Raw genomic sequence first — 248,297 nt, forward strand, 5'->3', positions numbered from 1 at the left:
TTTGAAAAAAGTCGGGATTTCGATTGATTCATATTTAAATTTGTTCTTAAAAAGCTTGTACAATCCTAATAATAAAAAGCTACAACAATCTTAATAATCTAAGGCGAGTACGAGTCTAATAATAACTTGAAACTTGACAGCAGTTTACCGATTCGAAATGCGTCGTCGGCACAGAATCATAGAACTGTGACGCGATTATTAAAAACAGTTCTATGATTCTGTGCCGACGACGCATTTCGAATCGGTAAACTGCTGTCAAGTTTCAAGTCATTATTAGACTTGTGGGTTTTAAGCACAATGAAAGAATATTTATTGCAATTAAACAAGCGACAAACAGTACTTACAGGTACTTACGATACATACATACAATAATTACCTCCGTATAACGTACGCGATCTGGACCCCACAATGAACAGTATGCAAGACTGCTATTTTTGGTATAAAATGAAATCCCTTATATACAGCATTCCAGCTGGCGGTAATTAAATATCGTGACAATGCGGTTCGGCGACGCATCGAAAAAGAGGAAACTCGGACAAACGACGAAAACACGATCAGGCAATAAACTGTCAATTTGATGAATTCACAGAGGCTGGTGTGACGACGTCACAACCGGCCAGCCTGCTTCATTTGGTTGGCCGGGGTTTCAAGCCGGTAACAATATGGAGCGCAAACGCTACAGACTCGTACTCGCCTTAGATTATTAAGATTGTTGTAGCTTTTTATTATTAGGATTGTACAAGCTTTTTAAGAACAAATTTAAATATGAATCAATCAAAATCCCGACTTTTTTCAAACTGCTTTTGCAAAGATTGTTCAGAGCTAGAGAAGTGAAAATGTTCTTTCTCGTTAAGGTATTTATCTTATAATTATTGGTAGTGTCTGGTTTCTTTAACGCTGGGTAACAGCCATTAAATCAAAGATGCGCTCCCGAACGCTGAAGCAAAATTTAACCTCCCAACCTAAAGTCGTTTTATTTTTATACTTTTAGTATAAGCTAGCTAATCCACTCTCGTTTTAATTATTAACCCTGATGAGGCCAGCTGGTATCTGCTACCGAAACGTCGGTTTATACTTCGTTTACACCAGAAGAGCGATTTCTATCTATTAATATGTTGCCTGGTGGAGCTAACTATAAGATTACATTTGCACGTTTAACGTTTATAATATTTTTGTAATAATAAGGCCAATTGGTATTTAAATGAAGGCCGATTGTCTTGCCCAAAATATCCGGTATCGGAATTAATAATTAACCATACCTATATAAAGTATATATAGGGCCTACCCAAGGGTGGAAATTTGAATTGATAATGCAAATCGAAAATCTCGCGACAAAAATGCGAATTCGTAGTAAAAATCATTTTAAGCTTTTAGAATAAAACTTTGCTAGATTATTTTAATATAGAATTGTTTAGCGTTTCTGTGAAAGCCCAACGAAAAACTACGGCCCTAGAAGAATGCTTCTTTGGACGTCAGTACTGCTCGTCGGCTGTTTCGCTTCGCTGGTTACAGGCATGGAGGGCATTGTGACGTCAGTAGCAGGCGGGGGGATGCCCCACATAGGTCACGTGGACACATGCACCGACGGACCAACTTCGGTGGATGGGTCGCTTCAAACCTCGAGGTAAGGTCACGTGATGTATTACAACGGGCGCCGCAAGCGGAAATTAGTTAAGGCGGAAAATAATTGAATATTAAGTTATTGATAATTATAAAATGACAGGTGTAGGGTACGTAATTATTCGAACTTAATGTTTTATAACAAACTTATTGACGTGGCCAAACAACAGACCTCTCATCATTAAACATTTGACCGTGTCTGTAAACAAGTAGCACGGAGATGTTACCCCCTCTGCTAAATGCTTCGATGGCCAGACGATGTGTACAAAAGCTGTGGGCATTTAGCCAATCGAAACTTAACCAACTGAAATAAGGTAACGGACAGAAGTTATTATGCTGGACCGTTAGTGCTGTGCATGGACCTTAAGCTATTCCTGTAAGTTGATTGCCGTTGTGATGTCATTCAATAAACACAGATCCGTTTACTACCTTGCTGTGGCTAAGCTGTAGGAACACGCAACTTTCGATCAACCATAACAAACGGATCCAGACTCAAATGATAGCAGTAAACCGCACCAGCTCTAAACAAATTCAATCAGCTTTAGCCCTGCACAGGTTAACAGACGCCCCCTCGCCAAATAAATTAGGTTATAATATTGATAGAAGTATATTTGTCAAAATGCAAATTGTCCTTATCATAGTTTCTAATTACCTATTCCAATTACTTAATTTGCAGAATGTTTTTCACATTTTTAATACAAATAGAATATCAATCGTATAACGGCCAGGTTCAAATTGCTATTTTTGCCAAAGCTATCAGTTTTAGCATACAAAATAAATATTTTTTTCGACTTAAAAAAATTTTCGACTTAAAAAAACAAGTGACAAAGGCTTTATTCGAGTTTATCTGTGACAAATGGAGAGTTTATCCCTCGGGACTTGTGGAACACGGGGCAATATTTCACCTTTCGCATTTAAACCGTAAGTTATGTAGGTGAGCAATCACGCAAGACACAATGAAGGACCAAAATGAGCACAAAAAATAGTCTGACTACTTAAATGTGACGTTTACTACTTAGGGCTTAGGCTAATATATCTTTGGTAGTATCACTCTAGAAATCGCCAATAACTTTTCGTTTCTCCAAGGTTCAACTACCCGTGGGGAATCACCTTCGACCGCAGCAAAAACTCGCTTTTTGTCGCCGATTGTGGATGCCCTGATGTAGTGGGAAGTAACGATCGGATAAGGAGAATTGACCTGCAAGCTGATGTCGTCACAAGCATAGCGGGATCGAGGCGAGGGTGAGTTTGCGTGACTTTCCGCATTTCTAAATGAGTGGCTGTCCGGTGTTTTGACTGTCCGGTTGCAGGACTGTTGGAATGTCCGACTGTCCGAGTACACGGTTGTCTGAATTTGTTGTCCTACTGTTAAAATGACTAAATTCGACTGTCCGGCGTTTAGCTGCCCGGTTTGGCGACTGTTCCAATGTCCAACTGCCCTAATAGCCGAATGATCGACTGTCCTAGTAGACGGTTATCCAAATTTGTTGTCGTATCCCACTGTCCGACTGCCCGACTAGTTAGCTGTCCGTTTTTTCGACTGTCCGACTGTCCATTTTTTCGACTGTCCGTTTGCCCGACTGCCCGAATGTTCAACTGGCCGAAAAGCCGTATGACCGACTGTCCAATAGTATACGGTTGTCTGAATTTGTTGTACTACTGTTTGACTGACGAAATTCCGACTGTCCTGTTTTCCGGCTGTTTTGCAGTTCAGTTTTCTGACTGTCCAATTTCTCGACTGTCCGGTTTTCCGACTATTCGGCTGACCAATTTTTCCGACTGTCTCTTTCAATGCAATACTATTGTTTTAAAGGTACAAAGACGGGCCTGGAAGAACCGCTCAGTTTTTCCATACCGCGGGGATGTCCCTAGATGAAGAAACTCAGTTGCTCTATATCGCCGACAGTGGCAATGACGTCATCAGACTGATGGACCTCTCCACCAATCAGGTGTCGACGTTCTCCGGCGTCGTGGGTGTGAAAGGTCACGTGGTTGGAAACATCAGGCAGGCAAAGTAAATAAGTTTAATGACTTTTTTGCTCGGGGATGTGCTGTTTAACTCAGGGGTTTTCAACCGGGCGCCCATCTGTGCCACTTCTAATGTTTAATCATGCCGATAAGTATTTAAGAATTTTTTTAATTCTGATTTTTGCTCCATTGGTAAGCTTTTTGGTACAACTATTTGTGTACGATTAGAGACCATTAAATCAAACTACATTTTGAAATTTTCCTACATATTTTAAGTTGATAGTGTGGTTCCAGTTCCATTTACAGTGACATTTCAGTAAAATACGTGCAGAAAATCTATTTATTATTTTTGAGGGGTGCCGTAAGCCATAAGAGGCTGATAATCACTGATTTAGCTGATCAATCCAGTTTATTGTTTTGTTCGAACTTATACGTGTTTATTTATGGCAAGGGTTCCTAATTTTTTTAACATGGACCCCTACTAATAATAATTGCTAAGCGTGAACCGCGATTGGCATGAAATATCTCAGAAATGTCGCACTCAAACAAATAGACTTAGGAAACCTGCTCCAACTTGGTGCAAATGTAGGACTGAAATCGATTCCAAATTCATTAAAGAAAAGAATAAAGCGTTTGTTTAACATTTTCTTTTGAATTACTTTGTTTAGAAAAAAAGTGTATGATCCTAGTTTTACTCTGATTTTTAAACTTTGAGTTTTATTCACCGCAAAATAGTTACATAACTGGTCGAAATAAAAGCTGTAGGGCCGCAGTCGGACTCGGTACTCGACGAAATCGCACATTTGACCGGAGTTGGACTCGGGTTGTTTTAACTGACTCCGAAGCCCTGGTTTTAGCTCATTCAAACTTTGCTTCCACGCAGATTCAGCAACCCACAACATGTGGTTCTTCACGCGACAAAAGAAAGTAAAAGGCTGTTCGTCGCCGACACAGACAACCACGCGGTTAAGGTAATAAGGGTCGGTCTGTAAGACAAATATAAAACAATTTGAAGCTCCAAACACAGCGACTTTAATTACTTACATGGTCTTCCTGTAGTAAAATAATTGTTTCTTTCTCTTAACAGCTACTCCAAAAAAATAAGCACGCTACTAAAGATCAGGGACAGATTCAAGACTCCGGGGGTGAAATCCAAGGTTTCAGAAATAACGTTATAAAACAAAATAAAAATTGAAAACAGCTATTTTCGTAACGTAGCTTAAGCGCAAAAAAATGCCTTTATTAGGTTAAAATTGGCAAGTTAACCACCCTTATTTAATGCAAGCTTTGTCAATTTTTTCACACCTTTTAAACCGTGGTGCATGGCAGCATGAAACGCCTAATTCCGACCCTGCCTGGTAGTTAAGTTTGGTTCACTTGGCGGAGTTATGCTTGTAATAAAATTATTCATTGAATGATTTACTGTAATGCATCTAGCAATTTTTTTGTAGTAACATTGTGTTTTCCATAGCCTCTGGGCTGATTTAGCATTTTGTCTGTACTGACACAAAAAGCCAGTCCTCACGTCAAGCCAAAAGTTTACTTGATGGCTAAAGCAACCTACCACACTTCTATAGGCTACAATGTAGCCTACTTTTTAGATTTAGAATAAACAATCACAATCCATTGTTATTATGTAATTTAATGCATTACTGTTATAATCTGGGTTAAATAACTTGGTAAATATAAATAAAAAATTATAAGCACGGTATGGTATAGTATACGTCAATGTGATGCTTCATTGTAACGTAGCCATCAACTTTGCCTGTGCGACGATTGTACTAAAGTTTTTATCATAATCATAAACAAAAATTGAAATTAAACATTACCCTCTTCAGCTTTAATCATTTGTTCCGTTTTAAGAAGAGTATATCATATACAAGTTTTTAATTTAACTAAAACATTCATTAAAAATGTTAAAATTTTTTAAACTTCAAGTTAGGTACTTAGGTGTTAGGTTTTTGGGGTTTGTTAAATTGTTGTATAGGACTTATTCAGGCCTTATTCCGACGGGAATTTAGGATACGATTTAGACGGTATTACATCTATAGGTATTAATGCTATTTTGGACTTATTCAGAACTGTGTTATTTTCTGATGTGAATGTTGTTGTTATTTCGGTCTTATGGCTGGTGTCCGTGCAAAAGCTCGCCACCAACTTTAAAGATTCATTGTTTTCTAGCCTTCATTAAACGTACAACTTTTCCAGATGATAATTTTATCCGGAGTCACTTCGCAAGTTTCCACAATCACTGGGGGTCCGAAACAGATCGGATTGGTTGACGGCGATTTCGCTGTAGCCAAATGGCGCCACCCGACCGGCCTTGCCTATGACCAAGTTGGTGACGTCATGTATGTCTCGGATCACTACAATCACGCGATACGCCTGATTGATTTTAAGAAGGGTAAAGTAAAGACTTTGGCCGGGAATGGAAATCCGGGATCAATTGAAGAACGAAAAGTGAAAAGGTTTGCTACTATTTTTTTTATTATTTTTAACTTCAACAAGTTTTTGACGTTACTTGACGCCAGGCCATGTCTCACAAAAACTGTATTTTTTGCAACTTATTCTATGTAAAGTCACATTCGTTTGCGATTAGCCTAGGGCTGACTAATTTGATTTTATAAAATGTTTCATCAACTGTTTAACCCTAGAGAGCCCAGAGCATTTCAGGTTTTCCAATTGAGATTAGAATTAGAAATACCTAATAAAAAAAACGAATTTGAACTAGAATTACATTTAATTAATCACAATCAATTTAATTTAAATCGCGAACTATTCTAATAAGAATGTAAATGGTCAATGTTTGTGTGCTAATTTCTCTATATATTAGAGTAGCCTTTGCTTTTCAAAATGTAAACATTACATAAGTCGTTCCACCCATAGAGTATTAATTCAAATTCTTTCTTATGACTCGATCTTAAAAATGCTGTAGGACAAAGAAGAATTTTTAGAAAAATCTGAATTAGACTAGAACTAGACTTAGAAGCAATTCATGAATTAGATTTAGTCTGCTTCGACACATTGAACTAGAATTATTCAGTTTTTGAAGTCTGCTTGGTTTACACCTGAAACTAAAACCCTGAGTCGCCACCTAACGGTTTCTAATTTCGCTACAGGTCGCCTCTTGGTGCCGTGCTTCACTACCCCGAGGGATTGGCGCTGGATCGAGAGAATGACGTGCTCTACATCGTCGAGTTCGGCAACAATTGCGTCACTATGATGTCACTGAGCGGTGGCTCCTTAAAGGTAACAGTTTATGAAGCAATTTCAATAAAATACCAAAGTTACAATGTTCGATACAACCGACATGTGATTTTTGTTTTCCAGTTTCATAAACTTTGAAACACAATCAACGTTTTTCGCAGCAATTTTAATAAACAATTTAAATCAGAACATTCAATATAGATAATTTTCCAACTAGAACATTCAATATCGACAATATTTAAACTGAAAAATCCAATATCGACAACAATCAAACTTGAACATTCAATATCGACAACATTCAAACTGGAACATTCTATATCGACGATATTCAAACTTGAACATTCAATATCGGCCGAATGTTGTTTGATTCTGTAAATTATGAGATTGTGTAAACCTACCCAATAATTATAATATTTTATTTAAATTGCGACTTAAAGGTGCTGGCCGGCGGAACCAGCTACGGAAGTCGTGACGCAATCGGCACCGACGCCCAGTTCTACCACCCGACCGGCGTCGCGTTCGATGACGTCACGAAGACCTTGTACGTCACCGACCAGTACAACCACCGCGTGAGGGCGTTGTCGGGCGTGGGAAGTTCCCAGAGTGGGAACGGGAACCTGATGAAGCTTCGTCACTTGGTCAAAGTCGATGCCTACCGCGACCTCGTGGTCCACAGTCGCCCGGGACTGCTCTGGTTCTGTTACGTCATAGTGGTGACGCTGTTCTGCGCTGTGACGTACTGTACACGTCAGAGGTGGATCGCCTTTCTCAAGGTGAAGTACGCCATTTACAACAAGCGCCCGGAGAATGTCTTCTGAAGGTGAAGCGAAGGAAATGTGGCGGGCGATCTTTCTTGTTATTTGTTCAAACTTTCTAAAAACTATTTCTTTTCAAAAGGCCAAATGTAAAGTTTGCTTTTTCTAAAAGGCTTTGTCTAAAGAAATAAATGAAGACCAAATCAAAATAGATGCCTTAAAACAGTGGTTCTTAACCTTTGGTAATCTGTCGAACCCCTACGCTACAAGCGTTCGTCGAACCCCAACTTTTCGCTCAGTATTCGTTTCTTCCTCCTAGCAGCTGAAACTGGGCATATTCAAATTATAACTTGCATTTATATAGGTTAAATTGGCCAAATTTCCAATTAACAACGTTACATGACCCTAAGGGTTCGATCGACTGTTGGTCTAATGCAAAAACTAATTTGATATTGAATGCCGGATCGGCACCGATATATTATCCATATTGTAATACAAATATTTCTTAAATCAGCAAAATAACGTTTATTAGTGACTAGCTTTTAAATTTAATAAGCAAATTTAAGTTAGATTAATTTAAATTTCCTTTTTCATTTGAAACCTGAAAAATTATTCTAGCCTATTAAAACAAATTAATTAAAAAATAAATTTAAACAAATTAGATCGTTGCAATTATTTTGATATTTTGCGGGCCCATAGGAATTCAAGGGTCGGTTGACCCATGTTTCTTGTAGTACACCAGAGCAGTCACGATATTTTCTTATGTAACAACTTTCTAACTAATATGAGCTGATAGCAGGTAGTACGGCATAATATGTGCTTTACGATGTCACAAGAGACATCATAAAACACGCTATATTATTGAATACAAAAGTATAACTGAAGACATAATGATAACAGAAAATGTTTAAAACATGGACTAATGTTTAATAACATTCGCTAAAGCCTAATGTTTAAAAATTTAAAGACTAATTCTTCTTGCGGAACTCTGAAACTGCTGCACGAACCCGCGGACCCCAGTTTGGGAAGCGCTAAGTAACACAAACGCAGATACATACTTAATATAGTTTATTGTATTGAACTCGGGAGAGAATGCACGCGCGAAGCGAGAGAGAGAGAGAGGGAGGGAGAGAAAAAAAGAGAAGCAGGCGATGACGTATGTACAAAGCAAAGAGCGAAAAGATTGGTTGTTGATTTAAACGCTAGGCGCGCGCACGATTTGCCTAATTTCAAAAGCAGGTGAAAAACTGCGATAGCGACGTATTGGACACTTTTGCGATCGCTGATTATACGCTCACATTTTTTCAGCGCTTTCAAAAAAAATACACCAATAGAAGTTGGGAGGTTAGAGTCTTCATTTCAAGTCAAAAAAATCGGTACTCGCCCGATACTGGAGTGGTATCGTTATAGACCCGGTAAAGTTGAAGAGATTCAAATCAGTCAATATTCCCACCGAAACATAATTATCTATGAATATCAATTTCTTTATCTTTAGAGATGGGTTTCACAAACTTTTATTAGTGCGGTCATCTAACAATTTTATTGTTTGGTATGCGTGGACAATGTTCGGCACATTTTTTCAAAAAAAATTCTGCAGGGTGTTTAGGTCGAACATGCGCGAAAATTTGAAAATTTTTTTTCAATAAAATTTTGTAAACTGCCGTATTTGTCTAATTCTGTATGGAGTAATCATATGGCACTATATATTAAATCTGCAAGCTTTTGGGTATGATGTTAGATTCATATAGTGCCACCTGATTACCCTTTTTCTAAATTACACACCTATATTTTTATTACGTCATCGCGCACCCACATCAAACTAGTCCGCGTACACCCACAAGAGGAATAATGGGTTTGGATAAATAATATCGGGTAAAGGATTTGGGTTAAAAAGGTTTTCGACTTTTTACATGGCGATTGTCGGAAATGCATAGGGTAGGGAACGCCAAATAAAGACGTTAGTTGAAACTATCTCACACAGAATTTAGCTGCGTTAAAAGCGGACTGCTAAGAAAATAATCAAAAAAAGCAAGAAAAACCATTATTCCTATGTTACAGTGAACAAAGGGCGAATTCAATTAAAATGCGCCCATATTCTATGCATTTTTAAATAGGTGTAGCGTGTGCAAACAGCAGCTGCAAAAAAACAAATAAATTTATTTAAAAAAGATGCTGTCTGGTTACGGACCTTTGCGTGTTAGCCGTTCGTTAAAACAATCCACATTTAAAAATTTGCAGTCATTTTTGTTAAAGATTTGTAAAACGTAATTGAAACGAGAAAGTCGTAAATTTTTCCTAAGAGTAAATATAGGTAAGACTTGAAGTTGACAAACTCAGGTGCAACCCAAACATCTGATCCTGGTGTTGCACTAGAATTTTTCAACTCTTAAGCTTTACCTGGGCACACAATGCACGGGTCTGTAATGTAGCTTGATAATGAAGCCCAGAAAGTCACAAAGGTTTTAGTAGATCGACATCATCTTGATAAGGCCGTTTTTTTTCCCCACCTTTCATAGGCGATGCTTTGATTTAATTCTCAGTCATATTAACTGAAGAAGATACAAGTTCGTATCGAAACGTCTTAATCAAGATGATGTCGATCTACTCGACACTTTTTGGCTTTGTAATTCATTATTAAGCTAATATTGTTGAAGTACAAGTCAGCGGAAAACTTAAACAGCCAAACCGGCAACGATAGTTTGGGATTCGCTAAATATACATCATTTACTATTTATACATATTTAAGATGGGACTGGTTGGTTAAATTAAGAGATGTCCGATAATATCGGACCGGAACCGATACCCGATGCCACGTGTTAGTATCGGCACTCGTCCGATACCAATCAAATTGGTGCTTTTCAGTCATTGTTTGCGATCGAACTTAAATAGTTTGCTTACCTTAAAAAAATTTTTAAACGAAAGAATCGAAGTTAGCGAGTCCTTGTAGCACTAAAGCCACACTTTGGCTAATTTTGGACAATCCATTTTTTAATAAGCTTATTTGATCACTTTGTATTGGAACAAAAGGCCATACTTCAGGTATCGGAATAAAATAAAAATTATTGTCGGACATCCCCCCAACAGGCATGGGTTAAACCCAAACGGGGAGCGAAAAAGCTGCGAACAAAAATTGTCGCTTTAGGTTGTCGCAACAAAAAACAAGATCGAGTCTCGACGAAAACTGGGAAAAAAATCACAAACGAACACACACACAATCACACACGAACCAACAAACGTGCGTGAGAACAGATTAGGGGGGTTTTAGGGATTTTTAGGGGGCTACTTATCAACGTCGGCCGGAGTGTCTATCACATTCGTCCGTGGCGTACCTTTGGGTCCATTCGGTAGCCATAGCGTTGTATTTAGGGCGATTTTCCTTGTAGACCCTTGCAACATCAGGCGCTAGAGGGTCGTCGGGGTTGGGGTCGGTAAGCAGCGAACAGATGGACAGGAGCACTGCACAAGAAAATATTGACTGTTTATTAGGACTGTGGAGCCGGAGCCGGATATGGTGGCTTTTGGAATGTTTTTATGCAGCTGAAGCCGAAACATGAGCCAAGAATCTTATAGTTCAAGAAATCTTATAACAGTTTTTATGTTTTTGTGGAGCAGAGCTGAAACTCTGGAGCTAAGTATTTTAGCTGGAGCCGGTGCTGAAGACATTTTGAATGTAGCCGAAACCGGAAAGCTTCCGATGCAAGAATCTTAGCTTGAGCAGTTTTCATGTTTTCGTGGAGCAGAGCTGAAGCTGGAGCTGGGACCCTGGAGCCAAGTGTTTTAGCTGGAGTCATAGCCGGCGCTGGAGACATTTTTAATGTTTTTGTGGAGATGAAGCCTGGGAATGTTTTAATGGTTTTATGGGAAATTGGAAGTGGAACTCCGGCGCTAAGCGTTTTAGCTGGAGCCATTTTAAATGTTCCTATGGAGCGGGAGCAGTTTTTAATGTTTTTGTTGAGTTGGATCTGAAACCGGAGTATGATTCCAGAGCCAAGCAATTTAGCTGGATACATTTTTAATGTTTTTGTAAAGCGAAAACAGGAGCTGGAGATTTTTTGAAAGTTTTTATGGGAAATTGGAACTGAAACGCTAGACTAGAGCTAAGCATTTTACCTGAAGCCAGGGCCATATTTATTAGTTTGTGGAGCTTGTTACAACTGTACTTATAAAATGTTGCCGGACGGGTTTTGGGGCGAACATTCACCTGAAGAAAATGGACTGAAAAGCAAACAGGGCTGAAAAGATGTAAAAACAAAACATGTTGTGTTGTGTATCCTATCCGTTAACTTGTTAAGTTATATCCCATAGCAAAAAAATCCTTGGTTAATCAGTTAACCGCTGCCTGGATAATACAACCCTAGTGTTATCTCTACAATGCACTTCAATTAATTACATTACTGATTTGCAAAGAATATTAAGTTAGGACATGTAACTAATGAACAAATAGAAAAAACAATAAAGTGACTGAATAAAACGTATCCAGTAAACATTAAATTATCCTGCAAGATCAAGTTACAAGGCAGGTCTGGGCCACATTTTTCTAGTAGCGGGCCAAAACCAAATGCAGAAGGTCCCTAAGTTTTTTTTAAAATTTTACTGTGTGAATAGACACATCTTTAACAAACGCAATGACTGTTAATCCAGGATAAAACTGGGATATTTTGCAATTTACACTCGATGGAGGAACAATTTTGCTTTTAAGTAGTTGAAATAGCCAAAAAAAATAAAGAATGGTCATGCCCAGTTTGTAAAATATGTTGTGGGTTGCATGCTTTGCGTTGGCGGGTCAGATCTTACCCACTGGCTGTAGGTTGCCCGTCCCTGTTTTAAGGAGTGTTACTATTTATCAACTGGTTTGTATATTGGTTTGTATGCTAACCTAAAGCAAAAAAACAAAACAATGGCTCTCAATTTGATGAAAGTTTTTGTCATATCATTAGTATTCTCTCAATTTGATGAAAGTTTTTGTCATATCATTAGTATTCTCTCTAATTGATGAAGGTTTTTGTCATATAATTAGTATTCTCTCTAATTGATGAAAGGTTTTTGTCATATAATTAGTATTCTCTCAATTTGATGAAAGATTTTTGTCATATCATTAGAATTCTCTCAATTTGATGAAGGTTTTTGTCATATAATTAGTATTCTCTCAATTTGATGAAGGTTTTTGTCATATGATTAATATACCCTACTATCTTGATTATAATGAAATGTAACAAGATGTTTGTTGTTCACGCTTCGAGTTTAGTTAAGCAGAAGCCACAGAAACAAGAACTGACTGAGTCATGCATGAAAAGGTTATATTAATATTTGCACAATGACAATGCATTGGTGCAATTTTGATGACATAACATGGTTGCCACACAGTTTTATGAAAAATAAATCAAAGACTTTTTACACGACAATTTAGTCCTTTAAAATACCTATAATTGAATCACTTGTATTTTTAAAAATAATTTTATGTTTTTTTCTAAATTGACAAGGTGCTGCTTTGCGAAAAAACAACAACATTACATTATGACGTACAAATTAAAACTCCTGTATGTGCTTTGATATAGAATAATAGGTTTCAAATGTAGAATATTGAATCCAGGATATCAAATCTTAGAATATTTTTAATTATTATTTTCCTTTTATTTATTTTTTGGTGAATTAATAACATATAAAGCCTTTAGTAACAAAACAGCAATTATTAACAAAACTTGTCTAACATATCTATAATTCAAATAAGAAATTAAAAATTATCTAGATTCTAGGCAGAACTATTATTCACAATTATGCTGTGACATAACCTCGCTGAATATTGGCCTCAAGTAACCCATAGCACATTTTGTCGAAGGCCAGCATGTCATAAGATGAAATTTTACTTTTTCCACTCACCGAATTTATGAAAATTGCGAAATCCTTGCATTGTTATTACATTAGGTCGCTAGCCCTAAACCACTTGATTGACACTTAATTATTAGGCGAAGGTTATTGCAAAGTAATTGGTTGCTCGAAAAAACGCTGACGCGTGGTGACAGGCCTTTATCTAACCTTGCCACTTGTGTATGTACCATTAGGTGAAACCATCGGCGGTAAAATATTAAATTATATCGGTTCCAATTACGCGATATATTGGATACAAATCCAGTTTGGATATTCAAACCTAAAGATTCAACATTCTACTTTGAACATCCCTAGCCTTGACCAATAGGTTAATAATCGCTGAATTAGAAGTTAAAAAACCAAAAAGGATAAGAATCAGATTATTTTAATTTTCTGTTAAACACTTTAGTACAAATTTCATACTTTACCTTTAGCAAGTGTTAAGGCTGGTGACCATTGGGAGCGTAGAATGTCAAGACAAATGCTTCCATTGCTGTTAATATTGGGGTGGTAGATTCGCGTCGAAAATGCAATCTGAAGTAAAACATGGTGCAGTTCAATTTACAAGCAAGCCAATTCCTTATAGGGCAACAACCAAACAAATTTTGGGGTTAAGATCAGACCTGGGGAGTCATAGCTGGAGCCTGTAGCTCCAGAGCCTAGCTTTTTCGCTGGAGCAATTTGTATTATGTTTGTGAAGCTGGAATCATTTTTTTATTTTTGTGGAACTTGGAATCAATTTTAATGTTTTTGTGCAGCCAGAGCTGGAGCCATTTTTAAATTTCCAGAGCCGATGCTATTTTTTTATCTGCTCTAGCTCAAAAGAACTTTAAATTGCTTAAATGAGAACTACTAAACAGTTTAGTATGACATATGTAACTTAATTTAACCTGTGTTGAAGCTAAGTTTAAATGTGACGTGACACATTGTTTACTGCTTTCAGGATATGCATTTCCTTTACATTTCTTTGCAAGAGAAAGTAGAAACACTTCAGCAAAACGAAAGGAAGGTCCCTAATTAATCAGGCGTTTAACTCTGGTCATTGACGATACTTCCGGTTGCTGGCTTATGGCCCCAAACTCCAAGATATTCACCAAGATTTAATGTAGAGGTTGACTGTTAATGGAATTTTTGTTTATAGTTATTTAGAATGTCAATAAAACTTTTGTTTTGTATATAATTGCAATAAGATAGTATTCTAACGAGCTTAGACATCATCTCATCACTTCCTTAATTCAAATATGTCTAAAAATTTAACACTACATACCACACTAAACCTAATGCGAACCTACATGCCTTCCTAAATACCTAATTAGTTATCAAATAACCACTTTGGGAAATGTGTGTTTTTGTTACTACGGTTGGTACCAACATAAATGGGTCTATGTTGAGCCAAAGGAATTTTTAAAAACTTTTAAACCTTTTTCAATTATTTTAGAGTATTTTTAAAAAATATACAAACATAAATTTAAAAAGTTTCTGCATCTATATATACATATTTCAACACCTATATGTAAAGCTACTAATGAAGTCTAATATGCTAAACAAAACAGAACCAATGTAATGATATGTGTTCCTGTATTGCTGATGTCATTCATCCATTTAAACACACAATGTACGTAGAGTATTGTAATACAATGCCATAAAATTTTGTTGTATCACACATTTGACAAGTTTCAAAGGTTGTATTAACTTTAAAAAAGAGTTATTTGTATGGTGTTACCTTGAAGTTCATTCATATATATAAATTGGGTGAACTTCAAAGATTAGAGGCCTTAGATATTTGTCTTTTTTTACAGATATTCTTCTTTGGCAAAAATTTATTTGGGCAAAGTTGCTTGACTTTGTTCATTTAAACAACTAACTAAAAAACTTGAATGTTACTGTTTTATGAAAAACTTGGGAATTTTGTTTTTCCCTACAAATCTGCACACAAAACGATTTAACTTCTGTGCATTTGACTTGAGGTGTTTGCTATATGAAATATGGATTTAAAAAAATCAAGGGCTAATCTTAATTTGTCTAAAAACTTATATTAGATAAATGTCATTTCAAAACTGACTTATTTATAGAATTTTTAAATGTACAAAGTGTTTAATAGTGTTTATATGTGTTCAGTTATGTATTTGTTGGATGCGTTATATAAACATGCAGCTTACCTTGGGTGGTTTAAATGGATAGTCTGTTGGAAATTGAATGTTCAAGAAAAACACACCTCCTTGGTAGGGACTATCAACCTTAAAAATAAAATATGACATGAATTATAAAATTAAAAAGACACATTTACTTGTTGTTAGTAAAGCTTATTTTGTGCCATTTTTATTAGGTGTGACATACAAACCTATATTAAATAGGTTGATTTCCCTTTTTTTAACAAACCATGTTCATTACTCTAATATTATCGGGTCAGAGCCCATACCCAATACATAGTGGTAACATTACTACTCATCCGATAATAGAAAGATATCTGGGCCGACCCAATATTAAATTAATATAACGATTTCAGCCACGAGTTTTAATCAAACGCAGCGGTTATTACTTTAAATATATAGTACACTTATCAAAAACAGTGCATTAACAACAAGGTAATTAAATTTCTTAAAACTAAGCCAATTTTTGGGGGTAAGAACCTAAAAAAATCAGTTTGTACAATTTAATTTTATCTATTTTGCTTGTTTAAGCCTACCGGTAATAATAATGTCATTTGTTATCTGATTGCGATAGTTTTGTCCAAAATATTGGACATTAGCATTGGATATAAGTATTAGACATCCACACTTAACAGTTTTAAATTCAATCGAAGTAAACAATAAAATGATCACTTGCTTTTTTATTTATATTTAATATACTTTAGATTAAGGTTCCTCTCTGGGAATGTTTAGACAGGAAATTCCCGCGAAATAACTATCCCAAATCCCGGTTATTCGGCAACAAAGCAAAACTTGAAAAAATTGTCATTTTTGACTAATATTAGAAAAATAAATATTACCAAACCTATTAAAGTCGTTGCCTGAGTTGCTTTATTTGCACTTACCAGCAGCAAAATCATAATTAAATTTATTTTACCATACGTGTGTTTTCTAAATAAAAGCAAATAAGGGTGCAGCCTTGTTACGACTTTAACTAGTAATTCTAGAAAATCACCTAGGCCTTCTGTACCTGAAGGTCTTGTAAGATTGCAGAAGCAATACTACATAACATAAATGAGCTTAATTAAATGTTTAGAGCTAATATAAAGTAATTTTAAACATCATAATGACATAATTAGGACACGAAAATTACGTCAAGATTTTCGGAAGTGAAAAAAATCGGGAAAAAGAGGAACCCTACTTCAGATACATATATGAGGCTGTAAACATTTAGCTGTGCAATGAATAAGGTAATTTATTGCTGTAAAGCAGTATATAGTTGAAGAAAGTTTCACTTACAGGGCCCATGATTGTAGCTTTCCAATGAAACACTGCAAACAAAAACAAAAGCTGAGATGCATTTTATATGAAAGGTATATATCTTTGTGAACTTGAACTAAATGTTGTAAGAGATTTTTACAAGTGTGCTGCGAAACTTTTTGGTAAATTTGAAAAAAAAATATTTCAATTGCAAGTGGGCATGCAGGCAAGTACGGGAGATAGATTATGGTATTTAACTATTACATTGTCATGTAGTTAACATTAAAAATGGCAGAATTATTTATTCTAATTAGTGTGACCAACGTTTTTAGTGTGCAGCAAACTGAAAAAGTTCGAGATTTACTGCAATAAATCTGAAACTTACTTACATTGGTTGGGATAATTTTCTGGGACGTTAAACTAAGTGTATATGTATTTCATTGTTAACACCAGACTTAACAGTATGATTTTACACTTACATGCTAAGTTTTATAATCCTATACCAATTAACAACAATTAATTTTTCGTTTATAAAATAGTCAAGCCTTAACTTTAAACAAATATAAATGGATACAATTTATCTTATAGTTATTTTAGACTTATGTTAGAAAAAGCCATTTTTGATGAGAATTGGATTAAAGATGATTTATTTTTTTGTTTAAGGACCCCGAATGAGAAAATAAGATGAGGTAGCTAACTTACTGTCATCTCCAACTGGGCCAGCACTGCAGAAAGCAGGGGGATCTTGATTCAAGTCCTTTAACTCCTGAATAGAAAAGTAAAGTGTTGAATAACCGGTGTCCATCGATCTGGTACGTAAAAAGTAACGGAAAGAAAAAAGGTCTACAAATACATACCGCAACAAACATTATTTGGGTTAGGGTGCGGATTATCGTTTGGGTGGGTCAAGCATTATTATTTAATACTACTTGACCCACCCACACCCAACGCTAACTGATACCCTAACCCAAATAGTGTGGGTTGCGATATGCGGTATTCACAGAACATTTTTTACTTTCCACAGACCAAATAGAAAGAGCCACAAATATCCTTCCATCTATAAAAAGAAGCTTTTCCCAACGCGGTTTATTTCATCCAATGTTTCACTATGCAGGATGCCTTTATCATGGAGTGCAACAACAACATGTTGAAGGCATGCATATGTAGCCTAAACATTTGATGAAATGAATAACGGCGAAAAAAAATCTTTTTTTAGTATACCTAGTGCTGCCAGGTAGCAATGCATATTCACTTCTATCTAAAAGCGATATTGCATAAGTCTAGGAACTACAAATAATCCATCAGCTTTTTTATTTTAAATAAATGTAAATATATTTTTGTGACATTATTTTATGATAAATAGCTTGTTAAACAATTATTACTGTTATACCAAATTAGAAAAAAATATAAATTTAAAACCAACCTTAGTAATTCTCTTTAGTGCCATTGTTGCCACAAACTTGTTTTTCTGCCTACAACTTTCTAAAACTTTTTTAATACAATATCACTATTTCCTTGAGAAAATACAGATAATTTATTTTATAAAGTATTATTTTGCCCTATACAACAACCACTCTTTTATATATTTAACCTTTTTTACTTGGGGCGCACCTAAAGACATATGAAAACGTGGCGGCGCACCTTACGAGGGATGCGAGAGCAAAATTTATGGGGTGTACCGACATTTCTCTTAAATTGCCTGCAGTTTTTGTTATATGAGTCTTATAGTTGCATATCTTTAAAATGACTACTAAAAACGTTATTTTGCGCATTAAGTCTTAATCCGATTAATTTTAAACTTATTTTGACATGTTTTTTTCTTGCGCTCACGGCGCAGCCTTCCATGGCACACCAGTGCGTCGCGGTTGAGAAACGCTGATTTAACCCATTGTACCAGCCATGGCAAGTGCACACTCAACATTTGACAAACTAAAAAGGCATGGCATCATAATTATATTGTTTTAGCATTTTAGACACTAGGCGTACATCAGGGCAATTGTTGACGTTGGTCTAGAATCCTACCACAGCCTACAGGTATTAAATCAACACACAATATTTGGGTTAGGGTGAGAGTTAGCGTTTGGGTGTGGGTGGGTCCAAGTATTATCACACTCATTATTTAGTAATAATACTTGACCCACCCACACCCAAATAATTTGCATTGTGGTAGGATTGTAGACCAGCGCCGTAACTTAAGTCTCAGTGGAGTCATTTGTAATATAACTTATGGGCGCTGGTCTAGAATCCGGCGCTCTTTCACTATGGTACGTAAAAATTAATAAAAATTTTTTTTTTTCAAATGCCGCATACCGCAACACATATTGTTTGGGTTAGGGTGCGGGTTAGCGTTTGGTTGAGGGTGGGTCAAGTTATTATTAATAATATACATAATATTACTTGAACCACCCTCACCCAAACGCTAACCCGCACCCTAACCCAAACAATATGCGTTGTGGTATGCGGTATTATTATCATTTTTTTTTTGCATAACTTTTCACGTACAATAGTGAAAGAGCGCCTAGAATCCTACCACGTTGTTGAAATAATTATTAAGCAATGCTTAATATGTGGGTTAGGGTGTCGGTTTGGGTGAGGGTGGGTCAAGTATTATTATTTAATACTATTATTTGACTCACCCACACCCAAACCCCCACCCTAACCCAAATAATGTTCGTTGTGGTACGATTCTAGACAAGCGCCTAAGTTACTTTAAAACTACCGGTTTACAACCCGGAACAGAACAACACAAAAGATAAATGCGGAACTATCAAATTGTTAGCATTGGGTTAGTCAGTGTCCTCGTGTCTATCGTGACTAATGCTAACGCTGACGTAAAAGTGGAACTTAATTCGAATGGTAAAACCTACCACAGCTTTACAAAAAGTTTAGGTTTAACGTACATTAGCTATGTTAAAAAAATGAAACCGCTTTGAAAAACCGCCATTCCACCTAAAATTGTTTCTATATTTTTTGGGTGGTACCATAGAGCACTAATACTGCTAGTGCTCTATGGTGGTACGCTACCCTTTGTCACTTTAGCAAACTAGATTTTTAACTTTCTATAAATTCTTATATGCTGTTTACCATAAGACTGTTCAGAAAAGATTTAAAAGGTTTGTCTGATGGTTCTCAAATTTTATCAATCGCGGCACCTTCTATGGACTACCAACAACGTTTTGTCTCCCTGTGCGGGTTGCACAGAGAAAAGGTCAACAGGGAGGCCCTAAAGTTACATTAAAATTACGAATTTATGTTAAACTAATAAATATCATAAGTATATTGTACGCTCGTGCCCCCCGGAGGGCCGAGGACAACAATTGAGAAACAGGGGTTTAACTGTGAGTAAATTGTTGAAAATCGATTTTTTTAGCTTGAACTTTTATGGAAATTTGCGTATAAGCAGTCTTCACAAAAATAAGCGAACTAATTTCATTGGCAAAAGTTAAATTGTTCATTGTTAATTTGGTAAAATAGTGATTTTCAGTAATCAACTTCGTAAGAAATGTGTTTTTAAATTTTATTTAATGAAAACAGTTATTGGATACCTGAATGCATTCCATAATTTGTGGCCGGCAAAGATTTACGCCAAATTTTTTTCCGCTGAAATTTTACGCCAAAATAAGACGATATGTACGCCGAAAAAGAACATTTTTTGGGTAAATTCACTAGGCCAGCAATATTCCACGCCAAATGACGTCATTGGCATGATTTTGGCAAGCATTCCACGTCAAAGATCTCTGGCGGGAAGGCACTGAAATGCAATCAGGATTGGTTAATATCATATGGTACACGACATTAAAAATATATTTCGGGGAACGACAAAGCTGTTATCATAGAATACTAATTAATTATTAACTTGACGATGGTAACAGCATTTAAATAAGTTCGGTATTTTTTCTTACGTAATAAAGACAGGCAACAGAATAACATGAAGTCCAAGAGTGGCCCCCAAAACTGCTTTGTTTTAAATGTCAGCTACCTTCTGTTGTTAACCTAATATATTTTTATAAATGTAACTTTCACGGTAAAAGTCATTTCACTGGATCAAAAGTCAGGGCTGATTTGCACAATTTAATTTAGTATCGGATCGGCACCGATAGCATCGTAGTATCGGACCTATACTGTCACTTGGCATCAGGTAGCGGCTCCGATCCGACATCATTGACGATCCCTGGTTGAGCAGATGACTCAAATTCCACTTTTTGTTGCTAACATTTTACGCTTGTGTTTCTCAATTAAAAAAAAAAATTTTTGACGTGAAAAATTAAAATTTTGACAAATTTTGACATAAAATAATTTATTTTGACAAAAGTTTGACCTGTTAGAAATACATTGATTTAAATCACCTAAGCGTCGTTATTCAAACGTTTTTTATACCGGCCGTATATTGCTCTAATGAAGATATAATACGGTTAAAATGACTTTGAACATATATCAAAACTAATTTTTTTTGATAAATTGAACGCTAAATTTAAAACAAAACTGAACGACCAATTTCAAACAGCTGACTATACTTTTTTTTTAATTTTGTAAACGATTTATGTGCATTTTTATTCGACTTTGACTTAAAAAATTTTTGACATATTTTGACCTAACGTGTAAATTTTGACAAGTCAAAAAATAATCGCCCTAATAATGACGTCATTTGGTATCGGATCGCAATATTTTTTGTCGAAAATACCTGATATCGGTATCGAAATAAAATGTCAAGTATCGGTCATGCTCACTCGCGGCCTATAGGTTGAGAAACACTTCGCACGTCCAACGCCAACCTCTAGCAGTCAGTTATCCAACACTCCACAGTGTTGCTTTAGCCTAGTCGCATTGCAACATAAGTGGGTATGACGTCATCTACATGAGTCAACCGTCGTGGTTGGATAGAAAATAGGGAAGTGAAATGTATTCAGTTCCCTGTTACAGGTTAATATGCCTTGTTGTAGGTTTATAGCAACTGACACCAAACTATGGCGGGTATTTTTTCTTTGGCTCACGGCATAATTTGATGAAGCTATAACACAACACTGTTATTAAAGTTTATTATGCAAACTCGAACTAAGTTTCAATAAAATTTTACACTACACGACAATTTTAATTATCACTATATATGCCACCAGTTACCCCCTGTATTTTAATGTTTTGGCGACCATTCATTTTAACAACTTTAAAAATTAATTTAGCCTAAATGTTTATATTGATCTTACAAAAGTCAGTAGGCCTATAACAACGATCTTTTAAAGAGCTATAAAGTGGGTCCTAAATAGAGATTTTCGATGTGATTGGTTGAGAGACAATACTTATTCCAACTAGAGGTCATATTTAGGGTCCTATGCCTTATTGACAGGGCTGCGGAGTCGGAGTCGGACTCGGGACTCGACGGAGTCGGTTTGTTTTGCCGGAGTCGGACTCGGGACTCGAGTAAGACCGCGTACAACTACCCGAGTCCCGAGTCCGACGTGCGTATGCGCAGTATAAATTTTTTTAACTGTTAAGGCGGCAAAATGTAAGTTGTAAAAGTGTAATAGCAAATTGTGAAATATTTTTAAACCATGTAATGCGAGAGGATCAATTATGACACCAATATGAGTGGATTGCAGAAAATCCACCTTAATTTAGTTGCATAAATGGGTAAAATACAGGCTGTAGAGTCAGAGCTGGACTCGGGACTCGACAAAATATTACATTTGGCCGGAGTCGGACTCGGGAGTCGGACTCGGGTTGTTTTTAACCGACTCCGCAGCCCTGCTCATTGACACATGAATTAGTTCTGTAATTTCCTTGGGCTACCATATGTTCTCTTTAAAGAGGATTTGTATTCCTTTCCAAAAAAATAAACGTTCTTCCGAGGATATTAAAAATGTCCAAATGTCCCAGCTGTTTTGCATCTCGCTTGTTTTCGCCCAACTTTTTAGGAGAATTATAAACTACTTTTTATGTGACTTTTCAGGAGGCCCAAGTATATCTGAAAACTTTTCAGGAATCAAGACACAGAGCAACCGTCAAAATGTATTTTATATTTAAACGGTGGAAAATACTCGCGTCCAGCGTAAAAAGTGCCATTGTTTAGAATTGAAATCAAGTTGCCTGCCAGACTTGGACAACTAGATAATTCTAGTTTTCTAATTCATTAAATTAGAGCAAAATGCGGCTAATTCTAATTCTAATCTAATTTATGAATTGCCTGTGTGCTCTAATTCTAGTTCTAATCTAATTCGGATATTTTCAAAAACGCTACTTTGTCCAACGACATTTTTAGTGACTCAGTTAAAACACAGAATTTCAATTAAAACTCTTTGGTTGGAACGAGTTGTATGTTATTTTACAGTCTAAAAAGCATAAAAAGGCCTAAAAATTAGCACACACATGTTTACCATTCACATTCTTATGAGAATACTTAGCGATTAAATTAAATTGGTTGTAAATAATTAAATGTGATTCTAGTTGAAATTTGTTTTTTTAGGAATTCGGTAATTCTAATTCTAATCTAATTTGAAAAAACTTAAAACAATCTAATTCTAATTCTAATCTAATTTTGAAAAACCTAAAATAAATCTAGTTGTCCAATCTGCCTGTAGCCACATTTCAGAGTGTAGATCGCATCCAGACTGAACCCATTTTAACAAAGAAGCAAACACATGTTAGAAACAACTTCGAAATCAATTCCATTTAGGTGGTTAGTGTAAGGAAAATATACATTTTTTAGGGGAAGGGCTTGGATATCCATGTGCCCAACCCCCTTTGTGAATCTGCCAAATAAATTTGCCTTTTGTGACGCTTTTTTGCCTTCCCTTTTTCAAAATATGCGTCTATAATAACTACCCAAAAAGAGGTGATAATTTCTTTCAAATAGTTCCATTTGCGGTGTACGTTTGAGGGTGATGGAAATCTAGGCCTTAGTTTCGGTACTCGGGTGGTATGGAAGCCTATGTTAATTAGCTATGAAGCGATTTCTACCTTAAAAGGTAAATTTCTCATAAAATAGGAATTAACAATCGAAACTATTTAATTTTTTAATCCCCAAAACAATTTTTTACTTACTTACATTAACTTTGCAAGTCCGATTTTAGTTTTGTCTATTTAGCCTAGTTAAATTGGTTACTTGGCATAGCATAGAACAGACATATTTGTGACCAAAGCATCGTTATCTCTATGTAGGATCGCAAAATAAACCCAAACAGGTGGGTAAATTTCTATGCATATTTTTCCTATAGTCTTTTAACCATGGTTTATGCTGGGAATTGATAAAATTCTACCTTTAATGTACCGTGACCTATCGCTTGTTAATCTTGTACGTTTGTAACACCAACCCAATATAACTTATCGTTTCGCAATGTTCTTCTTGTGAATGATTTTCCTTCAAGCTCTTAGCAATTGTATTAAAGTTGTAAATGCATGACTGTGTTCACTTTATTTCTGGCAATAAACTTGCGTTGTCTTTGATGATTTTTCGTTTGTTTATCTTAATATATTTGTAATTATACATTATGAAACTACAAATAATGTTTTCTTTTCCAATGAACAATGAACATTTGTGAATACTTCGAATTGAATCGCAAACAGGGTGCAGTTGACTCAATGTACCTACCTTGCGGTCTTTCGCTGGATGCGGAACAACAACTGTCATTTTTTTTGTAAAGTAAAACTTTGTGCTGCGTTCTATGGTTGTTGCCGTTCCAAAAAAATAAAAATTTATCTATCTTTATTCATTTTCAAATCACCAGTTCTGTACGGGCTTTGATATTCTTACTACAACCTCTAACCATTATGCTCCAACATACATAGTCATTTAAGTCCGCTTTCGCTGCATCCTGGAGTAAACAAATTATTTTTTTGTAAGTAAACCTTGTACTGTGTTCTAGATCAGTGTTTCTTAAAATGGGGAATAGTTAACCCCTGGGTGAACCAATTTTTTGCAGGGGTTGAATGAAGGTGAACTGTCAGAAATGTATGATATCCCTGCAGTAATCGACTACTGAACTAGTGTTTATTTGCTTATTGTAATAAACGTTGGTTTGCACCGAGTGTTTAAGTACAAACATTTGGTGACTGCGTTTTGTGCTTTTGTAGCTTTATATTTCTGGACTAGAGAAATTGTAGATTGCAATGGTAAAACTTAGCTTGAGCTGATCTTAACAAAAATCGAAAATACTTAAGTAATTTTGTGCTGTCATATACAGACGAGATAGTTTTATCATATCATGAGACAAGTGTGAATGAAATCTGAAGATCGATGCTAGGGGTGAACCAAACTAAAAAAGTTTACGAAGCACTGTTCTAGATGTTGCAGTTCCAAAAAGATGGAAACTTTTTAACGGATCTGTTTTTATTTAACCACGAAGAAAAGATGCGAAGAAGGCAAGGCCATTACGAGCCCCACAAAAAAAGAGAGGCGTTGTATAGATGAAAACGCAAAGATAAAACCATAGAGAGAAAGTTTTGCCTGAATGTGAAGGAATCGCTTCGCACATTCGCGTGTTTGATAGACTGACACCAGAGAAGGCTAGTAGTTAAAACAAGCATAGTTACGGGGGAAAAATCGGCTAGCTATAGAACAAGCGTGAATGTTTTTCACTTATTTTTACAAGTTGCTTTTAACTATTTTTTACATTTTACTGGCGGACATAATGTAAAATTACGTTTCTTTATCTTTCGAGTTTTTGTTAAACAAAACAAACTTGTCCTGTTTGCAAAATAAACAATAAGTTTAAATAGTAAAACATCGTTTAGATTGAAGCTTAAAGCCGTCAAAATAACACACACACAAAAAAAATTGCTCAGCGCTATTTGCAACAACAATATATTACAACTACTAAACCAAAACTGTCATTTAATTAGTTGTACATCATGTATTTTAAAAATTTTAGGTTTTGTGGGTGGTCAGAGTTGTTGAACATTTACCGCTCTCGAAATCAGTCGTAGTTTACGGCGTACTTGTTGGTCCACTCCTTGGCGGTTTTGCAGTAGCGGCTTTTGTCGGTTTTGTAGACCTTAGCTACCTCCGGCACTAGAGGGTCGTCTGGGTTGGGGTCGTTTAGAAGCGATAATATGGATAGAAGAACTAATAGACAAAATAAAAAAAATGAAAAAACTAAATAAGAAAAATACCAATTAAATACAAGAGCTGATAGATAAGTAGGTTGAATATTTTAAACAAAGAAATATCAATTTGTTTAATTTCACTTTAAACTAACTATAAACAGGGTGCATTTTAAAAGATTTTGTTTTGTCTTTCTGAAGGCATCTATAATGTATGCCAGGGGTGTCCAACTCAAACATGCCAGCGTGCCAATTTTTATCTTATAACTTCTTACCGTGCCAAAGTTTAGCAACTATTTTTTTCTAATATTAAAATCGATTTTACACACAAAAAAAATAGTATAATGTTATATTATCAGAAGTAATTGTTTGTTGTCGTAATTACTGGGATTGTTTTGTATTGTGAATAAACAATGACAATTGGCTGCATTTTTGGGTGACTTGCGTGACAGTTTTTATTAGGCCGTCTTGTTTGGACTTTTGTTGGACACCCCTGATGTATGCTGTTATCGTTGAACAGTTGGACTTCAGACTGGCTTGATAAAAAAATATACGCAATGCATATATTAATGTTTCATCACATAAGCGTGTATGAATTGTTTCGAAAACACAATTAGTTGTTCTAGTTTGAAGTGTGTAACATTTTGGTCTATTTTTTGGGGGGTTTAAAGAAGTTTTGAAAATAGAGCTTGTTTCCCTGGAGGCTTGGCAAGAATTACAATAATAATCATGATTAGAAATACTGGCATTCTTCCTCAATTTAGTGGCATTGTCATATTTGCTTAACTTATTTCAGTAAAATTTTGTAATATTGCAAATCTTTTTCTTTTAAGAGGAGCTTTTTCGGTATTGTTAACAAAATGTGTAATAGGCCAATATTTAAGAGTAATACAGACTATAATTACAGCGACATAAAGCAACCAAAAATATTTTCTATAGGAAACGAATAGCACAAACAACATTCAAATGCTAAAAAAGCAGATTGTTCTTTACATAGGCAATCATTCATTTAACCAACATTAACCACAACATAAAGAAAAGCTATGCATAATAAGTTTGATAATTACCTTTAGCTAGTGTTAAGGCTGGAGACCATTGTGAACGCAGAATGTCAAGACATATGCTACCATTGCTATTTATATTAGGATGGTAAATCCTGGTTAAGAAGCTAATCTGAAATAAAACATAAAACAGCTGTAAAAAATGGCAGCAAAGAATGCTTAAAAAAATGTATTATAAGAAAATCTATCACTTTTAGGCTTGTATTTTTTATCCAAAGCTATGCCTATGCAACTTAGTTGAACAGTTTAATATGTAGGAACACTAAACATGGATGTGTTCATAATCTTTAATAGAAAAAAAGTGACCCAAATAACTGATAAAAGATTCATTCTTTTATTTTCATACATTTCGGCAGGGGCTTATGCCATCTTCAGTGCGGTAAAATGAGGTTGAGTTAAAGCGAATCATTATGTAGTCGCAGTGTAATATGGTTGTAAGGGGTATGGCATACACTTTTAAAAGTAGCTAAATCAGCTAAAGCAACTTACCTTTGGTGGTTTAAATGGATAATCTGTGGGAAACTGAATGCTAAGAGAAAAACAACCTCCTTGATAAGGGCTATCATCCTGCAAAGGAAATCAAAAATATGTTTGGTATGTTAAGCAGAATACGAGTTGATATCTTAAAATAAAAACAGTGACGGTAAACCAGGCTTTCTCGAAGTGGGGGTCATGCAACGAGTTTAAGGGTTTGCGTTTAAGTGCGTAGAATTTTTTGCACAAAGTGTTACATCTGTAAAGTTGTTATTTTTTTTGTTCGGTATGTTAATGAAACGGAAAACAAAAACCTTTTAAATGCACATTATATACTTCAACAAATGTCATATTTTTTGCTTATAAGACACTTTGGGTAAAGAATATTTTCTACACTTTAAATTGTGTATTTTTAATAAGATATGTGGTACTATAGAAATGCACATAAAGCTGTGGTTAATGATTTACACCAGTGGTTTGCAACTTGTGCTAAACTGACCGCTAGGGTTTACGACAGCTTTTGTATATGCGGGGTAATGGAGTTGTGAGTTAAAACCTTTTAGCGAAATTCTTTCGACCCATACCCATTTAAAAACCATGGCTATCGCTGGAAACATGTTTTTAATTTATTGTCGGCAATAAGCATATAACAATCAAGAATCAAGAAATAAGCATATATAAATCAAGAAAAATGGTCTTAAATAGAAAAACAGGTGGTTTGTAATGATAGTAAAAGGCCAGTAGGTGATCTGTGACCATTAGCAACTATTGGTCGCTAATGAAATGTAATGTCAATACAAATTAAACTTAAGGGTTACCAGCGACAAATAAAAAAACATGATTATTAGTTTGTTTAAGTGTGTTATGAAGTCACCACTTGCAGTTATTTAAGAAGCAAACAACTTTACAATTGGTCATCAAAATTTATAGAAAGCATACTTTGAAATTTAAAAAATGATTTTCTAACTAACTGGCCTACTACAAGGTTGCCACACAAGTTATGAAAAAAATGTAAAACACTTTTCAAAAAAAAAATATAGCCTTTTTTTATTATAATTTGAAAACAGAACACTATAAATGCCATGGTCAAGACAATTTGAAAATAATAACTTAAAGCTGAACATAAAATTAAATCAAAAACTTTGAAAAACAAATGGTTTTTCTAAGATTTTCCATTAATATATAAATCAACTTTTAAAGATTTTGAGGCAACAGTGTTTATGGTAGAGGCACTAAAATGTAGATTAAATTTGGCTGGTTTAAGGAAAAAAATGTTGCCAAGAAGTAAACAAGATTTACTTACCGGTCCTATTAAAGACGCCCTCCAGGCAAACACTAAAAAAAACAATGTTAGTTTTAGTTTATAAGATGGTCAATAATGGTGCAACAGGTGATAAATAACTAATATCGGTTGATATTTGGCTTCTACTGATATATCGGTATCATTAAATGTAGACCGATACTTTGGCCGATATTTTAGTACAAGAATTGAATATGTATATATAAGTTTTGCATAATTTCAATGATATTTTGGGAAATCGCTTTAAATTACTTTTTTGTCGGGTAAATAGCCCCAGAAGGTGCCTATAGGCTATTTGACCGGATCACTCTTTTACGCTTGCACCTCTGGTAATTGTAATTGTTACCTAGTGTGACCGATTAAGTTGCCTTCTTTGTGTGAACGACGTCAAATGCTAAATTACCAGGGGACATTTTGTTATAATGTCTACTTTAACTTGGTAATTAGAAAAAAATTAAAATGTCTTTGAATCAATTGCATATTAAAAAGTGTTTAGAATAGTACCGTATATGTTCATTTAAACTAGTTTGGTGTCCGGCTGAATAGCCCTTTCAATTTTTTATGTGATAAGAGTTGAATAAACTTACGATCTTCACCAACTGGACCTGCACTACAGTGTGTTGGTGGATCCCTGGCAAAATCTTGCAGCTCCTGGAAAAAAAAGTATTACCTTGGTAAAAACACTGACTATAATCTAAAACGCTATTTAGTAATCATTCACATGGCAGAAAGCTTAATCACAATTCGTTCTTGGACCCCTGAGTGAATTCCAGGGCGCTGGTCTAGAATCCTACCACAAAGCACAATATTATTTGGGTTACGGTGCGAGTTAGCATTTGGTTTCCTGGGTGAGTCAAGTATTATTATTATATTAATAACATATTTATGCCTATTCTTGCAATTTCAACTTTGACACCTTGTTTCATTAATGTTGGAATAAATTTGGTGGAATTCTAGACCAGCGCTGAATTAACAGTTAAAGATTTAAATTACAGTGAAACATTTATTGAATTTACAGCGAATTTTTGGCTCAAATATGTTAAATGCCATTGTTTTATTTGAATCTTGTCTTATTGGGTGACCAACTATATTTAGCTGCGGACAAACGATTAAATAGTAATTAAACTTAAAGTGAAATTTAGAGTGACCCTTTTTTGGAGTATATATGGCAGGAAAAATATTTTTGGCATGAATCTTAGACGATCACAAATTATGGAATGCGGTCTGGCTAGAATTAAGGATTTAAGTTAAAGAATAAAAACATGCAAACTTTTACACAGTAAATACAAAGTTTCCTAGAAGTTTTTTTATGGAAAACAATCGATTAACCTACCTTGTTAATTCGCTTCAAAGCCATGCTTTTAATTACTGTATGTACGAAAAGTTAGCTAAAACCTGGCTTTTATTTGTGCTTTAATCAAGAAAGAAGAAAAGTACATTACTGTTAAAACAACTGTGTTTTGAAACTCAAAATAAATAAAAGCAAGGGAATCATCGGATTGCTATATAAGTCATCCATAGAAATCTCGGGGCTTATATTTTAAACGACTGATAACAATTAAATAGACATGAAAGATCTATTGGTCGTAACAAGTTAATAAAGGAGCTTTTATTTAAATGTCTTAGTGTATTTCAGGAAATTCAGGCCCTTACTATTTTGTACGTAGAAAGTAACGCAAAAAACAGTATTATTGTGGCGCTCTTTCACTATTGCATTTGAAGAAAACATTTTTTTTATTAATTATTACGTACAATAGTGAAAGAGCGCCATTATTGTTAATAAGGCTTGACCCACACAAACACTGACCGGCATCCTAACTCAAATAATGTGCGTTGCGGTATTTGTAGACAGTTTTTTTGCGTTACTTTCTACGTTCCAAATAGTAAGAGGCCTGAAATACCCCAAGACATTTAAATAAAAGCTCCATTATTAACTTGGGCGCTCTTTCACTATTGTACGTAAAAATTAATAAAAAAAAAACTTTCTTCAAATGCCGCATACCACAACGCATATTGTTTGGGTTAAGGTGGGGGTTAGCGTTTGGTTGAGGGTGGGTCAAGTTATTATTAATAATAAACATAATATTACTTGACCCACCCTCACCCAAACGCTAACCCGCACCCTAACCCAAACAATATGCGTTGTGGTATGCGGTATTATTTTTTTTGTTTTTTGCATAACTTTTCACGTACATAAGTGAAAGAGCGCCTTAACTTGTTACGACCAATAGATCTTCGATGTCCATTTAATTGTAATCGGTCATTTAATATAAATATGCCGTTAAAAAAATTACAGTGTTGCTTTCAGTGAAAAAAGTGAGGAACTAAATTCTGGCAATTTCCATTCTTCGGGAACAAAAAGCTTCGAAAGCAGCCAGAACGTTTAGTCGCCGAGGATTGTTAAAATATATCAACCGTGACTGAATTTTACGAACCTCGTTTTTATTTGTCTGTTGTATAACACTTTATTTGTCTTGTTGTATAACAACAGTCCAAATTGTATAACATAACACTATATATTTGCTATATTAACTATTGCTTTTAATGAATGTTGCCCGTAAAGCTATATTTTGTGTTTTTATTAGGTTTGTAACGCAGGAAGTAATAATTCGTCACGGATCCTTGGCATCTTGAGGTTTAATTTGCATCGCCGATCCCATTTGACAACTTTTATTTCGTGTTACCTTTGAAAAATATTTTTTTAAGATAATTTACCTTTAAAAAACAGTTTTTTTGGAGAAAGGGGTTTGTTGTACTGTTTTGAAGCCTTTTTTGATCAGTGGAAAAACATTCACGCAAATAACCATAAAGTGAAAGATCATGACACAGTCAATCACAATAACTAGCTTTCCGTTTACTTTTAAAGCTCTGCTTATAAAACTTTCTTCTATTGTACACAATAGCTGTGGAATTAATTATTAGCATAAAAATCCTATAAAATATGTGCTTTGCCCGTTACGCAAACTTTTTTATAACTGGGCATGAGGCAATTCTCCATAAATATTGGCTATTTTAACCAGGGAGTCAAACCGTTTGATTTTTCCGGTTTAGGTTCGGTTCGGGTTCAAGGATTTTTTCGGATTCTGATTCAGTTCGGGTTTCGGTTCGGAGATATTTAAAAGTTCAGCTCCGGTTCGACCATCGTTATTTCAAATCCGGTTCATAAAGTTTCGGTTCTGATACAATATAAGTTGCGTTAAATCTCAAAACATGGGTGGATAAATGTAGAGAATATTCTTTGAATTGTAAGTCTTTTAATCTGAGTTACGTGACGTACGTTTTATTTATTCAATATTCATATTTTTTCTTAAAATTACAAACACGGCGTAACTTGACTCTGTAAAATAGAAGTTGTGACATCATGTTGGAGCGAACCTCTATATTTACAGGTTCGGGTTCGGTTGAGGTTCAGGTACTTTCAAAATATTCGGTTCGGCTCCCTAAAATCTTACAAAACCGGTTCAGGTTCGGTTACGGTTCGACAAAAATTGACCCAAAACCGGTTCATAAAGTTCCAGTTCGTTTCCGGTTCGACTCCCTGATTTTAATTGGAAAATGCAAAAATTCTCCTTTTTAACGCCTGGTATAACAAGTTTGGTGGATTTTTTACAGCTTAAAGGCGTCGCGCATACCATGATTGTATATTTCACCTCTTTTTATTGTGATGATGGATGACGCAATTTAGCCCCGACTTTCGAAAATTGTTTTCGCTCTTATAATAAAATGCTTCAAAATTGCAACAACAAAAATTTCAGTTAAAATTTATTACGGCCCGCCGAGACCTTTCTGGTTTCAGCTTTGGCCTGCGACTAGAAAACGGTTTCAGATCCTGTAGCCTACTAGATAAATGTTATCCCATAGGCCAGGGGTAGGCAACCGATGAGATTGCATGGCACGCCAATTGATTTAACGCGCACGTTATATCCCCTTTAAAAAGTGCATCACTGCCACATCATTAACATTACTATTACATCACTGACACTAGCGCGAACTAAATGGTTGCACACATTGCCAGTTCGTGTCACAAATAAGTGTCTTCTGTTGCATCTAATATTATTGTTGTATTTAATATCATTTTTGTTGGCGTTATACTTGTTGTTTACCACTAACCGTTCCTATTACGTCACAATGTCCCAAATTTGGCGTAATGTTTACTACGTTAAAGCAGGGCAACATCAGTGGTTCTCAACCGCCGGTCCGCGTCAACTTTCCTGCCGGTCCGCCAAATATATTACAAATTTATATCTCAATTGCAAAAAGCAAGATGTTGAAGGCGGCTTGTCCATCAAATTTAGAACATAGCCAGTTCCGAAGTTCGCAGCATTGTGACGTAACATAGAGTTAATCGTCTACTTTGGACTTTTTGGTACGTCATGCTACAAGTGTTGTGTGCCCAACTGTTTTAAAGTAGGCTACAGCTTGTTTAAGTCTTAAACTTTAAGACTAGTTGTACGTGAAAAACTTCAACAGAACCACGTATAACACGTATGATATCAAAAAAACAGCAGGAAATTTCTCATTATATTGAAGTTTTCGTTATTTTCTTTTAAGTTGCATACTTTTGTCATAATTACATTTTGGGTTCATTTTAATTTTTGAAGGCCACCGGTCCGCAAAAATTGTTTTAAAATTTTACCGGTCCGTACGCTAAAAAGGTTGAGAACCACTGTTCTACATTAAAAGTAAGCACGTGTGTTTTTGTGCGACTGAGAAACGAACAAAAACGAAACTAATAGTTAACACTTCTAGGTATCAGCTTAAAAGCATCGAAATATATTTCAGAAAAGATACGTAACTAGATGTCAGATCACAGCAGGGCTGCTGAGTCTGACTCGGGACTCGAGTAAGACCAGGTAAAACTACCCAAGTCTGACATGTGCGCAAGCGCAGTACCGTACCAAATTTCGAAACTGATAAGGCAGCACAAACTGTAAATTGTTAAGGTGGAATAGCATATGTTCGTGGCATATTTTCCATGACCCTATCAGTGGATTGCGGAATATCCACCTTAATTTAGTTACGTAAATTGGTAAAATACAGAGGCTGAGTCGGACTCGGGACGTAATGAAATCTGATATTTGGCCGGAGTCGGACTCGGGTTGTTTTTAACCAACTCCGCAGCCCTGATTGCCAGTGCGAAACCAAACATAGAAAAATGTTTGGCTCGCGAGTTGTAAATACTTTGACATTATTCATAAACTGGCACACTGCGTACGAAAGGTTGCCGACCCCTGCCATAGGCTACCCGCTAGCGCTTCGTGAAGCAAGAGTCTTTAAAACAAAGATTCTTTAAAAATATTATTTTCGAAATTCCAATGTTTTATTTATATTTCTGAATTTAGAAATACTTACTGCGATAAGACGTTTCATCGAACGTGACGCATCTTGGGAACGAAGCATTCTCTCGAAATTGTAGCAAAACAAGGAAAACAGAAAATCTAATAAAAGTACCTTTTATTTCAAGCCAAGCGAAGTGGTATGTCTTGGTCTATCAAAGTTACGATTTTATATGGACTTATAGGAGTTTTATCTTAGGATTTCACCCGGGTATTTCCCGTTTTAAATGTTGCGCCTTAGGCAGGTTATGATACGCCCTGAAAATATATGGTATTGCGACACGCCAATAGCACACATCTTACAAAGGTACAAGCCCGGTAGAGTAAACAAACGTCAGAATTTACGCCAAGCCTTTTGCCAGCACTTACTAGCCTCAATGTGACGTCACACAACAATAGGACTGCTGTTGTGTTGTCAAGTCGGCAATAAAGCTTTTCTGTAACCTGAGCTGAAGACTATTAAGCTGCGCTGGTGATTTTACTTTGCGCAATTCAAGGTGGAAACCCTACGGTGTGATAGATGTTCCATTTTGCTTGGTTTGTTGACATATTGTTCGAGCCTTGTCGCTATAAGGTCGCAATGATATGCGCAGACTTGGACAACTAGATAATTCTAGTTTCCTAATTCAATAAATTAGAGCAAAGTGCGGCTAATTTTAATTCTAATATTTGTGAATTGCTTGTGCGTTCTAATACTGGTTCCAATCTAATTCAGATTCTACCAAAAATACTACTTTGTCAAATAGCACTTTTAGTCTTTCAGTCATAACTCATAACAAAGAATTTGAGTTAATACTCTTCGATTGGAACGACTTGTTGGGAATTTTTACAGTCTAAAAAACATTATCCTATGCTAAAAATATATAAAATTAAAACACAAATATTAACCATTCACATTGATATGAGAATAAATTGCCACTTATATAAAATTGATTGTATAGAAGTAAATTTAAATACTAATATAATTTGGAAAACTGAAATGTTCTTATTTTAATTCTAATTTAAATTTTAAAAGCTAAATTAAATCTAGTTGTCCAGGTATGAATAAGAACTAGTCACAGTACAACCTATACTTCAGAGTTTACCAAACTACGACCCACGGGCTAGATCCAGCACACAGAGTTAATTCTAACAGACCGCGGTATATTTCCTTAATGAAAATAAAGTACAGTAGAACATTTTTAAATTCCATTTAAAACAAAACTTTTGATCATCGCAGGGTTGCCACAGAGTTTTTGAACCTTCAAATGACTTTAAATTGATTTGCATATTGAAAATTGTCGTAGTATAATAAACTTTTAACCATTTGTTATTGCGTTTGCCAATGGAATTTGTTTTCGAATTCTATTCAAAACGTGGATTATTTAGATCTTTAAAAAGTCTTTGAATTTTTACATAAAAATATGTAGGCCTAGTATCCCTGGATTGTCATTCCTTTCATGTAAAAATATCCTTGACGTAAAAAGTTTGTGACACCTGAAGAAATGACTTTACTAAAGGAGGTTGCAGTAAAGCGTAGTAAGAATATCCAGGCCCAGACAGAAGTAAGTATAGCACTTTGAACATTTCGAATAGCTCTTTATTCATTTTCAACATAGTCTTTTACTCCGATCAAAGTTTTTCGAAACGTTCAAAATTATACCTACTTCTGTATGGGATTTGACAATAAAGTATTTGTCCGATTTAGTTACATCGTTGATTTCTAAAAGATGGAAAACTTTACAGTGGCACAAATTGCGTGTAATATTGCTTGACATATTTCGTGTCAACAGCGGCGAATAAAAACAATATGCACAATTGCAAACGTAAACTGTATAGCGTTCATAGAAAGTAACAGGTTGGTATACCATACAGTATTTTGGAAAAGTTGATGAAATGGCGGTGACAAAATACGCAAGATTGTTTCGTTGGTGCAAGGAGACTGGCTATATATGGAAAGTTTTTAAATTGAAAACGATAAAGATTAAACACAGCTGTATATTGCTGATTGTACGCGGTTTTCCAAAGTTGAAATATTTTAGCTCACCAAAATTTCTAAAACATTCTTTAAAGTATCGTGGACTCGGCCTCAAGCAACAAAGATTTAACTTAAAATACAACCTTAGACGGAATAAAACTAAATTCCGAATAAGAATTTAGTTTATAGTCGAAAAACCGTTATTTTAGATTGTTAATTTACTATTTTACGTTACAAACGACTCTATAAACAGTGCCAAGGTTATTTTATACATGGGGGCCGAAATTTGGCATTTTTACAGCAATGATTGTACAGATACCAGTCAAGTGGCCAAATAAACTTGCGATGAAACGAAACAAAGCGTGTTTTTATTAGAAAAGCTTTAACCCCAAATCCTTTAATTGATTGCTTTTATTTCCCAAATCAACACCATTGCCTTCCTCTAATAAAACTTGACGGCGATAAAAGCGTCAATCCAAACTCTAACATTTTTAAACTTCTGGTCAAATGTCAGCTTATGCTTGTAACAGTGCAACCTATAAGCGTCCATCAAGATCATAGTGAGACGTAATGGCGCTGGTTACCACAACTTGTCGCAAAAAAACGTCCAAGTTGCTTCAGGTTTTTGTAAAATCGATATCCCGGTCACCATCTTGACTGCTAGACAGACTTGATGACGCCATCTCCCACTATCTTTTCAAGACCTCGTTTCGGTGCTTGGTCGTTGGCGTGACGTCATGACCGACTGGACTTTTTCCGGTCCGGCGCTGGCACGGCAATCTGTGTATGACGTAATATAACATGACGTAATATAACAAACGTAAGTGAATAGGGATTCCAACGATACTTTGCGTATAATCCTGGAACAACACATAGTTTCATAACGTCTATTCCGACAAATAAACTACTGGTTTTAAATACTGGTGCCTTGGTGGGAGTCGAACTCACGTCCGCGTACAAACGCGACCAATGCTTTAGCGACAGAACTATCAATTTACAGCGGTGAGATTCAAACAAGCAGCAAGTATATGCGGTGGACCTTGGAGGTGTTTAGAAGCAGAGAGTCGAACCGTAACCGAAACGAAACTTTATGAACCGGTTTCGGGCAAACTTTTTCCGAACCGTAATCGAACCTGAACCCTTTTTTTCTACGATTTTAAGGAGCCAAATCGGAACTGAACCGAATAATTTGAAAGAACATTAACCTTAACCAAATCTGAACCTGCCATAAAGCACTCCAGCATGACGTCACAACTGCGACTCTGTAAACCTTGGAGGTGCTTAGAAGACCGCATATCGATTGCAAGTGTGGTAGAACACTGCTGTAATGCTGGGCGTTATATATATTGATATTGAAGAATTAGGTATGTGTCCTTTACAACTGAAACGCTTATTACTTAAACTTATATTTATTAACTAACGTGGCTGAACTGCAACCCTAATTGAAATATAATAATTTAGGACACGTGTAAAAATATTAAAATATTTCTTGGAGAAAAGATGTACTGAGTAAACTTAACAACAGATGTTCTAGGTTTTGGTCTGAAATCGTCCGTAAAACACTTCCCTTATATAAAGCTTGTTGTAATGCAAAGTGAGCGAAAGAGCACACACAGACGGCAAAAAATTGTCAGAGCGCTTGCGTTTGAAAAGTCGCCGTTCGAATTGAACTCATGGACATGAATAATTCAGGCTTCCCGCTCCCATTTGAAATCAATGGCGATATTTTGCGACCAGGAGAAGCGTGAAATAATGGAGTAAAGGCCGAGGGTTTGAGACATGAAAAACGATATTGCGCTATCTTATCGTCTGCTGCTCTTACAAGGCAAACCACCCAAAACCGCTAACAGTGAATTTTGAGGGAGTGTTCTCTTGTCATTGGCGTGGTTGGACATGCACAAACGGCGTGTATATCCTGCATTAGATACGGTAACGCAAGATTTAAAAAGAATACTTTCTTCTGTGGGCGTTTTGACAGTGTTACAAAAGGTTAATTATCTGCACTAAGTAGGGATGCTCAAAGTAGAATATCGAATCCTTGGATTCGAATCCAGATGGGATTCGAATCCAATTCTGCCATTTATTTCGGGTAATTGGAACCGATATAATTTAATGTTTTACCGCCGATTGTTGCGCCTAATTGCACAAACGCGTGTGGTAAGTTGGCCTGTCGCCGCGGCGACCAATTTATAGTGCTTGCTTTAAATGTAACCTCGTAGTGCAGTGTCAGCGTTTTTTCGGGCGACCAATTACCGCGTCTCGCGATAACGTTCGTCTAATAGTTAAGTGTCAATCAAGCGTTATTGGGCGAGCGGCTAACGTGTAATGTCAGGTGTGGAGTTCGCAATTTCCCTAAATGCGTTAAGTTGCAAAAGTAACATAGCGTTCCAAAACGTGCTGGCCGTCCACAAAATGCGCTATGGGGTTACTTCAGGTCAACTTTAGGCCAATATTCAGGGAAGTTATGCAGTTATGCACAACGTAATTGTCAAGAATTCGTTATGTCAATAATAACTTTGTATTCTTTGCAGTACATCATTTGACTGCATAACAGATCATGTTAGTCAAAAAAGAAGCAATAAGACTTAACAATGCTTTCAAAATCAGGACCGAATTGCTTAAGACTTCTGTGTGGAGTGTTGCATTTTCTCACTATTGGCAAAAATATAAGTTTTGGACACAACCTGGACAGTTGACATATTACAGTTTACAGAACTGCTTCAGATGACAGTTGTTAAGAATGTTAAACATATGAGAGAGTTTTTTAATTATAATGTACACATGTTAGAAAATTGTTTGGGCGATTTATTGCTGTGATTGTGGGCCCTGTAGGGTAGATTAAGATTAATCCCTTCCCCAAACAAAATCGAGGTTAAATAATTTAATAAAAATATACTAGGATTCGCTATTCTGGATTCGTTATTCTAGATTCGAAACCTATTGTTCTAGAATACCTTGGGATTCTACTTTGAACATCCCTAGCACTAAGCAATAAATAAAAAGTTTGAAAACCTGAGTAAAACCAGGATCAGACATTTTTAAAGGAACATATTCTTCGCTTATACTTGCATCGTCAGTTACTTATTTAAATAGAATCTATTTGAGTTTTATTGTTAATTTATACGCGTCGGCAGAACAGTGATCGACAAACAGAAACCTGCTGCCAATGGTTTTGGATTCCATAAAGATACGCCCTTCTATATATTGCATTATATACGGCAACGCTAGATTTTAAAAGTATATTTTCTTTTTTGGACGTTATGACAGTGTTACGAACAAATCATTTTTAAATGACTCGAGTCCCATTTAAGCCATTTTCTAAACGAACTAAAGTGCAAGTCAAAGATTTAAAAAATATATCAAGTCCAAGTCAAGTCATTGATACAAATATAAATTATTAAATTAAGTAAACTGTCCGAATATGAGCAATAACTGAACTAAAAAATAACAAAACAAAAAACAAACATAGAGCCGGCTAATTGTTTAACGGGCAAATATTAAGATAAATACCCCAATTTTGTAAAATAGTGTTTACTATATCAGCTAAAAAATGACGTGAAACGCAATAGAAGGGAAATTGTTTTACGCGCAAGCATTGAGACAAATAACCCAGTTTTATTAAAAAAGTATGGAAAAAAATAATTTCAACCAAAAAAAGTTTTTTGACATAATGACTTCAAGCCCAAAAGTTAAGTACAAGTCAACTGATTTGTCCGAAAGACTTAAGTAAAGTCATTTTACCAAAGGACTTAAGCCTAATTATTTTAAACCGTGAATAAAGTGCAGCTAAGTCAAGGCCTAAGTCTTTGCAACTCCGGTCAAAAGGAATATGTTACGAACCCCGACGATTGTTTTCACTTCGGTGACGTGGAACTGCAGCATACATAGGATTGCGCTCTTGATCGCTTTGGTTGCGCCTTGGTTTCTCAAGCAAGTTCCGTGAAGGTAGACGTAAGCCTTGCCCGACTTCTCGTTGAATTCCTGTAAATGGAAAACACGAGTGTGGGAAGCTGTGGCACGATTTCGAAGCAAATTGATAGAAACAAAATTTTGATAATGAATTTTAACGGCAAAAGGTCGAGTAGATCGACAGCATCTTGATTAAGACGTTTCGATATGAGCTTGTATCATCTTCAGTTAATGTGACTAAGAAGCATTTCAAGCATCACTTATAAAAGGTGAAACGCAATTCTTATTATCCTGAGTTTCTACATATGAAGCATTAATTAGCACCCCATCAACACAGCTATATCTGTTTAACATCAAAAGGTGCTAATTTTTAAGGAAGTTGCGAAAAGAGGAAAAAGCCCAAGCGCAAAGTTTGATAATATAAAGGTTTGTCGGAGGAAATAAAAACGTATTTTTGCAGAAACCATCCACCTTTTCAACAGGGTGGTAAACAATGCAGATGCATAAACTGGTTGTCATACTGTAGCAACTGGTTGTCATACTGTAGCAAAAAGTAAAAGTAAAAGTAAAAAAATAATAGTAGAACCAAAAGCAACATACGTAACGTGACTAAATGTGAGTTAAAAAATATTGGTTTAAAGGTAAATCTATTTTCGTTTTATAAGATAAAATAACCAGGGATCAGTAATCAATAAACGTCAGATGTGTTTAAACTGTTCGCGCATGGTTTAAAACTTTTCCCGTTAATGAATTAATTCTAGGGTTTCGTAGCTGGATTCCAGGTCTCATAAAGATAATAAATATGCGTTTGCTGCAAGGCAAAGTATGTTAACGAGGTGCTCTTCTTGACATAAAAGCACAACAAGCATACTAACGGTAATCCATCAAAAGCGTTGCCTCCTAAAATATTTTTTTGAAACAGATTTTCTACGTTAAAGTAAGGGAAATTAAAATATAAACGGCAGATGTGTTTAAAATGTTCAGTTATGGTTTGAAACAACGTCTCATTTTAATTAATCAACTGTTGAGGTTTCGTGGCATTCATGCAGCCTAATATGTTTGGCCCGCGAACAATATGTACATAACATGGTGGCCCTAAAAAGGTGCTACCAGTCTTGGTCTACCTTGTATATAAATTCGATGAACAACACTCGACTTGTAAGTTTACCTTAAACACGACATCTCCGCCTTCTTCCTGAACAGCTGGACGCAACCTTCGGTTGATCAGGTCTTCAAGAACCACGTCGTTTTCGCTTTTCAGGTGATCGCAAACGCATTCACCTGTGGTGGAATCGCGTGGGTTAAAAATTTATTAGCAAAGTAGTTAAAACGAATTGATTTAAAAAAATACTTGCTTGGAAAACGGGGGTTTTATGGCTAACCTGTCACAATACAAAAAAGTTTAAATAATTAAAAGGTTTAGGGGTTTTATTAAAAAAAGTAATTGGTGTATTTTTCACAATAAAGCATTTCACGCACATATGACAGATTTTATTAGTTTTTTTTGCCTTCTGTTCGACTAAAATTAAGATTAAAAATTAAATCGCATTTTTTACAGGATTATGATGTTTTACAAGCACTAGTCAATATTAAGATTTACTGCGCGGTTTTCAATTAAGCTTGTCACAAGGTACACGTGGCATTTATCGATAATCACCAGATAAATTAATTTCGATCTATCTATCAACGGGATTTGGCGAAGACAGAAACGTTCAGAGGGTCAGCGATCGATAGAAACAAATCGGACATTGCCACCTGATCGATTTTGCAAATGGAAATGCAATCTGCTGCGTTTGTAGAAGTTGTTTTGTGAAGCCTCTGGATTTCTTAAGTTGGATACCAACTGTTGGATCACCGAAGATGCATTTCTAGTATTTCTATTTTTTTTTAATTTGCGTGCCAATGAATATGCCCAAACCAATCTTCCGCAGCAATGAACAAATAAAACTTAGCGTAATAAGTGTAATAAGTTTTTATTCCTGTAAATTTCCAAGAAGTAGTAGGAATAAAGATCTAATTTAGTTTTAAAATGATTATTTTGACGTAAAACATACTGTATATATGTACAGCAAAAACTGGCCTTTTTCCAGCCTTTTCCAACACTTAATTAGCATCAAGATAATTCTGTGTAAGCTATGGTAAACTAATTCTGTGTAATCTGAGGACTTTGTAATGCGTCAAATATTTTCTATGTAGTGTAAAATAAATGCTTGTGGTTCACATTGGTTGCTTAAAGAGAAAACAAAGTGAGCCGCAAAAACCATCGATGATAATTTAAAGCAGCAAAAAACAAATTCAAATCGGTAAATTCCAATCACGTGACTTTGTATTACGTCAAATATTCACTTTGTAGAGTAAAACAAATGTTTTGAAAATGGATCACATTGGTTGCTTAAAGAGATAAAATGTGACCTGAAAAAATTGTTGATGATTAGGTTGTTCAAAATTATCAATTTACTGTTTTATTTTTTGTTTCAGTCAAAAGCACCTATTTGGTCGAAATAAAACAAAAAAAGAAACAGCGGCGGAGTAACACCGACACCGACCCAGAATAAGTAGCGATTCTAAAGTCCATAATAATAATAGAATATAATAAGAGCATTGATCTACAGATTCCGTGATTCTGCGATGGCTTTCAGTGTACTAATTATAGAATACTTAGTATTTTTTATTTACTACCACCGGATAATTATAGTTAAAATTGAACACCCAAACTATATAGATTGCTAGAAATGTGTAGAAATATCTGCAAAATATTTGCTTCGCATTTAAAAGTTTGATCACCTGTTCAATGAACAACAAGTTAAAATTTGATATTATTTCAGTAAAGCCCACCATAAAATACGATGGCTGTTAGAAATACTTTCTCCGGTGAGAATTTGTTTTTTCAGACAGAAGTTTAATACCTAAAGCAATTTTGGTTAATACCGCTATAAAATAAAATCGACCGAGCGTAGATCACGAAATTAGTTTTTGATTTGGGCACATTTTCCAGGACACAGTATTGATTCGTAATAACAAATAAGTTGAAGCTACAAAGTTTTGTTTAATATGTTCGTTTTATTGACTTAGAGCAGGGGTCCGCAAATACGGGGTCGCGACCCAAATTTGGGTCGCGGGACCATTAGGTTTGGGTCGCGAAAGCCTTAATGTATTTTAATAGCAGCCTATCTTTGGTAAGTTTTTAATTGTTTTCATTAGTACACTAAATTATACACAAGAGCCGTCTTACTTGAGCTTGACTAGCATTGTCACGCGAAATGTACACACTAAGACCCGTAAAATGTCGTCAGCCTTTTGTTTGATCCAGGTGAGGGAAAAGAGCACTGACAATCTAACACTATATTTGGCCATTACCGAAACACCAAACTAATCTGCTTAGCCGGGATCTGGGTTTACTTCCTAGTATGTTTTTCCAAAAAACATTATTCTACTTTTTAGCCCATTTTTTTTAACCAAAGCGTCGTGAGCATGTTGCATTCTATTATTATTTTGTGTGATAATATTAGCTTTTTGGCAAACATAAACTGCTTAACCAGGTTGTGTAGTTTTTCACAAACTTACACGATATAAACAAGATATTATAAGACGCTTTACGCGAATCTTTATGTGGTTAATGCGTTTTCTATACAGCTGTGGGGCACTAACGTGATGCGAAAATATATCTTTGTGTGGTCAAGCGCGTCGACCATCCTTTTAGATGAAAAGTTTTGCTAATAAAACCAGATGCAGACAATCTGGTTGCGCTTGACGCATTGAGTTAGGCTGGAAATAGCAGGGTTATTTAACGTTGTTGTGCTAAGATGTTTGTGTCTTAGTTCAATTTTGTAACATTATGTCTTAAAATATATTAACCCGCAAAATCCTTGAATCCGCGCCTTATAACGCTGAGTTTCCTAAAAGCATTGCGAGACGTCGGGCATTTTTACTCGCGCCAAAAATCATTAACCCCCTTGCCAGTAATTATTGCAGTAAGCTAAGTAGCGGACGGGGTTTGAAAGGGTTATGGCGGGGAGTTAATAGGGCTGCAACTCAAGGAACACATATTGACGAATGATACATCACACGTAGTAAAACTCCAGACTTATATTCAGTTGTGTTACAGAACAATTTTTAAATAAACATAACGCAGACTTGTTCTAATTAATAAAACACAATGTGACTGTGTTGCTATTTATTACAAACATCTCGAGAAGTATTTGGGTCGCGAGACCATGGTACTGGTAATTTTGGGTCGCGTCAAAAAGTATTTGCGGACCCCTGACTTAAACCACTAAAAGTCACAAGGCCAAAACAACACATTGATTACTTCGTGTTGAATGTCAGATGCAATTACAACAGTGCTAAAGCTGTCAACGATGTTGGGACTAAGTGCACTTAAGAAAAAGCCGGTGACATTACAGGACAGCTAACAAGACTTTGTGATAGTCTTCCCTTTTCACCAAATATTTTTTGTTTGTTTGTACATTTTAAGCTGATATGCACATACAAGTTTTTAAGTTGCTTGGTCTGCTAGTAAAATAAATAATATTTTTCAGTTAGTTTTGGTGTTATTTTTAAACATATTGCAACTCATTTTGGTGCCATTTTTGCACTTTTATGTATCCAGTTTTGATGTCGTTTTAGCATACATTTGATACAACTTAGCGTATTTTTCGTACATGTCAAAATTATACGACTGGAATGCGCCGGGATTTTTTACATGTTTAGAAATAGCCAGTGTTGTAAACAAGTCATTTTGAAATGTCCAAGTTAAGTCATTTGTCCCAAATCCGGCCCTGATCTAGAATTCTACCACATCGTTGAAACAGTTTTATTAGGCAATGCACAATGTTTGAGTTAGGGTGTCGGTAAGTGTTTCGGTGAGGGTGGGTCAAGTATTATCGTTTGATAGTGTTTAACAAACCCAGACCCAAACGCTAACCCGGACCCTAACCCAAAATATGTTTGTTGTGGTAGAATTATGGACCCGCGCCCAACATAATTAAGCCAAGTCAAGTCATTTTGGTCAATAGACTTAAGTCAAGTCAACTTAGTCATTACAACACTGGAAATAGTAGACTAAAGCAAAACAGTCTAAGTTATATGGCTTCGTGTCCGGGTCTATTAAGCCCACAAAAACATATAAATTTAATAAAAATAAACGAACCCATTTTGTTGTGGTAATGCTTTCGTTGCGGGCTGCTGCTGGTCACCACTTGTAGGTCAGTCGAAAAGAACTCGATAAGGGCGTCCAGTATGTGGGGCTTTAACGTCGACCAGGAGACAGTGGAGAGGCATATCTGAGAATATAAAGCGTAAATACAGAGAGAACCAATACATTGATCGATACCTGGAATTCGGTAACTGATGACGTAATTGATGTATTGACGTCATGAGTCGTTATGAACAGGTCTGAGCCGCACAAAATCGTTAAGGCCCTGCACCAAATTTTACTTCTTCAATCCGATATTTGTTAAATTATTCATTTTTCTTTGATTGAAATAACGAAAAGCGAATAGGATTGTTACTTGAAATATGATGAAATGCCCAAGCTTTCTTTTTTGGGTTATTAAACAAATTTATCCAATAAAGCTTTTTAAACTATAACTTAACTACTAACTACAAATTGTTTAAAAATTCTTGGTGAATAGTCGCATTTATCTTATTAAAACACTGAAAACATGTGGCACTGTTGACAAATTGTATTTTTAAGTTGAATCGTCAACAAGGGATGAATAACTCAATTTTATGACAAAGTGTTAAAAAACACATTTCCTTTTAATCCAAGTTATTTGTCTAAAGTCCAAGTCAAGTCATTTATCCAGAAGACTTAAGTCAAGACGACTCATTTAAAAAAAGTGATTTTAAGTCATTGACCTGAGTCAAGTAATTTCACCCAAACGACTTAAGTCAAGTCAAGTCATTTAAAATAGTGACTTAAGTCAAGTCAAATGATTTAAAATAGTGATTCCAAGTCATGACTCAAGTATTACAACACTGGCTGCGAGTATAGCGTTTCGTCTTGTTGTTAAATCTAAAAAAACGTGAAATTAAGCCTGGAACAAAACCCTATCGATCGCAAGCAAAACGAGCAGGCCTCGTCCCATCGATTCGCATTTCCTCGAAACTGATCGGTGAAAAGCCGCGGCCAATTTCCTGCATGACGAAAATGAGATGGGGCGTTTGGGAATTAACGCCCAGCGGCTCAGCTTGATTAAAATGGGGAAAAACGAAATCGCTGGGCTTGCTTACGTTGCGTTGCATGTGAAATTGAATCCTCGGAACCGTTAGTGGGATTTAATGCATTACCGACCAATTTGGCAATTGGAAATCGAACTGACGTGAGTCTTTTAGTGGAAGGCGTTAAAGTTTAATGTGTCCCCAATAATACTGGAGCTTTATTTATTGACGAGTCACTGATAACAATTTAGTATTATTTTTTCAATCTTTTTAATACCCGCACCCTATTCCCTGTTCAATATTATTCGATAATTAGAACTTTTTTCTACCCTTTTTCTGTTTTCGTACTTCAGAAAAAAATATGTGTATTTCTAAAAGGAAATTTGCCAAAATAGGTAAAAGCGTCATGATGTTTTTTTAAACCAGGGGTCGGGAACCTTTTCAGCTAAAAGGTTAATTTAAGAAGCCATAAAAGCCAAGTATTTTTTTGGTTGTATTGTCATGAGAGCCATATTATATTTTTCAACATCTACATTGGCTTGGCAAAAAAAGTTGGGCCGTTTAAAAATACAACATATATTAAGCGCGAAAAAATACTTTTGGCTATAAAAAGTTTGCAAAACTTTGATTACGGAATTTAATGGTACGAAAGAATTCCATTAAATCAGATAACAGTCGCGAAAAGATAAATTTTCTCGCCGACGGCGGAAAATTTTGCTAAATTGTTTAAAAAAACAGTTTGAAAGGGATAGATTTATTTGAGAGTAAGAATACATTATCCAAAAAAAAGCATATGGCGTCCTCAAAAGAGCCATAAATGGCTCGCAGCCATGGGTTCCCGGCCATTGGTTTAAACGATTTGTCAACTTCATTCAATGGGAGCAATTTATATAAATTAGTTTTCTTTCGGCCCTTGTTACGTCAGAACGAGTGTCAGTTTGTCGATCCACCAACGTCTTAGCCTAAAACCACACGGAGTAACCTTTACTGTGTGAATCACCCAAGGGTGAGTCACCCAAGTGTGAGTCATTAAAGGATCTGGAAAACACCTCTTTCTGGCGAAAGTTTATTGCCCCAACAATTACGAGCATTTTGCGCCTAACAAGGATGATGCCCGATACTTTACATTTTATTCCGATACCGATTTATTGGAGTAAAAGTATCGCGATCCCATTCGATACCAAATGACGTCATATTGTAGGTGACATCGAGGCAATTTGCGACAATTATGGATTTTTCGAACGTTTAACAAGAATGTCTGATACTTGACATTTCGTCTGATACCCTTGAAAGAGAAAACTGTAATGACTTCGTGGTGCTTTCCAAAATTCAAAATCGTGTCATGCAGTGTTTCACAATTTTGTAAACAGGTCAATTGCAAAAAGAATGAACTCCTAGTAAAGCCAATCGCAAATTAACATAAGTGCAAGTAACGTCATTGGCAAATCCACATAAGCCTAATTTTGCAAATCCACATAAGCCCAAGTCAAGTTAGTTTGAACAAATAGCAAGCCAAGTCCCAGTTTAAGTAAAATCTAAGTGACGGAATCGGCATCAAAATAAAATAAATGTTGAACTAAATAAATAGGTGAACGCGTTCTACTCTGACTACATTTCGCACAAGAAATACTAAAAAGCATAACCCACTTTTGTTTCTAAAATGTATTAAATGAAAGCAACTCAGATAAAGGAAAGTCGTTTAACCCAAAAACACTGAAGTCAAGTCAAGACTTTTGGAAACACTGACTTAAGTGCACTGAAATCAAGTTATTAATCAAGTCATTGACTAAAGCCATTACAACACTTATGCGAAGACAGTAGCGCCAAGCCCCGCTACACTAACCAAAGGGAAGTATATAGCTCGACATTTGATCGTGTAATATCTCCGGAAGTAAACAAGATGTCGATCAGAATTTTTTACACATTACTCAAAGCAATCTAACTTATCTAACAACGACAAGAAAGCGCCTATTTTCGCGAGCAGGCCGCGAAACGGTCGCCAGTGTCAAGCCGCCTACGCTACACGCTACATTCTAATTAATAATTCATCGAGCGCGCGACAACCTTCGGCCGGATTCCGGTGCGCATGGGCCCGCCGACAAAACTAGCCGAGTTGATGTGTGAGGTTTCGTTTCTGCGGGGTTTACGCGATAAAATCTCCGCCCGGAAGAGATTTACCCCAGCGGATGTCGTTTGCGTTAAAGCCGATATTCTTAAACTTTTTTTTTCGCGGACCCCTAAACATTTTTCTTGCTTGGCGTGGAACACAGTAGGCAAGAAATTTTAAAAAGGACGTCATCAATTGACGTCACAATACAAATAGACTTCATAATCCTGTTGATGGAGTCCAAAAAACGTGAAAGTGAAATAGAGTCTTAATACAGTCAGTGCAAAAATGTTATTTTTTAAATAAACTCTTTTCTTTAAAAAAATGATTACGAATATATATACATTATTATTTCAATTAGGGTTTCATGGACCCCTAAATCTAGTTCACGGATCCCCAGGGGTCCATGGACCCCAGTTTAAGAACCCCTGCCCTATACGGTTGAAAAGAAGTTTCATGTCGGGATCACACACAGTCACATAAATGGTTTGGCATGCTATCGGGTTTTCAATGAAATTTGGTCGGAATTAGTGAAGAAATAGGTGTCGGGGAAGAATTTCAAACTTTTCATGGTTAAAACGTAATCATGGATAGATGAGTTGTTTTTGATTTATGCCTGGTAGCAACAGTTTATATATTGAATTGAAAGGTCTATATCGGTCATGTTCAAATGGTTGCGGATCTTTTCAACGTTTTGCGCGGATCTTCTAATGTAGTCTTGAAAAAATAAAATACTTACTTTTTGACTGTTTTAACTATACGTAAGTGCGAAAAATTTTTGCGCTTTGCGCGAATGATTTTTCTACGTCCAGCTTGTTTACGTTTTGATGCTGTCTTTTGAACTAGATCAGCGCGGAAAACGTATTAAAATATATTGGTCATATATTTTTTAACATTTTTTATTTTCGGCAATGTAATAAAAACTTCAAGAAATTCAAAAGAAATGCTGGTATACCTAAAATAATCGCGCTCGCTTCGCTCGCAACGTGCCCTTGACTTACAAAAGTTAACAAAAACTAAACAAGATTAACTATTAAAGTTATCGCGTTAGTGCTTTTATTACACTTTTATATTAGTAGTATGGATGACGTGTGGACTCAAATTTTAACCAAACAAACGGCTTTTTTCGCGCTTTGCGCCAACACTTCACTGCCTCCTTAAATGTAATTAAACACGCTTTAAAGTGAAAAAAAGATCCGAGGTCCGCCTGATTAAAAGTTGTTTTAACAATTTAGTAACACAATTCTCAGTTAACATTTTGTTCGGCCCACAAAGACCTTTCTGAGTTTGGTGTTGGCCCGCGACTAGAAAAAGGTTGCCGACCCCTGGTCTAAACCAACTCATCATTTTTCTCACTGAAACATTCTTGGTGCTGCACACAATTCACTTTTGACTTTTAAAAGTTATCAATATGTTGTAGGGTACATTTACATAAATAAAGCACCATAAAAATTAAAGCTTGACCAATATGTTTATTATTCGTATTTGGTGGATCATCATGTTGTCAGGTTTGACTGTGGTGGATCATGGCAGAAATCATTTGAACACCCCTGGTCTATATGGACACGGCGTTTTTTCGATAATATGAAAGTACGTTACCAATAAACACTCGATTAATGACATATTAATGATCGCGATTTGAATAAGTTTCCGAAACGTTGGTTGACAATTACAATTACCAGGAATCTGTTTTTAATTAATATTACTATACCTGGTAGCAAAGTTTATATGTTAATTTAAAACGTCTGTATGGATCCTGCGTTCTTTGAATGATATTAAGTACGTTGCCAATAATTGCACTACGAGCGTTCAGTGTCATTCAGCCTGAAGAAATTTTTAAACGTAAAATGCCTAATGGAAACACTTAATTTTAACCAAAGTCATTTATCCAAATAACTTGTCAAGTCAAGTCATTTTGTTAGAAAGACTCAAGTCAAGTCATTGGAAAACAGTGACTTAAGTGCACTTAAGTCAAGTCAATGACTTAAGACATTACAACAATGATTATTGGTGAAAAAACAAACAACCAACCTTGACTTTGACGCAGTCCGGTGTCAAGGTCACTCGGGAAATCCCCCTAAGCTTCATCAGCTGCCTGAAAAAAAAAGAAAATTTCCCAGAGGGTTTAATGATAAAGTTTCTCCTGGCGAAATACATTAATTGCGACTTTTTCTTGTAGTTTTCGACATCATTGTTGTACAAGAAATTACTTCCATTGGTGTAGGTTTGGATATAAATTTTTGTTATAAAAATTGCCAAATATTTATAAGTTTACGTCCAATCTAAGAAGGAATGATTTAAATGTTTTAGGACATACAATTACGTAGAAATAAAAGGTTTCACAAAAATCGTTTTTACACTAATATGCAGCTCTGTACACGAATAAGTCACAAATGACATTGAATGGCCCACATAGTGTTGACATGAGCTGTTTGCTTTAAAAAAATCCATGTTTAAAGCTTTAATGTTATTGCTCGATAGTTAGATTTGATAAATTATCTCGCAGGAAATTGAATTATCGCCAGGCCAAGGCATTGGTCGATAATCATGTACTTAACTTATCAACCCTACAGCAAGTTCCTCCCTAATAAATTGGAAAAAGTACCTTTTATCCATTGAGCACTACCGATTTTCTGAGTGAAAAATTGTCTATGATGAAACTTAAAAGTAAACTAAAGTTGTTCTTTTTAAATATTTCTTGCATTTCCAGCTAAAAATAATTACGTCACTTCAAGCTTTTAGGTGACGTCATTTTTTAAAAACTTGTGACGTCACTAACCTTACGAGGGGCGAATGCAGGCAAAGCGTGTTGGAGGAGAACTTGATCTTTTTCTGTCCTGTGGGCGGCAAGACTTGCACGTTCGGGTAAAACAGCATCGTGTTTTCCTTGTTCGTGCTTACTGCGTCAATGTGGACGTCCGAACCTGGAATAAGTTGTTTTTGTTTTTTCAAAAATCTATATTTCAGTGTTGCAAAGAAGTCATTTGGAATTCAATGCTTTTCGCAAAATGGCTAAAAATTCATTAATACTTCGCAACAGATAATATACAAGTTATTGGACAATCTTGCTTCATGATTTCATGATATTAGGATTAAAACACATACAACAAATCATATTATTGCGAAATTCGTTTTTCTTGTCTGGCTTAAAAAATGCCTTGGGTATAAATAAACGTTCTGTTAAAATCTGTAATTGTTTTTGTAAAATTTGGTAATTTCATTTTACTCTAGTCTAAGAGCAAGTGATCTCTTATTAATAAAATGATAAATAAGCCCATTAAAAAATATTAATAAAGTAATAAAAAGCCACGTAAAAAGTCGTTTTCTTGTTACAACTTTTCGTTACTCCGTCATTTACACAGGCTTAGAGGCGAAATGTATAATGATGTACTATAATGTATACCGTTATTGTTGGCCAATAAGACTCCAGAAGGGTTTGACCACATAAACCACATTGTGTATATGAACGTTCATGTACATTTCAGTTGTTATCTTTCTAACTTACCATTTCGTATCACTACAAGACCAGGTCTTGCCACCACGATTCTGCTTCCCAAGCGATGGGGCTGGGTCAGGTGGGGCTGATGGGTCGATGACGTCATTGAGTAGGTGACCGGCCCCAGGGAATTGCATTGGAAGAAGGCGGAAAAGTAGTCGAGCTGTGGGTCTATACGCGCCGAGGTGGGACGCATTACGCCGAGGCTGTTACAAAGATCACGTTATTTAGAGGCCAATGAGACATGGAAAGATAAAAAATATGTTTTTTGTAGGTTGCGTCAGGCTCAAGCCGCACAAAATGTAACGGGCCGCGTGTTCGACTCCTCGTTTGTAAATAAACGTTGTGCTGTTATGCTATTTACGTTATAATTTTATTTTTGTTTAACATCAGTTGTTGTAGGCATTTTTCGACTTCTAGAACGGGCCGTTGAACAACTTTGCTTTATCAGCTACAGTTTTTTGCCAAACAAAAATTAAGCTCCCTTTCATAAAGTAGGCAAAATCTGCTGCTTTGTGCCGAAATCGGAACTTTAGCCGGGAAGCAATCAATAAATTATTGGGATTCTGATTTATGTTCGCCATAAAAGCACAATTCAAAAGTTTTTTTTTGTCACAGGGAAACTTTGACAGCGTTAACAGCTTTTCAATCAAGCGTCAGAAAAACTGTTAACTATAAAACGTATAAGTCAAAAACTCCTATCGAATTTACTGACTCGGTAGTTTCAGTTTGCATAAGCGTAAGTATTTGCTAACCCAAAACGGCACAAAAAATGGAAAAATCTCTCAGCAAGCGTGTACTTACTGCTCGTCATTTCTGTTGTCAAGTTTCGGATGGCTACAGAACAGGGCGCCAAAGTTGCACCACTGCACTGACATCACACTCTGGCCACTACAAGTAAGTTTTTTCCGCGACTACATTTAAAATATCAGAACCCAGAGAGGGTGGAAAATCTAAAGGGCAAATCTGCAACACGGAATGCTGTTAAAAGCCACAGAATTATTTTACATTACAATTAAATTTAAAAAAAAAAAAATTAAAAGAAGCAATTAGGCAGAACTGTCTTGGTTCACAAATCATAAATATATCTAAACTAGTGTCTTTTCTCAAACATGCGCACGACTACAGAAGTGTATTCAAGTTAACGACCGGCATGTCATTAAAATCAGCAAAACCTCCAACGTTTTAGGATCTCAGAAAGTTTAAATTCCAAAGCACAACTGTCTTGGTCCATAAATCATAATTCTATCTAAACTAGCGTCTTTGCTTAAAGGTTCGTACGACTAAAGAAGTGTATTCAACTTGCAACCGACATATCGTTAAAATCAACCAACAATCCAATGTTTTATCACCTCAGAAAGTTCAAATCCCAACGAACTGAAATTTGTTCCCAAGTATAGTAACATAGCCTATTACTCGTACTAGCACAACATTTTTAGCAATTAAGCTTCCTGTCAGAAGCAACTGCATTTGAAATGCTGGCGACAGGATAAATATTCACTTAAGGGTCTTACGCAAATTTTAAGATACTGAAGAAGCTACAAATAGCCAAATATCCAGTGACTGCGTGTCGCGTTCCAGCTAGTTAAGCGTCACCAAAGTAGCGCGACATTATTACGTTGCGTCTTGCCAACGTCCGTTGCAAGCCCAACCACGCACAAGGGCGACATGAGCTACGATAAGAGCGATCAATAATGCATGATGTCTGATTGAAAAAGGAAAGCCCTGGAAAATCCCATTATTGCCAAGTAATAAAACAATATTGTTGCCTCACTGACTGACTGTGTGACTGGCTGACTGAATGGCTTACTCTTTTAGTGTTTTAAGACTATAGGGTTCCGTTTTTTAATCAGCAGGCAACATGAGCTGCTACAACTTGATCCTTAAAGTGCGTATACGCTTTACTCATTTCAACAAACTAGTTGGGCTACAAAATTGCATCAAATCTACTTTGAACCTCAAGCTTTTGCTTTGTTCCACTATTCGGCACTTTACTGTTTTAATTTAACTTTTTTTAATTCATATATTGCTGTAGTTTAATTAACGGCCGTACCTCCGAAATGTACACTGCACTCATGCACCCGAGATTTGTGTAGTTTAACTCGTTTTGTGTTGCTCTTTGCCTTGGTAACTTGGGTACAACCAAAAACGAAGTTGCAAATCACCAAACCTTACTATCCGAGACACGCAATCGATAATATTGTCTAAGATTTAATCCTATACTCAATGGTCGAAAACATTCTGCAATCTAAAGAAATTTTCAGTGTATTTTTACAAGCGTCTGAGGTTGACCAACACCACAGTTGAACTTTGCTACTACAAATAACCAAACCTTACTAACCTAGAGACACAATAAATTGTTTAAAATGTGCTTCAATCTACAGAAGCAATTTTTTACCATCAAACAGCAGCTAATTCTCTAAAGAAGCTAATTTTTTACAAACGTCTGAGGTTGACCTACACCAAAGTTGAACTTTGCTACTACAAATAACCAAACCTTACCAACTTAGAGATGGTTGAAAATATGCTTTAACCTAAATAAGCTAATTTTTACCAGCAAAAAAAGCTAGTTCTCTAAAGAGAAGCTAATTTCTACCTAGGATTGGACTATATAGATAGATATGTTGATTGTTTGGGAAGTAGATTCCCAGGGAGCAGCGAAATACCCTTAGGTCGTTAAAGTCAGCCGCCCCCTACAGTTTACCTTTGCTATAACTTGCAAGATTGGTTCAAAGGTAGAAACAAAGCGGCTTAAATCTAATCATTTGTTTCTTCCAAGGCAAGTCAAGCCAAGCCAGGCTCGCTCTATTAACTGACCTGTCTTTAAATGGAGATAGCTGGCGGCATTGACCTTAAGCAACAGTTATTCTGCTGGCGGAAGAAAAAGGCGCGAAGAAAAACCTGAGCCAGCAACTTAATCGATTTTTGCTTGAACACCGGTCCCGGCGGGAGGAATAATATCGATTACAGTTCCTTGTTGTTTAGTACAGGACGCAACATTGGCGAAAAGTTTATAGAGTTTGAATGCCGGAGAAATTGCGTCGCTACTGCGTTTTAAAACCGCTGGATCTTGAAAATGAGCGTACCTGCCGGCAGCGCTTTCTAAGTTGTTTTAAGTCAGGGTCGGCAAACTTTTTTTGCACTGCATACTGGTTTAAAACTGAAGTTCTATCAACTTCGAAATATAACAAATGTCTAGTAAGGGAAATTTACGTATGACGTCATATATAGTTACGTCAACGGAAAATATTAAATAAGGACAACAGGCCGGCACCTAATACAGCACAGACCTACAGACCGGTAATTAACTCAAACTCTACTGTAACCGGATTTTTTTGTCATTTTACTTTGCGTCTTGTTGGTCGTGTGTTTCATTCCCTGATGAAGACTTTCTGAATAGTTAGCCGAAGAGTTTCTGCTGGGTTTCAATCTTCAAATTATTTAATTGAAAAATTGTTTAAAAATTGTTGTTTTGTGGTATCGCTATATCGATGAAACGGTTGTGAAATTGCGAGAATTCTGTACCAGTCTTGTATTTGCTACTATGGTGTAATGACGAATGAGGAAGCGGACGAACGAAGGTAAAATTCATTTACACAGGCTTAGAGGCGAAATGTATAATGATGTACTATAATGTATACCGTTATTGTTGGCCAATAAGACTCCAGAAGGGTTTGACCACATAAACCACATTGTGTATATGAACGTTCATGTACATTTCAGTTGTTATCTTTCTAACTTACCATTTCGTATCACTACAAGACCAGGTCTTGCCACCACGATTCTGCTTCCCAAGCGATGGGGCTGGGTCAGGTGGGGCTGATGGGTCGATGACGTCATTGAGTAGGTGACCGGCCCCAGGGAATTGCATTGGAAGAAGGCGGAAAAGTAGTCGAGCTGTGGGTCTATACGCGCCGAGGTGGGACGCATTACGCCGAGGCTGTTACAAAGATCACGTTATTTAGAGGCCAATGAGACATGGAAAGATAAAAAATATGTTTTTTGTAGGTTGCGTCAGGCTCAAGCCGCACAAAATGTAACGGGCCGCGTGTTCGACTCCTCGTTTGTAAATAAACGTTGTGCTGTTATGCTATTTACGTTATAATTTTATTTTTGTTTAACATCAGTTGTTGTAGGCATTTTTCGACTTCTAGAACGGGCCGTTGAACAACTTTGCTTTATCAGCTACAGTTTTTTGCCAAACAAAAATTAAGCTCCCTTTCATAAAGTAGGCAAAATCTGCTGCTTTGTGCCGAAATCGGAACTTTAGCCGGGAAGCAATCAATAAATTATTGGGATTCTGATTTATGTTCGCCATAAAAGCACAATTCAAAAGTTTTTTTTTGTCACAGGGAAACTTTGACAGCGTTAACAGCTTTTCAATCAAGCGTCAGGAAAACTGTTAACTATAAAACGTATAAGTCAAAAACTCCTATCGAATTTACTGACTCGGTAGTTTCAGTTTGCATAAGCGTAAGTATTTGCTAACCCAAAACGGCACAAAAAATGGAAAAATCTCTCAGCAAGCGTGTACTTACTGCTCGTCATTTCTGTTGTCAAGTTTCGGATGGCTACAGAACAGGGCGCCAAAGTTGCACCACTGCACTGACATCACACTCTGGCCACTACAAGTAAGTTTTTGGATCTTGGGTATCGCTATATCGATGAAACGGTTGTGAAATTGCGAGAATTCTGTACCAGTCTTGTATTTGCTACTATGGTGTAATGACGAATGAGGAAGCGGACGAACGAAGGTAAAATTCCATTGCACAGTAAAATAAAAAAACTTCACCAAAAAGACGTAAACGTGCATTCTAGTAATAAATATGCTGTTGCTACCAGGCATGGTATATACTAAAATAAGTTCTTCTGGTATTCATTTGTTTGTCCAACGTTTCGGCTAGCTATTCAGAAAGCCTTCATCAGGGAATGACACACACGGTTCTTGTTTAATGTCATTTTACTTTGCGTCTTGTTGGCCGTGTGTGTCATTCGCTGATCTTTATGAAAAACTCTGGACACGCAAATAAATACCAGAAGAAGGCCAACTTATTTTAGTATGTACATTCTAGGATACACTATGCACGGATCTGTAATGTAGCTTGATAATAAATCAACCTTTTTGACTTTGCAATTTATTATCAAGCTACATTCTAGGAATTTTGAAGCCAAAACTCAAGCTTCAAGAAACAAAACACACTTTGAAAATAGATCCGACACCCTGATCCACTTATGTAAGAAAAATGGTCAAAGTATTAGTCAGTCATTTTTGAGTTGAATGAAAGACACGCACATATGTGTTTGAAACAGCTGTCAGCTGCAATTTAGCCCCTCGGAAGCTGCTTTTTGACCAACGATTGCGGCTTACATATCATTATAGTACACCAAAAAGCCATCGCAGACTCACCGAATCTGTCGATCAATGATGTAAGCAAGGCAGGCCAGAAAAACAACTGGCCTACAGTGAGGTTCGAACTCACGACCTCAGGTCATTTTGGTCATTTAACTTCCAGATGTATAAAATTTAGCTAGTGGGCCGTTTGTTGAGTATTCATCAGTTTAAGTATATAGGGCACAGATCATGAGTCGCCATCCTAAATTGGATCGCAGTTGAGAAAAGCTGTAAATGTTGACAGTGAATTTTTTAAACAAATTTAACAAAAACAAAATAATGTTTTTTAATGAATAATTTGTCACATGACAAATTCTGTGTAACAATTATTCTAGCCACCAGGTTCATAAAAATAGTTAGGAAATAATGCTAAACAAAATTGAAAAATATTTGGCTTGGTCGCGGCATACAGTGATTTTATATATCAAGATTTGTTTCTGAGCAAAATTTAAAAGATGTTAGAAAACTGCAAAAGCAGTATGAGGTCATGGATTATATTAATTTATTTTGAGGTTAATTATGCTAACGTTTCATACTTTATTCTCTTACAAAAAGTTGAGTGAAGGGAATTCGATCGCTAGTGCTTCGCTGCAGAATTGGACAACTAGATTTATTTTAGCTTTTTAAAATTACATTAGAATTAAAATTAGATCATTTCGGTTTTACAAAACTAGATTAGAATTAGAATTAGATCATTTCGAGTTTTCTCAAATTAGATTAGAATTAGAATTACCGAATTCTTAAAAAAAATCAAATTTAAACAAGAATTTGAACTAGAATTACATTTGCTTATTTACAATCAATTTCATTTAAATCGAGAAGTATTCTAGTAAGAGTGTGAATGGTCAATGTATTTGTGCTAAGTTCGATGTATTTAAGATTAACATATGTATTTCAGACGCATTTTGCTCTTATTGATTGAATTAGAAAACTAGAATTATCTATAGTTGTCCAAGTCTGCTTCGCTGTATACTTATTCGCTTAGTATTTGAGTCACAGCAAAACAAGGTTGAGAAGCACTGTCATAAATCTTTAAAATTTGCGCGTTTCTGCTTTTTATGGATCAGATTATGGGTCATATTAACTTAATTGGACCTTGTTTATGCTTAAAGTATCATGCTTTATTCTCTCAGTGAAAAGATGAAAAAAAATAAGTGAAATGTTCAATTAGGAGAATTTGGCTTCGCTGTTAAAATTCGCTTAGTTTTTAGATCGCCGTAAAACAAGGTTGAGCAACACTGTCCTAAATCTTTAAAATTTGCTCGTTTCTGCTTTTTGAAGCGATCGCAGAAATCGTGGCTCAACTAAGAGTATACTTCCACTTTATGTCGGCAGTAAGCGAGCCGTTTCATCATCACCGACACTTCCGGGCGTCTTGGCGCCGTTTTCGGCCTCCAGGCGCCGGTTCCTGGACGAAAGGAAGCACAACAGGACGACCGCCAGCACTATACAGGTGTTCTGCAGGGCCAGGACGCCCGCGGCGCCGCTGGCCTCGTACACAAATCGCCCCACGGTTCCGAGCAAAAGACCCCCAGTTGTAGAAGACGAAGTGACGAAGACGTTGACAAAAGTCTCGTCGATTGGGAAGGTAAGTTGAGTTGAGATCTCGTAAATGACGACGCCGCAGAACGACAGGAAGACTCCGTAGAGAAAGTTACCCGAGAAAAGAGCGGCTGCGTTTTGTAGAAGGACGCCCAGAGCCACGGTGATCGTGGCGAGAAGAACCAGCACCATTCCGATGATGACCAGCACTTTGTACCTGCGAGGTTTTGAAAAGCTTTTAGTTTAAGGCCGTACCTAATTTAGGGACTCAGCCAGGGATGAAACACGTCCTAATTTTGCCTAAAGGTGAATCAGGCCTAGTCCCAGCGCATGGAATGTCGTCATGACATCCTTCGCCGATATATCGCGTATATTTTTTCTCAAACGCGTAATGGGTCGGCGACCTTTTATAACTTGTGGACCAAAACCAAACTCGGAAAACAGCCCTATGATATTCCACCTTAACAATTTACAGTTTGCGTAATCAAGTTTGGTACAGCGTATACGTATGTCATCAGCAAAACAAACCGACTCCCCGAGTCCCGGGTTCTGTCTTATACAACAAACCACTGTACCAAGTCATTTAAAAAACAGCGACTTAAGTGCGATTTATTCGAGGTATTGACTTTGGTCATAGCAAAAATGTTTATCTCCAATATTCACATTCGACATAGTTAGTTATAAAACACGCAGTTTTTTTTAAGTCGGCTCAACTAGTAAGCAGAATCACAAACCCAGCATCTAATGTCTAATTCAGTGGTTCCCACTTCCAGTTCATTTTTAGAATGGAATTAAATAGCTCTATGACAACAAACTGAATGCCGTTTTAATTATGGAGCGAGTAAAACACACAGGTCGTGATATTCTACCTTTACGAAAATAGTTCACAAATAATCAATAATATGGAAATGGTCTCATTCTTACATGGTTTTTGACATACTAACAATTATTTAAAAAAAAAAAACATATGTAGTTGCACTATTTTTAAATAGCTCCATGGCGCACTAAAATAGTCTTGTGGCCCACTCCTGGGCCATGGCCCACAGTTTGGGAACCACTGGTCTAATGCAACAAACCACATTACAAACCACTATACCTTTTACAACGGTCCACAACCTTCCCGCCGATCAAACTTCCAACGATCAAGCCGACACTGAACTGGCACATGACGTAAGAGCTAGTGACGTCAGGCCACATGGTCTTGAGGCCTCGCAGGGGAAGTTGGGCGATTATTTGCGGCATAAGAAGGTTGTCGAGCATCACCAGCTGAAATGTGATGGCCACAACAACGCAAAGTAGCACGAAAGAACGGTTGCGGAATAACTCGCGAAGCTGGTCAAGGAAGGTTAGGTCTGAAAGATAAAGAAATGTTTTCGTGTGAACCATTTTTATTGTTATAAAAGAGAACTGGTTGAAATAATGCCAAACAAAAATACAAAAAAGGGAAATGCAAAAGAAAAAGGAGAAAAAGGAACGAGCAAATCAAACTCCTTTTTTGAAACATTGACTAGAAAAACAACTAGCCTGTAGTGAGGTTCGAACTCACGACCTCCGGTCAAGCCGGGACCGTCGCTCTACCAACTGAGCTACACAGGCTCAGAATGGAGTGAGTCGAGAAACAACCATACGCCAATGCTTGAATATTGTATAATTTTATGGTACTATAGATCCCCTTCAATGTGAAGTTGCTTGTACTAACAGAATGTAGCAAGCATTGGCGTATGGTTATTTCTGTACTCGCTGCTCTCTGAGCCTGTGTAGCTCAGTTGGTAGAGCGACGGTTCCGGTATGACCGAGGTTGTAAGTTCGAACCTTACTACAGGCTAGTTGTTTTTCTAGCCTGCCATTATTGATCGACAGATTCGGTAAGTCTGTAATGAGCACTGACGTATGGTTGTTTCTCGACTTGCTCTCCTCTGAGCCTGTGTAGCTCAGTTGGAGATCGTGAGTTCTAACCTACTGCAGGCTATAGTTGTTTTTCTATCCTTGCCCTGTTTGCATCATTAAACGACAGAAGCGGTGAGTGTGCGATGGCTTTCGGTGTACTTTACTTCACATACTTTTCGGTGTACTTTACTTCACATACTTTTCGGTGTACTTTACTTCACATACTTTTCGGTGTACTTTACTTCACATACTTTTCGGTGTACTTTACTTCACATACTTTTCGGTGTACTTTACTTCACATACTTTTCGGTGTACTTTACTTCACATACTTTTCGGTGTACTTTACTTCACATACGTTTCACACTTACCATGTTTTGTCGAAACCTTGCCTTCGACCTTGAGCGCCTGTGCTTTGGTGGCCGGAGTGGGCGGTCTATCGGTGACGTAAGCAAGAAAAGAGAAGGCCACAAAGGCCGAAAGGGCCGCCGAGACGCCGTACATTATCATCAGGTTGACCCGACCGTATTCCACCTCAGCATGAGTAAGGTATAGGGCGCTGCGATTACTACTGCTGTAGTAGCTGCTGTTGTTGTTGCTGTAATTGTTTTTGTTGTTGAGTTGATCAAAGTAGCTCACATTTCTGTACTGAGTTCGGTAGAGCAGCATTGGAGGCAGTAGGTAGCCTGTGAGTAATATAAAGGGGTACGTTAACACGTTAAATAGCAACCGTATAGAGATGTCGTAAGTTTAAGGCAGTGGTTCTCAACCTTTTATGGCTTGCGGTACCCTCAGAAATAACAAATAGATTCGGGCACCCCAAGAATTTCCGTACGTACCGGTAATTCACTAGAATGTCACAACAAACAGAACTGGAACAACACACATTAACTCCAAACAACGTAGGAGTTATAATTGGATTTATTTTACTCTAATATTAACATAAAAAGTTGTAAGAGTTGAGCAAAAACCAGATTCTCAAAAATTATAAAATATCTGTCGGCACCCTTGAGGATAAGAAAAGGTACTCCAGAGTGCCGCGGCACCCTTATTGAGATCCACTGGTTTAATGTTTATTTAGCCCTCGTTATTCATTGATTTTTTTCGTTTATAAAACTTGTTTTTATTATCAGATGTGTTCGAAAGAGATCTATTATCGTTAAAACTAGAGGCAACCGCTTTCACGACTTCAAACCTTCATGTTATTTATGCTTGGTAGAAGTTATTTCAAAAATGCGTCGTTTTATATGAAGTAATAAACACCGAAGAATGTTTTTCAATCGTAATTCTGACGTTAATCGTTGTCATAAAAACCCTCTGCAGTGTTGTGCTATTTTCCCCGGTAGTGGTCCAGCACCTATGTCTATTAACGCCCCTCTAAGCGATTTGGCCACCAGAAGTAGAGTATAGAGAATGGTCTTTGTATGGCCGCTTATAAAGTTGTTTTAATTTCACCAAAAAAATTTTTTTTTTTCGGCGGGAAATGTCGTGATGGTAATGAAATACTTTTATTGACGATACAGATTTCGATATTAATGCAAAATCATATTGTTGTTTGCAAAAATAAGGTTCACTTACCAGTGTTGTCATTTTGAAAGTAAAGTCATTCGTAAAAGTCTAAGTCAAGTCCGAATAAATAACAAGTCAATACTAACAAGTCATGTCCGAAAGACTTAAGTCAAGTCAAGTTATTTAAAAATAGTGAATTAAGTGCAGTTAAATCATTACAACACCGACACTTACCTATTGTGTCGCCGAGAGCCAGACCTGCCGAAGTGAGGGAAATAGCCGTTCCAACTTGGCTGTCTGGGAACCAGAGAGCGGCGAATGCTGGTGGGATTGCGATGGCGATCATCTCGGACATTCCGCAGAGAACTTGGCCTGAAAACGAAATTCGAAAGTTGATTTTGACGGGGAATGGGCGACTTCTCATGGCTAGATCTAGCAGTGTGGCAAAATAATTTGGTCTGGCCCTTATTTTTAGGCGTCGTTTTTCGTAGAGTTTTCAGTTTTTGCTTCTCGTAGATTTTGATGTAAATTCTTCCCAGTGTACACTAGTGAGTTATTACGTTTTGCGGAGGGCTTGGCCTGAAACGAAGTGAAACCTACGGTCTCATGACTAGATATATCCCAGTGGTTCTCAAAAGAGGAAGTCATTTTTAAATTTTTTTTTGAAAAAATTCTTTTCAGATAGCAATTGGGGAGGAAAAAAGGACCAAAAAAGGAGTTATTTAATCGGTTATATGCAATAAAAAGCTGATTTAACTGTAAAGATTGCTATTGTAAAAAGTTAATTAGACTAATAATAATTTTAGTCTATTGTTGCTTCAGAGTTACAGCCGTTAGATATATATATCAGGTATTTTTACATTATCTCATCCAAATTTCATAACCAGTCTTGGCTTTTGGCGCAGATGTGTCTATTGCAGTTTTACATATCTTTTTTAATTTTGTCGACTCCTGGCCCCTCTTTTTCAATTATTGTTTTCTCATAGATTTTGACGAAAATTTTTCCCGGTTGTTAACTATTCAGTTATTACGTGTTGTTCCTGAAAACAGTTTGTTGCTCGTTGTAAATGGTGTCACGGCAAAAGGTTTTTTTCAGTCGTAAGACTGCCACCTAATTGTCGTTAATAATAATAAAAGAATCAGTAAGAAAGTTTGACAACCACAGGTCTATAGCCTATAGTTTTATCGATTTGGTAGCGTCACAACTTTCCACCGTTTGTTCACAAGGCTGGGCTTTGTCTTATCCTTTTTTTTAAGTTTTACCGCTAACCTCTAACCTACCGATGATAATCATCGTGAAGAGCTTGTAGTTACACAAGGAGACTGCTACAAGGAGCAGACCAGCAGTTGAAGAGAATGAAACAATCACGATGAGGTTTCTCAGCCGAACGTGGCCCTTTAAAAAACGACAAGAGAAATAGTTTGAAATCAACGCTACATAGTCAGTGTTTCAAAGCAGGGCTGCGAAGTCGTGTAAAAATAACCCGATCCAACTCCCGAGTCCGACTCCCGAGTCCCGAGCCCGACTCCCAACTCCCGAGTCCGACTCCCGAGTCCGACTCCCGAGTCCCAAGTCCGACTCCGGTCAAATGTGCGATTTCGTCGTGTCCCAATTCCGGCCCTGACTCTACAGCCTGTATTTCACCAATTTACGTATATAAAATAACGTGGATATTCAGCAATCCACTTAAAATGTGTCATATAATTCATTCACTCACAATACATGGTTGGAAAAATATATCAATAAGAAAAGCGCCTCTTAACTGATGCGCCATGGAACGTTGCCAGTCAGAAGTATAACATCCAAAAAAAAAACAATTTTAAATTTGAGGTTCATTAGTCTAACGTGGCCCTAGCTAACAAAAGGGCAAGAAGAATAGTGAAATCGTTGTTCGTGGTTGAGTTACCAGAAAACGTTCGAATTAGTTTTCGCTTGGATTAAGTTAAGTCACAACATTGCGGTCGCCGACTAAAGAAGCTTTACATGGTTAGGTTTATTGAGATTGGTTCTGAGCAAGATTGATCCGAACGTTTAGAAAACTGTGAGTAAAATACGAAGGAAGGGCTTATATTAATTAAACATGAATTTATATAGACAGTGGCAAGCGGTTTAGACAATGAACTCAGCTCATTATTATCACTTTGAAGAAGGTTTGCGGAGTCGAAGTCGGACTAGCTATTCGACGGAGTTAGTTTGTTTTGCTGGAATCGGACTCGGGACCCGAGTAAGACAACGTAAAACTACCCGAGTACCAAGTCCGACGTGCGATACCTTAATTACATTAAGGTTCCAAGATTTAAAACAGATATGAGCGCCTTCTGGACTCGGGACTCGGACTCGGGTTTAGTTATTTGGTCGGAGTCAGACTCGGGACTCGGGAATCGAGTAAGATCACGTCAAACTACCCGACCCGAGTCCGACATGCGCATGCGCAGTAACAAATTTCTAAACTTATAAGGTCGCAAAGTGCACATTTTCAAGGCAAATAGCAAAAAACAATAGGACGAAATAGTTTTAGTTCGTTAAAGCTATTTACTTCTATCTATTTTAATTCGGTTTAAAACGATATTACCTAGTTCACGAACAGGGCTAAAACACGAAACAAAACCAGAAATTACCTTGAAAATGAGCCAGGCGATCGGTAGCGTAAGCGGGACAGCCCCCACGTTGCGAGCGTTGGTGATCCAGTCGACTAACAAATGATCGACGCGAAAAAAATGTACGTAGAAGTTGCTGGCTTGGCCGAAGCTTGTAAACGAGATTCCTGAGAGCATCTGTAGCAGGAATAGGCCGGTGAGGAAAGCCCATCTTCGCCTGTACAGCACCAGGGGAGAATCTATCTTGTCTTCCATAAGAAATGATCTTTAAAACCTCTAACGGTTTATCTTTCTTTTACAGAACCAATTACTATGGAACAACGCCAAAAAAGGCCGAGTGCAAATGGTTTTAAGAACAATGTTTTCTCTTATTTTGAACATCAATGCCTATTCCACTGTCGAGCTCTTTTATTCTAAAACAATAAATTATGATTAGTTGTTACAAAGGGAGAAGTGCATTTTACTTCTGAAATAATTTCCGAAGATCATGCGCAACGTAATATGTTGTATTTCCTGTTAAACCGTTGCGGAATAATAGCGGACGCGGGGTTGCAATGTTGAAAACAATTTTTCTCTTTTACGAATGATGTTTAAAACCCGCAAACGGTCGTTTTAGTCTTTTTTGGAATTTCTTAAATTAGGCTGCCTTTGTTGTGAGGTAGTGCTTCTCCTCAAGTCTGTAAAAATACCAGCCTTGGCTAAAAACAAATGCAGAAACTTGAAACTAAACGTAAGCCACTTGTATTACCAAGTCCTCACAAGCACATAAAAAATGCAATAACTCAAAAAAAATGCAATACCTTACACTGCTTTCAATTACCCTAGCATTTCATTGACGCTTGATTATGTAGCGTAGCATACTCTAAACCAGTGCTTCTTAATTTTTTTTAGTTTGTTCACCCCTAGCATCTATCTCCAGATTTCGTTCACCCTTGTCTCATGATATGATAAAACTATCTCGTCTATATATAACAGCACAAAATGATCTCGATTGTTTTGCAAGATATCATCCATTTCTGACGGTTCACCCTTATTCACCCCTTTTGGTTGGTTCACCCTTGCAAAAATTTTGCTCACCCTGGGGCGAACTATTTACCTGATTAAGAAACACTGCTCTAAACTACAGATTAATTTTTACTTTCAGACTTACAATTAAACCCGTTCGACAAACCATGAATGTAGGCCAATGGTTCGTTTGCTCGCCTATCAAGTTGCTTCTAAGTGTACAACAACTGGAACCACACAACCTACGATCCAGTATTAATGACGTACAGGTACTCAAACAAGCAAAGGGGTGAAATTAAAGTATTCAACGGCCCTTTTTTCAGGTTTTTTGGCCAAAATTTGCCTAAGTTACCTCCACTTGTTAGCCTAAACATTTTTTGTTATATTTGCAATTCAACATTGAATTGCAGCGTTGGAAGGAAAAACACGGCTTTAATTCCTATGTTAATTTGGTATCGGATAAGTGCAAATACCACATAGTATCGGACGAGTACCGATACTACTACTTGACTTTGCTTTTCAGACTTACAATTGAAACCGTTCGGCAAACGATGAATGTAGGTCAATGGTTCCGGTTGCTCGCCTGTTAAATTGCTTCTATGTGTACAACAACTAAATTAAAATATTCAACGGCATTTTTACCAGGTTTTTGCCCAAATTTGCTTAAGTCACCTCCACTTGCTAACCCAAACATTTTTTTGTTATATTTGTAATCCAACATTGAATTGCTGCACTGGAACGAAAATTATGGCTTAAATTGCTACATTAATTTGGTATCGAATCAGCACCGAAACAACATAGAATCGGACGAGTACCAATACTACTACTTGACGTTGCTTTTTAGACTTACAATTGAAACCGTTCGACAAACCATAAATGTAGGTCAATGGTTTCGTTTTCTCGCCTATTAAATTGTCCCTGAGCGTATAAAACAACTATAACCACCAAATCTCGCTTAAGCTTTTTGCCTGTAAAGCACCTCGATCGGTTCAGAAAATAGACAAGCTTTCAAAAACGCCTGAAATGGGATTATAATATTCGTGCCTAGGGAACATCGATCAGCAGTACTGCTAACGGAGACGGTCTGTTTCCTTTTTAAAGACTGGTCGTTGATTTTCCCGCTTTCAGACCACGTGTGGCTTTGTTTTGTCTCTATTCTTGGACAGTAGGCTAAGTGTTAGCGTCCAAAATTTTACGGATGGATTTCGCTAAACTATTGCCATAGAATTCTGCAATCACTTGTTTATCAATTAACATGTAGATATGTGGCTCTTTCTGTGACGCCATATGGCTCTCTTGATAAAAAAATCTTACTTGCAGATAAATCTAAGCTATCATTTCTCAGCATGATCTAACTAAAACTGCACGCCCCCTAAATTGTTTTTTTGCTTCGCGTTGACCAATGGTAAGCAAGAAATTAAAAAAAACGACTTCATAAATTGACGTCGTAATAGAAATAGACTGTAGAAATCTGCAGTTTTCAGTCCACAAAATGTGAAAAGGAGAATAGAAATAGAGGCATTCAGTGCAAACACGTTTTATTTTTAATTAAACTCTTTCCTTAGAAAATTTGATTACTTCCTAAATATACACTAATATTTCAATTTGGCCTTCACGGAAACCCTAAAACTAGTTCACAGGCCCCTAAGGGGCCATGGACCCCAGTTTAAGAAACCCTGGCGTAGAGCAACACGGAGATGTTATTTACCTTCCGTTAACATGTCTCTTACGATTCTATGAAGCGGTTGGAGAAAGCCAATGCAACTGAAACCGGACAAAAGGCTCAACTTTTAAGGAGGTTTAGATCACAAACAGGAATACTTGGCGCAAGCATTGTGGTGTATACTTTGAACCAAAATACTAAACATTAATATTTGTTACTTGCAATTTGCCAGAAAGCTTGCTTAAAATTATCAGACACCAGCAGACCATTATCACGGGTATGATTTCAACCCTAGAACGGCCTGAGCAAACTACGACCCACGGCTCAGTTTCAATATTTAAATTATTTTAGGCAAAAATAAGCCATAACATTTTTTATTAATTCAAGAATATTTTATTGAATACATTTGTCTTGTAAAGCATCTTCACCTATTCCTATACTCTTGTCAAAACAAAGATATTCAAAGAATTTTTTAAAATAAATCACACGTTCTTTTATGTGTATTCGAGGTCCATTTTTTGACCAAACTTCATTTAATCCTGCACACGCAAAAGAAAAGCGTTTTTAGGGATCTGCGGTAAAAAAAAGTTTAAGAACTACTGTCCTAAGTTTCTGGGAAACTAGAAAACGTTAATCAGCTTAGTAAAATAGTACAAATCCAGCAAAAGCTGTATGAAAAAAGGTTATTTTGCGCTACAGTGATATTTTTCTCTAACGTTTCGGCATGTCGATACAAAAGAGAATATACCACTTTAAAATTGTAGGCTTCGGACCCGCTATGTAGTAAGTTAATATAATTTATTGATAAATTTTCGTTAAATGATACTCTAATCATGTTAGAGAAGCGGTTCCCAAACTGGGGTCCGCGGACCAATTGGGGTCCGTGCAGCTGTTTCAGAGGGTCCGCAATGAGAATTGAATTAGTCTTTAAGTTTTACAACATTGGCCTTTAGCGAATGTTTTTAAACATTAGTATTAGTCTATATTGTAAACGTTGTCTTTCACCAATCTTAGTCTTTAGTTATGCTTTATTATTCGATAATAAAGCGTGTTTTATTGTTTCTAGTGACATCATAAAGCATCTATTATGCTGTACTATCTGCTATCAGCGACTCGTTCGCATTAGTTAGAAAGTTGTGACTGCACTAGTCTACTACAAGAAACATGGCTCAACTGACCCTTGATTTTTATAGGGCCGCGAAATATCAATATTATCGCAAAGGGTCCACAAGGCAATTTTTATTCGAAAAGTTTGGTAACCGCTGTGCTAGAGTATAATGAAACCAGTATATACTCTGGTAGTAAATAACAGAGCACACATTGCATTGTGACGTAATAATGACGAAAATTACACTTCAATTGCGTAATAATGCCAAAAATAACACTTCAATTATACTTTTCTTCGCTGGCGAAAAACGCCGGTAAAGAAAAACGCCGGTAAACACTTCGGACATAATTTATAGAAGCTCGCACCCTTTTCGCGAAGGATATGTTGCAAAATCACAATAACCAGCAATATATCGTTAGTACATCGAATGCCATCGCAGACTTACTGAATCTGATGATCAATTCAAACTATATTGTCCTTTAGTAAAAAAATGCACAGACACATGTGTTCAACAACTGTGATCTAGCCATTCTGAAGCTGCTTTTTGACCAACGATAATGGCATACGCATCATTAGCACACCGGATCATTAGTACACCGGATCATTAGTACACCGGCAGTGTTTTGTGTAAAATGGAAACATCTCACAAATAGTACAAAGAAGTGCTTAAATGTATAACTTGCAATGCATACGTAAGTTGTTTGATATCTGTCGTTTTGTTTAGCTAAACGGTAGTTTGGTAATGTAATTATGTACGTCAGCTTCACGGCACAATAAAGCTGTTTCATTACGAATTGTTTGAGGAGTAAATGCATTACCATTCCAGAGAATATGATTTTATTGGACAGTCGCACAACATATGGGATAGTATGAACGGCGCCTTAGCACTGACGAAATTTTCTTAAAAAAAAACGTTAAAAAAAAACAAAAACAAAAACAAAAACAAAAAAACGAAAAAAAATATAGTATGTTGGATTTATACTTTACAGTAAATAGGCAAAAATATGGTTTGGAGAAATGGCCTGATGTAAAAAACTGAACAGTACAGTGTGAACAAGTTGAGTTCATGACATACTTAAGTCGAAACTGAATGCAGAAAATAAAAAATATGATTAATATCACTCAGGGAATGAGTTAAGTGGTTCAAATAAAGTACCTATCTATACGACCTGCACACGTCGGAAGAAGACCTAAATGACCAGAAAAGGCGTATACAATTATTTTTACCCCAAGCCCAACCCTAACTTCATCACTAACTTTCCTAAAAAGTTCATCCCTAACCCAATTCTAAATCCATTACCCGCCTCTAACCCCAAACAAGGGCAAAAAAACGGTGCTAAAACAGCGCCGTTTAATCTAGGGCGCCCAAATGTCGACACACAAACGGCCGATGCAAGACAGGTGTCCCATAATAATCGTCCCATGTTGGATCCGAACAGTTTTTGGCGTTATTGTCCATTTAGGCCTTTTTCTATGTATTTACGACTTGTTCTGACAGGTTTAAGTCTTATTTAGAATATTTTGGATCTTATTCTGTCTTGGGTATTAATCAAGTAAAAAACGTCAGTGGTGGGAAAACTGTGGGCCGCAGAGCCATTTTTAGTGGGCCGCGAGTGACTTTTGAATAGCTTAGTGTTATCATGTAGTTGTGGGCCGCGTGATGGCCGTACATTCGATGAACTTTTACCAGTTGGTGTGGCATAAAAAAATTAATTGGCTCAACTTGTAAAGACCCACGTGCCAATGTGACCATGAGAGTGCCTGTCGAGCTATATTTTTTGCCAACTTTAACTTTATTTAAACGAAAAAATTTTCGCGCTTCGCGCGTATATTCTTCGTTTTAGGGAATGACAATGTTTTGGGAATCAAGGGGCCGTCTAATATATCATCTTAAAATCAAATATCCTCATTCCTCCACTGTTTTCGTAGTGCTTTTACGTAGTCGGCCTTCAATAGCTGTAAAAAGAGTACTTTGGGCCGCGACAAAAAAGTTTGCCGACCACTGACTTAACTCATTACAGCGCTGTTTGTTAGCCGCACTGTTAGTTGTCAATGGTTTTCCCAGAAGTGGACTCAACTATTGATATTTCAGGAAGTCGTAGCTTCATTAATATTTACTAATGATCAAAAGACTACTTCAATTGAACTGTCATTCAACATCGCATAAAGCAATTATATATACACTGCTATTCGCGATAATAATAATGACCGACAAGTGAGTTACGACTGTGCAGGAAAGTTGTTAAAGTCAGAGTTGACATAGAACAAAGACCATATACTTATGTTGATTAAAGTTGGTGTCAACCACTCATATATCAAGAGCCGCATTTGTTGCTTGGTTAACCGCGAAGAGCCACACCTTGCGCACATGGAACGAAAATAATAGCATTTCGCACGAAGTGCAAAAAAATGCCTTTATTTGGTTAAAAAAAAATAATTTAAAAGGATACGCGACGCATTAATTGAAGAAATACACATTTCTCGATATAATGTCATTTATCAATATTGTTGGGGCATATTTTTTGCGTTTAACTTGTTTCAAAATTGTGACTAAAAATATATTGGCCTTAAGGAAACAGTCTGAGTCGGAATCTGCAATAATAATAACTTGACTGAACTAAACCGAAACATTCCAAAAAAATCATAAGTGCAACATGAACGTAAGAGCCGCATATAACTGGGTGGAGCCGCGTGTTGACCACCCCTGCCGTGGGCTAAACTTATATTAAACAATGTTGGCGATATCTCATACAAAAAAGCAGCGCCTTTTTGAAAAGTTTGCATCAACACATTGTAATATTCAATATTAAATATAAATATTATTGCGCATTTTACTAAAACTATACAATAAAAAAAAATATATATATACAAAAATTTTACTAAAACTATGCAATAAAAAAAATATATATATTTACTAAAAATATATAATATTCCCAACTTTGCTGCCTTTCACCATGCAATTTTTGTAGCGCGTGGCCCAATTAATTATCGCGTAAAATATGTTCTTTAATCTTTCGGGAAACTGTGGTTTCGAGGGACCTTCTGGCAAACTAACCTTTTTTAACGACACTTGAGAGTTGCTGCAGACAACTTACCGACAATAGTGAGGTGATTGGTAGCGACAGCAGAACGAGTTGCTTGTCTATGGGTAAAATAAATGCTTTATTTCGGTAAGCGAGTTACAAGAATCTCTCGTAGCACAAAGTTTTAGAATTTACTGCTTTAAAGCCTCCAAATATGACATTGCATTATTTTTCAAACAAAAAATGCAACTGATCGATCTTGCTCAAAATGTTGCGAACTCTTTAGCAAAGGTCTAGAGCAGCGGTTCTCAACCAGTGGGCCATGGTTTACTGGTGGGCCATAAGAAACATTTGAGGTGGGCCACAGAACGATTTAAAAAAGCTAGTTTTAGTTTCATTTGTGTCACTACATTTAATTTTAAAGGAATAATGGCTTGGGGAGAAATTGAAAAGCAATGTAAATTGATTGTTCAGCCGCAAGTATTTACTAATGCACGGTTGAATAAATAATCTGTTTTGAAATAGGTTCTGCTGTGTTTTGTTTTAAACCTATTTTACAGTTTTTTCTTTCATAAACACTTATTGGGCCACAGATTTTTTTTGCAACGTAAATGGGCCATGAAAGAAAAAAGGTTGAGAACCAATGGTCTAGAGGGCATTTACCGCTTGAGATTAACCTTAACCAACACTTGTCTAAACATTGTGCGGACCACTTTATTACCTTGGGACAGCTTAATTTTAACGAAAATAACTTGCTGTATCTGTACATCAAATCTCTTCTGTCATCCGAAGTTAGCCACTGAGTCGTATAATTAATCTGTAGCGATCGCAAATTAACCTGGATCTTTAGACATAGAGCAATTCTTTTTCGCCTCCAGCCAACCGTGTTGATTCGACCAGCAGAGCCTGTAGATCAGTGTTTCTCAATCTAGCTTGGCGACCCACTTCTATTAACCTAACTTATCAAAATACATTTGAATTTGATGAATAGCATAGCTGAAGTATATAATGAATATGGGCATGGGCGCCGAAATTTTAAATGCGATTATTGTTTATAAGTGTGATATGTATTACTTAATGTAGGTTATGGAAAAATATTAGTTTGTGTATCAATTTCTACTGATATAAAATGTACCGGTATGTACATATTAATATCATAGGTACTGAAGTTAAATTAAGTGAAAATATTATTATTGCACAAAAGAAAAACGAAAACGATTTTATTGCATTTTTATTTATTGATTAATTGTATTTCTCTTCAGGCAAAATCAACATAATCGGCTGAATTTTTTGCTCAGTCACTTAATTGTGATCATGACTTGTTAAACGAAAAATTGTGAAATTTTAAACGAACCTAACGCTATCTTTTTTAATGCTTTTCGCCATCTTTTTAATGTAATTAGACCTGTTTCCAGTTGCAAAATAATCCGCAGCCCGATCCTGAGTAACAGTTGTTTATAATAAACTGCCAAAAAATACACATTTCATCAAAAAATGTCAGTTAAAATGTATTAGTCTACAACCCGCTGAAAATGTTTCAGTCGAAGAGCTTTCCTAAGTTCAGGATCCGGCCATTCACCTAAAAAGTTGAAAATAAATGCGAGGAAACATCCGGGATCAGTCATTAGCAGTTCACTACTGATCGATTGGGCCATGAGCATTCAAGCTCTTTCGCACAAATCTGCTTTTCGTTAGCCATTTTAGCCGGGTTTTAATAACAAGAAACAAATTGAAAGTAAGGCTAGGTGTTTTTTGGGACTCCGGACTTATAAGGCGACAAACGTACGATTGATTATTATTAGACAGTCATTATTTTCGAAACTAGCCTTAAGTTATAAATCAGTTCTTCCCAACCAGTGGGTCGCGAAGCTATTTCAGGTGGGTCACGAAGTATTTCTAAATGCTACAGTTTTGTACTAGATCGGGAAATAATTGCATTATCATTAGGTAAAATTTATGCAGCAGTGTAACGAACACGTAACAATCAGATGTGTTGTGCCGCATTAACTGTTTCAGTAAGTACGCCAGTAGTAAAGATGCGGGTTTATGTAACTGTAAATCTTACTTCCAATGAGATGAATTTTAAATTAGTGCTAAAAAGGATTAATGTAATTTATTTCAACTTTTAATTTTGTTTGATTATATTGACACATCCCGTTGTGACCTCTTAAGATATTTAACATATCGTTTGTCATATCTCATTGTGGGTCGCAAAATAAAACTTGAATTTATAGTGGGTCGCGAGCTGAAAAAAGTTGAAAGTGTACCGTTGTGTTAAATACTCTACGTATTTCAGCGTTCTTTTTATTACGCTCACGGGCGCCAAGAGATATTTGAGAAGTTTTAAGAATCTGATTTTTGCTCAACACTTATCCAATTATAACTTCCAACGTTGGGTAGAGTTGATGTGTGTTTTTCCAGTTCCGTTTATTGTGACATTCTAGTGAATTACCTACGGAAAAATCTTGTAGGGGTGCCGAAATCCATTTATTGTTTCTGAGGTGTACCACTAGCCATAAACAGCTAAGAAACACTGCCCTATAGAAATTAGTGGAATAATTAGGAATCAGATTGATCAGTCTTAATTGACAGGTTTTGGTAACGGGATAAAAACAAGTAGTATGTACATCTGTAAGTTAAACCAAGCTAAATCGTCCAACAATCGACCCTACAGCTCTCCCCAATTAATCAAAGTTGAATTCGCTTCCGGGGGTACGTTTACATGAAGCGGCGATTTATTTTCGCGAGCTGACTCCAATGCGTCCGGCGTTAGTTTGTACGCAATTCCTTCCGCATTCCTGTTTTGGTTTCGCCGCTTTTCTTACGCAACGCGACCCCGAAATTATGCAACAGGCCATTGACTGGTTACTATCAGTACATTACAGTGTTGTAAATAAGTCTTTTTAAGTCCAACTCAAGTCTTTTTCAGTTAACCACAAGTCAAGTCCCAATAAAGTCATAATTATAGCAAGTCAATTTCAAGTCAAGTCCTTGTCATAAAAAGTAAACGTAAAACTACTAAAATTGGTAAACAAGCTCGATTACGAGCAATAACTCAACTAAAAAATAACAAAAACGCAACATATAGCAAGAAAATTGTTTTATGTTGAAAAATCAAGAAATATAGCCTAATTTTATGAATAACAGCCTAATAAAAATACTTCTTTTAACCCAAATTATTTGTTCGAAAGACTTAAGTCACGTCAAGTCATTTGCCCCAAAAAATTAAGTCAAGTCAAGTCATGTCATTTGAAAACAGTCACTTAAGTGCACTTGACTTATGTGATTACAACACTGGTACATTATACTACAACTATACGGGATTTCATATTAGTTTGCCTGGCACGCAAACGGCTAAAACTAAGTCGGTCCGGAAGCAATTAGATAGCGTTAGTTGGGAGAGCGGGCGCCATTCAAGCGTCATTTGTGCGTGGGTGAAGGTTGACCTATGCTCTGTCTACCAGCGCCGCGCCACTACTGTTATATTTTTTAGATTCCTGGGAATATAGCCAATTTCTTGTTTGGGGCGAGACAGTATTTATATTATTGACAACTTATTAGTGTAAAAATATACTGTTACAAGTGGGAGGTTTTATTTTAACTCAATAAGAAGATAAGGTACACTGTGCGAGGATCCGTGATGTTAAGATAATAATTTTAAAGCCAAAAAAGTCGCAATGTATTAACTGATATAACCAAGTGTTGCTCATTCAGCAGTTTTCTCATAAACAATCGACGTTTCGACGTTCGATACTTAACGTCTTCATCAGGGTACTGACATATCATGCAAGACAGATTAACTGATGATGGTACAAATGTCTTATTCTAGATGATGTTAAAAAAGAAGTGTTTACTCGACTTTTGACTTTGAGATTCATTATCACGCTAAAATATTGTATATTAAAATCATATTAAAATCTACGTCAATCTTTTTCAACCCGTGTGTTGTTACCTAAATTGAGTCACTCTTTTATTGGATTTTGTCTGCAAAAGGTTACAAGGTTATATTGAGATTGGTTCTAAAGACTTATGCTAAAATATTGCAAAACTGCGGGGCCAAATACGAAGATATGGCTCATACTAAGTAAATAAGAATAGATCAATGTTATTGCTTTTATATGTGCCTTGTTCACTTCACGCTTACAAAAAAGTTCAGAGGAGAAAGAATAGGCAACCAAAGGCTCTCTGTATAATGCTCTTAGTATTTGAGTAACCGTGAAAAATAAGTGAGAAACACTAACCAGTAGCCAAACATTAATAAAACTGGCCAATTGCTAACCAAGGAAGTCACAAGTTCGTTGTTTTACTAAACTGTGCCACTCATGGTTATTTTTACCAATGATGGCCAAGTATATCTAAACATTGTCCAAAATATTAAAAAAGCGAAAATTTTCCGTAAAATAATTTTTTTTTCAAAATTTTCAGAAACTTTGCGACCCTGCGTCAGCTTATATTCCACAGCTGTTAAACAGGAAATACCACATTACGCTTCGCATGATCTCTGGAAATTTTGGGGAATGATTTCGGTCAAGTAAACTGCAATCCCCCCATTCTAAGAAACTAATCACAAACTATTGTTTTAGAAAAAAAGGGAATCCATTCGCACTCGCTTTTAGGGTTTCATTTTAAGTAGCTCTGTGAAAGAAAAATATTAGAGGTTTGTTAGAGGTTTTAAAGAGCGTTTATCATGAATAGTCAAGCGAGAATAAAACGCTTTTTCTGCCATTGTAAGAACTAATCACAAATTATTTTTAGAAATATTATTGTTTTTAGGAGAGTTTAATGGTGGAATGGGCTTTGCTGTTAAGAAGAATAGAAAATCATTGTTCTTAAAAACATTTTCACTCGGCCGATTTGGCGTTTTCCATAGTAATTGGTTCTGTAAAAGAAAGATAAACCGTTAGAGGTTTTAAAGATCATTTCTTATGGAAGACAAGATAGATTCTCCCCTGGTGCTGTACAGGCGAAGATGGGCTTTCCTCACCGGCCTATTCCTGCTACAGATGCTCTCCGGAATCTCGTTTACAAGCTTCGGCCAAGTCAGCAACTTCTACGTGCAGTTTTTCCGCGTCGATCATTTGTTAGTCGACTGGATCACCAACGCTCGCAACGTGGGGGCTGTCCCGCTTACGCTACCGCTCGCCTGGCTCATTTTCAAGGTAAAATCAAACGTTTGATTCCGGTTTTGTTGTTTTATTATCTTTTTTTCCTACCGTGGCCCACGCGAAGCCAAAAAAAACTAAGGGTCCCCGGTAAAAAAAGTTTTAGAACCACTGATCTATTGTATGTAACAGGGTGGCCAACCAGTCAGATGCCAAGAGTCACATTTCGTACTTGGTTAACTACAAAGAGCCACACTTTAAACAAATGGAAAGAAAGAAAATAATTGCAAGAAGCGTGAAAAAGAGTGCCTTAATTTGGTTAAACAGACAAAGTTTTAATTTAGAAGGAGACGCGACGCATTTGATGAAACAATGCACATTTCTCGATATAATCATTTGGGCAAATAACTTGTGAGGGTCATTGACCCACAGCTTTATGCCTGCACAGAAACCCAATAAATGCTTTCGCAAGGCGTAAAAAGAAATACTTTATGCGTTTATTTTGTTTAAGGCAAACAGTCAGGGTCGGAACCGGCAATACACAGAGGCATAAAACTGGGTAAAGGGCTGCGTGTTGGCCACCCCTGGTGTCTAACTATTCATAAAATTCCACCGTTTGAAATTTGAAGGGCCACGTTCGGTTGAGAAACCTCATCGTGATTGTTTCATTCTCTTCAACCGCTGGTCTGCTGCTTGTGACCATCTCCTTGTGCCATTACAAGCTCCTAGCGCTGATTCTTATCGGTAAGTTTAAGCTTTATGGTCAACGTTATACGAATATACGCTGTGCGTGAATTGGTCGACAAACTTTAAAACTGCTGAGGAAGAGTTTCAAGCCTTGACCCTTTGCCTCTGCCAAATTAAAACTTGGAGTAATTGCAATAGATCAACCTAATATCTTATACCGCAACAAATCTGCATTGATAGAATGTTAAAATGTTATTTGTCTATCTCTGGCAGTTTTTATTTTTTAATTAAAACAAAATAAAAGTAAGACGTCAAAAAGACGTCTACACTTACAACAAATTTCACTTTCTTGTTTGATGCACAAAATAACAGGTTTCTAAAGTTGAGGGACGAATTTTGCTTGAAATAAGTTGAACCTCAAGACCAAGTTAAAACGGGGTCAAAATATACACCAAATGGATTATTACTTAATGGTCACGAAAAGCCAACAGGTCATGACCTTATTATTATCAGTTATTTATAATGCATATAGTGTACTTTTAAGTCTCACATGATCGCCTAAATGTCCTCTATTAGTAAAACAAACAAAAAAGTGGTCAGTCGCCAGCAAGTTATTATTAGATTAAGTCAATCTCAAGTCAAGTCATTTAAAAAATAACTCAAGTCTAAGTCAAATCTTCTGCAAAAATAACACGTAAAATCACAGCGCAAGTCATCAGTTGCCCAATTCAAGTAACTTTCGATTCATTATTAGGGTAAGTCAAGCCATCGACATAAAAAAAAAATAAACTATTAAAATTGGTAAACTTGTCCGTTTATGAGCATTATCTCAACTAAACAGTAGCAAAAAGTCAACATATAGCAAGCTGATTATTTTACGTGCAAAATTGACACGAATAACCTAATTCTATTAAATATTGGTCAAGTCATTTGACTCAATGACTCAAGTACAAGTCAAGTAATTTGGTCTAAAACATTTAAATGAATTCATTTTACCGAAAAACAAGTCAAGTCAAGACATTAGAAAAAGTGACGCATTTAATTCAAGTCATTGCGAACAACAGACGATTGCGATATTGTATCACTCAATCGTGATTTATATGTGCTTCGTTTCAAGGCAAAGCTACAATGTGACCACCCTGCTTATTTCCCCGCATCTATTCAGGCCAAGCCCTACGCAACACGTAATAACTCACTAGTGTACACTGGGAAGAATTTACAGCAAAATCTACGAGAAGCAAAAACTGAAAACTCTACGAAAAACGACGCCTAAAAATAAGGGCCAGACCAAATTATTTTGCCACACTGCTAGATCTAGCCATGAGACACCCATTCCCCGTCAAAATCTAGTTTCCCAACTTCGTTTCAGGCCAAGTTCTCTGCGGAATGTCCGAGATGATCGCCATCGCAATCCCACCAGCATTCGCCGCCCTTTGGTTCCCAGACAGCCAAGTTGGAACGGCCATTTCCCTCACTTCGGCAGGCCTGGCTCTCGGCGACACGATAGGTAAGTGTCGGTGTTGTAATGATTTAACTGCACTTAATTCACTATTTTTAAATGGTTTGACTTGACTCAAGTCTTTTGGGAAAAATGACTTGATATTTTGAACAAATAATTTGGCTTGACTTAAGTCTTTTGAGAGAAATGACTTCAATTGACTTTAGCATTTTGGACAAAAGACTTGACTTGATTTAAGTCTTTTAGGAAAAATTACTTGACCTGGCTGTAGGTAAGTGGTTCTCAACCGGGGTGCCGCGGCACTCTAGGGTTCTATTTTTAATACTTAAGGGTGCCGAGAGATATTTCAAATTCTTTAGGAATTCAATTTTTTGAGGTTCGAACTCACGACCTCTGGTCATACCTGGACCGTCGCTCTGTCAACTGAGCTACACATGTTCAGAGGGGAGCAAGTCGAGAAACAACCATAGCACCGTTGCCTGCTGCGTCCCGTTCGTAAAACTAGCCTGTGGTGAGTTTCGAACTCACGACCTCCGGCCATACCGGGACCGTGGCTCTACCAACAGAGATACACAGCCCTGGTTGCATAATTTATCTAAGGGTTTGGTTAGTCTGCTAACTGGAATCTAGCCCTTCTGAAGTCGTTTTTCGAAGGCCAGAGGTCGTGAGTTCGAACCTCCCCACAGGCTAGTTGCTTTTCTAGCCTGTATTGTTTGCATCATTGATCTACGGATTCGGTGAGCGTGCCATTCCTTTTCGGTGTACATGAACGAAAGTTTGTTGTCGCTCACAGGTTACCTTCTACCGCCGCTGATCCTCTACCGTACAGAGTTCAGAAACACGAGCGATCGCGACTTGATCAGCAACAGCAGTTACTACAGCAGCAGTGATCGTAGCGCCTTGTACCTTACTTATGCTGAGGTGGAATACGGTCGGGTCAACCTGATGATAATGTACGGGGTCTCAGCGGCCCTTTCGGCCTTTGTGGCCTTCGCTTTTCTTGCTTACGTCACCGATAGACCGCCCACTCCGGCCACCAAAGCACAGGCGCTCAAGGTCGAAGGCAAGGTCGGCCGCACCACGTCGGGAAAGCATAGTAAGTGATGGCAAGTATTTTGTCTTTTTTAGATTTTCGTTTTTTCTTTTATTTTTGTCTTCGACTCTTCTATATTAACACATCGCAAATTTGTATTTACACTGCTTTTGAATTATTCTCTTATTTGTTTTTATCTTTTCATTATCTTCATTTTTGCTGTTTTGTTCTGTTTCTCTCTTGTTTGTTTGGTCTTCTTTAAATTCTGTTTTTTTCCTCCTTTTTCTTGCTTCTTTTTCTCTGTCAGTTTTTGGCCCTTTTCAAACAGTCAACAATATTTTATTGAAACACCACTTTCCTTATTTTTCAGACGTAACTTTCTGGGCTCAACTTCGCGAGTTATTTCTCAACCGTTCATTCGTGCTACTTTGCGTTGTTGTGGGCAAAACCTTTCAGCTGGTGATGCTGGACAACCTCCTTATGCCGCAAATAATCGCCCAACTTCCCCTGCGAGGCCTCAAGAACATGTGGCCTGACGTCACTAGCTCTTACGTCATGTGCCAGTTCAGTGTCGGCTTGATCGTTGGAAGTTTGATTGGTGGCAAGTGTGTGGACCGTTGTAAAAGGTATGGTGGTTAATTTGTTTGGTGTACCAGACCAGTGTTTCGCAACCTTTTTTGGCCTGGCACCCTACAGAAATTATAAATTGTAACTAGACTGCTTTTTGTCTGGGCTTGCATCTGACCTATAACATTGCTCTCTAAATCTGTGCTTAATTGAAGATACAATGGAAGGTCTACATCAGTGTTTCGCAACCTTTTTTGGCTTGCGGCACCCTACAGAAATTGAAAATAGTTCGCGGCACCTTTGTTCGTATTTTTGCTGAGTGCTTAACTGTAACGTTACAATAAACGAGATTAAAACAGCACATTAACTGTGCAACAAGGTTGACCTTTTAATTTTTGGCACTTTCATTGTACACAAAAAAATGTATCAAGAAGGTTACCAATAGAGCAAAACTTAAAATCCTAAAGAATTTAATATATCTCTCGACACCCTTGAGTGTTAAAGGAAGGGCTTAAGAAGCACTGTATTATAGAATAGATGCATGTTTTGTGATTCTGCATATTCGTTGAGCTGACTTAACGGGTTTATGTTTGGTAAAAAAACAAACGGCGTGTTTCACGACTATTGTAGGTAAACACAGTTGTAATAACTAAAGTCAACGACTTGACTAAATCGCACTTAAGTCGCTGTTTTTAAATGACTTGGTACAGTGGCTAGTTGTATGATACAGTGCTGCGGACTCGGGACTCGACGGAGTCGGTTTGTTTTGCCGAAGTCGGACTCGGAACTCGATACTGGAGTAAGACAACGTAAGACTAACCGAGTCCCGAGTCCGACTTGGCCATACGTAGCACCGAATTTCGAAACTGATTAGTGCTTATTTTGTTTCCAAGTGTCTTAAATATCTCCATAATTTCGACGAATATCTTGTGTGAATTATAGTGTATCGATTTTGACTGGAGCACACAGTCTAAAGTGTTTAAGGCCTCATAAAAGGCATGAGCACCACTTGCTGAAACCCTAAATTAGGCACGGCCTTAAACTAAAAGCTTTGCCAAACCTCGCAGGTACAAAGTGCTGGTCATCATCGGAATGGTGCTGGTTCTGCTCGCCACGATCACCGTGTCTCTGGGCGTCCTTCTACAAAACGCAGCCGCTCTTTTCTCGGGTAACTTTCTCTACGGAGTCTTCCTGTCTTTCTGCGGCGTCGTCATTTACGAGATCTCGACTCAACTCACCTTCCCAATCGACGAGACTTTTGTCAACGTCTTCGTCACTTCGTCCTCTACAACTGGGGGTCTTTTGCTCGGAACCGTGGGGCGATTTGTGTACGAGGCCAGCGGCGCCGCGGGCGTCCTGGCCCTGCAGAACACCTGTATAGCGCTTGCGGTTGTTCTGCTTTGTTTCGTGTCGCCCAGGAACCGGCGACTGGAGGTCGAAAACGGTGCCAAGACGCCCGGAAGTAAATATGATGACGAAAAGGCTCCTTTGCTGCTGGACTGAGATTTGATGGGGTCTTTCGTTAAGATCTGATTGGTTATTGCGCCGCTTTAAATACCTGCAAAGGATCTGGGAATGCAAGAATGTTATTGGCCTGAAGGTAGACGCAAGAACTTTAAAGGCTTTAATGGCATGAGGGCGCAAGAACTTCAAAGAATTCAAGAGTATTAAAGATGTTAGAGAGACCTTATTGTTAACGAACGAGCTTGAGTGTTTATGCAATTGATCAGGTTAATCTACCGTGATGCTGATGGTTTTGTGACCTGCAGCTGCCAAACCTAAATTTTGGCTTTTCCGTTTCGTAACATTTTACGCCGATTCGTTTGCTGAAGAAGCAGGGCTGCGTAGTCGGGGTCGGGACTCGGGGCTCGAGCAAGATCACGCACGGCTACCCAAATCCCGAGAGCGCATGCGCACTACGAAATTTCGAAACTCATATTGCCGCAAACTGCAAATTGTAAAGACGGAATAGCATATGGTGGAATATTTTTCAACCATGTATAGTGAGTGGATTGATTATATGACGCCCCTATGAGTGGATTACTGAATATCCACCTTAACAAGTTACGTAAATGGGTAAAATACAGGCGTCGGATTTTTAGAGTCGGATTCGGCAAAATCGCACATTTGGACGACTCGAGAGTTGGACTCGTTTTTTTCCCCCGGAGTCGGATTCGGGTTATTTTTAACCGACTCCGCAGCCCTGTGTAGAATTGACGCTCATTTTGTGTTTTGTTACCTCATGCAATTGAACTCTAACTTTGCCCATCGAAAATAAAAAGTCATTACGTTGACATTAGTAGAGTGCAGACTTGGACAACTAGATTTATTTTAGTTTTTTAAAATTAGATTAAAATTGAAATTAAAGCATTTTAGTTTTTCTAAATTAGATTAGAATTAGAATTGCCGAGTTCCTAAAAAAACAAATTTCGACTAGAATTTGAACCGTATTTTGCTCAAATTCAATGAATTAGAAAACTAGAATTATCTAGTTGTCTGGTAGAGTGTACAATACTTTAAATACAAGAGTAAGGCCTTGGTAAGTCTTTTCGGTGTACTTTTCCCTAATGTTACCCGCATGGTAGTAACAACACTTCATGTCTTTCAAGCATGTAAACTATTTTACCTTATTAACAAAAAGTATATCTATATTTACAGCTACAAAAAGCAAAGTAGAAATAAATATTATTAATTACAAAAAACAGCTAATTATTTGGCATATTGGATTTTTTTTTAGCATGGAGTAATAAGTATTCCAACATGGGCCAAATCTTATGCTGTTTAACATTGGTCAATTCTTATGGACGTCAGCCATAAAACCTGTATAAGAACAACATCAACGTCGGAAAAACACAGTTTAAAAAAGGGCCAAAATCGGTCTAATACCTAATAGTCGTAATAACGTATAATTAGCAATAAGTCCTAAATCCGTCGAAATAAGACCTAAATGGTCAGAATGTACAACATTTTACCCCAAATCCACCTTTACATCACTAACTCCCCTTAAATTTCAACCTTAATCCATTTTCTAACCCCACCCATCACCCGCCAATACCCCAAACAGGGGCAAATAATCCGGTGCCAAAACAGCGGCGCCGTTCAAACTAGGGCGCCGATACGTCGACGCCAAAATGGTCGATGCCAGAACGACGACCCCGATCGTCTCATAACCTCTGGCATAAGCAAAATAACTAATTAAATTCAAACTTACTGGTTCGAAATGGTGAACGTCGAACCATTTTTGTAAGAAATAAAGCATAGAATTGCAGCAGCGATAAGGGAAGGCAGGACAGATTATAAGCCACCTAAAACGCCGTTTCCAAAAGTGCTTGGTAAACCGTTGATTTGAAAACGACATCTTTTCTAGTTCAAGAGCTGGGTACATTGCGAAACGCTTTATTTTCAGCTGGAGTTACTTTACAATTGTGAGTCAGTTTACAGTTTTGAGTTTTTGAAGTTTTATGACAATTGAAACTCCTATACCTAGAGTAAAAGGGTAATTATTATATATATACTTAAAAAAAACTTAAAAAAAACAATACTTTAAAAAATGCTGACCCAAATATTAAATGGCTTTCTTGCAAATCTAACTCTTCAACCTGGTTTTTGCCTTTACTTTTTACATTACAGCAAAATGTAGTACTTTTCTATTGCTTGGCCTTAGAATGATAAAGGTAGCCTAATGAGCAATTCTTGTTCGTTTGCTTTGACTGTTTTGCACCTAATTCGTTGTCAATCAGCGAGGCGTTTTCCCGCAATTCTACTTTTATCCACGCGTCTGTTGTGCTTTACGCAGATCCAGCATTATTTTGCTAATTTTAGGCCTGTTTTTGTTCGTTGACTTGCGGTTAAAACAGCCATAGAAGCGAGTCTTTTATTATAAGCATGCTGACAAGTTGACTGATTGAAAGTCACTATAGCCTGAACTAACCTGGTTTTATGTTTAAATAACTAATATTGTTGGGAATTGTTTAGTCACTTAGTGGAATGCAAACGATTTGCTTGATATTGAAATGAGAAAGCCGAATTTAGTTTAGAATGATTTCCAGGCTACTTTAAAATTATGAAGTCTATAATATCTTTTGTACGTTAACATTAAATATTTGTTTTACATTTAGTGAAGAAGGCAATAGGTCTATGTTTTTTCTGTAATTGTTGCTGACAGACTGGACAGTACTGTATGAGATGTAGGATATTATGAATGGAGAGTGCTATTTCTTCCAGTTATTCAGCTACATCAAGGTGTAAAGCAAGTTCGCTAAACCAAGGATTTTCTGGTAAGTCGAAATTTATATTAAGACGTTTTGTTTTTCCGTAACCTACGTTTTTAGGACCTAATTTTAAGAGCTACCCTAGGCTATAAAACTTTTTGGAAAAATTAAAACCGTTATTTTACCGATCTTTGGTCGAACTTACAACAATGAAATGTAACAATAAGCATTAGAAAAGCATTAGAAACATGGCTCAGCGTATTGAACCGCTGATCTAATTCTAAATCGTTATGCAGCAAGACTGTGGCGAATCGGGGTGTTTAGTTAGGGGTAAGAAGGCTGCTGGCTCTGAAGGCGAGAGCCGACGGCTGCCTAGTCTCTTACAAGTTCTTAATCCGACTCCAAAGGAGCAGGCCGCTAGAATACCTGTCCTCAACTTCTTGTACTCTCTAGGCAAAGACACTTCACTCAGTATGATGTTACCCGTCGAGTATATTCACAAATCTCAGAAACATACGATAAACGGAGCGGTGATTCAAGCCGCTATTAGTAAGACGTATAAAATAGAATAGCTTACGAAACGATCAAAGCGCACGATTCGGCGTTAGGTCACGCGTCAGTGGACAACGGTCACGTGTATAGTGACGTAAAAGTAGGCTAAATGCTACAAGACAGCGCTTAAAAGCGACATTATAACGCATTGAAAGAATGTCGTAACTATTTGCGAAAGTGCGACATACGCTGTGATGGCGGAAATGGAAAGTAAATGAATTAATTATATTGTTTGTTAATAGCAGTTGATTTAAGATTGTTAGATTTGTGATATTTAATAGCGTCAACGTGCTTGCTTTGATATACGAATTGTATGGTACTGAGATAGCATTTTATACTGTGTTAGTTGGCGTGGCTAAAATAAACGTAGCTCTTTCAACGATGTTCCTTAGGATAGGCATGATATGAAAACTTCTTGCAGCTAATAATTACTTTATGTTCTCAACGTTCCTGGCGCTTAATGACAGAATGTTTGACTTGTTTATATAAATATTTATTTTTTTAATTAATAAAGCAGGTTCAGCAAATGTTTTACGTAAAGATACAGAGGTTATAGAACGTTCAAAACAAAAACGGTTATGCAACTTGCGGAGGGTGAATTTTTTAAGTCTCGAATAGGAAAGCGTCGTGAAGCTGTAGGCTACAAATAATACAACAAAATAATTAATTTTATTCCGACTTTTCAGCTTCATTATCCCCGGTTTGCGATATCTGCTTGTTCTGGACTATAAAGGCAAAGCAGCCGTAATCTCCAATCTGCATAAGGTTGACTCCTCTTTTTATCAGTGCATAGCCATCACCTCCCCAGCCAGTTCCCCAACTGTGTAACAGAAGCAAAATAACAAATTATAAAAGTAGGTTCCGTGCTTTTAGTTTATTGAATAAAGCTTTTGTATAAATTTTATGGCTGTTTTTTTCCTTGTGTGGTTTACAATTAGGCTTTACCTGTTTTTGATAATCCAGTATTCTACTCCCTTCGAATTGGTTCCCCACCCAACAACTAGCACAGAATGCCAGCCTATCACGGGATCTGTTGAGTCGTAAACGTCTGAAATGAAATAATTTTCTGTCATAAGTGTCATAAATATGCGAGAACGGATCGATGAGTTCTGTTAGGAGTTGGGTGCATAATTATAGGAAGACGCAAACTATGTCAGAACGCTACATTATAAAACAACTAATTTTAAAAAATACCTGCTGTTCTCGAGCAAACTCGTGCGAAAATATGTAGCTGAAATTCAGCCTAGTCGCGCTTAAGCGCAAAAAAACGTCGCAAATTGCTTTAAAATTTTCACACTGCAGAGCATGCTATAGAAAGCAAGGTGTCTTTGGGCTGAGTAGATTTCCTTAAAGGAAAGTTGTAATGACTTAAGTCAATGACTTGACTTACGTGAACTCAAATCACTGTTTTCAAATGACTTTACTAGACTTAAGTCGTTTTGGTAAAATTACTTTACTTTATTTGAATTTATTGGAGATTGGACTTAAGTCATTAAGTCCTGCATGATTTTCATAATTTAGTAAGCGATAATGAGAAAACTTTATCGAAATACCTGTGTCATTTTTAATCCATTTAAAGGATTCTGGGATGTTGATTGTGACTGCTATAGGACCACTTGCCAACAGAATGCAACCCAAATCGTTTTCGTTACTTGCCGCCATAGTGTTCGTCACTTTCACCTCTACAGTCTTGTTTAACTGACATGGCCCTTTCTGAAAACAATATTTTATTTTGCGTAAACGAATCTGTAATGTAGCTTGAAAATAAATGTCAAAATCACAAAGGTGAAGTAAATTGACATCATTATAACGACAAAGTGTGATAGTTTACCTTATTAAATGAGGTTTGAACATGTATCTGTCACATTAACTGATGATAATACAAGTGCCTATCGAAACCTTTGTATCTAGTTGTGACTATATGACATTCATTTTTAGGCTATGTTTTATTTTACTGTATTTTATTAAAAAAAATTAGAATTTATTATTTATTAAAATTTTTTTAATATCGATAGTTCCTACTGACTTTAGGGAGCACTATAGGCCTAGATTGTAATTATGGCAAAAAAATCTTGGTTTAACTTTTAACATATAACACCTATGTCATTTTTTGGGGGGTTCATAATAATATTACTGGAACTTGCAGTGAGACATATTTGTTAGTTTCAGTCTACCTTTTCCTTATAAGGGTAGTTTTCATTTGTAGCCAAACCGTTTTTGGCGTATTCGAAGCATTTGTAAGTGGTGCCTCCATTGCATCCACCGTTGTCAGAACAATCAACAAGTTGCTGGGCGCTCAGGCTCACAAGTCTTTTATTCCTTATTGCGTTTTGTCCTTCCAGTACACCTACCTGAAACCACATTATTATTCTAACTATTGAACACATCCGTTCTTGAATTTTGAATATTAAAGCTGGTAATTTGTTGGCCATGTCTGGTAAATTTTAACGTGTATTCGTGTACTATGATGTCATCGCAGACTCGCCGAATCTGTCGATAAATGATGCAAGACAGGCTAGAAAAACAACTTGCCTGCAGTGAGGTTCGAACTCAAGACCTCGTTCTCAGAGAATTATCACTGCAGACTAGTTGTTTTCCGGCCTATACCTTGCATTATTGATCGACAGATTCTGTGAGTCTGCGATAGCTTTCGGTATATTTTAAAACGTAAGTCATAATCGATGGAACAAAAAATCAGCTTCAGAAGGGCTAAATCAAAGCTGTTGAACACATGTGTGTGTGTGTATCTTTCTTATTTTACGTTTTTCGAAATATGCACCTCACTTTATTCGCACTATAATTTTGTACTGCTTTCTGATTGTTTCGGTTCAAAAAATAAAACCAATCTATCTATAGTTGAAAGTAAATCGTTAAATTGTAATGACTTCACGTGGAGTTAAATCTTTAAACTTCGTCCTTTAAGCTGAGGTAGAAGCTATTGGTAGTTAACGAACGCTTACGCCACAAATTTATTTATAAGAGCATCAATATAAAAAACAACGCAAACTGGCATAATTTAATTTTATAATACTTACCCTGGCCTAACCCAAATTTTGAAAATTTGCCGATCAATGGGCAAAAAATCCTAATGCAAAATAATCCTGAATGCAAAAGAGCATTTTCTTTAAATAAAGTTTTATAGAAGGCAATGCTATTGCTAAAAAGGCTGCACAGGTGACCTAATACCTTTAGGTAAGGCTAGATGTAATCTAGGCTAAAACTTACAGATGCGAAGGCGTAGCAGCTTCCACACTGGCCCTGGTCCTTCACAGATGTAACATAGCCATCGTCTTTGTAGTTAAAATAAAACTTGGATGTCGTATCAGTTGCTTCTGGCATAGGGGGCGCTGTCGAGTCACGTACAATTTCACCAGGGCTGTCCATCAGTGGTGGTCCCTAACCAAATTGTTTTTAACAAAATAAATTCTATCACAGTCTGGTCTGGTGCAATTCACCAGGGCTATCCATCAGTGGTGGACCCTTACTAAATTGTTTTTAACAAAATTGATTTTATCACTTTAAGAGTTACAATATCATATAGGGATAAAACTGTTGCGTGCCACAGTTCCGACAAATAATTCGATTTTTAAAGAATGTTTACTGTAAAAATATTTTTTAAACCAAGTCACTTATGCTATTAAGAAGCCACCTGTACTGCAAACTTGTTCATCTCCAGTTGATAGGAAACCAGACCCTGGTCGTACTTTAGGTTGTGAGCTGTCACTTTAGCAAGAGTTGCTTCCCACACTCGCTTCTTCTCTGCATCTTCTGCTTCTGAAAAGCCTCCTATATGACAAAACAACATATTTGCAAGTTTAATCTTTATATGTTTTGCCACATGTTTTGAATTGAACATGAATTTAAAAAGTTGACTAGGCTTTTCGAGTAATTATGTTTGAGACCCTTTTAATTTTATCGTGTTAAGAGATTTACCATGTTCTTCTTTCCATGATTCCCAATCCATTATGTCAATAGTCGATCTAAATTTACTTTTCAATTCAACTTTCTTTAGAGTCAAATATTGCACAAATCCTTATCGTAATATTAAAACCTAAGTTTAACAATATATAGAACATAGTTGCTCAAGCCATTAATAGATTGTAATGAGCCTAAATCCTTCTCGTTAACACAAAACAAATGTTATAGAATTAAACAGATTGAAATCACCACCGACCGCTGCAGCAAACAAAACAAAAAAGTAACAGAGCATTGCTACCGAAACCTGAATTACATTTTTGAGAATATAACTCCTTTAAAGAAGTGTCTGATTCTGATTTTACTCGGATTTTTTTTTTATATACGCTTCAGCGGAACAGTGATTTTTCCATTAAATGTTGCTTTTTGGCTTATCTGGAACTGCATTGATGAACACTATATTACAAAGTCTGCCTGCAAACCCAACCCTCTTCTACATGTAAAACTTTCGACTAATTTCGAACTTGCCTGCTTGCAGTCTTATAGCGAGAGGCTGTTTGCAAGACTGGAATGTTTCGCTTGACTAGTGGTTCAAATAGAAGTAGCGTGCTCAGACGAATTTGGTGATATAATATTTGGGAACATTTTTGCACGAAAATTTACCCGAAAGTCGGCGGCTCATGTTTGTGGCTTTCCCCCTGATTATGAAACCGTCGTAGGGGGGCTAACCCAATCAGGTGTTTTAAGTGCTTCGAAACTAGAACGCTTCGCTTTGCAAGGTTTCTAAAAATAGATGGCGCTTCGCCGCGGAATTTTAAAACAACGAAACTATGACTTTAAAAAAGTAGCGGAGTTTGAAACCATTTTCACTGGGCAGCAAATGCCTTACCACCTAAACTATTATTCTATGACTTTGTCGTTCAAAGTATAGTTAGTAGCCCTGTTATATTCCTAAATGCCATTGAGCTGTAACTATCCCTAACTAGTTTTTCTCGTAGAACAGCAATGCGAATTAACACCATTGGAACTAATTTTTTCAGGAAAGAGCAGGGGCGGATCCAAGAGGGTGTGGGGAAGACTTTATTTTTTGCCTATTATAACTTAATAAATACAAAAACTGTTCACGCTCTGCACCAACCTAATTAAGTTCATAGAATGTCTTTGCCCATTTTGATAAATCGTTGTTGACCCAGAAGCAGTGTTCTCAGAGGAATTTGCTAATGTAATGTTTGTGAACTGTTTTTAGCACGAAAATTTTGCCCCGAAACTCTGCAGCAAATATTTGTTGCATCCTCCTGATTATGAAACCTTCGTAGGGGGGCTAACCCAACCAGGTGTTTTAAATGCTTCGAAACTAGAACGCTTCGCTTTGCAAGGTTTCTAAAAATAGATGGCGCTTCGCCGCGGAATTTTAAAACAACGAAACTATGACTTTAAAAAAGTAGCGGAGTTTGAAACCATTTTCACTGGGCAGCAAATGCCTTACCACCTAAACTATTATTCTACGACTTTGTCGTTCAAAGTATAGTTAGTAGCCCTGTTATATTCCTAAATGCCATTGAGCTGTAACTATCCCTAACTAGTTTTTCTCGTAGAACAGCAATGCGAATTAACACCATTGGAACTAATTTTATTCAGGAAAGAGCAGGGGCGGATCCAAGAGGGTGTGGGGAAGTAGAAACGCTTCACTTTAAATGTTTTCAAGTGGTCGATGACGTGCGTGCGGAGGCATTGTGACGTAACGAAACTATGACGTCACGCTAGCGAAGAATCGAAACCATTTTGACTGAATTTTATTGACTGCTGTACTAGGTTTTCCGTTTAGCCTATTAGAACAAAACAAGATCCCCACAACACGTATTTATGAACATTGCTGTGTAGTCACACCGATTAATTATATAAGAATAAAAATATCACACTTTTTAGACGTTTAAACTCAAAAGAAACCTCGTTTCATGCATTAACTAGGTATACAAGTACATAACCCCTCGTTTCGGCAGTATATAACGAATTCGTGAACAAATGTAACGTTTTGTAGCCTTGTGCCCATTTGATAAATCGTTGTTAGCCCAGTAGCAGTGTTCTCAGAGGAATTTGGTGATGTAATGTTTGTGAACTTTGGCAGCACGAAAATTTTGCCCCGAAACTCGGCATATTTCCGATTATGAAACGGTCGAAGGGGGGCTATCCCAACCAGGAGTTTTGAATGCTTTCGAAACTCGAACGCTTCGCTATAAATTTTTTCAAGTAGATGGCGTGCGAGCGGAGGCATTGTTACGTAACGAAACTATGACGTCACGCTAGCGAAGAATCGAAGCCATTTAGACTGGGTTTTGTTGACTTTTTAAGGTTTTGATTTGGTATGTCGATAATACATTATAATTTGTTTTCACATAGTTCACCCTAATTATCTTATTTAGAACTAGACAAATACGGCCATTTACAAAGACTAGTTAGTCAAGTTAGACATAAACTTTTATATTCGGCGAGCGATCGTCAACCCTTAATAGTTATACAGCCCTTATAGGTATACAATAGTAACACTAAACACGGATCTATTCATATTCGTCAGTAGAAAGAGAGTGGCCCAAATAATAGATAAAAGATTCATTCTTTTATTTGCAAACGTTTCGGCAATTTCTTTTGCCATCATCAGTGCAGTAAGTGAGGCTAAGATAAAAATAAAAGAATGAGTCTTTTATCTATTATTTGGGCCACTCTCTTTTTTACTGAAAAGTTATACAATAGTATAGGGTATACAAAAAATAGTAAGGTGTCCCTCTCTTTAACGCAGCGTAATTTGTATATATTATGTCTTGGTTTACAATTCTTTGACAAAACTTTTACACATCCCAAATACCCAGTGATGGCCAAACTGTAACTGTGGAATGTAGACTGTATTTCACCACACAAATGTCACACAAAACATAACACACATCGCGAAGACCAATAAATGTAAAGATATGCAGGGGGACATTTTTAAGCACTTAAAACAGTTGTATTTCGTAAGGTATCGAAATTCAGGTCATGTGCTTAGCGTTTGAAAAAAAAACGTTTTGGAATTGGGCACCAAATGACAAAATGGGAGTAATCTTTGGTTTATTTTCATTGTTTTCTTTACAGCAAACTGCAATCTTCTGCTGTTTTTTTTGCTTTCACTCGAGCAGAACACCACTTTTGTCCAATCGTGTAAAGGTCAACTCCTCTTTTCATCAAAGCGTAGCCATCGCCTCCCCAACCAGTTCCCCAACTGTATGACACAAGCAAATAACATAAAATAAAATTGTTAGGCTAATACACGAAAAGCTTTATCGGATCTGCATAAGCCTTTACATAACCTGCAAACTGGTTTAAATAAACCTAAGTAACATTCCGATCAAACGTATGTACAATTGTACATCCGTCCCAACCAACTTATCACGCACTAGAGTCGGTGACAACATTTCTTATATTTTGATACAAATGTTATTTATCCAGGACCGAGCATATTTTCCGTAGCCATCACCTCCCCAACCAGTTCCCCAACTGTTAACATGAATAAACTTGTCAATACACTTTACTTTAGGCCCGATTTTTGTTATATCGGTTTTAAATAATTATATCGTTATAATCTGATTTTTAAATAAATAGAATAATTGGATTTTTGCAACTGTTTTTTGTTATTTTGCGACGGTTTAGAATAGCCCCATAAAAATGAGGTTTGTTTCAGCAAAATATTGTATATTGTGGTAAAAATGTAACTATAGGTCTCAAGGCAGTGATTTTCAATCTTACGTATTGTTTGAGACTCCAATACATTATTTCCGTGTTTGGCAAACTTTTCTGTCTCTCCCCAAAACATTATTTTAAGATCTATTGAAGGCCCAGACACGCGAAATCACGGGTGAAACAGGGTTTTTTGTTTGTGTCTGTTAAGGTAACTTCAATTAAATCGATGAGTGACGAATGAGGCACATAGAATAGATTCGAATATTCTACGAAAACAATACCGGTCGGTGGCCCAGCTTTTTATTCCACTTATTTAGGTGACTAAAATAGAGTGGATATTCAGCAAACCGCCCTTCCTACGGTATTACATTTTTGAGACTCTTACGACATTATAGGTTCGCATTTTGTACTGCGCATGCGCACATCGGACTCAGGACTCCGTTTTTTTATGTAACCTTCGAGTCATGATTCCTGGGTGATATTGGTTTGAAACAGGGCGATATTGATTTCTACACTTGTGTAAGGTTATGGCTCTTTGCGGTTATCCAAGTAAAAGTGTGGCTCTTGGTGAATGACTGATCGGATACGCACCGTTGCACACATATTAAAATTTATAGTCAAACTTTATTTAACAGCGTATTATACACAATATTTTCAGTGTACAACATCTCTCATAAGCTAGAAAGGTAGTGATATCAATTCTGATCATATTTAAGATGTGACTTTAGAATATTAAAGCTCGTGCAGAAGTAGACATATCATTAGGGGCGTTTCGAATAACTCTTTATTTATTTTTAACATAGTGAGAAGGCACTGAAGTATATAAATATATTGGTGCGTAATGGCTGGAGATTGTAGTAAGATGTAGGGCGTAGTATGCTCCTAACGTGCTATTCTTTGCGGTTAACGCACATAAGTTTTGCGACTGTCGGTCTCATGATTGGCCACCCCTGCCCTAGAGCAGTGTTTCTTAATCAGGTTAATGGTTCACCCCAGGGTGAATAAAATTTTTGCAGGGGTGAACCAACCAAAAGGGGTAAATAAGGGTGAACCAAAAGGGGTGAATAAGGGTGAACCGTGAGGAATGGATGAAAGCTTGCGAAACAACCTCAGTCATTTTGTGCTGTTATATATAGACGAGATAACTATATCATGATACAAGGGTGAATGAAATCTGGAGATAGATGCTAGGGTGAACAAAACTAAAAAAAGGTTAAGAAGCACTGTCCTAGAGGTTCTGAACAAGAATATTCAAGGTCCTTAAGTCCCCTATTTGTATCCCCTTATAATAAACTGGGTCCAATTTAAAAAATATGGCCAATGAACTGGTTTAATTTTATACATACCCAAGCCTATTTAATTTAGCTACAGAAAAAAAGTTCCCACAAAGTTAAAATAAAACGCATTTTAGCTTTTTTTCATTTTTTTTTCATTTATTTTAGTTTTTACTATTTTTTTAACTTGCAGTCATTATTTTTTTATTCTGTATAAAAAAGTTAACGTTATTTACGCTGCGCAGATGTAGTATAGGATAGACGGCGTCTATCAAGCATACGGCTTCTTCCGTTGTATTAGGCGCCATTTGAATTACCTGTTTTTGATGATCCAGTAATCAACACCTTTCGAATTGGTCCCGTATCCAACAACCAGCACAGCATGCCAGCCTGTCCCTGGTTCTTCTAAGTCGAATACATCTGCAAGTTTTACGTTACCGGGGTTAACATTTTGATTGATAATAAGTAGGTCCTATTTTTTTACCTAAAAAAATAAGAAATTTTGACCTGAAAAATTAAAATTTTGACAAATTTTGACCTAAAAATAATTCATTTTGAAAATAATAATGAAAATTTGACCTGTTACAAATATATTGATTTAAATAACTTAGGCGACGTTAATCACGCGTTTTTTACACCGTTTATTGCTCTAATAAAGATATAATACGGTTAAAATGACTTTGAACATCAATCAAAACTAAATTTTTTTGATAAATTGAACGATAAATTTCAAAACAACTGATTATGTTTTTTTTTTAATTTTTTAAACGATTTATGTCCATTTTTATTCGATTTTTACTTAAAAAATGTTTGACCTAATTTTGACAAAATTTTGACTTTTTTTGACAAGTCAAAAAATAATCGGATTGGTAATGAGTTTTCAAGCCAGAAAAGCGAAGCAAGTTCGTTTGTTTGGAAGACCGGTATTTCTTTTAAATACACCGGTATTTAAAAAAAATGTCTTAAATGGTTGATTTCTAATTAAGAAATTGCTCTTCTGTTCTTTTGACCGGAAGAACTATTTTACAGTTCAAACAATGCCTGACAGCATTTGCTGCTTAATAAGGATTTGCTGCTTAATAAGGATTTGCTGCTTAATAAGGCAATTTTCTGGTTTAAAAACCAAAACATTTCAAGAAAAAAAATCCAGCGTCGTTACATTTCAAACGTTTTCCTAAATCGTGATATTTTCGTTGTCTGAAAACATGAATGTTTCGAATAACTCTTAAGATAATGGCTGGAGGTTGTAGGTAAATCACTAAACGTAGAATGAATATCAAAGCCCATACAGAAGTAGGAAGCATTTTCTAAACGTTTCGAAAAACTCTTTAATCGTTAAATGCTGAAAACAAACAAATATAGTTATTCGAAACGTTTACAAAAATGCTTCCTACTTCTGCATGGGCTTTGATATTCAAGGGTTCTTAAACTTTTTCCAACGCTGATCCTTAGATATTTTTTTGGTTTTCCTGGACCAAGTGGTGACGTCATAGAAAAAATAGACTTAAGAAACCTGGTGTTTTTTGGTCAAATTTAGGTGTCAGCTAGAGTGCAGTCTTAATGCATTGAAGGGGAAGCGCCAAAGCGTTTTGTCAAATCATCTCTTTTTCCTTTTAAAAATTCATTCAGGATTTCAAATTAAACACCAATTAGGCCTTTGTGGAACTTAAAACTACTTAACGTACCCCCTAGGGGTCCACGGACCCCAGTTTAGGAAACCCATCTTGTACGGAAATGGAGCAAAATATGTATTTGTAACCTGTAGCGTTCGATATATGCTGAAAATGAGTTGCGGGAATATGGAGTGTGACTGCTACAGGTCCAACCGTAGCAACTGTTGATTTTAGCAAATCTTCGCCGTTGCACAACCACCAGTTTTTTACTTTAACTGCCTTCTTCTTTCTTTGGCATGCACCTTTCTAAAAAGTAATACCTTCGTCTTAGTTTGTTTAAAAGCTTTTTTAGGTTAAAAAAAATTATTAGTAAAAAAATTATAATTTTTTTATGTTAGCTGGTATAAATGAAACTTTTTTTTTCAGTTTAAAAAACATATTATTTAATTTTAGTTTAATTTTTTATTTAGTAAGTGCTTTATAGTATACATTTTGATAATATAAACATTTTTTTTTTAGTTTGAAAAGTTTGTTTTACTAATTTAAATGTTTAACCAATCATGTTGGCTTGTATAAAACCTTTAGTTGAATAAGTGTTAGTTATATTAGCTTAAATTTTTAATTTGATAAGTGCAATTACATCTTGATACGGTATCAATTCAATTTGTATTCATTAAAAAAAATCGTTTTTTTTTTGTGGTAGTTTAAATTTTAAGTGACACTACATTACTGTGCTCACGTCAAGACCTACCTTTCCCACATAGGGGTAGACTTCATCAGTAGCCAAACCCTTTTTAGCGTATTGAAAGCATCTGGTAACACTACCTCCCCCACAACCAAAGTTGTCCGAACAATCAACAAGTTGCTGGGCGCTCAGGCTCACAAGCTTATCGTAAGTTCTTTTAATTTGTGCCTCCATAACACCAACCTGAAACGATATGCTTGCTTAAACTTCTTACTTCTTTCGTTCAGTCTAGGTCGGTGGATTTTGTTTAAGTGGACCCTATAGATGACATCATATATTAAGGTCAAAAAACAAGTAGATTTAAGAAACCTTGTGTTTTTAGTCCACTGATGTTAAACTGAAATGAAGTTTTAATACATGACAAAGGCGCCGAAGCGTTTTCTGAATTAAAATCTTTTCTTTTACAAAATCCGTTCTAGTTTTAACACTAAGAGTTGAACTAGCTTTAAACCAGTGGTCGGTGCTTTTTTGATTTTTTTCACGGACCAGCTTCCACAACATATGTTCAGTAATGGTAATTTATTACAACTTGAATATTTGGGCAAGAGTTTTTCCGGGCTACATGTTCCGCAAATGACGCAACGTGAATTTTTTTTGCGTTTTGTAAAACATATTTACATTTCTCCGGTAAAAAAAACATTTAGAAAGGAAGAAGAAAACCATTCTAATAAGAATACCGAAGCCTATATCAAAGTAGGTATCATTTTGAATGTTTCGACTCTTAGTGTCTTCACAATTGATAGAAATCGCTTTTCTGGTGTAAGCTAAACGAAATATAAACCGACGTTTCGGTAGCACATACCAGCTGACCTCATCAGGGTTAATAATTAAAAGGAGAGTGGGTTAGCTATCTTATATACCAAAAGTATAAAATAAAAAGACTATAGATTAAAATTAATAAATCTAGACGTCGCTTAAGTATGCGATAAGCTGTGACGCGACGAAGTCATCCGGTGCAGTGCTGCGCCGTCGGACGTTTTATCAGCTAAGGCGTATATGTCTAGAAATGAATAAAGATAAGTTCTAAACGTTCAAAATTATACCTATACTTCTGTATTGGCTTTGATGTTCTTACTACGTCTTTCTACAATCTCAAACCAATATGATCTAATCCGTTTCACCACTATATTTAATTTAACCTTCAACTTACAGCAGCGAAGGCGTAGCAGCTTCCACATGTGCCCTGCTGCTTCACAGGAGTAACCAAACCCAATTCCCTGTAGTCCACTGAGTCCGGTAACTTGGTGTTTGTTGGAGCTTGCGTCAATGGCGATGCAGTTGGGTCTTCAACACCTTCGCCTGGTTCATTCATAAGTGGTGGGCGCTGAGAATACATTGATATTATGACGCCATTTCTCTTGAATTGCTTGCAAGTTTTTAGTACATAATCTTTATATCTTGAAGAGTACTGTTTCTTATATATTTTTTCTTGTATATATGCTTCTTGTCTTAAAAAGTACCGTTTTTATTAGATATGGGCTTTAATCAAATATTAGCCTACATTTTTATACATATATTTTGAAAAGTTCGGTTCTTATTCCATAGTCTTCATAGTTGCATAATTTGAAAGTTCCGTGGTATCATTGAGCTAAACCGCAAATAAGTATTTGTTTTATACCATCAAATATTTTCCTTTTGGCCGCGGCGCACCTGGCTTCCATGGCGTACTGTTAAAGAAGTGCTGAACTAGGGACTTACTATAGTTTCATATAGAATTTAAGCCTTATACAAAAAAAAGGTTTATTATAGAATTCTACTCGTTTTGAATGAAGCTGTTTTAGATATTTTTTATAACCTTTGTGGTTTGATGTTGAAAATGAATAAAGAGTTATTCGAAACGTTCAAAATGATACCTACTTCTGTATGGGCTTTGATATTCTTATTACGTCTTACTACAACCTCCAACCATTATGCTCCAAAGTTTGTGGTTTTGTTTGCAACAACTGCATTAATAATTTTCAGAGTATTACGCCGAAATGTCCATTTGCTTTAGAAAGTGTAGTGCCTTTTTATTGTAATAAAGTAGATTTGGTATAAGATACCGTCGCTGTATTGCCGAGTACCGATAATATTACTTGGTATCATTTATAATGTGTTTAAAAATTAAAATTATATTATTTAAAAAAGCAATCCGTGTAAAAAAATGATTTTAGTGCTTTTTTTACGCCTCTTCTTAAATAATTTACAAAGTATTTTCAAAAATGATCATTTCTTTGCAAAAGGAAAATTCAGTAGATAATATTAAATTGGAGTTTTCTGAAAAATTTGGAGCGCGTTGAGTTAAGTAAAACGATGACCTAATTATACTCATTATTTCTTAATATTTTTAACCTATGTAATTTTTTTTAGATCTTAGAACTAGGTTATCAAGCATAATACGTTTCAAAAATGCGTTATTATAAGGTTACATTAAAGAATAGATACATTTTTAAATGGATTTAATTGTATCTTGGAACAACGGTATATACAAGCGTCCATAGTTCCCAGGGAAAGACTGTTACTTAGTCAAGTCGGTTTAAAATAAACCAGAGTCCGACTCCTGCAAAAAAATAAACCCGAGTCCGACTCTGTTCAAATGTGCGGTTTCTTCGAGTCCCGAGTTAGACTCCGACTCTACAGCCTGTATTTTACCAATTTACGTAACTAAAATAACGTGGATATTCAGCAATCCACTTATAGTTTGTCGTATACTTCAATAACTTAATACATGGTTGGAAAATATCCACCATATGCTATTCCACCTTTGCAATTTCCAGTTGACCGTCACATGTCGGACTCAACACTCGGGTAGTTTTACGTGGTCTTACCCGAGTCCTGAGTCCGACTCCAGCAAAACAAACCGACTCCGTCGAGTCCCGAGTTCGACTCCGACTCCGCAGCCCTGCCCTGGCTAGTGATTCAATTCGTGTTAATCATTTTACAAGAAAAAAATGCGAAACAAGATGGGTTACAAAAAGAATTATTATTCGTAAATACATAAAAAGTATAGTTCAGGATAAGTTGTAGAAAGTCACCTGTACAGCAAACTGGTTCATCCCAAGTCGATAGGAAACCAGACCCTGGTCGTACTTTAGGTTGTGAGCTGTCACTTCAGCATGAGTTTCTTCCCACAATCGCTTCTTCTCTGCATCTTCGTCTTCTGAAAAGCCTCCTAAATGCAAAACACAGTTGAAGAGAGTTAATGGCCTTTACGCCAAGTAAATGTCATCTAAAAGTTTTAAGTTATAGATGAAATTTTTTCAAGGTGACTATTTAAAATAATCAACCAAATTATTGTAATATAAGCTTGTTGTTTAATCATGTATAAACCTTTTGTAAGAGATTCGAACTCACAACCTCAGTCTTTATACCGGGACCGTCGCTCTCCCAACTAAGCAACGAAGGCGAATAGGCTAAAATACACATATTACCGGTACCAGATTATATTGATACAAATATTCATAAAGTACTATTCATATGTGTGACATCATCAACTTTAGTTGACGTCATAACCACTATTACGAGAGTATACTGATAAAAATATGGACGAACTATTTTATCCCTATGACGTCATCAACTTAAATTGACGTCACAACATACATTACGAGAGTATATTTAAACAAATATGCACGAACTATTTTATCCATATGAAGTCATCAAATTAAAGTGACGTCACAGCCACTATATTTTGTGGCGTTCATTTTATAAAGTATGTTAACAAGGCTTACCGTGTTCTTGTTTCCATGATTCCCAGTCCATCATCTTGTCTTGGTCGTTATTTTAGGTTTAAACGTTGCGTTTCTGTAAAATCAGCTTTTGACGAATACAAACTATATTTGGTGACAAATATCGGTATTTTTGATCTGATATCACGCCAATAGATTCCATGCAATAAATGGCAAATTACCGGCTACACATGAACAATGTACGTATTTTGGACAGCAGACTTTGCCGTTTATATTCCTAAATATTACCAAAGCGTAACTGACCCTTCTTAACTTTTACCACCTTGCGTAAAACTGAGTTAACCTGTCTTGCTTTTCGTACTTTTACTTTTTGAATATCACACCAACCGACATTTGTCGCATAGTTATTATGCTAGTCAAGCTCTTTCGCTAGTGTCACACAAACACTCAAAGTGCCACAATACAAAAGACTTGATATCGTCTTACCGGAGGCTTAAATCTAAGTAGAGCAAAGTTTAAGAATCATCGCGTTGGTCTGTTTGTCTTGAAGACGAAATAAAACCCTGTTTATTTTACTTTTTCGTAAAAAATATAGCCACTCGATTTTATTGAAAATAATAATAATTTTAAGAAATTAAAGTCTGCTCTGCTAGTCTGCTCTGCTTGCATCATTGATCGACAGATTCGGTGAGTCTGCAATGGCTTTTCGGTGTACTAATAATACGTAAGCCGTTATCGTTGGTCAAAAAGCAGCTTCAGAAGGGCTAGATCTCAGTTGTAAGCACACATATATGTGTGTACATATGTTTCATTGTATTATGATATGATACTGGCGATCCCCTTCATTATGAAGTTGCTTGTACTAACAGATTGAGCAAGCATTGGCGTATGGTTGTTTCTCGACTCGTTCCCTTCTGAGCCTGCATAGCTCAGTTGGTAGAGCGACGGTCCCGGCTTGACCGGAGGTCGTGAGTTCGAACCTCACTGCAGGCTAGTTCTTTTTCTAGTCTGCTCTGCTTGCATCATTGATCGACAGATTCGGTGAGTCTGCAATGGCTTTTCGGTGTACTAATAATACGTAAGCCGTTATCGTTGGTCAAAAAGCAGCTTCAGAAGGGCTAGATCTCAGTTGTAAGCACACATATATGTGTGTACATATGTTTCATTGTATTATGATATGATACTGGCGATCCCCTTCATTATGAAGTTGCTTGTGGAATTTATCCGATAATAGAGTGTTATCGGTGCCGATCCGATACCACACTAGTTTGTGCATTTCCGCCGTAAAAGTGAAATTTATTAGAAACAGAAGCAAACTGTTTAAAGGTGTTTTAGGTCTTAGCGTTAAAGTTGCTTTGACCTTATAACCTGGATTACATTATTTTGTCATGGTTTAAATTTTTGACATCTGTAATAAATTCAATGAGGTAGCTACCGGCCAATTACTTTGTCCCCAAAACCGGTGTCGAAATGAAAACAAAGTATGTTAATAGCGTGGTAACGGGGTCATGCAGCGTAGCAATTACGTGAATAGCACCCCCAACACATTTATAGCAAGCGAGGCATCATTAGAATGGTTTACTCCTGCGCTACTCAAAAAATCTATTTTTTTTTTTTAATATTATTTTTTTTCAATAAAAATGAAAAAAATTATAGACCAGTCTTAAGACGGTGGTAACATTTAAAAAAAAATATAACTTCATAAGTTTATTTTGTCGAAGTATTTGCCAGAAACTATTTGCTGACTAGCTTCTGGTGTGAATAGCGTAGCAACGAGAAACAAAAGTCCATTAAAAAGAACCGATATTTTCCCTTGTACGCCTCAGCAATGATTTTACCAAAAACACACGAAAAATGTTTAGAATGCAATGTATGCTCCAACAATGATTTCATCAAAAACACACTAAAAATGGTCAGAATGCCCTGCTACTTCAACACTGATTTCAACAAAAACACACGGAAAATGGCCATTACAAAAGACTTGGTATCATCTTACCAGGGAATTGCTTGTAAGTAGAGCAAAGGTTAAGAATCTTCGGGTTGCTCTATCTGCCGTGAAAGCAAAATAAAACCCGGCTCATTTTATTTTTTTCAAATATAGCATGCGATTTTATTAGAACTAATAATAACTTAAAGGAATTTATGAGAAAAAGTTTAAAAACAACTCAATAAAAAATAATCTGACAACAATATTGCTGCAAATTAGCATTGTTTCAAAAATATTAAAACAATTTTCTCTGACTTTCAACGAAGCTGTGTGATGTACATATCGCAGCAACAATGATCAACATTTTATTGCAAAACACCAATGATTTTACCAACAACAAATGAACAGTGTATACGGGGCGTCTGGTGTTTTAAATCCCATATCACATAAGGCTTGATATTATCTTACCAGGGGATTGCTTCTAAGTAGAGCAAAGGTTAAGCATTTTTGGTTGGTTTATCTGTCGTGAGAGCGAAATTAAACCCTGCTCATTTCACTTTTTTGTATAAAATACAGTCATGCGATTTTTTCAGAACTAACATATCTAATTTAACGAAATTGGTGAGTAAAAGTTGAAAAACCATCCAACCACAAAAAATGGTTTAACCAACAATACATAAACAGTATTTGGAATATCTTGTGCGCTTTCAAATAACGCCAGGCTACATTACATTACAAAGCAACGGAAACCGTCGCAAGCTTCGAGCTTTCCGTCTGTCGGTTGTTTTTCGCAACTAGAAAAAAAAACGTTTTTGTAAAACGACAAACAAAGGAGGGTGAACAAAGGCATTCTTCCAAGCTAACGAGTATTGTTGCTAAAACCTTCGGTGTTTTTCAATGAATAGTTGATCCTCGTTGCTGCGGTACATCACATAACTTCAATATTTATGGGTGATTTTGTACTGGGCATTATAACGTTTAGTATAAATTTAAATATAATAGTTTGTTTACGAAATATACTCCGGGTGCAAATCTACACTAAATATTCATGAAACTTTAAACTAAACTACAATGTCATAAAGCTCAGTATAAAGTTTTGTTCAATCACTATTGTCAATTTATCCATCCGCAAAGTAACATAATATAGTAAGATGTTGACTAAGAGCACACAAGGCATTCTGGCCATTTATCGTGTGTTTTTGGTAAAATGATTGTTGTTGCATGCAAGTAATATCATGTATTTCAATGAATTGCTGATTCTCGTTGCTACGCTACGTCACAACGTTCCCACGCTATTCACATGCTTCGCATTTCGACTCCGCTATTTTGGACAAAGCAAGTGTCCGAGTGGTTCTCAAATTGTTAAAATTCCTCCCTAGCAAAAACACGAAGTATTCTACCATTTTTATTTATTACTTCGTTGTACCCTGCTGACAGAAAATCAACCTTTAGGAAAGAGTCGAAAACTATAAAAATAACACATCTGACTCAAAAGCTAAGACTTGTTACGAAATTTTGATGCGCTAATCGTCTGAAAGTTGAGCTTGTTGCGCTAATCGTCTGAAAGTAGGTATTAATTTTATACCTATGTGAAAATGCTTACTTTGGTGATGTTTCTTAAATAACTGTAACTTTGAAGAAAGAATAGACTAATATGGGCCTAATGGACTGTAACCATTTTTCCTCCCCAATTCCTCCCTGAAACATATTTCCTCCCCAAATTTAACATTGCTTCATATGTGAGTCACTGAACTGGTCGGTCAATACCTCATGACGACATTACAATGGCCAAAAAGTTAAACCATGACAATATAATGTAATTCAGGTTATAAGGTCAAAGCTACTTTAGCGCTAAGGAGCCAATCACCTTTAAATAGTATGTTTTTTGTTGCTAATAAATTTCACTTTTAAAGCGGAAATGCACAAACTAATGTGATATCGTACCGGCACCGATAACACTCTATTATCGGATAAATTCCAAAACTACTACTTGACATCGAATATCGGCTTAGAACCGATTTATCGGAATACCCTAATTGCGATTTGTTAAAACTGGCCAATGCGTTGTAAACCAGGGAAAAATTTGGTTTCAATATTCTTGAAACATTAACTAATTTGCAGCAATATTATTATCATTATTTTTTGTTTGGTTGTTTTTTTTACTCATTAATTTCTTAAAATTATTATTATTTTCAATAAAATCGAGTGGCTATAATTTTTCCGAAAAAGTAAAATAAACAGGTTTTTATTTCGTCTTTAAGACAAACAGACCAACGCGAAGATTTTTAACCTTTGCCCTACTTAGAATTAAGCCTCAGGTAAGACGATATCAAGTCTTTTGTTATGTGGGACTTCACACGAAAAATAAGGAAAAAATGTCTGTTATGTAACTCTAAGTTGTATAAAAAGCACAGGGACAGGCTTCAACTGACAGAATCACTAAAAATGTGGTTGGTGCGATATTTGTAAAAAGTAAAAGTAGGAAAAACAAGACAGGTTAACTCAAACTTATGCTAGGTGGTAAACGTTTAAAAGGGGTAGTTACGCTGTAATGTTTAGGAATATAAACACCGGAAAAATCTGCTTTTACCGAAATACTTATTGTTAGTGATAGGCGGTATTTGTCATTTATTGCATGAAAATTATTAGCGTGAAATCAGGTCAAAAATATCGATAATTCTCACCAAATATAATTTGCATTCAGTAAAAGCTGATTTTACAGAAACGCAACGTTTAAACCTAAAATAACGACCAAGACAAGATGATGGACTGGGAATCATGGAAACAAGAACACGGTAAGCCTGGTTAACATACTTTATAAAATGAACGCCACAAAATAAACAATGCCTAGTCGATGACGTCACTTTAAATGAATAACGTCATATTGATGATAGTTCGTGCAAATTTGTATCAATATACTCTCTTAATATACGTTGTTACGTCATTTTAAGTTGATGATGTCACATATATGGATAATACTTTGTGTAAATTTGTATCAATATACTCTAGTAAAATGTGTTTTTAAGCATCTGGTAATATAATTTTTTAGCATATCCGCCTTCGTTGCTCAGTCGGTAGAGCGACGGCCCTGCTTTAAATACCGAGGTTGTCACTTCCAATCTCTTATAAAAGGTTTTAACATGATTTTGAAAAAGCATGGTCAAAAAAAAAAAAGAAAAAGCAATTGCATTTAAATTTTAAAATGGTCATGTTGGTAAAATTTCATGTTAAACTTAAAACAATTAGGTGACATTTACCTGGCTTAAAAGCCATTACGTCTCCTAATCTGTGTTTTGCTGTTTAGGAGGCTTTGCGGAAGACGAAGATGCAGAGAAGAAGCGAATGTGGGAAGAAGCTCTTGCTGAAGTGACAGCTCACAACCACAAATACGAACAGGGTCTGGTTTCCTATCGACTTGGAATGAACAAGTTTGCTGTACAGGTGACTTTCTACAACTTATCCTGGCATATACTTTTTATTTCACTCTATAAACACACTCTTTGGAATTATTAAGTTTGATAACCTAGTGTTCAGATAAAAATTACATAGCTTAAAAATACTAAGAAATAATGAGTAAATTTATGTCATCATTTCATTTTTTCTTGCTCAACGCGCTCAAAATTTTTCAGGAAACTCAAAATTAGGCGATTTCCTTATTTTGAATATCATCTACTGAATTTACGTTTTGCAAAGAAATCATTATTTTTTGATTAATAGTTGTATATTTGTTGATTAATAAATTTAAAACCAGTAAAACATATAATAAGCCACAAAAAGCACTAAAATCAAGTTTTGCACCGGCCGATTTTTTTAAACAATAAAAATAATTATATGTCACTAAATAATAATTTCAAATCATGTGATGTGTTTCAAACCATGTCATATCGCGTGTCTAAAGTCTGTTAACCTAATGCTCTGATTGTACAATATATTCATATATTCAATAAGTATTGCAATATGAAGCGGGTCTGTGCGCCAATTTGAATTAAAAATGCAATCTAAAGCTGGGTACGAGACCATTGCTCTATCACTGAGCTATAGCGGCGCGACGTCCATTCTGCTCCAATTTCGTATTAAAATAACTTGCGTCACCGACTGGGCGAACATGTTGCCACACACACACATCTCACAAACTTTCTCTTTTATTATGTAGATATTTATATAAACAAAAAACAGTACTCTTAAAGATATGAAACTTATGTAATAAAAACTTGCAAGAAATTCGAGAGAAGTAGCGTCATTAAATGACAATATATTCATCCTGATTTAGCGCCCACCACTTATGAATGAACCCGGCGAAAGTGTGCAAGACCCAACTGCAACTCCTTTGGCGCAAGCTCCTCCAAATACCAAGTTACCGGACTCAGTGGACTACAGAGAATTGGGTTGGGTTACTCCTATAAAAGACCAGGGTACCTGTGGAAGCTGCTACGCATTCGCTGCTGTAAGTTGAAAATTTAATTCAGGGGCGGGCAACGTACGACTCGCGATGGGATTTTGAGCGGCCCGCAGGCATTTTCCGTTTCTACATGATAATGAGGCCCGCGGCAACAGACTGCCGCAATCCCCCACTACTTGCTTACTACGTCAAATAATAGTGAATGTTAGTTATCTTTTAGTTCTATGTTTTCTTTTTGTTTTTAAATTCTTTATGTTGGGTTAAACTTAGATTAGAATTTACAATCTATATTTCCCCATGGATTTTACACGCAACGTAAAGTTCACAAAGAGTTTCGCGAATAGGATCAAATGTCAAAGTACCTTTCACTTAAGTTGGCAAAGTGTTGCCGTTTAAAGAGTACGACAAAATGCGATTTATTACTTGTATAATTAAAAATAATGTAGCGATTTAGGAATCCGGCGCGCCAAGTACTTCATTTTACCTAATCAGGCCCACGGACTGGAGTTGAAAAACTAAACAGATTTTGTAAAAGAAAAGAGTTTAATTGATCCGCGAGAATCAGAAAGAAAATTGGGGGATTCACCTTAAAAATATTTAATCACTGACCTATAGACTAACTAACCTAAAAAGTAAAACATTTAAGCAAGTATATCGCTTCAGGTTGGTGTTTTGGAGTCACAAATTAAAAGGACTGAGAACAAACTTGTGAGCTTGAGCGCCCAGCAACTCGTTGATTGTTCTAACAACTTTGGATGTAGGGGAGGCCACGCTACCAGATGCTTTCAATATGCTAAAAACGGTTTGGCTACAGATGCCGACTACCCCTATGCGGGGAAGGTAAGTCTTGCCGTGTTGAGTACAAATAATGTCATTAAAAGTTTGAATTACCATAAAGAAACGTTTTTAACTGAATCTGAATTAAAAAGCAAGTTTTTTTATTAATAATATAACTAGGCTAATATAAAAAAAATAAATTAACTCAATGAAACTTTTTGAACTGGAAAAAAAAGGTGAAAGCAAATACTTAATAAAAAAAAGCTAATTTATAAAAAAAAATAACCTAACTTAAAGCAAATTATTTAAACTGGAAAAAGGGTTTTGTTTACACCAACCAAAATGTAATCACTTGTTTAATAAAAAAAATAAGCCTATTAAAAATAATAAATTAGCTTTAAAAAAACTACTTAAATTGGAAAAAAATGATATACCCACCAAAAAGTAAACACCTAATTAATAAAAAAATAAGCTAATTTTAAAAAAATAGACAAACTTAAAAAAACTTATTTAAACTGAAAAAAAAAAAGGTTTATTTTTACCAACCAAGATGTAAACACTTACTGAATAAAACATTTAACGAAAACATTGTTTTTCTAGAGAAATTCTTGCCAAAACAAAGGGAAGGCGGTTAAAGTGACAAACTGGTGGCTGGAACATGGCGAAGATATGTTAAAATATACAGTTGCTATGGTTGGACCTGTAGCCGTTAAACTCCATATTCCAGCTGATTTTGAACGTATATTTAACTCTGAAGGTTAGCAACTATTTTTTTTCAATTTCCGTAGTGCAGGGGTCCTTAAACTGGGGTCCGTGGACCCCTAGGGGGTACGTGAAGTAGTTTTAGGTTCCACGAAGGCCTAATGTGTTTATGGTTTGAAATCCTGAATGGACTTTTGAAAAACTTATGTTTGGAGGTTGTAGTAATACATAGTTGAGAATATCAAAGCTCATGCAGAAGTAGATATCATTTTGCACGTGTAGAATACTTTAAAATGCAACCTACTTCTGCATGAGCTTTGAAATGGATTTTTTTAAAAGCATATTTTTTAAAAGAAAAGAACTGATTTGACAAAACGCTTTGGCGCTTCTCCTTCAACGCATTTAGACTGGACTCTAGCTGACACCTAAATTTGACCCAAAAACACCAGGTTTCTTAAGTCTATTTTTTATGGCCTGCGAAAACTAAAAAAGATCGCGATAAAAAAGGGTTTAAAACCCATGCTTTAGTAAGCCGTTGTAAGAATATCAAAGCTCATGCAGAAGTAGGTTGCATTTTGAACTATTCGAAACGTGCAAAATGATATCTGCTTCTGTATGGGCTTTGATATATTCTTACTACGTTAGCTTTGTATGTGTATTCACAACAGAATCTGGCCCTCCAACAGAACACATAATGCCGACGATAAAAGTTCTAAAATTTATTAATAAAAGCTTGAGAAGCGCACCGCTCCGAACAAAAATCAGTCAGCAAGGTGTAAAACTTTAATACAAATATGCATTTCGCCATAGAAATTGCATCATCAGTTTGTCTGTACAAATAAATAGTAAAAGACCTTGCTGACTGATTTGTGTTCGGAGCGGTGCGCTTCTCAAGCTTTTATTCTTACTACGTCTTACTATAACCTTAAAACATTATGCTTCCTGCCTTATTGCCTCATATAGTTGATAGATAGGGGTGCATATCAGGTGTCAAGACTTACTGTGGGCCGCTCTACTTAAGGTTGTGCAACTTTAAAGCTTATGAACAGGCTTTATATTGCAGTATGCCGGGCGTCAAATAAAACCTATGAATTAGTACAAAAAACGTTATTCCAAAAAAAATCGCAAGAAATTGTTTTCGTTTTGAAATTGTTTTTCAAGCAATATGTTAACCCCGATAACGTAAAACTTGCAGATGTGTTTGACTCACAAGCACGAGGTAAAGGCTGGCATGCTGTGGTGGTTGTTGGATACGGAACCAATTCGAAAGGTGTTGATTACTGGATCATCAAAAACAGGTGAGGCTCGAAAAGGCGTATTTATCCTACTACAGTCGCGCAGTGTCAAAAGGTAAAAATTGTAAACAGAAATAAACTAATGAAAAGTTACAAGTTAAACAACTATTCCAAATAAAAAAAATAATAAAAAATAAATTAACAAAACAAAAAAATAGTAGAATAGAGACGTATATTCCTATCAGTTCAGTTAATTGTGTTTTTTAACCTTAATTGCCGAAACTCTCTTTTTTCTCAGGTTAGGATATGCATTAACATAGACCACTTCATTGACCATATTTTTCAAATAGGGAATAAGGGGGAAACAAAATAGGAGACATAACCAGGACCTGAATTAGTTGCAGGCTACAGCTACTTCTGACTGGGCTTTGATGTTTTTACGATGTCATGCTTTACATATGGACAGAAATAAATTTTACTCCCTTTGTTACTTGATGTTGTTATTATTTCGGTCTTAAGGATGGATTCCAATAAAATAAAGTGCGACCATGTCTCTGACTTAAACGTGAGACCCGTGGATTGACCACCCCTGGTACCAAGCTATAAGTGGTTAATTTACTCAGCCAAACAATCTAATTTGACAAAATAACACACTTATATCCTTAAAACAAATTTAACATTTTAATAAATGCAGTTGTCGGCAAACTGTGGGCCGTTTAGTTTTGGTGGGCTGTGACTTTTTTTTTATTAAATTTTTATCAGTTTGTTGGTCGCGTAAAAGTTGTGTCCACGAATTTTGATTTTGGCTCATAATTGCATTACAGGGCCATCTGGCGAAACTGGTTTCGTAGGATATTCGAATCTCTTGTATGTGCCTTATTCGTCACTTATCCATTAATTTGGGTACTTTTTTGGTTGTTATTTTAACGGACATAAACTAACATCCCTGTTGTACTAGCGAGCTTTTTTATTATTTAGGTTTTATCAATTTGTAGGCCGCGTGGGTACATTTACTGGACTGTATTTTAAAAGTTGGTGTGGCCAAGAAATTTGGCTCAGGCTCAAAAATAAAGCTATTAATGTATTAACAAGTTTATTCATGTCAACAGTTGGGAACTGGTTGGGGAGGCGGTGGTTACGCACTTGTAAAAATAGGAGTCAGCTGTTGTAGGATTAGACAAATTATATGGGCGGATTATTTTTTTTTATCAATAATGAAAAAGGCTGCAGGCTAATATAACCGCTAATAAACAATAAAACTCAAAGTTTAAAAACCAGAGTAAAATCAGGATCAGACAATTTTTTAAAAAGGAATATATATTTCGCCTATACTGGCATCGTCAATTCTGAAACCTGCTGCCAATGGTTTTGGATTCCATAAAGATACGCCCTTCTATATAACCGCTAATAAGTCTGCTTATTTTAACAGCTGGGGAACTGGTTGGGGAGGCGATGGCTACTGTCTGATGAAAAGAGGAGTCAATTGTTGCACGATTGGAGAAGATTGGAGTTATGCTCTAGTGAAGGTTGTGCCACCGAAATAATCAGTAGCGTGTAGTATACTTTAAAGAAAACAATAAAACTAAATCAAAGATTACTAACATTTTGTCAATTAGTGCCCAATTTCTATACATGTTTTCAAAATGCTAAGCAGCCATAATTTCAATACACAACAGTTTTAAATTCCCCCTACTTTTTGTTACACTTGGTATTCCCGATGTATATATGTTGTTTAGTGTGACATTTGTGTGGTGAATTACAGCCTATCTATGTTCCACAGTTACAGTTGGCTAGATCACTTTGTAGAGGGCATGATTTATTACCGACTAAGAGCTTTTGTGTTTACGGTTCAATTTACGCTGTATCGGCTCATATGACAGAATTATTGTCTACGTCTACTCGCACCAAAGTGTAAAGTGCTTAATGGTTTGTTCGTCATTTTCTCTGTGCGGTCAGCATTTGGAATTGTGTACTTAAGACCGCTATCCGCTTGAACACTAACTCTTCTTAGCTATCGACTTGTGCTGTTTACATTGGCCGCTCTATAGTTTGAAACTGGTTGTCGTTTATCAACTAATACAATTCTAATCACCAGAACGTCTTGTGGCTGCTCGCGAGTTAGATACGCAGCTTAAAGTTGGAGTCAGAACGAAAGTGTCAATTTGAACACTCTTTGCTTGAGTAAACTATTATGAGCTCAACAATCTAAACTCGTGCCCCACAACCGGGTATTGGGAATGGGTGAAAATTTAGTCAAGGCGTTGTAAACCAAGACTTAATATTTGCAATTACGCTTGTAATAAAAAGTGGGGTTACCTTACTATTTTTTTAAAAGGCTGAACAACTGTACGGATCGTACATCTCGGGGCCGGGTATAAAAGTATTTTATGCCGAGCTTGATTAACTTAATTATTTTGTTAAACGAAGGAAATGCGACTAATTAGCAGGATGTTTATTAAATTGTCGTTCAGTTTAAGTTTCAATAAAATTAGTTTGGAATTGCATCTGCCAACATTTCAATTGACTTAGGCTTTATTGAGAAAATATGTTGTAGTCAGTAGTGTATATTTCAACAGGGATACATGACCACCGTGCTATCTGAACTCCACTAAATCGTAACTGAAATAAACTGTCATTGCATTTCAAACTGCATACTGCCAGGTCGCTTATACATTTATTGTACATTCACATATTTCAACATAGTTCGCTTTAAATGAAATAGCTTACAGCGCAGTAAAACTCGTGTTGCCAGTAAGGCGTGCATTTGCAGCCGCGTGACCCTATATAGCACAAGAGCGACTGCGTTGAGGATTAGCTAGTTCGAAATGCCGATTGGATTTGCCAGAATGGCTAGGAAAGGAAAAGAGTATTGATGTGAAATATTTAACCCTTTACCAGGCAAACACGCTATAATTACAAACACAAACAGTATTTATTTAATAACGATAATCAGGTTAATCTAGTTCAACACTAAATGTTATATATGGCCTGAAATTGTTAATTCTTGCAGTTATCTTATTTATGAAAATTTTTGTGACATTTGAACAAAATTATTGAAGCTTGAAATGAATTTGACTTCAGTTCACAGTAGTTTATTCATTTTCGGAAATCAAGGTGTTTTTTGTGGAATTTTTCAAGTAATTTCTTGCAAAGAAAAAAAAACATGAAAACTAAAGAAAAAACATGGATACAAAAACATTTTAAACTTTACGCCGGTAACTTGTCCAAAATTTCAAAAGCGAAAATATAACAAAAATTGGTTAATTGCTTCTAAGCCAGTTCTCATGTAATTTGATTTATTTTCTGCGTTTTGCTCTCCTATTGTTTTTTTTGCTTCTTTTCACAGACGCAGTTTGCGCATATCTTCCAATTTCGCAATTGCTGATTCCTCTTTTCAACCTGAAGTAGCCATCATCTGCCCAATTAGTTCCCCAACTGTAAAAACATAAAAAAATTAAATGAAAGAGTTAATTCAAATTATACCTAAATTGAACAATATAAGTGAATTGAAATATAAGACAAATAAATAAAAAATATATGTGCATTTAAAAGTATAATTCAAAATATAACTAAACTAGAAGATAATTTAAAATATAAGTAAATTGAAAGGTTTAATTTTAAGTATAAGTGAAAATATAAATTAATTCAAAACATGAGTGAGTTGAAAGCTGTAATTCAAAATATTAGTGAATTAAAATACAGTTTAAAATATAAGTAAGTTGAAAGATTTAATTTGAAATACAATTGAATTAAAAGAAAATTTGAAATATTAGTGGTCTTAAAGTACTTTACGATATAATCAAATATGATTAAGCGTTATTATATTCGTATTGTAATTAAACCAACAATTCTAAAACAAAGCAAAGCCTAAAAAATGGATTCTATAAAAACACGTTGGTTATTAACAAATCATAAAATTGAGTCACCTATTTTTGATGATCCAGTAATCAACACCTTTCGAATTGGTTCCGTATCCAACCACCAGCACAGCATGCCATACTTTTCCTGGAGCCTGTGAGTCGTAAACATCTGCGCGTATATAAACTGTTGCTACGAGGCATGATATTAATTAAAACAGCTTCCCTGGTTATATACTCGTATATAGCAATTAGTTGTAGTTTAAATTTGCTGGATGTGGGACTTGTGGGGCATAAACTTTAAAATGAGATGTAGATTTAAATCTTGAGCGAATCTGCGATGCATGCATTTTTCTTTTTGCTGTCACAAAAAGCATAAGACTATATCAGGGGTGGGCGACTTATTTGTAGTCGCGGGACAGAACTAAATTTATAAAAAATTTTAACTGTGTAAACTTACCCATCTTATTATAGAAACCGTAACGGCTGCTAATCAGGGATAAAACTAAGATAATTTGCAATTAAAAGGGTCTAATTGCATATTACATTCGACGTACGACCAAGACTTGCGCAAAGCGCAAAGCGCAAAACCAATTTTGCTTTTAACTAGTTAAAATAGCCTAATGAATATGACGAATGGCTATGTGCTCAGTTTGTAAAGTATGTAGAGGGCCGCATGTTTTGCGTTGGCGGGCCGGATCTGCTTCACCGACCTTAGGCATAGGTGTGTAGCCAGGGGGCACATGGGCATGACCCCCCAAAAAATAATAAATATTGCCACTGTTAAATATTGCCACTGTCCGTAGGTTACCCAGCCCTCGACTAACTTATTGCCCGATGCTGATACTATACCTTCTTCAGTTTTTACAAGATTGTAGAGGTCGGTAGGTATGTGGAGGCTAACAGCCACTGGTCCGTGCTCAATAAGCGTCTTCATTATTTCTTCTTCGCCTTTAATCCTCTTATAGGAGCTTACTGTGGCTTCGCTACTTTTGACTTGTTGGCGATCTTCTTCCTGAAATTTTTTTTGGGGGGGCAAATTGCCTTTAGACTGAACGACAATGTTGAGCCATATTTCAACATTATTTATTGTTGAAAATAGAGTTAGCTCCACCCTATTTATTGATGTTTCGTGTAGCATAGACTAATTTATTTGTGATGCTGAGTTTTAGTTTCTTAAATCGGTAAAATACATACTGTAGAGTCTAAGCCCGACTCGAGACTCGAGAGGTCAGTTAATTTGTTTACCGACTTCGCATCCCTGCTTTCTACTACACCACCAACATTACCTGAAATCGACATTAATTAACTAATTTACTGTTCTCATATAACCATGTTATAAAAACGAACTTGGCCGACAGAGTAAATGAATTTATTTGTCCGAAATAAGTAATGTTTTCACTGGTACAACACACCAGACGCCATATAAACATTTTAATTCTTGATAAAGTCAGGCCTACATTTCAACATTATTCCTTGTTCTTTCGTGTCATTCATTCAAATTACAAGGCTGATGATTCCTTATTTTGTGGCGAAATTCGTTTCTCTTGAGAACTTTTAAATGAACGACTTTGATTAGACCAGGAAAGTATAAACTAAAGAAAGATTGCCAATAGGAATATTTATATTTACCTTTCCCTGGTAAGGGTAGCTGATATCAGAAGCTATTCCACCTTTAGCGTATTCGAAGCATTCTGTCACTTGGCCTCCTCCACAACCAAAGTTGCCAGAACAATCAACAAGTTGCTGGGCGCTCAGACTCACAAGTCTACCGTTCACCTTTTTGTTTTGTGCTTCAAGAACACCTGCCTGAAACCATACGAAGGGAAATGGTTGGGAAACTATACACAACACTGCCAGAAATACAATGAAAGATTCACACACATATGTGTCAAACAACTCCCAGTATCACCGAGGTCGTGAGTTCGAACCTCACCGCATGCTAGTTGTTTTTGTCTTGATTATATCATTGATCGACATATTAGGTGAGTACAAATACGAAGGAAGATAGTTGGTGTCACTGGAGTTCGACCATCGTGTCAATTTAGCATGCACGACTTGTGCACGGGTTTAGCGCGTTGCTATATCGCTAGCGTCCCTAAGGCGCAGTAATTATTGGTTTAGAACTACGTGAATGGCGATTGCATTCTGCGCCCCGTTTCACCACGGGTTTTTTGTTGTTGTTTCATTCTACTTTACTTCTACGTCTATGAGCAATAAACCTTCTACGAATACAACAGAATTTGCAACGAGGAATGGATCGCTGAACGAGAAAATCAGAAAGACTTTCAATGAAAGATACTCACACAAATGACTGAGGTCATGAGTTCGAACCTCACTGCAGGTTAGTTGCTTTTCTATCCTGCCTTTTTGCATCAATATCGACAGATTCAATGAGTTTGCGATGGCTTCCTGTGTACAGTTAGAAAGAGTGATACCACTTTTTACGTAGTTAGTAAATATTGATACAAAGTATAAGAGTTGACATGAAATATGTGCGCACACGTGTTTTGAGTGCCTACTGTTTCTCTTTGTCAAAAGGCGCTGTGTGTTTATACAAAAACACAAAAATAAGACCTAAAAAGCATCAATACCTAAAGCAGAAAATTCTATAATACCATAGTATTAACACCAACGACATAATAAAGCCAAATAGGCAGTAATAACCACGACAGAATAATAACTAAATCGTTTTTTAATAAGACCTAAACCTGTCGGAATAAATTCGAAATGCATCGGAATAAGGCCGAAATGGCCAATCGGGAGCCATGGGTCTGGCATCGGCCGTTTTGGTGTCGACGTTTTGGCGCCCTAGTTTAAATGGCGTCATTTGGGCGCCGCTGCTTTAGCACCGGATTATTTGCTTTGTTTGGGTTTTTTGGTGGGTAATGGTCGGGATTTGAAAATGGGTTAGGTTTCAAGTTATTGGGAGAGTAAGTGATGTACATGGGCTAATGTTTGGGGTTAAGTAAAATGTTGTTTAGCCTGATTCTTGTCATTTAGGTCTTAACTGTGTTTTATTTCGACGTTGGTGTTCTTCTTATTTCGGTCTTATGGCTGGAGTCCGTTTATATGTAGTTGTCAAGCGATTTTTCTCTGTCACACAGAGAAGTCTGACTTTAATTTATAATTATTCTAAAGGAGGTAGGCCTAATAAGTTCTTGTAAAGTAAAACTTCATTTGCATTGCACTTGTCCGCTTTTAGGGCGATTTATTGTTGGGCGATGAAAATATAGCAGACTTATGTTAGTTTGAATGCGAGGACAATTTGACTGTGCAAAAAGTTGAAATTTTTGATTAACTGCATTTTTTAAGCACGGTACGTAATGCAATTCGTTGCGTCATGAGTTTATGTAAATCGTCACTTGAAATAAACTGAAGTTGCCCTGATTTCCCTAATTGATATACCCTTGAAACTTTATCACATTTTCGGTATTAAATAAAGAAAATACAGTACAGTAGAATTAATCTCGTGGGCCGTTTTCCCAGATTAATAAACTGAAGTTAGTAACCGAATAATAAAATCATTTTCCGCCTCACTGCTGTTCCTAGTCATTAATTTTATCGCGTTATAACTTCGTGCAACAAAAAACAAAACAACTTCGTGTACATTGACACTTAAAAATCCGTTTTACTGAGAGTCATGTAGGCTACCACATACCATCACGCAGTGGTTCTCAAACTTTATGGCTTGCGGCACCCCTCAGAAAAAATAACTAGATTGCGGCACCCTTGCAAGACCACTAGAATCGCAAATATTGAACGGAAACAACACACATCAACTCTGCACAACGTAAGGAAGTTATAATTTGATTTATTTCACTCTAATCTTATACGAAAAGTCGTAAGAGTGGAGCAAAAATCAGAATCTTAAAGATTCTCAAATATTTCTCGGTACACTTGAGCATTACAAATGACACTCCAGGGCGCCCCGGTTTAGAACCACTGCCTTAATGTCTTAACAAGCCTTAAACTTACAGCAGCGAAGGCGTAGCAGCTTCCACAATCCTCCCCTTGGTCCTTTACAAGTGTGACCAAGCCACGATAGTCTATTGATGCAGGTCGCGCCATTTCTTGTTCAGTAAAACCACTTTTAGTACAATTGTAAAAAAGCGTTGCCTAAAAAAACCTTGAACAGAAAAAAGTAGAAAATATATTGTTATACAAACTATGAAACGAAGTGAGTACATGAAAACGATTAATATAACTCAAGCACAAAAAATAAAATATTTTTAAGTCGTGAAGAATTTACACGTTAACAATAAAATGGATATTTTTATCTAAACTGCCTTACTTCGAAGAAATTATATTTTATGTAAACCATGACACACATTTTGTATATTGTAAACGTACAATTTTTCACAGACACATAAAACACACGAAAGAATATTTCACGTGAAGAATTATAACATGGATATTATATTTTTTTCTTCAATGGCTGACTCAGCTAACGTTGTTACATTAGACCAGTGGTTCCCAACGCATGGGTCGCGTCCAAAGGTGGGTCGCCTGATTATTTTGGGGGGTCGCTTGTTTTTCAGGCATATTGTATCTTTTCACAAAACTGGAAATCACAATTACAAAATAAGAAAACTAAACAGCGAAACCGACTGGAAGTTAAAGCTGACATGCGTGACTCTATATGCTCAAGCAAAATAACGCCTCGATTTCAAAAACTCACTGACAGCAAGCGAGCACAACTATCTCATTAGTGATTTAATAAACATATTTTTTCGGAAAAAGTGACTGCTTTTGTAGTTCAGTTTGTTTGCAACGCAATATTGCATTTGCTTTGGTCGCAAGATTATACCAAATTATTTTTTTTTCAAAATGGGTCGCCTTGAAAACGTGTTGGGAACCACTGCATTAGACTTAATAGAGCCAACTTGATTTGTACATTTTATTCCAAAAAAATTTAAAATATTAAACGCAGTAGAAAAAGTGCTTTAAGTTATAATCACAAACTTAAGTTCACAAGAAAGACAAACTTAAGGGCACGAAGCAGATATTTTTTATAGGGATAAAAGCGTTATTTAGAAGGCCCCGGGGTAGGCTTAGCAAGTCTTTGTGACCTGCGTGGTCTAGAAACATTTTCTGGACTCTGCAATCGACTTTTTTTCGGAGTCGGGGACCCAGGCAACTTTTCGGAACTGTGCGCTTGTCTTTTTGGACTTCTTACTCGCCCGCTAGTTCCCACTAATCTTTTTTTCACTTTTATGATTTCTTCGGTTTCATTTTCATCAAGAGCAGGGTTAGGCTTCGGGCCCTGGTAAAATGACATCAGTAAATTCTTAATGAAAATTAAATGTTGTAGATTTTGACTTTGCAGGAAAACTGTAACACACAAAAAAAATTAAAAACTTGCCACACCTAGGAATTAAAGTACAACGTGGTGTCTTATTTAGTGTTAGCCTACTGGTGCAAAATTTCTGAATAGTCAGTTAGTTAGAGTTTTGCTAAATAACCTTGAAACATGATTGCTCTGGAAATAGTCACCTCTACAGCAAACTTGTTCATCCCAAGTCGATAGGAAACCAGACCCTGTACGTACTTTAGGTTGTGAGCTGTAACTTTGGCAAGAGTTGCTTCCCACACTCGCTTCTTCTCTGCATCTTCTGCTTCCGAGTATCTCTTTCCTAACAAAAAATGCATTATTTTATATAGTAAGCTGTTAAAAATGTATATCCTGTCACTTTTGCAATATTTTCTGAGACTTTTGCAATATTTTCTGCCGTGTGAAATTACGCACGTAAACACATAACATAGTCGTTCTCAACCTTTTATGGCTTGCGGCACCTCCAGAAATAACAAATAGATTGCGGCACTCCCTACAACATTTTCCCATAGGTAATTTACTAGAATGTCACAATAAACGGAACTGGATCAACACATCAACTCTGCACAAAAGTAGGAACTTTGAATCGGATATATATTTGACTCTAATCAAAAAGAGTTGAGCAAAAATCAGATTCTTAAAGATTCTCAGATATCGCTTAGGACCCTTGGGCATTTGAAAATGCACCCCGGCACCCCGGTTGAGAAATACTGGCAGAACAGGTGCTTTGTAGGTCAGGCAGCTTTGTAGGTGTATTAAATAATCTACATTGATCGAATCTGCTACTTTATTCCAAATCCTTTTAAAATTTGGAGAAAAACATAGAACATAGCATGCTCGATTTTCTGTTTTGTCAGCTAAATACCATATTCCTTTTTCCATGACTCCCATGTAATGCTGCTTGATTGCTGTGTTGCCATGATCACTACTTTGCTTAAAACTTGCTTAAAACAGGAACACTGCTATGCACTGGAATGTTGTTCAAGCTATGGTCTTTTATAAGCTGTCTGAATTGTTCCCACTTCGAGCGAATATGGAGGTAATAGCATGGTGGTACGTTTTATGTTATTGGTTGGTCTGCTGCTTTCTTTGTTCACAGAAACCTGATACGGAATCGCACAAAGCCCTCGCGGTGAATTAATCTGTGAGAAAGTTTGTTTTGTCCCAGCGACAGTAAGTAGAAATGCTCATACAATAAAAATAACTTCCAACTCCTTTCAGGAGCGGTACGTATAGCTTGGATATTTGCAAAGCTTTCGTTACGATAAGTTGGGATTTTATTTATTCTGCTATAAATGCGTATGGGTTTGGAAATGAATTGGTAAACTCGATAAAGTGTTGCTACCCTTGACCAACATGCATAATAACAAAAACAATTTTTTATCGAAAGATATAATATAATTGAACGAGGCGTCAGACAGGTTAATCCCCTATCACCGACATTATGTTTGCTATGCATCGAATGTCTGGCGAAGGCACTGCGCGATCACCAGAAAATTAGTGCACTTTTAAGCAAAAAGGACCACGAAAACTAGCGCATCCAAGGTCATAAAATTCTCCCTTTACACCTTCTGTTTCGTATTTCTAATCAGTTTGCTGAAATTTTAAGTTGCGCGATCAATATGAAAAAAATCCGGTTCTTTATACGTCCAAAACGGTTAACTTAATAAAAACTCTATGCAGAAAAAGGTCTGGCATAGTCTAACAAGTCGTTCCACTATTTCCGGGTGGAAGCTATAATCAGAAATAGAAAACAGTTGTTTGCAGCAGTGCTTTCAACCCGTGGGATGGTACGCACTTGTGCGAATGAAACAAATTGTAATGCGGATGACAAACGTCGTGCGGATGAAAATGGTGCATGTTATTATTTGTCAATATGTATAATACATTAATCAAATAAGCTGGTGCGCCGACTTATGCGTTACAGGTACAGTAAAATATAATCTTGTATAGTGGTTCATTGCAGCTTAAGCTATCTATTTATATCGGTCAAGGCTTAGGCACACGATTTTAATACACAAAACTTCCATTATTATTTCACAAATAGGGAAAACTAATGGTTGCAAACATACTGAGCTTGTTTCTTGCGGATAAAACGTTTTTAAAATAAAAAAGTGCGTACGGTTCTTTTAAAGGTTGAAAGGCATTGGTTTACGCTAAACTTTGAAAAAATTATTGGAAAACGTTATACAGTTTTAAGCATGGTCGTCCCGCAGACTAACTATCTTGGGTCGTATATATATTTTAAAAAGACTTGTAACAACGTTAACTTATAAATGTAGTATGCTACCTATTACCTTGCCGAATACTTTGTTTGCAAACTAAAAACAAATTATTTCAATTTATCTGGTGCTCCAGTTAAAAAAGTTTGAAAATAACAAAAATGATTACAAACGTTCAACTGGAAGGTGCAGTCATGTCAGCACTCGATTCCTATATTTTAGCCTTAAATCTCACATAGGTGGCAAAAATTTGTGATTTTAACTACAAAGCCCCTCGGAAACACATAAATGAGTAATCTATAATGCAGCTAGAGTACTGCTCAGCAAACTTTCGTATGTAAATGAAAAAACAGACTGATATCCATCCCTGTTCCTTGTATATTGTGTGGCTCTTTGCTGTGATACTTGCATCTTGAGTATGAAATATGGCTCATCTTAGCTCACTGGTTTGCCAGCTTTGCTCTATGTACTGTGCAAAATGTTAACAACATTCTTATGTCACGGTCCCATGGTTGCCTTATAATTGAACTTGCATTATAAAAAACGTTTTCCATGATGATAACTGTTTACTGTTTATTATTTGCGTAGCAAAGAATAAATAAAAACGGTCGAGTCAGGCCCTAATGGCCAAAAAAATACATAATTGTTACAAGGCGGCACCACGTGGAAACAACATAAATATAAACTTTCCGCTTGGGGTCGCTAACATTTTCTTCTATGAACTTCAATTTAATAGCAACGAAATGTAAGAAAAATTCAACCAACAATCAAACAGGTTTTTAAGGAATTCTTCAGCAACTAAGGTTTGGCATTAAGTCATAAAACTTATCTGGAGTAAGCCATCAATGTATTAATTTGTTGCGGGGGCTTAGATTAAATTACAGCACTCTTTTTCGCGTACTACGTTGGCAAAGCAGCCGTGATCTCCAGTGTTGCAAAGGTTGACTCCTCTTTTCAACAGACAATAGCCACCGTCATTTGTCAATAACTTGACTTAAGTGCACTGTTTTCAATGACTTGACTTGATTTAGGTCGTTCTGGTAAAAATCCTTGACTTGGACTAGGTCACCTTTTAGAATGTAAATCTTTAGTTTATCAGAATAACCACAGTATGAGGTGAAAAGCAATTTACTTTAAATTACCGCCAACAGTCATTTTGACCGTAAAGCAAATTATAATTCCTCCACAATAAAAATTGCCTTAAACGTTAGCATTTTGTTGCTTTTGTTTTAAACCAACCATCGAACAATAGCTGCAGTAGCTGGCAACTGTCGGTTAGCAGCTAGGTCGAGCCAACCCTTTTTTAAATTTGATGATTGACGGAAACAAAAAGCGTAACTATCTACAAAAAAAAAACTGCAGAAATGTGCTGTGGTGCAAAAATGTGTTGTGGATGCTGTGTATTAGGTTGTAGAAAGTGTACAAGTTGTGTGAAAGTTGAGTATGTGGATTGCGCTGAGCGCTAATTTTTCGGTTTTTGTGTGATTTTGAACAGCTACTTGTGGCCCATGTAACAAACAGCATTATAAAAAATGTCAGTTTGTCTTTTTAGCTTATTTGAAACTGAAATGTTTTTCAATCAATTTCATTGTTCATGTTCGTTGTAAACACGCACAAAAAAGAAATTGCCTTCACGAAGTTAAAAAGTAGGTTGGGGGCCTACAGTGCAATTCGTAGATATGGTCTATCAACCGCTGGTCCGCGTCAACTTTCCTGCCGTTTCGCCAAATATATTACGGTTTTACATCTCTATTGCAAATGTCAAGGCTTTGTCTGTCCATCAAATTTAAAACTTCGCCAGTTTCGTAATTGACAGCATTGTTACGTAACATAGAGTTAATCGTCTACTTAGTTAGGACTTCATCGTACGTCACAATGCTGCAAGTGTTGTGTCCAGCTGCTTAAAACTATAGGCTACAACGAATGATATCATAAGGAAAGCATCAAATTTATCATTGAATAGAAGTTGCCATTTTTTGCTTTAAAGCTGCGTAAGTTTGTCGTAATTACATTTTGAGTTGATTTTGATTTTTGAATGTCCACCGGTCCGCAAAATTTGTTTTAAAATTTAAAGTCTAAGGCGTGCAACTGCGAAATTGCGCAGCAACATCAGTCAAATTGTGCAGTCAGATTTGTCTTTTGTGCACTTACTGTATACATCATTCTTGAAGACTTGACTTAAAATTAATTATTGTTTTCAAATGACTTAACTTAAAGTTATTTTGGTAAAATGATTTTAATATAAATGGATCAATTACTGTGCATTGTTCCGACGATGATGATTTGTTATAATTTTGGCCTTACTGGTTACGTCTGTTTTTTAGCGATACATACAGGCTAAAAAAATAGAAAGACTTTTCGTGCAACAGGTTTACATTTGCTCCTCAGGAAACGCGCAGCTAGACAAAAGCAAAGTTGTTGCTCGTAATCGGACGAGTTGCCAATTTTAATGGTTTACTCGTCTTTGGACCATTTATTTTTATATCAGGGACATCACTCGGAGATGACTTTCTCTAATAATGACTTGACTGGGACTTGACTTATTACTTTTTGGACCAATTTGACTTGTACTTAAGTAATTTAAAAATGACTTGACCTGGACTTAAGTAATTTCAAAATGACTTGACCTGGACTTAAGTAATTTCAAAATGACTAGCTCAACACTATGCTTATAGGTGTTATTACAACCATAACACAAAAGTAAAATAGGATGTTTATATACAAGGGCGACATTAATTCACTTAAAGGCTTCAAATTGTGCGGTGACCAAAAAGCAAAGTAAAACAGCCAAGCTTTGGCAACTTTATCTTAAACTTTTGTAAGCAAACAAAACACTAGAAAAAGAAAATAGCATGAATTACTAAATTGCATTAAGAATTTTAATGACATGAGTGTTCGTATGTATTTAACCATGTAAAATCACTGCACTCGGTAACCCAACGAAATCATCAGGCGACACAATTTTGCGTGTAAAAGGGTTTAAAAGCACAAAAGTAAGAACAATCTTTTTACAAGGGCGACTTTATTTCACTGTAGCAGGGGCAGGGCTGCGTAGTCGGGAGTCGGACTCGGGACTCGGGACTCGAGTAAGACCGCGTAAAACTACCCGAGTCCCGATTCCGACGTGCGCATGCGCAGTATCAAATTTTAAAAGTGTTAAGGCGGCAAAATGTAAGTTGTAAAAGTGTAATAGCAAATGGTGTAAAATTTTTAAACCATGTAATGCGGGTGGATCAATTATGACACCAATATGAATGGATTGCAGAAAATCCACCTTAATTTAGTTGCGTAAATGGCTAAAATACAGGCTGTAGAGTCAGAGCTGGACTCGGGACTCGACAAAATCTTACATTTGGCCGGAGTCGGACTCGGGACTAGGACTTAGCCAAATATGGCACGCGACCTAATAAAAAATGCACTCAAGTTCCCTAAAATTATAACGTACTTAATTGTTATTCAGCCAAATGTCACAAAATACTATATTTGTTATTCAACAATTGCCATTGTTTATTCACAATATAAAACAATCGCAGCGACAAATGACAATAACTGCTGACATTATAACATTACACCGTTTTCTTTATTTATAAAAAGTGCATTTAATATTTCAAACCATTATAGTTGCTGAACTTCGGCACGGGAAGAAATTATAAGATAGAAATTGGCATGTCGGAAGGTTTTAGTTGGACACCCCTGACTTGAAGCTTCAAAGTGTGCACACAACACACGGCACCTCTCTACCATCAACATAGGGCTCGCACTGCAAAGAAGGACACTGGGTCTCGGCCATGTACAACAGCGCCCCCGCCTGGTCGCCCCCTGACCCTGGAACCACGTGGGGCCGTCGGTCAATGCACACGTAATCCGTGGTGTGCTTGTGACCGTGGTTGGAGCCCATTATGTAGCCGCTGTATTCCCTGGTCCACCCATCCGGACAAATATCTGTTCCAGGTATCATCAGCTGCGTTGTAGAAAGGCAAATTTTAAACAGCAATATCATTAGCTGCGTTGTAGAAAGGCAAATTTTAAACAGCAATATCATTAGCTGTGTTGTAGAAAGGCAAATTTTAAACAGCAATATCATTAGCTGCGTTGTAGAAACGCAGATTTTAAACAGCAATATCATTAGCTGTGTTGTAGAAAGGCAAATTTTAAACAGCAATATCATTTGCTGTGTTGTAGAAAGACAAATTTTAAACAGCAATATCATTTGCTGTGTTGTAGAAAGGCAAATTTTAAACAGCAATATCATTAGCTGTGTTGTAGAAAGGCAAATTTTAAACAGCAATTTCATTAGCTGTGTTGTAGAATGGCAAATTTTAAACAGCAATTCGTTCTGCGAGAGTGGAGCTGTCTGACGAGGGTTTTAATAGATTTAATGGGAGCAAATTTCCGAGGGTTTAAGTTCGAATCCGACAACAGTAAGCTGCTCATTCTGGGGACATAACTAGAGTAAATGTAAGCGGAGTTCCGAGGGCTTGGGTTCGAATCCCACAACAGTAAACTGCTCATCCTGGCAACATAACTAGATTAAATGTAAGCGGAGTTCCGAGGGCTGGGGTTCGAATCCCACCACGTATGAAAAGCAATTTTAAACAGTATTATCATCTGCTGTGTTGCACAAAGCAAATTTTAAACAGCAATGTTAGTGTAACCATAATGACGCTTTGCGGCAATACTGCCATATTTAAAACCAGCAATTCGTTCTGCGAGTAAAACTGTCTGACGAGGTTTTGTATTAGAAATACGCATGAAAAGCAATTGTAAACAGCAATATCACCAGCAGTGTGTAGAAAACTATAACAGCAATTGTAGGGTAGCATAAATGAGGCTTTGTGGCAATACTGCATTTTTTTAACCCAGAAAGTCGAACCAATTGACTTTCCAGGTTCAGTTATGGTTTTGGTTCGGCGCAATTTATAAGTTCCGGTTCAGCTCCGGTTCGACTAAATCTATTTTAAAACCGGTTTAAAAAGTTTCGATGTGAATACTATAGTTGCGTTAAACTAAAAAATGTGGGTCAATAAATTTTTATTTGAGAGAATAATTATAATTATTAAGAGAATAATTGAATTGTAACTCGTATATATTCTAAGTTTCGTGACATATTAAAAACACACATTTCATAATTCAAACATCTAAAAAATCAAAAAAAATCAACGTTTTATTTAATCAATATCCATTTTTCTATAAAAATAATCGAACCTGGCATAGATAAACTCTGTAAAATACGAGTTGTGACGTCATGCTGTAGTGAACTGTTTTTTGACAGGTTCGGGTTCGGCTAAGATTCAGACACTTTTCAAAAAAATTGGTTCTGTTCCTGTTGGCTCGTTACAATCTTGCAAAAAAACGGTTCGGTTTGCTTACAAAAACATGTCATGCCAAGCAAAGTAATTTAAATACTGAGTTTACAATTTGTTTTGTTTTGATGTTGCTGGTATTCAGTAGCACCGGCGAGGTAGGAAGCAACTTTGTGCTCGTGTAAAACCCCCTGATTATGCACCATTTTTTTTTCGAGTGAGCTTTTTTTCTTCACTTAAGTCAGTGCTTCTCAACCTTTTTTCGCGGCGACCCAAACATTAAGCGTAAGTATGACGAGTAAGCTTTGGCGACCCAATTATTTTTCTTGTAAGCCAACAAAAAATAGGCATTAGCATAAATAATTTCATTGGCATAAAGAATAATTAATTATTATAAGACATTATTTGTTTTGCTTCCTTAATTTTCCTAATTAAGAAATCTTTCTCAGAACCAATATCAATAAGTATAAACATGTGAACTACTGCAGTCGGCCACCCAACCAAACTAAACAGCGACCCAATATTTTATGGGTTGAGGAGCACTGACTTAGGCCAAGCCATTTTGCATTTTAACTAGGGTTGCCTTAGCCATTTTAAGGGTGCTTGATTTTGTTTGAAAGTTGCCTTGCTGCTAGTGATCAAGTGGGCCGATATAAGGAGTCTCCAAGCACCGCGCTTCGAAAAAGAAGCAAAATTGTTTTCCTTGGAAAGTGGTAAAGTGCGGACTGCGAGCATTCGAATAAAAACATATTATTACCACAGTTTAATAGTCAATCACCTAAAGTTTACCTGCTCACCTGTGTATTTCTGGTGTGGGCCATGCAAATAGCGCAGGGAACGGCGTGCAGACGATAGGTGTTCCCTCCTGTTTCGCTGAAGTCGAACAGTCGATCCAAGCTTGACGTAGACCGGTACTCAACGCCGTACAAGTACGAACCATCTGAAGTAAACGGTTTAGACGTGTAACTTTAGACGAAAATATGCTCTTTTTTCGTACATCGGGACCATTTAACAGACTTGTGTCGAATCAGTCGATGGATTAGGGATTTGTAGGGAAAATTTGCCTGTGGTGAGGTTCGAACTCACGACCTCTGGCCATACTGAGACCGTCGCTCTATACTAACTGAGTTACAAAACCCTGCTTGCATCATTGATCGACGGATATGTTGAGTCTGCTAACTGTCATCTAACCCTTCTTAAGTCGTTTTTCAAAGGCCGGAGGTCATGAGTTCGAACCTCACCACAGGCTAGTTGTTTTTATCGCATGTATTGCTTGCACCATTGATGGTAGCATGTCGAGATACAGCCATAGTACTGTTGCCTGCTGCATCCAGTTACTAATACTCGCTGTGGTGAGATTCGAACTCACGACCTCGGTCATAAAGGATCGACTCTCTACCAACTGATATACGCAGGGAAAGTTAAGAAACAGCCATAGCATCATTGCTGCACCTTATTCGAACGAATAGCCTGTGATTAAGTTTGAACTCACGACCTCGGTCATACAGGGTCTGTCGCTTTATCATAATGACGGAAACCTAGTTAAATACTGTTTTACCTTGGGATCCATCGACGTATGTTCCCGGTGTGTAGGAGATGTTCATAGTTAAGCATAGAATGTTGGATCCGCCCCCTGTGTGTGTATAGTGCGACCCCGCTGCGATTCCTGCAAGCATATTCAACTTACAGTTATTCGTAAGTGACAGCTAAGATTGTCTGATGATATCGGTAATCTTATACCAGGGGTGGGCACACTATGGCCCACCAATCTAAATCAACCGGCCCGCCACCTCTTTCGCAAACCAGACACGAGGCCATTCCTTATACTATTTGTCTATTTCTACGTAGTAAATGTGAAAATTCTTCGGCTTTGAGCAAGTATCGCGTTTACACATCTAGAGCGTTCGCGTTGTGAGAAATATTTTTAAGCCAAAACTACCCATTTTTTTTAATTTAATTGTCCGTGGAGACCCTTCTTGGCTTGGTTTTGGCCCGCGACTAGGAAAAGTTTGCCCACCCCTGCCTTATACCCAGTAATAGTGTCGGCGCTCGTCCCATACTTGTATCGGGCATCAGGTAAGTGACAGCTAGAGTTGTCCGATAATGGATAGAAGCCGATACCTTATATGTGCACTTTTTAATTTATCTTTTAACATTGAAGCCATCAAAAGGTATTTTTTTCTGTTTTTTGACTCGATTTTGCTTCAGCGTTCAGAAGTTAAAATGCCTCCATTTGTTATCCTTGTATTTTACAAACCTCAGCTTTTAAAGTAAAATTGCTGCTTTGGAATGCAAGTCACGTCTGAAATTCAGATATTGTGTCACTAGAAAGATATTGAACCTCAAACTCTGGACTAAATTCCCAATTTATCGGATGGGCATGAACGCCATCCTAGTAACGCCCAACTACCTATATAGCTTTGGCATAGGCTCTGATTCGATATTATTGAACATCGCAGATACAAGCTTTGCTGGTTTTGGTAAGACACCATTTGAACGCATAAGAGTAGCATTACGAATTATGAAAAAAAAACTTTAATTCGCATGATTTTGTTTAGCACCGTTTAATATGTATACTCAACATTTTTAAATCAGCTGAACAATAATATCGCAGTAAAACGCATTCGCATCACGTGAAGTTAAGAAATTTATAGTCAAGTAGTGGTGGCCTCTTTAACTGAATAAGATATGTTAATGGCCCCTTTAAATGAGGTACGTTAGTCGTACCGTCAGTTTGTTAAGCTTCTTATTGCAAAGCTACCGAATGTCTTACCCGAGTAAACTGTAGAAGTGTAGCCGTCATTTATGCAATGCTTTCGTCCCCACCTGATATACGTAACTCCACCTTCTAACGAAGTAAAAAGATAAAAGTTCCGGTTAACCAAATACTTGGTCCAAAGCGGTCCTTTTACGCAAAAAGTAGCCTACATACTTTTTACGTAAGTTGCAGATTAACCAAAAACTTCGTCCAAAGCGGTCCTTTTACGCAAAAAGTAGCCTATATCTTCCACTTTTACATAAATTATTGCATAAGACAAAATGCCAGACATCGTGTACGTTTTAGGTATTATTAATGCTGAAATTATTCGATAATACTTACTGTACTGGCCCGACTTACCATATCTAGGTGCCCGTTGAATGGTTTCCACCTGAACACAATTCATCACTTTTAATTTTATATTAAACGCCTTATTACTGATACTTTTCATTGTGATTAACTAATAACTACAGTTAAACGGTTTAATTTTATTCCTTTTGCTTATTTGAGCGTAGGAATGCCGTTATCTGGTGTCGGACAGGAACACGATACTTTTTGTCCAAAATATCGAGTATCGAGTACTGGTATCGAGTATCGAGTATCGAGTATCGAGTATCGAGTATCGAGTATCGAGTATCGAGTATCGAGTATCGAGTATCGAGTATCGAGTATCGAGTATCGAGTATCGAGTATCGAGTATCGAGTATCGAGTATCGAGTATCGAGTATCAAGTATCGAGTATCGAGTATCGAGTATCGAGTATCGAGTATCGAGTATCGAGTATCGAGTATCGAGTATCGAGTATCGAGTATCGAGTATCGAGTATCGAGTATCGAGTATCGAGTATCGAGTATCGAGTATCGAGTATCGGGTATCGGGTATCGGGTATCGAGTATCGGTATCGAGTACTGGTATCGAGTATCGAGTATCGAGTATCGAGTATCAATTATCAGACATCCCTATTTCTGACTGTTGCCCACCATAGCTTGGGTTACGTTTCTTACGCGAGCGCTTCGTCTTTCCCGCTTTTTAGGGGGGATTATCCCCTCATTTTGGGGGGGTCCGGCGTCGGGGGTCAGGGCCCTGGGGACGCGAAGCTTCCTGGAACCGGCCAACTGCGCCTTTAGGGCCTCGATCTCATGAAGTTGCGCCTCAGACCTGTTTTAAATAAAAAACATAGAAAAGGTTGTGAAAAAATAACAAAAAAAATATAAAAATTCTAAAATATAATATTGATAAAAATGACTTTTGAAATGAGCTTTTCTTGGGTTTTGCAACGGAGTACTGTTTTACTTTGACCACAATTTAATCCAAGCCCCGAAAATTTAAAAAAGAAAAGATAAAGGAAAAAAGAAAATAAAGAAAAATGAAAATATTTCGACATTTCCATTGAGTTATGACTGGTCGGCCTATGCCCTATATTACTGAAGTCTAAATCGGATCTAAAATGTTTGCATTTTTTCACGTTTTAAGTTTATTTGCCAAAATCTATTGCGATTACGAAGACATAAAACTTTGGGGAAAAAAGGACACTGAAAAAGTACAATTTAAGGCAGAATGGTTAGCGGTTTTAGTTAGACGTATTGAGAATATAAACGCCCATACTTAAGTAGCATTTTAAATGTTTTGAATACTCTCGGGACTTTTAATACTCCTACGTACGGTTATCCATGCATTTTCTGTATAAATTTTTTCGAAAATCAGCAATATTTGCTGTGACATTCATATAAAAGATTTGACAGTGCTGAAGCCACTTGGCAATTCTTTATCAAGAAATATCAATTAGAAGCAGCTTCTTTATCCAATACTTACTGTTCGAAAGTAGACGTCTTTGAGCCCAAGTAGAATAAACTGAATCCTACCAGAAAGAGACCGGCAAGAGGCCACAACGAACGTAGTGGTAAGGAACGTATCTCTGAGCACAATCCATTTGCGCGGCGTCGGTATCGTGGAACGGTGTCCATCTCACATGCGACGGGTATTTAAAATATATTAAAAAACTGTACGAAAAAACACTAAAATTGTAAAAAACAAAATCAAGCTAGAACTGATAAAAATTGAAATTTGCAGCGAAAATAATGAATATGCTGATGCTACCAGGGATAGTATATACAAAAATAAGTTCTTCTGGTATTTATTTATTTGTCCGATGTTTCGGCTAATTAGCCTATCCAGAAAGCCTTCATTAGGGAATGTAACAACGCCCAAAAAACGCAAAAAATACAAAAAAAATGTGCGATGAAAGCTTACTGGATAGTTAGCCGAAACGTTGATCATTTTACACAAGGCATTTGGCCAAAAGACTGAAGTCAAGTCATTTAAAAAGTAATTTAAGTGCACTTGGGGCACCACAACACTGTCAATAATAATCAAATAGTACTCTACTCTTATGTTGATTTCAAACCTTCTCCTAATTGTTCAAAGTGCGCGCTGAAGATTAATGCAAAGAACTGCAGAGAGTCATAAGTTACTTTACGTTTTGTAGCAGCGCCACGAACTGAACAGCTCACTTTGTTAAACTGTTGATCAAAGCCCAATTCTTTGCAGCTTTAACTTGTTTTTTCTGACTTTTTCTTCTTGCTGACAGTGCACATAGGAAGCAATTGACTCGGCTTCGTGGTTTGAATGGCGAACGGCAGAAATGTTTTCGAAACCAAGAATTTTGTGCGATGCCAGGGGATATGTTGATCCACAGTTAGGGATTTCCGGTCACATCGGATCGCAGCCGATGCCCGGTCAAAATTGCAAAAAAAACAATTAATTGCATATTATGTAACTGTCTCAAACCATTTTCAAATCTTGATATTTCTACGTGTCAAACACTTTTAAATTTGTACATATCATCAATCGCAGGTGCCTGTGTAAAAGGGCATCCACAGAAAATTGGATCATAAGTTCTACTTGTAATAATCCTTCCAGCCTGAGATAAATTAAAACGATTTAAGGACGATGGCAGCTAAGCCAGGTGAGGAAACCACTGCTGACGTACAATGGGAGAGCTGCAGCAAATGAGGGCTGGTATCGGTACTTGTCCGACAATAAAGTGGTTTTAACGCCAATCCAGTACCAATGAGCTTTTTCAGCTTTTATTTGTTGCCCAACCTCGCGTTTTCTAACTTAAAGTTCATTTTCTTAGAAAAATGCTTCCAAAAAAACAATCGAAGGTAAACAAGCTTGTATACGCTCAAGTAATATTTGATCTAAAGGCCCGTTTACACTACAGCTGCACTGAGCGGAGCTGAGCTGCACTGGGCGTGAAATTATTTTCACTGCAGCTCCACTGAGCTGCGCTGGGCGTAAAATTCATAACAAAACGTAACGTGTTTCTATAGCTGCACTTGGCTTGAGTTTAGCAAAGCGTGAAACGCTCGCCACAATAGAATTTAAATGCAAATTACGCTTTGCTTAGCTCAGTGCAGCTGTAGTGTAAAAGGGCCTTAAAACCTGGAAAACATTGCATTTGCACGTTTTACCAAATTTGCTTATAATCTTATTGCAATGGCGGCATTTTGTATCAGGTCGCGTCGCGCAACTATTTATCATAATATATTCAGATAAGAAATGGATAGGGTCAATTCAAGTTACTCTCATGCTTAGCTAGATTTTAATTTTGTAATATAAACAGGTTACTAAAATTCTGCGGCTCACTTTAGAATCTCAGGCACGCAGTTCGAGAATCACTGCAACAGTTTTATTTCCCTGTTTTATTTTCGAGCTCAGTATTTTGTGTAAATAAAAAACACAGGATTTCTGTTTTTTTTGTTAAAAGTCCAAAATTGTCGTTTCGAATCAACTAATCTGCCTGAATCCGAGTTTAGCGACGGTTTGGTCTGCCTGAAATCTGTCTGAAAGATTCAATTAAGTACAGAACATATTAAACCGAAAATCAGTTTGTTTGGTTGTAACGTGATAAATATATTTCGCTCCTAAAAGCATCATCAGTATCGCTTTATATTTTGAACGTTGTTTTATCGCCGTGAATTTTAAACGCGTCTCGCACATTTTTATCTCCTTTTTGCTTAGTGTGATTTTACTTTGCGTCTTGTTGGCTTTGTGTGTTAGTCCCTGACGAAGGCTTGCCGGATAGTAAGCCGAAACGTTGGTAGAAAATAATATATATTGCCAGAGGAACCTGTTTTAAATATACTATGCCTGGTAGCAACAGCATATTTATGCATCATCAGCATGTTATTCAAATTAGAAGAATTGTTAAGCGTCGGCGCCGAAAAGCTTCAGACTCTTTTAACGTTCGAAATCAAAGCTGCAATTGCTCGACTATTGGATGTTCTGTCTCGACAGACTTCCTTGATTGGAAATAAATAGGTGCCAATAAGTTTCTCGCTTGCCACTTGACCTTACAACAACAGTTTCGGTGTGTTTAGGCTGCGGGTCGCCATTTTGATTTGACAGTGTTTAAAATACTGAAATTAATAACTTGATTTAAGTGTAGGCTACTTAAGTCTATATTTTCAAATGACTTGACTTGGCTTAAATCTTTTCTGAACAAATGACTTCGTTTAAAATGATGTTTGTTTTTTTCATTTAAACATTCTTTTATAAAATTGGGTTACTCACATTAAGTTTTACACATCAGACAGGTTGCTTGCTTCGTGTTGCGTTTTTGTTCTTTTTAGTCGAGTTATTGCTCATAATGGGAGGTTTACCAATTTTAATTATTTAGCGTTAAAATTTTATGGATGTCGCGATATTTTATAAAGATTAAAAATCAAACCTTTACAAACGTAATTCTGGTGAATTTTACTGGATGTAAATTCCATTTTTATTGGGTATTAAAGGGTTACCGACAGTATGGGGCGAGTACCTAAACTACCACCTGGTATTTGATATTTATGTATTTTGTACAATCTTTTATTTTTCTCCTATTACACAAAATAAACCAAACAAACCAACACAGTACGGTATAATGTTGTATTTTGCATAAGCGACACATACACAAGCGGTATAGTTGGAACACAAAAATAATATGAAGTGCAATTTGAAAATAAAACTTGTATTGAGACTTCAATACGCATCACAAATAAATATTTAGCTTGACAAGCTTTATAATAGTGCTTCTCAACCTTTTTGAGGCGACCCAAAAATTAAGCTAAAATACAACAATGAAGCTTTGGCGAACCAATTTCATTCACTGAACTTTTGTTAGCGAACGAAACATTGGAGTTTAGCATTATGGAATTTAAATTTAATTATTTTCACGTGTGAAACTACTGCAGTCGGCCCATAGATTGAAAAACAGTGTTTTGCAATATGAACTACAGCGTTAGGTTTTCAATATAAATCTTACAATACATTTGTAATAACACAAAGTATCAATGCTCAGAGCAAAAATACAGATTTTAAGCCAAATTTGGCTAAATTAAAGCAGGAGTGACACATATTTGAGTAAATATATTCAAAGTGATTCAGACATTTCAAATAACTTAAATTAATACAAATCTTACAATACATTTGTAACAACACAAAAAATCAATGATTAGAGTAAAAATGCGAATGTTATGCCAAGGTTGTAAAATTAAAGAGGAATTGACACACTTTTTGATGATAAATAAATTAAAGTCATTCACAGACTTTTTTCAAAGAAGTTAAATAAGATCGTAAGAATATCAAAGCCCATACAGAAGTAGGTAACATAATATACGTTTGGAATAACTCTTAAGATAATGGCTGGAGGTTGTAGTTAGACGTAGAATGAATATCAAAACTTCTGTATGGGCTTTGATATTCTTACTATGTCTTACTACAACCTCCAGCCATTATGCCCTTGAGTTAAATCGCTTGGCGACTTCCGGTCTTTCGGGTCGAAGTCCTAAATATAAATTTAACACAAAACTGCGTAGCCAAGACAACAACAAATATTATAAAGAAAATAGTTTTTCTACGGCACTTTGTGAAGGCAAGACTACAAATCAAATAAAATCAATCAAAAGGCTTTTAAAGACTCAAAGACTATCTGGCAAGCCTGTAAGGCCAATATATAATTTAGGAAAATAAATAGAGTATAAGGATATCTGGGTAGGCATCTGGGTAGCCTTATTCATAGACACAGACAAGCAACGAATTTTATCGCAGAGGGAAATGATTTTCCTGGAAAGCAAACTGATAATTACTAATCCCCTATTTGGTGCTAGTTTGTGACTGTCTAGCTCAGGGGTTCTAAGCTCAGGGGTAAAATAAGTTTTTGCTTCACATGGACCCGTGTAGACAAATTTTTTTTAGAAATGACGTCATACATTTACGTCATGATACAAACAGACTTCAGAAATTTGCTGTTTCCTGTCCTAAATATGTGAAATGAAAAAAAGTCTAACTATAGGGCAAAAACTTTTTATTTTTAATATAGCAAATTTTTCGTTGAAAAATTAATTGTCTAAATATACACTAATAGTTCAATTTTGTTTTCATGGACCCCCTAAAACTAGTTCACGTACCCCCAATGGACCCCAGTTTAAGAACCCCTGGTCTAGATCAACGGTAGTTTGTTACAGTCTAGCTAGAGAAGGGGTTACCCAACTACGACCCTTCGCTAGGTTAAATCAGGCCCGTGGAGTCAATTCTAGCGAACCGCGGCATTTATTTCCTTATTGAAGATTATTTTCCTTATTAAAGATCATATAACGATAGCTTCACGTTTTCTATTAGGTTATTAGTTTCAGACGTCTCATTATGACGTAACTATATGATGTTACCTCGGAAAATTTTCAAAAAATTTTCAAAAAGTATTCTACTTTCACTTCAGGTAGCAGTTGTACACACATGTGCGTGTTCGGCTTTCGGACGATAAAATCAATAAAGACGTCATAACCGTCAACTCCAAACACTCGAAAATTAATTACGCGTTACTCGTTATTTTATCGGCCACTCTTTTCAACCCAGCTCAAGACAAATTACCTATTTTAGAAAAGAGCGTCTTTAACGCGCCAAAGCAACAGTTGAAATGATGTAGAATGCAATTCAAAACTTAATGTTGTTGAAATTTTAAACTTTACGACAATTTAATAATGCCCAATACAGTTGTTATTGAATATAAGCCTTCTTTAGCCCATTTTATTTGCTTTTGTGTGTCATTTTACTTCGCATGTTGTTGGGCGTGGTGTTTTACATTGCTTAATTGTACGACAATTTAGGAAGGCTCTCTGCAGTTGTTATTGCATAGTTATCTAAATTTCCTTTTTTTAACGATATTCAAGCTAATAAAGTTCGACAAAAAAATTGGATATCCGGCCAGTAATTGTAAATGTAAATCCTAACTGTTATGTGGCCCGCAATGGTAAGGTCTTACAGTTATTTGGCTTTTCATGGAAAAAAACTTTGGAGACCGTTGAGCTAGATCAGGGGTCTCAAGTACTGTATCACAGCAAAGCCCAATCATCGCTGGTCGGATAACTGTGAGGATTTACGATTGTCCAACTTTGTGGTTTGTATCTTTATACAAAGAAAATATAAATAACTATTCAATAACAACTAAGGCTAGCCTTAAATGTATTGCAGTACAGTTCAAAGTTTCATAAAAAAAATAGTTTTTGAACTGTACTCTGGTTCATTAAGCCGTGGGCCGGATTATTTGATCGGGCGAACCGGGTCTGCCCCGCGGGCGGTAGTTTGGTGGACCCCTAAAGGTAAAAGAAACCTACCCTTTCAACTGCATTGCATGGTGATTTAGCACAAACGAGAATGGCGTCGTTGCCCATAGAAAAGCACAACTTTGTTGACAGCGATGTTTTAAAAAAAAGAAAAAAAATCCTTAATAACACATTTCTCCTAAAACAAAATCTCTACTCAGTGAATTTGGCCTTTTTAATGACCAAGACCGTTTTTTAGCATCGCCAAGGGGCTTTCCCTCCACCGCTTTCAAACAAAGTCCCAAAAACAACTCAACCACGTGGTGCAATCCAGAGCACCAGGGCTCAACAAAACCCACACAACCTGGTGAGGTTTTTTCAAGGAACCCTTGGCGCCTTGTCCGGGTTCCGGACGTCCAGGCGTCGCTTGCGCTCATCCAGCCACTTTCTAACGCAAGTGGGCGCCCGAGAGTCATGCGCGATGTCGAACTTGTTGACGAAGAGAACCCTCTGGTCGCGGATTTTTTGTAGGTCGCCGACGCCAAACGTACAGTGGTAATGGCGCCAGTAACCTGTAAAACAACACTTTTGGTAAAATAATTGTGAAAAGTCTTTTAATTGTCGTGTTTTGGAAGGGTTTCTAGCCAGTAACCTGTAAAACAACACGTTTGTTACGAAATACTGTCCAAATTATTTTAGATTATTATGTCAGTAACCTAATAATAACACTTTTGTTAAAACAATAGTCCAAATTCCCTCAGTCGACGTGTTTTAAGAGGTTATTATGTCAGTCTTAAATTCAGTCTTAAATGACTTGTTTACAACACTGGAAAAAAAAAGAGCTGACCTCATTTAACCGCCACAAAACTAATTACATTTTCAATCGCAGCACACCAACAATTAACAACATTTTGTTAATTTAAATCGTCCAAATTCTTTCAGATTACGATGTCAGCAACCTTTTAAGCAACACATTTGTTAAATATTGTGAGAAGTCTTTAAACTGTCGTGTATTAGAAGTAGTTATAATACCAGTAACCCGTATAACAACATTTTGTTAATTTAAATCGTCCATATTATTTTAGATTACGATGTCAGCAACCTGTTGAACAACGCATTTGTTAAATTAAATTGTCAGAATTCCTTAAATCGACGTGTTTTACACGAGTTTTACCGATAATCTGCTTTGGATATTGTAGCTTTTTAGGTCTTATTGTGTGTTTTTTATTTATTGTTAACCTTTAAAAGTAATCTTGTATTTAAAGGGAAGAGCCTGAACAGAATGTGATAGCTTACCAGCACCAAGGAAATATCTACTATCGAACATACAAGCCAGTCAAGAAAAGAAATGGAGTCTAAACATGATTTGTTTATAACAACGCTGCAACTTGTGCACCTAAACGTAACAAACCTGCACACGGCTTCTTTGGTCCCCACCAGTTAATGTACCTGGACACCTGCCATTCATCAGTTCGAGCACTTACAGCAGGCGCCTCGTCTCGCAGCATGTCCAACATCTTCCAGAAGTGCTCGTCAGGACTGTAGCTGTCACGTGACCACTCTAGCAGGGCGTTGGCCTTCTTGCTCTCTCGCAACACCCAGCGGAGAAAAGGACGGGCATAGATGTTGTACGCGAGATTCTTGTAGACTGTCATGTTGTAAGGTGGGGGCTGTTTGCGCTCGGCAGTTCGCACCATTTGGTTGGAAACCCGTCCATCTGAGTCTATCTTTTGCTTGACCCTGTACATAAGGGGCAAGTTTAAGTTTTATTTGAAAAAACACTTTTTGGGGGGTTTGACCGGACAAAGTACGGTATTGTGGGTGGGTAAGTTCCAGGGCTTCGGAGCCGGACTCGGGACTCGAGTAAGACCGCGTAAAACTACCCGAGTCCCGAGTCCGACATGCGCAGTACCATATTTTTAAACTATTATGGCCGCCAACTGGAATTTTTAAAGGTGTAATAGCATATGGTGAATACTTTACAACCACATATTGTGAGTGGATGAGTTGTATGACACCCTATAAGTGGTTTGCTGAGTATCCACGTTATTTTAGTTCCGTAAATAGGCGGAATACACGCTATCGTGTCAGGGCCGGACTCGGGACTCGACAAAATCGCACATTTGACCGGAGTTGGACTCGGGACTTGGGAGTCGGACTCGGGTTTATTTTTTGGCCGGAGTCGGACTCGGGTTATTTTTAACCGACTCCGCAGCCCTGGTGAGTTGTATGACACATGAGAGGATTGCTGTATAAACACTTTTTTGGATTTACACTTTCTGTGGACTGCTGTATATCACCCAATGGTTGAAATGAAAAATCTAAGGAGTCGGGCTATTATTGGCGACTCCGCCGCACTGCTTTAACCTAATGTAGCACTATTGTGCGATGCGATAGCCTGGCAACATTACAATACAAATTGACGTTTAACAACGGTGCAACCTAAATGTCAGATTAAGGATTAATTATCAACGTTTGTATCCTTTTGGCAAACTTAAGTTCAAGTCAAGCCTTTAAAAAAATAACAAGTCATGCCCTTGTGAAATCAATGTAATCGTATTAAAATAACAAATCGTTAAAATCGGTAAACTTGTCCCATTATGAACAACTTAATCAATCAACCAAAAAATAACAACAACACGCAGGAGAAAACTAGTCTCAGTGACGTCATTTTACAAAAGGAGTTTTAAATTATTTACAAACAGTGACCTAAATCAACTTAGAACGGTCATAGGTGTCAACAGAGATTTATTATACAACTAAAAGAAAACAAAAAAACTTCCAAACTTAAAAAATCACTTTTTTAGTAAAATCCTTATATTTACCGATGTACGTAAAGAGTCCTTTCCAGGTCCGCCTGAGCGGGCAAATGACCTCCGATGGAGTTTCGTCCGTTGAGTGCTTTCAGCTGTCGAACCATCTCAAGGTTTGTGTAGAGAGGAAAGTCCTGAGAACAAAAGTAAACGTTTTGGATTTCGCAAACAATTCAAATCAATGTAACGTAAGCTTAGTATTTGTTTCCACAACAGAGTCCGACAGAATACATAATGCCGACGATAGAAGTTAATTTTTTAATAGCTTGAGAACCACACCTCTTCGAACAACAATCAGCCAGCAAGGTCTAAAAACAGTGGTTCTTTCGTGACCCATTTAGGTTGCAAAAAAATAGTTTTATGAAAAAAAACTTTAAAATAGGTTTAGAACAAAACACAGCAGAACATATTTCAAAATAGATTATTTATTCAACCGTGCATTACTGAGATACTTGCGGCTGAATAAATTTACATTCCTTTAGTTCCTCCCCAAGCCATTATTCCTGTAGAATTAAATACAGCAACACAAATAAAACTAAATCTAATTTTTTTAAATTGGTCTGTGGCCCACCTCAAATGTTCTTATAGCCCACCGTAAGCCATGGCCCACTAGTTGAGAACCGCTGGTCTAAAACGTTTAAATAAGCATTTCGCCACATAAATAAATGACAACATCAGTTTATCTATACAAATTCATAGTAAAAAATATTATAATATTATATGAAATCTAAAATAACTAAATAAAATACATCCAAGACTAACATGGACAAAAAAGTTAAGCGTAGGTATTTCTTTGCCACTCTTTTTGTTGGCTCGTAGAGTCAACGTTAGTATACAACGTTTAGAAAACAAATACGAAAAACAGTGTTCTACCAGGGCTACGGAATTTGAGAAAAGGCTTGGCTCGGACTTTCTTTTGCAGATGACTTTCCTCGGACTTAAGTTATTTTAAAAATAGCTTAACCGAGGCTTGTGTACAACCCTTTTAAACGGAAACAAAGTGATGTTACTTACTTGCGAGCATAGGTTTACAAGGTGCGTCCATTTAACTTCAGAGTCCAGCAGGTCGGACATACAATTGAGGTCAGCCTGGAGACGTGAGAATCCGGCGTACACAACATCCGCACTGGAGCTGCTTCGGAGGACGTTTGGGAGGCAGGTGGAGAGCAAGGACACGATAGGTCCAAGAGAGAAGTTGGCCTTCTTGTCCACGTGGATGCAGTAGGCGTTCTGTGGCGCGTAGATGGCGCTGAGGAGCCGGACCAGTTGGTGCGCGTTGCTGTGAACCGAAATGCATTTTTAGGACGTAAATTTTTAACACAATTGCGGGTTTTACACGATTTATGTGCAGATACACCTGTGGGGTCAATAATGGCCCTCACAAATTGACAAAATCATCTTGATAAATGCCTATGAGCGAATTGTTCGTGATTCTTGATTGTGCGCTAACAGCGTCACGCATTCTATTTTATAAAAGCGACGTTCGTTACTTGGCTTTTGATTTTCGGTAACGTGATACTTTTTTAGTAGAAAGAGCTGTTTGCCCTGATCTCTTGTTTACACATGTACCTATACGTGATTATATATTTCTTTAGGTTAGGGTTGGGGTTTGGGTGGTGTTGGTAGTATTAAATGTGATGTTCTTTTAAGACTTTTTTCGGAAATTGATCCAATCTACTTGGTTAGCTGTGTAAATAAATAGCCTCATAAAAAGTGCCTTTTGGCTATTTGCCTGAACTGCTTTTTTACGTTTACACGTGGTTAGTGATTAATATCGATTTGGACTACTTTAGTGTCTGGGTGAATAGCCCCTTTAAGAACGACAGCGATATCACCGTTATATCGACCGATTTGCGATACTAGCAACTATTATCGGACACCTACTTGTGGGTAAGGATGCTGAATGCGATCGGGTAAGCTCTCTCCTCTTCTGTGATGTAAATCGGATCTTCGTTGATTTTGAACAAGTACCTGAAGACAATGTACCGATTAGAGATGCTCGATTATATTGGACCGGTACCTTGTACAAGTGGTATTATCGTTATTCGTCCGATACTAGGATCGTAACGGTGCCGATCCGATACCAAATGAATATAGGAATTTCAGCTATGATTTTGCGATCCACGGCTTCTCTGCATTCCTTACTATCAAATCTAAAACCGACTTAATATGTTGAATCTGATATTCGTTGTGCATTATCTACTACTTTAGCAGACTTTGAACAACACGTTGCTACAACAACAAGGGCAGCCGACGAACTGAATTTAATTGACGTAATTTTTTTACTTTGTTTTAATAAATTAGGACCACTTTGGATATTGGTGGTAAATTTAAAATTTATTTTTGTTAAGAGGGTAAAACATACAAAAAAGGTTAAGAACCCCTGGTCTAAAGGTATTTTTTCAAGTTATTTGGCCTCAATTTATTTCCGCATTATGAGGTTTAGTTACCTCCAGTTGTTAACCTACATTTTATTGATAAATTTACTTTTTAAGGAGAAATTACTAAGTTAGATTGCAAAACATGGCTGAAATTCTTATATTATTTCGGATTGGAACCGAAACAACCCGGGTATCAGACGAGTACCGATACCACAACTTGGCATCGGGAATCGGCTCGCATCCCACACCTAATTCGGGGTAATTTTCATTCGTTACTCCTAACGTCTCATACCTTCGTTTGAACTCCTGGCATCCCAGCGCTAAAGTGTCGAACACCTGCCTGTCAGTTGTGTTGTCTGGGCGTCGGTTTTTAACAAGGCTGCTGTTTCCATTTCCATACAGCAACTCTAGACACTCAGGGTCGTCACTCAATACCTTAGGGGGCTCGGCATCCATTGCAAATAGATTAGGATTGATTGTTTGCAGCTGTTTCTGGTGCTGGTTCTGCTGTACAGTTGGGGTTGGCCTGAACTGGGCATGCCCGGTAATGTACAGTAATGTCAGCAGCAGGCTGCTTATCGTCAGCAGTAGAAGGCTGTTTCTAAACAGCAAATTGTACTTCATTCTGTACAGGGTTTAAACCTTACGATTCCTGTTTAAACGTGTAAATTGTTAGAGCTAATCAATAAATTGTTAGAGAGTATTTTAAGTTGCGAATTAGTTACAACATGTCAGGTTCGCAATAATTCAAAAGAGTATCCAAAAGAGATATGGTAAAATCTAGAGGTATGGCAATCATGGCTTTTCACGATTTAAATCAACTAATCTTGCTTACAGTGGTATACGTTTTTATCATTTAGTAAACCATTTCTAAGTATTTTTACCAGTGGTTGTTAAAACACGTGAGAAAGGCAAACATAAAAAACTCTCGACGCACGATAAAAGTTAAGGAAAAATAATTAGTGACGACTCAACGAAAATTATTGATTATGTCGACTCAACGAAAATTATTAACACATATTGTTACACGACTTATGATGTCACAGACCAAGTTATTACCAGATTTTAAACGAAAACAAATGGGTAAATTAGTATAAAGAGAAAAACTATTCCAGAGACCGCTTTCAAATTATGGTGAAAAATTCAGCAGCTCGGAGAGAAACGGAACATCTTAAGAAATTTGGCCGGGTTAAAAGCTTTCAGTGAGCCAAAATAAAGACAGAAATCAAGAACCCAATTTTCACTAACCTAATGACGTATTTAGGTAGGTTTAAACTCAAATTTTAACTAAATATGCTTTTTACAAACCTAGTTTCTTCGCTCAAAAGCTGTTTATGGTATTTTTTAGTCGAACTGTATTAACTAAAAAAAAAAACGCAACCGTGGTAGCTTACTGAATTTACTCTGCTTGGTGTTAAACAAAATCGCTTGTTCCCAGTCAATAAGCCCATGCTGGGAAAAAGCTAAGGGAAGGAAACCCAGCTGTTTCGGCGACAGCTAGACTGCTGTTGGAACGTGGTATATAGCCAAACAAATTCATAGTAAGGTTACGTCCGCCGTTGTATGGCAACTGCATTGATTGTCCAATCAAACTGCATTTACTTCCGTTTACATATTTATGCAAACTTCAATGATATTTATGCAAACTTCAATGATATTTATGCAAACTTCAATGATATTTATGCAAACTTCAATGATATTTATGCAAACTTCAATGATATTTATGCAAACTTCAATGATATTTATGCAAACTTCAATGATATTTATGCAAACTTCAATGATATTTATGCAAACTTCAATGATATTTATGCAAACTTCAATGATATTTATGCAAACTTCAATGATATTTATGCAAACTTCAATTATTTCTCGGTATCTTGCGTATTTTAAAGCAACACAATCAGCCACATTCAGCCTAAAATCGGATGAAAATAAACAATTAATATGTCGACTATTGCAATATTTTCGTTGTGAATTTAACGATGTTTACACACGTCTTAATGCACCTCTGTAAAAACTTTCAGGGTTGCTTTGGAAAAAAAACCTTTGATCCCGTAAAAAGCCAGCATCTTTATATACATTTAACGTGTTTGTTTACGTGCGCTTTCAAAAATTCTGTTTTAAAACGTCCTGACTATTTGCTTTTCACGTATGCATCCTGCCTACCGAGGTCATTAACTGACCAGTCAATCCCCTAACGCATTCGCTTTGCCTGCAACGTTAGTTATATTTGAATTCTAATGCAACCACTTAACGAAATACAAGCTTTACTGGCGAGAAATGCTTTTTTACTGGACTGTAAGGTATGCCTAATTTTTCGAACGTGAATTAAATGTAAAATCTATAAACCTAAAGTATGCACTTTTAAACCCAATGGCCGTTCTTTTTTTATTTACTGCAAAACATGTCTGCAGTAACGATAAATGGCATTTAGTGGAGGTCAGATAGCACTGTCGTCAATGTTCCCCTGTTGAAATATACAATCCTTTTTGACGATCAGTAACCTTCTAAATCAACATAAAGCAGCTTTTCAATTACAACACAAATACAGGTCGTAAGATGGTGACCTGAACATGGTACACCAACTCCTACAAGGTCGTTTTTCTTTTTAGCACCGGACAAAGATTTCCTAGATTTCAGCCTTTAGTAACTTTACTAGATTGTCACCACTTGTTTATCTTATCTGATATTAATCAAATCTAGCTACAATTTGTTTTTTAAGCTGTAAAAATAAAACGATGTACCCAACTTTGCGAAGCCATGCATATAGGCTACATCACCTTAAAAAGCATGTAGCCTACATACTAATCACAAACCCTACAAAACGAACTGAAATAAATTCATACTATCAACACTAAAACTCATTTAAATAGCTTAGAGTTTATTACAACCGAATTTACAACTTGTTCCCATGAACAGTAATGATCACGTCAAGCCCTGAAACGCATGTTTAAAATACGAGTAAATGACAGTGACGCTTTAGCGGAAATCACGTTTAACTGTGTGCAGAAATTCCGCTAAAAACACTGCTTAGTACTAGAGCAGTGGTTCTCAAACAGGCTGCCGCAGCACTCTAGGGTGCCATTTTAACGCTCAAAGGTGCCGAAATGCTAGTGGATTCCGTTTTTTGGCTTAAGTGGTAAGTTTCTTAATACAATTTTTTGTGTACTAGAAAAGTGCCAGAAATTAAAAAGGTATTTTCAACCTTGTTGCACAGTTGATGTGCTGTTTTAACGTCGTTTATTGTAATGTTACAGTTAACCACTTAGCTAAATACGAGCAAAGGTGCTGCGAACTATTTTGAATTTCTGTAGGGTGCCGCAAGCCAATAAAGGTTGGAACCACTGTGGAAGAGTGAAACACGCACATGGAGAAAAAAAATCTCTATATGTCTTGGTAAACTGTGTAAAGCTTAAGAGCAGTGTAATTATCATGCAAGCGTAAACTAAAGTACGCTGTTTTGAACTTTTTAAGCTTGCTAGACACTTCATAAAGTCAGAAACTTTTGATTCAAATTTTAACAAAACAATAATATCATAACCTAGCAATCTTTGCAAGGAGATAGGTAAAAATCCCAATTAGTTTTATAATGAAAGTCTCGTATTTACAAACAGGCTATTTTGAAAAATCATACAAAAGTTTCACGGCATCTTTAAGTAGGCTATCCCTCGAAGCACACTAGTAAGCCGCGGCAGACAGTTTAAAAATCATTACTGCTCCAGAGTGTTCTGGCTGGTGTGTACAGTGTAGGACAGTTGTTCTTGACCATTTTGTTCTGTAACGTCTCTTTTTGTAACTAATACCCAGAAGTTGCACTGCCACCACCTGTATAAAGCTCCTATATTACCACTAATGGTTTGTGCGTATGTTCATGGAACTGACGATGTATTCAATCTATTATGAAAGCGCAACTGATGTATGTGGAACATTAGTACACCAACAATTATCGGATCAACGCCGTAAATCAAAGCGCACCACAACTACAGGAATATGGGGAATTTCGAACAAGTTTGGGAGCAAGTCTATTTCACAGTAAGACTGCATTGCTTTGTACATTTTAAAAAGTATGCTGACTATCTAAATGTCCGATATTATCGGACCCCTCCCGATACTCGATGACGAGTCGTAGTACTATTAAATGACGTCATCACTGTGTCAAATGACGTCATTACTGAGACAAAAACTGATAAAATCAAAATGTGTAAATGCAACGCTTTTAGGTGGTTAAATCGAAAATTATGTTAGCTCTTAGAAGCTAGTTGGTTGCTTATGGCCGATAACACAATTCCTGATTAGACTGGCTGATTTCACTATGCCTTTTCGAAGGCATCTTGTGCAGTGGTGGGATCCAAAAATTTTGTCAGCCGGTTCTATCACAAAAGTCGTATGTTTAGGCCGGTTCTGTTACAAAAAGTCATACTTTCCGGGAGATAGAGAAATAATTAAAGTAGTTACAAAAGCAGGATGCAACCCCAGGTTCCAGCGAATTTTGCGAACTGCGAACCGGCCGAATCCCATCACTGCTAACAGGCACTCTAAATAGCAACAGTCGTCTCATGACGTGTACTTATTACGCAACAATTAAATTTTCAGACAAACAATCACAAGTAGAAAATTACTTCAATTTAATTATAAAAATTAACACAATGTATGACTGCTACGTGCGACCTTGACCATTGCACATTTTGAAAAAAAAAATCACGTGAGCTACTTGGAAATCAAATGTATGAAATAAGATGCTAAAATCCATTGACAGTAACCAGTACTCATAACCGGTTTTCTGATCTCATAAAATTTCGCGAGTCGTTTCTATAGAACCGGTGTGAACCGGCTGAATCCCACCACTGATCTTGTGTGCTATATAATGTGTGCCGTTATCCTTGACGACTTCAGAGAGCTCAATCACGAAATACACTCTGTGTGTTTACTTTTTCTTTTCACCTATCTCTGATAATTTATTTTCAAATAGAAAACGTTCCATTTGATCGCAAATCATGCTGAAATGCACCAAGTAATTTGGTATCAGACCAGCACCGAACAAATCCTTTATACGAGTTTAATTCTTCCGAGCCAGAATCACTAAATCGTGGTAAATTCGTGAAAACAAATTCTGCTTGAAAAACACGGCATATATAGAAGAACAACCCACCCCATGCACAAAAACAAAATAAAAAAATATAATATCGTTGCGAAACTCGATTAAAAAAATATGAGCCATGTCTTCTCAGTTCCTTCGCAATTTTCCCAAATTTTGAAGACATTTGGTTTAAAATCAATCACAATAAATCTAACCATATGGACTACTGCAGTCGGCGACCCAACCAAATCAAACAGCGACCCAATTTTGGCGTCGCGACCGGTTGTTTGAGAAACACTCTCGTAAACCATAAGGTCAGTGCAGCTGTGGGGTTAAGCATCTTTATAAAACCTGTTTTTTTTCAATTTTATATACTCAATACTCTACTGCCGATTACATATTCGAAACACCCCCCCAAAAAACTACTTATTTTTTATTCAATACCCCTGTTTTCGGCCGATTTCAATTTTTTTAACTATACATAAGGTGCGTTAAACCTTAATCCAGGGATTCTCAGCCTCTTATAGCTTACGGCACCCCTCAAAAACATTAAATAGATTTGAGGCACCTAGACTGGAATTTTAGTGCCGTATTTTATTGAAAAGTCAATATAAATGGAACTGGGACAACACAATCAACTTAAAACATGTCGGAAAATGTCATTTAATATGATGGTCTCTAATCGTGCACGAATAGTTTAATAGTTTTATCAAGAAGCTTTCAAATTATGCAAAACTCTTTACAAATATGCAAATAAGTTATTTCAATTATGCAAATAAGTTTTCAAAATTTTCCAAATACCTATCGGCACCCTTGAGCATTAGAAATGGAACACCAGGGCACCGCGGTACCCCGGTTGAGTTCCACTGATTTCGACCACGATATTTGTGAAATACCAATTCAAATGCATGATCATCCAGAGGGTGGAAAGCTAACGTTTAGCGTGAGTAGCTTTTATGTTGCACTTGCACTTTATCACAGGTTAAACATTGTTGTTTGAACAGATTTCTGCCTCAAATTGCGAAGGAATTACGCCATCATTGCCTTAGTCGTTACAGCAACTTTATAGTCGCTATGTCAAACTTTATAGTCGCTATGTCTTTTAATGCAAGTCATACACTCATTTTACGTCACACCAGGTCGTAACACAGCTTATTTGTCTGATTTTCGATTTTGTTTTACGATCATTAAACAGTCACGTAGCACAAGAACCCACAAGCACGTCATATACCAAACGATCAACTAAGTACTCTGCGCAAAGTCCAAGTTGACTGATTCATAAATGTATTACTTTTAAACAGAAAAATAAAAGTCTCAAACAAGTCTGAAATATTGCACTTTACCCAAGTTAGTGTTTTTAATTTGTGCTGATTTTGTTTTTGATTTCTTAGTTCAACTAATGTTCCATGTAACACCGGTCGAAAATCTCTGGTGATTTATGAAAGCCAATACCATTTTGAATGTTCCTTCGTGATTTGCTTCATTAAATGTTGTGTGATAATCAGACACAATTAGTTTAAGGAAGCGGCAATTTGCCGGGTCCCTCTTCTACGCTTATACCAATACATGATTAATTATTTATTGATTTAGGTTAGGTTTAGGGTTAGCGTTCGGCTTTGTAATTTTCTGCGTTTTGCATAATTTTAACGTTTTTTCGGAAATCGATTTAGATTAATTTGTTGGCCGGGTAAATAGCCTCAGCAAGTGTCTATGTTATTTGACCGGATTGCTTGTTTATGCTTGCACTTGCTAGTGATTATATGTCGATTTAAATTACTTTAATGTCCGGCTGAATAGCCTCTTCCTAAGTCTGATATTAAGATTTTAATTACATGGCATGTTGCCCTAATATTATTTTTTTGTCCATCCAAACAGGCCGAGATATAGGACTAGGAAAGACCAAAAGGATTAAATTGTTGTTATGTTGCTCATTTTAATGCATTATTATACACTTTCGTTAGGGGTGTTAAACAAAATTATTTCAATGCAAGGGTATTGTAGTAGCTTAACAAATATGAAAATACTGACATAGTCCATACACACTGTAACGCACACAAATCGCTTTTTAGTAATATTGCTGGAGATATTTGACGCCATGTATGCAAGGCTTTAAATATCGATTACTGTACAAATACAGTTTGCCAGAATATTATCAGAAACACAAAAGCGTTTTTCGTCTTAATGACCCAGAATAAATTACAAACCGTTTAATCTCAAAATAAATAAGTTCGTTTCCTATGTTGTGTGTGAATAACATGCTATAGATCAGAGGTCCCCAAACTTTTTTATTCCGTGGCCCAAATTTGGTTTTTAAAACAATTCGTGACCCACTATGTTCTGTAAACCTTTTCTTGTACGACATTTAGCCAATTTTCCAAATAAGACTTATCGCCCTGGCTATTATTTAAAGCGAACTTTAATCAAACAGCAACTGAATAATTCTTTTTTTTTTTTTTCAGATTTAAATCAAATTGAATATATTTTTAACAGACTGAATTTCAAAAGTGCACTGCTGTGTTAATTGTATAACAAAAAGATATTAGTAAGACTACCTACCACTGATCGAGGCGTCAACGTATTTCGTAAAAAAAATCTTTGAAAACGCTATAATGGGAGTTGGCGAACATTTTTTCATTGGTAGTTGTAGGGTAAGCATCAAATTATATAGTTGCAATATTTTCAAAAATAACTCTATGGCCCACTAAAAATGGTCTCGTGGCCCTTTTCTGGGCCATGGCCCACAGTTTGGGAACCATTGCTATAGAAATTTGCTTTTTTAAACAAACTAAAATTTATACAGTTACCAATGTTATGCTGCTCTATCTATTGCATAAAAAATATATTTTGATCGTAAAACCTGTTAAGACTACAGCAAACTAGCACAATATACTGGAAATAGTATTCAAAAGGATATTATGTTTACACCTTTTTTCTGCTGTCAACACTTATCCGGTTAAACTATAGGCGTGAAATGTAGCATAATGTGACCCCAACGCACGTAATTGTAAAGCTAGGTGCTCCAAATTGTGTCTACAAAATGCTGGTAACTTTAAACGTCACATGGTAATCAAAATTATTTTAACTTTGTCATTAATTGCAAGTTTTTATAGATATCTCAGCCAAGTGTAGGCTTAATTGCCTAAAACATTTTCCAGTTTACTTAAAATGCTTAACAGTGTGTTCAAATTTCTCGCCAAAATAAAATTCAATTAATCTAACACGTAATATTTTACACAATCATTAAACTTAATTCTAAAATAAATTTTCTATAATTAAAAACAATGTAACCTGAATTGCAGATCAAGTTGTAGAAACAGAAAATCCTAGTTAATCGCGTAGTCTAAACTCTCAAAGCATACAGCTAAATGAGCGGATAAATTACATTTAAAAGGTCTAAAAGATTCTGTATTACAGCTGTCTTATGAACGACGTTCTACCTAATTTAAGTTTTTACATTTCAGGAAAAAACAGACAACTATTATATTCTGTTGACTAAATTGTAACCCATTGTGCCGAACAATTCACATTGTTAAATACAATAGGATAAGCTTAATAATAGAGTCAGCCTAATTTACAGTCATTCAAAATTATACACTGCATTTCAGATTAAAGTGCTCCACTCTGTATAAAGCTGTTTCAATTGACGGTTCACTGAACTGTGACAGCAGCATAAAATTCCTTTCATGCTTTTCTGATTTGTTTTTTTGCAGCACGTTTTTTTGCCGCGGCGTCAATTTATTAACTTACATATTTTTTTTCCGATTTTTTGCGTGTAAAATTTGTTTTTTACACACGCAGCCTTTAAGCGGTGTCATTGCTCTAATGTTTGGGCTATGGGCCAGTTATTTTTCCTCTAACGCGCGTAAAAAATGTTACACGGTCTCGATTTTAGCGAAAACTGACCGCTGTGTTTCGCAACCAGGGCTAATGTTTGTTTTAAGTGGAAGCGTTGAAGAAATGTTACAGACACACCGCAAACCAAATAAGAAACGCTTCAACCAGTGGATTTTGCGTTGGGCCATGTTCTCGTGTATTTGTGTTTAAGTAAATAGGTTAGGGTTGCCATACGTCAGGATTTTCCCTAACATGTCATGGAATTTAGTGTTGAAATCTGCATCAGGGAGAAATGGCAAAATCTACTTATATATCCGGGATTCGACCGTACTGCATAAAATATATCCCTAGCAGATTCACAATATCAAAAACGATAATTTTAAGTACTCAAATTTTAGTTATGTTTAGTAAATAGCTTTGTATTCACGGGTCGTAACTTGTACGCAACGGTATTCATTGTTACGTCACACACGAGTATGTTTAATAAATTTTAATTATTTTTTTCGCGTTAGAAAAGTTTTTTTGCGTATTGCCTTTTATTTTAATCAGTTTTATTTGGAAACGTTTATCCAGTAGTATGTTTATTCATTTTTATACTGTAACTTAAATAATGGCAAAATCGTAACAAGAAGATTATATAGTTTTTTACCAAATATGGAACCGCGTATAACACCAATTGGGCCTACGGTTACCCACTGTGAAAACATATTTGCTTTAAATAAGAAGGTTACGAAACGAACTATGTCTTAAACTGTTTTGTTGAATGGGATTAGTTCGATTGGGCATCAAATTTTGGTCAACAGTAACTACAGAAGCCATTTTCATGATACACGCATGACGCAAGTGTTTTCCGTCATTTTAATATAAAACAATACGTCATATTTTGTAACTTTATGACGTAACTTGTGACGTCACGTGATTTGAAGTTAGTCAATGCAACCGCTGTAAATCTGTCCAGGTTTTCGCGTTTCAAAATATGGCAACCCTAGAATAGGTAGTTTCCGACATGTTAGTCCTGACATTTTTTTCTTTTTTCGAAGTAGGTATTTTGGTGTTGGCATTTTCAATTAGTAAGGACAGTAGTTTGAGAATATTTCTCATACCAGGACGCACAAAATTTTTCAGGTATGACGTCACAAAGTTACGTCATAGCTGGGCGTCTAAACAGGTATCTCTAAGAAACGTAAGGTGGAAGTAGTGCACAATTAATGAAACTAAAATCTTAGTTTTAAATACATTCAAGGAGGTAGCGGGCTGTATAGTAATACATGACCTGGCAAAATAAGAAAATTGTTCACTATTATACAGCGCACCTGTAAAAATTATATTACCCAAAACGCTGTTCCGGACCGTTCTGGCCTACTTCACCACTGCTAAGAATTAAAACGCAGGTCTTCCCACAATATGCTACATTTATACTTCGCTCGTGGCGTTGTGTTTAGTTTTGTGGCTTCGCTGAGAGGTGCGATGTTCGAACTCAAGTATGCGCTTGCATTTGAACCAGGGCAGGGGCTGATCCAGGATTTTTATTTTGTTGGGGGGAGGAATATTTACGGGGATGTTCCACAGTTACGTTTTAAAACATTTATTTTCAACCACCTGCTGTTCTCACATAAATTTGTGCCACAAAAGGCTGCTGAAATCCAGTTTACCGCACAAATCGCAAAAAATGTTGGTTTCCCACCTTTCTAGTTGGAATAGCAAAAATATCAGTTTACAAGATATTTGACGCATTGGGCGCACAAAATAGATTGAAACATTGCTCGGTGCACTGGCATTTTAATATAATTTGTTATCCGCAAAAAGCCGCACCTTACACATAGGTAGAAAACAAAGTGTTTCTCAGCCCAGGGTCGCGATCTAAACTGTGACACCGTTTGATTTCCAGATTTGCAATTAAACCAGGGGTGTCCAACAAGCGGCACGCGTGCCAAATGTGGCACGCGACCTAATAAAAAATGGCACGCAAGCCCTCCCCAAAAACTACTAAAATTGTTATTTAGCCAATTGCCAAAAAAGCTCAATTTGTTATACAGCCAATTGCGATTGTTTGTTCACAATATAAAACAATCGCGGCAATCACGACAACCAACAATTACTTTTGATCTAGTAACGTTATACTGTGTGGAGGCTAGCATTCACCTAATATTATATAGCTTGGTGTTAAGAAACAAGAAGTCAGCTCACCACTGACACTTTGATGTAGTGATGCGCATTTCTACTAGACAGTTTTTTTTCAAGTTTAAATAAACGTTCTTATTTTTGGTAAATAAGCGCTTTTATGATTAAAAAGAACTGGTTCGGTTACGAAACATTGGCACGGGAAGAAGTTATAAGATAAAAGTTGGCACGCCGGCATGTTTGAGTTGGGCACCCCTGAATTAGACCAATACGGCTACCAGCAAAGATCGATTGGCTTAGGTCGCCGATTGCAGTAGTTTTACATGGCCAGACTATTTGATTGAGGTTCGTTCTGAGCAAGATTTTTCCCAAATTTGTAAAACTTGTGACAGAATACGGAGATTTAATTTTAATCTATTAAAGAAATACTTGTGATTTGTTCACTTTATAGGCTTACAAAAGTTCAGTGAATAACTGGATCTCCAAAACTTCGTTGTTACACTTATGCTTAGTATTTGAATTGCCGCGAAAAGAAGCTGAGAAACAACGAACTATAGCAGTGGTTTCTTTTTCGTTTACATATCGGTGAGACAACATGAAGATATAAAATCAAAAACATTTTTTCTTCAGTAACTTATTCACACATGTGTAATTGGTGGAAAGACAGCATGAAAGCAGAATTAACAACAAACGCAACATTGAACCATGAAATGATTTCTCGCGCCCCTAAGAATAGATTGGCGTCCCCTACTTGAGTATGTGCGAATGGTGTGAATGGTAAAAGAAACGCTGTTAGGGCTTGAAGAAAAGGCACCAGTTAACAAGGCTCTCGTTTAAGTGTTTAAGTCTGAAACTCTTGTAAAGTGGTTTTCGAACAAAGATGATGGGGCGGTTTGAAAAGCCATGGTGGTGGAATAAAGGGCTATCAAGTGGAAGAAACACAATAAAGACTAGATGCCTATACATACAGTTCTATTACATTAGGGTACATGAACATCGTTTCCGAAGGTAACACATGTTACCATTCGCCCAGGCTTGGTGTAATAAAGGCTGATTGGTACTTGCAACGTAGTTTAGAGGAACTACTTGACTTTACCTAAGGGGGGATTAGACTATAACTACTGGTCCCCCCAAGCTGGTTCACACTAGACGCGCTTTGCTGCGTTGGCGTCTGGCGCAAAACGCTAACGTCGTCCAGTTCACACACAACGCGTTCCCAGCGTTGACGGCAAATTTTCTCGCTTCTTATTGAAAGCGTCAAAGTTCAAATATTCAACTTTTCGCGACCGAAAGATTTTTTACAGCCAAATACGTGGGTTTATGTCCTCTGCTATTGTTTTAAATATGAAAGAGCTAAAGTCGTGCTCGGGGCTGTTTTTATAGGTTTGTAAATTTAGAAGTAACTGGACATTTACCACTCGTATAACGTAGACAGCGAGGCTTAAACCATATTGGCGCTGATTTAAATCAAGGGTTAGTCAGTTAAAATCGACTTTAAAAACAAATGCTGATGTTTCGAACAATGTACGAATTTCTTTAATGCACCTCCAGCACAAAAAACGAATCCTTTTCATCAATAGTTCTGCCGATTCAAATCAAATAAACACAACTTTTAACTGGATTTCAGCCGTACAAGAACGCACGAGAACAAAAGAAGCTTTTTTCATTTATGCCGTCACGTTATGAAGTAACCTTGAAACGTCATACGTGAGTTTGTTTTGTACAAAACATGATCGTGGACCCGGCCCTGATGGGATGGGTCATTAATTTGTAGATTTATTCCATGAAATCTAAGCAGACACAAAGTACTGTATGTATATAAGCCCCTGTCGGGTTTTCAATGCTATAGTAACATTTTCACTAAACCGTGTTAAGTATGTTGACGTTGAAAATCAACAAAAGAGTTATTCTAAACGTTCACAAAAGCTACATGTACTTCTGTATGGGCGTTGGTATTCTTACTACATGTCAAGTATATCTAACTGTAAGACTGCCTATTTACTTAAGCATAGTATTTACTCTTTACTAAAATGTATAACAACTATTTTTTGATCCGTGTTATACCATCGATTCAGTGTAACTGCAAGACTGTCAAACTCAAACCAGTTAAAGCAGGCAACACGTTATTTGGCATGTTTCATGGTTTCTCAAAGTATTTATGCCAGTTGACTTTTTCACAACACGTAAAGCTCCCCTATGGTCTTCTATGCATTCTGCGTGGCAGTCATTTGCATTCAGGTAAGACGCTGAGCCAGCTGTATGAATTATGCAAGGCGTTGCTCCAGTAACAACCTACGACTGATATATCCGGTAGGGTTTGTGGGCGCAGCAGCATCTATTCATTCCATGCGTTTCCTGGAACACCTAATATGTAGATGCAACCATTTTAAAACGCGCTATAAACACCAGTGCTTCTCAATTTTGTTTCTCGGCGACCTTAAAACTAAGCTTTGGAATAACAGCGAAACTTTGACAAAATATCATTACTAAACTTTTGTAAGTAAACAAAACAAAAGATGTTAGCATAAAAATATTCAAACGACAATCATGTTATGGTTCGCGACACACAAATTGAGAAACACTGAGCTAGACTGTTTCAAGACACAAAACCACATAATGACGTGCTGTTATCTGAAAGCAACGCTTCACAACCGATATGGTTGCGTTCATTTGAATGTACACAACGCAACACTAATACATTGGGACAATATTTCACCTGATATAAATGTCATTTTTTCTTGTCTTTGAAGATAACAATGAATAATAAGTGACTAAATTTTATAAAAGGCCTAGTGATGTGTCACTAAAATCTTAAAACAACAATAGTCGTTAGCTAGACTGGTACTTTTCAACCGTTTTTTCGGTGCTATGTCACAATAAAAAACAACTGTATTGAAATGCGCACAATTACGACTATAGTTGTAAGTTTATTGCACACAAGCAATTGTATCACGAAGCTTAAGTAGAAATTAGAATCCCAAAAAATCCTAAATGTGCCAGAATTATGTCAATTTTCGGAATGAGGTCAAGTACAGCTAAATGGGTTTTTGGCAAAGTATTACATTAAATAATTTTTTTATCATCTGTTTTTCGACAGATATCTAGTGGAAACCAGAAAATGTTCATTATGTAACTCTGGTAATTATATTTGCCTTGTTTTTTTGTCTTTTTTTTGTTACTTTTGATGAATATGGGTATAATTTGATCATCCTAAAAGAGGTGATGAATTCTTTCGACGCAAAACTCCATTTGCATGGTTGTGATATTTTACCTTTGTTCTTGGTGAAATTTAGGGTGCTAGTGAAATTTTACGGTGATAAAAATTCGACAGACCTAGAATACCAGCAACTTCGTAGCTTTAGCCTTAGCCGACACATTTTAAATTATGAGCTAGCCTTGTCAGATTATGTCTTTCAACGCTAGCCACAGAGCCTGGTTATACTCGAAAGAACATTTAGTAAGTGGCTGACCAAAACATATTGTTTACTGGCCGGCATTCCTGCGATACCTAATTGGTTTATCGTAACGGTTTCGAACCGTTCCGTCTCAATTATAACACTTTTAATAGTGGCAACATTTTTAACATTTTAACCGACTGTATTTATTTCATTCTATACTTTAGAATTTTTTTAATCTTTACCTTTTGCTTGTAATAGACAACTACATATAAAACATTTTTTTGCCTGATAAAAAAACCTTAGTACTGATCTGCTGTAGTTTCTTATTTCATCCCCTGTGTTTTCCAAACATTTTATCTTTTATACTTCCGTAAAAGTCAAACAAGACCGTGGGATAACTTCCGTGGATTTAAGCGCGGGATGTATCAGGCACTTGCACTTCAAGTCGCGTTATCAAGTTTAAACGTGATAACAACTGTACTTAGCCAATCTCTTAATGTTTAACGACTGTATACACAGAGTTGGTTTTTGCAAGCTGTAATAGCTTCAAATATTAACGTTTTTTTTTGTATTCAAAGGGCTGCCTATACAGCTTTAATTTTAATGGGTTCGCAACTCTATCAATTACTTTCAAGACTTGTCGTTTTTCAAAACTGGCATTATAGATTATTTCTGCTGTTAGGTTATGTGGGCTTTTTGTTTTGTTGTGTGTTCCCTTTAAAAACGATATTTGTTCAACAGTTGTATCTTGGAAATCTGTCATTTTAACTTTTTTTAGTAAAATATATGCGTTAAATTGAAGGCAACGAAAAAAAATAACGACACCACTTTGGAAAACTCTTTCAAACATTATAACATTAATTTTATCTAGCTTTTGACTTAATGCCATGCCGCTGCGAATCCTTTGCGCTTATAGCATTCTTAGCCTTATGAAATTGACCACGCCTAATAAGTTTTGTAACACCTTCCTAAAAGTTAGCATGGCACCATTTTATCTACCCGATATCTTAATCATTTTAGTTTATAGATGATTTTATTTCCTTGTGATATAACTAGATTATCGTGCAAATTAGTTAAACAACCTATGTAATGGTTTTTGCAAAAAAATGCACTTGAACGGTTCCCGGAGTGGGATCCAAGAAACCGTTTTGAAGGGTTATTTGAAAAAGAATTTGTCAAAACCCCAACCAAATATAGACCGACAAGTAAAGCGAATCAATCGCTATTAAGTTCATACTTGGGTAAAATGGCACCCAGCGCCACTAAGTTTGCCATACTTCAAATTTCGCCTGACATGCCAGTGAATTTAGTGATGAAATCTCAGTCAGCAATAGCGTACAGGAAGTTCAAGGTTAAAAGTCAATGGTAGTCCGATCTTGTCATACAGTATTTTCGCGTCAATTAAAAGCAATTAAATCACATCGATCTCATTTGAGCTTCCGGAGTTTTTATTGTAATATGCGTCTGGTAATCACTAAACATTTTGCAAGGCATCCGCCATGTTTGTTTTTCAATAAAAAAACTATTTTGAAATACTGTTCAACTATAGTTTTACGATCAACACTCTAGCTAAACTGCAAAATAAAAAATAAACTACACGATTTACAGCCCACTTAAAATTCCATTTACCCTGGTATCCCAGTGTTGTTATTCCCCTTAAACTTGTCATGATGTCATGACCCATTGTCTGACTCGCGAGGCGCCTTTGAATAATTTATGATTGTTTGCGTCTGGTCGGGAACCCCCAATAACTCCCAAGGTCATGTACATCGCTCTACAACCTCCGAAAAAATATATAATGGTCTACCAGTTTTGACTTTGGTGTGTTTGCTTTGTATACCGTCAGCCTCACCTCATTTTTGGTAAAATCCGAATGAGCTTTGAACCAGAATTAGCCACATTTTGTTTTAATCTGGTTCAGCTAGGGTGGCCAACACGCGGCTCGCTAACCGGCTCTTCACCCAGTTATATGCGGTCCTTACGTTCATGTTGCACGTACGATTTTTTTTTAAATATTTCGATTTCGTTTGGTTAAGTTATCGATTATTGCTGGTTCCGACTCAGACTGTTTGCCTTAGGGCTATTGTATTGTTAGTAACACTTTTTTAACAAGATAAACGCAAAGCATATTTTCAATTATTTATATACAACATTACATCGAGGAATAGGTATTTTTATCCAATGCGTCGCGTCTCCTTCCAAATTAAAATTTTGTCTTTTTAACCAAATAAAGGCACTCTTTTTCGCGCTTCGTGCAATCGCTTTGTTGGAGTGAATAGGAAATGGAGTGATAGGCCATTAAGTTTATTCCATGTGTGTGTAAAGTGTGGCTCTTTGCGGTGAACCAAGTAACAAATGCGGCTTTTGGTATCTGATTGTTTAGCCACCCCTGATCTAGTTCATTGGATTACAAAAATAGAATTAGATAGTTGTCAAAGTCTACCTAAAGAATTATTTATTTGTGTTTGCTGTTTAATGGGAGGGTCGGCAAAGGCGTTTTATGTCAGCTAACAAAGTCGATTGTTTTGTTTGCATTTTGTCACGCTTTAATTAATATCGCCATAAAACTTCCCTTTAGGTTTAGGACTTAAGGCAAACAAGCACTCGAACAGTTGGACGCCGAAACACCGTCTTAAATAAACTTGATTGCGTTTATTTTATGTTTCAACACTATCAAATACAGCAGTGCTGATTTTTGATATCGCTTCTTACCTCAGTTTTTTAAGTAAACAGGGTGCATGAGTTCGTCACAACAACTTTAAGGGTTCACCAAACCAAAAAAGGTTGAAGAGCACTGCTAATTGCTATAGACCCAAGTCTAAACTACCTTACTGTTTAGGTTTTGATATCTGTCCTGTTTCACTACAATCCACAACTAGTGTGACGTAACAAAACCTATTGATTCACTGGAACTTAAAAACAAATAATATTACCTATACTCATACGGACTTGTTTTGTACGTAGTAACAACTTTAATTACTAAGCTTAAAAAACAGTTAATATCGACACAGGTGTACACTAAAAAGAAAATTAATACAATAGTGATATTTCACATCCCTGTATACACGTTGGATTAATGTTAAAAACAAAAAAAGGTTTATTGAAAAAATGTTACCTGTTTCTGTGTGGCTTTCACATACGTTTTCTACTGAAACCTCTCCCTGTTCAGTATAATTTCGAGTTGCTCGCCAGACAGTAGAGCGAATAACGGTCCACCTTCCTATAAAAGCAATCCTTTTGTCAACTAGTCCCTAATCTAGCTCAAACTCACAGTGTTCTATAACAACAGCTTACTTCTCAAGAGAAAGTTTTAGTCCAACAGCTTTTTGTGCTTTGAAAAGTGTGTTGTGCGGACAAACCATTGTTTGGCACTTTTACAATAAAGTTACACAAACAGATGTAAATAGTCAAAGTGGAAATACAAATATCAAAGTGTATATATATTAATACCAAACGCATTTTTCTTGTTACCGTAGTACTAAGATAAACAAGAAATGTTGTAAATAGTTAAGATAAACAAGAAATGTTGTAAATTTTTTATAAATGCGCTTCTTCAAAATATTTTTTTCTTAAATGCTTACCGTACTCTAAATATAAAAAATACTTTCGGAAGGCTTCGCAGGAATCGTAGAATATATCTCGAAGAATATATATTAACGATGCTTTGGGGTGAGCAGATATCTTCTTTTTTACAAATTCAGTTTGCATTGGTAGTATATTGTGAGCGTTTTCTAAATCATAATTCATTCTCAACATTTGTGGAAAAATCGCTTTACTCGTCATCTACGTACTCTAAGTCTAAAATGTAGAATGCATTCTTACAATGTCAGTGATTCAATCGGATTATTACAGCCTAAAAGCTTCTCAACGCATTTAATTTGTCAAAACTTGCAACTCTATTAGGTAATCGAATCAAATCTTAAAGGCAACAGCCACACAATTTTATCTAGTCGCAGTAAAGCAGTCGAAATTGGCGCTTAGCTTTATAATCTGGTAGCATATATTAAAGGGGCGAAATTCCAGCAGGGTTCAAATTATTCAGCTCCACACAAAAATTATGACGGATAAACATGTTTCACTTCTAACAAAATGCACTTTCGATTTCTCAAATCGACAACGACATTAATTTCATTTATTTTCGATAAAGAAACGATTCGGGAAGCAATAACCAAGCGATCCCACCGTTTTTTTGTTCAATCTCGCGCGGTCGGTTTATTTTGTCTTTTAAAAATAGCCATTGTGTTTTCCTATAGCGTGTTGTACTATGTAAATAAAGGGGATGTTCTGCGGCGAGTGCCTATCCCTAGGTGCGGCAGTCGTCTTAAACCGTTTCTATTGCTCAAGGGTAACAAGATATTTTTGGATTCTTTAAGATTCAATTTATAATCTATAGTGTGGTTTGAAACAAACTCTGCGCACAATTGATGTGTTCTGTTTCAATCTTATTTAAATCGTCTATAGTCGCTTTCTGCCAAAAAATAATATTAAGTTTCTGAAATAAAATAATGAGTTTAAATGCTATTTACTCAGACAACGAAGTAGTTTTAATCGATAGGCAATGTTTAAATGTTTCAATGTGGTTTAAATGACATCCCAGTAAACCAGGACTACGGAGTCAGAGTCGGACTCGGGACTCCAGTAAGGCTGCGTAAATTTACCTGAGTCTCGAGTCTGAAGTGCGCATGGGCAGTACCGAATGTAAATGCGAACCAAAACAATTACATAAAAAAATGTTATTTCACTGGATGCCCCTAAAAACGGCGACACATATTTAAATTAGGGTTATTACTAATTTTTTTCTAATTGAATTGAAATGTCGCCGGAAATCCTATTTAGGCTATTTTACTTGCTGGGCTAATATTTTTTCCAAAGTTTAGTAAAATGCTACAGCAGTATAGCGCCCCACGTGGTAATAAAATTAAGGTGTCTATTTGCGTGAGTCGCTACAGAGTTAAAAAAAGTCGCTGTTGACTAAACGTAAGATGTATTATACATTCTAATATGCTCATTTTTTTTAAAGGAACTTTGAACAGCACCATCTTTTATTTGTCCAGCTGTGTAGTAACCTAGGTCTATGTTTTTTATGGATTGTGCGCTTTGTAACGATGAAACTAGAAGTAATCCGTGATGTTATCAAAGTAGATGTTTAAAAACAACGCGTTTGACTCATGATTTTTTGTTCTTTGTAGGCTAGTTGGTGCGCAGGGCTGCGGAATCGGTTAAAAACAACCCGAGTCCGACTCCTTTCAAAAAAATAACTCAGTCTGAGTCCCGAGTTCGACTCTAAAGCCTGTATTTTACACATTTAAGAAACTAAAATAGGATAGATATTCACACTCATAGCGGTGTCATATAACTTCTCACCTACAATACGTGGTTAGAAAATATTCCACCACATGCTATTTCATCTTCACAAGTTTCTTTCTTCGCCCTTTTTAGCTTAAGTTGGTAATGCGCATGCACACGTAGGTCTCGGGTAGTTTTACGTGGTCTTTCTCGAGTTTGGCTCCAGCAGTCGTACGGGAAGGTGATATACATTTCATCACTTTTTGTAAAATTATTTGAATAGATTTCAGGAGCTTCGACAGCGTGATGGCATTTATTTCGAGTTTTGCTCTATTAAGTGTAGAGTCATTTGATTTTGCGGACTACTAAAAGTGATTTTATCAGATTTTTAGATTCAAAATTTTATAATCTTGCGACTAATGTTCGGAATATAACAAGTAAGAACGTATTTTTATTATATTTTTTTTGGGGGGGAGGTGTTAAAAAGAACCCCAGTATTAATGCTAGTGACCAATTAAAATTAAAGCATTTCAGTTTTTGCAAATTTGATTAGAATTTGAATTAAATCAATTTTGTTTTTTCAAATTATAGTAATTAGAGGTAAACCGAATTCTTGAAAACCAGAATTTAAACTTGGAAAACTATAATTACGTTTAAATATTCACAATCAATTTCATTTAAATCGCTATTTATTCTCATAAGAATGTGAATGTCTTAGCATAGCATATGTTTTTCAGACTGTAAAAACACCAACAATTCGTTCCAATAGAACAGTACTAATTAAAATTATTTGCTATGACTGAGAAAAGAAGGTAGCATTTTTAGTAAAATCTGAATTAGGCTAAAAATAGAATTAAAGCACACAAGCAATTCACATATTAGATTAGAATTAGAATTAGCCGCATTTTGCTCTAATTCATTAACTTAGAAAACGAGAATTATCTCTAGTTTTCCAAATCTGCCGGCCGGCCTTGCGCCAGTTTTACCAAGATTTCTAGGTTCCGTGCTTCAACACAAGGTTGTGTCGCCAAAACCACCGGCATTTTAACGCGTGTATTTTCGAAGAAGCCTTTTGCCCGAGATTAGATTAAAGTTCCGCATCTCGTTTCGCGGTTGCCGCCAAATTGCACAACAGAGGAATCACGCAACGCGAAAGAGCGGTCAGTTGGAAGTTGTGTTGCTTTTGAGATACGATAATGTACTTTGTGAGTCATTTGAAAAGCATTTGGTCGTGTGGTCCAAACCCCTGCCTTGGAGAAATGGTCTTAATGAATTGTGTGTGTTAGTTATGTGTGTTTTGTGTTGCGTGCTTATGTATGGGTGTGTTTTCTTGTGTGTGTGTTTGTTTGTGTTTGTGTGCGCGTGTGTGTGTGTGTGTGTGTGTGTGTGTGTGTGTGTGTGTGTGTGCGTGTCGTTCTATCTGTTTTTGTGTCTGTCTAATTTTTATGCGTGTCTCTGTCCACCTGTTTGTATGAGTGTTTGTTTGTTTGCATTTGTATGTGTTTGTTTGTTTACATTTGTATGTGTTTGTATCAAATTGTATGTATGTCTGTTTGAGTGTGTGTCAATCTGTTTGTTTGCGTGATTTCTGTTTGTATGCGTGTATTTGCATGTTTCTGCCGACCCGTTTTACATGTGCTACTGTCTAACTCTGTGTATTGTTTGTGTGTGGTTATGTCTATCTGTGTGTATATGTGTCTATTGGTGTCTATTTGCTTACTTATGTTAACTTGGCAAGGTATAAGATGCATATATTTTCGGATTGTGTTGTTGAAGGTTGCTAAAATGATCTTTAAAAAAATACGCTGCAAACGTTGTGTCAGAAGATGTTCACGCAATCGTAACAAAGCTGAACAGATCTAGATATTGTTGAATATATGTTTGTAAAACCTTTCGAGATACAACTGAAGCATTTGTGTGCTGACCTTTAGAAAGTTCGCCCCAGTTATTTCCCTGCTTATTGGACCCTGATTTCGTGGCCAGGTAATTTGCTTTAAACAATGCGTCTCTCTGGACATTTATCGCATCAAGTAAGATAAACTGAGACCAAATTAAGTCATGGCGTTGATAAATCACCTTGTCGTTTGACTTTGCCTAAAAAGCCTTGTTTAATGGCGCAGTCGTGCCTTGCTTGTATACAGATTAAATCAAAAATAACCGCACTTATGTCTCGCGAAAACGATTTGCACAAATTTGGTCGCGATCAAATACTCTGCTTGTTTGAGTCAAACGTAAGGAGAAAAGTTCTTTCGGTATTTCTCTCGCACCGAGATATACGGTCACGCTCCGGATTAGGCAAACCGCTTTAAGTCGGGTATTCCCCCGCGTTGAGCTTCCGCAGTAAATATTTTCGAAAAGCGCTGATTTGAAATTTGTGTTTTTACTTTGTAGGTTTTTAGCTGAAAATTTGCACGTAAGCTAAAATCATATATTCTTGCATCACAAATAATTTCAGGCTGTTCTTTTGATCGTGAAATTGTCGTTTTGCCTCCAACGTTTGATAGTAGTATGTACTGTTGCTATCAGGCATAGTAATGATAATAATCAAAAACAGCTCCTCTAGTAAAGGAAGAACTGTTTTTGATTATATTATAGCAGTATGTACTATGTTACAATTTTGTGTGTAAAATTATAAAGACTAAATGCAGATTAATGTTTTATTTTTTTTAGACGCAGTAAAATAGAAAGTCAAGGCAAACAAAGCAGTCGTAGCTTTTACTACAGTACAGTTTGATACACTGCCACTGTCGCTATCACATAATAAAGCTCCAGTCTGCATTTCATTGCACTTCACGCGAGATTTGCGCCAAATTCTGAGGTGTACCGATGTGCAATCATGTAAGGTTCGAATTAATCTTTTTTTTTAATTTAGGTGCACAATGTACTAATTCAGGTGTTCACATATTGTTTATCAAAAATCTCGGGTGTGTGTCTGCTACAGAATGCAGACCTGATAAGCTAATATAAACAATTACAGCCGGTTTAAATTGCTTTTCCTAAAAGAATCATTCTAATTTCTAACCACATTTTATAACTCTCTCATTTAAAGCTGCAACATTTGTTCACGTTTATTGCTTATTTCCATCCCGAGGTTGTTTTCTCAGTGGCCGCTTTATTAGCAGCCTCTTGTTTCTTTTGCTGTTTTTCAGCAGAGGTTTTGAACTGCAGGCTACACGTATGACCTTAATTTAAACCACTCACAAAGTGTGGCGCCCGTCACTTTACAATAAGTAGGTGATTTGCTTAAATGCAGATTTCGAATTGGTTGCGATGCCGCGGGCTAGCGAGGTTTTAAGTTAGCAATCCTTTATTTCAAGGACTCGCAAATCGTTTGTATGTACGTATTATGGAACCACAATCATCGCTTGTGTCGTCATAGTTAAAAGCATTTTTTTAAATCAGCGGTCTGTTTTCTTCTGTTTAGGGTACACAGTCTAGTGATTGTACATTGCTGTAGTCTTTGATTACTTGACTATGGCTTTCTGCAGTAGAGCGACTTAGGCAATGTTGATGATACTAAATATCTGTGCTTAAATGAAGTGTAGATTAAGACGTTTTTCGTCTTGTCTTTGTAATTTCACCTTCGAAGGCTAACAGCAATCAATCGTGTTTTAAGTGAGTTATTTTGAAGCAAGTCAAGAAAACTAATCTTTAGTAAAGACACCGGTCATGCCTATAAATTATTTAACTTTTTCTGGCATGAAAATCCTTTAAAAAGAGCTCTGTTTAGTTTCTGTGTACATTTTAAATTTGCTGCTTCGACTGCAGAATGGCCAGACCAGATTATACACACAGGCGTACAAGTTTTAGTGTCTTTTAAAGATTAAAAAAAGCGGGTAAGATAAAGGAAGACATTGGCTAGAACAGTATTTCCAAACCGGGGTACCGTTTCTAACGCTAAAGGGTGCCAAGAGATTTTTAAAATTATTTTGGATTTCGAAGTTTTGCTCTATTAGAAAGCTTCTTGATACAATATTTTCTGTACAGTTAGAGTACATAAATAAAAAAGGTTTGTGCACAGTTGATGTGTGTTGTTTTAGTTTGTTGATTTTGAAATACAGTAAACCACTTGGCAAAAATGTGAGTAGGAGTGTCGCGAACTATTTATATTTTATGAACCACTTGGTGAATAAACCGTTGTATTTATTTACCTAATGGTTTATTGACGAAATACTGATATACAAATTGTTTCTACCAGGCAACTTATTAGTTAAAAACAGCTCCTATGGTAATGGTAATTGTTAACTAACGTTTCAAGTTCAAACGTTTCGGTGAACCACTTACTATGTATTTAACATTCCTTAATAGCTTTCAAGGAATGCAGTGCGCGTTATACTGCTTGCGTACATTAAAGTCTAATTGCCGCGACTAATTGTAGGTTTAGTTGGCTGCCATTGGACGGTTAATGTGTTCTTGGAATTCACGAAATGTTTTGCCGTTTTGCCTGGATTACACCAGCTACATTTTCGCATCGTTGGTAAAACTTACAAAATTAGGTTTGAGAACTTGTTTTGCTGTTGGTCATTTGCATCAAAATAAGATATTAAACTATTAAAAACAGAGAATTCGTCGGATCCTGAGCGAAATTTAGATTAGCAACTAACAAACACGTAGCATTTAGCGAGCAAAGCAAAAATTGGGACAAAACTAACCAAATTTTAGGTCCAATTTAAGTCATTTTTCTTTTTTTTTTTAAAAAACTTAGTTTTGAACAAAAATATGTGAAAAAAAATATTTTTTTTTTCAACCGCTAATTTTTAAAGAGCAAAAATGACTTATCCGTCCAAATATTTGATTAGTTTTACCCAAAGTTAGAAGCATTCATATTGATTTGTGTCGCTAAGAATGATAGGAATTAGTGGCAATCTGGCCTCAACTAGCTGTATGTATATTAGTGGCAACTTTGTCGGTTGCCAACAAGCATTAACGCTCAAAGTTCCGCCTTGGTGAAAAAAAAAACGATTAGCGTTCCTATTGCAAACTCCTGGTATCGACCTTATAAGTCCAGCTGTATGGATTTAACGCCTAACGAAATGAGAAATGTATGCTCAAAGTGAACAAAATATGAATAAAACAACAACTTTCATTATAGATCATGACTTCCTGTCATTTCTGCAATTTCCCGAAATTCAGTGATATCGTGCCTGGAACTAATCTTATCAAATAGAACCAAATCGTGAAACTGCTGCATCGGGCGACCCAACCAAATCAAACTTCAGCCACCAAAAATGTAGTCAAATATTGTTTGAATATATTAAAGATAAACTTTTAAATCTTTTCACGATTTTGTTCGTTCTATTTCCACTTAGTAACATTAAATTGGGTCACGCATTCGAACAGGGTTGTGAACTTTGAACTCCACAAACGCCCTCACCTTTTAGGAGAAAAACATCGCCAGCCTTAAAAATAGCAGTTTATGCTTGAGCGCGTCCGTTTTACGCCAACAAAATTATTCTGGGTCGCACAAATTTGAAGGAAAAAAATGTTTTCGTAAATTTTGCCCCCAGCTGACCATTACAGGCCTAAACTGACATTTTTTGCCTGACACAATAGATATTTAGCAAAGAGATGCAATGAGGTTAAATGGCGGACTCGGATGTTAAACTTTATTTAACGCTTAGGCAAATAATACATATTTGAAAAGTTCAAACATTTTACATACTTCTGTATTGGATTTGATATTTATTTGTAATTAATCCATCAATTGTTTTTTAATATCGATAAATAAGAGTATAATTGTATGATGTTGTGTACTGCGAAAAAATCCCAGTGTTTGTTGCTTCTGGGGCAATTATATTAAAATTTACGCGTTAGGTCAAAATTTGTCAAATTGCTTCATATCAAAGTCGTTAGCAAAATGCACAGGCATTGTTTGCAAAAAGAACAAAAACTGTAGTGACATTTTTTTATTTCATCAAATTTAGTATTGAATTCCATTCAACGACATATAACTGTATTATATCTTCATTAGATGGTGAGTCGGCAGAATTCACCACGCAGGCCTGGTTTTAGCGTTAGGTTCAGTCGAACTTCGTTATTGCCTTAGATGTTATATTTCTTTAAGTTCGACAAATGCATTTACTGCGTGTTTTGTCGGTTGTAATTTGCATTTATTACTATTTCGAAAATTATGTTAGGTCTTTATTTTGCAATTCTTTTTACCTTCTGTTCCAACCAAACTGTCAACAATTATTTCTTGTTTTTTTTTTGACATTGTAACAGTAGTTTGTCTTTTTAATATGCCAAAAAATATCAATGCGTGGTTTAAATCAATGTTGTAATAGGTCATAATTTTGTCCAAAAAACTCGTCTAGGTCAAAATTTCTAAAAATGTAAAAATTTTTTTTTAAATCAAACCTTCTAAACATCTGAATATTAGGTCAAAATTTATCATTATTTAGGTCGAGAAATAATCGCCATATAGTTATTACGCGGTACTCTTATTTAGCCGAGTCGAGCTTTTTTTTAAAACGTTTTTAAAAATAGTTGTAAGAAAACATATTTAAAATTAAATACAGAAATACTTTTTATCTCGGCCAGGTTGTCCGAAAATTTTGAGTCACGTCAAACATTAGATTCGCATAATTGTTTCTCAGTGGAAAAGCACCAATCGAAACTACGAAGTTTTAAAAAAGCTGTTTCTCTCTTTCTCTCGATCTATTTTAGTGCCGCATGCCCTTCGTTCATTGTTGCGTGCAACTACGTAACAATGCGATTGCAAGTAGGTTGTGCAACACCTGGGTCATTTTTTCCCACCGTCATTCTGTTTCCGCGCAGTCACGCTACGTAACGGAATGCCAAAAATCCCAAGAAAGGTTGCTGTTGGGTGATGCAATGCAGTGTGAGTCTTTCCGCGGTGAGCCAATTACTCAGCGTTTACCAGCGAAGCTTTGGCGACCCAGTTCTATTCGCTAAAGTTAACGTTTTGTAGGTGAACAAAACATGGGACAATAGCATAAATTAGTTCGATTTTAATTGAAGAAAAAGAAAAAGATGTAATTCAATTAACATGGGCCACGCCTTCATATCGCTTCTTTATTTCTGGCAATAAACTTAACCATGTGAACTACTGCACCCAACCGAATCAAACAGCGAACCAATTTTGGGTCGCGAACCATCGGTTGAGAAATACTGTTGTATAGAAAAACAGTCACACTCGGGTAAAATGGTATTTTTACTTTGAACCCAGCAAGCTACAACTTTGATCAAAAGTTCTCGGTCCAATAGGTTTAATCTGTATAAGACCAGGGTGCCCAACTCAAACATGCAGACGTGCCATTTTTTATCTTATAACTTCTTCCCGTGCCAAAGTTAGCAACTATTTTTTTCTAATATTAAAAGCCTTTTTTATACAAAAAATAAAAACAGTATAGCGTTATAATATCAGAATAATTGTTTGTTGTCGTAATTGCTGGGATTGTTTTGTATGGTGACTAAACAATGACAATTGGCTGTATAACAAATTCAGCTTTTTCATCAATAGGCTGTATTTGGGGGGTGGGGGCTTGCGTGCCATTTTTTATTAGGTTGCGTGCCACATTTGACACGCCTGCGTCATGTTGGACACCCCTGGTTTAAGAAGAAACTTCTATCCGAGAAAAAATATAATAATATTTTTTACCACATTTCTGTGGCTTTATCTGCCAATTTTAATATTTGAATAAAGTCAGGCTATAACTTTTGAATCAAGTTTTGGCGTCCTTATACAACGGTTTCGCTTCGATATTGTCGATAGAACTACTTTTGATTTTTTTATTAATTCCTATGCGTTTACCGTGTCAAAAAAGCGAACTTATACCCACTCAGGCAGTTTGAAATAAAACCATTTTTGAATGACGTTTCTGTGGCCTTCCCCGCCAGACTTTTGATTTATTGGACTGCTTAAATAAAGTCAGACTATAGTTTTTTACTAAATTTTGTGTCCTTATACAACGGCTTTGGTTCAATACTGCTATAACTGGTTTCAGTGAGAACTAATTATCTCAGCATTTTAGAAATGACACAATCTAATCTAAACTTTAGTATACAACAACAAAATATTTTCCTCATCAAGTAATAGGCAGCTACTTTTCAATCATATCATCAGTCATTAGGGGAAAGGCACTTTGCATTGATTAAGCAATTAACGAAGAAGTTTGTTTCTTTTTAACGAGACACTGGAAAAGATAAAAAGTGGCGGAAACGTTTTGATAGAACCACAAGACCGCAGGTTGTGTTTCACCGTTACGCCTGACTGGTCTTGGCTGTTTTTCAGACGTAAACGTCACGAGGACCATTTTTGGTGGAAAATTTTACGGAAAAAACTCGGGAAACGTGCACGAGATGTAACACACATGAGAGTTTCCGTTGGTTCACGCTTATTTGGCGGTAAGAGCATGTTTTTTTCTTGTGGCTTACTTAAGTTTCGGTACGGCTCTAAGTTCATCGCCATACCATTTTTGGTAATTTATTTGTAGTCATTATCAAAACTATAAAATGTTTGTTTTTTCAGGACAGAAAAAGTGTGCAAGCCGTAGGTATTGGTGGCCTACTTTCCTAGTTCAGATTAACTGCTAATTCGAAGTTAGCCTATAGTAGCCTATTAATTCTTTATCATCTAGTGTCGGGAACATTATTTTTTGCGATGATAGCTATTTTAGTTAATTGGCAACATCCTTATCTCTTAGTAACTTCATTGTTACATCATACCTGATAGAATTTGCTACTCGTTTGTTTAAAAAAATAGAACCTTTTTATATATTGGGGGTAAATCTGATATTTATCTTTGTTAAAAGGGTAAAATATACAAAAAAGGTTAAGAACCCCTGCTTTAGAGCAATTTTGCCCATAACCAATCTCAAGAAATCCAAGCATATGAAACTTCTGCAGTCAGTTTGACCCAGTTTGAAGGTAACTCAAACTTGCGTCGCGCCAATGGGTTAAAAAAACGCTACTTAACCCCTTTAACACCTTGCAGAGTCAGCTAGCTATAGCTATGGGTCATTAACCCTAAACTTACGTCATTGAGGCGCCCTAATTGATGACGCAATCGCTTGTCCGTGGTTCCGGTTCAAGAGTTCGACGGCGTCGGTGACCATTGTGACGTAACAGGCGAACGACAAAGGGAGGCGGAACAATTAAAAGAGAAAGGGCGCGCTTTTTTCGGTCGCCATAAACACGAGGTCGAAAACGTGCGTTTTTTTCACGGTCGGCTTCTATTCGAGCAAACAGCGGAAAAATTGAGGCACTAAGTTTTTTTAGGTGATATTTGGATGTTGTATGATTACAGTTTTTTTTTGTGAAAACAAAGGGGTTGAACTTTTGTAGGAGTGACTGTAATCTATAGCACATTAAGTTGTACATCTTCTAACCTAAAGCACATTTACATACAAGCGAAAAAAATTGAGGCCGTGTTGTTTTTTGGGGTGATATTTGGATGTTGTATTTATACTTACAGGTTTTTTACCCAAAGGGGTTACAAACGATTTGTTGGATTGAGTGGTAGAATCTATAGTGCAGAAAGTTTTAACTTGTAACTTAAAGGTTAATTTTCGTAGTACATTTACATATAAGCGGAACAAATGCAGTCAGTTGTTTTTTGAAGGTGATATTTGGATATTGTGAATTTGCGATACTAAGTAGAGTCTCGTCCAGTATACATAATAATGGTTTGAGGTTTTAGTAATTTATATAATGAATTATATTAAAGCACACGCAGAAGTGGCTATAGCATTTTATATAAGGTTTGAAGTGGGTATAGCATTTTATATAAGTTTTGAAATATTCTAATAAGAAAAGTTAGTTGAGAAACTTAACATTTCTCGAATTGACTAAAATCTGTAAACGTTTAATAGGTTTTAAAAGTTTAATTTGGTATTAAGCTTTTGAAATTTGTATTTAATATTTCCCATTCCATTGTTTGCATAATATATATGTTTTAAAATTGGGCAGTTTCCACCCACATTTTATTATTGTAATATTTTCGGTATTCTGGCTTTTCATATAAGTTTTTTGCTAGGAGTTAGCGAAAGAGATAACGCTTTTTTTTCTTTTTTTAATGTTTTAGGCATTTTATTTTATTTTTTGCGTTCTTTGATTAAAGCTAATTTCACCAAACGGATTTTCTTCGCTATGCGAATGATTGTGCCACTATTAAACCCCAACATTAACAGTAGCTTACAAATGTTTCGGACACTTAACTCTTAAGATAATGTATTGAGGTTGTAGTTTGACCGATAATAATGCGTACCAATCCCCATACACAAGTAGGTATAACATATTGTGGGTTGACAATATTTTTTTGTAAGAAAACCCTACTGAGAAAGTTAACATTACTCAAACGTCACTAAAATGTTGAAATTTTTACTTTTTGTCAATAGGTTAATTTAGTTTTAGGCGTTTGGAATTTTTTGCACTGAATTAGTGGAAAAAAGAGCGATTGTTAATTTTTTTTTAATATTTTAGACATTTTAGTTTTCAATTCTTTCCGATCTTGAACCGAAGCTAATTAAACCAACGGCATTTTCCATTTGTATGCGAATGTTCCGTCCACTTTAAAACTACCACCAACATGAACCGTAGCTTGAGGCTACGAACTTCTAACGAAGACAAATGCTTCTGGCACTTGATTTAGGCCAAGGGCCATTAAGGTACATTCCTGGGCGGGTTTAGCGCTGCCACGTAAGTTGCCAAAATCTTGTCGGAGATTAAGCAGATATTGGTTATGAACTGGTACTTTTATCGTACTGCGTGACGCGGTAAACCACTGTACCTCGGTTAGCGGCGAAACATTTTGAGTAAATTTGGGTTATTTAGCTGAATTTTGCTACATAAAAGATTACTTGAAGAATGTTTGGTTTTTGAGGCATTCTAATTGAAATATTGTTCAGTTTATTTCGGCGACATTGACTTGAACTGGAACTTGACACAGTTCACACATGACTTAAATTGGGCTGGACTTCTTTTCACCAACGAATGGACTAGGACTTTTCAACGTAGAATTGATAGTAATTAAGTTATTTTGCAAAATTGTCTATAATATAAAAATTATAGTCGTTTTGCAAATTAGCGTGTAAGCAAGTAAGCGATACTTATAGATTACAATTTTGTTTCCAGTTAAAGTTTTGTAGAATAATCTCGTGAGGTTTTAGTTAGACGTAGTACGAATATCCATGCGCATATTGAAGTGGGAAGCATTTTTAACGCATCGCATAGGTCTGAAAATATACCATTGTACCTCGGTTCTTGTCAGTTTACAAATAGACGGGCAAGTAAGCGAGATTTGGATAGAGATTATAATTGTGCTGCCTACTTCTCAAAGTTGTCTTAATTTAATTATCCTTTTACGGGTCACCGGTCGCCTTTTGAACTATATTGCGGATACATTTGTCACCTGAGTCAATTTCTTCGTATTATTGTTCGACGAAAAACGGCAAAGCTAGAAAACGGATATCATTATTACAATTAACAAGTTTTTGCCGTATAAAACTGTCATTGATGTTAAAAGTCTGCCCCAATGATTTCTTAGTGGGCAGAAAAAGTTGAATCTCTGCACAGAAGGTTCCTCGGTAAGGTTGGTCAATAGTTTACTGTTTCGCATCCGGTGTAGCCTGCCCTGAGGTCTTTGTAGAGGCACAGAAAGGCAAGGCTTGTATTCCTATACGCAGTATTCGTAGATACGTGGTATTCAATTCCGACAGCGATTCCCCATACTTTAGGGCAGGCCAATGATCACAAAACTTTTTCCATTAAGGGCCGAAAAACTGTAAAGACTGACGATCGCGGTAGAATTGTTGTAACGGTTCAACATCGCGGCCGGACATAGCAGTTTGTTTCGAACTTCATTGACGTGATTACTACTAACTAAAGAAACTTTTGCTTGATTTTCACCCAAAAAAGTTTCCGTTAATAAACTATTAAAGATCGTGTATTGCAGGGTTCTTAAACTGGGGTCCATGGACCCCTTGGGGGTCCGTGAACTAGTTTTAGGGGGTCCATGAAAGTCCAATTGAAATATTAGTGTATATTTAAGAAGTTATATATTTATCAAAAAAAAAATAGAACAGTTTTGCACTGAATGAATTTAGACTCTATTTCACTTTCACATTTTTGAACCGAAATCGGCAGATTTATGAAGTCTATTTGTACTGTGACGTAAATTTATGACGTCATTTTTGAATTTTTTTTGCCGACCGTGTTCCACGCGAGCAGAAATAAATTTTTAGTGGTCCGCGGTAAAAAAAGTTTAAGAACCCCTGGTGTTTTGGGATCACTAAGAACATCTGCCGCGGGCCGGATGGAATAAACTGGCGAACCGAATTTCATCCCTTTGGTGGACTCTGTTTTCCTAAAAAGTAGACCAAATTCGATCCTAATCCAAACAACGTCATAGCTTCAATAAAATACAGCAAATTTGCTCGAACCGTATCGTGCGAGCCTAAAGTGTTGTTGGTTGCTAAGAAATACAGTTGTTTTAGCAATTGGAAACTTGGTTAACTTTTTTGTTCATGCTGTTTTCTAAACTCAAATATTCAAAGCATATAGTTCAGGGGTTCTTAAACTTTTTTTACCCCCAACTTTTTTTTGCCTCGCGCGGACCACGGTGGTCGAGAAATTTTCAAAAATGACGTCATAAATTGACGTCACAATACAATTAGACTTTAGAGATCTGATGATTTCGGTGTGGAAGTTTAATGGAGCCAACATTCTGTGCAAATCTTTTAATTTTAATAAAAGTTATTTGAAAAATGTATTACTTTTTAAATATATACTACTATTTCCATTAGGCCTTCATGGACCCGTTAAAAGTAGTCCACGGACCCCCAAGCGGTCCATGGACCCAAGTTTAAGAACCCCTGCTATAGTTGGATCGCAAACATGACTATAATTTATTTAATAACAGTTACGCACTAATCCACATAGTATCGGACGAGTATCGATTCTACCCCTTTGCATCGGCTCCGATCCGATATTATCAGCTACTGGTATGTTTAGATTGCCGTACGTTCTCTAACTCGGCTTGTGCGTATTACGTCAGAACATTCGGTTTTATCAGGGCAAATTGCTTCTTCACAACTGTAAATCGGTTCCACGTCAAAATGAATATGATCGAATGCTTGATTGTTTGAAATGTTATGGTGTATTACCCAGTTCAATTTATATCAAGCTGTGTATGACCTAAATACAGTTATGTAATCGTGTGCTCAATCTAGTTTAATAGCCGTAGCCGAAAGGCAATTTATTTAATAGCCGTATTTGTCAATATAAATCAAATATTATGACAAGGTTTGTTCTATTAGGCTTATTATTAGGCCTGGTGAGCACGGTTTTGAGAATGCTTGTCATTATAGAAATGCGATTGGTATTTTAACAGTACAAGTTGGCTACAAGGCGCCGGCCTAGGATTTTTGTTTGATGCGACGTCACACGTTACGCCATAACGTGACGTCACAAAGCTACGTCAACACGTAATATCATTAAAAACCTTAAGTACACCACACTCGTTTATTTTGTTAAAGTTCAAGTTTGGAGATTTGTAACTTTCAATACAAAAGCTAAACATTATAAAAATGTTATCGATTCGCACAAATCGAACAATTCAGTTTTATGGTAGTGTCATATTTTTTCTGTGCAACTCTGTATTTATTTGAAGTAACAAGTCAGTACAATATGACTCGGTTTTATTCACGAAACGCCTCATAACGACGTGTGGCGCTAAACATAAACAAATTTTCACTTATTTTATTTTTCATCGTTATTTTAGCCACATGAAGAAGAAATAACGTAAAAAAAGTATGGGATTTTTGCCTTTTCCAGAATTATCCCCTTATAACACCCCAATTTGTTGCTTATAATAGCAACAACGGCATTTTCGACTTTACAGTAAAAATTTGTTCTCATTTGTGTGCGCTTATCTGTTGGAAAACGCATTCTCCCACATTATACTGTGTCAAGTTGGCAAATTACAGGGTCAACGGCTCAACTCTTCTTTGTGATCGAACAATTTAAAACCGCTCGGCGCCAATTTCGTGGGCAGTCAAGCGACGCGAAGTGCGTTCGTGCGTGACGAGAGAATAAAACTGACTTTCGCGCCTTTTTATCTAAAGCAGTGGTTCCCAAAAAGGCTATCTACTTCTACAAGGGCTTCGATATTCATCCTGTGTTTAACTTCAACCTCTAACTAATCTGCTCCAAAGAGTTGACTCGTCATGGTTGACTTGGACTGGCCCAAAATACATTTTAGATCATTTAGGATTGGTATTTTTGCTTTGGTAACATTCTTGATACCATTGTGTGGCTTAGAATGCAATAAATGGAAAAACTGTGGTTCAACACTGTATAAAGACGGTGTGTGTTGTTTCACTATTATTTAAAGCGACATAACAGTAAACCACCAAGCAAAACCGCTATTGAGGGTGCGGCAATCTATTTATCTCTTCTATAGACTGCCGCAAGTCAAAAAGGTCGGAAGCCACTCTTCTGGGAAGTCAAAAGATTAGATAAGCTTTACTAAAAGTATGGGGACACCATTCTTCCGGTTCCCACTGCATCGATTTTAAGTGCTAACGTTTCCTCTAAGCGACATTTCTCCCAACTTTAGATATGAACCGCCTGGCATTCGTCTTACGCGAAACCCGTAATTTGAGCTCCTTAAGATGCAAGGTGCTTTGGATTGCTGTTTGGATCCTTATATGATAGCTGACCTTCTTTAATGCATTAAGGATGTGTATAGGGTTGTCTTATGCTCGACATTTTGCTTTGAAACCGACTATTTTGAACAAAACGCTTTGCGATCCGGTGCGATACCAATTGGTGTCATTATTATGCTCAAATCAGCAAGTTAATAACATCAAAACGTTTAGGTATTTTTTTAGGTTATCAGGCGAATTTGCTTGAATGTTCAGCAGTTTAGTCACCGTAGTTGTGAACTTACTTTTTCGATGAGAAATCAAATTTGAATAACACAAAAGTTTTTACGTGGGTTTAGTGATTAAAATTGATTTTTCACAGGATACGTCGAGTTGGAATTGTAATGTGAAAAGCGTTTCAACAAGGCTTAGGTGTTTTAGTTTAGAGGTTATTAATCTTGGGTTTGTGGAAATCCTAAGGGTACGTGGACTAGTTTTAGGGGGTTCATAAAGGCCTAATAAAAAATTTGGAAATGTTTTTTTTAGAAAAAAAAGTTTCATCGAAGAAAAGCACTTCAATCTACCTGTTTTATTACCTAAATTTATGACGTCATCTATACAAATTCTATGTCAACCCTTGTCCAGGACGTCCGCGGTAATAAACTTTAAGAACCCCTACGTAGGTGTAAGATAAATCGTATTTAGCTGTCGTATCCTATATTCTTTTCGCCTAGCCTTTTAGTGCGATGCAATGGGCGTCTAACACCTCGCAATATTCAGTCGGGCAAGGAATAGGCCAATAAAACCAGCGTTTAAATCGCTCCATATTAGGGCCGCGTACCTGATTGGCACAAGCCTTTGAAAAGACGCTTTAAAGAAGAGCTGTATCCTTTTCCTGCGATCTGCCATTCAAGGCCGCCTTAGGGGAAGTGGAGTGATGTTTACAATACGAGGCTTGGGCTTGGGCTTTCGGCACTTAGGCTTGACAGACAGGAAAGGTCCGAGTACCTCTGTCGTGTCGCTTCACACAAAGCTGATATGGTTGAACCCTGCAATGAGTTTACAGGGGCTTCTCTCTAGCATCAGAGCCTGCTGTATGTTGGCGTTTTTTTAGCTTGTGTGTAGCATCAACTCAAGTGCTTGATTTTAACCTTCTACTAGCGCAATCGCAAATGCATAAGGGGGCGTTGGTGTGTTAAGTGATATTATATAACTTTTTAGGCAACAGTGTAGTGTTTAAGTGCGTCTGGCTTGTGTGTAGTACCAGCCTAAGTGCTTGATTTTGGAACTTTCTCTTGCTGCTATCAGAAGGCTTAACGCTTTATCTTTCAAACAGATTTAAGAGTGCGTTTTTGTGTTTTATATTCTGTAACTTGTAAGGATTTTGCATTGTGTTTAAGTGTTGCCAGCTTGTGTGTAGCGTCGGCTTAAGTCCTTGTTTTTAAATCTTTCTATTGCTGCTATCAGAAGGCTTAGCGCTTTATCTTTTAAACAGATTAGAGGGAGAATTGTTTTGCTATATAACAATCTCTAGCTTGTAAGACGTTAAGTGCGCTTATCTTGTGGTTAGCATCAGTTTAAGTGCTTGTTTTGGAACTGCTGTTGCTTCAAACGCTTGATCTCTCAAACAGGTTTTAAGGATCGTTGTTTAGTTGTGTATTCTGCATGCTTGCTAGTGCATTGTGCTGTGTTTAAGTGCGTCCAACTTATGCATAGCATCAACTTAAGTGCCTTGTTTTGAAACGCTTAACACTTTATCTTTTAAAACAGGTGTTAGGGACCGTTGTTGTGTTATAATAATCAGCACTTAAGCTTTAGCGGTGTTAAAGCAAAGCCATGATCTCCACTAGACCAGCAACCTTTTTCTGCCTTACTTTCGCCTTGTCCTTCTGCCTTCCGCCTAGCCATCAAACCGCATTGCCAACGTCAATAAACCAACTCAACCACTTAAAAAACGAGGGCGGTGACTCTGGCGCACAGGACGTAACCAGCCAGGCGTACCCCGCCGCTCAGGAAACGCTAGAAGAGCAAGAAAGAAGGCGCGACCTTACAAGCACGTCGTATCCAGACGAAACGAGTGGCACTAGTGTTGGGGATAAGTCGGCTACTGGCGTTGAAAGAACAACTCAGACTGTTATAGTGGGCGCCAGTGTTGTGGTTCTACTACTGGCGATGGCTGTGCTATCCAAGCTTCGTAGTTTGCTAGGACGTTGCTGTAGGACTCCAGACGATGACCAGTATGTACAGGACGACCTGGAAAAAAGGTGAGCTTACTTACTGTTAACTTAAACGTTCATATACACAAGTGTATTCTGTGAAATCAAGCCCTTCTGGAGTCATGCTGCCGTGTATAGTACACAAGATGCCTTCGAAAAGACATTCTGTTTGAAGGCATCTTGTGTAGTTGTAGTTAACTATACTCATACTTGGTTGGCCCAATATTTTTTCGCCACATTTTGAACTCACATATTAAATAACCTGTAGCCATTTCCTTACTGAAAAATACAATACGAAATTTGATGCGACGCCTTCGAACAATTGGAGCGACGCAGCAGGGCGTCGCGACGCACAATTTGAGAACCTCTGCTTTATTAGATTGCTTTTTCAGTGACTTTTATGAAGCAAATCAAGTAAATTGCAGAAATAGAAATCTGATTAAGGCAATTGTCTAAAATCATATGGTTAGCAAATAATATTTCGGAATGCGAATAAAGCAACCCCTTTCGTACGATAAAAATTTTAAATTTTTAAACTTTTTTTAGGTAAAATTTGTTAATAAAAGCGATGATTGCATCTGACGAAACTTAAATAAGATATAATTTGTGCTGGAGCCACATTATGGTGAAATATATCGATTGGCGTTTTCTGAACAACGCGTATTTAAAAAATCGATTTTATGAGGTGTGACGCACGCTGTTAAATGCCTTAACCTTCATTACAAAGCGTTTGCGACTCCAGCAATAGTCAGAAATTTGAAGGAATATCAAAGCTCATTATTGAACGCCACGAATACGTCTTACTTCTATATGGGCTTTGATATTATTATTACGACTGACTACAACCGCCAACCATTATGCTCCGAAGGCCAAATTTCGAATAACGTTAAGGTCTATATAAAACACATCTAAGAATTATAGCAAATTAGGACTAATATATAATAGTCAGAATAAGGTTTAAATGGGAATCAACGGTCAAAATAGGACATAGAGAACCTTTTACCTAGCGCCAGATACCAACACAAACTTCATCACCAACTCCCCTAAATATTCCAACTCTGACCTAACTTAATCCATAACCCAGCCGATCAAACCCAATATAGGAGTTATTTTGTTTGATCTTGTTTCGATGAATTTAGGATTTATTTCGACAGGTCTAGGTCTTATTCTGTCGCGGATATTACTGCGTGTTGGGTTTTAATATAGCGTTGGTTTAAATACAATGATATTATAAACAAACCCGCTTTAGATATTGTTGTTTTCTAAGTCGTATTGTTTGTTCCAAGCGTATGGCAACGCTTGTACATTTGAATCACATTGTGCCAGACATACAGCGCAACTTGCGTTCACTTTCCTTGTAGTGTTTCGGTTTAATTGGCCATTCAAGCAGTTACATAAATCGTTGTCGGATAAAGACTTATACGACCCACTTCTAAACTGGGTTAAGTCAACGTTAGAACTGGTTAGCGGTTTACGTTATAAAGTTGAAATGGGTTTGCTTTCAACATTAGAAGTCGACTTAACAGCAACCTCAATAAGTGATTAGCTGAGTTTTTCTTGTCTTTTGCTTCTCAAGTTAAAATATAATTGAAAGAAATTATTTTAATGAGCTGCACAGTTCTTTCTAAGTTTAAATGTCGAATAAAACGTTGTAATGAGTTTGCTTGTAAATTTAAGGGTAGACCGAACTACGCTTTTAAAATTATCTGAGTAATTTCGTTTTTCTTGATTTGCAAAGCTAACTAAAAAGTAGAAACGGGTATGTTTTTAAAGTTAGAAAACGGCTGATAAGTATGAATGAGTAAGTGCAACATATTTACTTGATTTTAAGGGCCACATTAACCGCCTGGTAAAAACCGAATTACTCGAATAAGGCAACTTTCTAGATGTAGATTTCGGCGGGATGTTGTAGTAGTGAAAAAACGCTTACTGAAGCGAAAATTCTAACTACAAGCTTGTATCCGGGTTCTTACAATGTCAAGTTCATTTGACGAAGCTAGTTGCGCTAACCGCAACATACAGCGCTCTTGTAGGTCTGCTGTGGTTAGCGCTGGTAAACATGGCTCTGTTGAGTGGCATTCAAACGCTATAGGTCCCTGTTTTGTGAGCTATTAGCCTTTACTATTCAAGTATAGTAAAAAATAATGATTTTTTTTATACATTTTTAACGATTTACCTTTGTTCATGTTGATCTTTCATTTAAAGCAGTGTTTCTTAACATTTTTTTACAAATATAGGCGTAAGTATAACACTAATGCTTTGGCGGCCCAATTCTAATCACTGGATGTTTCGTAAGCATTCACGTGCGCAAAATACAATTAAGAAAATAACATAAATAAATGTAATTATGTTTAGCCATGTCGTGGCTTTAAATTTTGGAGACAAATTGCTCAGAACCAATCTCTATAGGTCTAACCATATAGAACAGGGGTTCTTAAACTGGGGTTCATGGACCCCTTTGGGGTCCGTGAACTAGTTTTAGGGGTCCATGAAGGCCTGAAATTAAAGAACTCTAGTGTATATTTAAAAAGTTATTAATTTTTCAAAGAAAACACTTTAATTAAAAATTAAACGGTTTTGCACTGAATGAATAGTTCGACTCCATTTAACTTTCACATTTTTCGGACCGAAATAACAGAGTTATGAAATCTATTTGTATTGTGACGTCATTTTGGAGCATTTCTTGCCTACCGGGGTCCATGCAAAGCAATAAAAAATTTAGGGGTCCGCGGTAAAGTTTAGGAACCCCTGATATAGAACTACTGCAATAACCAATTTTCTTTACAAAATATTTGTAAGCTTTAAGTGAACGAAACATAATGAAGACAAATGGCATGAATAAGTTCGGATGTAAATATTATAATCCGTGTCTTCCTATTGCAATTTTTTCAGAATTATGCGAAATCTTAATAAATCCGCCAAATCTCTACAAATCTAACCCTATAAAAACTTGTCAACCCACCAAATTAAAAGGCGACCTAGTTTTAGGTTGCCACCCATGGGTTGAGGAACAGTGATTTAAAAATAGTGGTTTCAGTGATTCTTTGGAATTTCTAATTGTGACCAACGTTGTTAAATCACATTTATAACCGATAAAAGGCGAAAAATATCCATTAGAATGTTGCCAACCAACTTACAAAGGAACCAATGCTGCTGCTAATGGAATCCAGTCAATTGTATGTTCCTCTGTAATCGATAGCATTTTGTAGTATCAAGTTTCACTGGGAATTCACCAAATTTCCCTACAACTTATTTTTTCAGTTTCGATCAGCTTAGGTGTTCGAATGACGTAGGTTAGGCAAAAGGGCGCATTGAAACTAAAGCACTGCGCCTTAGTCGAGTCTGTGGTTGAGGTAAATGTTTTTAATTTCGCCAGATAATTTAATATCGTCGTCTCGTTAAAAGGGTCCAAGTTATTACTACAAAATTCTTTTTTAACCCCCCATTTTAATGCTTTCGTTCAAAATTGAGAAACATCGAAACACGATTAAGCGTTTAAGATCTAGTTATATGTAAAAAAACTTAGGAATATCAATTTGTTCTGGTGTTGGGATAAATATATTTTAACCTGTGGTTAAGTAATAAGCAAAAGGGATAATACAGATAAATATCCACTCTTAGGTTTGCACCGAACGACTTTTTATCGGTTTCTAAGTTTTGTGCTTAGTGTAATCTTCGTCCATTGATGTGCAACCGGAATCGTTTGTTTTTACACCATTCGGAAGGCTGGTTCTATTCGAACGAAAATTGAGACAGTTACGGGCTTGTTTTTTATTATTACCGGCTTCGTTTGTCAGAAATTCGCCGGAGTGTAATCGAGCAAAACCAGAGTTCGCCTGTTTTGCTTGTCGCCATAGCAACCGACGCGTTGATTTATTCCAAAAATACACCCGGGACCCATAATTCGTGGGTTTGTTTCTTTTTAGGATACCAAGGTTTGGAAGAAAATTACTGGGCGTCCCCTAATGCGTAGGCGTCCAAAACTCACAAACCCCTAAATTTAGGGAAGTTTCTTTGAAATTTGATCCACTACAAACAATGACGCACCTCGTTACGGTCCGTTGGAGTTGGACCGTCCTGTGTGACGCAACAATGTGGGTTTATTCTTGTGAAACACGCCTTAAATTTTTTGCGTTTTTTTGAGAAAAAATGCGATTTTGTCCAAAGTACTTGTGAATTGATTAAAGGCATTATAGTTTAGACTTGGTTCAATTTCCAGCGCATTCGGTAAATTCTAATTCTTATACAATTTATACGAAACTTAAAAAATTAAAATACCAATCTAATTTTTAAAAAAGATTGAAAACTTGAATCTGCATCGAAGCGCTTTTAATGTCGGCTGAACCCAAGCCACTGTTGAACCCAGAATACCCCAAATAGCATTTCGCGCCCGAATTGCGCAACCCTTTACCTGTTTTGAACTCGGAGCAATTTTTAGTCGTTTAAAGTTTTTTTGTGAAGCGTGACTTTTAGCCAAGTTGCTTTGGCATTTGTGTTTTCTCAGTGCTTTTAGCGGACGAATCAGCCGTCACACAATAAGAAAATAAATAAGTGTTTCTCAAGCCTTACGACACAAAATTAGGGGCCGCTTGATTTGGTTGGTTAGATTTATTGAGGTTGGTTTTCAGTAAGTTGTTTTTCCAGAATTTCCAAAAATTGCGGAAGCCGCCATGGCTCATATTTATTAACATTGACTTTGTTAATGCTGCTGTCTTATTTATTCTTTATTTACTCTAAGCTTGACAAAAGTTCAGTTAAGTAATTGGGTCGCCAAAGTTTCGCTGTTATACTTGCGCTTAGCATTTGGATCCCTGTGAAAAAAAGAGAACACTAGATAAGTCAACAATATTTAAAGCGCAATTACCCATAATAGTATTAGCACAAACGACCTAATAAAGACAAATACTATGGATATCCATGTTATAAGTCCTAAACGTATCATTATAGGCAGATCACCTAATACCGAACCAATACCTATATCTTTACTTAATATCATGCATCCGATAATTATAACACTTTAAGAGCTATCGTTTGATGACATGAACCTCACAATTTTCTTCAAAATTATTAACAATTTAACCTTTGCGCAACTTATCAATGTCAAAACATAAAAAAACGAACACGTGGCAGGGTCGTTTCAAGGTCATTTATTTCAGTTTTTAGAAACAAAAGTCGAATATATCATAAACTAACTTTTGTCAATATTTTAAACAACTTTTCTTTTGCGCAGTCGACCGGAACCGAACGATGACGTCACAGTCCACTACGACCTGTGGGAAAAACGTGGACCGGAAGTAAAGACGGTCTCGGCCACAATCGCCAGTCTGACGTCACAACAACAATTGACACGTCATCAGCGACCGCGCGACAAACGCACTGTGATGTCATACAGGATGTCGTTCCGCAACTTTGTGCGCGAATCGGCCACTGATGACGTACTTCCCTGCTATAGTGACGTCACAAAGGGCTCTCCCCCGGGAAACAATGACCCTCCCCCGGATTACGCGGGGCTGGGGTCGAGCGGGGAACCGAACCCGGCATACTCGGAAAATGAAGAAGTTCAGTGATTGATAAAAAAATGTCAAGCGAATCCTTTGAGGATTGCAATTTAGAGATTTCCAAAATAATCCCGGTGATTTTCGGTTGCTTTGGGAAGTTATATCTATATGAAAAAACGGTGATTCTGGGATACTTGCGATTATTTCGATGTGACTACCATTTTGATACAAAAACCTCGTATCCTGAAAAATTCTAAGAAGTTTAGTGTTTTCTAAAGATAAGAAAATTGCCGAAGCGAATCCTTTCAAGTGTCAGGATTGGAAATTGGAGGGTTTTGAGATTTCCAAAAAAAAAATATTTTCCATATGACTCTTATTTTGATATGAAATGCCATACCTATCAAGATTATTTATCAAACAAGAAGGTTCCGTGATTGGTGATATTGAAGAAAGTGTAAGACAAATTTGCGAAAGCATGAAGGGAACTTATGGATTTAAAAATTTAACAAAAAATATCCCGGAATTTTTGGATGCTTTTCTAACGCATCAAGATTGAAAGTTGGTGGAATTAAAGGATTCTAAAGAATGACAGTTTTGGAAAGTTTTAAGATTTACTGACACCTTTTTGTGACTTCATGTGACTAATTATAACAGCGACTTTGTTGGCATAAGAAAGGACTAGCGTGAAAAAACGACGACGTCAAGTGACATTTGTTGATGTGTGAAAAATTGCCAAACGAATTTGTAAAGTATTTCGATAGAAATACATAAAAAATATCCTTGTTATAAAAAAATTACCTCGCGTTTGTTAAGTGATAGAGTTTCGTGTTTTTGGAGAAACCATTTTTTGCGGAAATGTTTTGCAGTGCAGCAATTTCGGCCAAACCGTGCGTATTGACAAACTGGAACTATGCATTGCGGGCGAAATTGTTGAACTTAATATAAAGTATCAAGGCCAATTTAACTTTTTATCTTTCACTACTTACTTAGCTGCCCTTATAACAACAACTTGCTACAAATGTACTTAGTGTTTAAGCGCCTTTTTCATTTATTACCTGTATTACACCATGTTACACAGCCTCCATGTGGTTAATATATGTTATTTTCCTGTGTTTTAGTATCAACCGCAGAATCTCTGTTGGAGTTTGCGTAAAAGCCTTTTATCATGGACACATGTTTAACTACCCTGTATTTTTCTGTTACGTTTAAGTATTAACCAACAACCAACGATTACTAATATGCACAATTGTTTCACAGTTTAAAAATCTTGTCGCGGTACCTATTTATTTTGCCTTATTTTAGTTCATTGTTGACGCTTTTCTGTTTTATTTTTGTGTTTTTAAACTTCTTTCATGTATGGTTGAAAAATTGTGCTGGCATTTTTTGCTTTTTGTACTATTCGATGTTATCACCGTATATTTATGAAAGTTGCAGTATGACTTATTCTGTTTCATTCTCAATGAACGTCATGTTTTGATCTTGGAAATGACTCTGCTTGCCTTGACATTTCACTACGCTCTGTAAACGATTTTCAAACTCAATTATTTTTACTTCCATAGAAGGACTATTTTGGCAAATTATCATCAGAGTTGTGATTTTTCCTTCGGTGTGATTTTTTGCGTTTTTCCTATTTGTTTTATCTCACTGTGACAAGCAACACGAGAAGTGCACATACTATTGGAGTCTGTCTGGTTATTTTGACTGTTAGAGTGTATATGAAAACGTTAGGCGTAGAAATCGTTTAGTCTTTGCCGCTTAAATTAGGTCAAACAAGACGTTTTTTTATTATTCCAAACATTTGAATGTGAACCAGGTCTGATGGGTCGGAGTCAAACTAGGGACTCCAGTAAGACTTTACGAATCCGAGGTGCGCATGCGCAGTACCAAATTTTAAAACTATTAGGCCGCCAACTGTAAATTATAAAGATGGAATAGCATATGGTGGAATATTTCCAACTATATTTTTTGGTTAAGTTATATGACAACCTAATGAGTGGATGGCTAAATATCCATCTTAACTTTGTTACGTATAGGTGTTTGAAAAACAGGCTGCAGAGTCTCCTTTGAGCCTGTCTGATTGTTTCGACTGTTAGGGTTTGAATTAGTGAATACCAATCTTCCCCGCGTTCCAATTTAAATTAAGTCAACCATAGTATATTGGAAATTTAAAGCATTATAAAGAACAGGCCTGCCTGGTTACAACTTATATATACCTATATGTAAAAATAGGCAATAGGATAACGAACAAATTGCAAGTGTTATGCGATGCTCTGTGGTGGTAAACACAGTTTCACTCAGTAGTACGCTGAGTGAGAACCTTTTGCGTTTAAAGGCGGGAAGTACATTAAAATGACTTTAATACCCGATTAACAATTTAACATTTTTAACGCACTAAGCTTAAGATTGGTCGTGGTTCTAACAGAATTTGAGAAAAACCTTACGTCATGCTTTATTTGTACCAGTTCTTAAAAATAAAACATTTTACCGTCAATTTAGCACATTTAAGCTATTTAGTCTTTTTTTAGGCTTGGTATTTTCAATGTTATGTATTTTGTAACATTATTAATTAAGCAATACAGTTTCAAGATTTTGCCCAATAGTTGAACATCTTTAAAATCTTGCCTCGGTGTGTACTCTCTCGCCCGCCACCCAGCGGAAGTTAGTATGCGAGAATAAAATCACGATGCTAATAGAGATGTCTGATACTATTGAATCGAAACGTCGGTACTCGTCCGATACTAGAATGGTATCGTTGCCGATCCGACACCAAATTTATGTAGAAATTTCGGTCATGATTTGCCTATAAACGAAGCGATTTTACTTTGAAATGTAATTTTACAAAACAACAGTATACTCAGGCACACTATGCACGGATCTGTAATGTAGCTTAATAATAAATTGCAAAGCCTAAAAGGTCGAGTAAATCGACAGCATCTTGATTAAGACGTTTCGATACAAGCTTGTATCATCTTCAGTTGATGTGTTGACATTGATTTGTTGACATTAACTGAAGACGATACAAGCTCGTATCGAAACGTCTTAATCAAGATGCTGTCGATCTACTCGACCTTTTTGGCTTTGCAATTTATTATCAAACAGTATACAGGGTGGGCCAAAAGTAGGCTTACAGTTATTCCACAGCGTTGGCTTGGAAGAAGAGGTAGCATTGAATGGCCACCACGCTCACCTGACCTGACACCAAAGAATTTCTTTTTTGGGGTGTTGTAAAAAACAAGGTGTTTGTGAAGAACCCCAAAACAATAAATTTACTTTTAGACCCAAACCACACTTTTTATAACTGTAAGCCTACTTTTGGCACACTCTGTATATTATAATTATCTCCAGGTAACCGAACGTCTTTACAATAAAACAAATTTAGAACCTAAAAAACAACTCTTAAACGTTTTGAGTAAATCCATTTTGCTGGTTTAAGCTTACTAATAACGTCACATGTTATCAGATCGCGATGATTTTTGTTTTAAATATCAGGTATCCGTCTAAAATATCAAGCATCGCATATCCCTAATAGCCATTGGGGTAAATTTGGTATAAATTTTATATAAAACGTGTGTTTGAAATGTGTGTGCCTCCCTCGCAAGCGCGCATGTGTGCGTGTGTGTTGGTGCGCAAGCGCAAGAATTCCAAACCACGAGATCTTGTTTTTTGCCGGGAGCCTGTTATGCACTAAAAACCTAGTTTCATTACAGCCTTGTACAAAACCGTCGTTTCTTTTAAGACTGTACTATTTAGATATTTTCCCAACTTAGATCTGTAGAAAAAACGTATTTTACCTCCTTTTTGCGGGTTAGCTGAAAAAATGTGAAAAATAACCGAATGCCTTTTAAGAAGCTTTTAAACTGGCCGAATTGCTTTCAGTCTTGGTTTACTTAACCAGCCTAACAACACTTTTACGGCTGCTGTTGCTGGTTTAATGTTGTTTAGTGGAGGTTCTGTTTGTTTTGTGGAATAGTGTAAAAGTTAAGAGCAGTGAACAACGCTAAGGTAAGATAATGTTGTTATAACATTGATAATGTTGTTATAACATTGATAATGTTGTTATAACATTGATAATGTTGTTATAACATTGATAATTTTGTTAGATTTGGCATCAGCAGGCCCACCGCTGTAAAGTTATTGCATAACAAACACGTTTTTCACCACTTATTGAACTGCACAAAAATCCTAGACACTTTTCACTATGTCAATAACAACCCAAGTCAAGCCAAGTAATTTGAAACAAAAAAAATTACTTAGGCGCAAGTAAAGTCACTGACTTAAGTCGTTATTACACTGCTGTGTCAAACTAACTGTTTTTATAAAAGTCATTTAAACTCATTAGCCGTGTATGCCACTTGTATTAACGATAGGGAAATATACAGAAGCCCAGAGGAAGGGGCACAAGACAAAAAACGGGCGGCGAATTTTTTGAGAGCGAAATAAAAGCGACACAGGCCAACAACATAAGGAAAAATTCGTTACATATAATAATTTGCTAATACAATGGCAATGACAGAATAGCACAGGGCGAAATCATAAATGTAAAACGACAAATGTAGGTAATAGAACGATATCAGCTTTTGGCGAAAACAGGCAGATCAAAGCGTTAAACTAAAGCGGTGTTATTTGTAAAAGGCGAACGGTGCAGTTGATAAACAAGAAAGAAACAATTTCATTTAAAACGTGGCAAAAATAGGAAACTTTTCTGGCAAAGATTGCTTCTCATATAAGTACACGATAAACTACATTGTTATACAAACTCAAAAGATAACGAAAACTTGGTTTACAATCGTAGAAACTACAAACGTGACATGAAATCGTAAGATAAAATCAAACTATAGAAAGTTGTAAAGTGCGAAAAACATCAAATCAAAGGATGCCATAAACTTGTTTTAAACGATAAAATCCGTAAAAACGTGGCATGAAAACGTGGAATATTAACAAACTATAAAAAGTTGAATCATAGGATACCATAAACTTGTTGTTAATCGATAAATACCGTAAACATCGCGAAACACAGTCAACTGATGCTTAAATCTTGTTAAAAATCGCAGGTGAAGTTTTTCCTTATGGAAACCGAATGATGCTAAAGTGTCAATCGAATAAAATCGGTTTGGCATTAAAGACAATCCTAGTTTTAGTGGTTAAATATTACGGAAATCAGTAAATAAAGTTTGCCAGTCATTGAGCACCGTGAAAATGTAACTTCAAGTACGAAACACGCCATTTTGCTTTCTGATCAGAAAACACGATGTACTGGCCAAATCTAAATAAAACACAAGTAGACCTTAACTAATGGTAAGTGTGGATCGGACACATTTTTCGAGACAAATAATCAATGATTGATAAGTCGACGTCACTGCTTTTAAAATGACGGCTTTGTTAACCTTCAATCATTTCTCAACGTTATAACTTTAGTGGCATTACTCAAGAAATTATTGGGTCACTGAGTACAGAGTAAAAAGTAAGCCGCTTGATTTATAGAGGCAATGTAAACATTCCAAAGCTCGTACAAGTCGCAATAGCGTTAATGTAACATGTAGAGGTTGGTGTATGTGAATGTGTTTATGTAACTTGAACTTAACAAATCTCCTGGAAAGCAATTTAACAATTATCTAATTGACGCGGTGGAAAACTCTAGCTTAATAGCATCATCTTGCGGACAGGCTGCCAACGAAATATTGACCACTACATGGCGTCAAAATACTGCTGAAAAAACACTTAAAAATCGCTTATATTTAGTCTAATTTCCGGCTAAAAATGAAGCTCATGAATGACAGTTCGCGGAAAAGCTACAGAAGGAATATCGGCAATACTAGGCGTTCTAATACTGCTAAAAATCACGTTAAAAAAATCAATAAACATCGCTTAAACATAGTCTAATGTCCGGCTCAACATGGCACCTAAACACCTTCCGCTGTAAGATTGGTGACCACTACAGGAGCCAACATACTGTTGGGAACCAAACTAAAGTATAAAATATTCTTAAAATAGTCTTATTTCTGGTGACAAGTGCGAACTTATCGACTTATTGTGGTCTTATTTTTCATCGCGTAAAATATTGGCATTTTGCCCAAAAGTTTACAGGCAAAAAATTGGCAACTGCCAACTTTGAAGAGCCCAATTTAGTCTAATTGACGCTTTTAACAAGCGCGTGCTCAAAAGCGTCACCTCGCGGACAAGTAGAGCACGAAATTTCGGCCACTACCAGGCGCCCACGTACTTCTTGCAATCAACTCATAAAAGAGCTGAATTTAGTCTCATTTCCGCAACCGAAACACGTTCTCAATAGCGTCACTTCGCGGGCAGGTTGCACACTAAATATAGAACACTACCAGGCGTCCACGTACTTTTTAATATAAGACTCTTACTCAAAAGAGTTCAATTTTAGTCCAATTTCAACAGCAAAACAAACGCGTGCTCCGCAGTGCCTGTTGGCGGATGCTTTACAGGCGAAACATTGGCCACTACCAGGCGCCCACGTGCTGCTTGCAATCAACTCGTAAAAGAGCTGAATTTCGTCTAATTTCTACAACCGAAACACGTTCTCAATAGCGTCACCTCGAGGACACGTTAACAATAAAATATCGGCCACTACCAGGCGTCCACATACTGCTGTGCGAGCCCATAATCCAGCAACTGCGACTTTGCTCGCTGCATCCCGCTCTTGCTCTTTTGCGACCTCATCTGGACACGCTGCTTCAAGGTCTTCAGGTCGACCTTGAACTCGACGGATGAGAGGTCGGTTGGGGCCTTGGATGGGGGCGGTTTGTGCATTTCGCATTCTTCGAGGGTGTTGTTGTGAAGGACGCTCTGGGGACGCGGGCTTAGGGGTACAGGGGCTTTCCCGGCCGCCTTTGGGCCTTTGCTGGACGCCTGGGGCCACTTGGGGCTCCGCGTGGGGGAAGCCCCGCCGTTGCTGCCGTAATCGCTCGTGCTGCTCGTGGATCTGTGTGAAAATAAAGGTTTCGATTTTTGTGTTTCTTAAACTTTTTGGCGGAGACCTAAATACTAAGCGTATAAGAGCGAGGTTGGCAATCCAATTAAATTATCTCCACTGAACTTTTTGCAATCTAAAAGTGACAAAAGACTAAGTCAGTAGCACAACTAAATCTAACTTAATTAATATGAATGTCGTCGTATTTCTGAAATTTTAAGCAATAATGCTAGCAACCAATTTCAACAACCATTAACTACTGCAGTAGGCGACTCAATCAAATCTAACTGCTTAGTATGTGACCCAATTTAGGTCGAGACCCATGGGTTGTAAAACACACGTGTTCGTCATAGAAACCTTACAACGTGAATGCCCAGACGAGTAATGCTAGTCATTAAGGTTAGACATTTTTCGTGGATGTCAAAAGATATATATACATATATGCATACGTGTATTTTTTAACACTATAAATACAGATATCGCCATAGGATCATCAGTGTACTTTATTTCGAATGATTCGTTACTATAGCGTTGCTGGACGATTGTTTTAAGGTCTCTATGCTGTCACTTATCAGTATAGTTGAGGTCGGTATTTGTTTGCAAGGGCCAGCAAGATTTCGAACATCTCGCATTCAGTGCAACATAGAAATGTCATTACAACATTTTTTAAGTAATTAATTTTACACTGATGATTTAACATGAATAGTATCTCCGAATTTGCATCGTTCGTATATGGGTTGTGCCTAGACAGGTTTAGGCAACAAACAATGTGTGTGTAACGCATTTTCAAATACGTGGGCAGATGTTTGCAACAAAATACAGAAGGGTGCGTCGCCACTCCTTGCTACATCACTCTTATCGTTGAAACGATCTTAATAGATCACTTTGCATAACTTTTTAGTTAAACAGGTCTAACCGGTATGGCCGAGGTCGTTAGCTCGATACTCAACATAATCATCACAGGCTGCTTCGCTTAGGTTTGTTTTGTTTGCATTGCAATCCTGATTTTGCAAACCGGTTTCGGTAAAAGCCTTTACGAAGGTACTCTGTTTATTATATATTTTAACAAATCTTTGTAAATGGTCGTGCTTGTCTAATTCTAAATAGAGGAATCAGGTGCACAATATAAAGACAAATTGTATTGAGTTCTCGATCAGCATTCGCACAACCGTGCTTCGTCAGGTCAAAGTAGAAATGAAAGCAATTCGACTTCCACTCGCGCTTGTGCTTTTACGTGCTTTTTAACTGTCTTCATTTCTACTTTGACCTGATGAAGCACGGTTGTGCGAATGCTGATCGAGAACTCAATACAATTTGTTTTTACATAGTGCCACGTGATCACCATATTTTAATGAGTAAGCTTTTGCTTAGTCAGGTTCAATTGGTTATAAGCTTCATTAATAATGAGATTCCACATCGTGGATGTTAAAATGTTAAAAATGCTATTCTTACTAGGCCAAAGTTAACAGGAAAACAATATAAACTATATTTAAAAATCAGCCAAACCCCACTGACCCTGGACCTGATGTCTTCGGCATGTCTCCAATCCTCCTCAGCGTCGCGTCCTCTTCCTCTTGTTTTTTCTCCTCCTCCGTGTCGCTGATGATTGTGTCGTCATAGAGCCTTCTGCTCGGTGATGTCACTCCACGGGAGGAGTAGTCTGCTCTCGGAGGAGGTTTGCTCCTCTCAAGCTTGCTCAAATGCCGTTTGATCTCTTTCTTCGCCTTGGCAGTCCTCTGTTTCCGATTGAGGCGATCAAAGAAGCTTAAATCCGTGCTCACTGTGTCTGGCTTCTTGGAGGACTTTGAGCTTCCGAAGGAGAGGTCCGGAGTCGACATTGTCATCTTCTTCATGAAGGACATGCTCCGTGATGGGCGACGCTGCATCGTGGATGAAGCGGAGCTGGGAACAGGAGGATTGTACTGGAGCAGAGGAGGTGAGATGTAAGGACGCTGCTGATGTTGGGGAGAAGAGCCGCTCGTCGCTGGTGGAACAAAAGGGATTGAATTGTTTGTGAAAGTCGTAAGTTAAAATTTAAGTACGGTTGTTTTTTCTGACTTAAAGGGATTTTTCTTCGTTTTTCTTTAGTGAAAACAAAATACCTGCGTTTTTCTGCAGTTTTTGTAACGAGAATCATGTTTTTTAGACTATTAATGTTCTGTGTTTGAGACTTTAAGGAATGTTGCTTTTTTAGAAGTTTTACGGATTAAATTTAAAAGTATGTAGTTATATGATATGTTAAGTTACAAAATCACAATAATTTGGAGTATAACATGCCAAACAACTAGAAAGCGACAAGTGTGGCGACCATAGGCGAGGTATACCAGGGAGTCAGACCGTTTGACTTTTCCAGTTCAGGTTCGGTTTGGGTTCAAGGATTTTTCCGGACTTCGGTTCAGTTCTGGTTTCGCTTTTGAGCAATTTAAAAGTTCCGTTTCAGCTCCGGTTCGAACATTGCCATTTCAAAATCGGTTCATAAAATTCCACTTCAGGTTCGGTTAGACTCTCTGGTATATAGCATTAGCATATAGCACCTATAGAGTATAACAACTTACGTTTAGTGGGCGTCGTAGGTAGGGCAGTCCCGAACTCGAGCTGTCCATTTAGATGTTTGGCGTTCGGAGCGATCCCGTGTCTCTGGAAGAAGTCATCCGTGTCCTCATCCACCACCAGGAGGTCCAAACTCTTCGCTCCACGGATCTTGGCGATTATGAAGGCGTGGCACTCCTGGATAAATATGGAGGTGGTTGTGAGCGTCAGGATAAAATTGAGGATCGGAAAATCACTTTTTGTTCATTATTAAAGAAGTGAGTAAAATGCTAATTTGTTTTTGTTTTAATTGAAATAAACATTGGGAAGTAAAAAAAAATGTTGAAATGGTAGTAATAAAAACGATAAAAAAAACCCTTTAATACTTTAAGCATAAAAAGAAATAAAACAGTTAAATAATTAAAAAAAACATTTTTATTAATTTTGCTTTTTTACTGATTTTTTTGCAAAAATTACAGTGATTTAATATACTTCTTATCTCCGATTAATTAATTATTATAAACATAAAGGAAAATAAATAAGCAAATGGGAATCATTTGTGGATATTTGTACAAGCCATTAATGTATTAATGACGCCACTCTCCAAATGATGCAATTGCGTCTTAAATCGCAAAAATTGACTTTTGTAATTTGCTCGAAGCGAAACATTACTTTTCGTTACAAATTAAATAAAACCTTTGGCCATTTTTCGGTTACAAATAAATTGCTGTCATAAACACTATTTTTCGGATAAATTGCCGTCATAAACACTATTATATTTCGGTCGGATTTGATTTCTTACCTTCTCAACGTTGACCCCATTGACCTCGATGATACGATGACCAGGTCTAAGTCCAGCTTGGTAAGCAACCCCACCCTTGTCCACTGTCCCCACGAAGTGACCTGCATTGGAACAACACAAGTGGTAAAATATGCCGTGTAAAAATGTGTGAAGCTATCGGAACTTTTTTCCCGATACCCGATATCAAGTGGTAGGATTGTTACTCGTCCCATACTAGGGTGGCATCGGTGCCTAACATAAATACTGTTATTTTAGATTTATATGAATTTTATTTCTATTTTTATTTGTGCAAGGCACAGCAGTTAACTTTTTTGCCATTTATTTATTTTCATATTTCTTTCTTAAGCTGTTTCTTAACACTTCCGACTAACAAAGACATTTGGAATACACTCCATTATTAACTTCATAGTACTGTTCATATAAAATACAAAAAAGTAGTCCATAAACACTGGGAAAAATAAGATATATGGAAAACCTTACGAGAGAAACACAGTTTGCCAATACCCGATGCCAATTGGTAGTATCGGTACTCGTCCCATACTAGGGTGGCATCGGTGCCGATCCGATAGCGAAGTTTGTTTAAATTTTTCAGCCATGGTTTTTCATACAATTCACCCAAAATATGAGCTCAACAACAGGAGGCTTTATAACCCCAAAGCAAATTTGGCCTATTTTCTTGGAAAAAAATATTTTTAAACGTTTTAAATTATATTTTTTTCTATCATATTTTTTGAGCATAGTAATGACGTCATGGGTATTGGATCACATCCCGATACTTTGGGTCCAATCGGAATAAATGTCAAATTTTGTACATCCCTAGTCCAACAGAGTATAGGCTAAAAACTAAATTCTCGGAAAAAATATCTTTCAACGTTTTAAATTAATCTAATATATTTGTCCGACCATAGTAATAACGTCATTGGGTTTGGATCATGATAACTTGACTTGATAAATAGCAATACAAAAGGCAGTCTGTTGCCGATATAATTGTTCTAAAACATGGGTTGCTTTACAAACCTGCCGTTCCTCTCAGCTGCTGTCTATATCTTCCAGTTTCCATTCGCTTTGATTTTCCAACGGTTTGTAAAACGAAGTCGAAACCCTGCGCAATAAAGAATATCGAACTAAAAATTGGTTAATCTTACAAACAATCTGGAATACCAGAATACAAATAAATCACTATCTCCAAATTTAATAAAAAGGAGGATAGCATTAAAAATGCGTTTTGGAAAAACTTTTGTAATGTAAATTTGCAAAGAAACCTTTACGTGAGGTTGCGCCGCCTTACAAGTGTTAAAAACTATGTTACTTTATGACGTCACGTTTAAACTTTGCGGCTCTCAAAAACACTTGGCGCAAAAAATCTCAAAAATATTTAAAAAAATATATTTTCCAACCTCATTATTTTGATTGACTGTGACCAGCTTTGGACGCAATGACCACATTTCGACGTTATTTTGTGACGTCACTTTAAAAAAAATTTTCCCCCAAAAATTAAGTCAAAAACATAACGAGAAAATTTTTCCTACCTCGTCGTTTCTTTGTAATTTTGTTGTGACGTCACATTTAAAAAGATGATGCCCCTTTCAAAACAAAACACCTGTCTCCGACCCCCAGATTAAAAACTCTTGACACAAAAATAAAAAGCTCAAAAAAAAACGAAATCATTTCCCAACCTCGTTGTTTTTATTGACTGTGACCAGCTTCGGACGTAACGACTCATCGCAGTTCTCCAGAGGACGGACAGTCATTCCGTTGCCAGGCTTCCGGAAATAGTCCTGCGCCGCGTTGCTATGGGCGACCATCAGCTTCACGCTCTGCAGACCTTAGCAACCAAGATGATGGACGTTAGAGGGCGCCAGGGAGCACAATGTAAGGTGTTGTTTCGTAATAATAGCTTAACTTTTCTTAGGTCGGTATAGCTTCTAAACATTTTAGCTGTAATAATAATTTTTTAAAATCTTTTGGCTTTAATAATAATTTTTCAAAATCTTTTGGCTTTAATAATAATTTTTAAAAATCGTTTGGCTTTAATAATAATTTTTAAAAATCTTTTGGCTTTAATAATAATTTTTTTAAATCTTTTGGCTTTCGGAGGCTATTTTGTTAGCTATACATTTTAAAAGTTGTTGCGGATATTTTTTCAGAAATAGTCGAGCATAGATTAAATATAGCGGACGCTGTAAGCTATATTATTTCTTTACAGCAAAATATCGGTCCAGGATCTATTATGTACAGCTATAGCGCCGGAATAAAATTAAAAAAAATATTGAGAAAATAATTGCTAAACTATATGGTACACAACAGTCTCTACTATACGAGCAAAGGTTGAAAAAGCACTGGTTCAATGCTAAATAGGCGTGTCAAAAATAAACGTCAAACTTTTGATTGTTTAAACAAGCAAGCCGGGTTCCCTTGCATGTGAACAGTGTTTTGAGTGCAAACAAACATTATAAACAAGCTTTCTAAACGGGCCCTGCTTAAGTAGTTACGCCCGACACCCCTTGGTAATAACATGTAAAATGTGGATGCCACGCGCCCTCTATAATGCCAGTCTATTTTATCCAGTTCCGCCTATTTATCAATATTAGTGTTTGGCCATAAGATCATTGAAGTCAGTTAACCTTTGTAGTTCCAAACCTTAACTTACTCTTTCAGATTCAACTCTGATTAATTATTTATTATAAATGCGGAAAATATCGTAATACAACTTGATAAAGTCTAATACATGCAGTGCACGTACAAATTAAGTTTATGTTTTTTATCTGTCGTGTTTATACAAACGGCTTATGGTTGCTAGTCGTGAAATTGGTTTTGTGTTTTTCAAAATTTATTTACTGTTGCAAAATTGAACTCGAGTTCATACTTTAAATGAAAAACTTAATATATCGGGTCTACGAGTAAACTTTAGCTTGTCTGTTTTTTGCCAAATGTTTAAAAAAGGATGACCTGTAAAATAAAAAAAATTCAAATATTATTACACTGTTTTTCAAAGTAATTTACATAAAATACTGTTTAATCTAAGGTTCAAGTATTAATTTTTAAAATTTAGGGCCAAAAAATTCTACACGAGCTCAAAATTAGTTTGAAAAAGAAACAAACGGCACATTATGACGTCACAGGCACTTACCTTGCAATCGTTCGACCACCTCCTTGTGTGACTCGCGTTCCACGTTCAAACCGTTCACCTGCGCGAGTGTTACGTCACAATGGTTATTGTGAGGTCATAAAGCACTAAGCCGCCAGGCGCGTGCGGGTCGACACGTTTACAGACACCTGACCCGCGACTTTATGACGTAACAGTCGTAAACGCGGCGCCTTATTAAATGTCGAAGGTCGCAAATGTCGAGGAAGTAAAAATTTAGACGCTGATGGATTATTATGACTGCGCTCATAGAATACTTACATCGCATATTTAAAGCATGGAGTTAAATTGTAAGGATAATAATACAAGGCTGGGGATGTACGATAATATCGGATTGAAGCCGATGCCCGATACCAAGTGGTAGTATCGGTACTCGTCCAAAACCAAATTCATTTGTTTATTTCGGCCTTTTTCACCCAAGGAAAAGTTTCCTACTTTACAGCCAAATGTCTTATAAAATTTTATAACAAAAATCAAAGATAAATAGATTCCCCATCCCGAAGGCAAAACAAGATGTAAAGGCAAGTCACTTGAAAAGAGTGACTTAAATGCTTGTGACTTAAGTATTGGAATTGATTCATCACATTAAAGAAGATGAATACCATTGGGTACACTATGCACGGATCTGTAATGTAGCTTGATAATAAATTGCAAAGCCACAAAGGTCGAGTAGATCGACATCATCTTGATAAAGATGTTTCGATACGAGCTTGTATCGTCTTCAGTTAATGTTGCAATTGCAATTTATTATCAATCTATAAATACCATCACCACTGGACTTTCATTTGTGCTTCTTTATACCAGACTCGGGAAAATTATTTTAACATAACTGAACCGAATAACTATATTGGGATTACAACCGGCCATAGCTTCAAACACAATTGGGCAAATTTTGATTGAAAATGTCTAACACCCTAACTAAAATAAGTGGTCATCGATGGATTAATGTTTTATAATCAGGTCTATTCTAGCTAACCTAACATTGCTTATTGGTGTGTTTAAAAACTTAAAACAAACGTTTAGGGATTACATTAAATACTGGATTTTCTAAACCGCAAGCCAACCAAAAGCTTGCACTGTTTTAATTTTTTACCGTTTTCGGTATAAAGACTGACAACATTTGGGTTTTAAAATAGTTTGAAAACATTATCCAATTAATTGTCAAGTGTTTCGGGAATTCTAAAAACAGAGGAAAAAAAATTCCACCCGCTTCTTATTGTAATCCCAAAACACCGCTTAATTTGGCTCCGCCCATCGACATTTGGTCGCCTGCTCATCTAGCATCGTGCCTCCCACGCAAGTGCTAAGCGATTGTTTCGCCATAAACGGCCATTGTTCGCTTCCGTTATGACGCGACAGTGGGAGTATTTGAAGTACAACAAGTTGAGTGGGATTCGAGAAAGATTAGGTAATCTAAAGTCAAATTAGCTGACTTTTCTAAACAGAGCAAGGATAATTTGTTAACAGCGTATCGGTCTTTTAACCAGTACGTTGTGTTTTAACCCTTGGTTAGTTTAGATGGGAAAATAAATAGCTAAAATGCGTGTCATAAACAACGTTATAACACCTTTTTAAGGTTAACTCTAATTTACGGAATGATGAATGGTCGGAATGGTCGGAACGCTCACAGTATTATTATTAAATATAATAACACTTGACCCACCTTCACACAAACGCTAACCCCCACCCTAACTCAAATAGTGTGCGTTGGTTTAATAATTGTTTTAACGGGGTAACACTTAAATTAGTGAGCGTTCCGACCATTCCGACCATTCATCATTCCGTAAATTAGTATTACCCCCTTTTTAACCACCGGCAACTTCAAAAGAAAAAAATATGCATAACTAGGAATTACCCAGAAAAAGGCAATGATATATCCAAGCGTTAACACCGTTTTAACCCAGTATTCATGAAAGCTTAAAAAACAATAGGTGCAACATGGATTTCTGAAACAGGTTAGAACAGTGTTTCTGACCCTTTTTGGCGGCGACATAAATACCAAGCTTAAGTATACAGCAGCGAAGCTTTGGCGACCATAATCCAGTGGCGTAGCTAGTCGAAAAAATTTTTTTTTAGGGGGGGGGGCAAAAAGTTGGAATTTTGTTTAGCTTTTGTCATTGTATTAATTGCCGTAACGAACACAAATAACAATGCGAGAAAACCGTTTCGAGCATCAACTGACTGAGTGTTAACGTAATACACAAAAAACACTCAAAGAGCAAAAACTGAATGAAGTAGTAAAATTGAAGGTGTGGCATGCCTGTGATCGACTGTAGTAGTACTGCTCATAAATGCTACAAAACAAATTATTAAGAGTAAAATATTTATAATTTTTTTGGGGGCGGCCATGGCCCCTAATACTATGGCATGTTTTTCGCGCCCCTAGATTAAGTATGTATTTATTAATGAAGAGTTATTTAAAACGTTTAAAACCCTACCTAATTCTGTATGGGCTTTGGTATTCTTATTATGTCTTACGACGACAACCTCCAACCATTATGGTCCAAAGTTAACCAGTATTTTTAGAAAGCAGCCTTTATATTTGTCATGCCGTATCTGGCTTACTTCGAAAGGTCTCTTAACTTTTATTTAAAAGGGTTTCTTATCGTCGCTGTGTGGGTAACTGCTTTCTAATGCTTAACAACTGCGTGTTGTGATGTACAGCGATAACAAAAGCTTTATATTGCTTTCGCAGAAGACTGCTGTTTATTGTGACGTCATCGAAAGGTTATCTTGTGATACTATTACGCAACAAATGAAGCCGGCTAATATGGTAATGTTGCAACGCACTCTAGCTATATATGCCACCTTTAAATTTGCAAATCCGAAAGTCAACTTTTTAATGGTTCCTTAGCAATAAAAATATTTTGTAATGAAAATACGTCACTTCATAAAGACTGGTGTAAAATTGAAAAACAAAACATAATAAAAGTAACTTGGATATAGCTAAGTTTATTGGGATGGATACTTTGCTTTGCTTTATTAAGTTTCGCTAATTTGATTTTGATTTAGGACAAAAAAGTTTCATTCGCTGGCCAGTAGAACTGCTTTGTGCACCCAACTGTATATTGGCAATTTACATACAAAGTTAAACAATAGCAGGTACCTTTAGCAGGTAGATATGCCTGTAAATTAATGTCCACACGTCTTTCTTCCGTTTTACACTTATTTATGTTAGTGGCACTCCTATGCAACGTCGAGATTAGTTTGACAACAACAACTTAAATTATCAGCGAGAAACGAGTTAATTTAAGCTTAAACCCCGCGGGCGTTTGTCAAATTCCAACGCAGCTTGAAACAATTCTAGATCCGATTTGCCTAATCCTTGATGTTTAACTACTTGAGGAGGTCAAATTGCGCAATACTTCGCGCGGAAGTATTTGACTGCCAGGGTCATCAATGTTCATATTTGTTTTAAAAAAAATAATAGATATTATATTGAGTTGCTAATTAGCAATCAAATGGTAAATCGGATAGGCAATTTTCTTAGATAAAAAAAAACGAATAAAAACAAAAAAATTCAAGAAACAAAAATAAAACAAAAAATAAAAACAATAACAACGTGAAAACTTGACCAAACATCGAAAAATTAAAAATAAAATACGCAAATCAAGAAAAAATAAAAAAATAAAAGGAAACATGATTGAATAAGTATATCTAGGTTGATTTTTGTGAAAAAATAAACAAAAATAACATAAAAACCCCAAAAAAACATTTCCAAAATTCAATAAAATTCTGACGACAAACAAAACAAAAAGAGAAATAAACAATATTAAAGAATAAAACACAAAAAATTGTTTAACCCAATTAAAGCTCTCAAAATAGCTTGGTGGCAACTTTAAACATAAAAAATATTTCAAAAAAAACATAATTTAAAAGTTGTTTTAAGGGCTACATAAAAACCCCAACAAAACACCAGAAACAGGTTTCGTCGTTAAAAGCACTTCTAAAATCGAGGCGAATTTTTGTGCTGAACAACCCGAAATTAAGCTGCAGCAATTGCCCGTTGGCCATTATCAACGCTCCAAGGCTCGCTGCCTTCAAACCAGCATCAGAAGCAGCTTAAAAAGCCAAACCCGACAATTTGACATCGTCGCGAGCATTTTACTTCAAAGACCCGCGTTCATCCTTCCAATGCAAACAGACGGTTGGCTCATTCGACCCATGACCCCGCCGTGACCCCGTCACCTGTCGCGTCATCAAGTGACGTCACGATGTGAAGTGACTTGGGAATTCGCGAAGTCATTAGGGATATAGTTGTTATTTCTAGTAATGCTCTGGACTTTTGCTAGTATGGAGCTTGAAATGTTGGTACTTTGGTATTGTAAAACATTGTCAGATGCAACCCCAAGCTATATCTTAATTAAAGTTTTAAATAACAGACAATTTTATAAAGATAAGTATATACTTTTAAAATTAATATTTTAGATTTCCTTCGTTTCACAATGATAATAATTATAGTCAAGTCAAAAAAGTTCTGAGCAAAATTTTATATCAGCCCCGGGAACTTTTAGCCTTACAGTTATCCAGCCCTTTACGCAAAAACTTTGGTTAACTTTGCATTAGAACGAAATGCGACATAGCAGCACAGCATTGAACACAGTAACTATGCACAAAACCAAGTTCCTGTCGTACCTTAACTTCAATCTCACTTCGATATAATCTATTGGGCCTAATAGGCATTCCCTGAAATGTTGATTTTTTTATCAAGCAATAAAAGTATATAATACCAAAATTGAAATATATTTTACTTAACATATAAAGTTTATATGTTCAGCGAGCATTTAAGTGACGTCATATTTAGCGGAAACTCTGTAAAAAAGCAAAAAAATCGGCCTTTGTACCTCCTGTACCTTAACTTCATTCTCACCTCTATAATCTTGTCCCCTGGCATTAGGCTTGCTCTACTCGCTGGTGACGACTTAAGAACGTGAAGTACATATGTGTCGGTTGTGTCAGTTTCACAACACAGGATAAAGCCAAAGCCATTCGATCCTAAAGCAAATAAAGTGTTTATGAAACATGGGTTTCAATTTGAACCGTTACACAAGCCTATTGTTTTAGAAATTTGAGCATAAATACAGCTACTAAAATGACATAAAGTTGGGAGCTTATAATCGCTTAAATGGTGTTTCTTAAGACAGTAAATTTCATGAAAGCTGGCAATGTGTTGCTTCATCCGCATACTTAAGTGTAAGTTTTTTACCATTATACTTAAAATGACAACCACTAAAAGATTTCTTGACCACATTATTGGTGATTATAAATATGGGAAATTCGTACTCGCGATCAGATGTTTTCATTGCGTTACGAGGACAGGAATAGTGGGTCACCAAAATCCTTTCCAGTGTTTTTATATGGATGCATGTTTATTTACACTGTTCAGAGAAAATTAGCAAGTCATCAGTTGACCCCAACCAATTTTCAATTTTTCCCCCTTTTGTGTATAATGTTTACCCTTCGAAGTTTAAAAAAAAATCAATGTCTAGCGTACAGCGCAAAATCTTTGATTTCTTCTAAATTCGGAATAATGTTATAAGGTAAATTGCTGGTTAAAGGGTTGAGCATTGTAAAATTAAAGTTCTCTCGGGTTTAACACTATTTTCTCCAAAACTTTGCATATGTAAACTGTGTGTACGCCACAAACAACAATATCAGCAGTTTGGTTGCGGACATAGTTAATACGAGGCCACAAAAAATCGATGTTATCAGCCCATAGAGCTAGAGTTGTGTATATCCTATGTAAAAAACGGCAAAACAATCCATAACAGTCATATACTACAGTGACTCAGTACTTAATGGGTCTGACTTACCCCTTTGAATGTGGCAAACTCTTTTCCTTACAATCACTTTCTCCATGACGTAACAATGGCTTTCCGGGGTTGTGCCAACTTTCAGTCGCAAGGTCGATAAACAGACAAAAAAGTTAAAAAATACGATTGTTTAAAATGATTTAAGCTGATAGCCAGAAAACCTGGAAAGAAATTATTGTATTAAAGACAAATTGACATGATAGAATTAACCAGAAACTTTGCAATCTGTTTTTTACAGGAAATCAGTTTGCACTGTTGAACTACAAATCCTACTGAAATTCGGTGTATCACCTCATTTCTAGATTTATAGTTAAAAAAATTACGGCTATCAATAAGATAAAACTTGTAACAGTCTTACTATTCGCCTTTAAACATTAATTATTTTGCGACGAGCATATTAAGAGCTTTAAATTTAAATTTGTCTTTGATTATTATGGGTTATATTTGGCATTATGTTTTATTGCTGGCTGGCGTTTCTAATTTTCACCGAAAATTCCGGTATAACAAGGTATTCCGTAGTAAATTACAGCGCAATTATCGAATCTGTCTGAAACGCAGCGAAATGACTTTACAATGCTATAGTATTAAGGCCAGATAATTTATCAAGACGTTAAAACAAACAAAGGCATCGTCAGTATGTGTTAATTCAAATGAGCCTTCTGGCAGCCAAAAATACCTTTTTTAACATCCTTATTAGGTTTCTGACCTGAATTGCTTCCAGGAAATTCTGCTGTTACTGATGGAATTAAGGTCGACATTTATCTTGCAAGGGTCAGGGTGATTTCAAATATCACACATTAAGTGCAATATCTGTCTGAAATATCTTGTAAAGCTTAAATTAACACACGCCTATACTATTAATATTCTCGGCCCTTAAGGTAAGCTTAACTATTTTGTCTTGACCAGTGGCTCGAAAACGTTTTAGATTACGGCACAAGCACAAAAGTATTCGCGGCAAACTTTCTACAAAACAGTAATATAATAACTTGACAATTGCCTCTAATAAAAGTTTAGCCAATAGGTAAATATCAAAATATAATAAATTTAATATTGGATATTGTGCATTCAAGTCTTCCACGCTTGACTATATAAATATTTGTAACAAGAAAGAGCTATTTTACAACATTACAAAACATTAACACTTCAGTATCTTTCTGGGCACACAGATTATGAATCACTTCTGTCAACGCTATTTTACATTTTCCACGAATTCAGCCTATAGTAACAAAATCCGACAGGCATCCTGTTCAATTCGCACGTAGCAATAAACATCGTCAAACTTTTTATAACAGTCGGCTTTGAGAAGAAAATACTCGCATAAATTTACTATAAAAATTATCTTGTTATGACAAAAAACAGGCAAAATCAGAAGCACCTGTAACCATCTTAAATACAAGGCATTTTTGAACGAAAACAAAATCTTCAAAAGCACAAACTTATGAACAGTGTAATCACACAGTGTAATCTCGACAGCCTTAAAGTACGAGCATTTCAAAATTATTTCAAAACTTTTACTTTATCGAATGCCATATTCCTAATTTATGGCTGCTATAAATTCCGAAACAAAGACTGATCAAAACGTAAAATAAATCCATTTCCTCCAACCTTATCCGCATGGAAAGCTGATTTAATTTTACGAAATACGTAATTTACAAGATTCTTATTTTTGTCTTGTTGCGTTTATACAAACCACAACACTTAAAACATAAACGAATGAAATCATTTCTACTTCGCCATTAGTTGACGACTTTCTCCTCGTAAGGTCTATACTACGTCATAGACTCCTTTGTGACAGTGCGTGGTGCCATTTCGCGTGATTTCAATTTCGTGTGCTCTTGTGTTTGCGGTGGAATGCCTAAATTGGGGGTGATTGGATTCCTGGCTAGCACAGTGGTTACATATATAGGAACTCAAATTTATGTTGAAAAACGTCTTGACATAGTGTAGGCCTACATAAGCAATAGACCTTAGTATATAAATGTAAATATACAAGGAATATGTATTAAAGAAGAAATTAAAACTTTTAGTACCTTTTACAATAAATAATTCTGTAAATGTTAAAAAAAAAAAATTGGTAGCTTTAAATCGATCAAAACAACCTACCTAAAGTGAAAACTATCAAATTAACGACGGAAGTGCGTCAGTGCAGAGGGTGTGTGGCTCCATGTTACCTTAACAGGAGTTCAAACGATTTTTTTAAACCTACATTACATGCAAAAATCAAGAAAAGTAAGCAAGTTTTATAAACAAATTGCTTAATAAAACACCTTATTATAACCGAAGTCATTTGTCCAGAATAATAAAGTCAATTCAAGCCACTTTTAACAAAAGCTATTCAAAAACCGTGACTTCAGTACACTTTAAGTCATTAACTTAAGTCATTACCGCACTGTCAGTTAAACACGAATAGTTTATTGTTCAAAATCGTCGCGGCACACTTTTTAAGAATCGCTGCTTTAACGGCTGGCAATTGGTCGCCAGTTAAACTTCAATGAGATTACCTTTTATTTTTATTTTAGCTATTGATGCAGTGATTCTTGTCAGTGGTGTTAACGTGTAACAATCCAAGAAGTGCGATTTTTTCTAACAACTTAAAAATTTTAAATTTCGGGTTATTGCATTTGCAAATATACTAAGATTAGATTCTATTGGCTTTTTCTACCATTGTTCAAAACGTCTTCAAATTAGGCACGAAATTTAACCACAACAATTCGCACGTTTCTTTCAAAACCGTCGACAAATAGATTTGCTGAATGGCCTTCAGTCTGGTATTTCGTTGAAATAGGAAACGCGCCGTTTGGATCGCTATAGTCTCACGAAATGGGTTAAAATTGAAATTCTGGCGACTCCAGATTGGGAGAATGTCGGTAATTTCCTGTGTCTTGCTGACGAGGTCTCGCCTTACACTTTTGACGCGTGACAACATTTTCGAGGAAGAATTGAAGTTTATGACAGACAAGAGCAAATAAATGTGTTTAAACGGCAACAGCCTAAACACCTGGAATTTAAACATGTTTGATTTTAAACGTGCTGACATTTCGCCCCTCTCAGCAGTTTAATTTTGGTGTTTAATCGAATGACAGTGTAGGGATGTTCTGCACCTCGTATTTGCTGTGACACCGATGTACGATATTTTGAGGAAAAAATACGGCCGCATGATTCGGCACCAAATAACGTCTTACTCACGACAAATGTGCAAAACTGTTCTCTTTAAAAATTTTTTATAGGTAGACCTTAATTCACTTTGACGTCAGGAATCTCATTTATCTCAAAACATTAAAGTTCGACCATAAACAATGCGAAAACCACAAATTAATTTAGTATCGGCGCCGATACACCCGAGTATCGGACGAGAACCGATCCAATTGATACTTCAGTATCGGGTATCAGCTTCGATCCGATAGTATCGGACACTTCTAAGTTAAAGGAAACATTTGCTATAAAAACAATTTTGGCATCTTTCCAAGTACAAAATAACTATATAAAATGAGCTAATTAATTTTTAAAAACATTTTCATATTACTCATGGTAAATATGAAAGATTTAAGATTTTTTATTTTTGTGCATTTTTGGTAACATTGAAAAAACAAGCAAGAATAACAAGGACAGCGAAAGGTTATCAAGTCGAGCTGCCCATCAAAGCTAGATTATTCGTTAGATTTACGACAACAAATAATGTTCTGCTGATTACATGAGATAATTACAGACTTTACAACACTTCTAACAAAACAATCAAACAATTGTCGCCAAATCACTCAATTTCCAGCTCAAGGCAATTCAACAACCTCTTATATAATTGTCCAGCGATTCACCATCTAAACTGCTGTACAACGTGCAAACATGAAACAGTCGGTATAGCGAAATCGTAAAATGCTAGAGTGCATAAAAGGGCGGCAGATATAATCATGTTATTACCTCCAACCGGTAATCGAAAATCAGACGCGACCCTTCCAAATTGAAAAGTTTCCTTTATTCATCGGTCAGACGGCGGCTCACCGAAGCGTAAAGTCACGTGACGCAGCTGCCCTAATCAATCGTTCAGCACCAAAAAGCATTGTTGTGATGACTTGACTTAAGTGCACTTAATTTACTGCTTTAAAATTACCTAACTTGACATAAGTCTTTCGACCAAAATGACTTGACTTAAGTATTTTTAATAAGCGACTTGACTTTGACTAAAGTCACAGTGTCAAATAACTCTGGTTAAAATTATGAGTTTTCATTACATATTTTTTACCATAATTGGGTTATCTTTATTTTTACACATTTTTTTTTGCAAATTGCGCTTTTGGTATTTCTGGTTAAGTTAGTGCTTAGAATCGGAAAAGTTTACCAATTTTAATAGTAACGTTTATTCTTATTTTTTGAAGGACTTGACTTGAAGCTGACTTGCTCTCATAATGACATGACTTGTAATTTTTGCACATGACTTAACTTGACGTTATTTCAAAATCACTTGTTTATAACACCGCTGCCAAAAAGCAAGACTTTCGAGCGCGATTACAAAATGCTAATGACTGAGTGCAACTATTTTTATTAAATTTTTACCTTTACAGACAATAACTGAAAAAAGCGTAAAAAAATTGCCACAAAACAATAAACTGATCGTAACGCAAGCACTGTTGTCTGCTTCTCGTATGCATAACTTGATTAAAGAAGAAGAGTTACTATATGCTCGCTAAAATAATTACGTACAACTGAAATATTCCAACGTTAAAGTTTTGATATTCGTGAAAGACACGCAGGGCCTACAACTTGCCAGAAAGTGTGATATTGGATATTTCATAAAGCAACTTATGTGTAGTAGTGTCCTGTGTTACAACATGTAGTAGTATTCAGCTATTCTTAGCACATATGTAATCCACACCCTCAAGGCAGGTTTAACCACGGTGTTCTGTCTTTGTTTGATCTTCGAAACAAGTATTAGGGTGTTTGAATTTCATGTTGCATTTATTTCCATCCCCTGTTTTACAGAACGGCAGTTCTACATTTCAAAGTAGTGTAAATTTAAGACGTCACCCCCCTTTGTTTATTTGTATAAGTATTCAGTAATTATTGGATATTGCTTGGGGTGTTCATTTTTGGGATTTTAAACGACACTGCATCGAAATTCGCTGAAACTTTTTTACAGCTCGAACATTGGTCAATTAAATACAAATTCTTGATTTTGTTTCCACCAAATTATTCAAACATTATATAGTTCTTTATTACCTTGCAAAACAGAACGATAAATTAATTATCTGTAGACCTTTCTTCCACTATGTTTGCTGATATCATAAAAACCTGCACTTTCCTGAACCTATAATCTCAACTAAAGGTTTTTCGTCAAAACCACACGATTCAAACTTATCAAGTTACCTAGCAAAAGACGATGACATCATTTTAACAGAACGTCAAAAAACAATAAGATTGAGAAAAAATGAAAAACTCTTGGTCGGATGTGAGTACTTTGTTTTAAGCAAGGCGCGCAAGCCTCGGGCATTAGCGAAGCGGTTTACAGAAATAGCTGAGCGTCTGATCTGGCTGGAGGCCGATAATCTTGGTCGCCGACGCAAAATACCGCACCAAGAGCTATCCGCGTTGCGAAGTTCATAACAACTGAGCTTTGCTAATCACGAAAATAAGATTTATTTTTTTAATTTTCGCGAAATTGTGGTATGCGGACCGAAGCGTTTAAACTAAAAAAAATAATTTTTTTTTACAAAAAGAACCATTTTGTTGGATAAAAATCCATTTAATCCCAGCTAGGACGTATCGCTATTACCGTTGTGACATAATATCATAACGTCAAACAAAAATGACGTCATTCCTTTGTGTACCTTTTAGCAAATCTTGTTCTGGTTAGCGGCCTCTGAAACTATCCATATTTGACAATGCTATACTTGTAGGAATCGTAAAACAGTAGCTTTGAACTAAGACCACAGAAAACTATTGAAGCCAAATTCTTGTTAAAACAATATTTTGAAATCATTCTTAAACCCTACAAGGATTCGCTGTCTCTACAGCATTGGAAAATGAATAAAGAGATATTAGAAACGCTCAAAATTCTACCTACTTCTAAATATCCTCTGATATTCTTGCTACGTCTAACTACAACCTCCAGCCATTATCTTAATATTTATTCGAAGCGTTCACAAACACAAAATGCTAATTACTCATGTATGGGGTTTGATATTCCTAACACGTCTTACTACAACCTCCAACCATTATGATCCAATGGTTTATACCATTTGTAATCAACTCTGATTTACAAATTGGATGGCTACGATCGAACCAAGTGTTATGCATGGGCTTGCGCAGCCAAAAGCTGTGCTCTCTCTCAACACACTAACACACTAACACACTAAGGCTGCTAGCCTTGCTAAAATCTTTATCAAACATTGCGGTTAGACGTGCAGGCGAAACCACTTGTTTATCGCATTTCCAGTGAAGCCTGCTGAAAAGTCTCCTGTATAAGTCTCCCGCGAAATGCTTGTTTAAATAAACATTCTACGATTAGATAGAATCAACCCGGAATAGATGTTTTAAATAATAAGGCGACGGTTAAGCTGCCACATTACTCACATTTTCTTTATTTTTAGGTTTAACGTCTGATATGATCGAGATTAAACTCAAGTTGCATTTTAATGCACTCACAGTCTCACACATATTACACGGAAAGACAATAAACTAACTGATTTAAGTCTTTCATTTTTGTCAGTATGCTCTCGACGTAATCTACGTCTAGAACCGAGTTAAAAAAACACTCGGCACGTTTCAAATGTCAAGACACACAGTATAAGAATTACTGCATTAAATACTAAATCTTAATCCAGAACGCCTAAGCTACATAGCTGCAAGTCATTCGGCCAACCCTACCTGTAAAAACGCACATCTCTATAAGTTTTTTTCAAACCATTCATGAATTATTTTCATTGAACGTTTTTTTGTTTTCGGAATAAAAATGAATAAAAATCTAAATAATAAATACACTTTAAAATCCGAAAACAAAATGCGTAGACAATATTTGTTTCATAGTTTCGTTAAGAATAATATTAACGTTTTCATGAACAAAAGAAAACTGCGCACAACGATTAGGTTACGTTTTAACTTTAAAACTAAAACAATAAAAGGAAACCTTGTTGGTTCTTAATAAACAACAGTCTGTTGTTATTTTTTACCCAAACTTAAAGTCTTTGACGCTTAAATGCTAAACTGCAGCTCGATTGAGGTAAAGTAATGCGACGTGTAAGCTACATAACTGCAAAGTCACTCTCCAAGCCCTGCCTATAAAAACGCATGTCTCTATAAGCTCTTTCCAAACCATTCACAATTCACCTTCTGACGCTAGCGAACAACTTAAACACAGCAACAGCTCACAGGTCCGGCTCAGTGCCTTGTTAACAGCCGGATAATTGACGTAGAAAGGCATTTTTCGAAGCCCTACGGCGGGGAAATATGTCTCTGTGCGAAATCTGCGCCTCGATATTACGGTTGGTCGTAAATATTTACATGATTGCGAGATCGGTTATCTCGTCATGAAGTAATTTGCCAGCGTAGAGGACAAAGTAATGCATCTTCATTATTAATATTGCTCAAGTGTCTATAGTTGTCGCGACACACCATATGTGTACTCCTAGATGAGGGGTTACTACTAAACTTTTTTTATAAAGGCCGGTAAAACTGTAAGGTTGATGGGGCCGGAAAAAATATTTTGTGTCGAACTTTTTTTACTTGATTATATCGTTAAACGAGGGAAATACCCCAAAATCTACAATATATTGTCGTTGGGTTAAAATTGAAATTACATCTGCAAACAGTTCAATTGACTTTAGCTTTATTGAAGAAATGGTTCGCGGGCCAGTAGAAATAACTCCGTAATAGTTTGGGGGCCCCTCTCTAGATCAAGGGTTTCACATAATGGGGTCTATGAATCCCTTGGGGGTACGTGAACTAGTTTTAAGGCTTACTTGAAATTGTACGTAATAAGAATATCAAAGCCCAAGCAGAAGTAGGTAGCATTTTGAACGTTTCGAATAACTCTTTATTCATTTTCAACAAGAGAAAAGCCACTGATATTAAGTTTCAATGGATTTTACGTGAACTAGTTTTAAGGCCTAATTGAAATTGTAGTTTATTATAAGAGGAGTAATGAATTAAAAAATAAAAGAGTTTAACTAAAAAAAGCGTTTCAGCACTGAATGTATTTCGAGTGCATAGTTTCCCATTAATTGCACCGAAAACAGTAGGTTTCTGCTTGTTATATGACATCAATTTATTCCAACGTTTTAATGACATCTATTTTACTTGTTTGAGTGTAGTAATGACGTCATTTGGTATTAGATCGGGTCGCGATACTTTTTGTCCAGAATATCGAGTATCGGTATCGGGATAAACTGTCAAGTATCGGACATCACTATAATATAGAAACATCTATCCAAATCCAACCTAAAAAAATAACGAACTGTGTAGTATTCTTAAGATTTATTTTTTAACGCCAACTGTGGAAGTACCTTTTGTGACGTCAGGTTAAGACATAACATTAAGACGTCGTCTCTGACTTTTTAATGCCCCCCCCCCCCCAAACATTGTTACGTACCTACCCCCTGGATCTACCTTTAGTATCAAGCTAAGCACAACGATATCCGCACCTGCTCGTGGTAGTAAGTGACCAAGTTATCTGTCCCAATGTCGGGTTTAAATACTTAAATAAGCCTTGTCGTATTCCTCAAGGTCTAACGCTCAGTATTTGTTTCTTACTTCTAGCAGCTGAAACTGGGCATAATCAAATTATAAACTTGCATATATAAAGGTTGAATTGGCCAAACCTTTAATTTATAACGTTACGTGACACCTTGGCACATAAAAGAGATTCGAATTTCTTGAAACAACTGCATTTATGTTTCAGAGGACATTCTCGCCGAACCCTTGAAATAGCTTCGTCCAACCCCAAGGGCACAATCGAACCCTGGTTAAGAACCACTAAGCTTTTCAAAGACAATTGCATAGTTTTTCCAAATTATGTTATACGACATAAATACTGCTTTGCTTGAGATGATATTACGTCATACACAGCAAGTCGTTACGGTTCTGTGGTTTTGTTCCGCATCGCTTAAACTTGCTTTAAAACGAATCTGCTCAAATCTTACAATAAATGTGGTCGCTTTAGATTAGAAATTCTCAATTTTTTTAACCATGTCCCAAAAAATCTATGTCCACACACATTTTAAAACCTCTGCTTTAGATAGACTGATTTCCAAATTTCAATGGTTTAAAACCTTTGTGTTTTGCAACGCTTCGGCTATACTTTTACTTAACCTTGGGTAGGTTGGCCTGATTAGCACATATATAGATTATTATATGTCTTGTTTTTTTTTATTTTTTGTCTTCGCATAGCTGTAAAAGTTTTAACCAATTGTACTCGCAAATTACGCAAGCAATATCAACCATTTGCAAGCTGTTTGTACACACAATTTATTTTTTGCACTACCCACTTTAAACTAGAACATCACCTAATTTCGAGGATTTTTGTCTCACTGTCTCGAAAATAATCTTTTAGGTTTTGTACCACAATATAAATTGTTTTACAAAAAAATCTTACGAACTCTAAGCACCTCAACTTTCGACCAACCTTAGTTTAAATTACCTGCCTATACCACTTAATTGCAATACAACCATATCAAAATCAACTAAAACCTTAAAACACAAAACATTGGCGTCTGAATGCAGCGGAAACTGTAACAATGTACAAATTCGAGAAACCAGTCCGGCAAAATATGATTGACGAGCTCAAAGCACACCTACAAGCACATACAAGCTCATCTCATTGTTTCGATTTCTTTTATGGCTCCACAGCTGAATGCCTAAACAAATAGAAATCCTTTTCACAGCCAACTAGCGAACAGCCACAAGCAAGCTTGGACAACTAGATGATTCCAGTCGCCTAATTTAATGAAATAGAGCAAAATGCGGTTCATTTTCATGCTGATCTAATTTGTGAACTGCTTGCGTTCTCAAATTGTAGTTCTAATCTAATTCAGTGTTTGGTAGAAATGTTACTTTGTCAATCAGCGTTTTTAATACTCTTTGTTTGGAACGACTTGTGGGTGTAATTTACAGTCTCCGAAGCATAGACTATACACTAAAACGCACCATTCTTAGCATAGGAATTGTTGCTATTCATTTTCACATGAAAATAATTTGCGACTTAACTAAGTCGAAATCACTGAGAATTGCTGTCATTCCCCACACTTTATGAACAAATGAATTAAAGAAAAATGTCTCTCTCCCTCTCTTTTTTAGTTAAAGTGACCTTTTAAAAGAAAAAAATGACAAAATGACATCAGGCTTGTCAAAAGTTGTCGTAATCCATTTTAAAAAATAACACAAACTTACAAAATGTTGAACATCTTAAATTAAAGCCTCGTCAGAAACAAGAATAGCAAGACTTAACCCCTAACACCTACGGAACTAATCGTGTATATAGATAAAAGTTACCTTCGATTGACTACGTTAGTTACATCTGCAGCATTTTAAGATCAGTCAAAGACAAGTCTAGTTTCTATCGGTCTTGGTTCCAAGCTATCCGTATGCTGTCCTGCCAGATTGAAAACTTTGGGATTTTGCTCGGGGGAGACGATTTTGAAGCTTGAAATTGCGCGGCTGTAATAACATTCCTGACAAACTTGCGCGGCTGTAATAACGTTATTTGTAAACTTGCGCGGCTGGAAATGAAGTACTATGCTGAAAACCGTTATCGCGACGTAAGTTTTGTGCGATTTAACGATTTTTTTAGTTTGAACGCAATTTACTTTGATTTTTACACAAAATTCGCGGCTATGGCGGCTGAGCGGCCATACTTTCCGACCTGGCTATCCTGAAGAAACTATCGTGCATATGTGTCAGAAAAGTTACCTATGAACCATTACGATAGTTACAGCTGCAGCGTTTAGATACCAGTCGAAAGACAAGCCAAACACGTTTATAGAGGTTTTGGTTAAAAGCTACCTTGTATGCTATTATCCTGCATAACCTATCATGCACATACATAAGCTATTGTTGCGCATTCAGTGTTATTTACCCTGATGTAGACGACCTGTATAGGACGTCGAAACGTCGGAATAAAAATTACATTTGCCAGAAGAGCTCTACAAACTTGCTATCATGCACATGTGTCAGCTAAAAGTTACCTTTCAACCATTACAGCTCGGCTACAGCTGCAGCGGTGAGAGACCGGTCAAAGGCTAGACAGATAAGTCTCTATAGGCCACGCTTGGTTAGGAGTGCGCAAACGAAACAAGGCGAGTAACTTGAATCCTGCAAACCGCTGCCGACTCGCTTTTAAGTAGCTTTCTTTCCTGGGCTTTTGTTCTGCTGTGTTAGCATTACAGAGTCACCATTCACTTATCTTCACCTTTTCGCGCAATAGAAAACTTTTTTTTCCAATTGTGAATGGAAAATGTTTTTTTTTCAAACCTTTGTTGAAAATGTGTTAACAATTAACTTGTGTAATTAACAAATCACACAGTTTTTCATGCAATCTTTGTAATTTTGTTTTTTAGTGAGGTGATATTTACTCGTAAAAACAGTAGTTCAAACCTTTCACCTTGCGCCACACTAAGAATTAAATAAAGGTACAGCTTTTTTGTTGTAAAAAATCGCCACACGCTTGTTTTGAACAGATAGTTCGATTTAAGCCTCACATGTTTGCCAGTATACTGGTTCTTTTATGAAACTACCAAAATAATTATGCGGCACAATTAAGAATCCTGTGCCGCAGCATACAGTTTAAGAACACTGCTCTAAATTTAAGCCTTAGTTTCCTTAGAAAGTTCTGAAATAGCGCGTTTTAATTTAAGAATCACTATTTCAGAGCCTAAGCAGAAGCAACGTCAAGTGTTATTTCCTAACACAATCAAAACGCAGTCGCTCTCTTTGTGAAGCAAAAACCCATCCCGTATAAGTGCAACCTGCAAAGCTCTAATCAGAGCCTTAATAAGGCTTGCACGCTGACATCACGAAGCTAAAAAACAACCTTAACTGGCAGCCTGTGTACATTTAGCTCTGTACACCAAAAAGAGACTAAAGATTGAAGCCTAAGATCTCAGCTTTCAATTACAGTCCAGTTATAGACATAAAATATGTCCTATGGCCGCTTATTAAGATCACATAACCACGGCCTTGCGCATGCAATAGCGTAGGCGGCTTAACGACCGGACTGCGAAGTGCCTCAAAACTTGACCGAAAAAAGAGGCGTCTTTTCGCCGACCGCTATAATGACGTCATAATCGCAAACCGCGCGCGCAAGAGAGCGTCTGCCCTCCAGGCTTTGCAAGGTGGAAGGTGGAATCGACACAAAAGACAAACCTGGTGGTGTTTTTAGACGCAGTGGAAAATTACAGTTCGACAGGCCACTTGAAAAGTAATGATTCCGTCTTTTTGTTTAAATCATGGTGTTGGTGCCTTTTTGAGGGGACATTTCGCAATAAACAAGAAAGCAAGGGATAAAATTGCTTTCTTTAACCGTGATTTGGTTCCATTATTAAATGGCCGCGTTCTAACATTTGACAAACTGACAAAAATAGGGAAAATGCACAGTTATTTTATCGAAAAACAAAGTGTATTTCGTCCAAAAATTCGAATTGAAAGTGTAACTAACCATGGGTTAAAAATATCATAAAATTTAAATAAAATAAGAAATCGAATACAATTTGTGGAAAAAATAATAAATTGCATTGAAAATCAAAAAGCTTGAAAAAGTAACAAAAAACAAATGTGTCGTTCTAAAGCAGTGTTTCCCAACCTTTTTTACACTAGTGACCCCTTGGGCTTAATATTATTTCATATCTCCCCCCTCATCTTGCTTTACAGTAAAGTATTATATAAGCTGTCAGTCATATTTTAGGTTGTCTAACATACATTCACTATGGGAATTAATAGATACATTGTTTTACCAGGTTATGTCATTACCAGGAAAAATTCAACTTTGTGAACCATGACTTTAAATCAGTGGTTGGCAAGCTTTTCTAGTCGCGGGCTTAAACCAAACACTGAAAGGTCTCTGCGGGCCTCACAAAATGTTAACTGAGAATTGTGTTCTTAAAATGTTAAGACAACTGTTAATCAGGCGGGCCTCGGATTTTTTTCATCCATTTTAATTAAAAGTGATAAAGCTACATTGAGAAAACGCGATAACCTTAATAGATTTTGATTTCCGGGCGCACCTGGCGAGCGAAGCGATCGCTATTTTTTGGGGGGTATACCGGCATTTCTTTTAAATTTCCTGCTAGGTTTTATTACATTGTCAAAAAAAGAACCAAAAATTGTTAAGAAAGATATGTCTAATATTTTTTAATACGTTTGCCGTTTGTCCGTGACGCACTTGGCAGCCTTCCACAGCGCAACGGTAAAGAAGCGCTGATCTAGATCTAGTCCAAAGACAGCATCAAAACGTTAACAAATTGCAAATATAAAAAACTTTCGCGCGAAGCGCGATAAATTTTTGCCTGTACCAAGTTAAAATAGTGAAAAAGTATTTGAAATGGACTCGTGTCTAGTTGTGAAAGAGGCGGCGGGCCGAATCCGGCCTGTGGGCCGTAGGTTGGCGACCCCTGCTTTAAATATGCAAACATTTTGCCGCGTATTAATCGGTGAAACGCAACAGCAACCAACAACTTTACATAAGAAAGCCAATTATTACGTAACAATGGTCGGGAAACTACTACAAGTTTTCAGTGCGGAAGTTGCCATTTAAGGTTAAAAGTTATCTACAGTGCTGTTTGTTACTATTTTATGTGAACTTTTTATAAAATTTTGCCATAAGTACTTTCATGTAACGCCTCCTTATGTGCGTTCAGCGCCCCCCAAATGAGAAAAAGACCCAAAACGCCCCCTTGTAACTCGCCAACGCCCACAAGGGGGCGGTACCGCCCACGTTGGGAACCTCTGTTCTAAAGCGTCCAAAAATAACTAAGGAGTTTCTAACAAGTTAAAAAAATAACTATATTTAAAAAAACGAAGTTTCGCGGATTGAAAAATTACCACAAGGTCAAACAATTCACAAAACGGCATTGTTTAAAATCAAAAGCATAAACATTGGCGAAACCAAAGTTTTTAAAACAAACATACCACAAAGCAAAGGTTTGAGAAGGGAGTCCCGTGGTTCTGACAAGTTGTCGCGTAAACATGACCTCGTTGCTCTTATCGCGGAAATGCACGATCGCTGATAGTTTACCTCATCTATGTTGCGATCAAAGAGGTTTTTGCACTCGTGAACAATTTTACGTAGCGACCCGCACGGTTACCGACATTCGGCGTTTCTCCTTGCAGATTACTGGAACTTGCAATAACAGACAACGCCTTCGAAGTAAAAACAAGTTTTTCGAAACACAATTTGCGCACAAATCTCGCGTCGCGAATTGCAATCGTCACTATTTCGTGCGCAATTTGCCGCCATAAAAGTTCGTAACTTTAAAATAGGGAATGATTTGAACCAGGAAGTCGAACCGGAACCGAACCGGAACTTTATGAACCGGTTTTGGGTCAATTTTTCACGAACCGTAACCGAACCTGAACCGTTTTTGTAACAGTAGCATATTCATCTATAAGATCATTAAGCATAATGAACTGTGCAGGGACTTTTTCTTTAATCTGCGTTATCACGATGTCTTGCGAAATTTGTCGACCAAAAAAGTAACGCTAATATCGCAGTGATTTTAAGTTTACACGCATCTCTATAGCCAAAAACCAAGTTAGTATAACTTTTTTTTGCATTTTGGAAAAATAGCGTAGTTATACTAAGTTGCTAGTTTCAGGATGCCTTTGTAAATCTTTTTTTTAATGAATTTTAATGCAACAAACAGCTAAAGGTGTTTTAAAAGAAAAATCGGCACTAACGGTACTTAAGGTAAAACCTCACGATTCGCACTTATATTATAAAGAGTATATTTGCACATTATTTGTTTCGCAAATATGGTTGGACATTAAAATTGTAAGCTTTTTCATAGTTGCGAAATTAAGGTTACCAATATATGCAAAAACGCGACTTACGGAGACTTCGTATCACTAAGATCTCAAATTTTCAATTAAAACTCATTTTGCAATCGATTTCAATGTAGGCTAACTATAACCTTCTTTTTCATAAAGGAAAACAATTTATATCAACCATAATAATATCACTTTTAAATTGGAGTTCTGTCCCCTGAAATAGTCTTTTACAGCTCTCACAGATAAACCTAACATAACCAAATACAGCAAACTACTTTCGAATAAAAATACCCTATTTAAAGCTGTTTTTGTTTCAGTTAGTTCCAAGAAATAACCGTAAACACTGCTCACGGCAGCTGCTGAATGTAGAACCTGCCGTAATGTGCGGGTTGATTCGTCTCTGACCATTATTTATGCATTTAATTGACCACAGCTTGGCAGAAAACGCCTCGTATCAATGTTGCGATGACTGTAATTATGCACGCTTTGCACAAGTGTAACTTGCTGCAAGACTAAACTCCTGCTACGCACAACTTTTTTTGGACTCAGGGAATGAGACAGAACTTCGAAAAACGTTAACATCGCGATAAACAGAGTTCGGAAGACCAAACACGGATAGCTAATAGTCGTAATAAGATCCAAACAAAACCTAAACCCTTCAGAATAAGAACTAAACCTTTCACCTAACCCAAAACCCATCCTTAATCTCATCACTAAATTCACTATATATTAATTCCAATCTATATTTTTAAATTCTGTGATTCCATATCAGGAATCTTTTTGCCTTTTTCACTTTCCCGCGCTTTTTTCAGATTAATTTTAATTGGATATTATTGTGTTTATTGTTATATTTTTACATTTTTATCATGCTTATGTTTAAATCACTATACGCGACCAATGACCATACATTATCTCCAGCAAGCTGTCTCCTTACAAAAGCCCGTTATAAATATAAATAGGAACCAACTCTGTTGGGATTTCAGTTTCCAAACCAGAGCTTACTTTAGCGATGACATAACACAGTGTTTGGCTTTACAACTAGCCTATAGATGTCTGTTGTCTTTTTATAATGCAGTTTGTCCTGCTATGCACTGCATTAATAGTATGGTTCAATTATTTTGCAAAAAAATATATTTGTAGTTGCTACAGTCTTAATGTTCATTATTGTTATAAAACTAGATTTAATTGAAAGACAAAGCTTTTTTTTTAAACTAAAAGCTCAGGTCCTCCTGAGACACAATATTGAAATAAAAGCTTTTTATGAAAAAAAATCCACGTTTTTGTTCAATTGCTTGCTCTCTCAAAAAAAGCATCACTGTTCTAAAAAAGAAACTTATTTTGATCGTATTCGGCCTAGTTCGTAATAAATCAAAATATGAATTAAGCTTGCTAGGTGCTGCAGCTTAGTGTTGCTAAACTTTATTTTAAAGGTTTACCTAAACGCAAAGTTGAATAACGCTATCAAAGCTGCCACCCTGAAAACAAAAATCAGCAACATCTCTTAATTAACACAAAACCTTTAAGTACGTTAGGCTCAAAATTAATTGAAAACTCTAAAGATAAATGAAAAAGAAATGTTTTTGATCTATTTTCGCCCTTGCAAGTAAATGACGACAATGACTTTAGAATCATTCGAAATAATAAACTTAAAGTGCCGTTTTGGCGAAATACATTCTCTTAAAAATGACTGACTTTGAAGGACAGTAACGTCCAAAGAATATTTGCTCTAATATAATAAACGAATAATTCATCAATTGTTAAGTGTAACAATGCTCATTCAGCAACAAGAACGCTAACAATGCACCAATATTTCCCTAATAACGTGCATCTCCACTAGTCACTGCCTGCAGCTATAGTTTATCGCACCTCACAGCCGACACAATATCAGTATCACCAACTGCTGCCGACCAAACCCGTTCCCTTGATAATAACGCGACATTGCAATAATAGCAGGTGATGTATTGAAGTAGGGAAGGCTGTGTTACTACTTTATCAAAGTCCTTGTATTTATTGCTATTTTACTTTTTTAGCTGATTTTGTTTTTGTCCTACTCCAGCAAGACAAAACAGATAAAAATTAAAAAAAATTATTGCTAAAAGGTATTAGTCTTCTTTTATAAACCGTATTAGTTATTAGCTATCAACAGTCCAATTTTTTTCTTTTATTATAAAATTAAGTAAACTTTACTTTGCTGTGAAATAAAATGTAGGCCTACTGATGTAAAAAATAGGAAATCTGTCAAAAGAAAGCTTAAACCACTTCAATTAACCTCCGGAGTTTTTGTGGTGGATTAAAACTGGGTTCACCAAACTTTTTCATATAGGGCCGGATAGCTGTAAGTCCTGGCGATCGCGGTAGAATATAAATTTAAAAACGAATCTTTTTGACTATACAGTTCCAACTAAATTATGCGCTAATTTAATTTGTTAAAAAAAAAATAATAATAAAAATATTGAAAATTTTCAGTTCCTGTAAACTTTTCGTAGAATCCGCACAGGCATTACTATATTTTAATTGCGCATTAGAGTTTGTTTTTAAAAACTTTTTATTTATTTTATTCTTGGGTTAAAACATATAAGTTTGTTAATGCATTGCAAAGCCACTAAGGTCGGGTAGATCGACATTATCTTGATTAAGACATTTCGAAACATGTTTCTATCATCATCAGTTAATCTACCGAAACGTCTTGATCAAGTTGGTGTCGATCTACTCGACGTTTTGGCTTGCAATTCCTTAAGCTACATTACAGATCCGTGCATAGTGTACCCAAAAACATATAAGTATCAGTAATTTTCCTGTCACTATTTAATCACTATTTTAAAAATTTCTGATTTGTCATAACTTGTCCGTTTGTTTTTTTAGTTGACGGCGGTGGACGACATAAACATTGCTTCTGTCGATTCACCTATCTATTCCACCTGACGCTCTTGGCTTTAAAACAATCTTTAAACATAAAACTTATCATGGACTCTTATCATGAAAAAGCCAGTCTGTGCCATTTTACTGACACTCTATTATGTTTTCTGTATTATGTTGACATGCTGTAATTGTTTATTGTTTTTAAACTTATCACAATGATACCATATATTAGTAATGTATGGCTTTTTGTTAGGAGTAACACCTAACCAGCGTAAAATTTGAAAAAAATAAACGTGCTGTATGTTGTTTAAAAGATTATTTCTTTATGACGTCACGAATTGTTAAATCTTTGTGGAGTTAAGTTTTACGTAAATTGTTAAGTCATGTTACGACGTAAATTTGTTATGTTATTGCTGAATAAACGTCCCCCAAACAAAAATCCAAGAACCTTCCATGATCAGCATATTGTATTTTCTGTACATATTTGTTCTGCTAAAAATAAGTTCATCGTGTATTTATTCGTTTGTCCGACGTTTCTGCAAACTTTCCAGGAAGCCTTCATCATGTAAAACACCACGCCCAACAATATGCGACGTAAAACAACACTAAAAAGGTGTTGTGGAGAAAAAAATGCGCTAAACAACGTTAAAAATAAAAGCGATAAGAGGGAAAACGCATAACTCAGTTGTTATCTTTTAACACGTGTTTCTTAAACAGGTGAATGGTTCACCCCAGGGTGAATAAAATTTTTGCAGGGGTGAATAAGGGTGAACCGTCAGAAATGGATGATAGCTTTCAAAACAACCAAAGTTATTTTGTTGTCTTATATAGACGCGATAGTTTTTTCATATCACAAAACAAAGGTGAATAAAATCTGGAGATAGATGCTAGGGGTGAACAAAACTAAAAAAGTTTAAGAAGCACTGGCTTAACACGTGTCTGTACGGATCTGGAAATAAAACGTCCGTTTTTATGTTAATGGTATCCGGCCGCTGGTGGATTTTCCAAGATTCACAACATAGACATTTATGATAATCACCTTTTTTTGCATAGTTAGCCGAACCACAAATCATGACCAGAAGAACTTGTTTTTAGTATATACTATGCCTGGTAGCAACAGCATATTTACATATTTGTTAAGTTCTAAAGTACGCTTAATATTTTCATGTGTTTGCCATATTTCGATGTGTTTATTGAAGCTCGTTCTTGTGTGTTATAATAAAACAATCATTTGAATTTGTGGAAAGAAACACAAATTACTTTACAGATCGATCGATAATTTATTGTTTAGTCAATATTTAAGGGGATTCTTCGAACAGAACGCCAACATAGAAAGTTTAAACGGTTTAAAAAAAAAAAAACAATTGGTTATGATTATGTGAAATATAACAAAATCTTGATATTTTTTTCATGTTTAATAATTAAAAAAAATCAATATCCATTTTGAATTTCTCTGATGTTTAAACAAAAGCCTTATACTGGATTAATTTAAAGTTTAGTCCAATTTGAAGAAAAGTGTTTCAGTATAATTTTAAAATTTGTAAAGGTTAATATCGAATTATTTTTGACGATATAAAGCCTTGGTGTTTTTTTATTGTTTACGATTTAAAAAATATCCAATTTATATGTGGAATCAACCGGATTTTTCAACAAAAACCTGTTAGAACCGCCCTCAACTGGTTTGAACCAGAATTTGGGGAAATTTAAAGCAAAAAAGTTTTTCAATCAAATTTGAAAATTTGGCAAGGCTATAGCCTTGATGTTTTTTCTATTTTTGACGACTGTAATAAATCCAATTTATATGTGGAATCAACCGAATTTTTCAACAAAAACCTGTTAGAACCGCTCTCAACTGGTTTGAAACAGAATTTGGGCGCCTTAAACTGGTTTGAACCAGAGTTTGGGGAAATTTAAAGCAAAAAAGTTTTTCAATCAAATTTGAAATTTTGGCAAGGCTATCGCCTTGATGTTTTTTCTATTTTTCACGACTGTAATAAATCCAATTTATATGTGGAATCAACCGGATTTTGCAACAAAAACCTGTTAGAACCGCCCTCAACTGGTTTCCACCAGAATTCGGGCGCCTTAAACTGGTTTGAACCAGAATTTGGGGAAATTTAAAGCAAAAAAGTTTTTCAGTCAAATTTGAAAATGTGACAAGGCTACAGCCTTGATGTTTTTTCTATTTTTGACGATATTAAAAAATCCAATTTATATGTGGAATCAACCGGATTTTGTAACAAAAACCTGTTAGAACCGCCTTAAACTGGTTTGAACCAGAATTTGGGGAAATTTAAAGCAAAAAAGTTTTTCGATAAAATTTAAAATTTTGGCAAGGCTATAGCCTTGATGTTTTTTCTGTTTTTAACGATTTTAAAAAATCCAATTTATATGTGGAATCAACCGGATTTTTCAACAAAAACCAGTTAGAACCGCCCTCAACTAGTTTGAACAAGAATTTGGGGAAATTTAAAGCAAAAATTTTTTCAATCAAATTTGTAAATTTGGCAAGGCTATAGCCTTGATGTTTTTTCTATTTTTGACGATTTTAATAAATCCAATTTATATGTGGAATCAACCGGATTTTGTAACAAAAACCTGTTAGAACCGCCTTAAACTGGTTTGAACCAGAATTTGGGGAAATTTAAAGCAAAAAAGTTTTTCGATGAAATTTAAAATTTTGGCAAGGCTATAGCCTTGATGTTTTTCTGTTTTTAACGATTTTAAAACATCCATTTTATATGTGGAATCAACCGGATTTTTCAACAAAAACCTGTTAGAACCGCCCTCAACTAGTTTGAACCAGAATTTGGAGAAATTTAAAGCAAAAAGTTTTCAACCAAATTTGAAAATTTGGCAAGGCTATAGCCTTGATGTTTTTTCTATTTTTGACGATATTAAAAAATCCAATTTATATGTGGAATCAACCGGATTTTTCAACAAAAACCTGTTAGAACCGCCTTAAACTGGTTTGAACCAGAATTTGGGCGCCCTCAACTAGTTTGAACAAGAATTTGGGGAAATTTAAAGCAAAAATTTTTTCAATAAAATTTGTAAATTTGGCAAGGCTATAGCCTTGATGTTTTTTCTGTTTTTAACGATATTAAAAAATCCAATTTATATGTGGAATCAACCGGATTTTTCAACAAAAACCAGTTAGAACCGCCCTCAACTAGTTTGGACAAGAATTTGGAGAAATTTAAAGCAAAAATTTTTTCAGCAAAATTTGTAAATTTGGCAAGGCTATAGCCTTGATGTTTTTTCTATTTTTGACGATTTTAATAAATCCAATTTATATGTGGAATCAACCGGATTTTGTAACAAAAACCTGTTAGAACCGCCTTAAACTGGTTTGAACCAGAATTTGGGGAAATTTAAAGCAAAAAAGTTTTTCGATGAAATTTGAAAATTTGGCAAGGCTATAGCCTTGATGTTTTTTCTATTTTTGACGATATTAAAAAATCCAATTTATATGTGGAATCAACCGGATTTTGCAACAAAAACCTGTTAGAACCGCCCTCAACTAGTTTCAACCAGAATTTGGGCGCCTTAAACTGGTTTGAACCAGAATTTGGGGAAATTAAAAGCCAAAAATTTTTCAATCAAATATGAAAATTTGGCAAGGCTATAGCCTTGATGTTTTTTTCTATTTTTGACGATATTAAAAAATCCAATTTATATGTGGAATCAACCGGATTTTTCAACAAAAACCTGTTAGAACCGCCTCAACTGGTTTGAACCAGAATTTGGGCGCCTTAAACTGGTTTGAACCAGAATTTGGGGAAATTTAAAGTAAAAATTTTTTTAGTAAAATTTGAAAATTTGGCAAGGCTATAGCCTTGATGTTTTTTCTATTTTTGACGATTTTAATAAATCCAATTTATATGTGGAATCAACCGGATTTTGCAACAAAAACCTGTTAGAACCGCCCTCAACTGGTTTCAACCAGAATTTAGGCGCCTTAAACTGGTTTGAACCAGAATTTGGGGAAATTTAAAGCAAAAAAGTTTTTTTGTAAAATTTGAAAATTTGTCAAGGCTATAGCCTTGATGTTTTTTCTATTTTTGACGATTTTAATAAATCCAATTTATATGTGGAATCAACCGGATTTTGCAACTAAAACCTGTTAGAACCGCCTTAAACTGGTTTGAACCAGAATTTGGAGAAATTTAAAGCAAAAAAGTTTTTCAATCAAATTTGAAAATTTGGCAAGGCTATAGCCTTGATGTTTTTTCTATTTTTGACGATATTAAAAAATCCAATTTATATGTGGAATCAACCGGATTTTTCAACAAAAACCTGTTAGAACCGCCTTAAACTGGTTTGAACAAGAATTTGGGGAAATTTAAAGCAAAAAAGTTTTTCAGTCAAATTTGAAAATGTGACAAGGCTACAGCCTTGATGTTTTTTCTATTTTTGACGATATTAAAAAATCCAATTTATATGTGGAATCAACCGGATTTTTCAACAAAAACCTGTTAGAACCGCCCTCAACTGGTTTGAACCAGAATTTGGGCGCCTTAAACTGGTTTGAACCAGAATTTGGGGAAATTTAAAGTAAACATTTTTTTAATAAAATTTGAAAATTTGGCAAGGCTATCGCCTTGATGTTTTTTCTATTTTTGACGATATTAAAAAATCCAATTTATATGTGGAATCAACCGGATTTTTCAACAAAATCCTGTTAGAACCGCCTTAAACTGGTTTGAACAAGAATTTGGGGAAATTTAAAGCAAAAAAGTTTTTCGATAAAATTTAAAATTTTGGCAAGGCTATAGCCTTGATGTTTTTTCTGTTTTTAACGATTTTAAAAAATCCAATTTATATGTGGAATCAACCGGATTTTTCAACAAAAACCTGTTAGAACCGCTCTCAACTGGTTTCAACCAGAATTTGGGCGCCTTAAACTGGTTTGAACCAGAAGTTGGGGAAATTTAAAGCAAAAAAGTTTTTCGATAAAATTTAAAATTTTTGCAAGGCTATAGCCTTGATGTTTTTTCTATTTTTGACGATATTAAAAAATCCAATTTATATGTGGAATCAACCGGATTTTTCAACAAAAACCTGTTAGAACCGCTCTCAACTGGTTTCAACCAGAATTTGGGCGCCTTAAACTGGTTTGAACCAGAATTTGGGGAAATTTCAAGCAAAAAAGTTTTTCAATCAAATTTGAAAATTTGGCAAGGCTATATAGCCTTGATGTTTTTTCTGTTTTGACGATATTAAAAAATCCAATTTATATGTGGAATCAACCGGATTTTTCAACAAAAACCTGTTAGAACCGCCCTAAACTGGTTTGAACCAGAATTTGGAAAAATTTGAAGCAAAAAACTTTTTCGATAAAATTTGAAAATCTGGCAAGGCAATAGCCTTGATGTTTTTTCTATTTTTGACGATATTAAAAAATCCAATTTATATGTGGAATCAACCGGATTTTTCAACAAAAACCTGTTAGAACCGCCTTAAACTGGTTTGAACCAGAATATGGGGAAATTTAAAGCAAAAATTTTGTCATTCAAATTTGAAAATTTGATGATTTTTCCATTTTTGACGATATTAAAAAATCCAATTTATATGTGGAATCAACCGGATTTTTCAACAAAAACCTGTTGGAACCGCCTAAAACTGGTTTGAACCAGAATTTGGGGAAATTTAAAACAAAATTTATTTTGTTAAAATTTGAAAATTTGGTAAGGCCTTGATGTTTTTTCTCTTTTTTGGCGATTTAAAAAAATCCAATTTTCGTGTGGAACCTGCCGGATTTTTTTTAATTTGAACTGTTAGATAAAAAATTGTATTGGTTCGATTCTGACCATTTAGGTCTGAATCCTGCGAATGTAAGTTATTCCGATAATTACACGAAATTACGACTGTTCGGTATTTAGTCCTTTTCGTTCCGAACTGTTATTCTAACGTTGAGGTTGTTCTGATTTTGGTTATGGCTGAAGTCCGCTGTAATCTTGGCAAAAACATGGTGTAAAAATCGAAATTTTGGCAAAGCTATTCATTTCTGTTTGCTGCTTAGAACTGCCAGAAAATTTGAAGATTGGTCTTTTAAATTTTCCTCTGCAACTAATTTATAATACTGCTTCAAATTTGGTCAATTTGGGGTAGTTTTTGCTCCTAACATGTTTAGAACCAGAATTAGGCAATTTTCGAAAACTAAATTTCAATGCATTAGAACTAAATTTGGAGCACATAAATTGTGTGTTGATTATTCACTAATTTACAAGTAAAGCCTGCCTGCAGAAAGACAAATGGTGTAAAATTACTTCCATATTAAGCGCAATATTTTACGCAGAAACACTTACAAGTCTTACATAACAAAATGGTGGCGAGAAATTAAAAGAACAGTTAAACATTAAAGCTTTCACGCACAACAAATGCCGAGAAATGCGACACAAAAACAACAAAAGCCTTTCATCGAGCATAATCCCAACCATATGACGTCAGTTGGCAAGAGTGACCGGTAGGTAGAGGCAGTGATGACGTCATGTCGGCTTGGTGGCTGTGTCACGCTGATTGACGTATCAAGATGTCAAATCAAGGGATGACGTAGTTGGAGATCGAACTTTACGTTGATGTAATGTACTTTCGTTCATCGATGTGGACTCGCGGAGATGCTTGATCGGTCAGGTATGACGTCATGACGAACTTGGGGGACCGGATGGTTTGTTAGTCAATGGCGACAGGTCACGTGGTTCTCGTCCAATCTCGGCGGTGTTTCGTGAAAATACAGAAAACAGGTTGAAATATCATCTTCTATAACCGAATGGCTTTACTGTTTAATGCGCCTATCCTTAATTCCCTAAACCTTAAGCCTTAAAAGTTTTGGTCCACCCTATTTCTACTCCTTAAGATGGGGGTAACAGCTTCCTAGTTCCTATCATCGGGAAGTGAGTATTTTCACCCTATCCCTATATGTTAATCCTTAACCCTAAACCTTAAGAGTCCTACCCTAGTCGTTGTAGTTTTGTAGTTTTGGTTCACAACCTACTCCTACTGGGGGGTAACAGCCCCTAGTTCTTACCACGGAGGAACAAGTGTTTTGTTGACAAACATCCCTATATTCCCTATTCCCTATATTCCTAAAAACCTGTTTAAACCCTATTTTGTTTTTTTGGGAAAGATGCATCATTGACACATTGAGCTTATAACCACTCCACATTTTGAAAACCTATACTGTGTCCAGCATTATGATTCGTGTAGTTTTATTTGTTTGGTGATAATGCGTGTAAATGTACGTGTTCGCAAAACCATGGAAAATAAAAACCTGCAGGAAAAATGGTTAAAAAGAAACAGCAAAAAAACTACTACAATTGAAAGTAATTTGTCGACGACTTTTAAGTCGACATTTAAAACACAAAAACACAGTCGACTGAACTTTCTGAACTTCTAAGACTTTCCTTTCCACAACTATATCGGCAACAATTTTAAATTAGTGCAACTGACTCAAATGTTCGTGCGGGATTTGTTTTATTATGTGGCATACTTACTAAGTGCAAACACAACACACAGTTCTTTCGTCGGGGAAGAATTCTATCGTCTCATCGCATCGTGGTTACAGGTTATGAAGTGTTAGCACAAGAATAAATTTTCGCCCAAATTGAGTTTACTTCAAGAGTTCGAAAAGCAATAAAATTTACATAAAATGTGTTGTTGCCGATAACCTCGCTAAATTGGTTCAGAGCTGTGCAGTGTGCTTAGTATAAAGTGCAGTATTAAGTGAAAAAGCTCTAAACCAATCCTGACACTTTCTCTGATACAATAATAACAATAATAAGTGAAATACATCTACAATAAAAAGCGTGGCTGTCACGCGAATTTACCAGTTACGGTAGGCGGTTAAACAAGAAATATATATATTTTTGGTAAAATTTGTAAATTTACCGCATTAGGCAACGCCATTAAAGACTGTGGGGTATGGAGTTCATATATTATATTTTTACCTGCTAAAACATCCTATAAACAATAACAAAGGCAAAGAAAATGGAGCTAAAGACCGGGCGAGAGGTTTTGCAGAAACCATCTCGTCAAAATGCAATTTTATTATTTTTTTTGGTTTGCCATTTTCGTGGAAACGTTATTTCAAAATCACTGGTTTTCAAGTGGTTTCTTGTCCGGCATTTTTATGGCTACCTAGTTACGTGGGATTAGAAGGGAAGAAAGAAAATGGTATAAAAATGCACGGACAAGGCCTATTGCTGAACAACACGTGTAAATAATTTCTAAGCTAACTTGAAAACCAGTGCTTACGGGTCGGTCATTTAGCTCCAAAGAAAACGATAAGAACTAAAATGCAATATTTGATTATCACGAATTTTTTTTACGAACGGTGAAAAACAGCGCAACCCTAAAAAGAATTCCACACAGCACCGTTCTCTTTTTGCAAACTTTTTTACCCAAACCCAACCTATAAATGGGCATTAAATCTTCATTTAAAAGCTAAAGCCAAGGGGTGGGGGATCCTATGCCCTACGCGAGGTTTGGTGCCAATACCGGTTTGTATTGACTTGCGTTACACGGACACAAGACAAGCCCGTGAACACAACCGTCGGAATCTAAAATCCTAATCCTTATTTAGGTGTAACCGCCATAATAACTAAATCCTACGGAATCAAATGGCGGAATATCCCACTATTTAAGGCGAAGCTCAAAAATGCAACCTATTTATTCAAAATGGTGCCACGACCTTATCTATAGGCCACCTGCAACGCACCCTAACCTTCTCGTGGCACCAGAACTACGTTGCACCGCCAAGATCAAGCAATGTTCCCTGCCCGAACCTTGCTTTGACCCAAGCGGTTTCCCTGCGTCAAAAGAGGTTAATGCTAAAGCCTATCTCCCACAGTCGAGATTGACGCGCGTGACAGCCACTATTTGTTACAGCACCTTGTAATAGTTGTACGCCCCAGTGGCGTAAAAACGAGATCATCCCATCAAACGTACACATTATTCCTCCAAACATGTTGCTTCTTTTCTGTTTGTTTGGCTCTCAGAAACATGTTGCTTCTTCAAAACCAACTTGGCAAATGGCAAACCTTTTCTCGCACACGTGTTTCGGCGAGTCTGTTGCGCAATCAATCAACGCAGGAATTTTGCGCCGCGCTTAAATTATTATCTGGTAAACTGCCTTTAAGCAATAGTTAATTTTTAAGTTTTTAGGGTTCGCTTTTTAAGCGTAATGATATACAGGGTAATGTAAGTGACGTGCGGTAAGGTTCTAGATCAGGGATGTCCAACCTGTGGCCCGTCTGAAATTTTTGTGCGGCCCGCTAGCCATTTTCACTCCCAAGTAGTATTTTAAACGTTCAATATTATCCTAATTAAAATGTACCAGTCAGCTTTTAGGGGCGCACTAATAGTATAGTATGGGTAAAAAATATATATATAACTCTAAAGGCCCGTTATAACTCTAGAACAATACTTAATCTTGAAACGCAATGGGTTCTGCGGCCCATTAAATTATTTCAAGTGTCAATGCGGCCCACTATAATAAAATGTTGGACATCCCTGCTCTAGATGGTAAGGCACTAATTTTTTAAGTCACGTTTACAATATTTTTTCTTTAACAACCACAAAAACGGAAAACCAGAGACAGGGAAAGCAGAAAGGGCGATTTTAAAACACAGCCACTCCTTTTTGGGTACCAATCTCTTTGAAAAATGCGAGTTATTTTATTTTTCCAGTCGTCTGATGCAAACCTTTTAAATCTGGAACAGGTCTTCCTTTATTTATTACTTCAACTTTTGATTGAAAGTTAGTTTTGAAAAATCTCTAAGCTTGGATACTCTATCTCCATTTTAGTGATATTTTATAAAAAAACAATCCTTTACACTGCAAGAAGTCTGTACAGTACACGTACTATGCGGGCATTCAAGCTGGACAAAGAAAGGTTTCATAGCGTGAACGTCATAATTGAGGCATGCCTCAAATCATAGCTAAATCGTTGATCATGTTTTCCGAGATAATTTGCGAAAGAAAAAGGCACGCATAATGCAGTGTATGGCACTTTTGTGATCCGAAGAGAGGCAACGCCACGCTATTTTAATGATTTTGACCACGTGAACGCTTGATATGAATATATTAAAGCACCTACAAACGTGCAATTTTTGCTATTTTTAGCAAATAATATTTGTTGTGTTATAACCATCTCTTTGACATAAATTTTGCTTTTCCAAAATTTGACAGGGAAGGCATTGCCTCACATACCTCCCCTGACTGCACCGCCCTGCACACAGTACATTGTTGGTACAATCAATACCTATACAATACATGCCTGGACACGACTGCGATTCGTCAAAAATGCTTCTGCCGTGTTACGCTTCACTGAATTTACCACGCCTCGTTGATTTCTTAGCTCTTGGCCTCTTGGTATGTTTTTTTACCACAGTTATTATTAGTCTTGTGCTTTAATATGGACAAAACCGAGAATTTTGATGACGAAGAAGATTTGGATGAAGCCTTGGAGCAAATACTTATTGAAATAGAAATGGATATTTCGTCAAACCAAGCAGACGAAAAGTATATATGCGAATCGTGTAAAAAATCCTTTTGTACATCACGAGGTCGTCAGTCTCATATCAATAGACTGCATATTGTTTCGGAATGCGACGCCATCACTATTGATAAATTAATGTCTCTTTGGAAAATTGCTGAAGAAAAATGTAAAATATACGTTTCTTCATTAACATTAGAAAATTTCGAGTTAACTTTGGATAGTGTATTGCAAATTTATAATCAAAATATAAAAATGGAGGATTTTAGCCAAAATTTTATGTTGACGGTTCACAATCAAAACTTAAATACCAGGTCAGTGCTGATAGAGCTTTTTCCAGCTTTGTTGAAGCAAAAATTGCACTGATTTTGAAAAACAACATGCTTCCATCAATGATACTGAAAGAGATATTTGCTACTACATAGGGGGAGAGTTCTACGTTCCCTGTATTACAAAACGGGCGAGGTTTTAATTCTGCAACTAAAAGGAGAAAATCCCAGCAGTGTTAAAAATCTTTGGGGTATAAATGAAGTTGCAAAAAATATTTTTCTGCAGTCTGAATTAAATGTAAAATCAGTACTTCAACAGGAATCTGCACGTGAACTTGATCCTGCATTGATTGCCGAAGAAGTTTTGCTTTCACAGAAAAAGTTAATTGAAAAATGGGTTCAAGACTTGCCAGTGGATGTCAACCAAACGCATTACTATGTGTTTTCAATTTTGTCTAATATTATTAAAAAATATGTCCGGACTAGAGGGCATTCATATGCCACCCACTTTACACAACTGTTTCACAGAGCCCAAGTGTTAAAGCGCAAAGTTAAAAAAAAGCAAAAGGTCAGGGTGCATCATTTCGTCAGCAGTTGGCTTCTTCATCAAAATCTACAGTTTGATAATTTCAAGCTACATAACTGCTTTCATAGCAACAGCCAAGAGTAACCAGTTTAATTTTCCATAGTTTCCGAATTTGCCTATGGGGCTATGGGTTTCAGTTCTGGAATATAAAAAAATGGAAAACCTGGACAAAGGGCGACTCCTTGACGATGGGGTCCAGGCTTATTTACCAAGTTCGCCCGGCTAACAACCTGGTTTAAAGTTTATTATGCTCTTCAATAAAACAAAGGTGAATAACATGAATAAAAGTATATAAAAGACAAAAAATGTGTATATGTCATGGCGTGCAACATAAATCGGTTTGTAGCCCACCTCTATAGGGTGGGAAGGAAAAACAAAGCTAGGTCCTTATCATTTTGAACCTACTACTTGTGTTATAAATATTTTAATTACACTATACTTCCCTCAGAAATTACATTGCCAAATACTGAACGCTTCAAGCTCCTTGTTACATTCAGTGCATGAGCCCGTTGGCTAAATTCCCTTAAATTTGGATTTAAATTACAACCACCCTGTTGCCGCACCTGTCCGAAAAACGCCTCCAAGACATCCTGGGATAGACGTCTCAGAATAACATATTTGGCACCACTAGACAAAATAATTTTTGTAATAGTAACTATTAGGATTTCGCAGTGAAAATCAACCCATTTTTTGTTGCATGGGAAATCTTCATTTTTTCTTTTTCTGGTGCCGTAAAACTTTCTCCATTCTGTTTTTTTCTTGCTTCCACGACTCTGTCCCATTCCTGAAAATAACTTATAAAATCCTGCTCCAACCACTTTAGTCTCCAGTAATTAACATCATAGAATGGTGCTTTTAAAGGGTTGCCTTTTCCTGTACTGGAGTTGCAGATATCAAAGAAATCATTTATGAGTTGGCAAAACTTAGAAAGTGCCTCGTCACCTTTCTGTTTCAGGGCTGCAGCAACAGACCCTGACAACACCCGAGCAGCCAGATTAACCTTCATTTTGTCAAATCCATTGGGATACATGTGCCGTACTGTTAACTTGTGGAGCATCGTTAAGCACTCAGCACCAGGTTCACAGTTGTTATGATAAAGTGACAAAAGTGATGACCAGGTTAAATAGCCACTATTCCATAGGAGCTTGGATCCCGAACGACTGTTACATAGGTTGTTTCTTGCTGTTTTAAAAAAGTGACTTGGGTCACTCACGAAGAATAAAGTCCTACAAAGCATAAAATGTTTTATAAAACTTTATAATCATAACGACAGAACTCTTAGATAACTCAATACTCACTTATGTGGTTCAACTGGGTTCGGAGCACAGTGTGGAATTGGGCTTCCATCTGGTAATGCCGCCAGTATGCAAAACATTTTTCTGTTCATCTGACACCCATCACCTACATTAGTTTCTCAAAAGTATTTATTTGCAATATATATGAAATTAATTAAAATAACATGCTGTATGATAATATTTAACCAACATGTAAACCTGAATTTTACAATTATTAAACTTTTAATAAATGTAGGACATACCAATAAGTGCCAAACAACGAAGGTTAGAAATATGGAACAGAAGACTAATTGCTTGCATCACAAGCGACAACAATTCTTGTCCATTGGCAGTTGTCGTGGCAAAATGTCCCAACAGCACAGAAATGTTTGAGTTAGTTATACCTAAAATATAAAACTAGGTGCAATTTGTTTTTAGAAATATGAAAAATGACATTAATTTTAGACATTAAAACCGATTACTGTAGTCTTTTAAACCATACAAACAAAGACATTTTACCTTTAACATAAATTCCTAAGCATTGCTCGCTAACGATTGATTTTCCGATGTTAGGTTGCTGCCCAGATCAACAAATCCCAAAAATTTTGATGATGAGGCTTGAAATACCAATTCCTCTAAAATTAAACTTTTTCCATTCATATTTTGTAAAACCGAATTTACCACCTTGATAATTTTACTTACCACGAATTTTCATCTCATCAACAATAAGCATCACTTGATGGCTGTGGTCATCAATATCGCCTGGTAGATTTAGATTTTTCAAAATGTCATGATCAAATCCAACATTTGGCCGTGTGGCATTTCTTTTAACACATAACAAATAAATTAATAAATATCTATACATCTATAAATATATGTATATCCACTTTTATATGTCCATATAGCAACAGTTAAAATATATATATATACAGTATATCTCACTCATCTGTATATATATATATATATATATAGGAACTAAAAATGAAAATCAGTTGTTTACCTATATCTGCGGAGTGTTCTTGAAGATGGAAGAACAAGAATGTCAGTTTCCTGAAGCATTTGATATGCTTTTGGTCCTTTAGCATAGAGAAGTAAACAATACCTGTAAACATGTAACCATTATTTTATTTTTAAATAAAAACCCAGCAGCAAAACTTACTTTATTAAATCAGGATGATATCGATTGGTTTTTCTACTTTGATGATTAAGAGAAAGTTGTTGTTTCCAAAATTCTTCATAGAAAGGCGAAATTCCTTTTTTTCCTTTAACTATAATATTCCAAGTATAATTTTATATATATATATATATATATATATATATATATATATATATACATAGGATATCCAAAAAGCTGTAAGTGTGAATTACAAACTGACCTTCTTGCATACAACTTTGGATATCAAAAGATTGATTATCGTCCAGTAGTATATGTTTGCTTTGATCCTTTAGTAGCTCCGAAATTTGATTTTGCAGGTTTGCAATGCTAAAATATTTTTCAATTAACATATAATCAATACTACGATCACATTTATTGATTTTAATATTTTATTTTTCACCTTTCATTTTTATCCTTTATGGTGTTTTTTACACATTGTGGTAGTGAACAAGCATCTACTTTGTGAAGGGGAATACCTTCAACTTTGGCAACATACCTCTGCTTTTGTTGCAGTCTTTTTTTGTTTGTCATTGATACCATCACACATTTTGGACAAAATCCAGCAAAAAATATTTCACACAGCAATGACCTAGATTTGATGAAGTTTACAAATACATTACTATACCAATATATTTTAAGTAATTTTTTGGCAAAAAATATAATCTTTTTATGAGCTGATTATCTCTATTTAAAACTTCCGAAAATTTTATATTTATTTTCATATATATATATATTATATCCTGTTCTAACTGGCTTCTTCTAACAAAATGTAATGTTCTTAACCTTAATATTAATCTATATTTAGAACTCTCAATAGGGATGTCTGATACTTGATATTTAATACCGATACCCAGTATTTCGAGCAAAAAGAATCGCGATCTGATCTGTTACCCAATATGGCTGTTAAGCACAAATTATACTGGTATCGGATCGGCACCGATACCGACGGGTGAGTACCGACACTATTACATCAGTAAAGGCTACGATCCTATATTATCGGACATACCAACTCTCAAATAATCCTGTAAGTGCTTAATATTTAAATAACAGTAAACTCAAATTCCTGACTAATTATGCATATACCAATTTTATCTGTTCTGGGGTATATAAAATAAAAAGGTTTGAACATATTATCTAAATACTATATTTTACAAAAGTTCTGTATAACACACCTAACAGCCAATGTTACTGATTGAAGAGGTTTGCAGTGATCAAACGCTTGACTTGATTTTGTTACAATATGTGAAGCTGTCATATTGCTCTCTTCTCCATCTGCTAACACAGACACTCCTCCACAAATTGGTAGGTTCGAAATAAAATTTAAAAGATCTCTTACAGATTTGGACCTAACGTTATACTCAAAAATTTATTTAGAGAGGCCAGACCATCCAAAGTAGTGCACATCTAATTGAAAATTTTCATTAACAAATATTTTATATTTTTGTTGATCGGATTCAGAGACGTGGGAAATGCAAATTTGTGAGAAATCTTTTGCATGTATTTTCCATGTATCACTTTTTGAAACAAGACATTTGGCTTGTTTTAGAAATGAACTAAAAGTTTTAAAGACAATAGAATTTTCTGGATTTCGTGGAGTGGGTGGTCTGCGAGCTACCTTTGTACTGGCTGCTAACTTCACTGGCATGTTTAATGTTGGAATTGATCCAAATTTTAACGTATCTCGTTTCTGTCCTGTAGATAAATAATAATTTATGTTTTTTAAGTAAACTAACATAATGACTATTTCTAAAATACACAAACTTTTCCAAACCAGGAATACAATACAGGTGTAGAATAGTTAAGAAATTGTTTAAACTAACCATGAATAAACTGGTCTGCTTTAAAATGACGACCACATATCTTTACTACATCTCGTTTATATAAATCCCCAATTGCTTTGTCAGCCCTGAGGCCAAGAATAATTTTTTCCAAATCATTTGCCCACTTGAGTTTTTCGCCTGAACAGAATCTTTTTGCTGGCACATGGTAAAGTTGGTCGGGATATTTACCATCACAATCAGGAATACAGCAATGTTTACTCATTTTCAACTAGTCTATGAAAATAGGAACAAAAGTTACTTTGACCAAGGTAGTGAAATCTTGCTCAAGGTTTACAAATACTGGACCAGTAAATAAAAGTCATTGTTAAAGGTAAGTAGGTCTACATGTACACATGTAAGAAGAAGTTTGTTCTTAGCCGACGACCAGTCTGTACTTCAAAGCACTTTACGCAAAAATCACCGAGATCTCCTGTGCACACAACTTGCCTAAAAAAATGTTGGGCATGCGTTTGCCACACCATACAGACTGGGCCAACGAAATCTCGTTACTGTTGTATTACTTTGCCCACAATCCAAATAAAAAGTAACTATATTGTAATTTTTTCGTTCGTGTCGAAAATGTAAATATTTTGGTCTTTAACTAACTTTATAAACTGCAATCCTAATAAACATATTACAAAATCTAATGAATCTCGCAGACTACAACCAACGTTAATTGTTGCTTTTGGTAAATTCAGTCAAGCGTGAGACGGCAGACTCAAATATACAACAAATAATACAGCTACAATGGGCGGGGGAATTCCCGTGTCCATGCCTGTGATATAAGCCTTGGTACAATCATCAATTTTCATTCGGGGATTATTTATAAAGCGTTTTGATTTTCCTTCGGCGACATCTGTAGTTTTATTTGAACACATAAAGAACAAACACAGCATAAAAAGTCTACTTTAATCTACAATGTAAGGAAAAACATGCACATTATCAAACGGCGGAATTATTTTTGTCCAAGTTGTTTTACTTTCGTTTCGATTTTTTGACGCTTGGTTTGTTGTTTCTTAATGCTCCACGTATACCAGTGATGTTAACTACAAACAAAAACAATTTAATAAAAAAATATAAAAAATATATTTTAAAACACCATAAAAGTTAATTTGGCGCATTAAAGTTGCTAGTCCAATGTTTCTGCGCAATTGCAAACATTTCTATCGCCCATGTGGTGGATTTTGTTTATTTATGGTAGATTAATTGGTTCATTCAATTTTTTAAGCAAATTAAATTTCTAGTAAATATCATAAAAAACTTCCGATTTGCTGTTTAGTTTATTCGCTTAAGGGTGGTGGCTTCACAATCCGTTAGTCGAATTTGAGATTTATTGCTAAGTTTTTTGTCTTGTTCGCTCAAAAGTTTTTCTGTTAAACTTGTGCTTTAGGTCGCCGCAAAAAGAGTTATGGAACACTGGCCAAGGTTTTGGTTCTAAATGCTACATCTATGACCTTTGACAATCTTATTACGGCTTAGTAAAACGCTGATTCTTTGTTACTTACAAAGCAGTTAAAATAGTTTACCTCCATTGAAGCAAGAAAACTACATAACAAGTTAAAAAAAGTTTTTGTCTAGAACTGATTCCCACTGAATCGAAACAACCAACTTAATGAGACTCTTTTTTTCTAGGATGTGCAGTGTGCAGCAGAACTTGCCTATGTTATTAACATACTTAAACCACTGATTTTTAGATGCCCACCACTGTGTGAACCGCCTAAAGGTTAAAAAGAAAACAAATTAAAATATTTGGAAACAATAGAATGGTTTAACCAAATATCCCAAAAGCGTGTTTTGGGGTTAAACATTATTTGAGCACAGGAGTTCTTAAACTTGTTTAACGATGGCCCCTAAAATAGTTGTTTGGTTTGCGTAGACCACGAGTTGATGTCATAAACAGGTGGACATAAGAAACTTGGTGTGTTTGGTCAAATTGGTGCCAACAATGAGGCATAAGTTATGATATACTCAACTGTGGTGCCTCTTTAAGAATGAACAAAGAGAATACATATTTAATCCCCAAGGGTTTGTCAATACCCACTGGTCCCTCTGGCCCAACGTGCTCCGCTGAACCCAATACCCTAAATAAGGGTATACAATATAGCAGTGGTTTTCAACCGTGGTGTCGCGGCACACCATTTTTAACCCGTAAGGGTGCCGAGAGATATTTTAAATTATTTAGGATTTCAATTTTTGCTCGATTAGTAAGCTACTTTTTTAATCTCGTTTAAGGTAACGTTCCAGTTAATCCGCTCTGCAAGAATACAAGCAAGGGTGCCACCAACTATTTATAATTTCTTTAGGGTGCCGCAAGCCAAAAAAGGTTGCGAAGCTTTACAATATAGTCTCTATAAATCATGCTTTGTAAGCGTAATTGTCGTTTTCTCATTAGCACATTTGTGGAATTACCTTGCGTAGAGGTTCCACTTCAGCTTTGTTAAGGCCGCTGTTGGCCATTCCCAGTGCCTTTAGTTTGTGAGCGCATTTGATCAGCAGAGCGACGCTCTTCCTTCCAAGTTTGGTGTTAAATAGGGACAACGCTTTCATCTGCATACATACCAGTGTTGTAAACAAGTCATTTTTATAATAACTTTAGTCCAAGTCTAGTTGTTTTGAATAAATCCGAGTAAAGCCATAATCAGAGCAAGTCTATTCCAAGTCAAATTCTATATTGCAACATTAAAATCTAAACTATTAAAATCGGTGAACTTTGTCCGATTATGAGGAAAACTGTCATAAAAATCACACAAAACGGGAATATATAGCAAGGAAAATTGTTTTATGTGTCAAGCTTAAGACAAATAAAATGCTTTGGAAAACACTTCTTTTCAACCAAGTCATTTGTCCAAAAGACTTTAGTCAAGTCAATTTATTTGAAAAAAGTGACTTATATACCGGTACACTAAAGTCAAGTCATCGATAAAAGTCATTACGAAACCGGTGATATACCTTTTTTGGGTTGGCAGGTGCGGGTAAATGAGTTTCACATAATTACAAGATGTCACAAAAACACCTTTGGATCGTTGCTTGGATTTTACCCAATTTTTGTGTTTCCATTTTAAACTAGCACTATATTTTGTAAGGGAGGGTGAGTGACTAGTTGAGGTTGATCCTTATTGTGGCAGGTTGTGGCAGGTTGATCCTTATTGCAGTCCAGCCTATGACACGTGTGAAGCCCTGGTTTCAGGAGGTTCGTATGTATACCCCCGGTTTTAGGGGTGCAGGGTGAGATACTAATGTTACACCTTTCATAATTTAAACTTACTGGTCGTTCCAAGAGAGATATGGCATCGGTTAGAGGTCGAATATCATTTCCAGGGATTTCGCAGTACCACACGTGAAGTGACTTTATGTTGTGAACACATTGTCCCAGATGAGCAAGGCCGTCAGAACCAGGATTATCTCCACTCAACACGAACTCCTCCATCTACATTAACAAGTGGTTTGATGATACGTATAGTGACCTCCAACTACTTTTTAAAGGCTTTTTCTGATGATCGCTCTTGCTGAGCTGAACATTAGAATGTTCTTGGAATTTTGTTTTAAAACTGCCTTAAACAACAAAGGAACTTCGGAGCGTAATAGTTGGAGGTTGTAGTAAGACATAATAAGAAAATCAAAGCCCATACAAAATAGGTATCATTTTGAACGTTTCCAATAACCCTTCATTTATTTTCAACATCAAATGAATAGAGAGTTATTCGAAACGTTCAAAATGATACCTACTGTAGCCTACTTCTGTATGGGCTTTAACAAAGTAACTGTTTGATTTTATAAATGTTTGCTGCAAGATTGGCTGAATTGCCTTAAGCGTTACATTTTTACAAACGTTGAGATAAGCGTTAGCATATCGGAATAGATATAATAAAAAATGTTTATCAAAATATTGGTACAATGTCAACATATATATATGCTGATTTATACCGTACAAAAAAGCTACTGTACAAAAGTAAGAAAAACGTAAAAAAGTTAAAAAAAAACATAAAACAATTTGAAATTCAAAATTGAAATTCAAGTGGAAAATGATTTTGGGTAAACCTCGGATGATTCCAAGAGCAAGTTTAACACCAAGTAAAAAAGTTATTTGGCCTTGATATTTCACACCTGGTCATTCACGCTCCTTCCTCTTACGTGACTTATCATATAACCGACGTCAATTCATTAAAACAAAGCAACTATAAAGGACTCCACCATGGTTCAAAGTACAATAAAATGTGACAATGTGCCAAAGAATTATGAACTTACAGGTCTATCCAAGCGAGATATTGCATCGGTTAGAGGTTGTAGGTCGGATCCATTGATGTCGCTATTCCACAAATACAGGTGTTTGACGTTGTGAACACCTTTCGCAATCATAGAGAGTTCACCTGGTCCCAGCTTGGTGCGACCCAAGTACAGCATCTTCATCTACATAACAAGGGGATTAGTTAATACTTGGAACACGTGACACAGTCGTACGTACCCAGTTATGACTCTGTCGCAAAAAAAATTCTAAAATCAATTAAATATACTCTAAGCTGGCAATTCATCAACCAATTTCTAAACGCAATTTACAGCAAGGTTTAAGTTTTTAAACAAACTATAACAAGACAAAAAATTAGGTTAACTATAAAACCAACAGGTTTTAAACAAAGAACATTTCAAACAGAATCAAGTTGTGACTGACAGGCTTTTAAGACTATAGTCAAAGTGCTTGTATTGTACAATCATTTTTTAATCATCAATTTATAACAAATAAACGATATGCTTAACTCACTGAAAAACGAACGTGTTTAAACCACACTTTATTTAGGAAGGATACTTCAGTTTCAATGAAAAACTTTAAAGCATTAATGGGTATCGAAATTTCAAAGTTCTTAAGACTTCAGGTGGTCATTTTTATTGTTTTTCATAAAATAAAAATAGACGATGAAAACAGAAATATAACATACGGAAAGAATTTACAAGATTTATGATAGTTATATGCAGGGCTGGGGAGCCGGAGCCGGAGCTGGAGCCCGGAGCTAAGCATTTTCTCTGGAGCCGGAGCCGGATCCGGAGCCATTGTTATTATTTTTGTGGAGCTGGAGGCGGAGCCGGAGCCCTTTTTATTATTTTTTTGTATCTGGAGCCATTTTTCAATTTGTGGTGTTAAAGCTAAGAAATTATATTTTGTTCCATCTCCAACGTTAGTGAGACAAAAGCAATTTTTAAAACTTGCCATTGAATAAGTGACTGGTGGCACCGGAGCTGGATCCGGAGTCATTGGGTGTGTGTTTGATGGCTCCGGAGCTGGAACCGGAGCCAAAGGATTGAGTTTTACGACTGTAGAGCTGGAGCCGGAGCCAATTAATAATTGCCTGATGGCTCCGGAGCTGGGGCCGGAGCTAATGCTATTTTACGGTGGCTTCCCAGCCCTGGTTATATGTGCACACATTGTGTTTTATAAACAACGGTGATCGCTTAGTAGCAACTTTTTCCTTAAACTGTGGGCCTTGATGTTTTGATTTTTTGTTAAAAAATAACGCTATTTGCAAAATTCTGACTGTTTTTCTTAAAATCACATTGTTTTGCAAAATCGAGTTCTAAATATTGCTTAATTTACCCACAAAATACATCCAAATTGTTAAGCACAGTGTCAGTATGCTGTTTGCGACAAATTAAACCAATCATTTGGTTCCGGGTTAGAATCCTTTTCACAGAGCTAATTTATTTGGAGATGGTGTCGCTGTTCTATTATTTCTGTCAACATTAGTTTTAATCTGAAGTTAGTGTTCTATTTTACCTTCTGATGTTTCCGCTTCCATTGCTTGGCTTGTTGAAGCAACTGCAAAAACACAAGTTACGACGATAAAGAAGGTTTAGCGCAATAAGCATGCTCGTACAAATTTCATTGCAACTTAAACTAATGCAACCAACCACCAACACGATAAATACTTGGAACTTTAAGCCGAGAAAATAAAGAAATAATTATGAAATATAATAAATCGTATTTTTAAATCCATTAAAAGCTTTACTAAAAAAATATGGATCGGATAAAAAAAACTAAATCCAATTTTTTTTTACGGATACCTTCAAATTATACGGTAAACCTTTATTTATTTATTCGTACTGTCTAAATAAGTCAGCTGAATCGGAAAAATTTAAACGGAAAAAAATTCCTATTCAAAAAAATAATCGAGTTAAAAAATCCAAGCGTAGGTCAAAAAATCAAAACAACTTTGTTATACAGCACGAAATAATACAATGAGGAATTATAATGCAGTTGTGGGCCGCGTGATAGTTCATTGCAGTTTATTTTAAAAGTTAGTGTTTCATAGAATTTTTAAATTTGCTGAGCTTGGAAAGGCCCATGTGCCAAATGTGGTCCCAAGGGGCGGCGAACTATAATTTTTGCCAACTTAAACTATTTTTAACCTTCAATAGCTCTAAAAAGAGTTCATTTTCAATGAAACACTTTAAAGCATTGATGGGTATCTGAAACAACTCTACCACTCACAAATGCATAAGTTTGCGGCTGTCACTATTTTTTTTAAACTTACCAGAGTCATTGAACCAAACGCCGACCAGGACTTCGATAATGACACCAGCAACTAAAAACATTGTTTTGCGACTTGGCTGGTTTCGTCTTACTGGTTGATTTTCTGTTCGGTTTGGTGGTAAGGGTTGATTTCTCCTTGCTGGTTGATTTCTCCTTGCTGGTCGATTTCTTCTTGCTGGTTGATTTCTTCTTGCTGGTTGATTTCTCCTTACTGGTTGGTTTCTTCTTGCTGGTTGATTTTCTGCTAGTTGAATTGCGGCAAAAGCTGGTATATTTTCTGGTTGATTTGGTGCTGGTTGAACTGATGGTTGGTTTGGTGCTGGTTGAATTGCTGGTTGGTTTGGTGCTGGTTGAATTGTAGGTTGGTTTAATGCTGGTTGGTTTGGTGCCGCTGGTGGGTGAAGGTGGTAATGCGTGTCACCGATTTGTAGATTCTGGGCGTGGATTGTCTGGTTGGAGACCGGAGGGGCGTCCTGTTCAATATTAAGCCAAAAGTTGGGTATTTTTAATTCACAAAGAAATAATGATGTTAATCACCAAACAGTATCACACTTTGGAACACGTTTTTTTTAATAATTTTAATATAAATACCAAAGCCATTATATTTAATAAAGCGACAACTCGTTGTTTACAAATGTTTCGGCAATACCTCATGAAAACTTCAGTATAAAAATACCAGTAAAAATAAAAACGATAAGAATACCTTTCACGAAGTTCAGGCCTACCTTTTATCCCATATGCTACCAATTGATATTTTAGAGTTTAGACCAAGGGTGGGCAAATGTATATAATTGAAGAGCCATTTGTAGTTGGCCGTGAGTTACGTTTGAATAGTTTAGTGTTATTATGTAGTTGTGGGTCGCGTGGTAGTCGTACATTTATTGCACTTTGTTTTAAAAATACATGTTGTTTCAAAAAGTTTTATATTGTCTCAGCGTAGTTCAGACCCACGTGCCACATGTGATCCTGAGTAGCCTACCTGTCGAACTATGTTATTTACCACATTTAAATATATGGACACGCAAAATATTTCGCGCTTCGCGCGTATAATATTCCTTTTATAGTATGTTTTGCATTATGGCGTGGCAGTGTTTTTGCCATCAAGGCGCCGTGTAATACCTTAAAGTCAAATATCCCGAATCCGCCACTTTTTCGTACTGGTTTTACGTGGGCTTTCAATAGCTCTGAAAAGAGTACTTTGGGCCACGACAAAAAAGTTTGCCGACCACTGCACTAGACTAAAAACAAACTTGATTTGATCAAGTGTCGCTTCGATTAATTATTGGTAAACCAATGGTGTGGAGCACTAAAGTATAAATTCACTTTGAGAAAAGAAAACTGACGTATTTCTTTATTTAGTTAATGGTTTTTCCTTAAAGCAATTAAAGTAGAAAATATATTTACCGATTCAACTCGATTGTTGACTTCTTCGTTTTCACTGTCCGACATTTTTGGTCCAAGGTGGTCTACAAAAGGTTTTATCAAATTGTATGGCTGTTGAAATCAATGGTAATGTTGGAATTTTAATATTGTCTTTCAAAATTGAAAAAAGAAAACGCCTGAGTGTTATTTTATATATATTAACTATTAAACAAACTAACTGAGAAACATCTTTTTTTTAGAAAGCTTAAGAAAGTGTAATTCTCAATCAGTTGCCAATACGACATAGCCTTGCCATCTCTAAAGCAAACGTGCTGAGCTTGATGCCTATGCGAATGCTGTGATTACTTCTGTGTTCGTGACAATCAAACAAACTTGCTTTATTTAATGTGCTGTCCTACTCTGCTAGACTAGTTGGTTATTATATAACATTAGTTGAGTTGCTCTCGCGTTAAAAAACGGCAAAACATTTAAATCAATTGCAAAAGCTCGTTAGTGCAATCAAGAGGGAAAAATAATCCTGCAAACCCTGCATTTTAATTTTTTGTGGTGTAGTTTATTTAGCAGTTAATTCTGTCCAAACCCTATAGCTGTTACTGGACACTATTTCTCTAGTTCTCCTTTATGATTGTTCAACACTTAGTACTTGTATAGATCGTTCTGCCAAACTCAACTTATATTACTTATAATCTCACCAATTCAAACCAGATCAGACTAAACACACAAGTTACAGCTGATAAATGTGAGAGTGAGCCCTAGTGTAAAACAATAGGCCGGGAACAAAAGGATAGAGCCAACTTACACAAACAAAGTATAAAGGGTGTTGTGCCTTACAGTCATTGTGTCTGGCTGAAAAACAACTAACAAACGTTGTACGTATTTACTATCAATCTTTTTGGTATAATCTGAATTAGAATAGAACTAGAATTAGACACAAGCACTTCCCAAATTAGATTAGAATTAGAATTAGCCGCATTTTGCTCTAATTCATTGAATTAGAAAACTAGAATTATCTAGTTGTCCAAGTCTGCACACAAATGTGTACAATAACTGTGATATAGCCCTTCTGAAGCGGCTTTTTGACCAACTATTACAACTAAGCCTACGTATTATTACTAAACTGAATCCATCACAGACTCGCCGAATGTGTCGATCAATGATGCTAGCAATGTACACCTACAGTTAGAAAACTCTTGTAGTTTAGGAAACTCTGCTTTATTCTGTTTAAACACTTCAACCTAAAATAAAGCCTTTTGCTAAAAGCAAAAACTAGAAAAACCACCCGCACCAAGATATGTTAAAGCAGGGGTTCCCAACCTGTGGTGCGCGAAGGCTGTTCAGGTAGTACGCGAGTAGCTTTCGTTTTTTCATAAAACCCTGGATTCACAACGCAACTATTCCTGTTGTTTCGAAATAATGCGATCTTCAAAACACAGGCCATGTCAATTGTCGACAAGGCGCACAGTTGCTTTGTAAAGCGTACAAAGCTGTGGGATGGTGGTCCTAGGTTATGTCAAATGATTGCTCTTGATAAATATAATCTACTTTTTTTAGCTTAAACTACAATTGGCGTTGAATAATGCTAGTTGCAAGCTAAAAATAGATAAAATTATGGTTCGATCAAATCAGTTTTCTGCAAGAAGTGGTACGCGTGGCACTACATAGCGTCCAAGTGGTACGAGACCGCAAAAGGTTGGGAAACCCTGTGCTCAAGCCTTGAAAGATTTTTTTTCTCTAAAAGTCCCTCCCCATAAAGTAGCATTAAGGTAAAAAAGCATATTTTTATATTTTTTTAATGGGCGAAATGTAAACTAGTTATCAGCCTCACAAATTAAAAAAGTTTTTCTAATTTTGTAAATATTTTTTTATTACACGTGCGCTACCTAGCGGGCAATATTTTGTTTTTAAGCTGCTGCTGCGAGACTAAAATCGCTTAGCAATATCAAAAGCTCAAAAGAGACACCACGCGGTCATATTAACATATTAACTTTTGCAGCATGAAGTGGTTTTCAAAAGTTCAAAGTACGGTATTAGGATTATAAATAAAGAAAAACCCACGGATCAGTTAAAATCATAGAGATTATAATCTCTTTGGTTAAAATGAACGACTTGCCCTTTGAAAAACTTGAACTTAATTTTCATCGCCTAAAAAGGAACCATAAGTAGGCTACATTGCAAATAGTTTTTACTTGTAAAGAACTTAATTATCCCCTCATTTCAGCAAAAGTAACACCCTTTACCGACACAAACCGAGGCAAATTTATTGCACTATGAATGTTTTGTCTTTCCCTTAAATTTTTTAAATGGAATCATTAGTAGGCCTAAGTAAAATGCTTAGGTTTCTGTTAAAAAGGTAAGAAAAAACGCAATATGCAAAATGAGGATTTGGTCAAATTTCAGTGACATCGGTAAAACATTTATTACAATTTTTTGTGACTTTTAATAGAGCCACAGTTGTAAATGCAAACTGATTTTCATTACTCAAGAGAACGTAATTTGTTTCCAACATCCCCATTTACGGCGGTAGAGCGTTGGTAGCCCTGTATATTTGCCAGTGTAGTTGATACTGAAGTCAATAAAATAATTTAAGGGGTTTTAAATTACTCGTAACAAGAATATCAAAGCCCATACTGAAGTAGGCAGCATTTTGAACGCTTTGAATAACTATTTATTCAGTTTCAACCTAAAAATGCTACCCACTTCTGTATGGGCTTTGATATTCTTACTACGTCTTACTAGAACCTCCAACTAATTATGTTCCTAAATTACTCGGCTTATATAAACTGTTGCTACCAGGCATGGTAATATAAATCAAAAACAGCTCCCCCCCCCCCCCCCCCTTTATATTACTCGGCTTATATGGACAACAACAAAAAAAAAATGAACCAAGTGAAAAAAAGGCTGTATAAAAATAATTTTCATGTTGTTATAAAGCCCTATTTAACATTTGTTAATGGTCCAATTAAGTTGGTAAAATAAGACAACGCTATTCTAACTCACCACCCCTACTGTTAACTGACACATGAAATATTTCACTTGCTGTTATCTATTATTTTTAATGGGTACTAGACCTACATCAGTTACACTTATGTGCAAAGCTTTTAAAATGAAAACAAACTTAAGTTATTATTGTATTTAATTACAATTTTTTTTTGATTGAAACGACTGGAATCAATTCTACAAAAGCAATTTGTAAAACATCCGTTGTACAGGATTCAAGAATACGGGCATATTTGCAGTAATATGTCGCTTAAATCTGCTCGATGCAAGCAAACAAGGATTACGCACATATATAGCTACAAACAAACAAACAAGACCGTCGCCGCCGTCTACAAGAACAAAAAAACACAATAAAAACACCGTAGCATTACAAATTTAATATAAAACACAACACAATTTTAATAGTTGGGTAGCGATAGAGAGCACTACTATTTTTTTTTATTTTTAGTTTTGTATTTTTTTGGTGGTTTTTTTAAACACCTATATCATAATAAAGGTGCCGTTTTTTATTTTTTTGTAAGATTTTTACATATTTTTTTTATGAAAACTGAAAGCTAAAGTGCTAATATTTCATTTGTAACAGCAGGACAAAAGTTTCACCATTTCAACGATAAACTCAATCAGAAGATAAAAGAAGCTGTTGCTAACAAGTAGCTTGGCATATCGGTTAAATATAAAGTAGACGGCGGGACGAGACTTGAATGCTTGCCACCTGTTGTCACTTACCCACGAGATTATGGCAGCTTTATATCACAGCACTTTGTAGTTGTTTACATACAACTTGTGCTTTTAAATTAAAAATGTATACATTGTATAGCAACAAGTCAGAGTTTCAAAATCTCCCTTAATTACACAAAGCCATTTGAAAAGCACATCTGCAGTGAGATTCGAACTCCGACCTTTGGGATAAACCTCCCTAACAACCGAACTAGGCAAACTGAGTAGGGAAGCAAGTCGAGAAACAACCATATTATATCACAACCGCCAGCGACACCACGACCGCTGTACCGATTGAGCAACGCATGCTCAGAGGAGAACAAGTCGAGGAACAGCCATAGCACCGTCGCCTGCTGCATCCTGTTCGTAAAACTAGCTTGTTGTGAGGTTTGAACTCACGACCTCGGTCATACCGAGACAGTCGCTCACCAACTAAGCCACGCATGCTCAGAGGGAAGCAAGTCGAGAAACTGCCATATTATCCAGTTCGTAAAACTTACTGCGGTGAGGTTTTGAAATTGATACAGTTTTGTGTAGTAACAAATCACGATTAGGGTAGGCATACTACATTACCTCACCATTTTACAAACTCAAATTGGCACCCTATGAGGAACCAATAAAACCGGCATCATTTCACTGGTTTTATTGGCGGCCAAAGGCCCCATAGGGTGTAAATTTGAGTGAAAATGGCTGGAAATGCATTTTCTGCCCACAACCGAAACCCAGTAAACACACAGCTTGGATATATTTACAACCAGTGCAAAATAACCAGTAAACTGTACGCTTCGCTCTTTTGTGAAAACAAATTTGAG

The 248,297-nt window shown here is 36.3% G+C and overlaps 16 protein-coding genes and 2 non-coding genes across 20 annotated transcripts; 6 read left to right on the plus strand and 12 right to left on the minus strand.

Moving 5' to 3' along the window:
- Window positions 1-1,457: 1,457 nt before the first annotated feature.
- Window positions 1,458-7,613, plus strand: LOC146138863 (NHL repeat-containing protein 2-like). Its single transcript, XM_083394713.1, has 7 exons — window positions 1,458-1,624; window positions 2,707-2,862; window positions 3,434-3,634; window positions 4,472-4,559; window positions 5,797-6,053; window positions 6,702-6,837; window positions 7,233-7,613. Exons 1-7 carry the CDS (start codon window positions 1,458-1,460, stop codon window positions 7,611-7,613), a joined length of 1,386 nt encoding a protein of 461 aa, XP_083250839.1.
- Window positions 7,614-8,603: 990 nt separating this feature from the next.
- On the minus strand, window positions 8,604-18,320 carry LOC146138864 (ubiquitin-conjugating enzyme E2 D3-like). The gene is made up of 6 exons (XM_083394319.1): window positions 18,228-18,320; window positions 17,507-17,570; window positions 16,844-16,875; window positions 15,575-15,652; window positions 13,844-13,949; window positions 8,604-11,006 (listed from the first exon to the last, which is right to left on the minus strand). The coding sequence occupies exons 1-6, from the start codon at window positions 18,249-18,251 to the stop codon at window positions 10,837-10,839; spliced, it is 474 nt and encodes a 157-aa protein (XP_083250445.1). The 5' UTR covers window positions 18,252-18,320; the 3' UTR covers window positions 8,604-10,836.
- Window positions 18,321-25,465: 7,145 nt separating this feature from the next.
- On the minus strand, window positions 25,466-34,133 carry LOC146138865 (ubiquitin-conjugating enzyme E2-17 kDa-like). Of its 2 annotated transcripts, none has more exons than XM_083394777.1 (6): window positions 34,025-34,133; window positions 29,260-29,323; window positions 28,676-28,707; window positions 27,388-27,465; window positions 26,905-27,010; window positions 25,466-25,859 (listed from the first exon to the last, which is right to left on the minus strand). In XM_083394777.1, exons 1-6 carry the CDS (start codon window positions 34,070-34,072, stop codon window positions 25,711-25,713), a joined length of 477 nt encoding a protein of 158 aa, XP_083250903.1. In that variant the 5' UTR covers window positions 34,073-34,133; the 3' UTR covers window positions 25,466-25,710. The 2 variants fall into 2 exon arrangements, with proteins under 2 accessions (XP_083250903.1, XP_083250904.1); XM_083394778.1 differs by lacking the exon at window positions 34,025-34,133 and adding an exon at window positions 30,006-30,160.
- Window positions 34,134-39,763: 5,630 nt separating this feature from the next.
- LOC146138866 (NFU1 iron-sulfur cluster scaffold homolog, mitochondrial-like) lies at window positions 39,764-55,569 on the minus strand. Its single transcript, XM_083394714.1, has 7 exons — window positions 55,383-55,569; window positions 51,649-51,810; window positions 50,923-51,067; window positions 50,175-50,238; window positions 45,024-45,156; window positions 41,043-41,155; window positions 39,764-39,946 (listed from the first exon to the last, which is right to left on the minus strand). The coding sequence occupies exons 1-7, from the start codon at window positions 55,567-55,569 to the stop codon at window positions 39,764-39,766; spliced, it is 987 nt and encodes a 328-aa protein (XP_083250840.1).
- A 2,785-nt stretch (window positions 55,570-58,354) lies between these two features.
- On the minus strand, window positions 58,355-64,819 carry LOC146138867 (putative MFS-type transporter C09D4.1). The gene is made up of 6 exons (XM_083394715.1): window positions 64,586-64,819; window positions 63,248-63,362; window positions 62,201-62,338; window positions 60,829-61,143; window positions 59,670-59,925; window positions 58,355-58,790 (listed from the first exon to the last, which is right to left on the minus strand). Exons 1-6 carry the CDS (start codon window positions 64,817-64,819, stop codon window positions 58,355-58,357), a joined length of 1,494 nt encoding a protein of 497 aa, XP_083250841.1.
- Trnat-ggu (transfer RNA threonine (anticodon GGU)) lies at window positions 60,325-60,398 on the plus strand. The gene has a single exon. It is a non-coding gene; the product is annotated as a tRNA-Thr (tRNA).
- An 11,469-nt stretch (window positions 64,820-76,288) lies between the features above and the next one.
- LOC146138869 (putative MFS-type transporter C09D4.1) lies at window positions 76,289-81,714 on the plus strand. The gene is made up of 6 exons (XM_083394716.1): window positions 76,289-76,522; window positions 77,095-77,209; window positions 78,522-78,659; window positions 79,405-79,707; window positions 80,015-80,270; window positions 81,279-81,714. Exons 1-6 carry the CDS (start codon window positions 76,289-76,291, stop codon window positions 81,712-81,714), a joined length of 1,482 nt encoding a protein of 493 aa, XP_083250842.1.
- Window positions 81,715-84,897: 3,183 nt separating this feature from the next.
- Window positions 84,898-86,676, minus strand: LOC146138870 (uncharacterized). The gene is made up of 3 exons (XM_083394220.1): window positions 86,528-86,676; window positions 85,920-86,022; window positions 84,898-85,794 (listed from the first exon to the last, which is right to left on the minus strand). Exons 1-3 carry the CDS (start codon window positions 86,634-86,636, stop codon window positions 85,644-85,646), a joined length of 363 nt encoding a protein of 120 aa, XP_083250346.1. The 5' UTR covers window positions 86,637-86,676; the 3' UTR covers window positions 84,898-85,643.
- A 416-nt stretch (window positions 86,677-87,092) lies between these two features.
- On the minus strand, window positions 87,093-89,046 carry LOC146138871 (procathepsin L-like). The gene is made up of 4 exons (XM_083394763.1): window positions 88,908-89,046; window positions 88,624-88,760; window positions 88,200-88,370; window positions 87,093-87,325 (listed from the first exon to the last, which is right to left on the minus strand). The coding sequence occupies exons 1-4, from the start codon at window positions 88,936-88,938 to the stop codon at window positions 87,140-87,142; spliced, it is 525 nt and encodes a 174-aa protein (XP_083250889.1). The 5' UTR covers window positions 88,939-89,046; the 3' UTR covers window positions 87,093-87,139.
- Window positions 89,047-92,006: 2,960 nt separating this feature from the next.
- Window positions 92,007-99,970, minus strand: LOC146138872 (cathepsin K-like). The gene is made up of 7 exons (XM_083394717.1): window positions 99,937-99,970; window positions 99,244-99,380; window positions 97,380-97,553; window positions 96,236-96,412; window positions 95,631-95,790; window positions 94,189-94,291; window positions 92,007-92,139 (listed from the first exon to the last, which is right to left on the minus strand). The coding sequence occupies exons 1-7, from the start codon at window positions 99,968-99,970 to the stop codon at window positions 92,007-92,009; spliced, it is 918 nt and encodes a 305-aa protein (XP_083250843.1).
- An 842-nt stretch (window positions 99,971-100,812) lies between these two features.
- Window positions 100,813-100,887, plus strand: Trnaa-ggc (transfer RNA alanine (anticodon GGC)). The gene has a single exon. It is a non-coding gene; the product is annotated as a tRNA-Ala (tRNA).
- A 3,695-nt stretch (window positions 100,888-104,582) lies between these two features.
- On the plus strand, window positions 104,583-110,478 carry LOC146138874 (cathepsin S-like). Its single transcript, XM_083394718.1, has 7 exons — window positions 104,583-104,616; window positions 105,126-105,262; window positions 106,092-106,265; window positions 106,884-107,060; window positions 107,598-107,736; window positions 108,895-108,997; window positions 110,364-110,478. The coding sequence occupies exons 1-7, from the start codon at window positions 104,583-104,585 to the stop codon at window positions 110,476-110,478; spliced, it is 879 nt and encodes a 292-aa protein (XP_083250844.1).
- A 2,378-nt stretch (window positions 110,479-112,856) lies between these two features.
- On the minus strand, window positions 112,857-119,046 carry LOC146138875 (cathepsin S-like). Its single transcript, XM_083394719.1, has 5 exons — window positions 118,992-119,046; window positions 118,288-118,427; window positions 114,424-114,600; window positions 113,644-113,806; window positions 112,857-112,963 (listed from the first exon to the last, which is right to left on the minus strand). The coding sequence occupies exons 1-5, from the start codon at window positions 119,044-119,046 to the stop codon at window positions 112,857-112,859; spliced, it is 642 nt and encodes a 213-aa protein (XP_083250845.1).
- A 4,010-nt stretch (window positions 119,047-123,056) lies between these two features.
- LOC146138876 (uncharacterized) lies at window positions 123,057-130,419 on the minus strand. Of its 2 annotated transcripts, none has more exons than XM_083393606.1 (7): window positions 130,222-130,419; window positions 129,390-129,567; window positions 128,770-128,800; window positions 128,425-128,499; window positions 127,210-127,317; window positions 126,449-126,591; window positions 123,057-124,309 (listed from the first exon to the last, which is right to left on the minus strand). In XM_083393606.1, the coding sequence occupies exons 1-7, from the start codon at window positions 130,371-130,373 to the stop codon at window positions 124,055-124,057; spliced, it is 942 nt and encodes a 313-aa protein (XP_083249732.1). In that variant the 5' UTR covers window positions 130,374-130,419; the 3' UTR covers window positions 123,057-124,054. The 2 variants fall into 2 exon arrangements, with proteins under 2 accessions (XP_083249732.1, XP_083249733.1); XM_083393607.1 differs by having other exon boundaries at window positions 123,058-124,309; window positions 129,414-129,567.
- A 5,567-nt stretch (window positions 130,420-135,986) lies between these two features.
- Window positions 135,987-141,677, minus strand: LOC146138877 (N-acetyllactosaminide beta-1,6-N-acetylglucosaminyl-transferase-like). The gene is made up of 6 exons (XM_083393890.1): window positions 141,476-141,677; window positions 140,687-140,773; window positions 139,817-140,081; window positions 138,815-138,936; window positions 137,401-137,729; window positions 135,987-136,561 (listed from the first exon to the last, which is right to left on the minus strand). Exons 1-6 carry the CDS (start codon window positions 141,637-141,639, stop codon window positions 136,368-136,370), a joined length of 1,161 nt encoding a protein of 386 aa, XP_083250016.1. The 5' UTR covers window positions 141,640-141,677; the 3' UTR covers window positions 135,987-136,367.
- A 33,390-nt stretch (window positions 141,678-175,067) lies between these two features.
- Window positions 175,068-184,811, plus strand: LOC146138878 (uncharacterized). The gene is made up of 2 exons (XM_083393541.1): window positions 175,068-177,769; window positions 182,952-184,811. The coding sequence occupies exons 1-2, from the start codon at window positions 177,342-177,344 to the stop codon at window positions 183,286-183,288; spliced, it is 765 nt and encodes a 254-aa protein (XP_083249667.1). The 5' UTR covers window positions 175,068-177,341; the 3' UTR covers window positions 183,289-184,811.
- A 3,041-nt stretch (window positions 184,812-187,852) lies between these two features.
- On the minus strand, window positions 187,853-202,594 carry LOC146138879 (uncharacterized). Its single transcript, XM_083393698.1, has 9 exons — window positions 202,443-202,594; window positions 201,500-201,624; window positions 196,615-196,672; window positions 195,161-195,309; window positions 194,502-194,586; window positions 193,485-193,585; window positions 192,709-192,880; window positions 191,669-192,137; window positions 187,853-190,165 (listed from the first exon to the last, which is right to left on the minus strand). Exons 1-9 carry the CDS (start codon window positions 202,486-202,488, stop codon window positions 189,811-189,813), a joined length of 1,560 nt encoding a protein of 519 aa, XP_083249824.1. The 5' UTR covers window positions 202,489-202,594; the 3' UTR covers window positions 187,853-189,810.
- Window positions 202,595-236,864: 34,270 nt separating this feature from the next.
- Window positions 236,865-240,230, minus strand: LOC146138880 (uncharacterized). The gene is made up of 4 exons (XM_083393198.1): window positions 240,114-240,230; window positions 239,134-239,295; window positions 238,278-238,415; window positions 236,865-236,914 (listed from the first exon to the last, which is right to left on the minus strand). The coding sequence occupies exons 1-4, from the start codon at window positions 240,222-240,224 to the stop codon at window positions 236,885-236,887; spliced, it is 441 nt and encodes a 146-aa protein (XP_083249324.1). The 5' UTR covers window positions 240,225-240,230; the 3' UTR covers window positions 236,865-236,884.
- Window positions 240,231-248,297: the final 8,067 nt, after the last annotated feature.

The sequence above is a fragment of the Ascidiella aspersa genome, chromosome 7, assembly GCF_963924565.1.
Source record: "Ascidiella aspersa chromosome 7, kaAscAspe10.2, whole genome shotgun sequence".
Classification (NCBI taxonomy): domain Eukaryota; kingdom Metazoa; phylum Chordata; class Ascidiacea; order Phlebobranchia; family Ascidiidae; genus Ascidiella; species Ascidiella aspersa.

Bases quoted from the DNA above. Each gene is read 5' to 3' on its own strand.
- LOC146138877 (XM_083393890.1), bottom strand. From the start codon at position 141,639: ATGGATGCCGAGCCCCCTAAGGTATTGAGTGACGACCCTGAGTGTCTA. The intron at 140,774-141,475 runs GTATGAGACGTT...CATTGTCTTCAG, and splicing joins TGCCAGGAGTTCAAACGAAG to GTACTTGTTCAAAATCAACG. The intron at 136,562-137,400 runs GTTTGTTACGTT...GTTGTTTTACAG, and splicing joins ACCAAAGAAGCCGTGTGCAG to GTTACTGGCGCCATTACCAC.
- LOC146138870 (XM_083394220.1), bottom strand. From the start codon at position 86,636: ATGGCGGCAAGTAACGAAAACGATTTGGGTTGCATTCTGTTGGCAAGT. The intron at 86,023-86,527 runs GTATTTCGATAA...ATTTCATTTCAG, and splicing joins ATGGATTAAAAATGACACAG to ACGTTTACGACTCAACAGAT. The intron at 85,795-85,919 runs GTAAAGCCTAAT...TCTGTTACACAG, and splicing joins TACTGGATTATCAAAAACAG to TTGGGGAACTGGCTGGGGAG.
- LOC146138867 (XM_083394715.1), bottom strand. From the start codon at position 64,819: ATGGAAGACAAGATAGATTCTCCCCTGGTGCTGTACAGGCGAAGATGG. The intron at 61,144-62,200 runs GTAAGTGTCGGT...TATTACTCACAG, and splicing joins GGCTCTCGGCGACACAATAG to GCTACCTACTGCCTCCAATG. The intron at 59,926-60,828 runs GTAAGTGTGAAA...TTTATCTTTCAG, and splicing joins CAAGGTTTCGACAAAACATG to ACCTAACCTTCCTTGACCAG.
- LOC146138876 (XM_083393606.1), bottom strand. From the start codon at position 130,373: ATGGACACCGTTCCACGATACCGACGCCGCGCAAATGGATTGTGCTCA. The intron at 129,568-130,221 runs GTAAGTATTGGA...TATTTAAAACAG, and splicing joins AAGACGTCTACTTTCGAACA to GTCTGAGGCGCAACTTCATG. The intron at 128,500-128,769 runs GTAAGTCGGGCC...TTACTTCGTTAG, and splicing joins TCAACGGGCACCTAGATATG to AAGGTGGAGTTACGTATATC.
- LOC146138875 (XM_083394719.1), bottom strand. From the start codon at position 119,046: ATGGCAACACAGCAATCAAGCAGCATTACATGGGAGTCATGGAAAAAG. The intron at 118,428-118,991 runs GTATTTAGCTGA...ATTTTTTGTTAG, and splicing joins GTCATGGAAAAAGGAATATG to GAAAGAGATACTCGGAAGCA. The intron at 112,964-113,643 runs GTATAGTATCAG...ATATACGCGCAG, and splicing joins TCTTGTAAAAACTGAAGAAG to ATGTTTACGACTCACAGGCT.
- LOC146138864 (XM_083394319.1), bottom strand. From the start codon at position 18,251: ATGGCACTAAAGAGAATTACTAAG. The intron at 16,876-17,506 runs GTAAGTTAGCTA...TTTTGTTTGCAG, and splicing joins TGGCCCAGTTGGAGATGACA to TGTTTCATTGGAAAGCTACA. The intron at 13,950-15,574 runs GTAAGCTGCATG...GTTTTACTTCAG, and splicing joins ATCCATTTAAACCACCCAAG to ATTGCATTTTCGACGCGAAT.
- LOC146138866 (XM_083394714.1), bottom strand. From the start codon at position 55,569: ATGCGTCCCACCTCGGCGCGTATAGACCCACAGCTCGACTACTTTTCC. The intron at 41,156-45,023 runs GTTCGTTTATTT...ATTCCACCACAG, and splicing joins GCATTACCACAACAAAATGG to GTGAATGCGTTTGCGATCAC. The intron at 39,947-41,042 runs GTAAACTTACAA...TTCCATTTACAG, and splicing joins GCGGAGATGTCGTGTTTAAG to GAATTCAACGAGAAGTCGGG.
- LOC146138863 (XM_083394713.1), top strand. From the start codon at position 1,458: ATGCTTCTTTGGACGTCAGTACTGCTCGTCGGCTGTTTCGCTTCGCTG. The intron at 1,625-2,706 runs GTAAGGTCACGT...CGTTTCTCCAAG, and splicing joins GGGTCGCTTCAAACCTCGAG to GTTCAACTACCCGTGGGGAA. The intron at 6,838-7,232 runs GTAACAGTTTAT...TGCGACTTAAAG, and splicing joins TGAGCGGTGGCTCCTTAAAG to GTGCTGGCCGGCGGAACCAG.
- LOC146138878 (XM_083393541.1), top strand. From the start codon at position 177,342: ATGATCTCCACTAGACCAGCAACCTTTTTCTGCCTTACTTTCGCCTTG. The intron at 177,770-182,951 runs GTGAGCTTACTT...TCTTTTGCGCAG, and splicing joins CAGGACGACCTGGAAAAAAG to TCGACCGGAACCGAACGATG.
- LOC146138872 (XM_083394717.1), bottom strand. From the start codon at position 99,970: ATGATGGACTGGGAATCATGGAAACAAGAACACG. The intron at 99,381-99,936 runs GTAAGCCTTGTT...TTTTGCATTTAG, and splicing joins ATCATGGAAACAAGAACACG to GAGGCTTTTCAGAAGACGAA. The intron at 96,413-97,379 runs GTAAGTTGAAGG...ATATCGTTTCAG, and splicing joins GCTGCTACGCCTTCGCTGCT to GTTGGTGTTATGGAGGCACA.
- LOC146138874 (XM_083394718.1), top strand. From the start codon at position 104,583: ATGATGGACTGGGAATCATGGAAACAAGAACACG. The intron at 106,266-106,883 runs GTAAGTTGAAAA...ATATCGCTTCAG, and splicing joins GCTGCTACGCATTCGCTGCT to GTTGGTGTTTTGGAGTCACA. The intron at 108,998-110,363 runs GTGAGGCTCGAA...TTATTTTAACAG, and splicing joins TACTGGATCATCAAAAACAG to CTGGGGAACTGGTTGGGGAG.
- LOC146138880 (XM_083393198.1), bottom strand. From the start codon at position 240,224: ATGATTGCGAAAGGTGTTCACAACGTCAAACACCTGTATTTGTGGAAT. The intron at 238,416-239,133 runs GTAAGTTTAAAT...GTATGTATGCAG, and splicing joins TATCTCTCTTGGAACGACCA to ATGAAAGCGTTGTCCCTATT. The intron at 236,915-238,277 runs GTAATTCCACAA...TTTTGTTTGTAG, and splicing joins AAGTGGAACCTCTACGCAAG to TTAACATCACTGGTATACGT.
- LOC146138871 (XM_083394763.1), bottom strand. From the start codon at position 88,938: ATGGATTGGGAATCATGGAAAGAAGAACATG. The intron at 88,371-88,623 runs GTGGCTTCTTAA...CAATTTGGTTAG, and splicing joins TGAACAAGTTTGCAGTACAG to GGACCACCACTGATGGACAG. The intron at 87,326-88,199 runs GTAAGTTTTAGC...ATGTGGTTTCAG, and splicing joins GCTGCTACGCCTTCGCATCT to GTAGGTGTACTGGAAGGACA.
- LOC146138869 (XM_083394716.1), top strand. From the start codon at position 76,289: ATGGAAGACAAGATAGATTCTCCCCTGGTGCTGTACAGGCGAAGATGG. The intron at 76,523-77,094 runs GTAAAATCAAAC...TGAAATTTGAAG, and splicing joins TCGCCTGGCTCATTTTCAAG to GGCCACGTTCGGTTGAGAAA. The intron at 79,708-80,014 runs GTAAGTGATGGC...CTTATTTTTCAG, and splicing joins CACCACGTCGGGAAAGCATA to ACGTAACTTTCTGGGCTCAA.
- LOC146138879 (XM_083393698.1), bottom strand. From the start codon at position 202,488: ATGGAGAAAGTGATTGTAAGGAAAAGAGTTTGCCACATTCAAAGGG. The intron at 201,625-202,442 runs GTAAGTCAGACC...TATTTGCTTTAG, and splicing joins AGTTTGCCACATTCAAAGGG to GATCGAATGGCTTTGGCTTT. The intron at 195,310-196,614 runs GTAAGTGCCTGT...TTGGTTGCTAAG, and splicing joins GGTGGTCGAACGATTGCAAG to GTCTGCAGAGCGTGAAGCTG.
- LOC146138865 (XM_083394777.1), bottom strand. From the start codon at position 34,072: ATGCTTCGTTCCCAAGATGCGTCACGTTCGATGAAACGTCTTATCGCA. The intron at 28,708-29,259 runs GTAAGTTTATTC...TGTTTTTTTTAG, and splicing joins AGGTCCAGTTGGTGAAGATC to TGTTTGCCTGGAGGGCGTCT. The intron at 25,860-26,904 runs GTAATTATCAAA...TTTGTCTATTAG, and splicing joins AGCCTTAACACTAGCTAAAG to TTCTTCTATCCATATTATCG.